The 229,845-nt window shown below is 51.4% G+C and overlaps 11 protein-coding genes, 2 long non-coding RNA genes and 1 other non-coding gene across 91 annotated transcripts; 6 read left to right on the forward strand and 8 right to left on the reverse strand.

The window, feature by feature from the left end:
- Positions 1-25,524: 25,524 nt before the first annotated feature.
- On the reverse strand, positions 25,525-51,272 carry NUMBL (NUMB like endocytic adaptor protein). 7 transcript variants are annotated; one of them, XM_074023619.1, is made up of 10 exons: positions 50,673-51,272; positions 45,933-46,017; positions 43,511-43,650; positions 41,870-41,944; positions 41,704-41,778; positions 39,603-39,743; positions 36,541-36,730; positions 32,422-32,724; positions 28,959-29,081; positions 25,525-26,974 (listed from the first exon to the last, which is right to left on the reverse strand). In XM_074023619.1, exons 1-10 carry the CDS (start codon positions 50,763-50,765, stop codon positions 26,307-26,309), a joined length of 1,893 nt encoding a protein of 630 aa, XP_073879720.1. In that variant the 5' UTR covers positions 50,766-51,272; the 3' UTR covers positions 25,525-26,306. The 7 variants fall into 7 exon arrangements, with proteins under 7 accessions (XP_073879720.1, XP_005589357.3, XP_073879722.1 ...); XM_005589300.5 differs by having other exon boundaries at positions 32,422-32,727; XM_074023621.1 differs by lacking the exon at positions 50,673-51,272 and adding an exon at positions 50,184-50,391.
- On the forward strand, positions 50,019-54,462 carry LOC102146272 (uncharacterized). The gene is made up of 3 exons (XR_010583360.2): positions 50,019-50,795; positions 51,558-51,649; positions 52,033-54,462. It is a non-coding gene; the product is annotated as an uncharacterized lncRNA (long non-coding RNA).
- On the reverse strand, positions 50,610-74,920 carry COQ8B (coenzyme Q8B). 31 transcript variants are annotated; one of them, XM_074023632.1, is made up of 15 exons: positions 74,862-74,920; positions 72,557-72,661; positions 72,304-72,423; positions 72,093-72,159; positions 67,698-67,775; positions 62,886-62,983; positions 62,631-62,716; positions 61,256-61,396; positions 61,082-61,163; positions 60,169-60,262; positions 57,886-58,027; positions 57,643-57,750; positions 55,417-55,482; positions 52,044-52,130; positions 50,610-51,458 (listed from the first exon to the last, which is right to left on the reverse strand). In XM_074023632.1, the coding sequence occupies exons 6-15, from the start codon at positions 62,911-62,913 to the stop codon at positions 51,120-51,122; spliced, it is 1,173 nt and encodes a 390-aa protein (XP_073879733.1). In that variant the 5' UTR covers positions 62,914-62,983; positions 67,698-67,775; positions 72,093-72,159; positions 72,304-72,423; positions 72,557-72,661; positions 74,862-74,920; the 3' UTR covers positions 50,610-51,119. The 31 variants fall into 31 exon arrangements, with proteins under 31 accessions (XP_073879733.1, XP_045235144.2, XP_073879737.1 ...); XM_045379209.2 differs by having other exon boundaries at positions 62,861-62,983; XM_074023636.1 differs by having other exon boundaries at positions 73,925-74,920.
- Positions 65,566-65,671, reverse strand: LOC123570415 (U6 spliceosomal RNA). The gene has a single exon (XR_006694596.1). It is a non-coding gene; the product is annotated as a U6 spliceosomal RNA (small nuclear RNA).
- On the reverse strand, positions 66,232-66,567 carry LOC141409102 (uncharacterized). Its single transcript, XR_012427630.1, has 2 exons — positions 66,488-66,567; positions 66,232-66,402 (listed from the first exon to the last, which is right to left on the reverse strand). It is a non-coding gene; the product is annotated as an uncharacterized lncRNA (long non-coding RNA).
- A 190-nt stretch (positions 74,921-75,110) lies between the features above and the next one.
- On the forward strand, positions 75,111-101,059 carry ITPKC (inositol-trisphosphate 3-kinase C). Of its 4 annotated transcripts, none has more exons than XM_045379205.2 (7): positions 75,111-76,289; positions 83,475-83,574; positions 87,201-87,414; positions 91,702-91,906; positions 96,149-96,250; positions 96,863-96,982; positions 99,562-101,059. In XM_045379205.2, exons 1-7 carry the CDS (start codon positions 75,135-75,137, stop codon positions 99,763-99,765), a joined length of 2,100 nt encoding a protein of 699 aa, XP_045235140.2. In that variant the 5' UTR covers positions 75,111-75,134; the 3' UTR covers positions 99,766-101,059. The 4 variants fall into 4 exon arrangements, 3 of the variants coding, with proteins under 3 accessions (XP_045235140.2, XP_045235141.2, XP_045235142.2); XM_045379206.2 differs by having other exon boundaries at positions 96,863-96,934; XM_045379207.2 differs by lacking the exon at positions 96,863-96,982.
- ACTMAP (actin maturation protease) lies at positions 101,060-111,395 on the reverse strand. 13 transcript variants are annotated; one of them, XM_074023661.1, is made up of 8 exons: positions 111,191-111,395; positions 110,389-110,593; positions 105,367-105,435; positions 104,804-104,928; positions 104,312-104,441; positions 104,150-104,220; positions 102,767-103,022; positions 101,060-102,389 (listed from the first exon to the last, which is right to left on the reverse strand). In XM_074023661.1, the coding sequence occupies exons 4-8, from the start codon at positions 104,904-104,906 to the stop codon at positions 102,317-102,319; spliced, it is 633 nt and encodes a 210-aa protein (XP_073879762.1). In that variant the 5' UTR covers positions 104,907-104,928; positions 105,367-105,435; positions 110,389-110,593; positions 111,191-111,395; the 3' UTR covers positions 101,060-102,316. The 13 variants fall into 13 exon arrangements, with proteins under 13 accessions (XP_073879762.1, XP_073879761.1, XP_005589363.3 ...); XM_074023660.1 differs by having other exon boundaries at positions 110,389-110,610; XM_005589306.5 differs by having other exon boundaries at positions 110,389-111,395.
- A 384-nt stretch (positions 111,396-111,779) lies between these two features.
- SNRPA (small nuclear ribonucleoprotein polypeptide A) lies at positions 111,780-127,280 on the forward strand. 2 transcript variants are annotated; one of them, XM_065535515.1, is made up of 7 exons: positions 111,780-111,890; positions 112,301-112,395; positions 117,969-118,141; positions 120,656-120,835; positions 124,816-124,989; positions 125,495-125,583; positions 126,899-127,280. In XM_065535515.1, exons 2-7 carry the CDS (start codon positions 112,323-112,325, stop codon positions 127,056-127,058), a joined length of 849 nt encoding a protein of 282 aa, XP_065391587.1. In that variant the 5' UTR covers positions 111,780-111,890; positions 112,301-112,322; the 3' UTR covers positions 127,059-127,280. The 2 variants fall into 2 exon arrangements, with proteins under 2 accessions (XP_065391587.1, XP_065391586.1); XM_065535514.1 differs by having other exon boundaries at positions 111,780-111,850.
- Positions 127,281-137,143: 9,863 nt separating this feature from the next.
- MIA (MIA SH3 domain containing) lies at positions 137,144-140,060 on the forward strand. 2 transcript variants are annotated; one of them, XM_005589308.4, is made up of 5 exons: positions 137,144-137,277; positions 137,505-137,637; positions 137,720-137,853; positions 139,547-139,657; positions 139,967-140,060. In XM_005589308.4, the coding sequence occupies exons 2-5, from the start codon at positions 137,511-137,513 to the stop codon at positions 139,988-139,990; spliced, it is 396 nt and encodes a 131-aa protein (XP_005589365.1). In that variant the 5' UTR covers positions 137,144-137,277; positions 137,505-137,510; the 3' UTR covers positions 139,991-140,060. The 2 variants fall into 2 exon arrangements, with proteins under 2 accessions (XP_005589365.1, XP_005589366.1); XM_005589309.4 differs by having other exon boundaries at positions 137,144-137,179.
- Positions 140,061-140,815: 755 nt separating this feature from the next.
- RAB4B (RAB4B, member RAS oncogene family) lies at positions 140,816-160,998 on the forward strand. Of its 3 annotated transcripts, none has more exons than XM_074023666.1 (8): positions 140,816-140,960; positions 142,563-142,643; positions 142,928-143,042; positions 145,934-145,996; positions 146,080-146,234; positions 149,470-149,565; positions 149,654-149,784; positions 160,652-160,998. In XM_074023666.1, exons 1-7 carry the CDS (start codon positions 140,945-140,947, stop codon positions 149,767-149,769), a joined length of 642 nt encoding a protein of 213 aa, XP_073879767.1. In that variant the 5' UTR covers positions 140,816-140,944; the 3' UTR covers positions 149,770-149,784; positions 160,652-160,998. The 3 variants fall into 3 exon arrangements, with proteins under 3 accessions (XP_073879767.1, XP_073879766.1, XP_045235494.1); XM_074023665.1 differs by lacking the exon at positions 160,652-160,998 and adding an exon at positions 158,960-159,341 and having other exon boundaries at positions 149,654-149,808; XM_045379559.3 differs by lacking the exon at positions 160,652-160,998 and adding an exon at positions 158,960-159,341.
- A 389-nt stretch (positions 160,999-161,387) lies between these two features.
- EGLN2 (egl-9 family hypoxia inducible factor 2) lies at positions 161,388-196,396 on the forward strand. Of its 20 annotated transcripts, none has more exons than XR_010583359.2 (8): positions 161,567-161,638; positions 162,714-163,781; positions 168,914-169,033; positions 169,539-169,675; positions 169,885-169,952; positions 170,217-170,621; positions 193,810-193,895; positions 194,659-196,396. XR_010583359.2 is itself a non-coding variant. In XM_074023653.1 (7 exons), exons 2-7 carry the CDS (start codon positions 163,675-163,677, stop codon positions 170,270-170,272), a joined length of 543 nt encoding a protein of 180 aa, XP_073879754.1. In that variant the 5' UTR covers positions 161,388-161,480; positions 162,714-163,674; the 3' UTR covers positions 170,273-170,843. The 20 variants fall into 20 exon arrangements, 10 of the variants coding, with proteins under 10 accessions (XP_073879754.1, XP_045235491.1, XP_073879751.1 ...); XR_012427628.1 differs by lacking the exons at positions 193,810-193,895; positions 194,659-196,396 and adding exons at positions 168,468-168,522; positions 173,480-174,945; XR_012427621.1 differs by lacking the exons at positions 193,810-193,895; positions 194,659-196,396 and adding exons at positions 172,690-172,923; positions 173,480-174,945.
- On the reverse strand, positions 170,858-174,552 carry LOC141409100 (cytochrome P450 2C16-like). Of its 3 annotated transcripts, none has more exons than XM_074023668.1 (5): positions 173,650-174,552; positions 172,759-172,917; positions 172,248-172,327; positions 171,358-171,534; positions 170,858-171,056 (listed from the first exon to the last, which is right to left on the reverse strand). In XM_074023668.1, the coding sequence occupies exons 1-4, from the start codon at positions 173,704-173,706 to the stop codon at positions 171,438-171,440; spliced, it is 393 nt and encodes a 130-aa protein (XP_073879769.1). In that variant the 5' UTR covers positions 173,707-174,552; the 3' UTR covers positions 170,858-171,056; positions 171,358-171,437. The 3 variants fall into 3 exon arrangements, with proteins under 3 accessions (XP_073879769.1, XP_073879770.1, XP_073879768.1); XM_074023669.1 differs by having other exon boundaries at positions 171,878-172,327; XM_074023667.1 differs by having other exon boundaries at positions 170,858-171,534.
- LOC102125382 (Uncharacterized) lies at positions 180,619-197,117 on the reverse strand. The gene is given in 7 exon segments (XM_065535112.2): positions 180,619-182,063; positions 184,663-184,804; positions 185,380-185,570; positions 193,408-193,543; positions 194,180-194,661; positions 194,759-194,866; positions 197,099-197,117. Coding segments are annotated over 7 exon segments (1,260 nt in total). The 3' UTR covers positions 180,619-181,881.
- Positions 197,118-216,783: 19,666 nt separating this feature from the next.
- Positions 216,784-227,271, reverse strand: CYP2A26 (cytochrome P450 family 2 subfamily A member 26). Of its 2 annotated transcripts, none has more exons than XM_045379566.3 (9): positions 227,071-227,271; positions 226,631-226,793; positions 225,530-225,679; positions 225,131-225,291; positions 223,790-223,966; positions 222,857-222,998; positions 222,201-222,388; positions 221,538-221,679; positions 216,784-220,882 (listed from the first exon to the last, which is right to left on the reverse strand). In XM_045379566.3, the coding sequence occupies exons 1-9, from the start codon at positions 227,248-227,250 to the stop codon at positions 220,701-220,703; spliced, it is 1,485 nt and encodes a 494-aa protein (XP_045235501.2). In that variant the 5' UTR covers positions 227,251-227,271; the 3' UTR covers positions 216,784-220,700. The 2 variants fall into 2 exon arrangements, 1 of the variants encoding a protein (XP_045235501.2); XR_012427620.1 differs by having other exon boundaries at positions 218,476-220,882; positions 222,857-222,925.
- Positions 227,272-229,845: the final 2,574 nt, after the last annotated feature.

Here is a 229,845-nt window from a genome sequence, read left to right on the forward strand (position 1 = left end):
CTCAAAAAACAAACGAACAAGCAAACAAACAAAAAAAGCATGGTAAAATTTCAAAGATTGCTACTAAAAGAAGGCCGGGTACGGTGGCTCAAGCCTGTAGTCCCAGCACTTTGGGAGGCCAAGACGGGCGGATCACTAGGTCAGGAGATCGAGACCATCCTGGCTAACACGGTGAAACCCCGTCTCTACTAAAAAAAAAAAAAAAAACAAAAAACTAGCCGGGCGAGGTGGCGGGTGCCCGTAGTCCCAGCTACTCCGGAGGCTGAGGCAGGAGAATGGCGTAAACCCGAGAGGCGGAGCTTGCAGTGAGCTGAGATCCGGCCACTGCACTCCAGCCTGGGCAACAGAGCCAGACTCAGTCTCAAAAAAAAAAAAAAAAGAATAGAAATGGTGCATAGATTCCAAACTAGTAGAGGGAAAATAAAGAATAAGAAAACATAAGACAAAACTAAACAAAAAAATGCAGCCAATTCAAAGAAGCTTAAATGAGCATGGAAAAAAAAATAAACGCAGAAAAATGAGGGACACTAAAGTCACAAAGCAAAATGGTAGAAGTAAACAAAATACATCACTAATCACACACAAAAAAAATGTATTCAGGACCAGGTTTGGTGGCTCACACCTGTAATCCCAGCACTTTGGGAGGCTGAGGCGGGCGGATCCCTTGAGGCCACGAGTTTGAGACTAGCCTGGTCAATATGGTGAAACCCATCTCTACTAAAAATACACATACAAAAAAACAAGAAGTTAGCCAGGCATCGAGGCGCACTCCCGTAATCCCAGCTACACGGGAGGCTGAGGCAGGAGATTGCTTGAACCCAGAAAGCGGAGGTTACAGTGAGCTGAGATTGTGCCACTGCACTCCAGCCTGGGCGACAGAGTGAGACTTCATTGGAAAAACAAACAAAGAAAAAATGTATTCAGAGGCCAAATACTTCTTACCACCTCCACAGCTGCTACCCATATCTCACCCTCCTTCTTAGGGTTTGGAGTTCCTACTCCTGTCCCCACAATCTCTCCCTGTCAAGCAGCTAGAGGGACTCTGAATACCCACGTCAAATCAAGTCCCTCTGCTGCTCGAAACCTTCCTGTGGCTCCATCTCACTTGAAGATATTTTTGCTCATTTGTTTTGTTGTTGTTGTTGTTGTTGCTGTTATTGTTGAGACAGGATCTCACTCTGTTGCCCAGGCTGGAGTGCAACGGTACAAATCACAACTCACTGTAGCCTAGACCTCCTCGGCTCAAGCCATCCTCCAGGCTCAGCCTCCTGAGCTGCTGGGACCTCAGGCACACACTACAACAACCCAGCCAAGTTTTTGCTAGAGACGGGGTCTCCTTTGTTGCCCAAGCTGGTCTTGAACTCCTGGGCTCAACTTATCTACCCACCTCGGCCTCCCAAAGTGCTGGGATTCCAGGTCTGAGCCACTGTGTTCTGCCAATCTCATTCAAAGTAAGAGCCAAAGTCCTCACTGTGGTCCTGCAGACTCTGCACCATCTGCTTCTTGTTTCCTCTCTGACCTCATCTCCCTTCCACCTCCCACATACTCCTCTGCAGCCACACAGATCTCCTTGTTGTTTCTCTAAGATCCAGACACGTTCCCACCCCAGGACCTTGGCACTGGCTGTTCCCTCTGCCTAGAGGTCTCTTTTCCACTAGGCTCAGTCTAATTTTTTTTTTTTAATTTGAGATGGAGTTTTGTCGCTCTTGTTGCCCAGACTGGAGTGCAGTGGCACAATCTCGGCTCACTGCAACCTCCGCCTCTCGGGTTCAGGCAATTCTCCTGCCTCAGCCTCCCAAGTAGCTGGGACTACAGGCACCCACCACCACTCCCAGCTAATTTTTGTATTATTAGTAGAGATGGGGTTTCACCATGTTGGCCAGGCTGGTCTCGAACTCCTGACCTCAAGTGATCCATCTACCTCAGCCTCCCAAAGTGGTGGGATTACAGGTGTGAGCCACTGCACCCGGCCCCACTTGGCTCAGGCCCTTACCACCAGCAGGAGAATGGATAAACTGATCCCACAGTGACCCTGTGTGCTGCAAAGAGAATAACCTATAACTACACACGACAACCAGGATGAATTTTTTTCACGGTGCTGAGTGAAAAAAGCCAGATGCTAAAAAGAACATGTTTTCAGATTGCATTTACACGAATTCAAAACAGGCACAACCAATCTATGCCGTCAGAAGTCAGGGTGATAATGACCTTGGAGGGAGGGCAGGTGATAAGGGAACGTCGAGGGGGCTTCTGGGGGCCTGGAGATACTGCTTCTTGGGCTGGGGGCTGGTGACACAGGTGTGTTCAATCGGTGATGATTCCTCCAGCGGTTATACTTATGGTTTGTACTTTCCTGAATGTGGGTCTACTTCAATAAACCACTGCCGAAAACAAACAAGGAGCTGCACCCACACCCAGTGTCTCCTCCACCCAGTTTAAGCAACAGGACAGTCTCAGCCCCCCGGAGTCCCTCTTTCCCAATGCAATGGGCTTTTATATCTTCAAGGGGCCTGGCTCTGCCACCTTGGTTCCTTTCCCCAGCTTGCTATGCATGTCACCCCACGCATGTTCCAGGCAGCTCCACAGAGGTCCCCAGAGAGAAGGCAGGCTGTGGGCGGGAGGAAGGGCAGGGGTGGGGGACGTAGCTTCCCAGTGGAGCCCGGGCAGGGGAGGAAACATTTCTGCAACAACCCACACCAAGTCCTGACTTCCGGGGGAGCTTTGCAGGGTGAACTCTAAGTGCCCAGGGCCCCGTGTGAAGGGGTCAACTGTGTCCCGCTCTGTGTCTGTCTCTCTGTCTGTCTCTCTTCCTGTTTCCCTCCCTCCCTCCCAATCTCTTTCTCCTCAAGATGAAAAAACTCACAATTATCTACATAACAATTTTATATCAGACTGTAACCCAAAAACCCAAGTTCCAACTTTGAATTTTTCAATAAACTTTGAATAAATAGTAGTGCTATTTTTCTTTCTTTCTTTCTTTTTGGTACTGTAATGTTTACTTTTAAATTTAATTTTTACTGGCACGACTTTACATATATGAGGTTCAAGAAAAGAAAATCTCCACTGTTTACATTTCTTTTCTGGCTATTAATATTGTTCATTTCATTCCGTGATTATTACTGGAAATAATTTTGTCCTATGGGGAAGGGAGGCGCTTGGCAGGCCTCGAGTTATTCTTTGAGACATGGGGGGCTGTGGTCAGATATAGAAAGTGCTTGTGGGTGGCTGGGTGGGAGTGGGTCAAGGGAGACATAAGGGCAGGCTGGAGTCCAGGGAGGAGGCCGGCCCGGCAGGCACCCAGGCAGCGGAGATGGGCAGGGCCGTGGAGAGTCCAGGAGGGGCAGGCCCTGGGGACTGTGGGTTGGGGAAGGAGATTATTTTATTTTTTCTTTTTTGAGACAGAATCTCATTCTGTCTCCAAGACTGTAGTGCAGTGGCACGATCTCTGCTCACTGCAACCTCCGCCTCCTGGGTTCGAGGGATTTTCCTTCATCAGCCTCCCAAGTAGCTGGGATTATAGGCGCACACCACCACACCTGGCTAATTTTTATTATTTTTGGTAGAGACAGGGTTTCACCATGTTGGCCAGACTGGTCTCATCCTCCTGACCTCAAGTGATCCACCTGCCCCAGCCTCCCAAAATGCTGGAATTACAGGCGTGAGCCACCATGCCTGGCCTAATTTTTTGTATTTTTAGGAGAGACAGGGTTTTGCCATGTTGGCCAGGCTAGTCTTGAACTCCTGGCCTCAAGTGATCCGCACACCTCAACCTCCCAAAGTGCTGGGATTACAGGTGTGAGCCACCGTGCCCTGCCAAGGGAAGGGGAGAATGTGAGTGCTATTGAAGGTAGAAAACACAGAGCATAGGCTGGGTATGGTGGCTCACACCTCTAATCCCAGCACTTTGGAAGGCCAAAGTGGGAGGATGGCTTAAGCCATTCGAGATCAACCTGGGCAACATAGTGAGACCCCTGTCTCTACAAAAAATAATAAAATTAGCCAGGCATTGTGGCACCCACCTGTACTCCCAAGGCTACTTTGGAGGCTGAGGTGGGAGGATCACTGGAGCCCAGGAGATCTGTGGTGAGCCGTGATCATGCTACTGCACTCCAGCCTGGGCAACAGAGTAAGACCCTGTCTCCAAAAATAAAAAATAATTTAAAATAAAGCACGGAACACAGTGTCAGGTTGTCTGTGGGGGAGCAGTGGGCAGGTGACCAGGAGGGCTGGCTGCTCTGTGTAGGGCTAGTGCCTGGGTCGGGATGACTCAGCCTCAGAGGCTGTAAATAAAGAAGAAAGAGGGCCGGGCAAGGTGGTTCACGCCTGTGATCCCAGAGCTTTGGGAGGCTGAGGTGGACGAATCACCTGAGGTCAGGAGTTCGAGGCCAGTCTGACCAACATAGAGAAATCCCATCTCTGCTAAAAATACAAAATTAGTCGGGTGTGGTGGCGCATGCCTGTAATTCCAGCTACTCGGGAGGCTGAGGCAGGAGAGTCGCTTGAACTCGGGAGGAGGAGATTTGCAGTAAGCCAAGATCGCACCACTGCACTCTAGCCTGAACAAAACTCGGTCTCAAAAAAAGAAAAAAAAAAAGAAGAAGAAAGAAAGAGCTGCCACGGTTGAGAGCTTCCTGGATGCCTTTGTTAACTCTTAGGGTTCTCACAGCACCCACTTTACAGATGGGGAAACTGAGGCTCAGAGAGAGGAAGGCCCAAGTGGAAGAGCAGGCCTGGAGTCCCGGTCTCCTCCTGCCTAATCCTGGGCTTTTGCTGGTAGACTCCTCCCCAATCTTGAATAACCCCAGGCCTTAAACAACCTCCCACGATTGCTTTTCCTCCCATTGGAACAATAAATGCAGAGATATAAAAACCAACTATGCTTGTCTACAAAGCCCAAGAGAATTTTTGAGGTAATAAAACTGTCATGAATCCATACCGTGGTGATTAGATGACTTACGAATTTGTCAAAACTCAGAATTGAGCCGGACGAAATGATTCCTGCCTGTAATCCCAGCACTCTGGGAGACCGTGGCAGGATGATCGCTTGAGGCCAGGAGTTCAGGACCAGCCTGGCCAACATGGTGAAACCCTGTCTCTACTAAAAATACAAAAATTAGCTGCGTGTGGTGGCACATGCCTGTAATCCCAGCTATTTCAGTAGCTAAGGCAGGAAAATCGTTTGAACCCAGGAGGCGGAGGTTGCAGTAAGACGAGATCATGCCACTGTACTCCAGACTCTGTCTCAAAAACCAAAATCAAAACCACACACACAAAAAAAACCCTTAAGAATCAGGCTTATACACGAGCGCACACACACTCACCCATAAATTTTACTGCTTGTAGAAAAGAGGAAAGTTCAAAACCAAATACAATGAATGTACTTTCTCTGGATTCCAATTCACACCAAACAACTGTAAAAATTTGTTTTTGAGACAATTAGGGAAATTTGAACACAAACTGGCTTTTAGGAGATATGAAGGAATTTCTGTTATGTTAGACTTGATAATGGCATTGTGGTTGGATAATGCCCACATACCATGCCTTGGCTGGGTGTGGTGACTCACACCTGTAATCCCAGCATTTTGGGAGGCCTAGGTAGGAGGATTGCTTGAGCTCAAGAGTTTGAGACCAACCTAAGCAACACAGTGAGACCTCATCTCTACACAACATTTTAAAAAAACATTAGCCAAGTGTGGTGGGGTGGGCCTGTAATCTCAGCTACTCAGGAGGCTGAGGTGGGAGGATTACTTGAACCCAGGAGTTTGAGGTTGCAGAGAGCTGAGATTGTGTCATTGCACTCTAGTCTGGACGACAGAGCAAGACCCTGTCCAAAAAATAAAGAAAGAAAAGAAAATGTACCCTATTCTTCTTTTCAAGATGCTCATTGAAGTATTTACCAATGAAACAACATAATTCCTATCACCCGTAATTAAAAAAATTTTTTATTAATTTTTTAGAGATGGGGTCTCATTCTGTTGCTCAGGCTGGAGTGCAGTGGCATGATCATAGCTCACTATAACCTCAAACTCCTGGACTCAAGTGATCCTCCTGCCTCAGTCTCCCAAAAAGCTGGGATTACAGGCACTGGCCACCATGCTTGGCTAATGTTTTTAAAATTTTTTTTTTGTAGAGACAAGACTATATTGAACAGGCTGGTCTCAAACTCCTGGCCTCAAGTGATCCTCCCAACTTGGCCTCCCAAAGTGCGGGAATTACAGGCGTGAGTCACCATGCCCAGGCTGCAGTGCAGTGGCGTGATCTCGGCTCACCGCAAGCTATGCATCGTGGATTCACGCCATTCTCCTGCCTCAGCCTCCCAAAGTGCTGGGATTACAGACATGAACCACCGCACCCGGCCCTGCCTGGCCTATTTTTCATTTTTTTTTTTTTTTTTTTTACAGATAGGGTCTCACTGTGCTGCCCAGACTGGTCTCAAACTCCTGGGCTCAAGTGATCCTTCTGCCTCAGCCTCCTGAGTAGCTGGGACTACAGCGTGTGATTTTTTTTCAAGTATTCAGAAAAATGGGGAGGAGAAAGAAGATGCAATGGCAAAATATTGATGATTCTTGAACCTGGGTGATGAGTATATGTAAGCTTATTGTCTCTCGACTTTTTGTGTCTGTTTGAAAATTGTCATGATATAAGAGTTTAAAAATTGAAAACAAAATTTATAAAAGAAGCGTTTGGGCTGGGTGCAGAGGCTCACGCCTATAATCCCAGCACTTTGGGAGGCCGAGGCAGGTGGATCACCTGAGGTCAGAAGTTCAAGATCAGCCTGGCCAGCATGAAGAAACACTGTCTCGGCCGGGCGCGGTGGCTCAAGCCTGTAATCCCAGCACTTTGGGAGGCCGAGGCGGGCGGATCACAAGGTCAGGAGATCGAGACCACAGTGAAACCCCGTCTCTACTAAAAATACAAAAAATTAGCCGGGCGCGGTGGCGGGCGCCTGTAGTCCCAGCTACTCAGGAGGCTGAGGCAGGAGAATGGCGGGAACCCGGGAGGCGGAGCTTGCAGTGAGCCGAGATCGCGCCACTGCACTCCAGCCTGGGCAACAGCGTGAGACTCCGTCTCAAAAAAAAAAAAAAAGAAACACTGTCTCTACCAAAAATACAATAATTAGGCCAGGTGTGGTGGCTCACGCCTGTAATCCCGGCTTTGGGAGGCCAAGGTGGGTGTATCACGAGGTCAGGAGTTCAAGACCAGCCTGGCCAAGGTGGTGAAACCCTGTCTCTACTAAAAATATGAAAATTAGCCGGGCGCGGTAGTGGGCGCCTGTAAATTCCAGCAACTCAGTAGGCTGAGGCAGAGAATTGCTTGAACCCGGGAGGCGGAGGTTGCAGTGAGCCGAGATCCCGAGATCGCGCCACTGCACTCTGGCCTGGGGGATAGAGCGAGGCTGTCTCAAAAAAAAAAAAAAAAAGAGGAGAGTTTGGTGTTCATTAAGCAACATTTGGACTGTGGAAAACGAGCAAGGCAAAGACGCCCCTCCCATCCCTAAGTCCTGTACCACTATTGGTTGTTGACATTTTGATATATTTCCTTTCAGTCTTTTCTATTCTATGTGAGCTTTTTAAATGCGTGTGTGTGTGCACGTGTGTGTTTTACATAACTGTGTGAGCAAATTGTTTATACAGCCCTGTTTTTTCCCCTCTTAAAATGTAAGCTGTTCCCCTGTTAAAACATCTTTGGATAAACACAATCTCTAATGTTTGCACTATGTTTATTCAAAAGGGCAGCATTGCCAGAGGTTGAAGCTGTTTCCAATTTCCTCCCATTATAAATAATGCCCCCATGGACCTCCTTGTGTGTCCCAGAGGAGGGATTCTTGGGCCAAAGGGTGCGGACCCTTTGGCAGAGCTCATGGTCAAAAACCTCGGCAGAGTTTCAGCCTGACCCGAAGCTAAGATGACCTCATACGGTTAAAGCGAGATTGGACTGCTATTTATTTCCTAAACGTTTGATTCATGACTCAAGCTTGTCAGGGGATCTGTTTTTTTTTTTTTTTTCCTTCTTCTATATATGCTCGGTTGCAAGAAACAGAAATCCATTCACACTAGCTCACGTCTAAAGGGAGTTGTACTGAGGCAGGGTAATCGGTTGAACCCGGGAGGGGAAGGTTGCAGTGAGCCGATATCGCACCACTGCACTCCAGCCTGGGCGACAGTGAGAGACTCCATCTCAAAAACAAACAAACAAACAAACAAAGGCGGGGTGTTGTATCCATCAGCAAGCAAAGCTCATATTCAGCTTGGACAAGCTGTCTGCGGGGAATGTTGTTGGGGTATATCTAGGTTATGTTGATTGTTGAAATATTGAATTATTTCCCTATTGATTGGTAAATCATGCTCTCAAGTCGCTCCAATGACGTACCCCACCATGGCCACTCCAGCTGCCCTGGTCCCTCTCCCAGGACTTCCCAGACCGCTCCACAATGCAGGAAGTAAAAGGTCAATATCGGGCACTGAAGTGAACCATGCTTCTCGGTCAGTGCCCAAAGTATTGGTTGTGAAATTCATTTTTTCTTTTTCTTTTTTTTTTTTTGAGACAAAGTCTCACTATGTTGCCTAAGCAAGTCTTGAACTCCTGAACTCAAGCGATCCTCCTGCCTTGGCCTCTCAGTGTGTTGGAATTAAGGCGTGAGCCACCGCACCTGGACTGGTTGTAAAATATTTGATGATTCGCCTAGATGCAAGTACCACAACAGCTGACTCAAACGGCTTCAGCTGTAAGGGGAATTTGTGGCTGGAAAATCCACACTTGTGCTGGCTTCAGCCAAAGTTAACACAATGGCTCAGCCGTATCACCAAGGACCCCATTTCTTTCTGCCTTCCTTCTTTTATACTTTTTATTTTTTTTTGTGATGGAGCCTGGCTCTGTTGCCCAGGCTAGAGTGCAGTGGCACAATCTCAGCTCACTGCAACAGCCTCTAACTCCCTGGAATTCAAGTGATTCTCCCGCTTTAGCCTCCCGAGTAGCTAGGGCTATAGGCATGTGCCACCACACCCAGTTAATTTTTGTATTTTTAATAGAGACTGGGTTTTACCATGTTGGCCAGGCTGGTCTTGAACTCCTGACCTCAAGTGATCTGCCTGCCTTGGCCTCCCAAAGTGCTGGGATTAAAGGCGTGAGCCACCATTCCCGCGGGACCCCATTTCTTTTTACCTCTCTGCTTTATCTTTTCCAGTGGAAGTTCCCAAGATGGCTGCCTCCAGCCTCTGGCCACAGGGAACCTCCTTCATACCCCACAAGCAAAGGAGAGCACCTTTGGCTCAGATTTCCTGCCAAAGAAATGAGGCTAACTCTGATTGGGCCAACCGAGGGCACGTGTCCATGCAAGAGCCAATCACTGTGATCTGAGGGACAGATGGAAAAACCATAATGGCAAGATTGGTTGAGCCAAGCACAGGTTCCTCAACTAGTAAGGTGAGTGGCTCACACTAGGGCTGTGGAAGCCACACCTGGGTTCAATTTCCATTCTAAGCCAATTTCTGGCTTCTCTGCCCTGTTTCCCTTCAGTAACACAGAGATAGTGAAGGCACTCATATGGTAGAGTTCCTGTGAGGATTAAATGAGTTAGTTAATGCAAAGCACTGAGAATGGTGCCGATATACAGAAAGCGTTGAAATGTTAGCTTCTGTTATTGTCATTATATGGTCATTCTCACCTCTCAAGGCTGCTTTTCTTTGCACGCTCCTTATGCTCCACACATTTCCCTCTTTCTAGTTACTATTGCTTGGTAACAAATCACTCCAAAACATGGTGGCCCAAAACAACAACAGTCATCCTATTATTTTTCACTGTGTCTGTGGTCAGAGTTTTGGGAATAACCCAACTGGGCAGTTCTGACTCGGAATTTCATATGGTTGCAGTCACTTGGCAGCTGAAACTGGAACAGGGAAGCAGCTGGGGGTGGGTGGGTGGATCTCTCTCTCTCTCTCGCTCGCTCGCTCTCTCGCTCTCTCGCTCTCTCGCTCTCTCGCTCTCTCTTACCTGCTCCTGGCTCCATGTTGTCTCAGGCCTTCTCCATGTGGTCTCTCCAGGGGAGCTGGTTTGGGCTCCCTCACATCATGGCAGCCTCTGGGCAGTTGGACTCACGTAGCCGCTTCGGTCTCCAGTACAAGTGTTTTTATGCAAGTGGCAGCCTCGACCAGGTGCGGTTGCTTACGCCTGTAATCCCAGCATTTTGGGAGCTTGAGGCAGGCGGATCACCTGAGTTCGGGAGTTTAAGACCAGCCTGGAAAACATGGTGACATCCCGTCTCTACTAAAAATATAAAAATTAGCCGGGCATGGTAGCGCGAGCCTGCAGTCCCACCTACTCAAGAGGCTGAGGCAGGAGAATGGCTTGAACCTGGGAGGCAGAGGTTGCAGTGAGCCGAGATCATGCCACTACACTTCAGCCTGGGTGACAGAGTGAGACTCCATTGAAACAAGAAGGAAAGAAAGAGAGAGAGAGCGTGCCTTATCTCTTCTGATCTAGCCTTGGAATCATGCAGCATTACTTCTGCCAGATACTCTTGGTTACAAGCAAGTCACAAACTGCCTAGATGTAAGGGGAGCTTACACAAATTCCACTTCCCAATGGAAGGGGTATCACGGTTCTAGAGGAATATATGGGCTGGCAAACATTGTTGCAACCATCTTTGGAAGTTACATCTGGCTTTTCCTGGTACTGATTTAAGACCCACCTCTATACAGCCTGTGCCCAATAACATCCACCTGGGCACAACTCCAACTCCCTGTTCTAAACAGAAATAGTTTATTGAGAAATCTCAATCCCTTTGGATCAAAAACATGACGGTTTCCGTTTGTTTTGCAGTGACTGCTCTCTACCTGCTATCTATTGTTTTCCAAGACTGTGATCCAAAATCACAGCATCCAAGACTGTCTTTTTAAATTTATTTATTGTTTTTGAGACAGGGTCTCACTCTGTCGCCCAGACTGGAGTGCCGTGGTGCGATCTCCACTCACTGCAACCTCTGCCTCCCAGGCTCAAGCAATTCTCCTGCCTTAGCCTCCTGGGTAGCTGAGATTACAGGTGCACACCACTACTGCCTGGCTAATTTTTGTATTTTCAATCGAGACGGGGTTTCACCATGTTGGCCAGGCTGGTCTTGAACTCCTGACCTCAAATGATCCACCCACCTCAGCCTCACAAAGTGCTGGGATTACAGGCGTGAGCCGCCGCGCCCAGCTGATGGTCATTCTTAAACTGTTGATTTTTCCCCTTCCCACCTGTTCCCCTCCATGATCACAACCTTCCCCATCTCAAAAATGTCTCTACCTGGGACCTCAAGCCAGAAACCCAGGCAATTTGGAGGCACTTCCTCTCCTCATTCCACATATGCCACTCATGGACAATTCCTGCTTTCCTCTAAAGCAGATGCTTACCTCACCCCTACCCCCACCCTTCTATTTAGAAAATTTCTAAACATGCAAAAGAGTTGCAAGAAAAGTAGAAGATATAATTATCAGGCCTCTGAGCCCAAGCCAAGCCATCACATCCCCTGTGACTTGCACATATACGCCCAGATGACCTGAAGTAACTGAAGAATCACAAAAGAAGTGAACATGCCCTGCCCCGCCTCAACTGATGACAAAAGAAGTGAAAATGGCCGGTTCTTGCCTTAAGCGATGACATTACCTTGTGAAATTCCTTTTCCTGGCTCATCCTGGCTCAAAAAGCTCCCCCACTGAGCACCTTGTGACCCCCACTCCTGCCCGCCAGAGAATAACCCCCCTTTGACTGTAATTTTCCTTTACCTACCCAAATCCTATAAAACGGCCCCACCCTTATCTCCCTTCGCTGACTCTTTTAGGACTCAGCCCGCCTGCCTGCACCCAGGTGATTAAAAAGCTTTATTGCTCACACAAAGCCTGTTTGGTGGTCTCTTCACACGGACACGCATGACAATAATAACATACTATGGATATGGATTCACCAAGTTTTTGTGGTTTTTTGTTTGTCTGTTTTTGTTTTGAGATGGAGTCTTGCTCCATTGCCCAGGCTGGAGTGCAATGGTTCGATCTCACTGCAACCTCTGCCTCCCAGGTTCAAGCAATTCTTCCTGCTTCAGCCTCCCAAGTAGCTGGGATTACAAGCACCCACCACCATGCCCGGCTAATTTTTGTATTTTTCAGTAGAGATAGGGTTTTGTCATGTTGGCCAGCTGGTCTTGACCTCCTGACCTCAGGTGATCTGCCAGCTTTGGCCTCCCAAAGTGCTGGGATTATAGGCGTGGACCACCACACCTGGCCTTTTGTGTTTTTGTGTGTGTGGTGTGTGTGTGTGTGTGTGTGTGTTTATGAGACGGGGTTTCACTCTGTTGCCCAGGCTGGAGTACAGTGGTGTAATCACAGCTCACTACAGCTTCAACCTGCTAGGCTCAAGTGATACTCCCACCTAAGCCTCTTGAGTAGCTGAGACTACAGGCACCCACCACCACACCCAGCTAATTTTTGTAGAAATGGGTTTTCACCATGTTGCCCAGGCTGGTCTCAAACTCCTGGGCTCAAGTGATTCCCCGCACTTGGGCCTCCCAAAGTGCTGGGATTACAAACATGAGCCACATGAGGGCGTATTTCTTTGTGTCTTAAGAGGCGGGGTCTTTCTGTGTTGCCCAGGCTGGAGTACAATGATTCGATCATAGCTCACTGCAGCCTCAAACTCCTAGGCACGGGAGATCCTCCTGCATCAGCCTCCCAAGTAGCCCAGACTACAGGTGTGTGCCACTATACCTAGTTAATGAAAAGAAATTTTTGGAGACATGAGTTCTTGCTATGTTGCCTAGGCTGGTCTGGAACCTCCAACCTCAGGTGATCCCCTTGCTTCACCCTTCCAAAGCAGTGGGGTTATAGGCATGAACCATCTGGCCTGGTCTCACTCTTTCTCTTTCTACATCTACATTGAGCTGTAGATATCTACATACTATAGATATCTAAAAGTTATGTAAATGTCTACTTAAGCTTATAGGCATGAGCTACAAATTGCTATTGTATTATGAGGGGAATTCAAAAAGTTCATGGAGAATGGAATTAAAAGATAAATAACTGAGGGTCCCAGGAATTTAACCACATCAGTGCAGCCTTTTTACCTTTCTTTTCTTTTTTTTGAGATGGAATCTCACTCTGTTGCCCGGGCTGGAGTGCAGTGGTGCGATCTCGGCTCATTACAACCTCCGCCTCCCAGGTTCAAGCCCTTCTCCTGCCTCAGCCTTCTAAGTAGCTGGGACTACAGGCATGCACCACCACGCCTGGCTCTTTTTTGTTTTTTTGTTTTTTTTTTTTTGAGACGGAGTCTCGCTCTGTCGCCCAGGCTGGAGTGCAGTGGCGCTATCTCGGCTCACTGCAAGCTCCGCCTCCCGGGTTTACGCCATTCTCCTGCCTCAGCCTCCCGAGTAGCTGGGACTACAGGCGCCCGCCACCTCACCCGGCTAATTTTTTTGTATTTTTAGTAGAGACGGGGGTTTCATTGTGTTAGCCAGGATGGTCTCGATCTCCTGACTTCGTGATCCGCCCGTCTCGGCCTCCCAAAGTGCTGGGATTACAGGCTTGAGCCACCGCGCCCGGCCATTGTTTTTTTTTTTTTTTAGTAGAGACGAGGTTTTGCCAAGTTGGCCGTGCTGGTCTCAAACTCCTGACTTCAGGTGATCTGCCCGCCTCAGCCTCCCAAAGTGCTGGCATTACAGTTGTGAGCCACTGCGCCAGGCCGTTTTTGTTGTTGTTCTTGTCCAGGCTGGAGTGCAGTGGCATGATTTCAGTTCACTGCAACTTCTGCCTCCTGGGTTCAAGTGATTCTCCTGCCTCAGCCTCCTGACTAGCTGGGCTTACAGGCATGAGCTACCACAACTGGCTGATTTTTGTATTTTTTTTAGTAGAGATAGGGTTTTGCCATGTTAGTCAGCCTGGTCTTGAACTCCCGACCTCAGGTGATCCGCCCTCCTTGGCCTCCCAAAATGCTAGGATTACAGGCGTGAGCCACTGCGTCCAGCCCAGTCTTTTTACATTCTTAACTGAAGAAAAATGGGTGCCCTTCAAATATTTTTTTTTTTTTTTTTTTTTTTTTTTGAGACAGAGTCGGCCGGGCGCGGTGGCTCAAGCCTGTAATCCCAGCACTTTGGGAGGCCGAGACGGGCGGATCACGAGGTCAGGAGATCGAGACCATCCTGGCTAACACGGTGAAACCCCGTCTCTACTAAAAAATACAAAAAACTAGCCGAGCGAGGTGGCGGGCGCCTGTAGTCCCAGCTACTCGGGAGGCTGAGGCAGGAGAATGGCGGGAACCCGGGAGGCGGAGCTTGCAGTGAGCTGAGATCCCGCCACAGCACTCCAGCCTGGGCGACAGAGCGAGACTCTGTCTCAAAAAAAAAAAAAAAAAAAAAAAAGACAGAGTCTCCCTCTGTCGCCCAGGCTGGAGCGCAGTGGCCCGATCTCGGCTCACTGCAAGCTCCGCCTCCCGGGTTCACGTCATCCTCCTGCCTCAGCCTCCCGAGTAGCTGGGACTACAGGCGCCCGCCACCTCGCCCGGCTAATTTTTTGTATTTTTTAGTAGAGACGGGGTTTCACCGTCTTAGCCAGGATGGTCTTGATCTCCTGACCTCGTGATCCGCCCGTCTCGGCCTCCCAAAGTGCTGGGATTACAGGCGTGAGCCACCGCGCCCGGCTAGTTTTTTGTATTTTTTAGTAGAGACGGGGTTTCACTGTCTTAGCCAGGACGGTCTCGATCTCCTGACCTCGTGATCCGCCCGTCTTGGCCTCCCAACGTGCTGGGATTACAGGCTTGAGCCCCTTCAAAGATTTTAAGATTAGGAAACAAAAAGTCAGCAGGAGCCAGATCGGGACTGCCAAGTGGATGCCTAATAATTTCCCGTCAAAACTTGTAAAATGGCTCGTTTGATGAGCAGAATGAACAGGAGCGTAGTCATGCTGGAGAAGAACTCTCTGGTGAAGCTTCCCAGGCTTATTTCTGCTAAAGCTTTGGCTAACTTTCTCAAAACACTCTCATAATAAGGAGATCTTATTGTTCTTTGACCCTCCAGAAAGTCAACAAGCAAAATGCCTCGAGCATCCCCAAAAACTGTTGCCATGACCTTTGCTCTTGACCAACGTGCTTTTGCCTTGACTGGATCACTTCCCCCTCTTGACAGCCATTCTTTGATTAGGATTTGACTTCAGGATTGCACCAGTGAAACCATGTATTATTTCCTGTTACAATCCTTCAAGGAAATGCATTAAGATCAGGATCTCACTTGTTTAGCATGTGCATGGAAAGCTCTGCTCCTCTCTGCAGCTGACCTGGGTGCGACCGTTTTGGCACCCATCCGAGTGGAAAGTTTGTTCAGCTTTAATTTCAGTCAGAATTGTGTAAGCTGAGGCCAGGCGAGGTGGCTCAAGCCAGTAATCCCAGCACTTCGGGAGAATGAGGCAGGAGGATCACTTGCATCCAGGAGTTCAAGACCAGCCTGGGCAACCTAATGAGACCCTCATCTCTACAAAAAAATACAAAAACTTAGCTGAGCATGGTGGTGCGCAACTGTAGTTCTAGCTACTTCTGAGGCTGAGGTGGGAGGATTGCTTGAGCCCAGGAGGTCGAGGCTGCAGTGAGCCACAATCTTGCCAATGTACTCAGCCTGGGCGACAGTGCGAGAACCCTGTCTCAAAAAAAAGAAAGAAAGAAAGAGAGAGAAAGAAAGAGAGAGAGAGAGAGAGAAAGAAAGAGACAGAGAGAGAGAGAGAGAAAGAAAGAAAGAAAGAAAGAAAGAAAGAAAGAAAGAAAGAAAGAAAGAAAGAAAGAAAGAAAGAAAGAAAGATTTGTGTAAGCTGAACCAGTTGAGATGTCTGTGGTGTTGGCTATTGTTTCTGCTGTTAACTGTAAGTCCTCTTTAATTAGGGCATGAACAAATTTAATTTTTTCCAGAAAAATAGATGTGGATAGTATGCCACGGTGGATTTCATCTTCAGCATGACCCAGGCTGGAGTGCAGTGGTGCAGTCACGGCTCACTGCAGCCTCTACTTCCCAAACTCAAGTGATCCTCCCACCTCAGCCTCCTGAGTAGCTGGAACTACAAGTGTGCACCACCATGCCCAGATAATTTATCTATTTTTCGTACAGATGGGGTTTCACCATGTTGCTCAGGCTGGTTTCACATTCCTGAGCTCCAATGATCTGCTGGCCTCAGCCTCCTACAGTGTTGGGATTACAGGCGTGAACCACCACGCCTGACCTTGTCCCTTCTTTTTTTTTTTTTTTTTTTTTTGAGACGGAGTCTTGCTCTGTCACCCAGGCTGGAGTGCAGTGGCCGGATCTCAGCTCACTGCAAGCTCCGCCTCCCGGGTTTACGCCATTCTCCTGCCTCAGCCTCCCGAGTAGCTGGGACTACAGGCGCCCGCCACCGCGCCCGGCTAGTTTTTTGTATTTTTAGTAGAGACGGGGTTTCACCGTGTTAGCCAGGATGGTCTCGATCTCCTGACCTCGTGATCCGCCCGCCTCGGCCTCCCAAAGTGCTGGGATTACAGGCTTGAGCCACCGCGCCCGGCCGATTTTTGTATTTTTTTTTTAGTAGAGATAGGGTTTTGCCATGTTAGTCAGCCTGGTCTTGAACTCCCGACCTCAGGTGATCCGCCCTCCTTGGCCTCCCAAAATGCTAGGATTACAGGCGTGAGCCACTGCGTCCAGCCCAGTCTTTTTACATTCTTAACTGAAGAAAAATGGGTGCCCTTCAAATATTTTTTTTTTTTTTTTTTTGAGACAGAGTCTCCCTCTGTCGCCCAGGCTGGAGCGCAGTGGCCCGATCTCGGCTCACTGCAAGCTCCGCCTCCCGGGTTCACGTCATCCTCCTGCCTCAGTCTCCCGAGTAGCTGGGACTACAGGTGCCCGCCACCTCGCCCGGCTAATTTTTTGTATTTTTTAGTAGAGACGGGGTTTCACCGTCTTAGCCAGGATGGTCTCGATCTCCTGACCTCGTGATCTGCCCGTCTCGGCCTCCCAAAGTGCTGGGATTACAGGCGTGAGCCACCGCGCCCGGCTAGTTTTTTGTATTTTTTAGTAGAGACGGGGTTTCACTGTCTTAGCCAGGATGGTCTCGATCTCCTGACCTCGTGATCCACCCGTCTTGGCCTCCCAACGTGCTGGGATTACAGGCTTGAGCCCCTTCAAAGATTTTAAGATTAGGAAACAAAAAGTCAGCAGGAGCCAGATCGGGACTGCCAAGTGGATGCCTAATAATTTCCCGTCAAAACTTGTAAAATGGCTCGTTTGATGAGCGGAATGAACAGGAGCGTACTCATGCTGGAGAAGAACTCTCTGGTGAAGCTTCCCAGGCTTATTTCTGCTAAAGCTTTGGCTAACTTTCTCAAAACACTCTCATAATAAGGAGATCTTATTGTTCTTTGACCCTCCAGAAAGGCAACAAGCAAAATGCCTCGAGCATCCCCAAAAACTGTTGCCATGACCTTTGCTCTTGACCAACATGCCTTTGCCTTGACTGGATCACTCCCCCCTCTTGACAGCCATTCTTTGATTAGGATTTGACTTCAGGATTGCACCAGTGAAACCATGTATTATTTCCTGTTACAATCCTTCAAGGAAATGCATTAAGATCAGGATCTCACTTGTTTAGCATGTCCATGGAAAGCTCTGCTCCTCTCTGCAGCTGACCTGGGTGCGACCGTTTTGGCACCCATCCGAGTGGAAAGTTTGTTCAGCTTTAATTTCAGTCAGAATTGTGTAAGCTGAGGCCAGGCGAGGTGGCTCAAGCCAGTAATCCCAGCACTTCGGGAGAATGAGGCAGGAGGATCACTTGCATCCAGGAGTTCAAGACCAGCCTGGGCAACCTAATGAGACCCTCATCTCTACAAAAAAATACAAAAACTTAGCTGAGCATGGTGGTGCGCAACTGTAGTTCTAGCTACTTCTGAGGCTGAGGTGGGAGGATTGCTTGAGCCCAGGAGGTCGAGGCTGCAGTAAGCCACAATCTTGCCACTGTACTCAGCCTGGGCGACAGTGCGAGAAACCTGTCTCAAAAAAAAGAAAGAAAGAAAGAGAGAGAAAGAGAGAGAGAGAGAGAGAGAAAGAAAGAGACAGAGAGAGAGAGAGACAGAAAGAAAGAAAGAAAGAAAGAAAGAAAGAAAGAAAGAAAGAAAGAAAGAAAGAAAGAAAAAGAAAGAAAGAAAGAAAGAAAGATAGATTTGTGTAAGCTGAACCAGTTGAGATGTCTATGGTGTTGGCTATTGTTTCTGCTGTTAACTGTAAGTCCTCTTTAATTAGGGCATGAACAAATTTAATTTTTTCCAGAAAAATAGATGTGGATAGTATGCCACGGTGGATTTCATCTTCAGCATGACCCAGGCTGGAGTGCAGTGGTGCAGTCACGGCTCACTGCAGCCTCTACTTCCCAGACTCAAGTGATCCTCCCACCTCAGCCTCCTGAGTAGCTGGAACTACAAGTGTGCACCACCATGCCCAGATAATTTATCTATTTTTCGTACAGATGGGGTTTCACCATGTTGCTCAGGCTGGTTTCACATTCCTGAGCTCCAATGATCTGCTGGCCTCAGCCTCCTACAGTGTTGGGATTACAGGCGTGAACCACCACGCCTGACCTTGTCCCTTCTTTTTTTTTTTTTTTTTTTTTTTGAGACGGAGTCTTGCTCTGTCACCCAGGCTGGAGTGCAGTGGCCGGATCTCAGCTCACTGCAAGCTCCGCCTCCCGGGTTTACGCCATTCTCCTGCCTCAGCCTCCCAGTAGCTGGGACTACAGGCGCCCGCCACCGCGCCCGGCTAGTTTTTTGTATTTTTAGTAGAGACGGGGTTTCACCGTGTTAGCCAGGATGGTCTCAATCTCCTGACCTCGTGATCCGCCCGCCTCGGCCTCCCAAAGTGCTGGGATTACAGGCTTGAGCCACCGCGCCCGGCCGACCTTGTCCCTTCTTAAAACGAGTTCTCCATTTGTAAATGGCTGATTTCTTTGGGGCACTGTCAAGTTTTTGTAAAACATCAATGATTTCATCATTCTTCCACCCAAGCTTCACCATCAATTTGATGCTTGTTTTTGCTTCAATTTTAGAATTCATGTTGCTCTGATAGAAGCTCTTTTCTTTTCTTTTTTTATTTTTGCTTTTTGAGACGGAGTCTCGCTCTGTCGCCCAGGCTGGAGTGCAGTGGCGTGATCTCGGCTCACTGCAAGCTCCGCCTCCCGGATTCACGCCATTCTCCTGCCTCAGCCTCCCAAGTAGCTGGGACTACAGGCACCCGCCATCTCGCCCGGCTAGTTTTTTTGTATTTTTTAGTAGAGACGGGGTTTCACCGTGTTAGCCAGGATGGTCTCGATCTCCTGACCTCGTGATCTGCCCGTCTCGGCCTCCCAAAGTGCTGAGATTACAGGCTTGAGCCACCGCGCCCGGCCTAGGAGCTCTTTTCTTTTTTTTTTTTTTTTGAGACGGAGTCTGGCTCTGTCGCCCAGGCTGGAGTGCAGTGGCTGGATCTCAGCTCACTGCAAGCTCCGCCTCCCGGGTTCACGCCATTCTCCTGCCTCAGCCTCCCGAGTAGCTGGGACTACAGGCGCCCACCACCTCGCCCGGCTAGTTTTTTGTATTTTTTTAGTAGAGACGGGGTTTCACCGTGTTAGCCAGGATGGTCTCGATCTCCCGACCTCGTGATCCTCCCGTCTTGGCCTCCCAAAGTGCTGGGATTACAGGCTTGAGCCACCGCGCCCGGCCTAGGAGCTCTTTTCAATCTGATATTTTATTTTAGTGTCTCAAACTAGATCGTGTTCAGACAAGTTATAACAAGTTAGTACAAGTTTATTTTGGTGCAAAAAAAAAATTGAACTCCATGCACAGTTTTCATAATCCACATTTTCCATGAATATTTGGAAGACCCCTCTTTCTCTCTCTCTCTCTTTTTTTTTTTTTCTGTAGAGACGGTCTTGCTCTGTCACCCAGGCTGGAGTACAGCGGCACAATCATGGCTCACTGAAGCCTTGACTTCCTGGGCTTAAGCAATCCTCCCACCTCAGCTTCCTGAATTACTGGGACTATAGGTGTGCACCACCACACCTTGATAATAATAATAATAATTATTATTATTTTTGTAGAGATGGGGCGGTCTCACTATATTGTCCAGGCTGGTCTTGAACTCCTGGCCTCAAGTGATCCTCCCCAAACAGCCTCCCAAAGTAGTGCTGGGATTACAGGCATGAGCCACAGTGTCTGGCCAATAAATATTTTTTGAATGAATGAAGAAATTAGTGCATGGACATATTTTCCCATCAGCTCTCACAATAACCAGACTCTGAGTTCCCCGAAGGCAGGGCCTGTGAGTATCATTGTGTACCCTCAGCCCTCAATAGCTGATAAAAATAAGTATTCAGAAAACGCTTGTAAAATGAAGAAGAGAATATGTATGGGGCAGGAAGTAGACCAGTGGTTGCCTGGGGCTGGGACAGGGAATAGGGAGCAACTGCAAATGGGCAGAAGGGACATTTTTAGAGTGATGGGAATGTTTTTGAAGTGGCTGTGATGGCTGTAGAACTATAAAATCACCCAAAATCAGTAAATCACTTACAACAGGTGAACTTTATGACAGGTAGATTATACCTCAGTAAAGCTGTTAAAACAAAACCAGTGTTAAGGGAGGAAATAAATGCTACCTTGGTAATACTGAGGACTCAGTGGTTATCAAGGCAGCTCTCTTCCCTGCCCTGATAAGGCTTTCTGTGCAGGGCAGGGAAGCTGACCCATTGTAGACAGTGACAGCCTAGAGCCATCGCGGCGGGAACAGGCAGAGAGGTGGGAGGCCAGGATGGGGGAAGCTCGGGCAGAGAGGTTGGCCTGAAATGGGGGGCACAGGCAGAGGGGTCGGGGCAGTGACTGGGGAGGTGCAGGTGGAGGGCAAAGGGGTCAGGGTCCAGATGGGAGAGGCACAGGCAGACGGATCCGGGCCAGGGCAGGGAGATACAGGCCGAGTTGAGGAGCATAAGGAACATAGGATCCCAAAGAAGGCGCCCGACCAGTCAGGGAGGAATTGCCAGAGGGGGAACGGCTGAGCCAGGGCCTGAAGTATAATGTTCATGAATGCGACAGCAATTTTTCTTTTTCTTTTTCTTTTTTTTTTTTTTGGGACACCGAGTCTCCCTCTATCACTGGAGTGCAGTGGCTCGATTTTGGCTCCCTGCAACTTCCACCTCCGGGGTTCAAGCGATTCTCCTGCCTCAGCCTCCCAAGTAGCTGGGACTACAGGCGCCCGCCACCACGCCTGGCTAATTTTTGCATTTTTAGACGAGACGGGGTTTCGCCATGTTGGCTAGGCTGGTCTTGAACCCCTGACCTCAGGTGATGCACCTGCCTCGGCCTCCCAGACTGCTGGGATTACAGGCATGAGCCACCGCGCCCAGCCCAATTTGAATTTTTCTTAAACACTTTTCCTGCCTTAGCAAAGCCTTGGCGGGGCTGCCGCCCAGGCGCCGCGAGCGCAAGGCCACGAGGGGGCGCTGCTCCACCACGCTAGGGGAACGTCCCCGGCACCCACGTGGCCCCGCAGGTGCGGGAGGTCGGCCAGCGCGCCTCGAGGGTGGATGGGGTCGGTTACAGCCAGGGAGCCCGGGGTGGCGCGTGGCCCTGCGCAGGTCAGTGGAAGCGGCGGGCCCCAGGGAGTATGAGACGCTGCGCTCCGTGGGGTGGTCCCAGCGCTGTGCAGCGAGGGGCCAGGGCTGTCCTCGGTCCCGCGCGGGCGGCTCCCGGAGACACTGCGGTCTCCAGGGGGCGGAGCTTTAAAAAAAAAAAAAAAACCAACAGGAAGCGTGGTGGGGGCACCCGGCCCTGTCACCCGTGGAATGCATCAAAATAGCCCGCGCGGCCGAGGGCGGTTCCGGGAGAGGGGGCGGCCGCGCAGGGCGGGGCTTCAGCGGGGGGCGGAGCTTCCCAAAGAACGGAATAGAGGAGTGCAGAACCGGCCCCAGGGGGGCGTCCTCCTGTTCTCCCAAAATGACCTAGATAGGCGTTTATGTGGGATGGGGTTCCCGGCTAGGGCCGGGCTTTCAGTGCGGTGTCCTGGGTCTATTCTGAGCGGGCCGAAACCTGGGGAAGTGGGAGTGGGCGGTTGATCCGGGTTCCAGGGCCTCTTTGGAGGGAAAAGCTCCATGGAGAGCCAGAATCTCCAGCCTGCGCGTGGGAGGGAAGATGGGAAATGGGCCAAGAGGAGCCTGTGGGAGGTCCTCCCCGGGACGGCCCCCTTCCATCTACATCCGCGGGGACCGTTGTGGGGGCAGCTCTGAGAAAGGCTGATCTGGGCGCAGGGAAGGATGGTTGAATGAAGAGATCAGTCAGGGACGGGGTGGGGGTGCCTTGACTGTGTCCCAGATTTGCGGCGTGCTTCTGACCTCAGTTCCCCATCCTTCCAGTTGCTCAAATCCTCTCTGTTCCAGTCCTAGGCCATTTCTGCCCCTCTCACTTCCTAGTGGTTTGCAGAGGGGAACCACTAAGGCTGCCTCTTCTGTGCCTGGCCCTGTGTTGGCACGGGGAAGTGACTGAGACACCCCAGACCCCCTTCTCCCTCACAGACCAGTGAGGCAGATAGACCTGACACCAGTAGTGACAGCCCGAATGCGTCATTGAGAGGACGGGGGCGGGGTGGGAGGGAGGCACAGGCAGATGGGTCAGGGCTGGGATAGGGGAGGACAGGAGCCTGTAGGATCCAAGGGGAGAGTGGGTACTGCTGATTCAGTCTGCGGGGGTTGAAGAGCTGTCTAAACTTAGACCAAAAAGATAGGATGGGGCCCGGACACCTGGCTCCTGCCTGTAATCCCAGCACTTCGGGAGGCAGAGACAGGAGGATCACTTGAGGCCAGGAGTTCCGGACCAGATTGGACAACGTAGTGAGACCCGCATCTCTACAAAATAATTTAAAAATCAGTTGGGCATAGTGGTGCAGGCCTGTAGTCCCAGCTACTCAGGAGGCTGAGGTGGGAAGATTGGTTGAGCCCAGGAATTCAAGGCTGCAATGAGCTATGATTGCCCCACCGCACTCCAGCCTGGGTGATAGAGTGAGACCCCTGTCTTTAAAATAATAATAGCAAAAATACTGGGCTGGGTGCAGTGGCTCACGCCTGTAATCCAACACTTTGGGAAGCCGAGGTGGGCAAATCGCTGAGGTCAGGAGTTCCAGACCAGCCTGGCCAACATGGTGAAACCCAGTCTCCACTAAAAATACAAAAATTAGCTGGGTGTGGTGGCAGGCGCCTGTAGTTCCAGCTGCTTGGGAGGCTGAGGCAGGAGAATCGCCTGAGCCCAGGAGGTGGAGGCTGCAATGAGATCACACCACTGCATCCAGCCCGGGTGACAAGAGTGAGACTCCGTCTCAAAAAATAAATAAATCCTTCACGCCTGTAATCCCAGCACTTTGGGAGACCGAGACGGGCAGATCACGAGGTCAGGAGAGCGAGACCATCCTGGCTAACACAGTGAAACCCCGTCTCTACTAAAAATACAAAACAAAAAAATTAGCCGGGCGTGGTGGCGGGCGCCTGTAGTCCCAGCTACACAGGAGGCTGAGGCGGGAGAATGGCGTGAACCCGGGAGGCGGAGCTTGCAGTGAGCCTAGATCGTGCCACTGCACTCCAGCCTGGGCGACAGAGCGAGACTCCGGCTCAAAAATAAATAAATAAATAAAAATTAAAAAAAAATCCTAATGAAAGGATAGAATGGGGCTCAGGGCCTTGGAAGAGGGTCAGCTTCTAACAAGAGGTATTTGAACTGAGTCCTAAAGCATCAGTAGCATTCCTCTGGGAAGTGCTGTCACCCTGAAGGAAAGGGTGTTCTAGGCAGAGAGAATGACAAATGCAAAAGCTTGGAGGTGAGAGTGTGGCTCATCTCTGGCAGGGTCCTCTACTCCCTGCCCGGGGAATTCCCCCAACATCATACCCTGACAGAGCTGCCTTAGGTCTCCTAGTCCTGGAGTCCACAACAGGTTAATGGGCTGTAATGGAAACGCTATAGAGGGCAGGCCCTAGGCTTGTTCCCTCACAGCCTGATGCTTTTTTGTTTGTTCTGAGACAGTCTCGCTCTGTTGCCCAGGCTGGTGTGCAGTGGTGTGATCTTGGCTCACTGCAACCTTGGCCTCCCGGGTTCAAGCGATTCTCCTGCCTTAGCTTCCCAAGTAGCTGAGATGACAGGCATCCACAACCATGCCTGGCTAATTTTTGTATTTTTAGTACAGACGGAGTTTCACCATGTTGGCCAGGCTAGTCTCTAACTCCCAACCTCAGGTAATCCACCTGCCTTAGCCTTCCAAAGTACTGGGATTAAAGGCATGAGCCACCACGCCCAGCCTTTTGTTTTGTTTGCTTTTTTAGACAGGGTCTCATGCTCACGCTGTCACCCAGGCTGGAGTGCAGTGACTGCATCACAGACCACTGCAGCCTGGACCTCCCAGGTTCAAGCAATCCTCCCATCTCAACCTCTCAAGTAGCTGGGACTACAGGCGTGTGCCACCACGCCCACCTAATTTTAAAATTACTTTGTAGAGACAGTCTCATTACGTTGCCCAGGCTGGCCTTGAACTCCTGGGCTCAAGCGATCCTCCCACCTTGGTCTCCCGAAGAGATGGGCTTACAGGTGACAGCCACCGTGCCGGACTCAACCTGATGGTTTCACTACTGCCTTTGACTTTGGCCCACACGAATCAAATGTATCACCGTGGGCCACTGACTCAACTTCCCCATCTATCCAGTGGGAACAGAATATTGGATTGCACATAATAATCTCATTTTAAAGAGCTATAACGAAACAATTTATGTATTATATAGCTTTAAAAATACATCTTGTAGATTAAAGGACTCAAGAAACAATAGCAAGACTGCAAAACGCTGCCACGTCAGGTGACACTTTGGCCAGTTATGGAAAATGCTGACAAAACAAGAATTTGCCAGCATGGGCAAAGATATACTATTATCAACCCGACTCATTAGAATAGTAATATTGAACTAATTCGAAGTAGTTTGTTTTTTGTTTTTGAGACAGAGTCTCGCTCTGTTGCCCAGGCAGGAGTGCAGTGGTACGACCTCAGGTCACTGCAACCTCCGCTGCTCGGGTTCAAGCGATTCTTGTGCCTCAGCCTCCTGAGTAGCTGGAATTACAGGTGCCTGCCACCATGCCTGGCTAAGTTTTGTATTTTTGGTAGAGACGGGGTTTCTCCGTGTCGGCCAGGCTGGTCTTGAACTCCTGACCTCAAGTGATCTGCCTGCCTCGGCCTCCCAAAGTGCTGGGATTACAGGCGTGAGCCGCTGCGCCCGGCCAGCAGTTTATAATGTTTTTTATTCCTTGGTTCTAAACCTGTAAGGAACATAAATGGGGTGATTAATTTTGGCTCCTTGAATACCTGCCTGGCAGGTGCTGAGTCAGTGGTACCACACGATGACTCGGAGGTTCTCACTCAGGGACACCCTTCTGACTCCGTTTCAGTCCATGACTCAGGAGGAAAGGTTCTGGGGCCTCACCAGCGCCCTACACACACCCTCGTTTCCCGAGGGGCACCATTATATTCTTCCTTTATTGGCTGTCCTTGTATAATACAAATCTTCAAGTTTAGATACAAAAAAAATCTGGAAATAAAAGATAGAAAAGTACCCGCCAGGAACCCCTTCCCCTTCTTCCCGGACCCCTCCCCAGCGGGCACAGACATGAGGTAACTGCGCATCTTCTCCTCCTCCCCCCTCCCCGCCTCCTGGGCCCCCAACTTGGCCCCAGCCCCCATGAGACCTTGGCCCAAGGAACACATGGGCCCCAGAGCTGGAGGGCGATGGGGGTGACTACAGCATTGGCAGTGAACGCAGCGTGTGGGCAGAGGGCAGCCCTTAGCTTGTGCTGTGTATGGGGGGAGGAGACGACCAGATTTGGGGTGGGCACTGGTGTGGGGCCCAGGAGAGCCCCTAAGCAAGTGTCCCCCCCCATCCTGTCCAACACTGGAAGGTGGGAGGTCAACAGAAACTGGGAAATGGAGCGTGAACCAAGGGCATTCAGTGGGATTGTGGCCAACCCCTGTGTCTGGGGTGGGGGAAGGGGGCATCGCCAGCCTAAGTCCGGCAGTGAAATGGTTCCCTTAGCCAGGCTGGGTCCATCCCTGAATTCCATCCTGTTCCAACCTGGGTGTCACAATGTTGGTTCTGTAGTGGTTGTTGGGGTGGTTGAGAGAGGGGGGTGTTGAGAGGGTGCTGAGGGGCGCAGCCCCAGAGAGCAGGGTTAGGGGAGAGGTTGTGCCTCCACCCCCAGGCGTGGGGCGCCTGGAGATGATGGAGTGGGCGGGGCGGCTCGGGCTACAGTTCAATCTCGAATGTCTTCTGCAGGTCACCAGAAAAGGGGTTGGAGGGTTTCTCCACAGTGGGTTTGCCTTCTAATGCCGCCCACTGGGCCTCAAAGGGGTCCAACTCTGGAGCTGGGGCAGGCGCTGGCTCCGGGGGCCAGGGGGCCCCATTGGGGCGAGGGCGGGCCTGGCTCCCAGGGGCACTGGGTATGGCAGGGGGTGGGAAGGCCCCAGCTTTCCCAAGCAGGGTGGCGGGCTGAGGCTGGAGCTGGGCGGCTGAGCAGAAGGCGTTGGCCACCATCTGTGAGGGTGTGATGCCCACCACAGGCACCCGGGGCATCGGTGGGTAGCCCAAGCCTGGGTAGGTGGGCACAAAAGGGGGCTGCATGTGCGGGGGTGGCAGGAACACGGCCACTTGGGCAGATGCCGCGTCAAAGGGCCCCACAGGGGCAGGGAAAGGCTGCAAGGCAGGAGGCATGGTGGGCACCGGGGCCACAGACACTGTTTGCTGCTGCTGCTGCTGCTGCTGCTGCTGCTGCTGCTGCTGTTGCTGCTGCTGCTGGGCCTTGGCCACCTGTGACACCTCCTCCAGCCATCGCTCAGCCTCTGAAGGTGTCCGCTTGTGCCCGGGCTGGAAGGCAGCTGCAGGGGGCACGGAGGGCTCACCCCAGGCAGAAGTCCCTGGAGAGAGGAGAGGGATAGGTGAGGGGGCAAGGGCTTCAGCAGAAGAACCTCAGGCTGGGAACTGGCATGGTGTGGGAATCAGAGCACAGACTCTGGAGCCAGACCGCCTGCCTCTGAATCCCAGCTCTGCACCTCCCTAGCTTGCTGACTTCAGGCAGGTGACTTCACCATTCTGGACCACATAATGGCTCTGGAGTGCTAAGAACATACAATTCTGAGCTTCTAAGGTCCTATGATGGGAAAGTCTAAGTAGGACTGACATCCTCCTAGCTCCACTGCCCTTCTGACTGGTCAGTGCCAAACCTGGGATTCACTATTTTGTTTTGTTTGTCTGTTTTGAGAGAGTTTCACTCTGTTGCCCAGGCTGGGATGCAGTGGCCCTATCTCGGCTCACTGCAACCTCCGCCTCCCAGGTTCAAGCAATTCTCGTGCCTCAGCCTCCTGAGTAGCTGGGATTACAGGCGCGCACCATCACACCCAGCTGATTTTTTGTATGTTTAGTAGAGGCGAGGTTTCAACATGTTGCCCAGGCTGGACTCAAACTCCTATCTCAAGTGATCCCCCCACCTCGGCCACCCAAAGTACTAGGATTACAGGCATGAGCCACCACACCCAGCTGGTATTCACTATTTTGAATATCACCCTTGATTCTCTAATACTTTCAGAATGTATTGTTTTAGGAGTTAAGATTCTAAGATTGCATGGATCTTTCTCCACATGTATAATATTATCCTAACATAGTAAGGTCTGACAGTTTAGGGTGGGGCTTTCTAAGATTCTCGAATTCTACATTTACAGCGTTTGAGATTCTAAGGTGCTCCTGTGGTTCTAGGATAAGCCCATGGCTCTAAGATGATACACGGTTCTCAAGGATTCCATGGTTCCAAAACGATCTCTGAGCTTTAAGGTGATCCCAAGATTCTAGGATGAGCCCATGCCTCTGAGATGACCCCATGGCTCTAAGATGATCCCGTATCTCTAAGATAAATCATGGTTCTAAGGTGATCACTTGATTCTCAGCTAATCCCATGGCTCTAAGATGATCCATGGTTCTAGGATGATCCTCTGGCTCTAAGATGATCTGTGTTTCTAAGGTGATCCTGTGGCTCTAAGATGATCCATAGTTCTAGGATGATCCCTTGGTTCTAAGGGGATCCCATGGTTCTACAGGGATTCCATAGCTCTAAAATGATCAAGGGCTCTGAGATGATCCATGGCTCTAAGATGATCACATGATTCTCAGATAATCCCATGGTTCTAGGCTGATCCCCTGGCTCTAAGATGATCCCTGGGTCTAAGGTGATCACACGATTCTGAGGTAATCCCATGGCTCTAAGATGATCCATGGATCTAGGATAATCCCCTGACTCTAAGATGATCCATGGTTCTAAGGGGATCCCATGGTTCTACAGGGATTCCATAGCTCTAAAATGATCAAGGGCTCTGAGATGATCCATGGCTCTAAGATGATCACATGATTCTCAGATAATCCCATGGTTCTAGGCTGATCCCCTGGCTCTAAGATGATCCCTGGGTCTAAGGTGATCACACGATTCTGAGGTAATCCCATGGCTCTAAGATGATCCATGGATCTAGGATAATCCCCTGACTCTAAGATGATCCATGGTTCTAAAGTGATCGCGTGATTCTCAGGTAATCCCATAGCTCTAAGATGATCTCTGGTTCTAAGGTGATTGCATGATTCTGAGGTAATCCCATGACTCTAAGATGATCCACGGACCTAGGATGATCCCCTGGCTCTAAGATGGTCCATGGTTCTAAAATAATCACATGATTCTCACGTAATCCCATGGCTCTAAGATGATCCATGGTTCTAGGATGATCCCCTGGCTCTGAGGTGATCCATGATTCTAAGCCTGTAGGATCCCAAGACCCCTGGAGTGTCTGGGTAGCCCTGGATAGAGGAGGGGGTACAGGAAGGACATGCAGGGTGTCTGCCCAGTAGAAAGCCTGGCTTTACCTGTTGTGGCAGGTGGTGGCCCTGGTGCTGGTGCTCCAGCACTGGCAAAAGATGAACTGATCTGTGTGCACAGAGCGTTGATGCTGTCACTGTCGCTGGCGCCAGGAGGCTCCATCTCAGGCACTGGGAAGCAGGGCAGGACGGAGGTCAGCAAACAGGCCCAGGCCCTGCCGCAGCCCCACCCTTTATCCCACGCCCTTGGTGGCCCTCTCTTGTGACCTGTATCCTTTCCTGCTGTAGTAACTAAGTGGCCATGACCGCCAAATAACTGCACACGTGTGTGTCACATCTGAATGGCAGAACGATCAACTTACTGTGTGACATTTGATGGTTGACAGTAACAGGGACCCCAAACCAAGGACCTCAAGATTTGTGTGCGGCCACAAACCAGAAGAGATGTCTAAAACATTTAGCAACATATATTAGTTTAAAAATATGCCCAACCACGTGCATGGCAAGGACATGGGCCCAGTCTGAATGGATTGTGGCATGGCCGCTCACTGGCTGGGGATCATTTGTCCAGCTTTGGGCAGAGAAGTGGGGCCCTGTCCACCCCACCCAGCCTGACCTATGGCAAACATCATGAGAGCAGAGATGTGCCTGTGCCAGCAAGGCAGGAGACACTGAGCAGGCATGGCGGCCCCGCGAGGGCTTGGGATGAGCACAGGTACCATCCAAATAAACAATTAAGGACTGCCATGTGTGGTGTGTGACACATGTCTGTGACGTTTTAGCCAATGGCTGTCTCCAAGGGGTCATGCAGATGCTCCAGTGAACATCAGAACTGGCCGTAGGTGTCTGCAGGTGTGCTGTGGGGGCGCCCAGGTGGGACAGCCAATGTCAACAATGATTGTGCATGTTCATCCAAACAGGCATGCAGCTTCTGAGGTTGTGGCATCTGAGTGTGACTGGAGTCCAGGTGTGTGGCGTCCTGATGCGTGACCCCCAGGTGTGAGTGCATCTGCCGTGTGATGTACGAGTGTGTTTGCAGGTGTGCATGAATCTGCACATGTGGCTTTGGAGTTTGCATAAATCTGGGTGTGTGATCTGTGAAGGTGTGTAAATCTGAGTGTGTTTCTTTTTAAAAAATATTTATTTATTTTTGACACAGGGTCTCATTCTGTTGCCCAGGCTGGAGTGTAGTGGCACAATCTTGGCTCACTGCAACCTCTGCCTCCCAGGCTCAAGCAATCTTCCTGAGTAGCTGTGACTACAGGTGCATGCCACTGCACCTGGTTAACAATAAAGGTTAATTTTTAAAATTTTTTTGTAGAGATGAGATCTTGCTGTGCTGCCCAGGCTGGTCTCAAACTCCTGAGCTCAAGTGATCCTCCCTCCTTGGCCTCCCAAAGTGTTGGGATTACAGGTGTGAGTCACCACATCTGGCCATGTGTGACTTCTGACTCTGTGATTTTGGAGTGTGCGTGACTTGAGAGTATACCTGACTCTGAGTTTGTGACTTCTGAGCATGTGTGACATGTGTGTGAGGGTACGATGTCTATGTATGTGAAATTTCTGTGTGGCATGTCACATCCAAGTGAGCGTGCAGCTGGCCACAGGAGTGTGAGGCTTCTAAATAAAGCCTGGAGCTCCTGCCACCTCTCAGGAGCGCGTGTCACAGCCTGGGGAGTGTGCCTGATGTCAGGCTGCGTAAGGACAGCAAATGTGAGGGTGTGTGATGGCCCAGGAGTGCTGCAGGCATGGAGTGAGTGTGCGTCACTCTCAACAAGGGTGGGCACCTGCTCACCGGTTACCTTTTGGAGCAGCCCAGCCTCCTGGATACAGCTCAACACCCTCCCACACCAATCCCCAAGGCCATAATGGGTAGGCGATGCAGATTTGGCATCCAGGAACAAGAGTGTGGGCCAGACCACATGGCTTCACTGGCTGCTGGTGGGGAAGACAGCCCTTCTGCCTGCCTCCCTCAGGCAAAACTCAGTAGCATGCCACTTCTATCTTCTTCCTTTCCCATGGCAGACATTGTTCTCAATTTTTTTTTTTTTTTTTTTTGAGACAGGATCTCACTCTGTTGCCCAGGCTAGAGTGAAGTGGTGCAATCTGAGCTCACTGCAGCCTCAATCTGCTGGGCTCAAGCAATTCTCCTTTCTCAGCCTCCTGAGTAGCTAAGACTACAGGCATGCGCCACCACACTAGACTAGTTTTTGTATTTTTTTGTAGAGACAGGGTTTAGCCAAGTCATCTGCCTCAAGGGATCCTTGAACCCCTCTTGGGCTCAAGTGATCTGCCTGCCTTGGCCTCCCAAAGTCCTGGGACTACAAGCATGAGCCACTGCACCTGGCTGGACATCGCTTTTAGATCATGATGTATACCACCTGTCTCCTTTCCCTGGCCCACGGCAGACATTAGTAATCAAACACGATTTTTTCCTCCACGGAGCTCTTTGCTCACCTTACCCATCATCTGTCCAGACTTCATGGCTCCCCTGACCAAGTGCTAGAAGAAACAGATCCTTGTAACTCCATCTTCCCTCCAAGTAAAACATGACCTTTATATCTCCTCTCTCCTATCACCAGCCATGGCAGACAATGCCAATCAATTATGATGTGCTGCTCCTTTTCATGATGGGTACTGCCTCTGCTCAACTCTGTGCCCACAACAAATATCCCTGATCCATCACTATGCCCCCTGACCCCTGGGATCTCTGAGCTCACTGGTGCCCTGCATGTCATGTTTCTACTGACCAATTCTGGGAGTCTCCCCTTTGGGTAAAAACATAACACTCTTCCTACTCTCTCTTCTCCCTTGCCCATGACACACACTGTAAGGAGATCATGATTGCTAAGCAATCATGTGCACCATCCTTCTTGTTTTCCTTAACCACAGCAGACATTGCTAATTGATCATGATTTGTGATGCCTTTTTTGCCATCCCTTGATGCTCTCTGCCCTAGGCAGACATTGCTAATCCATCGCAATCCTCCTTTCCTTAGAGCCTGAGGAATACCTGTATCCTTCACTTAGCCAGATTTCATAGGCAAATGCTTGGAGGGAGAGAGCACGCATTAACTTACAGTGCTTCAGTCTATTTCTGAGCAAAAACAGGCCAATAGTGTTGCTTCTCTTCTTTCCCTGGCCCATGGCAAACTTCCTTATCCATGCCCGACTTCTTTGTCCATAGTGGACTTTACTAACTAATCATGACGTGCGTCATCTTTCTCCTTTTCCTTAACCACACCAGACATTGCTAATTGATCATAACTTGTGAGGCCTTTCTGCTATCCCTTACTCAGAGCAGACATGGTTTATCAATCCTGATTTGTGCTGTCTCCTTCCTCTCCCTTGCCCACTGCTAATCGATCATGACATGTTCCACCTCTCTCTCCTTTGCCCATGGCAGACAGTGCAAATCAATCACAGTGTGAACCATCTCGCCTCTATCCCTTGCCCACATCAGATAGTGCCAATTGATTCCAGTGCCCTTTCCCACTGGGCCCAGGGCTCACCTGTGCCCTTCACCTGGAAGTCAGTGCGGCGCTGCAGCGTGGATGGCAGCTCATTCAGTCGTAGGCTCAGCTGCCGTTTGAAAGGTGAGTTCTTCTGGCTGAGTGCTGGGAACCCACGGAAGGAGCCCTGGCGAACCAACTGCTCCAGGGGGGCATGGCGCCGGGGGATGGCGGCCGCAGTGGTGCCTGCAGCCACGGGGGTGCCTGCCTCACCCTTCTCACCAGGGGATGTGGTGGCTGGTGTTGGGGACACGTGCCCAGGCTGGGCAGGGCCAGGAGCCACAGTGGGGGCAGCTGCTGCCTCTGCTGGAGACATGGGGGAGATGGATGGTTAGGTATCTCACCATGGCATTCAAGGCCTCTCCCGCCTGGTTCTCTGGGTCATTCTCCAAGGCTGCCTTCCTTGTCAGTGAGTCCTGCCCGTACGACAAGCTAGTCAAAGCCTTGAGATATCCCTCACTCCCACCCAAGTCAAGATCCCCTTCCCCAGGAGGCCCTTGGAAAACCGTCCCCCAGGCTCACCCTCTGTGTCTCGCCAGCTTCCTGCCCCTTTCTGTCTTGCCCTGCTGCTCTCACCATTCTTCCCTCGGAGACCCTCTATCTCCCTTTCCAATCATTTAACAAACACTTATTTGGTGCCGGAATAACGTATGAGGCATTGTTCCAGATGCTTTGCAAGTATTAACTCATTCAATCCACACGACTACGCATGGGGTTGATACGATCCTCATTTTACAGATGTGGAAACTGAGACCCAGCAAAGGCCCAGTGTGATATGCTCCAAATGACACTGCTAGGAAAGGACAGACTGACTCTGGAGCCCATGCTCCAAATGACTGCCCACCCTGTCTCCCTCTGGCCTCGCTCTCTGTATCATGTCTTTCTCTGTCACTGTCTGTTCCCCTCTGTCTCCCACCTCCCAGCCTTCTTCCCACCTCAAGGAGCTCCTCCCTTCCTCCAGTCATTCTAGACATGGCTTGGATGCTTCATCCTCTGAGAAGCTTTCCAGATTGTTCTGGTCTCTCAGCCTGGCTCCCTCCACTCTGAGACTGTTCTCTGTCCTCTGGGAGGAAGCCTGACCTCCCTACTCAGCAGGAGAGGCAGGCTCTTCAAGGGCAGGGCTCCCCTCACCCCTGCCAAACTATGAACACACACCTACCCTCCTACCAGGGCCTCCCCGAGCTGCGGCCTGAATACCATGGAGATTAAACTCGGGCCCAGAGAGACCCTCCCAGAAGGATGTCGCCCAGTGCTGCTTCTCCCATCGTGACACAATGGGGCACCCATGCAGGTCTGGCCCAGGGTAGTGGAAACAGCCCAGGACAGGTTGGAACCAGGAAACCACCTCTGCCCCCACTCACTGTGTGACCTCAGTAAGTCCCCTCCCCTCTCTGGGCTCCAGTTTGCCAACTAGAAACCTGGGATAAACATCTCATGCTACTTCCCAAGCCTCCGAGAGGGTCAGTTTAGGTGGTGAATGTTAAATGTTTTGGAATCCAACAAAAGCATGCCTGGACACAGTGGCTCATGCCTATAATCCCAGCACTTTGAGAGGCCAAGGTGGGAGGATCACTTGAGGCCAGGAGTTCAAGACCAGCCTTGCCAACATGGTGAAATACCATCTCTACTAAAAATACAAAAAAAGATTAGTTGGGTGTAGTGGCACATGCCTGGGATTACAGCTACTCCAGAAGCTGAGGCAGGAGAATTGCTTGAACCCGAGAGGCAGAGGTTGCAGTGAGCCAAGATCACACCATTGCACTCCAGCCTGGGCAACAGAGCGAGACTCTGTCTCCAAAAAAGAAAAATAAAACAAACAAACTTAGCTGGGTGTGGTGGTGGGCACCTGTAATCCCAGCTACTCAGGAGGCTGAGGCATACGAACTGCTTGAAACCAGGAGGCGGAGGTTGCAGTGAGCTGAGATGGCGACACTGCACTCCAGCCTGGGTGCCAGAGAGAGACTCTGTCTCAAAAAAAAGATGTTCTTTTTTTTCCCCTTACAATCCAGGATCCAATTCAGGATCACATCTTGCACCTATTAATACCTGTCAAATCTCATTCGTCTCCCTTAATCAGGATCAGTTTCCAATGGTAAATTCTTTGTAAATTCTAAGTAGTGTTTTCCCAAAAAACGTAAACTAGAATTCACAGTAAAAAATAAATAGATAAATTAATTAAATTATATGGTGACTCAGGACATACATACAATTATAATTTAAACACACACACACACACACACACACACACACACACACACACAGTTTTAGAACTTACAAAGTAACCATTTACCTAGAAAGTTAGTTTTACCAAGTATGTTTCAAACTTTCTTGATGGCAATCCAGAGTAAGAGGTATCTTTTATATGGTAGCCTCTTACATGCACACGCGCGCACACATACACACACACACACACACTCTCTCTCTCTCTCACACTCAAATAAAAGTATCATTAAATTATATTTAACCCTTATGCCATTCAATATACTCTGATATTTTCTATGATTCTCTACTTCATTGTTTTTAAATTCTTTTTTTTTTTTTTTTTTTGAGACGGAGTCTTGCTCTGTCGCCCAGGCTGGAGTGCAGTGGCCGGATCTCGGCTCACTGCAAACTCCGCCTCCCGGGTTTATGCCATTCTCCTGCCTCAGCCTCCCGAGTAGCTGGGACTACAGGTGCCCGCCACCTCGCCTGGCTAGTTTTTTGTATTTTTTAGTAGAGACGGGGTTTCACCATGTTAGCCCATGTTAGGATGGTCTCGATCTCCTGACCTCGTGATCTGCCCGTCTCGGCCTCCCAAAGTGCTGGGATTACAGGCTTGAGCCACCGCACCCGGCCTCATTTTTTTTTTTTGAGACAGGGTCTCACTCTGTCTGTCACCCAGGTTTGAGTGTGGTGGCACAATCGCAGCTGTCTGCAGCCTCTACCTCCTGGGCCCAGGTGATCCTCCTGCCTCAGCCTCCTGAGTAGCTGGGACCACAGGCTGCACCACCATGCCTGGCTAATTTTTTAATGATTTGTAGAGACAGGGTTTCCCTATGTTGCCCAGGTTGATTTCATTTTTTAAAATGCCAGCCACATGGGCTGGGCCCAGTTGTCCATACCTATAACACCAGTGCTTTGGGAGGCTGAGGTGGGAGGATCATTTGAGGCCAGGAGTTTGAGACCAGCCTGGGAAACACAGCAAGATCCCAGTTCTACAAAACCTAAAAATAAAACTAGCCAGATGCTGTGGTGCGTGCCCATATTCCCAGCTACCTGGAGGCTGAGGCAGGAGAATTACCTGAGCCCAGGAGTTTGAGGCTGCAGGGAGCTGTGATCACGCCACTGCACTCCAGCCTGGGCAACAGAATTAGACCTCAACTCAGAAAACAAAACAAAAAATGCCAGCTACAGGACAGCAAATTGGCTTCACAGGTCTTGATACACAGGTTGGAAAGTCCTGAGAAGGCCAGGCGCCATGGCTCACGCCTGTAATCCCAGCACTTTGGGAGGCCGAGGCAGGTGGATCACCTGAGGTCAGGAGTTTGAGACCAGCCTGGCCAACATGGGGAAACCCTGTCTCTAATAAAAATACAAAAATTAGCCATGCCTGTAATCCTGGCTACTCGAGAGGCTGAGCCAGGAGAATTGCTGGAACCCAGGAGGTGGAGATTGCAGTGAGCCAAGATCGCACCCTTGCACTCCAGCCTGGGTGACAGAGCAAGACTCTGTCTCAAAAAAAGACAGAGTCTTACTCTACTGCCCAGACCGGAGTGCAGTGGTGTGATCTCAGCTCACTGCAACCTCCACCTCCAGGGTTCCAGCAATCCTCCTGCCTCAGCCTCCCAAGTAGTTGGGATTACAGGTGTAGGCCACCATGCCCGGTTAATTTTTGTATTTTTAGTAGAGACGAGGTTTCACCATGTTGCCCAGGCTGGTCTCCAACTTCTGACCTCAAGTGATCTGCCCACCTTGGCCTCTCAAAGTGCTGGGATTACAGGCGTGAGCCATGGCGCCTGGCCTGAAGCATCCCCTGCTTTGTAAACTGTTGAGTCCCTGTACCTCTGAAGCCCCCCACCCCCCGACCTTGGGTACCCTGTGCCCACTCTGTGCCCTGCTGGTGCTCAGGGCAACACCCACCTTTCTTCTTGTCCGGGGCCTCTCGCTCAGCAGGCCGCCCACCCCCAGACAGGCGGAAGGAGCCCTCGCGGGCGAAGCTGGTGCGGCTGGCATCGAAGGCGGCCGTGACCCCACATTCCTTCTCCCGTCGCTGTTTTCGCTCCAGGCAGGCGGCAAAAGCACAGCCCACGGCGTGGCTCAGCCTCTCGCCCTGTGGGGAGAGGATGGGCGGGGGTTAGAGGTGCTGGGCAGGGCGGACAGGGGCCAGGGGCACTGAGTTACAGCCACTAGGTACTGGATCGCGCTGGATGAGTCCCTGCACTTCTCTGGGCCTCAGTGCTCATCTGCACCATGAGGAAGGGCTGGAAATGACAGCTCCAAGTGAGAGAAGCCAGAAACCAAGGAGCCTGTTGTGTGGCTCCACTTACCGGAAATTCCAGAAGAGACAAAACTAATCTATGGTGAAAAAAGTCAGAACAGGCCAGGAGTGGTGGCTTTCTCCTGTAATGCTAGCACTTTGGGAGGCTGAGGCAGGAGGTTCCCTTGAGCCCAGGAGGTCAAGGCTGCAGGGAGCTATGATTGCACCACTGCACTCCAGCTTGGGTGACAGAACGAGATTCTGTCTCAAAAAAAGAAAGTCAGAATAGTGGTAGTTTCCTATGGGGTGGGGAATGACTGGAAAGGGTATGAAGGGATGATTGGGTGCTGGCAATGTTCTAGATATTGATAGGGGTTTGGTTACATGGGTGTATGCAATTGTCAAAATTCGTTGACTGTACACTGAAGGCTTGTGCATTGCTATGGACTAAATGTGTGTTTCTCTCCCAATTCAAACACTGAAGCCCTCATTCATAATGTGCTGGTATTTGGGTGTAGGCCTTTGGGAGACAATGAGAGTTATGTTAGATCATGAGGTGGGATCCTCACGATGGAATTAGTGCCCTTATTTATTTATTTATTTTCTAGGACAGGGTCTCACTCTGACGCTCATGCTGGAGTGCAGCGGCACAACCTCAGCTCACTGCAACCTCTACCTCCCGGCTTCAAGCAATTCCCCTGCCTCAGCCTCCCAGTAGCTGGGAGTATAGGCATGCACCACCACGCCCGGCTAAGTTTTGTATTTTCAGTAGAGATGGGATTTCACGATGTTGGCGAGGCTGGACTCGAACTCCTGACCTCAGGTGATCTGCCCACCTGCGCCTCCCAAAGTGTTGGGATTACAGGCATAAGCCACTATGCCTGGCCAGGATTAATGCCCTTAAAAAGGAGAAAAAGGCCGGGCGCGATGGCTCAAGCCTGTAATCCCAGCACTTTGGGAGGCCGAGGCGGGTGGATCACGAGGTCAGGAGATCGAGACCATCCTGGCTAACATGGTGAAACCCCGTCTCTACTAAAAATACAAAAAAAAAACTAGCCGGGCGTGGTGGCAGGCGCCTGTAGTCCCAGCTACTCGGAGGCTGAGGCGGGAGAATGGCGTGAACCCGGGAGGTGGAGCTTGCAGTGAGCCGAGATCGCGCCACTGCACTCCAGCCTGGGCGACAGAGCAAGACTCCGTCTCAAAAAAAAAAAAAAAAAAAAGGACATGAGATCTCCCCTCCACCTTGCCAGGTGAAGATACAGAAAGCAGGCATCCGTCTGCAAACCAGGAAAAGAGCCCTCACCAAGAAATGAGCCATTTGACACCCTGACCTCAGGCATCCAGCCTCTAGAAGTGCAAGAAACAAATGTTTGTCATTTAAGCCACACAGTCTACACCATTTGGTTACAGCGGCCTGAACTAAGACAATTATATCTTTCGCTTTGAAGGAAAAAAAAAAAAAATCTGGAAACAAATACAAATTATACTTAATGGTGTGCATGCTGAAATATGGAGCGGGAAGTAGTCCGATGCCTACAAAAAGTATCAGATGGTCCAAGCACAGTGGCTCACACCTGTAATCCCAGCACTTTAGGAGGCTGAGGCAGGCGAATCACTTGAGGCCAGGAGTTTGAGACCAGCCTGGCCAACATGGTGAAACCCTGTCTCTACTAAAAATACAAAAATTAGCCGGGCGTGGTGGCAGGCACCTGTAATCCCAGCTACTATGGAGGCTGAGGCAAGAGAATTGCTTGAACCCGGGAGGTGGAGGTTTCAGTGAGCCAAGATCGTGCCACTGTACTCCAGTCTCGCTCTGTCTCAAAAAAAAAAAAAAAAAAAGTAAGTAATGAACTACTGATCCAAGCGGCTCACGCCTGTAATCCGAGCACTTTGGGAGGCCAAGGTGAGTGGATCACTTGAGTCCAGGAGTTCCAGACAAGCCTGGGCAACATGGTGAAACCCTGTCTCTACAAAAAATACAGAAAATTAGCCGGGCATGGTGGCATGTGCCTGTAGTCCCAGCTACTCAGGAAGCTGAGGTGGGAGAATCACTTGAACCCAGGTTGCAGTGAGGTGAGACTGCACCACTGTACGCCAGCCTGGGTGACAGAGAGAGACCTTGTCTCATTAAATAAATTAATTAAATTAAAAATATTGCCGGGTGGGGTGGCTCACACCTGTAATCCCAGCACTTTGTAATCCCAAAGTGCTGGGATTACAGGTGTGAGCCACTGAGCCACCGTGCCCAGCCAATACTCTTTTTTTTTTTTTTTTTTTGAGATGGAGTCTCACTCTGTCACCCAAGCTGGAGTGCAGTGGTGCAATTCTGGCTCACTGCAACCTCCACCTCCTGGGCTCAAGTGATTCTCCTGCCTCAGCCTCCTGAGTAGCTAGGACTACAGGTGTGCACCACCACACCTGGCTAATTTTTTGTATTTCAGTGGAGATGGGATTTTACCATGTGGTCCAGGGTGGTCTTGAAAGCCTGAGCTCAGGCAATCCACCCGCCCCAGCATCCCAAAGTGCTGGGATTACAGGTATGAGCCACTGCACCCGGCCCTCACGTGAATACTCTAAATTGGGAACTGAGTATACCCTCTTCTCCAGATGAGGAAACTGGGCACACAGAGGTGAGTGACGTGCCTGAATGGAGGAAGCTTGTCAGGGTGGGGCTGGGATGCCAGGGCATGGGAGGGAAGAGCCGGCCAGCTGTGGCAATACTCACGGAGTCCTTGAGTGCCAGAAAACAGTGGCAGATCCAGCGGCGGGTGGTCCCATCACGGCAGATATAGGAGAAAGCCTTGTCCAGGTTGCGGTCAGGAGCACAAAAGGAGACCTTTTCGATGGTCTGGTCGACCAGAAGATCCTAGGAGGGGCCGGGGAGGCCAGGAGAAGAGTGTGAACTGTCTTTCGAGTATTCACTCAACATTCTCTCTGTGTCTGCTGAAATCCCGTCCTGAACGGGGTAGGGACCCAGCAGTCACTGAGACACCCTGTGCCCTGCCTGCAGAGGGCTCCCAGGTCAGAGGGAAGATCAGACCCATCACGAGATGGGCAGCCCAGAGTACAGGCAGGATGTGATGATGGAGGCCCAGGCAGAGGGGTCAGGGCCAGCGTGGCAAAAGCCGGCTTGGGGTTAGTCAGACAGGGCTTCCTGAAGCAGGTATTAACTAGGAAAAAAAGTCAAGGAACAGTATTTTGGGCTGAGGAAACTGCCTTGCAAAGGTGGTGGCCTTGTTCTGTCATTAACCCAACTCTCAGCATGTCCTGGGCACCTCCTAGGGCAGTCTCTGGGCTGGGGGCAGGGGATTCAAGGTGAGCAAACAGATACCTAGATTGGGCCTCATAGTGCTTCCTTCTGGCTGGGCAGGGTGACAACAAACACTTAACAGCTAACATTCATTGATCTGAGCAGTTATGTACGATGTACCAGACCCTATTAAATAATTTTTTTCTTCCCAGAAGAAGTCTTGCTCTGTCACCCAGGCTAGAGTGCAGTGGTGTGATCTTGGCTTACTGAAACCTCTGCCTCCTGGGTTCAAGCGATTCTCCCGTCTCAGCCTCCCAAGTAGCTGGGATTACAGGCACGCATCACTACATCTGGCTAATTTTTGTATTTTTAGTAGAGGTGGAGTTTCACCATCTTGGTCAGGCTAGTCTCGAACTCCTGACCTCAGGTGATCCACCCGCCTCAGCCTCCCAAAGTGCTGGGATTGTAGGTATGAGCCACCGTGCCCAGCCCGCATTAAAAATTGTATTAAAAATTATTTTGGGCCGGGCGCGGTGGCTCAAGCCTGTAATCCCAGCACTGTGGGAGGCCGAGATGGGCGGATCACGAGGTCAGGAGATCGAGACCATCCTGGCTAACACGGTGAAACCCCGTCTCTACTAAAAATACAAAAAACTAGCCGGGCGCGGTGGCGGGCGCCTGTAGTCCCAGCTACTCCGGAGGCTGAGGCAGGAGAATGGCGTGAACCCGGGAGGCGGAGCTTGCAGTGAGCTGAGATCCGGCCACTGCACTCCAGCCTGGGCGGCAGAGCGAGACTCCGTCTCAAAAAAAAAAAAAAAAAAAAAAAAAAAATTATTTTGTATAGATGGAACCTTGCTCCTTTTCACAGGCTGATCTTGAACTCCTGGCTTCAAGGGGCCCTCCCAGCCAGGCACCATTTCAAACAACTTGCATATGCTTTCTCACTTAATGGTAGGGTCTATGATAATCCCACCCCCACTCCTTTTTTTTTGAGATGGAGTTTCGCTGTTGTTGCCCAGGCTGGAGTGCAATGGCATGATCTCAGCTCACTGCAACCTCCACCTCTCAGGTGCAAGTGATTCTCCTGCCTCAGCCTCCCAAGTAGCTGGGATTACAGGCGTGCACCACCACATCTGGCTAATTTTTGTATTTTTAGTAGAGATGAGGTTTCACCATATTGCCAGGCTGGTCTTAAACTCCTGACCACAGGTGATCCTCCCTCCTTGGCCTCCCAAAGTACTGGGATTACAGGCCTGAGCCACCGCTCCCGGCCTATAATCCCCATTTTTTAGATGACACAACTGAGACCCAGAGAGGTTAAATCTCATGCCCAGGGGCCCTAAGCTGGGATCGGAGCTGAGGCAGCTGCTCCAGTCTCTCTCACCCACAGCCTATGCCAGTTCCCAAATAATCACTGCATTTATTCCTGAGTTATGATGACTGAGGGAGCACACGGCATCGTCTAGAAGGTCCCTGAGGGAGGGATGTGCAGAGGAGGTGGGAAGGCGTCCTCCGCTCTGATTCCAGCAGGGTGAGCAGACAGGCCCCCCGGTGTCCACCCCCACAGGCCTCCTACCTTGGTTTTGTCATCCACCACTCGGAGCCCATCGGCTGACACCCACAGGACAGACTTCACGGACTTTCGGCCCATCTGGGGAGAGGCAAGGGGACAAAGGAGCCGGGTCAGGGTGCCTCTCCCTGTCTGACCTTGCCCCCTCCCTTGTGCCAGCCCCCTCACTCACCGCCTTCAGCTTCTTCACCGCGTCTTCACACACGTGCATTCCCCGGGACTCCTCCACCTCCACGTGGCCCAGGTACTTGGGTTGGAGGGAATGGAGGGATATGAAACAGCACAGTAATCACTCATTCTCCGTGCCCACTGAGCATCTGCCATGCAGCAGACAATATTCTAAACACATGCATGACGTGTATGCAATCATTTATTCTGCATCTCAACTCTACAAGGTGGACACCCCATTCCTAGTCTAGACATGCAGATGGGGAAACTGAAGCACAGCATGTAGTAGTGATTCAGATCTAGCTATATCCCTGGGCCCTAACCTGGCACCATGGTCCTCCCGAGAGCCACCATTTGCATCTCTGTGCGTGAGGACTGGCCCCAGGCCATGCAAAGCTGCTCTGCCCACCCTAAAGCAGCTAGAAAGAGCCTGGGCCAGTCCCGGCAATGATTGACGGGAGTTAGGGTACCTGAGCCCCAACTCCCTCACCTGCAGGTGGGATGACTGTTGCCTTGAGTTTCCCAGAGGAAAGCTCAGTTGCACACAGCTGCAGTTTTAATAACACACCCTTTACTGACTGCCTTACTTTCCTCACTCCCAACACCATTTCCTGCACCTCCCAAATGAAGCCCTCACACTCAGGGTCTGCTTCCGGGGGAAGGGAACATAAGGTAGTGGAGGGGCTGTGACCATGGTCAGTCATCACTCAGCCAGGAAGGGGCTGAGCTCCACAGTCCATGCCATGATTCCTGCTCTCCCCCTCATAGGAATGTAAAGGTATAGGATATGGCTAAACCAGAACGCCCTTAACGGTAGAGCACTTTGCAAATGCTACACATGACATCATAGTTTCCAGGTGATAGTTTGCTGGTACAAGAAAATGTGTTTTGGTTGGTTGGTTGTTTTCAAGATTGGGTATCACTCTGTTGCCTAGGCTGGAGTGCAACGGCACAATTAAGGCTCACTGTAGCCTCGACCTTCCTGGACTCAAGTGAGCCTCCCACCTCAGCCTTGCGAATAGCTGGGACTACTGGTGCGTGCCACTGTGCCTGACTATTTTTTGTAGAGACAGGGTTTCTCTGTGTTTGCCCAGGCTGGTCTTGAACTCCTTGGCTCAAGCAATCCTCCCACCACAGCCTCCCAGTGTCCTGGAATTACAGGTGTGAGCCGCCACCACACTTCACGCTTTTTTTTTTTTTTTCCTCCTAGACAGAGTCTGCTCTGTCGCCCAGGCTGGAGTGCAGTGGTGCTATCTCGGCTCACTGCAACCTCTGCCTCCCGGGTTCAAGTGATTCTCCTGTCTCAGCCTCCCCAGTAGCTACAGGCGCCCTGCACCACGCCCGGCTAATTTTTGTATTTTTAGTAGAGATGGCAAGATGGCACCATGCCCAGCTAAGTTTTGTATTCTTAGTAGAGATGGGGTTTCACCATATTGGTCAGGCTGGTCTCGAACTCCTCACCTCAGGTGATCTACCTGCCTCAGCCTCCCAAAGTGCTGGGATTACAGGCATAAGCCACGGCGCCCGGCCGGCCTCATGCTTTTTAATACCAACTTCAAATGACTTGAGCGCGTGTCCCAGTCAGGCCGTGCATGCGCACAGCACAGCACCCCCGTCCACGCCCCGCCGCACTCCGCCCACTCACCCTGACCGGGAAGCTGCACGTGCCCTTCCGCACTGCGTCCTCGTCCGCCTGCCACTGGTGCGGGCGCGACGCCTCAGGCACGTAGGCTGGCTTCCTCCGCCGCAGGCTCTGCCGTAACTTGTTCATGGTGCCCGCCCCGTCTGGTGACATAGGACAGTGATGTGGATCAAGGGCGGGGGTCAGAAGGTATGGAGCTCAACGGGGAGACCAGTGCTCAAGGAGCATGAGGAAAGGAGCCAACAGAAGCCAGGGGAGTGCGAGCACTGGGCACTGCGGATTCAGAACCACGGGGCTAAGGGGCGGGAGGTCTGGGGTGGGGGCATGGGGCACAGGTTTCAGGGCATTGGAGGGCTTCTTGTCCGTGTGGTGGATGCTTCCTCATTCCCAGGCCATGAGCATCCAAAGGGTGGGAAGTCAGACATAGGAGGGCATGGGGGTTGGAGGGCATGGGGGTTGGAGGGCATAGGGGTCAGGGGCCACACAGGGGTTTTAGGGGTATGAGAGTCAGGCAGTGGGGTGATCAGAGGACAGCAGAGGAGTTGGGACCTGCATGGGTCAGAGGTGCGGGAGTCAGGTGCATGGGGTGTGGGGGATGGTGGCTTGCCTCTGGAACTCTAAGACGCAGCCCTTTTGTGACAACTGTGTCTAGTCCCCAGGCAAGGCTTCTGGGGCCTTGCACCCACGACTGTCAGAGGCAGCGCTGTGGGTGTGTGGAGTGGGCATGGAGGTGGCAGCCACTAGGACAGTCTTCACTGATCAGCCATCCTGACAGTCCCAGGACTGGGAGCACCAACAGCAGAGGGGGACGTGTGTGTGTAAGCAAGTGTGCAATGGTATGTTCTGGAAAGCTATGAGGGGATCTGTATCTGAGCATGCAAGTAATGTCTCTGAGTGTTTCTGAAGGCTGTTTGGAAGAATGCATGTCTGAGAATGGTGTATGATAGTGTGCATCTGTGAGTGCTGTCTGTGAGGGATGCATCCAAAAGTGTGGTTGTTGTCTGCGGGTCTGAGTCCCTGAAGGTTGTTGCTGAAGGGCATCGATGTCTGAGAGTGCTTGTGTGTGTCTGCCGTCTATATCCGAGAGTGCCGTTGTTGTCTATGAGAACTTGTGGCTCAGTGCCTGTTGCCTGTGAGGGTGTGTCTGTGTTTGAGCATGAGGCTGTCGTCTTTCAAAGGGTGTGCCCATGGCTGTTATCCATGTAGCTATGTCTCTGTGTGAAGGTGTGGCTATTGTCTGTGAGTCTGTGATGATACTGCCTCTGACAGTGCGTCTGAGGGACCCACGAGACTGTCTGTGTCCAAGAGTGCAGCTGTTGGCGGCGAGCCTGTGTGACTGTGGCTGTGGCTGTCATCTTAGAGTGTGGGTGCATGGGTATTGCGCAGAGGTTGTATCTGTGTGCAGTGGTGCATCTGTTAGGGTGTGTGAGAACATGAGGTTGTCTTTAGCGAGACTGTGTTCATGAGGGTTATTTTTAAGGGTGCGACTGTTGCCTGAGAGAGTGCTGGGTGCTGTTTGTGAGACTGTGTTTGTGCGTGTTTGTGCACAACCGTAGCTCCCTGTGAGAGCCTGGGCCCGCGGGTGCTGTCTGTGAAAGTGTGACTGTCATCTGTAGAAATGTGGGTCTGTGTGTGTTGTCAGACTCTGCAAGAGTAGGTCTTTTTTTTTTTTTTTTTTTTGAGACAGAGTTTTGCTCTTGTTGGGAATGGAGGCTGGAGTGCAATGGCGCGATCTCGGCTCACAGCAACCTCTGCCTCCCGCGTTCAAGCGATTCTCCTGCCTCAGCCTCCCGAGTAGCTGGGATTACAGGCATGCGCCACCACCCCTGGATAATTTTGTATTTTTAATAGAGACGGAGTTTCTCCATGTTGGTCCGGCTGGTCTTGAACTCCCGACCTCAGGTGATCTGCCCATCTCAGCCTCCCAAAGTGCTGGGATTATAGGCGTTGAGCCACCGCGCCCAGCCAACAGTGTGTCTCTTGAGAGTATGTATCTCAGAGTCTGTATCCAGCGAGCGTCTGTGGTCACCTGTGAATCTGGGTGTTGTCTGGGAATGTGGCTGTGTGTCTATGTATGTGTATATATGTTTGTGTATTAGTGTGATGAACATTTACTTAAGCACGTGTGTTACTGCATTAGCAAGTGTGTGTGATCTGAAGGAGATCTGTGTTTGTGTGTGTGTGTGTCTAACTGTATGTCTACAGATGTGAGTGTCTGAGTGTGGCCCTGCACTTGAGGCTGTAAGGGTGTCAGGGTGTGGGTCTGTGCATGAGTGGGACTCTGGCAGTCGCTGAGGAAGATGCCTGAGGGGGTCCACTCATGAATGTGATTAAGCCCATGTGATCGCAGGGACAGCTCCTCTGGTCATGCTAGGCAAGACCACATACCCATTCAGCCCTGCCGTGTCCCAGGCTGGTCACTCACCTGGATCCGTCCTGCAGGTTTCTGGGGGCCCCGGGGCCCCACACGGGGCTGGGGGCAGGTGCCGCTCAGGCCTCCGGGGTCCGCCCTGCCCGAGTAGGGGAGGACAAGGTGAGAAGTTTGTCTGGGGTGGGGCTCAGTCCGATACCTCACCCCAACTTGGACTTCAGTCAGCCCCCTCCATCTTGGGCTCCCTGATGACAGTCCTAGTTGTCCTAGCAACTGTTACCAGGGAGATCAGCCACCTGGTTCCAAGGGCCCAGGAAGAAGTAGGTATGTTTGGGGGGCATATGTTGGGGATGTGCTGGCCTCAGGAGAGCCTCACTGCCCAAGGGAATGCTATGAGAGTGGCCTTGCCCTCTAGATGCATGTCCAGGGCTATACACATATGCAGCCAGCTGTATGTATCCATGTATCTACAGGTGTCCCTAGCATCCGGCAACAGCCCTATATACTTGGTTACACAGAGATGCAATCACAGCTACATACCTTAGATTGCAGATACACAGAAACAGTCACAACCCCAGAAAGCTGCCACCGTAAACATCTGGCCACATATTCATGTTCAGACACACATAGTCTCTACTACAGACATCTGTCCACATACATGTAGCACGTCCCAGCCCACTTAGTCCCCACCACAGACACCTGCTCACACCACCCACTGAAATCTGGTCACTTCCATCCACATTCTCAGCCATATACAAATAACGGGGCCCAGACACACCCACTAGAGCCGCACATGCACGGCCACACCCAGTGACAGCTATGTTTCCTCAGGCACCCGTCCAAGATACTGATGTCACAGGCCCACCCAGATAGAATCACACCCAGAGTTCACCCATTTGGTGACCCAGTCCCACACAACACAATCGCAGCTATACACACTTGTCACATGTGTCTCCACTGCTGCACACTGACATCTGGTCACAGATGCACACGGACAGGCACACATTTGGTCCCACGGAGACCACACGCAGGCACAGCTGCACGTGGACATGCAGCCTCAACCAGACCAGTCACACCAACACTCTGTTTTTGGTCACACACTGTCACATGATCACACATACCCAGTCATAGGTGCTCACATCTGGTCACAGCATCAGTCACACAGTCTACTGTGACAGCCATACTCATAGGGACAGTCCTCTATACACAACCACACACGGAGGTACTGATGGCCACAGCACGCAACCACCCACAAACAACTATCCCCAAGAATGGCCACCCTCAAGACACAGCCATGGTGGTCCTGTAGACATGGCCACAGCATCAATGTCCACATGACCCAGCCACCTATCATGGTCATAATCCCGTCACCCAGTGTCCCATACACAGCTGTACCATGTCACTCCAACACAGTGAAACATATAGCCTTTTTTCATGCAGGCACACAAGTCACAGAGACAAGTATGTGGCCACACAGAATCACAGCCCCGTGTGGACAGTTGCACAAAGTCATAAGCCCCACCTATACACATGTCTCACACATAGAGACAAACGCGCACAGTTTTAGTTTCCCACGTCACAAGTACACAGTCCAGCGTGGGCACAGAAATGCAGTGACCAGGACGTGGCATTTATAGTTGGGTTTACACAGAAGACACAGGTCCTGATGGAGCCATGTGCACAGTCAGGGGCCAATCTCATCACCAAATCATACATTCAAACACAGGTAGTCCAGCACATACACACAGAGACAAAAACAGGCACGCAACTACAGACCCCAAACTCTCACAGGTGATGACATAGACACAAACATCTATAGTCACCCAGGGTCACAGACATGCAGGTCATACACAGTCATATGGAAGCCACAGTCACATAAACACCCCTACAAACATAATTTCCTGGCACCAATACGGAGACACATCCATAGCTTTAGTCACACACAAATAATCCTTTTAAATAGCCAGCCATTCAGACACCTAGTCAAATACATAACCCAAATCACACATACAAGGCTAGAAATACATATAATCACTCATTATCACACACACAGCCAGATACAGTCATTTATATTAATACAACCCCAGTCACACACTCAGACATGGTTCTGCATACGCAACCACTGTCATACACAATACTGTCACACGACCCCAGGCACATAGACACAATGTGACTTCAGATACAATGGCAGTCACACCGGCAGAGTTGCACAGACAGGTGTGTGTCACTCATGTGTATAAAATCAGGTAGAGACACAACTATAAACATTGTCAGTCACTGGGAGGGTCACACATGCACATGGAGCCATAGACAACTCCACTCACACACACAGTCACAACTCCACCCACATCCTGTCAGTCACACGCATGCCCACCCCCAGACTCAACACATACTGTCACATACCCAGTTATAGTTACCGAGGCATACAAACAGGGTCACAAAAGACATAATCACAGACAACCACAGTCACAACCATGCACACCTCCAAACACAGTCAGACTAAAAAGTACAGGATTCTGCATAGTAAGCAGCTGTCACACACACATACACAGTCAAATACTAGGGTCACACACAGACACAATCATAGACACCACCACAAGCACACACACAGGATTCCTGTCACCAGCCGCAGCGTACGCGTGCACACACACACACACACAGCCACAGCCACACAAACACAGGGCACACTCCTAGCCACCTCCCCATTGCTTGCTTCCCCCCTTCCCCCCAGGTACCACACACAAAGCCGCCGTCACCGTCACCGCAGACGCTGCAGACAGACAGGGCTGCACCCGGTCCCTGGGGAGCCGCCCCCAGCCCAGCCTGTATGCTGGAGCCTGAGGGGCCAGGTCCGGGAGGGGGAGGCGGTGCATTGTCTGCGGGTGGGGCCACTCTTGGACAGCTGGGCAGCCCTGGGGACAAAGGGGGTGGCCCAGGGGTTCTGTGCCCTGGGACCCTTGACCAAGCCAGGGGGTGGAGGGATTGGGGGTTGCCTGAAATTGTCCTTATTTTATTCAGGCTGGGGTGGGGTGGAGTCCCAGGCACGGGACCTTGTTTTGAGAAGGGGCTGTGCCTGGGACACCGCCCAAGGATTGGGGGGATGCTGTGCCCAGGGTGCCTCTGAGGCCTGGGGGCAGGCTGTGCTTGGAGTCCCCCCATGCCTTGGCGTGGTGGGAAAGCTGTACGCAGTGACCCCATCCTTGAGACCGTGCCTAGGGAGTTGTTGTGCTGAGACCCCCTTAGGCAGGGAGAGGTCGGGATTGTGTCTGGAATCACCTCCTGGAGGCCTTGGTTTGATAAGGGGGCTGTATCCCCGACCCCATCTCCATCCCCATCTAGTTCCAGGAGTTGTACCTAGAATCTCTGTACCCCTGTCCTTGATTTTGTGGGAGGTCTGTGTCCAGGATCCCTATTTCCAGGGCCTTGGCAAGAGATGGCCCAGGGGTCTGTGCCCAAGACCCTGGTCTCCTGGGCTTTGGCTTGTTGGGCCTGTTCCTGGACCCCCACCCAGGACCACCCTCTCCAGCCTTGGCACCCTCTCTCCATCCGGGCGCCGCGGCCGCCTCCCACCCTCCGCCACATCAGCAGCGGCGCCGCCCCCGACCCGAGCCCCCCTCTCCCGCCCTTCTCACGCTGGCCGCCGCGCTGCGGGACATCCAGGGCCCGGGCGCCCCCGCCTCCCGCGGCCCTGGCTGGGCCCGGCTCCCCGACTGCTGCTGCTGCTGCTGCTGCTGCGGTGGCGGCGGCGGCAGCTCGGTCTGACGCGGGCCAGGGCCCGGGGCCGGGGGATGGTGCGGGATGCACGCGCGCGAGCCTGCTCGGCTCCCGGGAGGATTCCGTTCCGGGGGCGGGGAAGCGTCCCTCGGCCTCGGCTCCCCGCCCCGGCCCCGCCCATTGGCCCGCCGCCTGCCGTATATGCAGAAAGACCCCGCCCCGCCCCGGCGCCTTGCCGGCCCTGCCCCGCCCCTTGGCCTGCAGACCCCGCCCCCACGCAGACACCACCCCGCCTTCCCCGGCGCGGCCACCGCCCCGCCACGCCCATTGGCCAGTCCCGGGCTGAGCATGCCAATGAACATCGCCGAGTCGTTCCCCGGGTCCATCCTGGCCTGGACTCCCTTCCCCTCCGTGACCCCTGACCTCAGATCCCCTCCAACTCCGCTTCCGGAAGAGTTGCTTCTGGAGGTGCCTTGCCGCCCCACACCCCCAAATCTTCCCGCTAACCCCATGGTTCCCCAGCCCGGCGGGGGCGGGCAGAAGCGGTGACGAGGCACTTTTTGCAAGCAAGGGGAGGGGGTGTGAACAGACCAAGGCGTCCTGGTGCGCGATCGGTTCGGCTTTGGGAACGGGGGCGCCGGGCTGGGACCAGGGCGCGGTTCTGGCCGCTGCGGCGCCCCCGCCGCCCCCTACGCCAATCCTGTGGGTTTGGCAAAGCAGCTGGCAGGGACATTAGAGCCCATTAGTAAAGGCGAGGTTGCCGGGAGCGAGGGGAGGGAGCCTCCAGCCAAGAGGCACTGTGTGTGGGGGAGGCCTCAGCTGCCACAGCCCTTAGAGCAGGTGGTCAGCACGTGGGGGGGTGGGGAAGGCGAGAAGGAGGTTCCCGGCAACAGATGGCACAGGCAGGGCTGGGGCTTTCAGACAAGGGGGTGGGGGGGCTGGCCATCTGCACCTGGAGGCCGCTGGCGAGCTCCTCCCCCTCTCCCCGGAACCCTAGCGCAGAGAAAAGAGCTGGGGGAAGGGGAGGGTTGCTTTTATTCCGACTGAAGGTTCAGCTCCCCCCTCCCCCCGCACCCCTACCTCTCCAACACACTGAGAGGCTGGAACCCGGGATAAGGCAGCTGTTGGAGGAGCGAGGGAGGCAGAGGTGAGGACTGCCTCCAGGACCACCATCTCGCCTTCCACGGCAGACTTGAGGCAGAGGTGAGGGCTCCCCCTGATGAGTCCGGATCTGAAAACGGCATGCAGGGGCACAAGGCTCCCTCAAATGTTGGCACAGATAAGTTAACTGCTTCCCTGGCTTAGAGTTCCCGGATGCCCACTTTGGAGTGGGGAGGTGCAGGATCTAGGGCACGAAGTTGGGAGTTCCCCAGCCCCAGGGATCCTGAGCTCCTGGGCCAAGGAGGAGAGCCAGGCAAGACTGGGAAGCCCAGGGGGCTCCCCTGACCCAGGGCAGACGGGGAAGGGCTAAGAGGCACTACAGCAGGGTATGGCCTGCTTTGGGGACTGAATCCCCCATGGAGGCTGTCATGAGGGATCTGCCCAGGAGTCTCCTTTGGTGGGGAGGCTGCTGGCAGTGGCTGCGTCTGGCTGGCGACTGGCCCAGTAGCGGTGGTAGGTGTCCTGGAAGAGGTCCCTGCAGGCGATGTGAGCTTGGAGGCGGGCACAGGCCAGGAAAGCCCCTGCCAGCTTGCGGTGCAGGGCATAGGTCTCCTCGGGTGGGGGGCGCAGCCGGTGCCGCAGCAGCACCGGGATGAGGTCCTGGATGCGGCGGGCAGTTTCCCCCGACCCAAAGTCATAAGGGCCCTGGGTGGCGAAGGGCTCCCCCAGGATCATCACTGCCTCCACGTGGGCGTCGGAGAATGCCTGGGGGTGGGGTGGCGGGGGGGACAGCAAAGGCAGCCAGTGTGGACATAGAGCTCTCTGCATAACCCAGAAGCAACATGTAGCCTCCACTCCCTCCAGTCTCCACCATCAACACAAGCCCGGACTCCCCCAAGAGTGAGCAGCTTCCGCTCCTAGAACCTGGACTAGACAAGCAGCTCCCTATTCCCTGAGTAAGCACCCCTCGCTTCCCCGCAGAGCCTCCAACAGACAAGTCACCCTCTACTCTCTCTACAATAGAGAAGCGGCCCCTGCCCCTCCTGAACAGATCCACAGTGCCCATGTTCCCAGGGTTCCTGAGGAGTCAGGCCGCCGCCTCCCCCCACTCCTCCCACTCCTCCCCAAAGCCCCCAGCAAGAATAAGCATCCATCCTAGAGTCCCCCACTGCCTGGGTATAGACAGAGAGCCTCCATTCTCCCTAGTAGAGACAAGCCCCTCCTAAAGCCCCCAGTCCCCAGGTATAGACATGCCCCATACCCCACTCGCGTTCCTCAGTGGAGATAAGCAGCCCCCCACTGTACCCCACCAACAGACACCCGTCTCTTTCTCCTGCAGTGTCTCCCCACCTTGGTTTCAAAGCCTGTGAGGAATTTGAGGTCCCTGGACTTCTGTAGGACACGGTCTCTGTCTCCGTCAGCTGCAGCCTTCACCACCTGGGGAGACGGGTGGGAGTTAGAGGGACAAAGGCCGGGGCTCAAGGGGCCTCTGAAGAAGAGGAGCTGGAAGCCTGGGCCTCCCGTGTACCCACCTCCATTCTCATCTGCCTGGGCCCTCCCTCACCTGGAAGCTTCCTGCTCCCCACTCTGCCGGTCTGTGACTCCCTTAAAGACTGTTCCAGAGCCTGGAGTGGAGGTGGGCAGGGATCCTGCCTGCCTAGCTGGCAATGTGGGGCCTGCCCGGGAACTGCCACAGTGAAACAGTGCAAGGAACACGTGTCAGGGCTGCTGGTGGGTCCAAACACTCAACTGGACAGGTGTGGGCGTGACCCAGAACTGCATCCAAAGTTGCCAGGGGCCACCTCTCTGTCTCCCGCACTGGACTTTAAGCCCTGTGAGAGCAAGGATCCCAGTTGGGTGTAGTCGCGTGGGGCACAGGGTCTGGTGCTCAGGAGGCCCTGGGTGAACCTTGCTTTAGCAAATGAGTGTGTGGAGCAGAGCAGCTCTCCAGCCATAAGCTCATACACACAGGGCAGGAGTTGTGGGCATGGACAGACACCCAGCTGGGGCCAGCTGGCTAGGGCTCCATCCCAGCTCTGCCACCTGCCGGCCTGTTGGGCCTCCACTTTCTCATCTGTGAAGTGGGGATGCTAAAAGTGTCTTCCTCATGGGGCTGTTGGGAGGATAAAGAAGGTGATGCCTGTGGAATGCCTGGCGCTGTGTCTCATGCAGGAAGCACCGAAAATATCATAATCTACCATTATTAAGAGGTGGGCACGGGGGTCCCAATTTCACAGAAGGGGAAGCAGACCCGGAGTAGGGACTGGAACCTGGGTCACACCCCTCACCACTGGGTTGCCCGTTTTTGTAAGGAGAGGGGTTCGGGATTAATTCCATTCCCTCTCTGCTCCCCCTGCCCAAGCCTGTCTGGCCATCTGTCAGGCCTGTGGTCCTCAGAAGCCGGTGTGATGGGGCTTTTATAAACTGGCAAAGGCTGAGGCCTGGGTAGGAGGGGAGGGTGTCAGTGGGGAGCAAAATGTCCCAGCTACCCGAAGGGCCTTGGCTTTGTGCCTCAGTGGCCCGCGGAGAGGGCCCCAACGGGCCCGTGTGTAAGGGGTTATCACCTCCTCTTCCTGTTCCCATCTCAGAGGTGGCCCCCCCAGTCCCCAGGCCAAATCCCTGGACACCTCCATCGCTGACTTCCAGCCTGTCTGCTCCCATGGATTACCAGCTGGGCATCTCCCAGCCACCCCTCTGCCCCTCTCCACAGCTGCCCTGGGCTCCCAGCCCCCAGGTTTAGAGACCACTTCTTATTCAGAGGGAGTTTTCAAATTCTAACTGCATCCTTTCCCTGCTCAAATCTTTTTCCACGGCTCTGCAGGGCACCTGGATACAGTACGAGCTGCAGAGCGCGGCCTCCAAAATCCACAGTGATTTGCTGCACCCTCGTCACTGGCTCCTGTGCTGCTCCCCCACCTGCCCTCCCAGTCAGAATGGGAGCTTCCTTTGGGTCCTCTAGGGCCTTACTACTACAAGTGTGGTCCCCATACGGGTAGCCTTGGCATCACGTGGGCGCGTGTCAGAACACAGCGTCTTACACCCACCTCCAGACCAGAATCTTCACCTGCACAAGATCGCCAGGCTTCACAGGCACATCCAAGTCTGAGAAGTGCTGCTCTAATGGGAATATCCCTTATCACCGCCTGGCCTTGGCACATGTTGTCTATCTGGAATACCCTCCGAGCCTTTTCCCAATTGGCCCCCCTCATCCCTTAGGTCTCGAGGCTGACAATCCCTCCTCCAGGAAGCCCTCCCTGGCTCCCCAGGCTGGGTCAGGCTCCTCCTCTGGGTTCACAGTCCCCTGTGCTTCCCCCATCCCAGCCTTATCCATGCTGGGTCCTCACTGTCCCCTCACTGGACCATGAGTTCTGTGAGGAGGGGCCTAGGCTGGTCCCAGGTCACTGCTGTGTCTCCAGCTTTGCCTAGAACACAGCTGGGCACAGAGAGGGGTCAGAAAACATTTAGATTGGCTGGGCAGGGGGGCTCATGCCTGTAATCCCAGCACTGTGGGAGGCCAAGGCAGGAGGATCACCTGAGGTCAGGAGTTCGAGACCAGCCTGGGCAACATGGTGAAACCCCATCTCTACTAAAAATACAAAAATTAGCCGGGCATGGTGGTATGCGCCTGTAATCCCAGCTACTCGAGAAGCTGAGGCAGGAGAATCGCTTGAACACAGGAGGTGGAGGTTGTGGTGAGCTAAGATCGCGCCACTGTACTCCAGCCTGGGCGACAGAGCAAGACTCTGTCTCAATTAAGAAAAGAAAAGAAGGCCGGGCGCGGTGGCTCAAGCCTGTAATCCCAGCACTTTGGGAGGCCGAGACGGGTGGATCACGAGGTCAGGAGATCGAGACCATCCTGGCTAACACGGTGAAACCCCATCTCTACTAAAAAATACAAAAAACTAGCCGGGCGAGGTGGCGGGCGCCTGTAGTCCCAGCTACTCGGGAGGCTGAGGCAGGAGAATGGCGTGAACCCGGGAGGCGGAGCTTGCAGTGAGCTGAGATCCGGCCACTGCACTCCAGCCTGGGCGACAGAGCGAGACTCCGTCTCAAAAAAAAAAAAAAAAAAAAAAAAAAAAAGAAAAGAAAAGAAAAGAAAACGTTTAGATTGATGGCTACATGATTAGAGGACCCAGGGCAAATGTCTAATCTCAACAATTAAGGAAATGGTATTCTCTGCAGCCTCCAAGACAAACTGACCCCAGTGGGTGGGAGAGACGAGCAAAGTACGTGAGGAAGCGCCTCCTGTAGACAGTTGCCCCCAGGGACACACACCTGGGCTGGACACCAGGGCCCTGGACAGCGTGGGGTCTGGAGAGGTGACAAGATGGTCACTGTGGGCCTTCCTCTTAGGAGGGAGCTGGGCAGTGGTTGGAAGCTTGGACTCTGGACCTGGACTACCTGAATTTGAATCCCAAGTCTGCTGTGATCTTGGGGAGGTGACTTAATCTCTCTAGGACCTAGTTACTTCATCTGTAAAATGGGCCTAAAAATGGTCCTTACCGCATTGCGTTGCTGTGTGGTTTAAATCGGTTACTATACGTAAGCACTAAAGATGGAGCCTGACATATTAAGTGCTTGGTGTGTGCTAGTTGCTACAAGTATTACTATTATTTGTTATTTCTTAATTCCAGAAACTGCATTTCTCCTTCTTACTCCTCTGCCTCAGTATATGGCCTGAGCCTCAGCCTTTCAGAGGCTCTGGGGTCTGGGGGAGACTCACCTCGATGTAATGGTCTGTGAACTCTGTCCCAAACTCCCGGCTTGCACCAAAGTCCAGCAGGGTCACCTGGAAGCAAGGAATGGTGAAAGGAATGCTGGGATCCCAGTCACACGCCCACCGTCTATTGGGGCAGCCAGGATCTGTCTTCCTCCCCATGACCTTGCCCGCTCCTGCCAGAGTCCCTGCCTGGCTGCCTGACTGGGCTCCTGGCCTCATCTCCACATTTCCAGCCCACCCCCAGAAGGTAGCTGAAGGCTTTTATTATTTATGCAATAACAAATTTTAGACCCAGAAAAAAAATCAAGAGCATAATAAAATATACAGAAAAGTAAAATGAATACCCACAAATCCCACCACCCAGCACTCAGCCTAAAATATAAAATACTCCCCATCTGTCTGGGCGTGGTGGCTCACGCCTGTAATCCCAGCACTTTGGGAGGCCGAGGTGGGTGGATCATGAGGTCAGGAGTTCAAGACTAGCATGGCCAAGATGGTGAAACCTCATCCCTACTAGAAATACAAAAAATTAGCTAGGCATGGTGGTGGGCACCAGCTACTTGGGAGGCTGAGGTGGGAGAATCGCTTGAACCTGGGAGGTGGAGGTTACAGTGAGCTGAGATCGCGCCATTACACTCTAGCCTGGGCAACAAGAGACAAACTCTGTCTCAAAAAAAAAAAAAAAAAAAAAAAGTGCTGTTGAAAACCAATAAATTGATGTCAGGACTCCTATCACTTGGAGTTGAGTAAACATATCTCTGGGGTATGAGCCTAGGAGGGGACACGGTGTATGCACATTGTGGAGAAAGAAGGGGCAAAGGCCTGGGGCAGGAGACTCAGTGGAGCCACAAGATGCTCGGCAAAGGGTTCAGACTTGATTCTGAGGGGGCTGTGAAGCTGTGGGAGGGATATCTTGACCAGATTTGTGCTTTAGAAAGACCCCTCTGGGGACAAAATGGAGATAGACCACTTTGGAAAACCAGTTGGCAATCCCTGATAAAGGTAATGATGTATCCACCAACACTCAAGCCTGCAGGTCCAAACCTTCCCTCCAGGTCTTTGTACGACCCCTGCCCTCTGCTGGGAACACTCTGCTCTCTGGATGGTTGTCTCCTTCTCCCCTGTCCCGTCTCAGCTTTTTTTTTTTAAATAGAGTCGGGGGTATCCCTTTGTTGCCCAGGCTGGTTTTAAGTTCCTGGCCTCAAGGGATCCTCCTGCCTCAGCCTTCCGAAGTGCTGGAATTACAGGCATAAGCCACCATGCTCAACTCTGGTCTCAGCCTTTTTTTTTTTTCTTTTTTTTTTGTGAGACAGTCTTGCTCTGTCACCCAGGTTGGAGTGCAGTGGCACGATCTTGGCTCACTGCAGCCTCGACCTCCTGGGCTCAAGCATTCCTCCCACCTCAGCCTCCCAGTGGTCCCAGCTTTCATGGCGCTTGCTTTAAGAAGCCTCCCTTAATCCCTGCTCACCCCACAGTGAGTCAGGCACGTTCCCTGGGATCCCATAGCTTGCTGTGCCTCCCCCAACTCCAGCCCCCACCCCTCTGCCTGTGCCTCCCCCATCCAGGTCCTGACCCATCTGGCCTGTGCTCCTCATTGTGGTTGGTACGAACCACTCTAGGTCATCACTGTGTGGTGCCAGGCCCCCCGCACTGGACTGGGCACTCTGAGAAGGCAAGGGTCAGGGATGTCTTTTTATTGCTATCAAGAGGCAGGGGCAGGTGATGGCGTGTTCTGTATGGATGACGAGTGTGGTAGCGATGGCTAACTGCCTTCCAAAAGCTGTACTTCCCCTCTGTGCTGTCACATTGCCACCGGGAACCACTGCCTAGCCAGGGACTCCATTTTCTAGCATGCCTTGCACCTAGGCAGGCCATGTGTCCAGCTCTCACTGATGGAATGGCAACGGAAGTGGTATGTCCATTGCCCTAGAATGAGCTTAGTGTATTTAGCCTGGGCGTTACTTTTTCCACTCCTGGCCAAAGCAGTTAGGCAGGGGGCTACCCTCTCAATCTCTCTTACCCTTTCCTTGGGAAGCAGAGCATTGTGAGGCTCCAGGGATGGCAAAACTATAAAAGGGAAGGAGCCGGGTCCCTGAATCGCCACTTAGAAAAGGGCCACCCCTGCCTGTTGTCGGGGTAATCAACTGCTATTGTGTTGAGCTACCGAAATATCAAGGAATAGTCATTACAACAGCAAATGTACCCTGACACACATCACTAGGAACCAACCTGGTGGCTGGAGGCATCATATAGGAAGTTGGCCCAGTTGGGGTCCGTCTGCATGAATCGGAACTCAAACAGCTCCCGCAGACACAGCGTCAGAAGCTGGAAGCAAATCTGGGGTGGGGAGGAGTAGCAGGCATCTTAGTGTGATCTCCCCTGTGGCACCCTCGCTGGCCTGGAGAGGGACCATGAGCCTGGCCCACCCACCCTGGGGCCATGCCCTTCCCACTGTGCTACCAGATGGCATACCTGGTTCCGCAGGTCCTGGCTCAGGCCCTGGCACTGGTCCAGGGGGACTCCTCCGGCCAGCTCCATGCCCAGCACCCGTGTCGTGCACAGCTCCTTAACCACAGCTGGCACCCGGAAGAAGGGGTCATTTGCCAGCAGCTGCCTGGGGCAGGAGGGGAGGGAGGAAGGGAACTTCGTGCTTCAGGCTTGTGACCCAGCTTGAGGCCTCCTCCTTGTGCTCTCAGAAGTCCTCCATGAACAGTAGGGGCCATGCCCTCCCTCCTGCCCATCTCTTGCCGCTGTCTGCCCTGGGTGATGACCAACACCTGGCTGGACTGAGATTTAACAAGTATCTCCAAGGTGCCTACTCTGCACCTGTCCCTAAACTGGGTGCTGTTGGAAACCCAGTTACCACTTCCCTACCTGAAACCCTTCTATGACTTCTGGTTGCCCCAGAAGGATGAGTTCAGGTGTATTTCAGCCTTTGCATTACTTTTTTCATTAATTTATTAATTCATTCATCCCCATAGTAGTCACTAGTATCAAAATCTGTGAAGTCTATAGTGATACCCATGGGTCACTCCTTGCAATCACTACTCTGAACACAGGTAAACAACAGGAAAGAATCCTCTGTGTCCATCCCTGTGCTAAATGATGCTGGGGACAGAGCAGTGAATGAACCAGTCCCTGGACCTGGCCCCCAACCCCGAGACCACACTCTCACAAGCAGACGGATTATAGATTGAGGTAAGTGTGTTAGCTGGGTGCGGTGGCTTACACCTGTAATCCCAGCAGTTTCAGACACCGAGGTGGGAGAATCGCTTGAGCCCAGGATTCAAGATCAGCCTGGGCAACATGGTGAAACCACGTCTTTACGAAAAACTACAAAAATCAGCTGGGCACGGTGGCCTGCACCTGTGGTCCCAGCTACTCAGGAGGCTGAGGTGGGAGAATCACTTGAGCCTGGAAGGTCGAGGCTGGAGTGAGCTGTGATCTCACCACTATATTCCAGCCTGGAAAACAGAGCGAGACTCTGTCTCAAAAGAAATAAAATAAGTATGTCCATGTAAGATTTGGGAGGCAGAGAATATGAGCGAGGCCTCTGGTTGACGACCCATGGGATGGCTGGAGGAAAGTGAGGGGGAACAGGAGGGTGGTGTGGGGTTTTACCCTAAGGGCACTGGGGAATCCTGTGGGGATGGGGGGGTCTCTGGCCCATCACCCCACTTCACACTCTCCTCCTCAAACTCCTCCTTTGGGGTTTGTATTTTTGTCCTTGTTGATAAAAATCTCTGAACTGCTCCTCATGAACCAGAGCCATACTGGGCATTTAATTGGCACACTCCCCTTTCATCCTCACTCCACAGTGAGTGGATGCTCTCTGGAGACTACTGTACAGATTGTATGGATGCAGGCCATGCAACCCAGTAAGGGCTGACCCAGGATTTCATTCCGCATCTGAGTCTAGAGTATGTGCTTCTAACCACTGCCTTCTACTGATCTTTCACTCTCTGTCTACAGAGCTTGGCACGTTTTAGGCTGTCAATAAATGTGTGAGCCACACTGTGGAGGATCCCACTGAGGTGCCATTAATTGCTACACATCGGGATGTCTCCAAGATATAACCACATTATTCCACATAGCCATGGTTCATGCATTTTCACTGCTATGAAATATTCCACAGATGAATACAGCATTGCTTCTTTGTCCACCCTGCTGGATAAACTTGATGGATATGGGTTGTTTCCAGTTTGGGGCTGTTGCAGACAGAGCTGCTGTGAGCATTCTAGAATAGTCTGATGGTGTATACTGGCATAAGGGTCCCTAGAGTGTTCAGCAGGGAGGGCAATCGTTGGCTTGCAGAGTTCGTGAATATAAGGGCTTATGTGATGATGCCAACCTATTCTCAAAATGCTTCTACCACCTTCTCCCCCAACCCGCGGTGCAGAAGGGATGCTGTGGAGCCCACTCTCTCCACCTCCCAGTGCTATGGGCTCCTTGGTCTCCGTCAGTCCAGCGGAGGTAAGAGTGTGTCATCGCGTAATTAAGTGCCTGTGTCGGACCACAGTGGGTATGTGGCCCATCTCACAGAGAAGACTGCCGCTTGGGAAGTGACCTGCCCAAGCTCACAGAGGACAAAGGGAGTAAGCGAAGTGATGGATGAGTGGACGGATGGATGACCAATGATTGAAAGACAGAGTCTGCCCCACCCCACAGCTCCAGCTGCCAGAAGCTGAGGGGGCAGCTACTTCTCAACTAGCCTGGGAGGGAAGGAAGGAGGGAAGCCCAGGGGACTCAGCTCACCTGAAATTCTGGGCACAAGCTGCCTCACGACGGTAGTCACACTCCCAAGCCAGCTCCTGCTGCAAGGCCTGCAGGCTCTGCTCGGCAAATAGGCCTGCGGGGGAGGCGTGTCAGCCGGGGAAGGGCCCGGGGCGCGCCCACTGGTGGATGCCTTCTCCTGCCAACCCTCCCTCTTCTGCCTCCCGCACTGTCCCTCGCAGCTCCTGCTCCAGGCCTGTAACCCACATCTGTCCAGGCCTCTGACCTGCATCTGTCCCTCTCCTGTCTCCCCCGCTGTCCCTTGCAGCTCCTGCTCCAGGCCTCTGACCTGCATCGTATCATCTGTCTACACATTTCCCTCGTCCTTCACAGCACCACGGGGTTCCTGGGGTCTTCTGAAGCCTTTCCTGGGCTCTGTCTCTTGCGTGTGCCTGCACCCCAGTCCCTGGCAGCTCTTTCAGAGTCACGCTTGCCCCTATTCTGTCTCCTTTTCATACTCACTCTCACGTTGATCACTGCCTTTGAATCTCGCTTCTGGGCCTGGCTTTCCCTGTCCCTCTCCGTCTCTTACACAAACACAACCCGCCCTCCTTTCTTCAGGCACCTCCTCACGTGCCATCCCCAGGACTGTCCTTTTCTGCTCTGCCGCACCTACAACCCTGCTCGCTGCATGCACACCCTCTGCGAGTCTGCTGCTGGATCTTGGCCCTGGGCTCCCGTCTCTCCGAGGCTCTGTTAAAATCCGTGAGGCTTTTCTCACACCTGCTCATGCTCCCTGGGCTCTCCCTGCCTTGGTGTCCTTTCTGTCTCTCACACTCCCACTCATGACGCCAGCACACCCTGCCCGTGCTCTTCTCTGGGCTCCCCCTCCTGCTTGCTCTCTGTGGGCACAGCCCCTTCGGGAGGTCAGCAGAGGAGTGGGTGGGCGCCTCACCCGCGGGCAGGGCTGTGCTCATCTTGAGTACCGCCAGAAGGTTCTGGACATCGCTCTGAATGCTCTGGGCTACGCCGGGGTACTGTAAAGGGAGAGGGGAGGGAAGGAAGGTGGAAGTCATTCCTCTGGGCTAGCAGGGTGCCTGCCTCTACCCTGCCCGGCCTCCCCTCTCACCTGGATCTTCACGGCCACCTCCGTCCCGTCCTTCAGCAGGCCCTGGTGCACCTGCCCAATTGAGGCAGCGGCAAAGGGCACCTCCTCCAAGAAGGCCACCTTGGCCTGCCAGTCCCTGCCAAGCTCCTCTTCAAGAACTCTCTGCGGGGAGTGGTCACAGCCGTCATCATCGCGGCAGAGTTCATTCCCCAGGCTGAGTGCTTTACGTGTTGATAACCCCAGCACTCACCACACGCAGGGCCCTGGGCTAAGCTCTTAGCTGCCACCCCCTTTACAGATGACGAAACTGAGGCTCAGAGAGAATTCCCTTGTGCAAGCGACTAGGCCCACGCTGGCACACTGTGAGGCTCAGCCCAGCCTGTGTCCCCTGAACCTGGACTCCCTGGGCTGTTGTGGGGATTGCTATTATTTATAGTTAAGACTCATAACAATCCTTTTTTTTTTTTTTTTTTTTGAGACAGGGTTTCGCTCTGTACCCCAGGCTGGAGTGCAGTGGCACCCTCACGGCTCACTCATCAACCTCCCCAGCTCAAGTCATCTTCCTGCCTCCTGAGTAGCTGGGACTACAGATACGTGCCACTGTGCCCAGTTAATTATTACTGTTATTATATTTAGTAGAGACAAGGTCTCACTATGTTGCCCAGGGTGGTCTGGAAGTCCTGAGCTCAAGCGATCCTCCAGCCTCAGCCTCCCAAAGTGCTGGGATTGCAGGCATGAGCCATCACACGTGGTCAACCATCCTTTATTATGCTCTTATATGGTATTATTAACTCACAGTTCATGTGATCAAGAAGAGCTAAAATTCACAGTGGGCTTCCTGTGGGCCAGATCCTATTCAAAGTGGCCCAGAGAGAGTCAGTACCTGCCTGGGGCCACATGGTGAGTAAGCAGAACAGGGATGGGAGGGCAGGTGGGTGGCAGAATCCTGGATTCCATGCCTTACCCAGTTATTAGAACAGCTCATGTCCTGGGCACTTACTCGGTGCCAGGCACCATGCCAACCTATTTACCGACATGATCTCCTTTAATTAAAAAAACAGTAATAATCACAGCTAACACCTGCATGTCACTCATGGTGAATCGGGCCGTTCTCAGCACTCTGTGTAAACTGATTTATGTGACCCTATGATGTGGGTGTGGTTGTCACTATCACCATTTCCCAGGGAAGGGAACTGATGCTGAGAGGTCAGGCTGCTGTTCTCTCCTTTAATCACCACAGCAATGCTAGGAGGTGTGTACTTCGGTTATCCCCATTTTACAGTTGGAGAAAGTGAGGCTCAGAGGGAGGGAGTGAGGCAGTGAAGCCAGGAGGGTCAGGCAGGTCGGAGGAGATGGAGCCTGCCTCCCTCACCGCCCTCCCCCACCGGGCACTCACCAGCATCTGCCAGCGGGGCATGAAGTCGGCGCTCTGGCGGACCCGCTCGAAGATGCGCTGCAGCTGAGGGCTGATGAAGCTGTTGTCTTGGGAGACAGTGGAACAAGGAGGGCAGTAAGCGAAGAGGTGAGGAGGGACCCCCATGTGAGTATCTGAAGTTGGGGCCTGTCGGTGGGTAGGGCTGGGGTGGAAGTGAGGTCAGGGGTCAGGGGTCGAGGGTTATGCTGTACCCTGGATGCTGAGCATCTGGCCAACCTTGAGGGCAGCCCCTCGAACTGTACATAAGGTCTGCACGATCCGCTCGGCATTGGCCTCCGACAGGAAGGGGCTGGAGTCCGGCCCAGAACCACCCTCTGGGGAGAGAACAACCATTAGAATTACAACCACAAATATCATCACTGCGGCCAGGCCTGGTGGCCCACGCCTGTAGTCCCAGCACATTGGGAGACCGAGGCAGGATGAATGCAGGAGTTTGAGACCAGCTTGGGCAATAATGACATCCTTTTTCTATTAAAAAAACATATATAGCATCTGCACACCAACAGGAATGGCTAAAATGAAATACAGAGGCCAGGCTTGTTGGCTCACGCCTGTAATCCCAACACTTTGGAAGGCCAACGCAGGAGGATAGCTTCAGTCCAGGAGTTCCAGACCAGCCTGGATAACAAAGCAAGACCCTGTCTCTGGGTGTATGGTGGCATGTGCCTGTAGTCCCCAGCTACTCAGGAGGCTGAGGCAGGAGGATTGCTTGAGCCCAGGAGGTTGAGGCTGCAGTGAGCCACCACTGCACTCCACCCTGGGCAACCAAGCAAGACCCTGTCTCGGAAAAAAAAGAGAAATAAACATAAATTAAGACAAATTGCAGGAGAGTCAAAGAGTAACTACTACAGTATTGAATCGGTGAGCTACCACTACATACAACAGCCCAGGCGGGTCTCAAAAATGTAATGCTGAGTGAAAGCAGCCGGGTGCGTGAAATCATCACCCAGTTAAGCTGATATAAAGAGCAAAACAAGGCCAAACAAATCCAGGGTCCAGGAGCCAAGACAGAGGTCACACTTGGTGAGGGGAGTGACCAGGTAGGGACAGGAGAAGGGCAACGATTCTCAAAATGTGGGCCAGGGGCCCCTGAGGGTCCCTGACACCGTTCAGAGGGGTCTGAGAGATCAAACTATTTTCATCATAACATTAAGATGTTATTTTCCCTTTTCTGCTCTCATGTCTCTAAGAACATTCACTGGAGTTCTCCAGAGGCTCCAGGACATGTGAGGACATCATCAGGCTGACAGCTGATGGAATGTGTACGTGTGTACTCTTGTATTTTAAAAATATCTCTGTATTCTTTTGTGTTTTTGAGACAGTGTCTCATGCTATCACCCAGGCTAGAGTGCAGCGGTGCAATCACGGCTCATTGTAGCCTCCTGGGCCCAAGTGATCCTCCTGCCTCAACCTCTTGAGTAGCTGGGACTATAGGTGTGCACCACCATGCCTGGCTAATATTTTTACTTTCTGTAAAAATGGGGCCTCGCTCTGTCACTCAGACTGGTCTCAAATTCCTGACCTCAAGAGATCCTCCTGCCCCAGCTTCCCAAAGTGTTGGGATTATAGGCGTAAGCCACTGCACTTGACCTAAAAATTTCTCAGTTTTAATCTCTAATATGGTAAACATCAATAACTATAACCCACATAAACAAGCTCTTTGGGGGCTCATTCTAATTTTAACAGTTTTATTGAGAAATAATTCACATACTATATAATTTATCATTTAAATTATATAATTCAATGATTAGTAGTATATTCATAGAGTTGTGCAAGCATCACCAGAATCAGTTTTAGGACAGTCACACCACCCAAAAAAGAAACCTGGCTGGGTGTGGTGGCTCATGCCTGTAATCCCAGCACTTTGGGATATCGAAGCGGGAAGATCACTTGAGCTCATGAGTTTGAGACCAGCCTGGGCAAAGTGGTAAAACTCTGTCTCTATAAAAAATGCAAAAATTAGCCGGACATGGTGGTGCACGCCTATAGTCCCAGCTACTCAGGAGGCTGAGGCAGGAGGATCACTTGGACCCAGGAGGTAGAGGTTACAGTGAGCCGTGATCCTGCCACTGCACTCTAGCCTGGGTGATAGAGTGATACCTTGTCTCAAAAAAAGAAAAAAAAAAAAAAAGAAAGAAACCCTATACCCATTAGCAGTCATGCCTCATTTTCCCCAATCTCCCCAGGCCTTGACAACCACTAATCTACTTTATGTCCCTACAGATTTTCCTATTTTGTACATTTCATATTAATGGAATCATTCAATATATGGTTTTTCTGTGTGTGGCTGCTTTCATTTGTGTTTTTTTCTTTTTTGAAACAGTGTCTCGCTCTGTCTCCAAGGCTGGAGTACAATGGCACGATCTCGGTTCACTGCGACCTCCGCCTCCCAGGTTCAAGCAGTTCTCCTGCCTCAGTCCCCCAAGTAGCTGGGGTTACAGGCGCCCGCCACCACACCCAGCTAATTTTTTGTATTTTTAGTAGAGTCAGGATTTCGCCATATTGGCCAGGCTGGTCTTGAACTACTGACCTTAGGTGATCCACCCGCCTCGGCCTCCCAAAGTGCTGGGATTACAGGCGTTAGCCACCGCGCCCGGCCTCACTTAGTGTTTTCAAGATTCATCTACATTGGAGCATGTGTCAGCCCTTCATTCCTTTTTATGGCTGGATAATATTCCATCGTATGCATATCACATTTTATTCATCCATTCATTAGTTTTAAGGGTATGCAGGGATCCTGAGTCCAAGCAGTTTGAGAGCTGCTGTTCTAGGGTTTCTTGCTGTGGGTACAGACATATCTACTTGGTGAAAATGCACCAAGCCATACACTTACAGGTATGTGTACCTGGGTTTATATGCAAATTACATTTCAGCTTTGGCAAAGCGTTTTTTCTTTTTTTAATATGAACACTTTATGAACTTGTGTGTCATCTTTGCACAGAGGCCATGCTAATCTCTGTCTTATTTCAATTTTTATTTATATGTGATGCTGAAGTAAGCACAGCACAACAAAGCAATTCTTAGGCTTTTATTAATTTTGAAGGCCAGTTGTGGTGGCTCACAGCTATAATCCCAGCACTTTAGGAGGCCAAGGTAAGAGGATCTCTTGAGCCCAGAAGTTCAAAGCTTCAGTGAGCCATGACTGCACCACTGCACTCCAGTGTGGGTGACAGCAAGACTCTCTCTCTTAAAATTTGAAATAAAATAAAATTTTATTGAGGTCATTATTGAGCTGTTCCAGGCAGAATCCTAAGTATCTTTGTGGATTCTCTGTCTGAATGCCCACAGTCACACCAGGAAGTAAGAATTATCAATCCTTTAATTTTCAAGGTGAGAAAGCAAGAGACTCAGAGAGGTGCAGCATCTAGCCCTGTTCCAGGCAAAATCCTAAGTGTCTTTGTGGATTCTCTGGCTGAATGCCCACAATCACACCAGGAAGTAAGAACTATCAATCCTTTAATTTTCAAGGTGAGAAAGCAAGAGACTCAAAGAGGTGCAGCACCTAGCCCTGGGTCACACAGCATGGGAGTGGCAGAGTTGGGTGTAGACTCAGGCTGGTCCTACCCAAACCCTAATCCTCCACCTACCCTCAACTTTTTGTTTTGAAAAAAATATCCAGGCTGGGTGTGGTGGCTCATGCCCGTAATCCCAGCACTTTGGGAGGCCGAGCAAGGAGGATGACTTGAGGCTAGGAGTTCCAGACCGGCCTGGGCAACGCGGCAAAACCCTCTCTCTACAAAAAATACAAAAAATTAGCCAGGCGTGGTGGCACGTGTCTATAATCCCAGCTACTCAGGAGGCTGAGGTGGGAGGATCACCTGAGCCCGGGGAAGTCATGGCTGCAGTGAGCAGTGATCGTACCACTGAATTCCAGCCTGGGTGACACAGCAAGACCCTGTCTCAAAAAAAAAAAAAAAAAAAAAAAAAAAAATCCAAACAGAAAAGTCACATGTATGATATCGTGAACACCTGCACACCCGCACACCCTCCACCTCGATTCAACATGGTACCATTCTGCTGCATCTGCTTTACTGAGCGTGTACCCACACACTTACTATTATTATTTTTTGCTGACCCACTTACATGTAGTTGCACTTAAGCTTTGCTAAGAATAAGGATATTCCCCTACACAATCACAGTACCATAATCACATGTAAGAAAATTAACACCGATTCCCTAAAATTTGCCAGCCAGTCCATATTCAGATTTTCCATTTGTCCCCAAAAAGTCTTTCATGGCTGTATTTTCCAAAGTGATATCCAATCATGGTTCAGATGCTCCATTTGTCAAATAATGTCTCTTTCGTCTCTTTTTAATCTAGAATATCCACCCCCACTTGTTCAAGACATTGACTTGTTGAGGGATCCTCCACCTACCCTCAGCTTTTTATTTTATTTTTTATAACTGCAAATGCTACACATCTAATTCCATCTCTGAAGTACACAGACCCTTGCTGACACTTCTATTTTCAGCTTTCCGCTCCTGCTCCGAGTTAGGAACTCCCAATGGCTTAAATTTTTTCTCAGATAATCTAGTATGTGGCCAGGCGCAGTGGCTCATGCGATAATCCCAGCACTTTGGGAGGCTGAGGTGGATCACGAGGTCAGGAGTTTGAGACCAGCCTGGCCAACATGTCGAAACCATCTCTACTAAAAATACAAAAATTAACCAGGCGTGGTAGCATGGGCCTATAATCCCAGCTACTCAGGAGGCTGAGGCAGGAGAATCAGTTGAACCCAGGAGGTGGAGGTAGCAGTGAGCTGAGACTGTGCCATCGCACTCCAGCCTGAGCGACAGAGCGAGACTCCATCTCAAAAAAAAAAAGAAATCTAATATGCTTCTCTTAATCATGACCCTGATAGTGGTTTAGGGTTGTTCAAAGCACTTCACAATGACTCTAAGAGGTGGGGAAATTATCATCACTTCCATCTTCCGGATGAGGAAACTGGAGCTCAGAGGGGTGAAGTCACTTGCCTCCAGTCACACAGCAAAGCCAGGATCTGAACCCAGGCAGTGTGGCTCACTCACCTGATTGCAGATGACCTCCTGGCAGGGACTTCTTAGCCATCTCGGCCAGCGCTCCCAGCCCCAAGCCCACAGCCAGTCCTGGAGGGAAAGAGAAAAACATGAGAGACCGTTTGCCTGGGCTGCCCCGCACCTAACCCACTCTCCTTTCCTGGTTTTTCTCCAAGAATGCTTGTCACCCAACTTTTTTTTTTTTCTTTTATTTGAGATGGAGTCTTGCTCTGTCTCCCAGGCTTGAGTACAGTGGCACAATCTTGGCTCACTGCAACCTCCACCTCCCAGGTTTAAGCGATTCTCCTGCCTCAGCCTCCCTACTAGCTGGGATTACAGGCGTGCACCACCATACCTGGCTAAATTTTTTTGGTATTTTTAGTAGAGACGGGGTTTCACCATGTTGGCCAGGCTGGTCTCGAACTCCTGACCTCAGGTGATCCTGCCGCCTTGGCCTCCCAAAGTGCTGGGATTACAGGCCTGAGCCACCGCACCCGGCTTCGTCTCCCAATTCTTTGTATCTCTGTCTCCAAATCAGTCTCTGACTCTTCTTCCTGCACGGGGCTCCCTTTAAGGCACAGCTTCCTCTTTAACCCTTTCTCCACGTCTCTGTCTCCCTCCCAGCAGTTCTTAGGCCTGGCTGCGCATTCCAATTACCAGAGGAGCTCCAGTAAATATAATGCCCAGACTCCACTCCCGAAATTCTGATGAGATTGGCCTGAGACGTGGGAATTTGTGCTTTGTTAAAAAGCACCTCAGATAATTCTAATGTGCAGCCAAGGTTAAGAAGGCCCCTCGGCCAGGCACGGTGGCTCATGCCTGTAATCCCAGCACTTTGGGAGGCCGAGGCGGACAAGTTACCTGAGCTCGGGAGTTCGAGACCAGCCTGGCCAACATGGAGAAACCCTGTCTCTACTAAATATACAAAATCAGCCGGGCACAGTGGCGCATACCCATAATCCCAGCTACTCAGGAGGCTGAGGCAGGAGAATCACTTGAACCCGGGAGGTGGAGGTTGCAGTGAGCCGAGATCTCACCATTGCACTCCAGCCTGGGCAACAAGAGCGAAACTCCGTCTCAGAAAAAAGAAGGCCCCAAAACAACTGTCCCAAGTCCCTTTGTCTTCTGGTGACTCTTCTTTCTCTGTCCACACCTCCTCTTCTTTCTGCTTATCTCTCTTTTTCTTTTTAAAGACAGGGTCTCACTCCGTCGCCCAGGCTGGAGTGCAGGGGCACCATCATAGCTCACTGCAGCCTCAAATTCCTGGGCTCAAGTGATCCTCTTGCCTCAGCCTCCCGAGTAGCTGTGACCACACGTGCATACCACCACGTTCACCCAATTTTATATTGAGACGTGGTCTCACTATGTTGCCCAGGCTGGTCTGGAATTCCTGAACTCATGTGATCCTCCTGCCTTGGCCTCCCAAAATGCTGCGATTACAGGTGTGGGCTACCAGGCTTAGCCTCTCCTTTTCTAAGCCAGTTATTTCTGCCTCTCTTCCCTTCTCCCCATTTGTCCTATCTAGGTCTCTTTTTCTCTTTTCCTCCCTTCGATGTTATCTGTCCATCTCTGATTTCCTCTGCTACCTCTCCTCTTGCCCCTAAAGACATCTCAGGTCTCTCTCCTTTTGTTGTCACCATCTCTGTCAATTACCATACCTGGCATTTTCTGTGTCCTTTCTACATGTCAGAGGCTGTTCCCAGTGCCTTCTGTGCACTTACTAATTTTTGTCCTTACATGAGGTCTCCACCTTCATAAAATATATTTTACAGAAAAACTTTCATTTTACAGAAAAGGAAATTGAGGTTCAGATAAGTGAAATAATTTGCCGAGAGTCACATCACAAAGCAAGGACATAGCAGAGTCATCCCTTGATCCCTGGGCAGCCTGGTGCCACAGCTCTAACCAGTGCCTTCGACTACCTCTGCAGACTGTGAATCAATCAATCAATCAATCTATCTATCTATCTATCTATCTATGCATATATATATGTTTTTTTTTGAGATGGAGTTTCACTCTTCTATCTATGCATATATATATGTTTTTTTTTGAGATGGAGTTTCACTCTTGTTGCCCAGGCTGGAGTGCAATGGCACGATCTTGACTCACCGCAATGTCCACCTCCTGGGTTCAAGCGAGTGAATCTATATTTTTAAAACCTGAACCAGGCCGGCCGCGGTAGCTCACACCCATAATCCCAGCACTTTGGGAGGCTTAGGCAGGTGGATCATGAGATCAAGAGTTTGAGACCAGCCTGATCAACATGGTGAAACCCCGTCTCTACTAAAAATACAGAAATTAGCAGCCAGGTGCAGTGGCTCATGTCTGTAATCCTGGCACTTTGGGAGGCCAAGGTGGGCGGATCACGAGGTCAGGAGATCGAGAACATCCTGGCCAACATGGTGAAACCCCGTCTCTACTAAAATACAAAAAAAAAAAAAATCCGGCCGGGCGCGGTGGCTCAAGCCTGTAATCCCAGCACTTTGGGAGGCCGAGATGGGTGGATCACGAGGTCAGGAGATCGAGACCATCCTGGCTAACACGGTGAAACCCCGTCTCTACTAAGAAATACAAAAAACTAGCTGGGCGAGGTGGCGGGCGTCTGTAGTCCCAGCTAATCGGGAGGCTGAGGCCGAAGAATGGCGTGAACCCGGGAGGCGGAGCTTGCAGTGAGCTAAGATCTGGCCACTGCACTCCAGCCTGGGCGACAGAGCGAGACTCCGTCTCAAAAAAAAAAAAAAACAAACAAACCAAAAAAACAAAAAACAAGTTTGGAGTGGTGGCATGCACCTGTAACCCCCGCTACTTGGAAGGCTGCGCCAGGAGAATTGCTTGAACCCAGGAGGTGGAGGTTGCAGTGAGCTGAGATTGCACCACTGCACTCCAGCCTGGGTGACAGAGCAAGACTCTGTCTCAAAAAACAAAAACTTGAACCATGATCAGCAGTAAAGAAGACGTTTACATTATAACCAGTGCAGACCAAGGTATATGTTTCATGAAACAAGACTTTCCCCTGCTCTACAGGTGCACGCATATTTTCTGTCCTATTCTTCTTTTTAAATGCTGGTTGCAACCCACTAAATTATTTCATGTGACCTGCATGACATCCGGCTATGTAACCCAAAGTCAAGTTACCTCCCCTCTGTTAGCCTCAATGTCCTCATCTACAGAATAGAAATAAACACTCATTGATTCAGTGCAGCATGTGTGTATATGGGGCACTGCACCTTACAGGTTCTCAGTAAATGTTATTATGGCCGGGAGCAGTGGTTCATGCATAGAACCCCAGCACTTGGGGTGGCCGAGGCAGGAGGATCGCTTGAGACCAGGAGTTTGAGACCAACTTGGGCAACATCAGGAAACCCAATCTCTACAAAAAAGAATTTTTTTTTAATTACCCGGGCCAGGCACAGTGGCTTGCCGGGCAGGGTGGCTCACGCCTGTAATCCCAACACTTTGGAAGGCTGAGGTGGGTGGATCACTTGAGGTCAGGAGTTCGAGACCAGCCTGGCCAACACGGTGAAATCCCATCTCTACTAAAAGTACAAAAATTAGCCAGGCGGCCGGGCGTGGTGGCTCACGCCTGTAATCCCAGCACTTGGGGAGGCCGAGGCAGGCAGATCACAAAGTGAGGACATAGCAGAGTCATCCCTTGATCTCTGGGCAGCCTGGTGCCAAAGCTCTACCACTGCCTGACCAACATGGTGAAACCCCGTCTCTACTAAAAACACAAAAATTAGTGGGGAGTGGTGGACACGTGCCTGTGATCCCAGCTACTCAGGAGGCTGAGGCAAGAGAATCGGCTTGAACCTGGGAGGTGGAGGTTGCAGTGAGCCGAGATGGCGCCACTGCACTCCAGCCTGGGTGACAGAGGGAGACTCCGTCTCAAAAACAAAAAACAAAAAACAGAAAACAAATAACCAGGCATGGTGGCAGGCACCTGTAATTCCAGCTACTCAGGAGGCTGTGGCAGGAGAATTGCTTGAATGTGGGAGGCAGAGGTTGCAGTGAGCCAAGATGGTGCCACTGCACTCCAGCCTGGGCAACAGAGCGAGACTGTCTCAAAGAAAAAAAAAAAAGTACCCGGGCGTGATGGTGCACAAGTGTGGTCCCAGCTACTCAGGAGGCTGAGGCGAGATAATTGCTTGAACCCAGGAGTTTGAGGCTGCAGTGATTGCGCCACTGCACTCCAGCTTGGGTGACAAAATGAGACTCTGTCTCAGAAAAAAAAAGAAATCATCATTTACATTCCTCTCAATTTCTCTTGGCTTTGCAGGCCCCTGCCTTTGTCTCTCTTTCTCTGTCTCTCTCTCTTTCCTGTCTGATTCATCCTCTCCCTTGCTTCAATCTGTAAATGTTGCCTCTTCTAATTGAGGTCACACAAAGATCCCCCAAAGTCACACCTACCCCCAAAGTTGGCCAAGCGGCTGATGCGGGAGGCAGGCACCTTGCGTTCTCGAGAGCGGTCACTCAGCTGGGAAATGGGGACAAGGTCTGAGTGTGGGAAAGTGGACATCCTGCCCAGAGAGTGCAGCCACCCTGCCACCACACCCTTCCCCAAGTTCACAGGGCCAGCAGTTTTCGTGGGGTGTTGCTGGGTGGGTGGGGGTAATGATACCTGGAGCCGGGGTGTCTTCCTGGGACGGGCCTCCCGTGCCCTGCGAATGTCCTCCTCACCCAGGCCTCTCCCAGGCCCACCCTGGTAAAACTTTTGGGCCCAAGAACCTCCACATGGCCCCTGCAAGAGACATACTTTGATTAGGAGGGGAGGACATGGGATCACCTGGCCCTTCTGGGCCCCTCCTGTCCTTTTACTCCACGAAGTCTCCCTCAGCCTCTTCCCCTTGGGGACCTGCTCCCCAGCCTCTTACCCAGTGGTGGGGCCCAGGCCCCAGGGCCCCACAAGGCCGACCAACAGTCTGGCCCAGCTGTCCACCGGTCCCCTGAAGTAGGCCCCCCACCTTCAGCCACATTGCCTGCAGGAGAAGAGGAGGGATTATTCAGGTGGGAGTTGCCTGGCTTCTTGGCCAGGCCCCCATGTTCCTCTGTGTCCACCCTCTCTGATTTCCACCCACCAAATACTTCCTCCACTATTAATAGATTCCCACAGTTTCTCCTGGTTCTCCCCTGGTTGCTAAGAACCCTTAGCTCTTCCTGCGCGCCTCCCAAAACCCACTTTCCCCCTCTCCCAACCCTCGCCGTTGCTAGGGTCCTCCCCCGTTTCTAGACACCCACAGTTCCTCAGGGGCTACCTCTCCACTTCTCTGAAACCCCCTTCGTTGCTATGCACCGCCTTCCCCTCTGTTGGCCCTGTAGGCACCCGCAATTCCTCCGGTGTCCCCCGCCCGATCCCCACCCCGTTACTGGGCACCTCCACCCGTTGCTAAGCACCCACTGCTGTCAGCCTCCGATTCCGCAACTTGCTGGGGGCCTCCTGTGCTTCCGGGAGCCTCAGCATGCCCGCCCCCTTCGGCCAGCCAACCAATGGCGCGGCAGCAACTCGCTGACTGGCATGGAGTTTCCCCATCTGTGCGCGGAGGAACCGGCCAGGAGCGAGGCCCGAGCGTTGGAGTCGGGAATTAGGGTGGGCGTCCGGGGGCCCACCTTTGGGGATTGCTGAGGCATCGCGGGAGCGCAAGAGTGCCCTGTCTGCCCTTCCACTCACCTCAAAGTGCCTTGTACGCGACAGACCCGTCTGTTCCCTACACTTCCTTGCAAAGTCTCCCTTACAAACCTGACGCCTCTCTTCTGCACGCGTATCTTGCCAACCCCCCTTCTTATTTTTACCCCTGGCAGGCTCAACACATCTCCTATGAATACACATTCTTCCCAGCAAACATTTCCCTTGCACATGGAGCCCCTCCACTTTGCACAAACACCCACATTCTGGCACCCAACCTCCTTCCTTGCGCATATAAACCCCTTGCCTTGCTTGCCAACTGTTTCCCGCTCACGCCTTCAACTCTTTCGTGTACATACCCCCCCACACACACTTGCACACTGAGGCTCTGTTCCCTCACACACCCTGCTCTCTCCGCTCCCCGCCCACCTGCGGGATGGTGCGACTGGGAGCCCTCTGCTTCCTGTAGGCCTGACATTTCCCAGAACACACTCATCCAAGATTCCCAGTGCTGAGTCAGGAACCTTGGCATCCCAGAAAACCAGCTCCCATCCTGTGTGTGTGTGTGTGTGTGTGTGTGTCTTGGAAAGCCTGCTCTCCCCACAACAGGCTGACTCACCCACTTCTCACAGTCTGGAATAGAAGCAGCTGGTTGGGGCATCTTTCCCACCACTGGGAGAGTTAGGGATGCCGATGCTTCCCCCACAGAACCCAGCTGTCCCAACCCCTCTTGTCGGGAATCAGGCCTCTTTGTCTCTATTCCTGTACTGTGTAACCTCAGAAAAGCCCTCATCCCTCTCTGAACTTCTCCTTCCCAACCTGTATGATGTACTGGGTGGGCTCCTGCCTTTGACGTCTCATTGGTCTGTGAAGAGGTGACTCATTTTAGAGCCTTGGACCTGTACCCAGTGTCTCCCCCAGCTGATTCAATTTCAAGACAATCCACCTCCTGTCCCCCTTCAGACGTGAAGGGCTGACTCAGGAGCTGGGTGGCAGTTCAGCCTCAGGGACAAAATATATCAAAATCACCTAGGACAATAAATAATCCCACTGGGCTACAACTGACAGTGCCAGGCCTGGGGCCACGTGCTTCACATATATGAGATCATATCAGATAGCCCCGTAGCTGCAAACAAAGGGTAGAGGCCGGCGGATCTCTGAGCCTCGGTCCTCATGTGTAAAATGGAGCCCTGGCATCCCTATTGTTCAGTCTTGGAGAATGACCTGAAATCGTGTCAGGGTCTGATACAGAACAAGTGCTCTATACATGAGAGAGATTACGGAAAATTAAATGGAGCGTAAGTCATTTGCTCAGGGTAGCGGAGCTGGGAACTGGCAGAGGAAGGTCTCGAACCCATAACCGTGGGATCTCCAAGTCTTTGAAAGTCTGTCCCGCCCCTGCGTGAAGAATGGGCGCAGGGCTGAACTCGTCACCAGGGGTTTTAGGGAAGGTTGAACTTGTCATTCAACTGTGTAGGGAGGGTGGATTAGTCACAGGGGTGGAGTGAAGGGGCCCACTGGCGCGCCACGAGGACCCCAGTGCCCTAGATGCATACCTGGTCGCGCTTCGGACGCTCAGAGGCAAACCCCCTCCTCTTGGGAGGCGGAGTCAGACGAGGCTCCGTCTCGTTCCGTTGCGCCACGTCCGGTGGGGCGGGGCTTCGGGGCTTTCCCTGTAAGGGGAGTATCGGTTAACCCTTGCGCAGCGGGGCGGGCTGGAGCTCCGCGGGCCGGAACCCGAGAGTCGGGGCTCCCCAGCCACACCCCTCGCAGGATTTAAAGGGATAGGAGTGGCCGGGTCGGCCGAAGCCCGAACCGAAGGAGCGGGCATGAGGCGCTGCCCGTGCCGTGGGAGCCTGAGCGAGGCGGAGGCTGGGGCGCTGCCCGTGGCGGCCCGCATGGGACTAGAGGCGCCGCGAGGAGGGCGGCGGCGGCAGCCGGGACAGCAGCGACCTGGGCCCGGCGCAGGGGCCCCGGCGGGGCGGCCGGAGGGGGGCGGGCCCTGGGCCCGGACTGAGGGGTCCAGCCTCCACAGCGAGCCTGAGAGGGCCGGCCTCGGGCCTGCGCCCGGGACAGAGAGTTCGCAGACAGAATTCTGGACAGACGGACAGACTGAGCCCTCGGCAGCTGGCCTTGGAGTAGAGACCGAGAGGCCCAAGCAAAAGACGGAGCCAGACAGGTCCAGCCTCCGGACGCATCCAGAAAGGAGCTGGTCAGAGCTGGAGACGACCTGTCCTTGGACGGAGGCCGGGACAGATGGCCTTTGGACTGATCCGCGCAGGTCCGACCTCCAGTTTCAGCCCGAGGAGGCCAGCCCCTGGACACAGCCAGGGGTTGATAGGCCCTGGACAGAGCTGGAAACACATGGGTCACAGACTCAGCCAGAGAGGGTCAAGTCCTGGGCTGATAACCTCTGGACCCACCAGAACAGTTCCAACCTCCAGACTCACCCAGAAGGAGCCTGTCCCTCAAAAGAGCCAAGTGCTGATGGCTCCTGGAAAGAATTGTACACTGATGGCTCCAGGACACAACAGGATATTGAAGGTCCCTGGACAGAGCCGTACACTGATGGCTCCCAGAAAAAACAGGATACTGAAACAGCCAGGAAACAGCCTGGCACTGGTGGTTTCCAAACACAACAGGATACTGATGGCTCCTGGACACAACCTAGCACTGATGGTTCCCAGACAGCACCTGGGACAGACTGCCTCTTGGGAGAGCCTGAGGATGGCCCATTAGAGGAACCAGAACCTGAGGAATTGGTGACTCACCTGTACTCTGACCTGAAGTGTAGCCCTCTGTGCCCTGTGCCCCGCCTCATCATCACCCCTGAGACCCCAGAGCCTGAGGCCCAATCAGTGGGACCCCCCTCCCGGGTTGAGGGGGGCAGTGGCGGCTTCTCCTCTGCCTCTTCTTTCGACGAGTCTGAGGATGACGTGGTGGCCGGGGGCGGAGGTGCCAGCGATCCTGAGGACAGGTCTGGGGTGAGTGGGACCCATCCTGCCCTTTTGAGCCACATCCCCCAAAACTCCTTATTCCCCTGCCTTTGCTTAGGAAGTTCTCTACCCATTTACTCTTAGTTGCCCACCAGCAATTTCATCTCCAGGAACCTCTTCCATCCACTGACCTCCTCTCTCTGACAGCCAGGTTACTAATTCACTACAGGCACCCCCTTTTCATTCTCGCCTTTCCTCTGCCTGTACTGTCTCCACTCCTGGGGGTCTACAATGGAGGGCCACTGACCGACTTCATGGGGCCCCGGAGCCCTTGAAATTGTAGGGCCCTGAAATCATGGGGCCCCGGAGCCCCTGAAATTGCTGTGCGTGTTCACATACATTGTTGCAGTGAGGGTCTGACATCTGTCCCATCCTCTGGAATCTGAAGAACACTGGAATAGGGAGACAGGCAGGGTGCACTTTCTACCCCACATTTCTTAATCTGGGGCCTGTGGCTGCCTTAAAGGGTCACAGACCTTCACCACCCCTTAGCCCATTTGTATGTACATTTTTCTAGGGAGCAAAGCGATTCCCCCAGCTTTCATCAGATTAGCAAAAGGGCTGTGTGAAGTCCAAACGCCAAACGATCCTTGGCCTAGCCGGGAGCTCACCTGGTGTCCCCTGTGACCCTAGGTCCGCAAGGAGCCCCCCTGCACACTCTTGTTTACTTCATCCACCCTCACCCCCAGCTTGGGTGTGGCTCTCCCCTGGTGAATCAGGAGGGCTGGCGGGGCAGGTTGAGGGAGGGCGGGACAGAGCAGAGGCCGGCGTAAAACTGGAGAGCCTCACGTGGGGCTGGGAGCGGAGTCGGGAGTCCATCAGCTTGCCAGCTTGTCTGCTGAGGCCTCTCATTGCTCTGGGGCCCCTGGCTGGAGTCTGCTCTGAGCCCCCATCACCCCACATGCCTTCCTTGGGGACGTGTTCACACATGTGGCCCTAGCTGTGAGAGACAGACCTGCCTTAACCTGCCTGTGCCCGTGCGCAGAGGCTGACACTCCTGGGCCCCATTGCTTTTTTCTCTCTGCCTGCCCTCTCACTTCCTTGGCATCTCAGAACAGCTGGGCTGGAAGTGGGTGAATAATAATAATAATAATAATAATAACAACAACAACAACTAGCACTCACTCATGTTTAGCCCTGTGCTAAGTGTTGTGCTTTTATTAACTCACTCCTCACAGCAGTGCTAATGAGGTAGATGCTTTTTTTTTTTTTTTTTAATCTGAGACAGTCTCCCTCTGTTGCCCAGGCTGGAGTGCAGTGGTGTGATCCCGGCTCACTGCAGCCTTTGCTTCCCAGGTTCAAGTGATTCTCCTGCCTCAGCCTCCTGAGTAGCTGAGACACCAGGCACCCGCCATCACTCCTGGCTCATTTCTGTATTTTGAGTAGAGACGGGATTTCATCATGTTGGCCAGGCTGGCCTCAAAACTCCTGATCTCAAGTTATCCACCTGCCCTGGCCTCCCGAAGTGCTGGAATTACCGGCATGAGCCACTATGCCTGGCTGAGGTAGATACTATTATTATCCCATTTTACGGATGAGGAAACTGAGGCACAGAGAGGTCAAGTCACTTGTCCAAGGATATGCACCTTGGGAAATGCAGATTGGATTCTAATCCTTACTGTACACCAGGCACTGTTTTAAGTTTTTTCTTCTTCCTTTTTTTTTTTTTTTTTTTGGTCTTTTTTGTTGTTAAACTTTTTTCCTGTCATTTTTTATCTCAAAATAGCATCTGTCTTAATTAAGGGCTTTATATATGTTAACTTTGAATCCTTACGATAGCAGTGAGATTGTCTCCATTCAACAGATGGGGGCCAGGCTCAGTGGCCCAAACCTGTAATCCCAGCACTTTGGGAGGCCGAGGCAGGGGGATCATCTAAGGTCAGGAGTTCAAGACCAGCCTGGCCAACATGGTAAACCCTGTCTCTACTAAAATACAAAAATTAGCCAGGTATGTGATGGTGGGCACCCGTAATCCCAGCTACTCAGAGGCTGAGGCAGGAGAATCGCTTGAATGTGGGAGGCGGAGGTTGCAGTAGCCGAGATTGCACCACTGCCCTCCAACAGGGTGGTGGGTGACAGAGCAAGACTCGGTCTCAGAAAAAACAGATGGGGAAGCTGAGGCATAGAGAGGTGAGATTCTTTTTGCTTAGGGTTGGCCACATCAAGTCAGAGCCAGGATTCTAACTCAGTTCTGACTGAGCTTCAAACCCGTCATTTAAACTCTGCAGTGTGTGGATCTGTTCCTAACTTGTCTCCCTCCCAGGGCTCCCTATCTTCAGTTTTTTTCTCATCCTGCCAGAATCTGCCTCTATGGCCCAGCTCTGTCTGCTCAGGTGCCCTCTCTGAGAGCAGTCAGGGGCTCAGTGCTGCATTCAGAACCTCCGGTCTCCAGGCGCCTTCCCAGAATCGGCTTCCTTCCCTCCTCCTGACCCCCTCTGCTGTAACTAGGCCTGAGTACACGCTGTTCCTTGAACACCCTGCTGTCATCCTGCCTCCATGCATTGCTCAAGCCGTTCCCACTGCCCAGCATACTCTTGCTTCCTTCTCCCTTAATTTTGAAATCCCATCTGACCGTAAAGGCTCAGCTTCCTTTCTCTCTTTCCTCCTTCCTTCCTTCTCACCATGCTGTCCTTCTTTTTTTTTAATTGTGTTCCTTTTCTTTTTCTTTTTTTTGCTAGGGACGGGGTCTCGCTCTCTTGCCCAGGCTGGCCTTGAACTCCTGGGCTCCAGCGATCCTCCTGCCTCGGCCTCCCAAAGTGCTCGAATTACAGGTGTGCTATCCTGTTCTTCTACTCAGACAAAAATCACTCCCTAAGCCCGTACTATGTGTTTTGTCCTATGTTAACTTTGCTGGGGAAACAGCAGTGACCAAGACACTCATGGAGCTCCCAGGCCCATGAGAGACAGACCTATCAGCAGACGGTCACAGTTCAGAGTGGTCAGGAGGATGTGTGAGCCCAGAGGAGGTCACTGGCCAGACATAGGGTATCAGAGAGGGCTTCCTGGAGGACAGGGCATATAAGCTGAGGCCATCGTGAAAAAAGTCTGAGAAAGCCCAGATAAGCCATCAGATCTAACTTTTTTTTGTGGGGGTGGTGGTGAGGGACCGGAGTTTCACTCTGTTGCCCAGGCTGGAGTGCAATGGCGAGATCTTGGCTCACTGCAGCCTCGGCCTCCCAGATTCAAGTGATTCTCCTGCCTCGGCTTCCCAAGTAGCTGGGACTACAAGCGCACGCCACCACACCTGGCTAATTTTTGTATTTTTAGTAGAGACAGGTTTTCACTATGTTGGCCAGGCTGGTTCTGAGCTCCTGACCTGAGGTGATCCGCTCACTTCAGCCTCCCAAAGTGCTGGGATTACAAGCATGAGCCACTGTGCCTGGCCCAGAGCTAGCATAAAACAGAGAGAAGATATTAAATTTATGACTAAGGGGCCAGGTTCACTGCAGCCTTTGCTTCCTGGGTTCAAGTGATTCTCCTGCCTCAGCCTCCTGAGTAGCTGGGACACCAGGCGCCCGCCACCACTCCTGGCTCATTTCTGTATTTTGAGTAGATTATAAGCTCATGCCTATAATCCCAGCACTTGGGGAGGCTGAGGTGGGAAGATTGCTTGAGCCCAGAAATTTGAGACCACCCTGGGCAACATAGTGAGACCTCGTCTCTACTAAAAGGAAAAAAGAATTAGCCAGGTGTGGTGGTATATGCCTGTTTTCCAGCTAGTCGGGAGGCTAAAGCAGGAGGATCACTTGAGCCTGGGAGGCAGAGGTTGCAGTGAGCCACGATCACACCTCTGCACTCCAGCCTGGGCAACAGAGTGAGATCCTGTCTCCAAAAAAAAAAAAAAAAAAATTACGATTAAAAAAGTCTCGACTAACATCCTTCAGTCCAAGCATCAAAGAATGTTTCTGGAGCATCTTTTGTGTGCCAGGCCATGTGCTGGGGACATAATCATAACCATGACAACCCCAGTCTCTGCCCTCATGAGCTTGTAGTGCAGCAAGAGTATAGGGGATAAGCTCCAAGGCACTGGGATCCAACCAGAGGTAGAACCCCAGCGCTGTGTGGGGTGATGCTAGGTAAGTGGCTTCACCTCTCAGACCCTCTGTTTCCTCCTCTGTAACACTGAGACCATAATCTCCCTGGGGTTGTGTTTTTAGAAATTAAGTAGGTTGTGGCACACTAAGTCTTTGTCATTGTGCCTGGAATGTTCCAGGTACTTAGTAAACAGGAACCTTTATTAATCATCTTTTCCCCAGGGCTGGCAGCTGGATTGGGGAGGGACTAGCCCTTCCTGAACCCTGAAGTCCAACACCCTGACTCCCTCTCAAGCTTCCCACTGTCCCAGAGATGTCTGCTAGGTGGCTGGGTTCTGAGGGGGCTGGAGAGATGAACACGCCCCTGATCCTGGGGTAGGAGGGGGATGAGCCATACAACTTCCTTCTCTGGAGGTGACCTACTCTCCCAGTACTTGCTAAGGGACTTGACGTGCTTGTGGAGCACAGAAGGTATTCCTGTGTGTGTATATATGTTCATGAATCAGACACTACCCCGTCTCAAAAAGCTCATAGTGGCCGGGCGCGGTGGCTCACGCCTGTAATCCCAGCACTTTGGGAGGCTGAGGCGGGCAGATCACAAGGTCAGGAGATTGAGACCATCCTGGCAAACATGGTGAAACCCCGTCTATACTAAAAATACAAAAAAAAATTAGCCGGGTGTGGTGGCAGGCGTCTGTAGTCCCAGCTTCTCAGGAAGCTGAGGCAGGAGAATGGCATGAACCCAGGAGGTGGCAGAGCTTGCAGTGAGCGGAGATCGCACCACTGCACTCCAACCCGGGTGACAGAGCGAAACTCCGTCTCAAAAAATAAAAAAAAAAAAAAAAGCTTATAATTTAGTCAGCATGATACAACAAAATCCCTGTTTTCTGTTTGCTTCTCTAGTTTTCTTTCTTTCATATTTTTTTGAGTCAGGGTCTCGCTCTGTCACCCAGGTTGGAGTGCAGTGGCACAATCACTGCTCACTGTAGCCTCGCCCTCCTGGGCTCAAGTGATCCTCCCGCCTCAGCCTCCCAAGTTGGGGCTACAGGTGCATGCCACCACGCCTGGCTAATTTTTAAATATTTTGCAGAGACGGGGTCTTACTATGTTGCCCAAGCTGGCCTCAATCTTCTGGGCTCAGTGATCCTCCCACCTTGGTTTCCCAGTGTTGAGATTTACAGGCGTAAGTCACCGTACCCACTGCTTCTGTGGTTTCCTTTGTTCTCTGTCTCTTTCTTTCTCTACTTCTATTCATCTTTTTCTTTTTATCATTACTTTGTATCTTTCTCTTTTAGTCTTCCTATATTTGTTTTTCTTTGTTTGTTTGTTTCTTTGTTTTTGAGACAGTCTTGCTCTGTTGCCCAGGCTGGAGTGCAGTGGTGTGTTCTTGGCTCACCGCAACCTCCGCCTCCTGGGTTCAAACGACTCTGGTGCCTCAGCCTCCCGAGTAGCTGGGACTACAGGTGTGCACCACCACACCCGGCTAATTTTTGTGTTTTTAGTAGAGATGGGGTTTCACCATGTTGGCCAGGCAGGTCTCAAACTCCTGACCTCAGGTGATCTGCCTGCCTCAGCCTCCCAAAGTGCTGGGATTACAGGCATGAGCTACCACACCAGGCCTATTTCTTTCTCTTTTAGCAATTCTATACCTGTTTCTGCATTAGTCAGGGTAGGTCAGGATTTTCTGTAGTAACAAACAGCCCCCAAATCTTAGTGACTTAGAACAGCAAAGGATTATTTTGGTTTATATTACACATTGGTCACAGGTCAGTGGTGGGTCAGGGGCTCTGCTTCATGCTGTCTTCACTCAGGGGCCCAGGCTGAGGGAGCTTCCATTTCTCTTCTTACTCCCTCACCCACAGGGGAACAAACGTGGAGAGTCATAAACTGGTTCTTAAGGCTCCTACCCAAAAGTGACACACCTGCTCACAGTTTATTGGCCAAAGCAAGGCCAGGTGTGGTGGCTCACACCTATAATCCCTGCACTTTGGAGACCAAGATAGGAGGATTGCATGAGGCCAGGAGATCAAGACCAGCCTGGGCAACATAGCAAGATGTCGTGAAATAGACGGGCCTGGTGGTACATGCCTGTAGTCCTGGCTACTCAGGAGGCTGGGATGGGAGGATCGCTTGAGTTGGAGGTTACAGTGAGCTGTGATGGCGCCATTGTACTGCAGTCTGGGTGACAGAGTGACACCCAGTCTCTAAAAATGAAAACAAAACAAAACAAAAAAGCACAACAATCCCCAGTTCAGGAGGGCAGGGGAGTCCCTGGACTAGTAGCTGGAGCTATGTGGTAAACGTCTCTCATGACTGCCACAGTCTCTGTCGCTGTCCATGTCTCTCTGTGTCTGTTTCTGTCTCTCTCTGTGGCCCATCTCCATCCATCAACTCCTGCGTCTATCGTTTTCCCCAGAAGATCTGACCTGGTTTAGGGACAGAGATGGGGCTTTCAAGATTTGGGACTGGGCCCGACATAATGGCTCACACCTGTAACCCCAACACTTTGGGAGACTGAGGCAGGCAGATTGCTTGAGGTCAGGAGTTTGAGAGTAGCTTGGGCAACATGGTGAATCCCTGTCTCTACTAAAAGTACAAAAATTAACCAGGTGTGGTGGCATGCACCTGTAGTCCCAGCTACTCAGGAGGGTGAGGCAGGAGGATCACTTGAGCCTGGGAGGCAGAGGTTGCCGTTAGCCAAGATCGCATCACTATACTCCAGACTAGGTGACAGAGCGAGACCCTGTCTCAATTAAAAAAAAAAAAAGATTTGGGACTGTGTATGTGCAGTGGAAGATATAGGGGTTGGTCGTTATCACAACAAAACCTAGTCTATTCTTACTCATGAGATCCTTACTCATAAGAGAAAGACAGAGAGACATAGTGACAAAGAAAGTGATGACAGAGAGGGAGAAATGGACAAAGAATTTCCCATATTTTACTGAGGGCTTTAGGTGATCTTGTGATAGATGAACTAAGTGGGCCTCACTTACCCCAACAAGCCTGGGAACAGTGATCCCAGGAAGCCTCCAGCCCTGGAAAGACTGCGGGTCCCCCTTCGTTCCTGCTCATGGCAGCACCCCTAGCCCCTGCCTTCCCTGGCCTTGGCCCTGACCCCGCCCTGCTCTGCCCGCTACAGAGCAAACCCTGGAAGAAGCTGAAGACAGTTCTGAAGTATTCGCCCTTCGTGGTCTCCTTCCGAAAACACTACCCCTGGGTCCAGCTTTCCGGACATGCTGGTGAGTGGGGCGGTGGTGGGCGGGGCTGGGCAGAGTCTCCTGGGCCAGGGAAAGGGATGTTCTCTGTAGTTTAGTTCCCCCACCTAGTGATGGGCTTGGTGACAGTCCCTGCCTTATGGGACTGTTATGGGCAGTGCTTAGGCCTGGGCCTGGCCCTTTGTATGTCAGGAACAGAGGGCTATTCCCTGTTATTCTGGTGGAGAGAGGGAGCTTCAACTGTGGGGACAGATGGGCCTGGGCTCAAACCCTAGTTCTGCTCTGTATTCATGGGTGACTTTGGGCAAGTTACTTTGCTTTACTGGGCCTCAGCTGCCCCATCTGTTAATGTGGAGATAATGTTACGTCCCTTGCAGGGTTAACTGAAGAGTTAAAATCAAAATGTATATAAAGAGTGAGGCCGGGCACGGTGGCTTACGTCTGTAATCCCAGCACTTTGGCAGGCCAAGACAGGAGGATCGCTTGAGCCCAGGAGTTCAAGACCAACCTGGGCAATATAGTGAGACACCGTTTCAATTAAAAAAAAAAGACTGGCTGAGCGCGGTGGCTCATGCCTGTAATCCCAGCACTTTGGGAGGCCGAGGCGGGTGGATCATGAGGTCAGGAGATTGAGACCATCTTGGCTAACACGGTGAAACCCCATCTCTACTAAAAATACAAAAAATTAGCTGGGCGTGGTGGCAGGTGCCTGTAGTCCCAGCTACTCGGGAGGCTGAGGCAGGAGAATGGCATGAACCCGGGAGGCGGAGCTTGCAGTGAGTGGAGATAGCACCACTGCACTCCAGCCTGGGCGACAGAGCAAGGCTGTCTCAAAAAATAAAAAATAAATAAAATAAAATAATTTTTTTTTTTTTTTTTTTTTTTGAGACGGAGTCTCGCTCTGTCTCCCAGGCTGGAGTGCAGTGGCCGGATCTCAGCTCACTGCAAGCTCCGCCTCCCGGGTCCACGCCATTCTCCTGCCTCAGCCTCCCGAGTAGCTGGGACTACAGGCGCCCGCCACCTCACCCGGCTAGTTTTTTTTTGTATTTTTTAGTAGAGACGGGGTTTCACCGTGTTAGCCAGGATGGTCTCGATCTCCTGACCTCATGATCCACCCGTCTCGGCCTCCCAAAGTGCTGGGATTACAGTCTTGAGCCACCGCGCCCGGCCTAAAATAAAATAATTAAAAAACAAAACCCAAAAACCCCAAAACTTAGTGATGGTTAAAAAAAAAAACTTAGTAGACTAAAACAACCATTTTATTAACCTCAAAAGTTTTGGGTCAGCAATTCAGACAGGATGGCAGGGATGGCTTTTCAATGCTCCACAATATCTGGGAACTCAGCTACGGACACCTGGAGGCTACAAGCTGAAAACTTTTGGAGGTTCATTCACTTACATGCCTGGTGATTGACGCTGGCTATCGGCTGGGGTCTCAGATGAGGCTGCCACCTGGAAAGCCTATACGTGGCTTTGCCATGTGGCTACTTGAGCTTCCTCACAGTATGGTGGCCTCAGAGTACTCAGATTTCTAACAAGACAGTTCAGCACTGCCTTGAAGGTAAGTGTCTCTGCCAACAGAAGTCATACAGTAGCACTTCTGCCATAAACCCTCCCATATTTAATGGGAGAGCAATATATTTTTTATATATTCATTTAATTTTGACATAGGATCTCACTGTTGCCCAGGCTGGAGTGCAGTGGTGCAATCATAGCTCATTGTAGCTTTGAACTCCTGACCTCAAAGGATCCTCCCACTTCAACCTCCCAGAGTGTTGGAATTATAGGCATGAGCCACTGCACCCAGTTTGGGAGAGCAATTAAGAGTATACTCCTTGATGGGAAAATTGTAGAAGAGCAGGATCAGGAGTGAGTCTGAGACCCACTGAGATCAGGAGATACTGTCGTAGCCAACTTTGGAAAATGTAATCCAGGCTGGACATAATCACAGCACTTTGGGAGGCTGAGATGGGAGGATCATTTGAGGCCAGGAATTTGAGACCAGCCTGGGCAACATAGCAACACTCCCCTCACCCGGCATTACAATTAAAAAAAAAAAAAAATTAGCTGGGTGTGCTGGGGGTGCACATCTGTACTCCCAGCTACTCTGGAGGTTGAGGTGGATCACCTGAGTCTAGGAGCTTGAGGCTTCACTGAGCTATGATTGCACCACTGCATTTTAGCCTGGGTGACAGAGTAAGATCCTCTCAAATAAAAAAAGAAAAAGAAAATATAATCTGAAAATACAGCTTGCCACAAGAAGAAGTTAGAATTATTATAATCTATACTCTCTGCATGGTCCAGGAAATGCTTGATCTATAAATTAACTTAAATAGGCCCTGGTTGTTAGCACCTTGGGACTTCAGGCAGTAGCAAAAGCAAATCCACTCGAGAGTGATGCTCTGGACTTAGATCTCACAGGATTCCAATCACAGATGATCACATGTGTATAATCAAAAATTATAAAACACATGAGGACATCCTGTGCTGGGAACAGGACTTGGTTTAAGCAACAGAGAACAAAAATTGACCCTTTCCTTACCGGCCCCTGGCCAAGACTGTTAAGAGTTGCAGGCCGAGGCCGGGCGCGGTGGCTCAAGCCTGTAATCCCAGCACTTTGGGAGGCCGAGACGGGCGGATCACGAGGTCAGGAGATCGAGACCATCCTGGCTAACACGGTGAAACCCCGTCTCTACTAAAAAATACAAAAAACTAGCCGGGCGAGGTGGCGGGCGCCTGTAGTCCCAGCTACTTGGGAGGCTGAGGCAGGAGAATGGTCTAAACCCGGGAGGCGGAGCTTGCAGTGAGCTGAGATCCGGCCACTGCACCCCAGCCTGGGCGACAGAGCGAGACTCTGTCTCAAAAGAAAAAAAAAAAAAAAGAGTTGCAGACCAGGCGCAGTGGCTCACGCCTGTAATCCCAGCACTCTGGGAGGCCGAGGCGAGTGGATCACCTGAGGTCAGGAGTTCAAGACCAGCCTGACCAGCAAGGTGAAACCCCATCTCCACTAAAAATACAAAAATTAGGTGGGCTTGGTGGTGTGCGCCTGTAATCCCAGCTACTTGCAGGGCTGAGGCCAGAGAATTGCTTGAACCCGGGAGACGGAGGTTGCAGTGAGCTGAGATCGCACCACTGCACTCCAGCCTGGGCAACAGAGTGGGACTCCATTTCAATAAAATAAAATAAAATCGGCCCGGCACGGTGGCTCACGCCTGTAATCCCAGCACTTTGGGAGGCTGAGGCGGGTTGATCACGAGGGCAGGAGATCGAGACCATCCTGGCTAACGTGGTGAAACCCCGTCTCTACTAAAAATACAAAAAAAATTAGGCGGGTGTGGTGGCAGGCGCCTATAGTCTTAGCTACTTGGGAGGCTGAGGCAGAAGAATGTAGTAAACCGGGGAGGCGGAGCTTGCAGTGAGCCAAGATCACACCACTGCACTGCAGCCTGGGCAACAGAGCAAGACTCCATCTCAAAAATAAAATAAAATCTTAAAATCATTAAAAAAAAAAAAAAGTTGCAGGGAGAAAGAGCATTGCAGGAGGGTCGGGCAAGATAATGGTGACCAGGATCTGACCTGAACAGGGAGCTGCGGGGAGGTTCTCTTCCTGATCCAGTTCCTGATCCTCTCATTTATTCTACCATCTTTAGGGAACTTCCAGGCAGGAGAGGATGGTCGGATTCTGAAACGTTTCTGTCAGTGTGAGCAGCGCAGCCTGGAGCAGCTGATGAAAGACCCGCTGCGACCTTTCGTGCCTGCCTACTATGGCATGGTGCTGCAGGATGGCCAGACCTTCAACCAGATGGAAGACCTCCTGGCTGACTTCGAGGGCCCCTCCATTATGGACTGCAAGATGGGCAGCAGGTGGGGCTGGGGCAGCCCTGACGCAGGGGTGGAGGGCAGGGGGTGGGCATTCTTGAAAATACTGGCCAGGCGCGGTGGCTCACACCTTTAATCCTAGTGCTTTCGGAGGCTGAGGCGGGTGGATCACATGAGGTCTGGAGTTCCAAACCAGCCTGGCCAACATGGTGAAACCCTGTCTCTCTACTAAAAATACAAAAAAATTAGCCGAGTGTGGTGGCGCATGCCTGTAATGCCAGCTACTTAGGAGGCTGAGGCAGGAGAATTGCTTGAACCTGGGAGATGAAGGTTGCAGTGAGCTGAGATCGAGCCACTGCACTCCAGCCTGGGCAACAAGAGTGAAACCCTGTCTCAAAAAAAAGAAAGAAAGAAAGAAAGAAAACAGTGCCAAGTTCATTTTCAAAGTGGTTGTACCAGTGTACCTTCCCACCACCATGTATGATTCTCACCGGTGCTTGGTACTGTCTGTTTTATTAACTTAAACCATTCCAATGGGTTTGGAATAGGATCCCTTTTTTTTTTTTCTCTTTGAGACAGAGTCTTACTCTGTCGCCCAGGCTGGAGTGCAGTGACATGATGTCACTGCAACCTCCACCTCCTGGGTTCAAGTGATTCTCCCGTGTAAACCCCCCAAGTAGCTGGGATTCCAGGCGTCCGCCACCACACCTGGCTAATTTTTGTATTATTAGTAGAGATGGAGTTTCACCATGTTGGCCAGGCTGGTCTGGAGTTCCTGACCTCAGATGATCCACCCACCTCGGCCTCCCAGAGTGCTGGGATTATAGGCATGAGCCACTGAGTCTGGTCTGCAAGAAGTGAACTCTAATTACTTTCTCAAGCTGGGCTCAGTGGCTCTCACCTATAATCCCAACGCTCTTGGAGGCTATATACACACACACACACACACACAGATACACACACGCACAGATACACACACAGTCTTCAAATCTCCCATTTCACTCTTTTAGTAGTCTTTTGATAAACATATTTTGATTAACAAAATAGTATTTGTATTATTATTATTTTTTGAGACAGAGTCTCGCTGTGTTGCCCCAGCTGAAGTACAGTAGCATGCTCATAGCTCGCTGTAGCCTTGAACTCCTAGGCTCAGGCAGTCCTCTCACCTTAGCCTCCAGAGTAGCTGGGACTATAGGTATGTCCCACCAGGTTTGGCTATATTTTATTTTTTATAGAGACATGGTCTCCCTGTACTGTCCAGGACGGTCTTGAACTCCTGAACTCAAGTGATCCTCCTTCTTCTGCCCCCTGAGTAGCTGGGACTATAGGTGCATACTGTCACACTTAGCTAATTTTCAACTTTTTTTTTTTGTCTTTTTTTTTTTTTTTTTTTTCCTTTTTGTGGAGAACGGGGTCTCGCTATATTACCCAGGCAGGTCTCGAACTCCTGGGCTCAAGCTATCCTCCTGCCTCTGCCTCCTTGAGAGCTGGGATTACAGGCGTGAGCCACCGCGCCCGGCCTAATTTTCAACTTTTTGTAGAGACAGGCTGTTTAGAAAAGCTCTGAAACCCTGCTTTTCCGTTCTCACACCACTGCCACAACAATGACAGCACAGAAGGCTTCTGTGACCAAATGTGTCAGTTTTTTAACCCCACTCACCAAGCAACAGACACCAGCTGGATGTCCTCCAATTCAATTCCCACACCATCTACCTGGAAATAGTGTCAGATTCCACAGGTTGGGGACTCAGTCCCCAAGACTGCCCCCCAGCTATAGACACCAGTCATAAGTCCAGGCCTTCGGAACTTCTGACTGATTGGCTCCAAGTTGGAGTTCCCATGTCCTCCTCTTTGGGTTCAAATAATTTGCTGGAGTGGCTCAAAGAACTCAGGGGAACACTTACTTACCTTTACTGGTTTAATATAATGCAGGGGTCCCCAACCCCTAGGCCGCGGCCCAGTCCCTGTCCATGACCTCTTAGGAACAGGGCCCCACCGCCCCACCGTAGGAGGCCAGTGAGCGTTACCGCCTGAACTCCACCTCCTGTCAGACCAGCTGTGGCAGGAGATTCTCTGGAGGGCTAACCCTGTTGTGAACTGTGCCTGCAAGGGATCTAGATTGTATGCTCCTGTGAGAATCTAACTGATGCTCGATGAGCTGAGGTAGAACAGTTTCATCCAGAAACCATCCCCCTCACAGTCTATGGGAAAAATTGTCTTCTACAAAACCAGTCCCTGGTGCCAAAAAGGTTGGGTGCTGCTACAGAGGATACTGCAAAAGATGAAGAGATGTGTAGAGCAAGGTATGGGGAAAGGGGTGTGCAGGTTTTTTTTTTTTTTTTTTTTTTTTTGAGACGGAGTCTTGCTCTGTCACCCAGGCTGGAGTACAGTGGCCGGATCTCAGCTCACTGCAAGCTCCTCCTCCTCTCGGGTTCATGCCATTCTCCTGCCTCAGCCTCCCGAGTAGCTGGGACTACAGGCACCCGCCACTTCGCCCGGCTAGTTTTTTGTATTTTTTAGTAGAGACGGGGTTTCACCGTGTTAGCCAGGATGGTCTCGATCTCCTGACCTCGTGATCCGCCCGTCTCGGCCTCCCAAAGTGCTGGGATTACAGGCTTGAGCCACCGCGCCCGGCCTTTTTTTTTTTTTTTTGAGATGGAGTCTCGCTCTATTGCCCAGGCTGGAGTGCAGTGGCGCAAGCTCCGCTCACTGCAAGCTCCGCCTCCTGGGTTCCCGCCATTCTCCTGCCTCAGCCTCCCCAGTAGCTAGGACTACAGGTGCCCGCCACCATTTTTTTGTGTTTTTAGTAGAGATGGGGTTTCACCTTGTAGCCAGGATAGTATCGACTTCCTGACCTCGTGATCCACCCACCTTGGCCTCCCAAAGTGCTGGGATTACTGTGAGCCACCGTGCCCGGCCCAATCCTTGGGTTTTTATGGAGGCTTTATGACACAGCATTCCTTCCCCCAGGGTATAGGGTGGGATCCTCTCTGGGGAGGGTCCTAAGACCCACAGTCAGGAAGATGGGGAAAGATTAGAGTCCTGCCTTGGGGCAGGTGAAAGGAGGGCAGGAATAGGGCAGAGAGATTCCAGTTTCTTGAGGCCAGCTCCTGAGATCTAACACACCCAAAATTATAACAAAAGACTGTGGCGGGGCGCAGTGGCTCATGCCTGTAATCCCAGCACCTTGGGAGGCCAAGGCAGACAGATCACTTGAGGCCAGGAATTAAAGACAAGCCTGGACAACATGGTGAAACCCTGACTCTACTAAAAAAATACAAAAATTTGTCAGGTGTAGTGGTGCACTCTTATAATCCCAGCTACTTGGGGAGGCTGAGGTGGGAGGATCACTTGAACCCAGGAGGTGGAAGTAGCAGTGAGCCAAGTTCACGCCACTGTACTCCAGCCTAGGTGACAGAGCAAGACTCTGTCTCAAAAAAAAAAAGCCTGGGCGCAGAGGCTCACACTTGTAAATGAAAGACTGAGGCAGGCAGATCACGAGGTCGGGAGTTCGAGACCAGCCTGGCCAACATTGTGAAATCCCATCTCTACTAAAAATAAAATTACCTGGGTGTGGTGGCGGGCACCTGTAGTCCAAGCTACTCGGGAGGCTGAAGCAGGAGAATCACTTGAACCTGGGAGGCAGAGGTTGCAGTGAACCGAGATCATCGCCATTGCACTGTAGCTGGGCGTCAAAAAAAAAAAAAAAGATTGTAACAAGGACTATGGGAGTTACAAGCCAGGAACTATGGACGGAAACCAATATACATTGTAACTAACACCACACAGGGTCTAGCTGTGTTGCCCAGGCTGATCTTGACTTTCTGGGCTCAAATGAACCTCCTGCCTTGGCCTCCCAAAGTGTTGGGATTATAAGTGTGAACCACTGCACCTGGCCCTACCTTTAATTTAGTCCAGTTTGTTGGTTTTTTTCATTGTGTTTAAGAAATCTTTTCCTATTCCAAGATCATGCAAATATTGTGTTTTCTTCTACAAGCTTTATTGTTTTAGCTATCACATTTAGACCTACGTTCCAGCTAGAATTAATATTTGTGTGTGTGGGAGGTAGGGATCAGGTACACTTTTTTCCATATGGATATCCTGTTGACCCAGCACTGTTTATTGAAAAGACTTCCCTTTCCCCACTGAATTGCAGTGCCTTGTCATAAACTGCACAACTCTACGTGTGTATCTCTGTGGACTCTGTTGTATTCCGTGTGTTGATTTGCCCATTCTTGTGTCTCACCGTGGCTTTATGTCTTATTATCAGGAAGGTTAAGCCCTCCAGTTTGTTCTACGTAATTTCCTTTGTCACATCCTCTGTGTGCTCAGGACCTACCTGGAAGAGGAGCTAGTGAAGGCACGGGAACGTCCCCGTCCCCGGAAGGACATGTATGAGAAGATGGTGGCTGTGGACCCTGGGGCCCCTACCCCTGAGGAGCATGCCCAGGGTGCGGTCACCAAGCCCCGCTACATGCAGTGGAGGGAAACCATGAGCTCCACCTCCACCCTGGGCTTCCGGATCGAGGGCATCAAGGTGAGGACCAGGAACCGCCTGTCCTGTCCTGGGAAGGCCTATAGCCAGATCCCAGGCAGGGCTTCTTGAGCAAAGCTGGGAGAGAGTGCAGGAGATGGTGGGGGATGAAAGGCAGCCTCTTTCTTACCCCTACACGCATCAGAGCCCATGTTCTGTTTATCCATCTGCCTGAGCATCTCCTGAGTCCATCTTTTCCTCCTCTCCTTCTCCATAGTCATGTCCTAGTCCAGCCCCATCTTCTCCTGCCTTGATCTCCCTGGGCATCCCAGCCCTGGTCTCCCTGCAGCACAAGAACTGGAGGCATCCCTTTCCCCCAGTTATGGAGAAGGTTTCTCTTTTTCTTTCTTGCATTCCTTTTTCTTTGGCAAATTAAATATAATTGTTTGAATAGGCCAGGCATGGTGGCTCATGCCTGTAATCCCAGCACTTTGGGAGACCAAGGCAGGAGGATTGCTTGAGGCCGGGAGTAGTTCAGGACTAAGCTGGCCAACATAGGGAGCCTCTGTTTCTAGAAGAAAAAAAAAATGGTTTGAATAGCTAGTCACACAGTTCAAAAGTCAAAATAATATTATAAAAAGGTAAATGTGGAGGAATTTCTCTCCCAACTCTGCTGCTGTCCTTCCCATTCTGTCCCTCTACCCCTCTACCTGCTCATGGGGAACCACTTTATCAGTTTCTCGTATTTCTTTTCTTTTTTTTTTTTTTTTTGAGACGGAGTCTCACGCTGTTGCCCAGGCTGGAGTGCAGTGGCACCATCTCGGCTCACTGCAAGCTCCGCCTCCCGGGTTCCCGCCATTCTCCTGCCTCAGCCTCCTGAGTAGCTGGGACTACAGGCGCCCGCCACCGCGCCCGGCTAATTTTTTGTATTTTTAGTAGAGACGGGGTTTCACTGTGGTCTCGATCTCCTGATCTTGTGATCCGCCCGCCTCGGCCTCCCAAAGTGCTGGGATTACAGGCTTGAGCCACCGCGCCCGGCAGTTTCTCGTATTTCTTCCTGTTAGTGCAAGTAAACAGAATTGTAGATCCAAAATGTTCCTCGGTACACATACTGACTGGTACTTGGCTATTTTCACTTAATAGTAACATCCTGGAGAGTTTTCCACATCATTCCATAGAAAGCCTCCTCTTTCTTACGGTTTTTCTTCCCCCCACAGCTATGTAACACTGTTTTTTTTTTTTTTTTTGAGTCAGAGTCTCGCTCTGTCGCCCAGGCCGGAGTGCAGTGGTGCGATCTCAGCTCACGGCAAGCTCCGCCTCCCAGGTTCACACCATTCTCCTGCCTCAGCCTCCCAAGTAGCTGGGACTACAGGTGCTCACCACCACGCCCAGCTAATTTTTTGTATTTTTAGTAGAGACAGGGTTTCACCGTGTTAGCCAGGATGGTATCTATCTCCTGACCTCGTGATCCACCCGCGTCGGCCTCCCAAAGTGCTGGGATTACAGGCGTGAGCCACCGTGCCTGGCCTGCACTGTTTTTGTGACTGTGCCTGGTCCCCTATAGACAGACACCTGGGTTGTTTCCATTTTTTGCCATTAGCAGGCCTCAAAGAATCACTTTGTACATAAGACATTTTGCAAGTATGCAGATTGAGCTGTAGATTTCCAGAAGCTGGACTCCTGGGTCAAAGATTATAGGCGTGGGTAATTTGCTAGAGATGATCAAACTTCCGCTAGAGATGATCAAACTTCCGCCACCGCACATCCCACCAGCAGTGTATGAGAATGCCTGTTGCAGATCCGACCATGCCAGTCTCCTGTTCAGAACCCTTCTGTGGCTCCCTAGTACCTTGAAGCAAAGTTCCATAGCCTGTAGGGCCCTCTAGAATCTAGCCTCGTCTCTTTCTCTCATTCTTTTTTTTTTTTTTTTTTTTGAGAAAGAGTCTCATCTTTCACCCAGGCTAAAATGCCATGGCACAATCTCAACTCACCTCCACCTCTTGGGTTCAAGCGATTCTCCCCCCTCAGCTTCCTGACTCAATGTGATTACTGGCATGCACTACCATGCCTGGCTAATTTTGTTTTTGTTTTTGTTTTTGTTTTTTGGGACAGAGTCTCGCTCTGTCACCCAGGCTAGAGTGCAGTGGTATGATCTTAGCTCACTGCAAACCTCCACTTCCCGGGTTCAAACAATTCTTCTGCCTCAGCCTCCCAAGTAGCTGGGATTACAGGTGTGCGCCACTGCTCCTGGCTAATTTTTGTATTTTTAGTAGAGACAGGGTTTGACCATATTGGCCAGGCTGGTCTTGAACTCCTAACCATGTGATCCGCCCGCCTCGGCCTCCCAAAGGGCTGAAATTACAGGCGTGAACCACTGCACCCAGCCTATTGTTTGTATTTGTAAGAGAAACGGGGTTTCACTATGTTGACCAGGCTGATCTTGAACTCCTGGCCTCAAGTGATCTGCCTGCCTTAGCCTCCCAAAGTGCCGGGATTATAGGCGTGAGCCACCACACCCAGCCTCTCATTCCTCTCTTTTCATGTACCTTCAGGCACAGTGAAGCACTTTCATTTACTTGAAATAGGCTTGCTTTTTCCTGCCACAAGACCTCTGCACCCCTTTACCAGGAATGCTCTTCCCTCTATTTTATTTTATTTTATTTTATTTTTGAGACAGGGTCTCACTCTGTCGTCACCCAGGCTGGAGTACAGTGGCGTGATCACAGCTCACTGCAGCCTCAATCTCCTAAACTCAAGCAATCCCCCCACCTCAGCCTCCTGAGTAGCTGGGACACAGGTACATGCCACCACACCCTGGTCTCTTCCACCTGTGTCTCCTGGTCTGGTTGATTCTCAGTCATTTTTCTGTCTCCTTTCAAATTTTACTTCCTCAGGGAAGCCCTCCCTGATTTCGATTCTACTAGATCAGGGTCCCCCCTTTACCTCCTCATAGCTCCTTATACTCTTTCATTATTATTTTCTTCCTTTCTGATCATCTTAATCAGTGTCTCCCCCCTCATCTGACTGCGTCTGTCCTGTTACCCCCTATTGCCAAGTGCCCACATAGCACCTGGCATAGTGTGGCAGATGACTTAGGTGGGTTCTCTGAGTCCCACTCAAACATAACAGATAACATTAGTCTCATTAGTCTCAAATAACTATGTGCCAGGCACTGTGCTGTGCATCCTACACACCTGGTCTCCTCTAATCCTTACACCAGCCTTAGCAAGTAGACACCAACACAATTCCCATTTTCCAGATGAGGAAACTGAGGCTGAGGCAGGTGAAATGACTTAAGACCCTCCAGCTAGAAAAGAGCAGAGTCACGGCCGGGCGCAGTGGCTCACGCCTGTAATCCCAGCACTTTGGAAGGCTGAGGCAGGCGGATCACGAGGTCAGGAGATGAGACTATCCTGGCTAATATGGTGAAACCCTGCCTCTACTAAAAATACAAAAAAATTAGCTGGGTGTGGTGGCAGGCACCTGTGGTCCCGGCTACTCAGGAGGCTGAGACAGGAGAATGGCGTGAACCCAGGAGGCAGAGCTTGCAGTGAGATTTCACCACTGTACTCCAGCCTGGGTGACAGAGTTAGACTCCATCTCAAAAAAAAAAAAAAAAAAAAAGAGCAGAGTCACGATTCAAAGGCAGCTCCACCCTGCTCCAAAGCCCACTTTGCTAGACGGGTTCAACCAGGAGGTTCAAGGTTGGAAGGGTGTGGAAGGACTGGGCTCAGGCATGTGACCTGGGGCTGGGTGGAGCTGGGGCTGGGCAGGTAGGCTGGCTTCCTCCTCTGGCAGCAAGCGTGCAGGCAGGTGGGTGGCCCTGGAAAGTTGCCTTTTTTGAGACGGAGTCTTACTCTGTCACCCAGGCTGGAATGTAGTGGTGCAGTCTCTGCTCACTGCAACCTCTGCCTCCTGGGTTCAAGTGATTTTCCTGTCTCAGCCTCCCGACTACCTGGGATTACAGGTGCCTGCCACCACACTTGGCTAATTTTTTGTATTTTTAGTAGAGACGGGGTTTCACCATGTTGGCCAGGCTGGTAGTGAACTCCTGACCTCAAGTGATCCTCCTGCCTCTGCCTCCCAAAGCGCTAGGATTACAGGCATGATCCCAAACCTGGGACCACAGGTGCATACTACCATACCAGGCCTTTTTGTTTTTTTTTTTTTAATGGGGTCTTGCTATGTTGCCCAGGCTGGTCTTGGCCACTGTGCCTGGCCTCCTGGGAGGTATTTGAGGTTGCTGGGTATTGGGCGTGGGAAGGAAAAGGCCATGACCCTGCCCCTCCACACCCTGCCCTACAGAAGGCAGATGGGACCTGCAACACCAACTTCAAGAAGACACAGGCACTGGAGCAGGTGACAAAGGTGCTGGAGGACTTCGTGGATGGAGACCACATCATCCTGGTGAGTGGGCCACCTGTGTCCCAGAAAGTAGCAGCTTAAGACAGCCTCTATTTATTCTTGCTCCAAAGTCAGTGGTCTTCTGCTTTGGGTGGGGCTGGACTGATACCAGCTGGCTTTGCTCTGTCTGAGGTCAGCTGGTGGCTTGGCAAGGCTGGCTGGTCCAGGGTGGCCCTAGTCCCAGCTCTGCCGGTTGGCTCATGACTTGGCCGCATGTCTCTTGATAGCAGGATGGCCTGGGCTTGTTCTCACAGTGGAGGCAGGGGGCCAAGAGAACAAGTAAAAATGCAAGGCCTCTTGTTGCCTGGGCTCAGAATGGCCACCATCATTTCTGCCGTTCAGCAAGTCATGTGACCCAGCCTGGATCGAAGGGGGTCGGGAGACAGACTCCGCCTCTGGATGGGAGTGGAGATTCATGGAATCCAGCACTTTTCTCCATGCCACCTTGATGAATCCAAGCCTTCACTCTCCGCCCTGTCTTCCCCATGGCTCCCGCATTCCATCCTGGCTAGAGCCTGCCTACTCCTTTGGGGGAATGGGGTGAGGTCAGAGCTCAAGGTGGTCAAGGCCCCACAAAGTCCCCATGCTAACCAAGGAACCCTCCCTGTCACACAGCAAAAGTACGTGGCACGCCTAGAAGAACTTCGTGAAGCTCTGGAGATCTCCCCCTTCTTCAAGACCCACGAGGTGCGAGCCCTTGCTGCCGTGGGTGGAGATAGGGGTGTCGGGGTCCAGGTACATGGAGGGGAAACCATTGATGAGTTACAGGTCAAAAGATATAAAAAGGGGCTGGGTGTGGTGGCCCACACCTGTAATACCAGCACTTTGGGAGGCTGAAGTGGGAGGATTGCTGGAGCCCAGGAGTGCCAAGACCAGCCTGGGCAACATAGCAAGACCCTGTCTCTATTTAAAAAAAAAAAAAAATGCTGGGTGCAGGGGCTCATGCCTGTAATCCCAGCACTTTGGGAAGCCAAGGCAGGCAGATCACCCGAGGTCGGGAGTTCGAGGCCAGCTTGACTAACATGGGGAAACTCCGTCTCTACTAAAAATACAAAATTAGCCAGGTGTGGTGGCACATGCCTGTAATCCCAGCTACTCGGGAGGCTGAGGCAGGAGAATCTCTTGAACCCGGGAGGTGGAGGTTGTGGTGAGCCGAGATCATGTCATTGCACTCCAACCTGGGCAATGAGCAAAATTCTGCCTCAAAAATAAATAAATAAAATAAAATAAAAACAGCGTCTACTGAGAGCTGACTGTGCCAACCACTGGGAGGCACCTGATGAGTAGGGGCTGGTACCATCATCCTGATTCTACAGAGGAGGAAACCAGTCATCAGTAGCAGTCCACGAGGCCTGAGAAGTCACTGTCTCTTTCTAAGTGAAGGCATTATCCAATTCTAGTTTTTAAAATTTTTGTTTTGGTCAGAGTCAGGGTCTCACTGTGTTGCCCAGGCAGGAGTGCAGTGGCGCAATCATAGGTCACTATAGTGTCGATCTCCTGGGCTCAAGTGATCCTCCTGCCTGGGCCACGTGTCACTGGAAGTACAAGTGTGCACTACCATGACCAGCACACGATCCAATTCTTTAGTCTCTGCCAGGCTCTCTTCACTCATTCTGGATCCTGAAGGCATTTGAGTTTGCACTGTGGCTTAGCAAAGGCCAGGCACAGTGGCTCATGCCTGTAATTCCAGCACTTTGGGAAGTTGAGGCGGGAGGATTGCTTGAGCTCAGGAGTTTGAGACCAGCCTGGGCGATATAGTGAGACCTTGTCCCTTGTCTCTCTTTTTTTTTTTTTTTGAGACAGAGTCTCGCTCTGTCACCCAGGCTGGAGTGCAGAGGTGCACTCTTGGCCCACTACAAGCTCCACCTCCTGGGTTCATGCCATTCTCCTGCCTCAGCCTCCCGAGTAGCTGGGACTGCAGGTGCCCGCGACCATGCCTGGCTAATTTTTGTATTTTTAGTAGAGACGGGGTTTCACCGTGTTGACTAGCATGGTCTCAATCTCCTGACCTCATGATCTGCCCTCCTCAGCCTCCCAAAGTGCTGAGATTACAGGCGTGAGCCACTCTGCCTGGCCTTATATTTAAAAAAAAAGAAAAAAAAGCTGCCAGGAGCAGTGGCTCACGCCTGTAATCCCAACACTTTGGGAGGCTGAGGCGGGCGGATCACGAGGTCAGGAGATCGAGACCATCCTGGCTGACATGGTGAAACCCCGTCTCTACTAAAACATACAAAAAATTAGCCGGGCTTAGTGGTGGGCACCTATAGTCTCAGCTGCTCGGAAGGCTAAGGCAGGAGAATGGCGTGAACCCGGGAGGCGGAGCTTGCAGTGAGCTGAGATTGCGCCACTGTACTCCAGCCTGGGCGACAGAGCGAAACTCCATCTTAACAACAACAAAAAAAATTAGCCGGAAATCACTTGAACCCAGCAGGTGGAGGTTGCAGTGAGCTGAGATTGTGCCACTGCACTCCAGCCTGGGCAACAGAGTAAGGCTCTGTCTCAAAAAAAAAAAGAAGGAAAAAAACCAAAGGCATGGTGATGCATGCCTGTAGCCTCAGCTACTCAGGAGGCTGAGGCAGGAGGAGGGCTTGAGTCCAGGAGGTCAAGGCTGCAGTGCATTTTGATCATGCCTCACACTGAACATTTGCTGTGTATTTGCTATGTACCAAGCACTGTCTTAAGCACTTAATGTAGATTAATTCATACATATAACATGCCCAGCAACCTCTGAGGTAAATGATCCTACAGTCAACCCCTTATCCTCAGATGATCTCTTCCAGTCCCCCAGCAGATGCCACGAACTGTGGATGGTACTGAACTATAGACTGTGTTTTCTTAGTCTGACAACCAAGGTGGTTCCTAGGTGACTCGTGGGTGGGTGGCAGATACAGCACGGACACGCTGGACAAAGGGATGATTCACATCCCAGGTGGTATGGAGCAGGATGGCACGAGATTTCATCACAGTACTTAGGACGGTATGCAACTTAAAACTTATGCATTGTTTATTTCTGGAATTTTCCATTTAATATTTTTGGATCACAGTTGACTGAGAGTAACTAAAACCAAAGAAAATGAAACCACTGACTGGGGACTAACTGTATTACTCTTACTCTATATATGAGGACGCAGAACTACAGAGAGGTTAAGACACCTGCCCAAGGCTGCACAGCCAGGAGGTGGCACAGCCAGGATCTGAATCAGGTAGCCAGGCTCCAGGGTTCATGCTGTCAGCCACCCGGCTCTGCTGCCTGTAAAGAAGGGACCTTGGCCAGTGCCTGCTCCTTCCTTAACCTCCCGTCTCTCCCCCGGCAGGTGGTAGGCAGCTCCCTCCTCTTCGTGCACGACCACACCGGCCTGGCCAAGGTCTGGATGATCGACTTCGGCAAGACGGTGGCCTTGCCCGACCACCAGACGCTCAGCCACAGGCTGCCCTGGGCTGAGGGCAACCGTGAGGACGGCTACCTCTGGGGCCTGGACAACATGATCTGCCTCCTGCAGGGGCTGGCACAGAGCTGAGCTGCTCAGCCACCGCCAGGTTTAATTGGATGGTGCCAGTCTGGCTGGAGGAGCCCTGAGATGCCATGGGGGGCCTGAGGTTGGCCATGGGGGAGCTGGCCTCCAGGGACGGGAGAGATTGTGTCATGTGCCACATGAGACCAACGTGGAAAGGTCTGAAGGGCCCTGGGAGATCAGGTAGCACCTGGCCCCATCATGATGCAGGGGCAATGGGGACCTGGAAGGAACACGATGAGGCAGTGAGTCAGAAAAGCCAGAACGGGGTCCCCCGATCTGCTGGGAAGGCTTCTGAGGGGCTGCCCTGAGAGCATTCAGTTCAGATGTCACAGGGTGTGGCGTGACAGGGTGCCTGTGGACACATGAATCACTTCTAACCTGCCTCCCTGTCAGCCTCCAGGCTGCCAGCTGGCTGAGGTCTGGGACTGGGTCGGGCTCACCTGTGGCGCCTCAGCGGGTCAGGCATCGTTGGTGAACAGATGCAGGCGCTGCTGGACCATCTAGGGAGAGTGACAGTCCACGTCTTCACCGGGGAGCCGTTTCAGTGCCGAGCGACAAGAGGCTCAGAGGGCATAACCCCATGGGACTGGATGCAGCCTGAGGGCTGATACCACTGGGCGGTATCCTGCCCTGCTGTGGCCCTGTGGGATCCTCCATGCCCCTCAGAGGACCCTGCTGACCTCCTGCAGACCCAAACCACCGCCACATCTGTGCCAGCACTGTGACAGTACTTCACTCCTCTGTGCACCAGATCCGGCCTCAGGACTTCCACCTCCTGCCTGACCCCCAGGCTTCTCTCTCCTTTCTCCTAGCAAACTGCAGTGGCAGAAAGGAGGTTCAGAGGCTGGGAAAGTGGGTCTCCCCCTGCGACTCAAGAGCTGCTGCACTCAGGAGGGCCCCATCCAATCCCGGGCCGCTGCAGGGAAAAGCACTGGGTGTGTGTCAGAGGCGCAGGGTGGGTGGGGCTGCCAGCCACGACCCTGGCCTGCAGCCTGATTCAAACCAAAGACTATAGAACCCTGGGGTGTGGCTAAGGCCCCTCCAGCACGCATAGCCAGGTCTTCCTGGCCCTTGAGGCTGGGCTGATGGACAGGCACCTACCTCTTCCCTAAGCTGAAGCTCCCACACTTTCTTCCAGGGCTGAGGAGACGCTCTCCTTTTCTACTGACCATCTTGATACTTATTTATACGAGAGGCAGTTGCTGCACGGGGTAATACTGGGAAGCAGGGGGCAGAATGGCTCTGCTGAGCCTCCTGCCAGTGACAACACCCCAATAAACAGGACATTCAGAGCCAATGTTGTAGAGCTTTTTATTTTGCATCTGGAGTGTATTTGGGCACTTGGGCTGGGTGGGGTAACAGGATAATGAGCAGTTTGGGAAAGAGGCAGGCTCCAAGCAGGCTGTTTCACTCACTTGGCACTCACTGGGTGGCTATTCTTGTGCCTGGATGTGTTACAATGCAGGGGACACAGTAGTGACCAAGGCTGCTCCAAGCCCTGGCTGGGATGGGGGATGCACAGGCAGGCTGCTCAGGGCTGGGATGGTGGACACGCATCCTCTTTACCCTGATCACTGGTTAGAAATATTGCACTGTGGCTTGGCGCAGTGGCTTACACCTGTCATCCCAGCACTTTGGGAGGCCGAGGCGGGTAGATCAGTTGAGGTCAGGAGTTCGAGACCAGCCTGGCCAACATGGCAAAGCCCTGTCTCTACTAAAAATACAAAAAGTTGGCGAGGCATCGTGGTGCATGCCTGTAATCCCAGCTACTTGGGGGCTGAGGCAAGAGAATCACTTGAACCTGGGAAGTGGAGGCTGGAGTGAGCCGAGATCACGCCACTGCACTCCAGCCTGGATGACAGAATGAGACTCCATCTCAGAAAAAAAAAAAAAAAAAAAAGGCAACACTGCTCTGTGCAGTTTCCCTAAATGACACAGGCTTGGTTAGGGACAGAGAAGTGATCCAGACAGGCCTGTTCCTCCTACTTCAGAGTGGAGAGGTCAGGTATTCACGAAGCTAGTAATCACACACACTCACTAGTTTATATGGGTGGACAGGAAAGTTTGTGGTCAGCACCATCATGTTCAGGGAGCCAGGAGACAGCCTGGCTGAGAGACACTAACTACCTAGCTTGCATCCTGACCCTGCCACGTGCTAGTCATGTGACCTCAGGCCAGCGATTCTACTTCTCCAGGCCTGTCTTGCCATCTGTCAAATCGGGTCCATCTAGCACCCCCCTTACAAGGTTGTCAGACCTGCTAACACAGGTAGAGGGGCTGGCACAGGTAACTGCTCCCAGTTAAAACTGTGAAGATATGAGGTTCCGGGGGCGGGGGGTGTCTTGACTGGGGCTGGGGACTCTTCCCTGAGGTAGTGATACCTGAGCCTCGATGGAGAAGTTACGGAATGATCCTCAGCAGAGGGCTGGGGTGGGCCTCAATGGTCTGGGGATTTGAACAACACTTCAGGGATCTGAAAGGCCAGTATGACTGGTAGGTGGCAAGTGTGAGGAAGAGACTGGGCTAAGGGGGGGTGAGCTGAGGCTGGCGCAGTTCAGTGTCCCTGTCCTGTGAGCAGCAGAGGGCCCAGGCTCCTTAGATGTCTCGTGAGGTGACAGAGGCGGTCCCTAGTAAGAAACGGATGCAACATTCAGATGGGAGAGGCAGGCCGCAGGGTCTGGGCTGTCGTCAGTCTCTCCCTAGAGGGACCAGCTGGTGCTCAATACTGCAGGGGGTGGGCCTGGGGTTGGGACGATGCTCAGGCTTGGGAGAGATGGAGTGGGGGTGGCCCTGATGAAGGATCCCTGGGCTGGAGGCCCTTGAGACCCAGCTTAAACCTTGGGGCCATCACACAGAGGGAGAAGTGGGGGCACACTTGAAATGGTGAGCGAGCTAGGCTGCAGCCCGGGACCGCAGCCCCAGCTAATGACTGCAGTCTTGCGGTGTGAGGAGCAAGGCCTGGCCACAGAGGCCAGCCCGCACCCCACCCACGGGCACCACGTACACCCGGCCATCGGTGGCCCGCGAGGGTGAGAAGTCCGTCAGCTGCAGGTTGCTGTCCCGGACTTGGTCGTAGTCCCACAGCTGATAGTGCCAACTCTTGCCCTGCTTGGACAGCAGGTAGACAGCTCCCGGGGAGCCCTCCTCTGGCAGGGATGGTGGCTGGCAGGGCGTGCCCAGCACTGGGTGGAACAGGCCCGGCAGCTCAGGGTCCTCAGTGTAGCCGAGACTGGGCACAGCCCGAACACCCAGCAGGACCCCTGGGGGAGAGGAGAAAGTGGTGAGTGGCAGTGACTGAGCCAGGACCAGGTGCTGGGGCTAAGTTCCACCCCCTCCCATCCCTCCAGGGTGGGTGCAGCTGCCATTCCTAGGTTACAGTGACGTTACTGGTGACCAGTGGGTTGGGATTTGGTCCCACCACAGCATCCGGCTCCAAAGCTGTAGGTGTTTTAAGTCTTGCCTCCCCTGGCCTGACAGCACGGGGGAGGGGGAAGGGGGGGAGGCAGCATGAGATGGAGCAAATGCCGTCACCCGGTCATCTCCAGCTGTCTAGGGAAGAGGATCCAAGAGGAGCTGTCAAGACCACACAGCCATGAAGAAGCTGAATGGAGCTTCCCCCGGACCTCCTGACGCGGACCAACCTGGTCTTCTTTCAGGCGGGGGAATGATGAAGACGGTGCTGGTAATGCTTACAGAGACGTGCCACATGCCAAGCCCTGTTCCTTTTTTTTTTTTTTGAGACAGAGTCTTGCTCTGTCACCCAGGCTAGAGTGCAGTGGCGCCATCTCAGCTCACTGCAACCTCCACCTCCCACATCCAAGCGATTTTCCTGCTTTAGCCTCCCAAGTAGCTGGGATTTCAGACACACACCACCACGCCCGGCTAATTTTTGTAGTTTTAGTAGAAACAGGGTATCACCATGTTGGCCAGGTTGGTCTCAAACTCCTGACCTCAAGTGATCCACCCGCCTCGGCCTCCCGAACTGTTGGGGTTACAGGCGTGAGCCACTGCGTCTGGCCAAACCCTGTTCTGAGTGCTGCGTGCTATGCCTACAAGGCAGCTTTATGAGGAGGGTGCTACTGTTACCCCTGATTTCCAGATGGGGAAAGGAATGGCCCAGAGAGGCGATGATACCTGCCCAGAGTCACAGAGCCTAGAAGAGGCTGCGCCAGGCCTGGAGCCCAGACGTTCTGACCCTGAAATCTATGCTCTGAGCTTCCGTTTGTAGAAGCTCCAACTGGCGGACACCTGGGGCCCAGCCTGCCCGGTGCTATGCTAAGTGCCCAGCCTGGCTGGGGAGACACCAGCACAAGGAGAATGTCAGGAGGGTTAATGGAGGCCAGGGAGACCCAGGATGAGGGGTGCAGACAAAGGAGAGGGAACCCACCTGCGCTCACCGCCCAGTGGGCCTTGTGGCCCTTCCTCTGACACGGCTCATGGTTGAAGTCTTCGTCGTAGCTGGTGCTGGCATTAAGGTAAAAACGATAGCGTGGCCCTGGGACCCACCCTTCGCCACCCCTGTCCTCCTCCCTCCAAGGCCCTGGGATACGGGATGAGCAGGGGATGTCCGGTGACCAGGTGCTGCAGGACAAGGTCTCTGTTGGGACCGCCCAGACCGCCAGAGAGCAGCTTGGCCTGGCAGCCCAGCACCTCCTGGGCCAGCCTGCCCATATCGGCCACTGCATGGTGAGAGCACACAGAGGGGGCTTGTTGCGTGTGCCCAGCACTGTGCCAAGGGTTCACAGTGGGCGATGCTTCCGACCCTCACCATGACCTTCCACCCATTGGTACAAATGAAGAAAATGAGGCACTAAAAGCGTCAGGGGCTTGTCCGTGGCCACAGCGAAGAGGTGGCAGAGCTGGGTTTGCAACCCGTGCAGCCAGCTCGAGTCCATCTTGTAACCTCTCTGCTCTACTGGGCAGTGGGAAGGGCCCGAAGAATGGAACAAGACACCCTGACACACGGCTGCCAGCACCCCACCCAGCCTCTCCGGTCCCAGCCTCACGAAGAGGTGATGGAGCACGCAGCCACCCAGCTCACCTGAGAACATCTCTCCCTGGGCCGTGTAGCCTCTTTCCGTGGCCACCTGCACGAGTCTCTCCAGGGGGACGCCACTGGGGGGCGACAGGAGAGTACCTGCCATCCACAAGGCCACCAGCCCGCATCTGGGGACAGAGAGGCCCAGCCTGTCAATCGTATGTCACAGCCTCCTTACCTGGAAGCTGGAGTTGGGGAACAGGTTTGCTGCCCCGGAGGAGTCCCCCCCTCCTCCCAGGCCAGCGAGGGAGACCTGACTCCCCTTCAGGGGAGAGCCTAAGGCTGAAGGGCTGGGGGTAGAAGGGTGGGGAGAGGTCACCTGAGCTTCCTGGCAGGAGGAGACAAGGTGGAGTTGGACCAGGTTCATTCGTTCATTCCTCGGATGTTCCAACTATGTTTACTATGCAGATACCCAGAAGCCCGAGTGGAAAGCTCCCCCTTTCCTTCCCTCCTCCTCCCGGCAGGGACATCCACTCCTCTTTTCCAGATCGGTCCTTAAGAAGCCCAGCAAGGGCAGAGTAAGGGCAGCAAAGGGGCTGGGGGGGGTCCCGCATCAGGGCACATACTGAGGGCCTTCTTGGATGAGGGACGGCAGGTCTGCACAGAAGAGGATCCACCGCAGGTCACCTCGGAACCTGAAGCAGAGCCGCGCTCAGTCACCAGGGAGCCAGCTCTGAAGCACCCCCGACCTTGAGGTCTGGCTGGGAGTGGGGTATCCAGGGACGATGAAGGGAACACAGGCCTGGCTGTCCTAAGGCTGAAGGAGGCTCCTGGTTCAGTCACTGACTTCCCCTTCCTAAGCTTCAGTTTCCTCATCTGGTTCATGGGAATGGGCCTTCTGCTTGCCTGCTCCCTGCTCTCTCTCTGTTATTGAAGGGTGAGGAGTAAAGGGTAGCACTTTGCAACCAGGTGTATCTGAGGACATTTCTCAAAGTGGTATCTCCATCTCCAACTCTTTTTTTCTTGCACTGTTGCCCGGGATGGAATGCAATGATGCAATCAAAACTCACTGTAGCCTCGACCTCCCAGGGTCAAGTGATTCCTCCTGCCTCGGCCTCCTGGGTAGCTGGGAGTATAGGCATGTACCACCACATCCAGCTAGTTCTTTTTATTTTATTTTATTTTATTTTATTTTTTTGAGACAGGGTTTTGCTCGTTTTGCCCAGACTGGAGTGCAACAGTACAATCTCAGCTCACTGCCTCCTGGGTTCAAGCGATTCTCATGCCTCAGCCTCCCAAGTAGCTGGGCTTACATGTGCACGCCACAATGCCCAGCTAATTTTCTATTTTTAGAAGAAATGGGGTTTCACCATGTTGGCCAGGCTGGTCTCGAACTCCTGACCTCAGGTTATCCACCCACCTTGGCCCCCAAAGTGCTGGGATTACAGGCGTGAACCACCACACCTGACTCTTTTTATTTTTAGTAGAGATGAGGTCATGCTATGTTGCCCAGGCTCCAAACTCTATGATTTGTTTTTCCCTTCAAGTCTGTTTCTTGGGCTGTTCAACAGTGAAAATCCCTTAACTAAACTTTGAATAAAACCAGGTAACAACATGCTTAAGGCCTAAGACATCACCTTGATAGTGAATCTTTGTACCCTTGGGGAGGCCACTCCCATAGTTTGGCCCTGGGGGATTCATTCCTTTTTTTTTTTTTTTTTAAGACAGGGTTTCCTTTTTGTTGCTCCAGCTGGAGTGCAATGGCGTGATCTCGGCTCACCACAACCTCCGCCTCCTGGGTTCAAGCGATTCTCGTGCCTCAGCCTCCCGAGTAGTTGGGATTATAGGCATGCACCACCACACCCCGCTAATTTTTTGTACTTTTTCTGTGTGGTTTTTTTTTTTTTTTTTTGAGACGACTGGAGTGCAGTGGTCCGATCTTGGCTCACTGCAAGCTCCGCCTCCTGGGTTCACGCCATTCTCCTGCCTCAGCCTCCTGAATAGCTGGGACTACAGGTGCCCACCACCATACCTGGCTAATTTTTTGTATTTTTTTTTTTTTTTTGAGACAGTGTCTCGCTCTGTCGCCCAGGCTGGAGTGCAGTGGCCAGATCTCAGCTCACTGCAAGCTCCGCCTCCTGGGTTCACGCCATTCTCCTGCCTCAACCTCCGGAGTAGCTGGGACTACAGGCGCCCGCCACCTCGCCCGGCCAGTTTTTTTGTATTTTTTAGTAGAGATGGGGTTTCACCGTGTTAGCCAGGATGGTCTCGATCTCCTGACCTCGTGATCCGCCCGTCTCGGCCTCCCAAAGTGCTGGGATTACAGGCTTGAGCCACCGCGCCCGGCCAATTTTTTGTATTTTTAGTAGAGATGGGGTTTCACCGTGTTAGCCAGGATGGTCTCGATCTCCTGATTTTGTGATCTGCCCGCCTCAGCCTCCCAAAGTGCTGGGATTACAGGCGTGAGCTATCGCGCCTGGCCATTTTTTGTATTTTTAGTAGATATGGGGTTTCTTCATGTTGGTCAGGCTGGTCTCAAACTGCTGACCTCAGGTGATCCACCCGCCTCAGCCTCCCGAAGTGCCAGGATTACAGGCATGAGCCACCGTGCCTGGCCTCCTTTGTTTTGAGATGCAGTCTTGCTCTGTCACCTGGGCTGGAGTACAGTGGTGTGATCTTGGGTCACCGCCACCTCCACCTCCCAGGTTCAAGCAATTCTCCTGCTTCAGCCTCCTGAGTAGCTAGGATTACAGGTGTGTGCCACCATGTCTGGCTAATTTTTGTATTTTTAGTAGAGATGGGGTTTTGCAATGTTGGCCAGGCTAGTCTCGAACTCCTGGCCTCAGGTGATCTGCCTGCCTTGGCCTCCCAAAGTGCTGGGATTACAGGTGTGAGCCACTGTGTCCGGCCCATGCTTATTATTCCTATCCCAAGGCTGGTAAGAGGGCAAGGTTCGGTTCAGTTGTGGGGGTGGTATGGACTCAGAGCTCGTGGTTCCCAGTTTAGGGTACCCTCCCGATGAAAGATGATACCACATAAGTATGATTAAAAGCATGGAGGATGGGCGTGGCGGCTCACGCCTGTAATCCCAGCACTTTGGGAGGCCGAAGCAGGTGGATCACCTGAGGTCAGGAGTTTGAGATCAGCCTAGCCAACATGACGACACCCCGTCTCTACTAAAAACACAAAAAATTAGCCAGGCATGGTGGCGGGTGCCTGCAATCCCAGCTACTCAGGAGGCCGAGGCAGGAGAATCACTTGAACCCGGGAGGCGGAGGTTGCAGTGAGCCAAGATCACGCCACTGTACTCCAGCCTGGGCAACAAGAGCGAAACTCCATCTCTAAATAAATAAAAAAAATAAGAAGCATGGAGCCAGGCTGGGTGCAGCGGCTCACGCCTATACTTCCAGCACTTTGGGAGGCCAAGACAAGAAGATAGCTTGGGCCTAAGAATTCAAGACCCAGCCTGGGCAACACAGCGAGACTCTATATCTACAAAAAATATATATATGTACAAAAAATTAGCCGGGGATGGTGGTGCATACCTGTGGTCCCAGATATTTTGGAGACTGAGATGGGAGGATCACTTGAGCCCGGGCGGTTGAGGTTGCAGTGAGTTGTGATACAGCTACTGCATTCCATCCTGGGCAACAGAGCAAGATCCTGTCCCCAAAACAAACAAACAAACAAACAAACAAACAGCCTGGAGCCCTGCCACCAGAGTTCAGATTGGACTCTTCCTCTTTTTTGCACTATAGCTAAAGGGCTTCACTTCTATGAGCCTCAGTTTTCTCATCAGGAATATGAGACAAAAACAGTTTCTACCTCATGGGGTTGTTGAGAGGATTCAATAAATTAATTTTTTTTTTTTTTTTTGAGACGGAGTCTCGCTCTGTCACCCGGGCTGGAGTGCAGTGGCCGGATCTCAGCTCACTGCAAGCTCCGCCTCCCGGGTTCACGCCATTCTCCTGCCTCAGCCTCCCGAGTAGCTGGGACTACAGGCGCCCGCCACCTCGCCCGGCTAGCTTTTTGTATTTTTTAGTAGAGACGGGGTTTCACCGTGTTAGCCAGGATGGTCTCGATCTCCTGACCTTGTGATCCGCCCGTCTCAGCCTCCCAAAGTGCTGGGATTACAGGCTTGAGCCACCACACCCGGCTCAATAAATTAATATTTAAACATTTAGAACAGCGCCTGACATAGGGTAGGCACTCAGTAAAGGGTGGCTATAATTTGCATTAAATTTGCCTCATCTCAGTGTGGGCATTTAGGGAAGATTATAAATGTGTCCACAGGCTGGGTGCGGTAGCTCACGCCTGTAATCTCAGCACTTTGGGAGGCTGAGGCAGGTGGATCACCTGAGGGTGGGAGTTCGAGACCAGCCTGGCCAACATGACAAACCCCGTTTCTACTAAAAATACAAAAATTAGCTGGGCATGGTGGTGGGCACCTGTAATCCTAGCTACTCGGGAGGCTGAAGCAGGAGAATAGCTTGAACGGGGAGAAGGGGGGTGGGCAGGCGGAGGCTGCAGTCAGCCGAGATGACGCCAGTTCACTCCAGCCCGGATGAAAGAGAGAAACCCCATTAAAAAACAAAAACAAAAACGTGTCTAGAGATCTTGGAGTTTCAATGTGAGTCTGGGCAAGTCTTTTCTCCCTCTTTTCAGCCAGGCAATCATTAAACCTCAGCCTCACAGCCCCAGCCCAGGTCTGGCGCTCTCCTTTCCCCTACCACCTGGGTCCCTCGATGTCCCAGTTTTCTCAAGGCTCCTAAGTACCACTTCCACAGGACGCCTCCTTCCCTGCACAGAGCCTCTCCAGGGCTCCCCCATGCCCTCAGGAAAGTCCCAGTCCCTTCGCAGAGCCCGCTCTGTCCTGCGTGGGCTGGCTCTGCCGCTTTCACAGCCTCATGTTTGCCACTTTTCCCGGCAAGTTAAGGACACATTTGCAGTTCCTTGAATAGAACATGTCCTCATTTCACTCCAGGCCCCTGCACAGCTGGTTACTCTCATCACACAGCATTTGCACGACTTGCTCAACAGCACTCAGGGTTCCCCTTCTCCAAGAAGCTCCCCCTGACTCCCCAGCCTGGGTCGTACACCCCTCTGGGCTTTGTCATGATAGCCCTGTCCACTCTGGGTTGTCACTGTCTGGAGGGGTGGAGGGATCTGTTTCCCCCACTAGACTGGGCACTTGCTTTTTTTTTTTTTTTTTTTTTTGAGACAGAGTATCACTCTGTCTTCCAGGCTGGAGTGCAGTGGCACAATCTTGGCTCACTGCAACCTCTGCCTCCGGGGTTCAAGCGATTCTCCTGCCTCAGTCTCCCAAGTAGCTGGGACTATAGTCGCATGACACCACACCCGGCTAATTTTTGTATTTTTAGTAGAGATGAGGTTTCACCATATTGGTCAGGCAGGTCTCCAACTCCTGATCTCAGGTGATCCACCTGCCTCGGCCTCCCAAAGTGCTGGGATTACAGGCATGAGCCAACGCACCCAGCATGGACTGGGCACTTGTGAGGACAGCTTTCTTCCTCTGATCGTGAGGACATGGGAACCGCCCCCCCCCCACAAAAGGAAATGGCTGAAGTGATGTGTGGAGAAGCGACTAGGGCAGAGCCTGGGTGGTGGGTGGGGCATGGAGACCCTACCGGTCCTTGTGCAGTTTCAGGAGCCTCTTCACGTCTTCTCTGCCCTTGGGAACTGGGCCAGCCTTCTCCAAGGCCTCCTTCAGGAGCTGGCTCTTCTCCAGGCCGAAGACATGAGGGGGAGCAGGCCCCGTGGCAGCGGGTGGAGGAGGCAGTGGGGGCGGTGGGGGAACAGCGGTCTGCTGACTCCAGGGAGGGGATGGTATAGCTAAAAAGTCCAGGGGACTTGGGGGTAGAGAAGGAGATGGAATGCTGCTGGCTTGGGGTACAGGGGTTCTTGGAGGAGGGATTGGTGGCTTTACGGGAGGAGAGCATGGAGAAGTCATTTTGGGGTCTACAGGAGGGGCTGAGAGGTTCAGAAGGTGGGGAGGGAAGGATCCTCCAACGGAGAACAGTCTCAGGGATGGAAATTTTAAAAATTTACGAGCTGAGTTCCAGAATCTGGGGGCTGAGCAGTGGGTGTGAAAGGACCACAGCTAATATTTGAAACCATGGGAGCAGGAATTGAGGGTGACTCAAGTCATAAGGCACCTGACAGTTAACAGGGTGGGGTCCTTAAATCCGGAACCGGATCTGTGGTACCGGTTGGGTTACCTTGGGAGTCTTAGGTGGACAGTCAGTAGGAGTTAACTCATTCTTTGGGGCTAGATGTGGAAACACATGAGTAAGTTTGGGATATGAAGGCTCAGACCTAAAGTGAGGTGCCTTAAGGGTGCGACTTAGGAGCCCAGGGCTAAAGATTCGGAGAACTTAGGTTCACTACCCCCTCACATCCCAGGCCCGAGTTTGGAACCTTTGGGCTGACCTTTGAGTCAGAGGTCAAGAGGTCAAAATGGACACCTGGCAGGAAAAATGGCCTAGTTGTGGAGAAGGTCCCGGAACCAGAGCAACAAAAACGTCTGTGGGTTGGAGAAGACTCCGAGATCAGAAGCCGGTGGGCGCCGTGATAACCGGTGGAAAAGGGAAGGGAGTCAGGAAGTAAGGTACACCTCCCACTCCCAGAAAATGGCGGCCCCCGCACACCGCTTTTCCCATATCACGGGGTATCACACGCAACAGTGCCCGCCCATTTGGCGATCACGTGACAGAAAACGCAGCGCTGGGGGGAAGAGGCGGGACTTCAAAAAGGATTGCCTCCGGAAGACATCACAGCGCCAGACGCGTCCCGATTGGCAAAATACTAGTGACCTTTACTGATTGGTCCGTAGACCCGGGAGTCACGGAAGGAGGTGGGCTTTCAGGGAGTCGGGCGGGGTTTTTCTACCTAGGCGGGAACTCAAATATCATTTTGATTGGCAAGAGCTGAGCCCAGAAACGAGACTTGCTCTGATTGGTCAAGCTACTGCGTTTCCGCGCGGAGATTGCCTGGCAGAAAGGCAGGGGCGGTGCCAGGAGAGAAAGCTTCGTGGTTTGGTCTCAGGAAAGTAGCAGGCGCCGCTTGAGAGAACTGCGGTCCTGTCGGAAGGTAACCTGGGGTGCAAACGACCATCGGCGGCGGGCGAGCGGTACGCTTGGCGTCCGGGCCTTCCTGGGCCCGTCTGAGGAAACTTGCTGCTCGAGGCCAGGCTGCCCAAGACCTGTCCCCTTTTTTCTATACTGGCTCCCACATCCGGGTTTTTCTCCAGGACGGCCCTTCGGATGCATGGGCCAATGGGAGTCGCCATTTAGGGCGCTCCGCCCACGGGGTCGCGTAGAGCATCCTGGAAGTCGTAGTAAATCTCTCGAGAGTTCCCTCTGCACGCGTGCTGGAGAAGCGGGTCCTACGCACGCTTTGTTGCCCGCGCTTTCCCTCGGTCCTTCCCCCTACTCCCGCCTTATCTGACTTCCTTTTGGGAGGAAGATCCTTGAGCAGCCAACGGTGGGACAAAGGATTTGGCGAAACCCAGGGCTAAAGTCACGTTTTTCCTCCTTTAAGCCTTACCTCAACACTTCACTCCATGGCAGTTCCCGAGACCCGCCCTAACCACACTATTTATATCAACAACCTCAATGAGAAGATCAAGAAGGATGGTGAGTTCTCGGGATAGTCCGGACTCCAGACTGTCCCGCACGGGCTGGTCCCTCTTCCACCCCCTGCATCCGCTTCTCTTTCTTAAGTGTTCCTCCAGCCAAACTTCGAGTTAACCCCTTGGCCTTTACACAAACTACTTCCTGTCTTCAACACTCCATTAGTTCATCTTACACTCTGCCCTTTAACCTGGTCACTGTTGCTCATCTTACAAGGTTTGAGGTCACAGGACCCTTCCTCCAGGAAGCCTTCCCTTGTCCCTTCACGTGGCTGCCGCTGACTTCCCATACGCTGAGGCCATCTCCCATCACGCCCTGATTCCTCTGAGCTGTCGTGGGGCTCTCTCTCCTCCCAGTGGCCTTTGAGCTCCGTGAGGGCAAGGACTGGGGCTTTCTTGGGTCACCGGCTTTTTCAGTGATCAGCTCACAATGAAAATGTACCGTAATGGTGGCTAACGCTCTGTATCATGGGTTAGTCTATGTGCTTTTATATAAATGTTGATTACATTTAGTTCTTACAACAAGCTTGTAGGAAGAAGGCTGTTGTTATTCCCATTCCTCAACTAACAAACTGAGGCAGGGCGCGGTGGCTCACCCCTGTAATGCCAGCACTTTAGGAGGCCGAGGTGGGCGGATCACCTGAGGTCGGGAGTTCGAGACCAGTCTGACCAACATGGAGAAACCCTGTCTCTACTGAAAATACAAAATTAGCCAGGCCTGATGGTGGCACGTGCCTGTAATCCCAGCTACTCTGGAGGCTAAGGCAGGAGAATCGCTTGAACCCGGGAGACGGAGGTTGCAGTGAGCCGAGATCACACCATTGCAGTACAGCCTGGGCAACAAGAGCGAAACTCCGTCTCAAAAAAGAAAGGAAAAGAAACTGAGACAGGGTGATGTGACTTGCCCAGGGTCACATAGCAAGTAAAGTGGTTGAAGCCACCGGTATAGAATTCTGCTTAAGAACCCAATTTTTGGCCGGGCGTGGTGGTTAAGCCTAACACTTTGGGTGGCAGAGGCAGGAGGATCACTTAAACACAGGAGTTCAAGATCAGCCTGGGCAACAAAGCGAGACCTTGTCTCTACAAAAAAAAAAAAAAAAAAAAAAGGCTGGGCGTGGGTGGGGTATGTCTGTGGTCCCAGCTACTCAGGAGGCTGAGGTGGGAGGATCGCTTGAGCTAGAGAGGTTGAGGCTGCAGTGGGCTATGATTGCACCACTGCACTACAGCCTGGGCAGAGCAAGAACCTATCTGAAAAAAGGAAAAAAAAAAAACTCAGTTATTGAAATGGGAAAGACCCTCTCACGTTCTCAAGTAAATTATCACCTTTATTGAATCTCATTTTCTACATGTAAAAACTGAGCAAAATCATAATACCTTTTTTGCATGGATGTTGGGTGAGATTAAATTAGCTAAACCTTGCAGTATTTCTTTTTTATGTTAACTGGCAGCTAGTAAGGGCTGGATAAATGTTAGCTCTTATCACTTCAAGAAAATTGTCAGGAGAACCGAAGGAGCTTACTGGGATTCAGTTTGAGGTCACCAGTGAAGTTGCTCTTGAAGAAAGCAAAACCAGCAGCCGGGGCACTGGCTCACGCCTGTCATCCCAGCACTTTGGGAGGCTGAGGTGGGAGATCGTGTGAGGTCAGGAGTTCAAGACCAGCCTGGCCAAGATGGTGAAACCCCGTGTCTACTAAAAATACTTTGGGAGGCTGAGGTGGGAGATCGTGTGAGGTCAGGAGTTCAAGACCAGCCTGGCCAAGATGGTGAAACCCCGTGTCTACTAAAAATCAGCTGGGTGTGGCGGCGCACATCTATAGTCCCAGCTACTTGGGAGGCTGAGGCAGGAGAATCACTTGAACCCTGGGAAGCAGAGGTTGCAGTGAGCTGAGACTGCACCACTGTACTCCAGCCTGGGTGATAGAGACTCTCAAAAAAAGATAAAATAAAATAAAACAAAACCAGGAATGTAAATTTTGCATATGCTTTTAGAGTGTGGTGCCTAACCATTATTGGGCAGTGCTGGGGACACACTGGTGACATAGAACGCTGGTTCTTTTTTTTTTTTTTTTTTTTTTTTTGAGACAGAGTCTCGCTCTGCCGCCCAGGCTGGAGTACAGTGGCCAGATCTCAGCTCACTGCAAGCTCCACCTCCCGGGTTCACGCCATTCTCCTGCCTCAGCCTCCTGAGTAGCTGGGACTACAGGCGCCCGCCACTGCGCCCGGCTAATTTTTTGTATTTTTAGTAGAGACGGGGTTTCACCGTGTTAGCCAGGATGGTCTCGATCTCCTGACCTCGTGATCCACCCGTCTCGGCCTCCCAAAGTGCTGGGATTACAGGCTTGAGCCACCGCGCCCGGCTTTTTTTTTTTTTTTTTTAAATGAGGTGGAGTGTCGCTGTGTTGCATAGGCTGGAATGCAGTGGCGCAATCTCAGTTTACTGCAACCTCCGCCTGCCGGATTCAAGCAGTTCTCTGCCTCAGCCTCCTGAGTAGCTGGGATTCCAGGCACCTGCCACCATGCCCAGCTAATTTTTGTATTTTTAGCAGAGACAGGGTTTCACCATCTTGGCTACGCTGGTCTCGAACTCCTGACCTTGTGATCCACCTGCCTCGGCCTCCCAAAGTGCTGGGATTATAGGCGTGAGCCACCGCGCCCGGCCGGAACCCTGGTTCTTTAGGACAGTGACAGCCCAGAGTAGTCAGGGCCATCATGCAGGAAGCTTAGGCAGAGTGTTGAGGGCTGAGATTGGGACCTTAGAAAGACAGAGGGATCCATTCAGCTTCCTGGCAAAGGAGACATTTTGGAGAGCCTGCCAGGTAGAGGAAGCAGTATTTATGTTACATTGAGGGAGAAGAGTGTTATTAACTTGGGCCAGCTTGTGTAGATGTTTAGGGGTAAAAGAGCCTGGCACATTCTGGGTATTACAAGTAGTTTTGTGGGCCTGAGGCCTAGAGGCCTGTAAATCATGGAGAAGCTTCCAGCGAGCTGTGCACTGGTGGCTCCTGGCTATGAGGCTCGTGGCTATGAGGTGTCAGACTTTGCCCTGAGGGTGTTGGGGAGCCAGCTTGCTTCCCTGTCCTGGTTGCCTCCTCATCTATCCTTCCAGCGGTGGAGGGTAAATGCGAATGGGCAAGAGGAGGCTGGAGAGTAGAGAGAGGCCCAGAGTCCAGTGGAATGAGTGAAGTCTGAATGAGATTCATGGGGATGGAGTATGGAGAAGAAAACCAGAAATGTTACCCCCAGGAGAATTTTTGACTAATTGTTTAAAAACAAGTTTGACTGCTGTCCCTGCCCCCACCCAGCCTGCACACATTTTCTTGCTTCTTTCCTAGTCTAGTATCTATTTTACCAAGTGGCTTCTGCTTCAGCTCAACATATTTTTTTGAGACGGACGTTCGATCTGTTGCCCAGGCTGGAGTGCAGCGGCATAATCTCTGCTCACTGCAACTTTTGCCTCCCTGGTTCAAGCTATTCTCCTGCCTCAGCCTCCCAAGTAGCTGGGATTACAGGCGCACTCCACCACGACTAGCTAATTTTTTCTTTCTTTCTTTTTTTTTTTTTGGCCTTTTTAGTCGAGATGGAGTTTCACCGTCTTGGCCAGGCTGGTCTTGAACTCCTGACCTCAAGTGATCTGCCTCAGCCTCCCAAAGTGCTGGAATTACAGGCATGAGCCACCATGCCACGCCAGTTTTTATGAAAGTTGGAGTCCAGTGGCAGGATCTGCCTCCCAGGCTAGAGTGATCCTCCCACTTCAGCCTCCCAAGTAGCTGTGACCATAAGGCACGCGTCACCATGCGTGGCTAATTTTTGTATCTTTTGTAGAGACAGGGTTTCACCATATTGCCCAGGCTGGTCTTGAACTCTTGAGCGCAAAGGATCTGCCCACCTCGGCCTCCCAAAGTGCCGGGATTACAGGTGTGAGCCACCATGCTTGGCCATCTCAGCCATCTACTTTGCATAAGACATTGGTACCCTTTGTAGACCTGAGTGATGAGAGGGAGTCCATCCTTGTTGACCTTGAATCCCACTTGCTGTCAAGTGATGCCCTTTGCTGGTGAGATGTGGTGGTACCGGATTCAGATGGAATTCGTGGACTGGGCTCTGCCATGCCCTTGTGCCCTCCAGATTGTTGTACTGGTCCAGTGAGGAATCCTCTGAGAACCTGTTTCCATTTGAGTAAAACTGGGACAGTCATAGTTGCCACTTAATGGGGTTGCTGTGAGGAAGTTACCTCTATAAAGCATTTGATGGGGGTGCGATGGCTCATGCCTATAGTCCCAGCACTTTGGGAAGCCAAGGCAGGAGGATCACTGGAGCCCAGGAGTTCAAGACCAACCTGGGCAACATAGGAGATTGTATCTACAAAAAAATAAAAAATTAGCCATGCGTCGTGTTGCGTGCCTGTAGTCCCAGCTCCTTGGGAGGCTGAGGTGAGAAGATTGCTTGAGCCTAGGAGGTCGAGCCTGCAGTAAGCTATTATGCCACTGAACTCCAGCCTGAGCAACAGAAGGAGACCCTGTCTAAAAAAAGCACTTGATGGTATCTGTAGTCAAATGTTTGTAGCCAAGTGTGGTGGCACACTCCTGTAATCCCAGCACTTTGGGAGGCCAAGGTGGGCTAATTCCTTAAGCTCAGGAGTTCAAGACCAGCCTGGGCAACATAGCAAGACCCTGTCTCTGCACAAAATCCAGAAGTTAGCTGGGCATGGTGGCATATACCTGTGGTCCCAGCTACTCAGGAGGCTGAGGTGGGAGGATCGCTTGAGTCTGGGAGTTTGAGGCTACAGTGAATCATGATCATGCCACTGCACTCCAGCATGGGTGACAAAGTGAGACCTTGTTGCCAAATAAAAAAAAATAAATATGTGTGATGGAGTCTGTGCCAGGCATGGAGATACTGCAGTAAACAAATGGGACAGGCTTATTGCTCCTCAGGTAAGATAGACAAGTTAACGTACCATGACAGGAGGCGGGAAATAGTCATGAAAGAAAAGGAAGTAGAGTAAGAATGACATGGGAAGACATTTAGACATGGTGGTCAGAGGTGGCAACGTTTCCTCTGAGACTTGGGTGACTAGAAGGTGGCCGCCATGTAAACCTCAGGGGAGGGATGTTCCAGGTAAAGGGAGCAGCCAGTGCAAAGGCCCTGGGGCAGAATTGTTGTGTCAGACCTAGGGGCCAGTGTGGTTGGGGACTCAGGAGCATAGTGGAATGTGGGCAGGAATGAGTTGGGGGAAATCTGCCAGGGCCACGTCATGCAGGCCTGTGTCAGGGTGCTGGTGGCAATGAAAAGAATCACTCATATTTACTGAGCGTTTACTATGTACCGGATGCTGTCCTGAGCACTTTGCATGTATGTGCACATGTTCGTTATATAGCAGCTCTCTGTAAGCACATCTTACAGAAGAGTGTACTTGGCTGCTTGAGTGGTTCCTGGCCGCTTCTGTGATTGTTAGGTCTTGAGAGATTATGGACCCGAGGCATTCTGGGTAGCCCGTCAATTGGCTGATGGTCTTCTATCTGGGCTGCGCTTCTTCTAACAAGGGGAGCTCAGAGGTCTTTTCTTTCCCCACTGCAGAGCTAAAAAAGTCCCTGTACGCCATCTTCTCCCAGTTTGGCCAGATCCTGGATATCCTGGTATCACGGAGCCTAAAGATGAGGGGCCAGGCCTTTGTCATCTTCAAGGAGGTCAGCAGCGCCACCAACGCCCTGCGCTCCATGCAGGGTTTCCCCTTCTATGACAAGCCCATGGTGAGCATTGTGGGTATGGAGGCTGTGTGGGTGTGTGAAATGTTATAGGAGACTGGGCGGGCCTGGATTAGAGGAGGGGATATTAGGGTTCATTCACCAAGGTGAGACTGGACCAGGCTCCCACTGCACCTTGCCTCCTTTAAAAATTTTTTTGGCGGAGTGCGGTGGCTCATGCCTGTAATCCCAGCACTTTCGGAGGCCGAGGCAGGCAGTTTACCTGAGCTCAGGAGTTTGCGACTAGCCTGGGCAACACTGTGAAACCCCGTCTACTAAAATACAAAAATTAGCTGGGCGTGGCAGCATGCGCCTGTAGTCCCAGCTACTCGGGAGGCTGAGGAAGGAGAATTGCTTGAACCTGGGAGGCAGAGGTTGCAGTGAGCCGAGATCCTGCCACTGCTCTCCAGCCTGGGTGACAGAGTGAGACTGTCTCAAAATACGTATATATATGTATATTTGGCTGGACATGGTGGCTCATGCCTGTAATCCCAGCACTTTGGGAGGCTGAGGCCAGTGGATTACCTGAGGTCAGGAGTTCGAGACCAGCCTGGCCAACATGGCGAAACCCTGTCTCTACAAAAATACAAAAATCAGCTGGGCATGATGGCTGGCACCTGTAATCCCAGCTACTTGGGAGGCTGAGGCAGGAGAATTGCTTGAACCCGAGAGGCGGAGGTTGCAGTGAGCCAATATCGCACCACTGCACTCCAGCCTGGGTGACAGAGCAGGACTATATCTCAAAAAATAAAAATAAATTTAAAGAAATCTTAAAAAAATTTTTTTTAATTTATTTTATTTATTTATTTATTTTTGATGAGATAGACGATGCTATCTCCCCTGGAAACGCTGATTTTTGTATTTTTAGTAGAGATAGGGTTTCGCCATGTTGCCCAGGCTGGTCTCGAACTCCTGAGCTCCAGTGATCTGCCGGCCTCAACCTCCCAAAGTGCTAGGATTACAGGCGTGAGCTACTGTGCCACACTAAGAATGTTTAACATACCTTCCCCTACTGAATAAGCACCGTGAAAGAGGGGTTTTTGTCTATTTTTTTCATTGCTTTATTCCCAGAGCCTCGAATTGTGCCTGGCATCTGGCAGGTTCTTCTTTTTTTTTTTTTTTTTGAGACAGAGTCTTGCTCTGTCGCCCAGGCTGGAGCGCAGTGGCCGGATCTCGGCTCACTGCAAGCTCCGCCTCCCGGGTTTATGCCATTCTCCTGCCTCAGCCTCCCGAGTAGCTGGGACTACAGGCGCCCGCCACCTCGCCCGGCTAGTTTTTTTTTTTTTTTTTTTTTGTATTTTTTAGTAGAGACGGGGTTTCACTGTGTTAGCCAGGATGGTCTCGATCTCCTGACCTCGTGATCCGCCCGTCTCGGCCTCCCAAAGTGCTGGGATTACAGGCTTGAGCCACCGCGCCCGGCCTGGCAGGTTCTTCTTAAACAGCTAAGTGAATGAGATTGAACCTGGAAGACTGAGGTGTATTCTTGTGTGATAGGAAATCCCCGTGCACTGCACTCCTCTCCTAGCATTGTCTCCTCGGGCTTTTGGCCTGACGTTTATTGCTGTTCCAGCTTCCCTTGAAAATACCAACAGCCTTTCTACTGAACACTTACTTACTGTGTGTCAGGTACTGTTCCAAGCACTTTAACTCATTTAGTCCTCATAACAGTCCTTTGAAGTGGGAGGTATCATAATCCCCGTTTTTCAGACAAGGAGGTTAAGGCCAAGATATTTATATTTCTGTGTTTCTCAGTAAGCTCCTGATAAGGTCTGATTTTTTTGTTTTTTGTTTTTGTTTTGTTTTGTTTTTTGAGACAGTGACTTGCTCTGTCGCCTGGGCTGGAGTGCACAGGCGCGATCTCAGCTCACTGCAACCTTCGCCTCCCGGGTTCAAGCGATTCTCCTGCCTCCTGCCTCCTGCCTCAGCCTCTTGAGTAGCTGGGACTACAGGTGCATGCCACCATGCCCAGCTAATTTTTGTATTTTTGGTACAAATGGGGTTTCCCGGCCAGGCGCGGTGGCTAGTGCCTGTAATCCCAGCACTTTGGGAGGCTGAGGCGGATGGATCATGAGGTCCGGAGTTCGAGACCAGCCTGGCCAAGATGGTGAAACCCTGTCTCTACTAACAATACAAAAATTAGCCGGGCATGGTGGTGGGCGCCTGTAATCCCAGCTAGTAGTGAGACTGAGGCAGAATTGTTTGAACCTGGGAGGTGGAGGTTGCAGTGAACTGAGATCTCATCACTGCACTTTAGCCTGGGTGACAGAGCAAGACAATGTCTCAAAAAAAGAAAGAAAGAAAAAGAGAGAGAGACAGAGACAAAGAAATGGGGTTTCGCTGCAATGGCCAAACTGGTCTCCACCTCCTGACCTCAAGTGACCTACTCCCTTTAGTCTCCCAAAGGGCTGGGATTACAGGCATGAGCCACAACACCTGGCCCCGGTAAAGGTCCAGTTTTGAATCTTGGCAATTGGGCTCTGAATCCACGCTCTTAACCCGTTCTGCTCTCTGTTTTGGTAGCGTATCCAGTACGCCAAGACTGACTCAGATATCATTGCCAAGATGAAAGGCACCTTCGTGGAGCGGGACCGCAAGCGGGAGAAGAGGAAGCCCAAGAGCCAGGAGACCCCAGCCACCAAGAAGGCTGTGCAAGGCGGGGGAGCTGCCCCTGTGGTGGGGGCTGTCCAGGGGCCTGTCCCGGTAAGCCAGGCCCTGGAGACCAGCCCTCCCACTGCCAAGCCTTCCTCAGCCACATGGACTGGCTTTGGGACAGGGTGGGGAGAGTTCTCCACTTGGGGCTTCAGACCCCCTCCTTTCTGTTTCCTTATAGAGATGTGTGTCTCTCTTTTGGGGTGTTGAGCACCTAGATGATGCTATATCCTCTTGAAACGCTTGTTTCCTCCTTGTGAATGTTTCTCAAGGTCTTTCTTCATGGCTGTGACTTGGTTTCGCTCTCTCCATGGCCTTGATTTTGTCGCCTGTGTCTTGTAACTCATTGTGCATGTAGAAAGTCCAAGTGTCTACTAAGCAACTGTTAGGATTAATAAGTGAACTTCATTTAGAAAGGTTGCTGGATATAAGGGCAATATGGAAAAAATTAGTTTTATTATTTATTAATATTATTTTTGAGACATGGTCTCACTGTCACCCAGGTTGGAGTGCAGTGGTGCCATCACAGCTCACTGCAACCTCTGCCTCAGCCTCCCTAGCAGCTGGAGCTGCCGGTGCGTGCCACCCCACCCAGCTCACTTTTGCATTTTTTGTAGAGACGGGGCTTAGCTGTATCATCCAGGCTAATCTCAAACTCACTGTCTCAGCCTCCCAAAGTGCCAGGATTACATGCATGAGTCACCATGGCCGACCCCCAGTTTTATTTTTATATGCCAGTAACAGACAAGTAGACTTCACATTGAGAAGTAGCACTGAGGGGTAAATCCAACAAAAGGTTTGCAGAATGACTACACTGAAATCACAGAACGTAGCTGGGAGAAATCAGAGACTCAGCAATGGATAGAAGGACTCAGTATTGTCAAGAGGTCAGTTCCATCCAAATTAATGAATATTCAACGTGATTGCAGTCAAAATTCCAACAGGTATTTTGGTAAACAGTGGACACTGATTGGCTCTTTGTAAATGTGTGGAAAGACAAGGCTAAGCCAGGCGAGGATAATAAAGCACCTGGACCTGCATGGCCAGGGGAAGCTCCAGCAACTAGGCCAGACCCAGTGGCTCATGTCTGTAATCCCACCACTTTGGGAGGCCAAAATAGGAGGATTTCTTTTTTTTTTTTTTTTTTTTGGAGACAGAGTCTTGCTCTGTCGCCCAGGCTGGAGTGCAGTGGTGTAATCTTGGCTCACTGCAAGCTCCACCTCCCAGGTTCACGCCATTCTCCTGCCTCAGCCTCCCCAGCAACTGGGACTACAGGTGCCCGCCACCACGCCCGGCTAATTTTTTTGTATTTTTAGTAGAGACGGGGTTTCACTGTCTTGATCTCCTGTTTCACTGTTAGCCAGGATGGTCTCGATCTCCTGACCTCGTGATCTGCCCTCCTCGGCCTCCCAAAGTGCTGGGATTATAGGCGTGAGCCACCACGCCCGGCAGGAGGATTTCTTTAGGTCAGGAGTTCAAGACCAGCCTCCATAAAATAGCAAGACCTCATCTCTACAAAAAATAAAATAGAGAACCGGGTGTGGTGACTCATTCCTGTAGTCCCAGCGGCTCAGGAGGCTGAGGTGGGAGGATCGCTTGAGGACCGGAGGTCGAGGCTGCAGTGAACAATGGTTTTGCCACTGCACTGCAGCCTGAGTAAAAGAGTGAGAGTGAGACCTTGTCTCTTTTTTTCTTTTTCCTTTTTTTTTTTTTTTTTTTTTTTTTTTTGAGACGGAGTCTCGCTCTGTCGCCCAGGCTGGAGTGCAGTGGCCGGATCTCAGCTCACTGCAAGCTCCGCCTCCTGGGTTCACGCCTTTCTCCTGCCTCAGCCTCCCGAGTAGCTGGAACTACAGGCGCCCGCCACCTCGCCCGGCTAGTTTTTTGTATTTTTTAGTAGAGACGGGGTTTCACTGTGTTAGCCAGGATAGTCTCGATCTCCTGACCTCGTGATCCACCCGTCTCGTCCTCCCAAAGTGCTGGGATTACAGGCTTGAGCCACCGCGCCCGGCCTCTTTTTCTTTTTTTTTGAGAGAGAGTCTCAGTCAATCTGTCTCCCCAGGTTGGAATGCAGTGGTGCAATCTTGGCTCACTGCAACCTCTGCCTCTTGAGTTCAAGTGATCTTCTGCCTTGGCCTCCCAAGTAGCTGGATCACAGGCATATGCCACCATGTCTATGTGCAAAAAAAAGAAAAAAAATCTGCAGCAACCAACCAGGATGATATACAGTTGGCAGAAGGGTAGAAAGACAGACCAAGGGGAAAGGATATGAAGAGTCTAGGCACAGCCACACTTGTACAATTACTTGATGTGTGATGAAGGTACCACTGCACTTGACTAAGGAAAGGAATTTTTTCCCCTAGTTCATGATGCGGGGCAGTTGGTTATCTGCAAGGAGAAAAAATTAGCCCTATCTCATACTATATGCAAAATATAACTTGAAGTGAATTGCAGATCCAAATGTGACAACTTGCAAAATATAGCTTCTTTTTTCTCTTTTTTCTTTTTTTCTTTTTTTTTTTTTTTGAGACAGTCTCGCTCTGTAGTCCAGGCTGGAGTACAGTGGTGCAATCTCAGCTCTCTGCAACCTCCGCCTCCTGGGTTCAAGCGATTCTCCTGCCCCTGCCTCCCGAGTAGCTGGAACAACAGGCGCATGCCACCACACCCAGCTAATTTTTGTATTTTTAGTAGAGACGGAGTTTCACCATGTTGGCCAGGCTGGTCTCGAACTCCTGACCTCAAGTGATCCGCCCTCCTTAGCCTCCTGAAGTGTTGGGATTACAGGCGTGAGCCACTGCACCCGGCCCTCGCACAATAAAGTTTCTAGAAGAAAACAGGAAAATGTCTTCATGACCTTGGTGAGGGCATGAAAAGTGGAAACATCCTGTTTTCCAAACAGGATACAAAAAGCACTGAGTACAAAAAAAAGATGGATGAACCAGGCCCACTCCTTAGGTCTCTGAGCCTCCGTGTCTCTCTGGCTTTCATGAGTCTCGTGGCTCTGGGTCATGCTCTATTTGATGCCACTCACACTTTCTCCAAGTTGGTGATGGTGTCTGGATTACTGTAGACTCCTGTTATTAACTTCTCTCCTCTTCACTGCACCTAGTTTTCTGTCTACTTTTGACTTCAGATTGTGTTTCCAGCCAGAGTGTGCTGCCTGCCATCTGCTGTCTTCCCTCTTCCCCTTGCTGCCATGCGTTTCGTTCTGCACCTGCCCTGAGTGTCCCTTTCCATCTCTGCCCTCCTTTGTTTTTGTTTTTGTTTTTGTTTTTTTGAGACAGAGACTTTGTTGCCCAGGCTAGAGTGCAGTGGCGTACTCTTGGCTCACTCCAACCTTCTCCTGCCAGGTTCAAGTGATTCTCCTGCCTCAGCCGCTCTAGTAGCTGGGATTACAGGTGCCCACCACCACACCTGGCTAATATTTGTATTTTTAGTAGGGATGGGGTTTCATCATGTTGCCCAGGCTGGTCTCAAACTCCTGACCTTAGGTGATCTGCCTGCTTCGGCCTCCCAAAGTGTTAGGATTATAGGAGTGAGCCACCGCGCCCGGCCTACCACACATTTCTTTCTGCACGTGCCCTGACTGTCCCTTTCCATCTCTCCCCTCTTTTGATTTTGTTTCTTAAGAGACAGGGTCTTGCTCTGCCTCCCAGGGTGGAGTGCTGTGGCACAATCAGGGCTCACTGCACGCAGTCTTGACCACCTGTGCTCAAGCGATCCTACCTCAGCCTCCCTCCTCCCATCCTGTGGCTGGGTGGTCCCTGGAGGGTGATGGCCAGGAGGCATCTCCATGGAAACAGACCTCAGAACTCTGCCAGCATTTAACTCCCAAATAGCATTGAACTCTTTCTGATTTAATATCCCACTAGACCCTGGGTTTGTTTTGTTCTGTCCAGCCCTCTCTGGGTGCCTTTTTCACCTCTTTCTGGTTGTTTTTCCTTATATCTCTCACCTGCTGGGTTTGCTCTGATGGCCTCTTCTGTGCCTCCTGGGGCTGGTGTAACCACACTGTGTCCTCCCTCTCTCCACAGGGCATGCCGCCGATGACTCAGGCGCCCCGCATTATGCACCACATGCCGGGCCAGCCGCCCTACATGCCGCCCCCTGGCATGATCCCACCGCCAGGCCTTGCACCTGGCCAGATCCCACCAGGGGCCATGCCCCCGCAGCAGCTTATGCCGGGACAGATGCCGCCTGCCCAGCCTGTGAGTATCTAGTCCCACCCCACCAGGTCTCATGTAAATAGTCAGAATACACAATTAGAGAGGGACCAATCTGGGGGCTGTTGTAGGTTGGGTGGTCTGGGCAGGCCCCCTGAGGAGGTGATACTGAATGAGGAAGTAGCAGTGGGGGTGGGCCCTGGGCAGAGAGGAATTGGCATCTGGTTGGAGGGTCCGGAAGGTTAGGGTAGGCTGGAGTGGTGCCAGCACCTAGATTGGTTCCACGAGCTATTGAGCGCCTGCTTATGTGCCAGGCCCCGTTCTGCACTGTAGGGCTGCAGCAGGGACAGACAGAAACCTCTGCTGTCCTTTGGCCCACAGTCTGTAGGGCCAAAGGGGTGGGAGGCAGACAGGCAACAATATGTGGTATGTTGGGAGAACGTACCAGAATGAATTCAAGCAGTGTGAGGGATGGAGGAAGGGGCAGCACTAGGGGTCTCCCACTGGATTCAGGGCTCCTGTGCTCACCGACTCCCCTATACCCTCGCAGCTTTCCGAGAATCCACCGAATCACATCTTGTTCCTCACCAACCTGCCAGAGGAGACCAATGAGCTCATGCTGTCCATGCTTTTCAATCAGTAAGTGGGGCCTGTGGCTGGGTGGTCCCTGGAGGGTGATGGCCAGGAGGCATCTCCATGGAAACAGGCCTCAGAGCTCTGAGCCAAGTGAGGCTTTGCAGGAGGGACAGTGACCAAAGATGTGAAAGGAGGAGGCTGTAGCTGGGCCCATGGCCCGTGGGGGACGTGGGGATGAGGCTGGAAAGGTCTCCGTGGCCAGGGCTTGCCGGCTTTTTTCAGCCTTAATTGAGGGCTGAGGGAGTCCAGCTCTGGGCCTCACTTTCCCAGCCCTGAAAATGGGGGCATGCAAGGTAAGGTACACGTAAAACTACATTGAGATGTCCTTGAACACTAGTTAAGACTGGCAGAAGTCAGTGTGCTCAAAAACAGCAAGCGTGGGAGATGGGGATTTGTGAACTGTTGTGCCTGGCGTCAGGGTGGAGTCCGGTGCAGCCAATGTGTAGAGGGGCTGTTCACCGGTGTTGAGTGAAGTTGTGCGTGTGGTTGAGTTCGTCTGGTGGTTCTGTTTCAGAGGCTGTGAGTGGAGCATTCATCACAGTGTTTGTGGTGGGGAGTTGAAGGCTGTCTGGGAGAAGGGATGGGCTACATACAGCGTCTCACCATGCTGCACTGCATGGCACTTGGAAGAACGGAGAGTGCAACTTTATAATAGTGCCAAGAGGAGATTGTGAGAACCTGAAAAATATAGAAGAACAGTACCACATGTGCAGCATGTCCACAAAGCTGTATATTTTGTGAGAATGCCAATGGAAAAAAGGATACCCAGTAAACATGAGGATGTTTGCTTAATGGAGAAAGAAGTATGGAATGAGAGGAGGGAAATTAGAAACAGCAGATCAGAAAAGTGAGGGTAAGGCCGGGTGCGGTGGCTCATGCCTGTAATCCCAGTATCTTTGGAGGCTGAGGCAGTTGGATTACTTGAGGTCAGGAGTTCGAGACCAACGTGGGCAACATGGTGAAACCCTTTCTCTCGTAAAAATACAAGAATAAAAATGGAAAAAGTGAGGATATCAGTTATTATTGGTATGGCGGGTGGGTTATGATTTAGGAAGGGCCCAGGGGACTGCGGTGTACTGTTTCTTGATTTAGGTTGTAGTTGCATGGGTGTTTGTGTTTAAATTTTTCATGAAATGCTATGTTTACATTAGAGTTTTTCAACTTAGTACTATCTGCGTTTTGGGCTGGATAATTCTGAGTAATGGGGCCCTGTCCTGTGCACTGGAGGCTACTTGGCATCATTTCTGGCCTGTGTCCACTTGATGCCATTATGTTAGGGAGAAATGCCGAGTCCCTGAGGTCTGTCATTCTCTTTTAGATTCCCTGGCTTCAAGGAGGTCCGCCTGGTCCCTGGGCGGCATGACATCGCCTTCGTGGAGTTTGACAATGAGGTACAGGCAGGGGCAGCTCGTGATGCCCTGCAGGGCTTTAAGATCACGCAGAACAACGCCATGAAGATCTCCTTTGCCAAGAAGTAGCACCTTTTCCCCCCATGCCTGCCCCTTCCCCCGTTCTGGGGCCACCCCTTTCCCCCTTGGCTCAGCCCCCCGAAGGTAAGTCCCCCCTTGGGGGCCTTCTTGGAGCCGTGTGTGAGTGAGTGGTCGCCACACAGCATTGTACCCAGAGTCTGTCCCCAGACATTGCACCTGGCGCTGTTAGGCCGGAATTAAAGTGGTTTTTTGAGGTTTGGTTTTTCACAATCATTTGTCTGTTTGATTTTCTTGCTTTTCATGGTTCCTTTCCCTCCACTTGAGCAGCCCATCCTGGGTTTTTGGACCTCTTGGCATTTTGAGGTTTGCAACCTTGGGGAAGCACAGGATAGTGTAGTAATATTGTTCAAACTTGGGTTACAATTACTGCTTTGGCAGTTTTGTATATTATCCCAATTCACAGCAGGAAATGGAATCCTAGGTCAGGAAATGGAAAGTCAGGGCTGCCACGTACAGTTAGGCAGGTTGGGTACTGCACAGGAATGTTACATGTTTACGCCACCAGTTTTTTTTTTTTTTTTTTTTTGAGACGGAATCTTGCTCTGTGCCCCAGGCTGGAGTGCAGTGGTGCGATCTCAGCTCACTGCAAGCTCCGTCCCCCGGGTTCACACCATTCTCTTGCCTCAGCCTCCCGAGTAGCTGGGACTACAGGCGCCCGCCACCTCGGCCGGCTAATTTTCTTGTATTTTTAGTAGAGACGGGGTTTCACCGTGTTAGCCAGGATGGTCTCGATCTCCTGACCTCGTGATCCACCCGCCTCGGCCTCCCAAAGTGCTGGGATTACAGGCTTGAGCCACCGCGCCTGGCCGACACGCCACCAGTTTTCTAACAGATGACAAGAGTGTTAAGGAAGAGGTGTTTCTTCACCTTTTTCTACTCTTCACAAAAGTGCAGCCTGTTGTAGCAATGGCCCCACAGAAACCACAGTAGGTAGTTCAAGCAGAAAGGAATTTAATACAGGAAACTTGGTGCTGCTGAAATCATGCGGAGGGTGAGTGGTAGGAGTGGCAGTCTGGGTTTGAGACTCTTGAGTTCGAGTTTGAAACCCCTGAATGAACTCCTAGCTAGAGTTTAGCGGGATGCTACTCTGACTTCTGGAAGTGTCTGGACTCATTTGATCACTCCTGGGAAGCTACTGACTTGATGCTGGTATGAGGGGTATGGCCACCTCACACACAGGTGATCTACCTTCCTAGCCAGGAGCCTTGGCCAGCCAGGAGCCTCGGGCAGGTGCCTGACCCCAATTCCCCTGCAGTGTCCAGCTGCGGGGAAGTCTAGGATATGTGACTTTTGGCTGTACGGCCACATACCCAGCTGCAACTCTGGATAAGAAAGGGAGATTAGGGCCAGGCACAGTGGCTCATGCCTGTAATCCCAGCCCCTTGGGAGGCTGAGGTGGGCATATCATGAGGTCAGGAGTTCAAGACCAGCCTGACCAACATGGTGAAACCCTGTCTCTACTAAAAATATGAAAAAAATTAAGCCAAGCATGGGGGTGCGTGCCTGTAATCCCAGCTACTCGGGAGGCTGAGGCAGGAGAATTGCTTGATCCCAGGAGGTGGAGGTTGCAGTGAATCAAGATCAAGCCACTCCACTCCAGCCTGGGCCACAGAGCGAGACTGTCTCAAAAACAAAAAAAGAAAGGGAGATTGAGTCGGGTGTGGTGGCTCACGCCTGTAATCCCAGCACCTTGGGAGGCCGAGGTGGGCAGATCACGAGGTCAGGAGTTCAAGACCAGCCTGGCCAACATGGAAAAAAACACCATCTCTACTGAAAATACAAAATTAGCCAGGCGTGGTGGTGCGCGCCTGTAATCTCAGCTACTTAGGAGGCTGAGGCAGAAGAATCATTTGAACCCGGGAGGCGGAGGGTGCAGTGAACCAAGATCGTGCCATTGCACTCCAGCCTGGGCAACAGCAAGACCCTGTCTCAAAAAAAAAAAAAAAAAATGGGAGATTGGTTGGGGGGGCTGTCCTTAGCAGTTTGTCACACTCCTGTCCTGGGGAATTTAAAATTGACCAAAAAAAACATGCGCATGGCCCGGTGCTGTGGCTCACGCCTATAATCCTAGCACTTTGGGAGGCTGAGGTGGATAGATTATCTCAGCTCAGGAGTTCAAGACCAGCCTGGGCAACATGGTGGAACCCCATCTCTATCAAAAATACAAAAAAAATTGGCCAGGCGTGGTGGCTCATGCCTGTAATCTCAGCACTTTGGGAGGCCAAGGTGGGTGACTCAGCTGAGGTCAGGAGTTCAAGACTCGCCTGGCCAACATGGTGAAACTCTGTCTACAAATATACAGAAAGTAGCCTGGCATGATGGTAGGTGCCAATCCCAGCTACTCATGAGGCTGAGGTGGGAGAATTACTTGCCCCTGGGAGGTGGAGGTTGCAGTGATCCAGGCTTGCACTGAAGCCTGGGCAACAGAGCGAGAATCTGTCTCAAAAAAAAAAGTACAAAAAATTAGCTGGGCATGGTGGTACATGCTTATAGTCCCAGCTACTCGGGAGGCTGAGGCACAAGAATTGCTTTAACTTGGGAGGCAGAGGTTGCAGTGAGCTGAGATCGCACCACTGCACTCCAGCCTGGGCGACAAAAAGTGAAACTCCATCTCAAAAAAAAAAAAAAAATGTATATATGTGCGTGTGTGTGTGTATGTATATATGCGCATGTGCACATTAAAACCCTTTTTCACACCAGGTACTTGGAAAAAGGCAATCTTTTGGCAAAAAGTAGGAGATCTACCACTAGATACAGTAGGCCGGGTGCAGTGGCTTACGCCTATAATCCCAGCACTCTGGGAGCCAAGGCGGGTGGATGACAAGGTCAGGAAATTGAGACCATCCTGGCCAAGATGGTGAAACCCTGTGTCTACTAAAAATACAAGAATTAGTTGAGTGTGGAGGCACGTGCCTGTAATCCCAGCTACTCTGTCGCCCAGGCTGGAGTGCACTGGCATGATCTCAGCTCACTGGAACCTCCACCTCCCAGGTTCATGCGATTCTCCTGCCTCAGCCTCCCAAGTAGCTGGGACTCCAGGCACCTGTCACCATGCCTGGCTAATTTTTATTTTTATTTTTATTTTTGATATGGAATTTTGCTCTTGTCTCCCAGGCTGGAGTGTAGTGGCGCAATTTCTGCTGACTGCAACCTCCGCTTCCCAGTCTTAAACTCCTGACCTCAAATGATTCACCCACCTCGGCCTCCCAACGTGCTGGGATTACAGGTGTGAGCCACTAATGAACCTGGCTAAACATACTAAATTCTTATTTTCCTGCCAAGGCTCTAAACCCAATACTGCTCATGCTCTGCTCTTCCCGTTCACGAGGAATGTCAGTATTAGAAGCAGTGAAGATACAGGGCACCCCATGCAGACCTCATGTGATGGGAAAGGTGGAAACAAGAGAGGAATTGCCGTCTGCAGTAAATGACGTTTATTGCCAATAGGCAAGGGGAAACGTCTCGCCCACCACACTGGCAACCACAGGCCTACTGGCTATTAAGTATGTGGGTTCCATGGTCAGCCAGTCCTGGTTTCTGCTTTCTGGGGACTTCCTAGCTGTTAGCCTATGGGCAGTTGATGTCCCCTGTCTGAGTTTTGTTTACTTCCTGTGTAAAGAGTAGTCCCTCTATATTAATACCATGATGATGTTTGTAGTTATTACCCATCCGCCAACACACACTCTCTCTCCCTTTCAGGCACTTAGCAAACACTCAATAAGTTCAGCAAATATTTGCTGAGTACCTATTGTGTGCTACATACTTTTGTAGGGATAAGATATGCAGTGATGAATAAAATGGACAATTTCCAATATTGTGTTGTGATGAAAACAAAACTGATGTGGTGGGGCCAGCACACTGAGAGGCCGAGGTGGGATGGTCGCTTGAGACAAGGAGACCAACCTGGGCAACAAAGCGAGACTTCATCTCTACAAAAAAAAAATTAAGCCGGGCGCGGTGGCTCAAGCCTGTAATCCCAGCACTTTGGGAGGCCAAGACGGGCGGATCATGAGGTCAGGAGATGGAGACCATCCTGGCTAACACGGTGAAACCCCGTCTCTACTAAAAAATACAAAAAACTAGCCGGGCGAGGTGGCGGGCGCCTGTAGTCCCAGCTACTCGGGAGGCTGAGGCAGGAGAATGGCATGAACCCGGGAGGCGGAGCTTGCAGTGAGCTGAGATCCGGCCACTGCACTCCAGCCCGGGCGACAGAGCCAGACTCCGTCTCAAAAAAAAAAAAAAAAAATTAAAAATTAGCCATGCAGGCCGGGCGCGGTGGCTCAAGCCTGTAATCCCAGCACTTTGGGAGGCCGAGACGGGCGGATCACGAGGTCAGGAGATCGAGAGACGATCCCGGCTAACACGGTGAAACCCCGTCTCTACTAAAAAATACAAAAAAAAAACTAGCCGGGCGAGGTGGCGGGCGCCTGTAGTCCCAGCTACTCGGGAGGCTGAGGCAGGAGAATGGCGTAAACCCGGGAGGCGGAGCTTGCAGTGAGCTAAGATCCGGCCACTGCACTCCAGCCTGGGTGACAGAGCAAGACTCCGTCTCAAAAAAAAAAAAAAAAAATTAGCCATGCGTGGTGGCACATGCCTATAGTCTCAGGCTACTTGGGAGCCTGAACCAGGAAGTTCACTGGAGCCCAGTTCAAGGCTGCAGTGAGCTATGATGGCACCACTGTACTCCAGCCTGGGTGACAGAGTGAGACCCCATCTCAAAACAAAAAACAACCTCGGCTGGGCCGGGCATGGTGGCTCACACCTGTAATCCCAGCACTTTGGGAGGCCGAGGTAGGTGGAACACTTGAGATCAGGAGTTTGAGACCATCCTGGCCAACATGCTGAAACCCTGTCTCTACTAAAAATACAACAACAACAAAATTAGTTAGACGTGGTGGTGTGTGCTTGTAATCCCAGCTACTCGGGAGGATAAGGCAGGAGAATTGCTTGAACCCGGGAGATGGAGGTTGCAGTGAGCTGAGATCTCACCACTGCACCCCAGCCTGGGTGACAGGCCAAGAATCTGTCCAAAAAAAAAAAAAAAAAATCCTGATGTGAAGTGGGTAGTGGGGCTCAGAACAGTAATGAGTGGTCCACAAAACCCCTCTGAGAAGATGCATTTGAGCTGAGCTCATGGTGCTTGGTGTTGGGTTTTTTTTTTTTTTGAGACGGAGTCTCACGCTGTTGCCCAGGCTGGAGTGCAGTGGCGCAATCTCGGCTCACTGCAAGCTCCGCCTCCTGGGTTCACGCCATTCTCCTGCCTCAGCCTCCTGAGTAGCTAGGACTACAGGCGCCCGCCACCGCGCCCGGCTAATTTTTTTTTTTTGTATTTTTAGTAGAGACGGGGTTTCACTGTGGTCTCGATCTCCTGACCTTGTGATCCGCCCGCCTCGGCCTCCCAAAGTGCTGGGATTACAGGCTTGAGCCACCGCGCCCGGCCGGTGTTGGGTTTATAGACATGGCACAGACCTAGTCTTCATCCCTGACAAACTCCTCACTGGCCCCAAGCCTGTGTGTGTCCATTCTTTTCTAAAAAACGCTTGGACTTGCCAGTCTAGAGGTAAGGGTCCCTGGGAGCAAGGCAGACCCTCTGGAGAAGGATGCTCAGCCTGTGGATCTCTGAAGCACACTTTGGAGGTGAGAGATGAAAAAAAAGAGGCCGGGCGCAGTGCCTCACCTCTGTAATCCCAGCACTTTGGGAGGCTGAGGTGGGTGGATCACTTGAGGTCAGGAGATCGAGACCAGTGTGGCCAATATGGTGAAACCCCGTCTCTACTAAATATACAAAAATTAGCTGGGCATGGTGGCACGTGCCTGTAGTCTCAGCTACGTGGAGGCTGAAGCAGAAGAACTGCTTGAACCTGGAAGGCGGAGGTTGCAGTAAGCCAAGATTGCACCACTGCACTCCAGCCTGGGTGACAGAGCGAGATTCTGTCTCAAAAGTCTAAAAAAATTAAAAAAAATTTGTGCTTCTTAGTGACCCTGTTCCTGTGGCTGCAATATGGAGGGAGAGTACAAAGTGGGGGTACATCCAGCTGCTGTGTTGTGAGCTGTCTGTAGAGGTCCATGTGTCAAGAAAACTGAGGACGGAGGCCCTTAGTCCAGTTCCCACAAACAACTGAATCTCTACAACAGCTGCCTGAATGGGCTTGGAAGCAGTCCTCCCACAGTTCAGCCTTCAGATGAAACTGTACCCCTGGCTGACAGGCTGATTGCAGCCTTATAGCAGACTTTGAGCCTGAGATATTCGACCCACAGAAAAGTTGATAATTTTGGTCTTTTTTTTTCTAAACAGGGTCTTGCTCTGGAGTGCACCGGCATGATCATGGCTCACTGCAGCCTCTACCGCCTGGGTTCAAGTGGTCCTCCCACCTCAACCTCCTGAGTGGCTGGGACTATAGGTGTGTACCACCATGCCCAGCTAGTTTTTCTTTTTTTCTTTTTGTAGCTGTGTTACCCAGGCTGGTCTCAAATTTTTAGGCTTTAGCAATCCTCCTGTCTCAGCCTCCCAAAGTGCTGGGATTACAGGCATGAGCCACTGCACTGGGCCAATGTTGGCCTTAGGCTAAGTATGCGACAGGAGATACCTGCATTGGGCTTTGGGAATTGAAGTCACTTCTACTTTGTGGCTTCATCAGTAATATGGGGCAGGGGGCACAGTCCCCACAGCTGATTCTTGAGTGTTCTTTCTGAGTATCCTTAATACTTCACACACTATCATATATCTGAACTTTGTTCATTGATTATCTCCCCTTTATTTTTCATTCCTTGATGAATCTCCAGGGTCTGGATCAAGGCCTAGCATACTTTATGTACTCATGAAATCTTTAATGAATGAAGAAATGATTTTTTTTTTTTTTTTTGAGACAGGAGTCTCACTCTGCCACCCAGGCTGGAGTGCAGTGGCATGATCTTGGCTCATTGCAACCTCCTCCTCCCAGGTTCAAGCAATTCTCCTGCCTCAGCCTCCCGAGTAGCTGGGACTACAGGCACGTGCCACTACGCCTGACTCATTTTTGTATTTTTTAGTAGAGACAGGGTTTCACCATATTGACCAGGCTGGTCTCAAGCTCCTGACCTTGTGACCTGACTGCCTCGGCCTCCCAAAGTGCTGAGATTATAGGTGTGAGCCACCGCGCCCAGCTGATTTTTTTTTTTTTTTTGAGACAGGATCTCACTCTCTCATCCAGGCTGGAGTGCAGTGGCATGGCTCACTGCAGCCTCCACCTCCCAGTTTCAAGCGATTCTGGTTTGGCCTCCCAAGTAGCTGGGACTACAGGTGTGCACCACCACGCCTGTCTAATTTTTGTATTTTCACCATGTTGGCCAGGTTGGTCTCAAAACTCCTGACCTCAAGTGATCCGCCTGCCTTAGCCTCCCAAAGTGGTGGGATTACAAGAGTAAGCCACCATGCCTGGCCTGAATGAAGAAATAATTTTTTTTTTTTTTAAGGCAGAGTTTCACTCTTGTTGCCCAGGCTGGAGTGCAATGGCACTATCTCGGCTCACCAGTACCTCTGACTCCCAGGTTCAAGCAATTCTCCTGCCACAGCCTCCCTAGTAGCTGGGATTATAGGCATGTGCCACCACGCCCAGCTACTTTTTTTGTATTTTTAGTAGAGACGGGGTTTCTCCATGTTGGTCAGGCTGGTCTCGAACTCCTGACCTCAGGTGATCCACCCGGCTCGGCCTCTCAAAGTGCTGGGATTACAGGCATGAGCCACTGCTCCAGGCCAAGAAATAATTTTTTTAAAAGGGTTTTAAAGTGGGGCCGGGTGCAGTAGCTCACACATGTAATCCCAACACTTTTGGAGGCCAAGGCGGGTGGGTCACTTGAGTTCAGGAGTTAGACACCAGCCTGACCAACATGGTGAAACCCCATCTCCACTAAAAACACAAAATTAGCTGGGCGTGGTGGCGCACGCCTGTAATCCCAGCTACTTGGGAGGCTGAGGCAGGAGAATCACCTGAACCTGGGAAGGGGAGGTTTCAGGGAGCTAAGATTGCACCATTGCACTCCAGCCTGGGCAAGAAAAGCGAAACAACGTCTCAAAAAAAAAAAAAAAAAAATTGCATTTCGAAGCCAGGTGCAGTGGCTCACACTTATAGTCACGGCTACTTAGGAGGCCGTGGTGGGAGGATAGCTTGAGCCCAGTCATTCAAGGCTGAGTGAGCTGTGACTGTGACACTGTACTCCAGTCTGGGCGACAGAGTGAGACCCTGTCTGTAAAAAAAAATCTTTTAGGCCGGGCGTGGTGACTCACGCCTGTAATCCCAGCATTTTGGGACACCGAGGCAGGTGGATCACCTGAGGTTGGGAGTTCGAGACCAGCCTGGCCAACATGGAGAAACCCTGTCTCTACTAAAAATACAAAAATAGCTGGGCATGGTGGTGCATGCCTGTAATCCCAGCTACTCGGGAGGCTGAGGCAGGAGAATTGCTTGAATCCGGGGCAGAGGTTGCAGTGAACCGAGATAGTACCACTGCAATATGAGACTCCATCTCAAAAAAAAAAAAAAAAAAAAGATAGTATAGCAATGGCTGTGGGCCTGGATACAAGTCTTAGCCCCTCCACTTCTCCACTTCCTGGCTCTGTAAGCCTTAGACAAGTTCCTTAACTCCACACTTCCATTTCCATGTAACAAGGGGTTATAGGCCAGGCATGGTGGCTCATGCCTGTAATCCCAGTGCTTTGGGAGGCTGAGGCAGGAGGATCGCTTGGGGACATGAGCTCAAGACCAGCTCAGGCAGTATAGTAAGGCACTGGCTCTAGAAAAATAAAAATAAATCATCCAAGAATGGTGACCCGCCTACTATTCTACTCAGGAGGCTGAGGGGGGAGGATTTCGTGAGCCCAGGGGTTCAAGGATGCAGTGAGCGATGATCACATCACTGTACTTCAGCCTGAGCAACAGCAAGATCCTGTCTCAAAAAATTAAATTAGGCTGGGCTTGGTGGCTCATGCCTGTAATCCCAGCACTTTGGAAAGCCACGGTGGGCAGATTGCTTGAGCCCAGGAGATTGAGACGAGGTTGGGCAACATGACGAAACCCTGTCTCTACCAAAAATACAAAAAATTAGCCGGGCGCGGTGGCTCAAGCCTGTAATCCCAGCACTTTGGGAGGCTGAGACGGGCGGATCACAAGGTCAGGAGATCGAGACCATCCTGGCTAACACGGTGAAACCCCGTCTCTACTAAAAAATACAAAAAGCTAGCCGGGCGAGGTGGCGGGCGCCTGTACTCCCAGCTACTCGGGAGGCTGAGGCAGGAGAATGGCGTGAACCCGGGAGGCGGAGCTTGCAGTGAGCTGAGATCCGGCCACTGCACTCCAGCCCGGGTGACAGAGCGAGACTCCATCTCAAAAAAAAAAAAAAAAAAAAAAATTAACTGAGCATAATGGTGCATGTCTGTGGTCCCAGCTACTCGGGAGGCTGAGGTGGGAGGACTGCTTGAGCCCAGGAAATAGGGGCTGCAGTGAACCAGGATCATGCCACTGTACTCCAACCTGGGCTGTTACAGAGCAAGACCCTACCTCAAAATAATTATTGTAGAAAAATGGATTAATTGGGCATAGGTGGCTTGTGCCTGTAGTCCCAGTTACTCAGGAGGCTGAGGTGGGAGGATTGCCTGAGTCTAGGAGGTTGAGGCTGCAGTGAGCCACAATGGCACCATTGCACTCCACCTGGGCAACAGGGTGAGACCCTGTCTCAAAAAAGAAAGGGAGGGTTTATAATCACTCCTGACATGATACAGAGTATCCATTTGAGTTCATAACATAAATACGTACTTGGTGAATGCTCTATAACTACTGGCTTTTTTTATTGTTCCCATTTTACATATAAGGATGCTGAGGCTCTGTGAGGAGAAATAGCTTAGCCCAGGTCATCCAGTGGGAAGCGGCTGGTGCAGATAAACAGTGATCGTGGTGGGACATTGCCTAGCCTAAGGTTCAGCATACAATATTCAGTCAGTACTCCAGGGCTGAGCTGTTTCTGGTCATCAAAGGGCTGCCTTGTTCTCCCGCCCCACAGCACAGGAAATTCCAAGGTGGTTTTCCTTACAGGCTCCTCCTGCTTCTGTCGCCAGAGGGGACAGCAGAGGAGCCCAGGTACCTAAGCCAACTCAAGAGAAGATGGAATTGAGTATCTCAACCACCTTGTCTGGGCCTCTGTGATTGTTGAGGAGGGGGCTGTCACTGGGAAAGCTGTGAGCTGCTTTGGACCTTATCTGGGAATTTCCTTGGGCTTGCAGCCTTTACCCTATCCTTGAAATGGTTCTGGCTGGGTAGCAACTTCTAGGTGGTGTGGGCGAAATTTGGGACTGGTTTAGGGTGGGGATAAGACCAAGAACACAAGTTTCCTTGAACTATGGGAGAGAGGGAGGGGAGGAAATTGGAGACCTCAGCACCCCTTTGCTCACTCTCTTGCTCACAGTCCACGATGGCCTGGTCCCTGGTGTTCCTCGGTGTCATCGTCTTGCTGTCTGCCTTCTCCGGACCTGGTGTCGGGGGTGGCCCTATGCCCAAGCTGGCTGACCGGAAGCTGTGTGCAGACCAGGAGTGCAGCTGTAAGAGTGGGGAGGGAGAACTGGGGGCTTGGGGTATTAGCCTGTGTGGAGGGTATTGCATTCCCTTCTATTCCTTCCCTAGACCCTATCTCCATGGCTGTGGCCCTTCAGGACTACATGGCCCCCGACTGCCGATTCCTGACCATTCACCGGGGCCAAGTGGTGTATGTCTTCTCCAAGCTGAAGGGCCGTGGGCGGCTCTTCTGGGGAGGCAGCGTGAGTCTTGGGAGAGTGAAAGAGGGAAGGGTACAGGGCTGGGGTAGACTCATTATCCCCATGAAGGGAAGATTTGAGGGGGATGAACTGAAATAGACATTGTGGGGGTATATTGTTACTTACTTACTTTATTTATTTATTTTTGAGACAGTGTCTCACTCTGTTGCCCTGGCTAGAGTGTAGTGGCGTGATCTGGGCTCACTGCAACCTCCGCCTCCCGAGTTCAAGCGATTCTTCTGCCTCAGTCTCCTGAGTAGCTGGGACTACAGGCACGCGCCACCACGCCCGGCTAATTTTTGTATTTATAGTAGAGATAGGGTTTCACCATATTGGCCAGGCTGGTCTCGAACTCCTGACCTCATGATCCGCACACCTCAGCCTCCCAAAGTGCTGGGATTACAGGCGTGAGCCACTGCGCCCGGCCCTTATTTGTTTATTTTTAATTTTTTCCGAGACAGAGACTTGCTCTGTCACCCAGGCTGGAATGCAATGGTGCGATCTCGGCTCACTGTAACCTCCACCTCTTGGGTTCAAGCGATTCTCCTGCCTCAGCCTCCCGAGTACCTGGGATTACAGGCATGCACCACCACACCTGGCTAATTTTTGTATTTTTAGTAGAGACAGGGTTTCACCATACTGGCCAGGTTGGTCTTGAACTCTTGACCTCATGATCTGCCCGCCTTGGCCTCCCAGAGTGCTGGGATTCTAGGTGTGAGCCACCGCCCCCCCAGCCTATTTTCACTTTATTTACCAATTTTAGGGCAGCTGCTATGGTCCCACGTTCTGTTCTAGATACCAAGATACAACAACAAATGATCCTTTTTATTTTATTTTTATTTTTTTATTTTTATTTTTTTTTGAGACGGAGTCTCGCTCTGTCACCCAGGCTGGAGTACAGTGGCCAGATCTCAGCTCACTGCAAGCTCCGTCTCCCAGGTTTATGCCATTCTCTGCCTCAGCCTCCTGAGTAGCTGGGACTACAGGCGCCCGCCACCTTGCCCGGCTAGTTTTTTGTATTTTTAGTAGAGACGGGGTTTCACCGTGTTAGCCAGGATGGTCTCGATCTCCTGACCTCGTGATCCGCCCGTTTCGGCCTCCCAAAGTGCTGGGATTACAGGCTTGAGCCACCGCGCCCGGCCTGATCCTTTTTATTTTAATGGAGAGAAATGAGCAAAAAGCAAGTCATAAAAAATAGCAGCCGGGCACGGTAGCTCACACCTGTAATCCCAAGTAAGGCCAAGTTGGGAGGATAGCTTGAGCCTAGGAGTTCGAGACCAGCCTGGGCAACATAGTAAGACCCCCCCCCCACAAAAAAAATTAAAAATTAACTGGCCGTCATGGCGTGTATCTGTGGTCCCGGCTACTCAGGAGGCTGAGGTGGGAGGATTGCTTGAGCCCAGAAGTTGAGGCTGCAGTGAGCCGTGATCATGCTACTGCACCCCAACCTGGGCGACACAGTGAGACCCTGTCTCCAAAATAATAATAAAAGCAAATATGCGCTGCTGTGAGTATTAACAGAGACTGACTTGGGTGGTCAGAAAAGGCTTCTGAACAGGTTACATTTAAGCTGAGATTCGTATGACAAGGATGGAGCCAGTTACATGGAGATCAGGGAGAAGGGAGAATGCAAAGCCTTCAGCAGGCATAAGCTTGCCATCTTCCCAGACCCTAGCTTTTAACTCCTCTTCCCTAGGTTCAGGGAGATTACTATGGAGATCTGGCCGCTCGCCTGGGCTATTTCCCCAGTAGCATTGTCCGGGAGGACCAGACCCTGAAACCTGGCAAAGTCGATGTGAAGACAGACGTGAGTGTCATGGGGGCTGGCAAAAAATCTGGGGGGAGGACCCTTAGGTTGTGGGGATGGGCAAAAATGCTCCCACCCTTGGCTCCCTAGGTGTGTGCGCTGGGAGAAATTCTTTCCCTGCCTCAATTTTCTCACCAGTAAAATGGGTCCGGTTGGGAGGTGCAAAGATTAGAGGGCTCTAGGCTAATTTGCGTAGCACTTGCGTGGCCAGACCTGGGCCCTGCAGCTGCAGCCTTTGCAAAAACCACTAGATCCTTTGTGGTGTGACCGCTGGTTTTCTCTCCACTGTTTCCCCTTTCTCTTTTTCAGAAATGGGATTTCTACTGCCAGTGAGCTCAGCCTACCGCTGGCCCTGCCGTTTCCCCTCCTTGGCTTTATGCAAATACAGTCAGCCCAGTGCAAACGGCCTGTCTCTGTGGTCTTTGGGGTGGGGTAGGGTGGGATGGGGACTATACAAATGAAATGTTTCTCTGGGTTCCTGAATCTAACCAGTTAACCCGCTGCATATGGTAACGTCAGTGGTTGCTAGGCAGTGTTTCACTGATGAAAGCCGTGTGCGGTAGGAGGGCTCCTAAGCTTAGGTTTCTGACACAAGCAAAGGAAAACCTAAGCAGCCCAACTAGGGGGTTGTAGTGTCCTCTCTAGACCAGTGGGAGGGAGCCAATGGGACTACGCGGAGGATATAAATCGCACAGCAAAGGTTTTCTTGGAAGATTATCTGCAAAGGGAGGCGGGAAGTAACCTGCGCCTATCTTCCGAGTTTTCCTCCTTTTTGCCTTTGAGACCAGTAACCGCTCCCGCCAGCTCAAGATCAGCTCCTCTTCCAGCCTCTTTCTGTCAATTCTGCCCGTGCCCCCTTCTTTGCATTCGTATCCCCTCCCCCAAGTCCGCTCCAATCCAATCCGGAGACTCGACTCTGCCCCCGGACTCCAGACTAAATCCGTTCCTCGGCTCGGCAAAGCAGCTCTGCACGTCCCTTCCCACTTGCTCAGCCAATCGCTGGCCTCGGCCCCGCCCCTTTGGGCTGGGCCCCTCTCATGCCACCAATCCGCGCCTTTTGTCCCGCCCTCTGCCCGCGAGTCCACCAATCCCGCCCTTCGGAAACCGTGGTCTGGTATCCAGCTGCTGGAGCGGGTCGCGCTGGAGGGGGGCGGAGGCGGAAGTGGCGGTGCCGGGCCCGGGGAGTAGGAAGAAGCCGGGGCTGTAGCCGGAGTGGAGCGGCTGCCAGCCGAGGAGCAGGCGCGGCTGCGGCGCCATATTGCGGCCCTCAGCGGCCGCGACCGAGTCATGGCCGAGACCTACGGTGAGGGTGGTGGGCCGAAGCCGGGGTCCTGGGTCTGGGCCCCGGGAGGATGCGGCCTGTGGGAATGGGCGGGGCTTTGTAGATCAGGGGGCGGGGTCTGGTGTTATGGAGGCAGGGCCTAAGTGGATGCTGGGAGGGGTTTAGTGGGTCTGAGGCTGAGCTTAATCGATTTAGGTGGAGCCTGAGGGTCTGGTGCGTGGGTTAAATAGATCTGGGGCGGGATTTGAGGGAGCTGGTACTTAGGGGTTCAGGGAGGCCCTGAGGGAAGAGGTGGGCCTTAATGGATATGGGCGGAGCCTGAGTGAAGGGGCGGGGCTGACTGCGTGAATGGCAGGAGTCGGGCTTATGGGCTAGAGGGAACACTGGATGGAAGCTCGGGACCCTGGGGTTGATCTGGCTGGAGAGAGCTCTGGAATGGGTTTGGGTATGGGCTGTTCTTGAGTTAGGGGCAGGACTTAGTGGCAAGGGGTGGGGCTTATGCATGAGAATGGAGCCAGGGTCTGGGCAGAGGGAGGGAAGGAGAGGTCGGGAAGTGGAAAATCAGTAGGGATGCAGCACAGGAGGTGGTGATTGGAGGCGGGGGAAGCGCAGGTTTAGGAGTCAGAGGGAGCTGCATTCGTTCAACAAATACAGAAGAGAAGAGTGCAAAGACCCTGAGGTGAGAACCAGCTTGTCGTTTTCAGGGAATAGACTGAAGGTCAGGAGCTATAGTGGAGTGAATGAGTCAGAGGGTGGTAGGAGGTGAAGAGGAACAAGGGCTAGTTGGTAGTCCTTGTTTAAATAGCTTTCAAGAGACTTTAGCGATGGACTCTGGAGCCCTCGGCCTAAGTTTGAATCTCACTTCTGCCTAGCTCTGTCACTTGGGGCAAGTCAGTTAACCTCTCTGGCCTGTTTCCTCATCTGGAAAAGGGGAATAATTTTTAGGCTACCTCCCTCATAGAGTTTTCCTGAGGATGATGTGAGCTGTTGATGTGAGTAAAGACCTTTAGAGCTGTTCCTGGCCCACAACAACACACAATTGACCTATGTAACAAACCTGCACGTGTGGGCTGGGCACGGTGGCTCACGCCTGTAATCCCAGCACTTTGGGAGGCCAAGGTGGGCGGATCACCTGAGGTCGGGAGTTCGAGACCAGCCTGACCAACATGGAGAAACCCCGTCTCTACTAACAATACAAAATTAGCTGAGCGTGGTGGCGCATGCCTGTAGTCCCAGCTGCTCGGGAGGCTGAGGCAGGAGAATTGCTTGAACCTGGGAGGTGGAGGTTGCGGTGAGCCAAGATTGCGCCATTGCACTCCAGCCTGGGCAACAAAGAGTGAAACTCTTGTCTCGAAAAAACAAAAACAAGGACAAAAAAAACCTGCACATGTATCCCCTGAACCTAAAATAAAAGTTGAAAAAAATATATAGAATGTGCCTGGCACATGGCAAGTACTACATAAGAGTTATCTGTTACTGTTACCTATTGGTTTGTTTCTGCCTATGTCTGTTTCTCTCCCTCTAACTGTGACGGTTAGAGAGACAGATTGGATTGGAATCCATCTTTTTCCCTGTATCTTTCTCTCCCTGTGGGTATCCCTGATTTTGGCTCCATCTGGTCAGACTTCCTCTTCAAATTCCTGGTGATTGGCAGTGCAGGAACTGGCAAATCATGTCTCCTTCATCAGTTCATTGAGAATAAGTGTGAGTTTCCCGCAGTGGTCCTGGGAACCCTGAGCTGTGGCTATGGGCATGGTGTGGGCTGGTGGGCAGCTGGTGGGGAGGGCAGGGCTGGCCATAGGTACAAGTCCAGTCCTGGCTTTTTGGTCCTTGCTTTGTCATATGTCCTTTACTAGGTTCTCCTTGACCTCAGTCACTCCAGCAATGAGAATGGGTTTGTAGAGACTGAGAAGGCCTTGGAGGATGGGGGATCCTCTGAGCTGCCTCCTCTCTCCCTGCACTGCCCCTTCTGTTCCTCCCACTCCCAGTCAAACAGGACTCCAACCACACGATCGGCGTGGAGTTTGGATCCCGGGTGGTCAACGTGGGTGGGAAGACTGTGAAGCTACAGATTTGGGACACGGCTGGCCAGGAGCGGTTTCGGTAGGTGGGCTGGGCTCCCAAAGGTGATGAGGAGAGAGAGAGAGAAGGAAAGAGAGAGAGAGACGTGTGTGTAGAGTCACTTGGAGACACTGAGAGGGCAGACAAGGCAGAGAGAGAGAGAAGAGACACTGTAGTTAGCAGGTATATATATCCAAGGAGAGAGGGAGTACTGGAGAGAGAAAGAGATGGCGGAAGAAAAAGAGGTAGGGGCCAGATGCAGTGGCTCATGCCAGTAATCCCCGTGCTTTGGGAGGCCAAGGTGGGAAGATTGCCTGAGCCCAGAAGTTCGAGACCAGCCTGGGCAACATAGCGAGACCCCCATCTCAAAGAAAGAAAAAGAGATAGAGAAAAGTGGCTTGGGGAGGGGGTGAGGGATAGAGACTGAGAGACATTGAAACAGAAAGAGAAGGGGAAACTTGAGAGACACACACCCAGAAAGGAAAAGAGCAAGAGAGACAGAGACTAAGAGAATTGAAGAGAATGATAAGGGAGGTAAGGAGGCCCGGCACAGTGGCTCACACCTATAATCCCAGCACTTCGGGAGGCTGAGGCGGGTGGATCACTTGAGGTCAGGAGTTCGAGACCTGTCTGCCACCATGGTGAAACCCTGTCTCTACTAAAAATACAAAAAAAATATTAGCTAGGCTGTGGTGGTGGATGCCAGTTACTCGGGAGGCTGAGGCAGGAGAATTGCTTGAACCTGGGAGGCACAGGTTGCAGTGAGTCAAGATTGCACCAGTTCTCCCCAGCTGGCGTGACAGAGCGAGACTCTGTCTCAAAAATAAATAAATAAATAAAGGAGGTGAGGAGACACAGAGAAACAGGTCAGAGGCAGAGAGGGAGACAGGGCAAGTCGGACAGGTGTAGTTGGACATTGAATGAATGAATGAATGCATAGATTTATGGAAAGGCAAGGGTGAGCATGAGAGCCACAGAGATGGAACAGAAAGAGAGACAGCGAGAAATAGGGAACTGAAGACACACAAGCCAAGGCAGGAGAACCGCTTGAGTCCAGGAGTTTGAGACCAGCCCGGGCAACATTGTGAAATCCCATCTTTCCAAAAGAGAAATGGAGAAATGGACGTGTTGTGAGAGAGGGAGACGGAAATGCATAGGGCTCAACACATGGTAGGTCTTCAGGAAATGACTGCAGAAAAGTTGATCGACACATAGAAACCTTAGGCGAGTCTGAGAAACAGAGACAGAGAGCAGGGAGAGAAATAGAGGGAATTCGGTCCATGGAAAAGTGTGATCTATGGCAGCACAGTAGCTGAGTTAATACTTGTGTATGGATTCACTGCCTGAGGTGCACAGAGCCCAGAGGCAGAGAGACGGGCTGAAGGATAGACAGGTGTGTGGCATGGGCTAGGTTTACGGTGAGTGCTTAGTAAATGCTTGTGGAATGATTGCATGAGTTCCAGAAGGACCCAGACTGGTGAGACTGAGAATGCAGAGTTGGCTACACTGGGAAGGAGCCTCCACCTGACACAGCAGGACAATGATAAGCAGATGTTGCATAGCGCTTGGGCAGGGCCAGGCAAACGGGAGATTTGCTCAGAAAATGTTGAATGAACGAATGCACAAATGCATGGGAAGGCAAAAGAAAGCACGAGAGAGCCAGAGATATGAAACAAACAAAAAAGACAGGGAGAAATAGGAAATTAAATAGGGCCAGCCACGGTGGCTCACACCTGTAATCCCTGCACTTTGGGAGGCCTAGGCGGGTGGATCACTTGAGGTCAGGAGTTCAATACCACACTGGCCAGCATGGCGAAACCCCATCTCTACTAAAAATACAAAAATTCTGGATGTGGCAGTGCATGCCTGTAATCCCAGCTACTTGGGAGGCTAAGGCAGGAGAATCACTTGAATCCGGGGGGCAGAGGTTGCAGTGAGCTGAGATCACGCCATTGCACTTCAGCCTGGGTGAAAGAGCAAAACTCCATCTCAATCAATCAATCAATCCATAAAAGACACATAGGGCTGGGCACAGTGGCTCACGCCTGTAATCCTAGCACTTTGGGAGGCCAAGGTGGGCGGATCACTTGAGGTCAGGAGTTTGAGATCAGACTGGCCAACATGGCAAAACCCCATCTCTACGAAAAATACAAAAATTAGCCGATGTGGTGGCATGCATCCGTAATCCTGGCTACTCAAGAGGCTGAGGTGGGAGAATCGCTTGAACCCAGGAAGTGGCGGTTGCAGTGGTTGCAGTGAGCCGAGATCATGGCGCACTGCAGCCTGGGAGACAGAGTGAGACTCTTACTAAAAAAAAAAAAAAAAAAAAAAAGACCCATAGCTTAAGGCAGGAGAATCACTTGAGCCCAGGAGTTGGAGACCAGCCTGGGCAACCTAGCAAAGCCCCATCTTTACAAAAAATATTAAGAACTTAGCCAGGTGTGGTGGTGCACACTGGTAGTCCCAGATACTCCAGAGGCTGAGGTGGGAGGATCCCTCCCCTGGGAGACTGAGCCCAGGAGTTCGAGGATGCAGTGAGCCGAGATTGTGCCACTCACTCCAACCTGGGCTATAGAGCAAGACCATCAGACAAATTAAAATTAAAATTACAAAAAGACACACATGTAAGAGACATAGAGAGAAAAAGAGACCGATGGAAAGACAGGGACATAGGGAGAGACAAAGACGGGAGACTTACAGACAGAGGCAGCTGGCCAGCTAAGTGAGATAGAAGCTGAGAGAGGCAAAGAGAGAGGGACTGCAAGGATGCAAGAACAGAGAGGAATTGCATGGCGACCCAACCAAGGCCAGGTTTTGGGGGATGGGCCAGCAGTGAAGGGGGGCCTCCGAGCCACCAGTCTCTGTCTGCAGAGGGGGGCATTCTCGGGGCAGACCCCAGCCTTGGGGGTGACTGGGTCCCCCTGGCCCCACAGGTCGGTGACGCGGAGTTATTACCGAGGGGCAGCTGGAGCCCTGCTGGTGTACGACATCACCAGGTGGGTGCTCGGGGTGGGTGGGTGGGGCAGGGCATGGGTGGCTCCTCTCTGCACTGCCTCCCTCCCCTCTCCCTTCTCCACAGCCGGGAGACGTACAACTCACTGGCTGCCTGGCTGACGGATGCCCGCACCCTGGCCAGCCCCAACATCGTGGTCATCCTCTGTGGCAACAAGAAGGACCTGGACCCTGAGCGGGAGGTCACTTTCCTGGAGGCCTCCCGCTTTGCCCAGGAGAATGGTGAGGGCTGTGTCGTGGACCAGGTGGTGGTGGGGGTAGATAGTCCACAGGGACCGTGGGTTTACTGGCTCTGAGTGGCTGTGCCCAGCAGGGGAACGTGGAGGTTCAGAGGTCTGGGTTCAAAATTGAGTGTTGGCTGGATATGGTGGCTCACACCTGTAATCCCAGCAGTTTAGGAGGCCAAAGTGGGAGGATTGCTTGAGCCCAGGAGTTTGAGACCAGCCTGGACAACGTAGTGAGATCCTATCTCTACAAAAAATTTTAAAAATTAGGTGGGTGTGGTGGCTTATACCTGTAGTCCCAGCTACAGTGGAGGCTGAGGCAGGAGGATCGCCTGAGCCTGAGAGTTTAAGACTTCAGTGAGCTGTGATCACGACATCATACTCTAGTCTGGGAGACAGAGCAAGACCCTGTCTCCAAAAAAAAAAAAAACAAAAAACAAACAAAAAATCCCTAAGTGTTGACCCCAGTGAGCTGTGTGATTACGCTGGTTCTCAGTTTCCTCATCTGGAAAGTGGGATCACAGTGTTTCCGCCTCACAGTGTGCTGTGATGATTAAGGGAGATTGTCTGTGGAAAGTCCTCAGCACCTGCCACAGAGCGGGTGCTACATTAATATTGGCTGCTAAGGTTTCGCCTACAGTGGGGAGGCAGCACAGGGTATTGGTTTAATTAATTATTTTATTATATTTTATTTTATCTATTTTTCCCTCCTACCGCACCTTCCCGGGTATTGGTTTAATGTAGAGATTGCAACCCCAGATATCCCTGGGTGAAAAGCAGTTTTTGTTTTTTTTTTTTTTTGAGACGGAGTCTTGCTCTGTCACCCAGACTGGAGTACAGTGGTGCAATCTTGGCTCACTGCAACTTCTTTTTTTTTTTTTTTTTTTTTTTTTTTTTGAGACAGAGTCTCGCTCTGTCGCCGGGGCTGGAGCGCAGTGGCCGGATCTCAGCTCACTGCAAGCTCCGCCTCCCGGGTTTACGCCATTCTCCTGCCTCAGCCTCCTGTGTAGCTGGGACTACAGGCGCCCGCCACCTCGCCCGGCTAGTTTTTTGTATTTTTTTAGTAGAGACGGGGTTTCACCGTGTTCGCCAGGATGGTCTCGATCTCCTGACCTCGTGATCCGCCCGTCTTGGCCTCCCAAAGTGCTGGGATTACAGGCTTGAGCCACCGCGCCCGGCCAACTTCTTTTTTTTTTTTGAGACGGAGTCTAGCCCTGTCGCCCAGGCTGGAGTGCAGTGGCGCAATCTCGGCTCACTGCAAGCTCCGCCTCCCGGGTTCACGCCATTCTCCTGCCTCAGCCTCCTGAGCAGCTGGGACTACAGGCGCCTGCCACCGCGCCCGGCTAATTTTTTGTATTTTTAGTAGGGATGGGGTTTCACTGTGGTCTCCATCTCCTGACCTCGTGATCCACCTGCCTCGGCCTCCCAAAGTGCTGGGATTACAGGTGTGAGCCATGGCGCCCGGCCTCAAGTGATTCTTCTGCCTCAGCCTCCCGAGTATCTGGGACTACAGGCACACGCCACCATACACTTTTGTATTTTTAGTAGAGACGGGGTTTCACCATATTGGCCAGGCTGATCTTGAACTCCTGACCTTGTGATCTGCCCGCCTCAGCCTCTCAAAGTGCTGGGATTACAGGTGTGAGCCACCACACCCGGCAAAAGGCACATTTTTGAATATAGGAGATGGGATGGGGTAGATCCTAGAGTAACAGGCACTAGTGTTAAGGGGAGTGCAGCATACTGACAACCCACACCAAAAGGCTTGCAAGGGCCAACCACAATGGCTCACACCTGTAATCCCAGCATTTTGGGAGGCCAAGGTAGGAGGATCACTTGAGGTCAGGAGTTTGAGACCAGCCTGTGTAACAGAGGGAGACCCTACCTCTACAAAAAAAGAAAAAAAAAAATAGCTGGTTGTGGTGGTATATGCCTGTGGTCCGGACTACTTAGGAGGTTGAGGCAGGAGGATCACTTGAGCCCAGAAGTTCGAGGCTGCAGTGATCTATGATCGCACCACTGCACTCCAGCCTAGGGGACAGAGAGATACTTTGTCTCAAAGAAAAAAACAAAGAAAAAGGGTTTGCAAGTATAAACTAATTTGAAAACATTGTGTTGGCCAAACCACCCACATCTGGTGGCTTGAGATCTGCTTATGTTCCCCTGGTTTGCAACCTCCAGGTTTTAAAGGAGGTTTTGCCATCAGAGAGGTGTGGGTGTGAATCCAGCTCTGATTTTCTGACTGTGGGACCTTGTCACGAGGCTGATGGGTAACTCTGGTTGGCCTGTGCCTGTCCTAGATGGTGCTAGGGACACAGTGTTGGAGACAGCCCTAGGCCCAACCTGCATGGAGCTCACAGTTCAGTGGGTGGGGGTGGAAGGACAGACCCGCTTGCCAGACAGTGACAGCCCAGAAAGGTCAGGGCTTGATGGCGAAGCACCGGGAGAGAGGGGTGAGAGCCAGCAGGGGAGAGCCCCAGAGGGGCCAGGGCCAGGACTGGGGGAGCTGGCAGAGGGATTGGGGTGGGATGGAGAACCCAGGCAGAGGGGTCAGGGCTGGGATAGGGCAGGCACAGGTAGAGGGGTCAGGGCTGGGATAAGGCAGGCAGAGGCAGAGAGGTCAGGTGGGATGATGGGGCACAGGGAAAGGAGTTACATGGAATGGGGAGCATGAGCAGAGGGTTGGGGTGGGATGGGGAGCCCAGGTAGAGGGGTCAAGCCCAAGTTTGGGGGGCACAGGCAGAGTGGTTGCATGGGATGGGGGAGCATGGGCAGAGGGGTCAGGGGTGGAATGGGGCAGGCCCAGGCAGAAGGGTCAGGGGTAGAATGGGGCAGGCCCAGGCAGAAGGGTCTGGGGGGTACAACGGGGACCCAGGCAGAGGGTTGGGGCCAGGATGAGGAGGCACAAGCAGAGGGGTCAGGGCCAGGATAGGGGGACACAAGAAGCTGTGGGAGCCCTAAGTAGGCACCTTACCCAGCCTAGGCAGTCAGGGAGGACTTCCTGGAGGAGGAGCTGTGTGAGCTGAGCTGTGTGAGCTGAGCTCTGAAGGAAGAGCTGGGTGGGCATATGGGGAAGTGGACATCAATGGCAGGGAAATGGCATGCGCAGAGGCCTGAGGTGAGGGTAAGCAGAGATGGAACATTGGAGGAACAGGATGAGAGTCAGCAGGTGAGAGCTCAGTGGAGGGTGGGGACTGACTGGGGCCCTGACCTCAGAGTGTGTGCCCCTGCAGAGCTGATGTTTCTGGAGACCAGCGCTCTCACAGGTGAGAACGTGGAAGAGGCGTTCCTCAAGTGTGCCCGCACCATCCTCAACAAGATTGACTCAGGTGAGGCCCCGACCGGCCCGAGTGGGAGCGGAGGGCAGGCCTGGGGGTCTCCAGGCCACCAGTGCTGACCTCTCCCCATCCCCGACAGGTGAGCTAGACCCCGAGAGGATGGGATCCGGCATCCAGTACGGGGACGCGTCCCTCCGCCAGCTTCGGCAGCCTCGGAGTGCCCAGGCCGTGGCCCCTCAGCCGTGTGGCTGCTGAGCCTTGCGGAGCCAGGTGGGACACTGGGGGCTCAGAGAGGTAGGGTGGTCTCCTGGGAATGGGGGAGGTGGTGTGGAGATAGACACTGAACATGTCATGGCAAGAGAAACAGAGTGAGAGAGAAAGATGCAAAAGCACACAAGCTAAAGCAGGCATCTGGCTGGGCGCAGTGGCCGGTAATCTCAGTGCTTTGGGAGGCCCAGGTGGGCGGAGGCAGTTCATTGGGTGGGGGTGGAGGGACAGACCCACTTCCAGACAGTGACAGCTCAGAAACGTGAGGGCCAGGCTGGGCACAGTGGGTCACACCTGTAATCCCTGCACTCTGGAAGGCTGAGGCGGGTAGATCACCTGAGGTCAGGAGTTCGAGACCAGTCTGGCCAACATGGTGAAACCCCCGTCTCTACTAAAAATACAAAAATTAGCCGGGTGTGGTGGCAGGTGCCTGTAATCCCAGCTACTTGGGAAGTTGAGGCAGGAGAATCGCTTGAACCCAGGAGGTGGAGGTTGCAGTGAGCTGAGGTCACGCCATTGCACTCTAGCCTGGGTGACAAGAGCAAGACTTCGTCTCAAAAAAAAAAAAAAAAAAGAAAGGTCAGGACCAGATGGGGAAGCACTGGGAGACTGGGGGAGATGGGTCAGAGCCAGCAGGGGAGAGGCCCAGGGGGGTCAGGGCCAGGGTCAGGGCACAGGCAGAGGGATCAGGGGTGGGATAGGGCAGGCAGAGGGGTCAGGGTGGGATGAGGGGACACAGGCAGAGGGGTTGCATGTGATGCGGGGGGATACATAAGGTCAGGTGTTCGAGACCAGCCTGGCCAACATGGTGAAACCCCTTCTCTACTAAAAATACAAAAATTAGCCAGGCATGGTGGTACATGCCTATATTCTCAGCTACTCGGGAGGCTGAGGCAGGAGAATCACTTGAACCTGGGAGGTGGAGGTTGCAGTGAGCCAAGATTTAGCCACTGCATTCCAGGCTGGGCGACAGAGCAAGACTCCGTCTCAAAAAAGAAAAAAAAAAAGGAGACATCTTCCGGGCCACAGGGAATCCACCTGTCCCCTGCAGCTCCAGGCCAGCTTCCTGCCCTAGACCTTGACCCTTCCACTCATAGTTCTCCAACGATTTATTGAGCGCCTGCTGTGTGCCAGGCCCTGCTCAAGGCACTGGGGATATAGCAGGGAGTAAAACAGACTCCCATCCTCATGGTGCTGACATTCTCTTTGGAGGAGACAGGTGATAAACGAGATGTGAGTCGGCTGGGTGCAGTGGCTCACACCTGTAATCCCAGCACTTTGGCAGGGTGAGATGGGAAGATCACTTTGAGACCAGGCTGGGCAACAAAGCAACCTTATCTCCACAAAAAGTTGTTTAAAATTAGTCAGGTGTGGTAGTGTGCACCTGGAGTCCCAGCTGCTCAGGAGGCTGAGGTGGGAGGATGACTTGAGCCCAGGAGTTTGAGGCTGCAGTGAGCTGTGACCATGCACCACTGCACTCCAGCCTGGGTGACAGAACGAGATTGTCTCAAAACAAAACAAAACAAAAGGGCCGGGCGCGGTGGCTCACGCCTGTAATCCCAGCACTTTGAGAGGCCGAGGCGGGCGGATCACAAGGTCAGGAGATCGAGACCACGGTGAAACCCCGTCTCCACTAAAAATTACAAAAAATTAGCCGGGCGCGGTTGTGGGCGCCTGTAGTCCCAGCTACTCGGGAGGCTGAGGCAGGAGAATGGCGTGAACCCGGGAGGCGGAGCTTGCAGTGAGCCGAGATCGCGCCACTGCACTCCAGCCTGGGCTGGGCGACAGAGCGAGACTCCGTCTCAAAAAAAAAAAAAAAAAAAAAAAAGAAAAGAAATACATAAGTAAAGTATGTAGTAGTGAGGGAGGTAAGAACTATGGAGAAAAATAAAACAAGCACAAATGGGTGGATAGGGTGGAGGAGTGTACTTTTTTTTTCTTTGAGACGGGGTATCGCTCTGTCACCCAGGATGGAGTCCTGTGGCACGATCTTGGCTCCCTGCAACCTCCGCTTCTGGGGTTCAAGTGATTCTCCCGCCTCAGCCTCGTGAGTAGCTGAGATTACAGGTGACTACCACCGCGCCCGGCTAATTTTTTGTATTTTTAGTAGAGACGGGGTTTCACCATGTTGCCCAGGCTGGTCTCAAACTCCTGACCTCAAGTGATCCACCCACCCTCAGCCTGCTAAAATGTTGGGATTACAGGCGTGAGTCACTGCACCTGGCCAAGAGTGTATTTTTTTTTTTTTCTTTTGAGACGGAGTTTCACTCTTGTTGCCCAGGCTGGAGTGCAATGGCTCAATCTTGGCTCACTGCAACTTCTGCCTCCCGGGTTCAAGCAATTCTCCTGCCTCAGTCTCCTGAGTAGTTGGGATTATAGGCATGCTAATTTTGTATTTTTAGTAGAGACGGGGTTTCTCCATGTTGGTCAGGCTGGTCTGGAACTCCCGACCTCAGGTGATCTGCCTGCCTTGGCCTTCCAAAGTGCTGGGATTACAGGCACCCGTCCTTTTTTTTTTTTTTTTTTTTGAGATGGAGTCTCGCTCTGTCACCATGCTGGAGTGCAGTGGCATGATCTTGGCTCACTGCAACCTCTGCCTCCTGGGTTCAAGCGATTCTCCTGCCTCAGCCTCCCGAGTAGGTAGGACTACAGGTGTGTGCCACTACGCCCAGCTAATTTTTGTATTTTTAGTAGAGACGGTTTTACCACGTTGGCCAGGTTGGTCTCGATCTCTTGACCTCGTGATCCGCCCACCTCAGCCTCCCAAAGTGCTGGGATTACAGGTGTCAGCCACCGCACCTAGGCTAGAGTGTACTTTTAAACAAGATGATGGAAGCCTCACTGAGAAGATGACATTTGAGTAAAGGAGGGGAGATAGGGAGGCCTGTGGGGATCTGGGGCAAGAGCGTTGCCCGAGAGCACAGCAAGTGCAACGCTGCTAGTGAGGGGCATGCCTGGCGTGGGTGAGGGTGACCGAAGCAGCCAGTGTGGGCGTCATGGAGGACCTGTGTGTGTGTTGCGGGTACAGCATGAGATGGGGTCAGGGGTTGGAGGAAGCAGATCAGTTAGGGCCCGTAGGCCCTGGGGAAGCCTCTGGCTTATACCCTGTGTGGGAGCCACGGGAAGCTTCTGAACAGAGGAGGGACAGGATCCGATTCAGGGGTTCATAGAGTTCCTCTGCCTGCATAAAGAGAAGAGGCTGTGAGGGGCGGAGGGGGTCACCAGGACACCAGAGAGGAAGCTGCTGCAAAGTCCAGGGGAGAAATAGTGGAGGACAGGACGAGGGGGCGGGCAGAGGAATGGCTGAGAAGGGAATAGGGTGCATGTCCTCCCTAGACTCTTTGTCTTCCAGTTTTGGCCAATCTTTTTTTTTTTTCCTTTGGTCCTATCTTTTTTATTATTATTTTTTTGAGACAGAGTCTCACTTCGTTGCCCAGGCTGGAGTGCAGTGGCATGATCTCGGCTCACTGCAAGCTCTGCCTCCCGGGTTCACGCCATCCTCCTGCCTCAGCCTCTCGAGTAGCTGGGACTACAGGCACCCGCCACCACGCCTGGCTAATTTTTTGTATTTTTTTTAGTAGAGACGGGCTTTCACCATGTTAGCCGGGTTGGTCTCGATCTCCTGACCTTGTGATCCGCCTGCCTCGGGCTCCTAAAGTGTTGGGATTACAGGCGTGAGCCATTTTTTTTGTTTTGTTTTGTTTTAGAGAGAATCTCACTCTGTCACCCAGGCTGTAGCGCAGTGGCACCATCTTGGCTCACTGTGACCTCCGCCTCCTGGGTTCAAGTGAATCTCCTGCCTCAGCCTCCCAAGTAGCTGGGATTACAGCCGTGTACCACCATGGCCAGCTAGTTGTTTTTTGTTTTTTTTTTTGAGATGGAGTCTCACTCTGTTACCCAGGCTGGAGTGCAGTGGCACGGTCTCGGCTCATTGCAACCTCCGCCTCCTGGGTTCAAGCGAGTCTTCTGCCTCAGCCTCCCGAGTAGCTGGGACTACAGGCGCGCGCCACCATGTCTGGCTAATTTTTTGTATTTTTAGTAGAGACGGGGTTTCACCGTGTTAGCCAGGATGGTCTTGATCTCCTGACCTCATGATCCACCCGCCTTGGCCTCCCAAAGTGCTGGGATTACAGGCGTGAGCTACTGCACCTGGTCAATTTTTGTATTTTTAATACAGATGGGTTTTGCCATGTTTGTGAGGCTGGTGTCAAACTCCTGACCTCAGGTGATTCACCGGCCTCAGCCTCCCAAAGTGCTGGGGTTACAGGCCTGAGCCACCGCGCCCGGCCAATCCTGTCTCCTTTTGATGCGGCCACTGGGTCTTTCTAATACACACATCTGCTCCTCTCGCTCCCTTGTTCAAAACCATCCATGCCTCTCAGGGTCCCAGGACACAGCGGAACTCCTCAGCCTGGTGTTTGACCCTCTGCAGGGACTGGCCCCTGCCAGCCCAGCCTCACCGGCCTCAGCCACTTGTCCGTCTCCCTACCTCTCAGGCCACTCCAGCCACACTGAAGTTCTTCCCATTCCTCTGGGCCCTTGCTCATCATGCTGGGCCTCTGCCTGCAACACCATTCCTACCCTGTTTTCCCTGGCAACCTCCTTCCCTCCTCCAGGAAGCACTACTTGTTCCTCCATGCTTGGTCCAAACTTTTTTTTTTTTTTTTTTTTTTTGAGATAGAGTCTCACTCTGTCACCCAGGCTGGAGTGCAGTGGCGTGATCTCAGCTCACCGCAACCTCCGCTCCTGGGTTCAAGCAATTCTGGTGCCTCAGCCTCCTGAGTAGCTGGGACTATTGGCACCGGCCACCAATGCCTGCTAATTTTTTTGTATTTTTAGTAGAGACAGGGTTTCACCATGTTGGCCAGCTGCTCACAAACTCCTGGCCCCAAGTGATCCACCCACCTCAGCATCCAAAGTGCTGGGATTATAGGCGTGAGCCACTGCACCCGGACCCAAACTTCTTGATGGGCTTTCAAAACCCTGCAGGGTTTGGTCCCATTCCCCCCTCTCTGGGGGATGTGTATGTCTTGCCAATTCTCCCTTCTATACTTCATGCTCAATCCCCTCCCAGCCCTTGGCAGCTCCAGGGTGGGACAGGTGGGGAACAGGTGGTTAGACCTTGGATCTACTTGGAAGGCAGAGCCAACATGATTTCCTGATGGAACGGATGTGTAATCTGAAAGAGAGAGAGGAATCAAGGATGATGTCTATAGAAAGTGCTCTCTTGTCCTTCCAGCACTTTGCACCTGCTGTGCCTGAGCAAGAAGTTTGCTTATCTGTAAAATGAGGCTAATAATAGCACCTGCTTCTATAGGTGTTGAGAAGAAATAAGTTAATTCACGAAAGTGCTCAGAATGGCGCCTTGTGGTCAAGACTTGATCGATGAGGGCTGTTTTTAAAGTTTTCTTCTTAGCCATCTTTGGGCTGAGCTCAAAGGAATGGGTGTGTCCTCTTCACCTCAGGGCGTAGCAGAGACTCTGTCCTAGAGTTTGCCCTCAGTAGGTCAAATGTAACAAGGCAAGGCTTTCTCACACTTTGTTGACTGCAATCTGCAGGAAGAAATATATTTTACGTGTTGATCTAGGACTAACTGTAGAAGATCCCACCCACATATAAAACTCAAACACATTTTCCTACCACCAGTATTCTTTCGTTTTTTGGCACTGAAGTGAAAGTCACATAACATACATTTACGTGACTTTTCAAAGTGTACAATTCAATGGCATTCAGTTCATTCACAGGGTTGTGCAATCACCACCTCTGTGTTGTTCCAGAATGTTTTCTTTTTTTTTTTTTTTTTTTTGAGACAGAGTCTCGCTCTGTTACCCAGCTAGAGTGCAGTGGAGCGATCTTGGCTCACTGCAACCTCCGCCTCCCGGGTTCAAGCGATTCTCCTGCCTCAGCCTCTGGAGTAGCTGGAATTACAGGCATGCACCACCACACCCACCTAATTTTTGTATTTTTAGTAGAGTCGGGGTTTGACCATGTTGGCCAGGCTGGCTCGAACTCCTGACCTCAGGTGATCCACCCGCCTCAGCCTCCCAAAGTGCTGGGATTACAGGCGTGAGCCACTGTGCCTGGCCTCAGAATGTTTTCATTACCCTAAAAGGAAACCCCATACTTATTAAGCAGTCACTCTCCATTCCCCCAGCCCCTGGCAACTACCAATTTGTTTTCTGTCTCTGTTGGCCAATATAATATTCTTTTCCTTTACCTTTTTTTTTTTGAGAAGGTTCTCACTTTGTCACCCAGGCTGGAGTGCAGTGGCACCATCTCAGCTCACTGCAGCCTTGACCTCCTGGGCTCAAGTCATCTACCCATCTCAGCCCCCCAAGTAACTGGGACTACTGGTGTGCACCACCACGCCCGGCTAATTTTTGTATTTTTATTTTTTGAAGAGATGGGGTTTCACTATGTTGCTCAGGCTGGTCTCGAACTCCTGAACTCAAGCGATTCACCCACCTCAGCATTCCTGTAAGTGCTGGAATTAAAGGTGGGAGCCACCATGCCTGGCCTCTTTTCCTTTTTTCTTTTCTTTCTTTCTTTCTTTTTTTTTTTTTTTTGAGATATGGTCTCACTGTTAGCCAGGTTGGTCTTAAACTCCTGACCTTGCTGGGTGTGGTTGCTCACGCCTGTAATCGCAGCACTTCGGGAGACTGAGGCGGGCAGATCACGAGGTCGGAGTTCGAGACCAGGGTGACCAACATGGTAAAACCCCATCTCTACTAAAAATACAAAAATTAGCTGAGCGTGGTGGCATGCGCCTGTAATCCCAGCTACTCAGGGGGCTGAGGCAGAGGAATCGTTTGATCCCTGGAAGCGGAGGTTGTAGTGAGCCGAGATCGCGCCACTGCAGTCCAGCATGGGTGACAGAGCAAGACTCTGTCTCAAAAAAAAAAAAAAACCCAAACCAAAACAAAACACAAAAACTCCTGGCCTCAAGCAATCCTCTACCTCAGCCTCCCAAAGTGCTAGGATTACAGACATAAGCCACCGAGCCCAGCCAACCAATATAATATATCTTTTAAAATTATTATTATTATTTTTTGAGATGGAGTTTCACTCATGTTGCCCACGCTGGAGTGCAATGGTGTGATCTCGGTTCACTGAAACCTCTGCCTCCCGAGTTCAAGTGATTTTCCTGCCTCAGCCTCCCTAGTAGCTGGGATTACAAGTGTCCACCACCATGCCCAGCTAATTTCTTTGTATTTTTAGTAGAGACAGGGTTTCAACATGTTGTCCAGGCTGGTCTCAAACTCCTGACCTCAGGTGATGCACCTGCATTTAAAAAAAAATTTTTTTTTTTAAATAATGTTTTAATTTTGTAGAGACAGTGTCTGTGTTGCCCAGGCTGGTCTCGAACTCCTGGGCCTAAGTGATCCTCTCCTGCCTTTACTTCCCAAAGTGCTAGGATTATAGGTTTGAGCCACTGCACCCGCCCAATCAATAGAACATTCTTACTATATAGGATGCACTCTGATATTTGCTGTTCTATCCTATTCTATTTGAATTTAAAAATTGGTCAAGGCCCACCAAACTGATTTCCCCAAGGTAGTGACACACGTTAGAATTACCTGGAGAACTTTAAAATATACTGATGCCAGCCGGGCGCGGTGGCTCAAGCCTGTAATCCCAGCACTTTGGGAGGCCGAGATGGGCGGATCACAAGGTCAGGAGATCGAGACCATCCTGGCTAACATGGTGAAACCCCGTCTCTACTAAGAAATACAAAAAACTAGCCGGGCGAGGTGGCGGGCACCTGTAGTCCCAGCTACTGGGGAGGCTGAGGCAGGAGAATGGCGTAAACCCGGGAAGCGGAGCTTGCAGTGAGCTGAGATCCAGCCACTGCACTCCAGCCTGGGCGACAGAGCGAGACTCCGTCTCAAAAAAAAAAAAAAAAAAAAAAAAAAAAAAAAAAATATATATATATATATATATATATATATATATATATATATATATACTGATGCCCAGGCCTCACCCCAGAGATTCTGAAGTGGTTTCAGGACTTTTTTTTTTTCTTAATTAAAACATAAATAGAGATGGGGTCTCACTCTGTTGCCCAGGCTGGTCTCAAACTCCTGGCCTCAAGCGATTCTCCCGCCTTGGCCTCCCAAAGTGCTGGGATTAAAGACATGAGCCAGCCAGTTTCAGCATTTCTGGAAGCTCCCAGTTAATGCTATATACAACCAAAGTGAGAAACAGTAACCTAACGTCTCCCCAGTTTGGGGAACACTGAAATGAGACTTAGAGCCAGGGTGATCCAGGAACATAGAGGGACTCAGAAAGATACAAAGGCAGGTTCATTTTATTTATTTATTTATTTAATTTTTTTGGAGATATAGAGTCTCCCTCTGCTACCCAGGCTGGAGTGCAGTGGTGTGACCTTGGCTCACTGCAACCTCCGCCTCCTGGGTTCAAGCGATTCTCCTGCCTCAGCCTGCCAAGCAGCTGGGACTACAGGCGCCTGCCACCATGCCTGGTTAATTTTTGTATTTTTAGTAGAGACAGGGTTTCACCATTGGCCATGCTGGTCTTGAACTTCTGACCTTGTGGTCTGCCCGTCTTGGCCTCCCAAAGTGCTGGGATTACAGGTGTGAGCCACCGCGCCCAGCCTATTTATTTTTTTGAGACAGTCTCACTCTGTTGCCTAGGCTGGAGTTCAGTGGCACAATCTTGGCTCACTGCAACCTCCACCTCTCAGGCTCAAGCCATCTTCCCACCTCAGCCCCCCAGGTAGCTGGGACTACTGGTGCATGCCACTACGCCTGGCTAATGTTTGTATTTTTTTGTAGAGATGGGGTTTCGTGGTGTCGCCTAGGCTGGTCTTAAACTTCTGGGCTCAAGCAATCCTCCCGCCTTGGCTTCCCACAGTGCTGGGATTACAGGCGTGAGCCACCGCGTCCAGCCAGATTCATGATATTTAGATGTTGAAATGTGGCTTTACAGACTTAGCTTTCTGAGGCAAACAAACAGGGAGATGCAGGTACCCTCAGCGCAAGCCCCAAATTACCTGCAGGGGAGAGACGGAAAATCAGACAATGTAGAAATTGGGAGAAGAAAGGTATGGACAGACCGATGTAGATAGGAGGGCAGGGAAATACCTGGAAATGAGATAGAGACCAGCTGGACAGACCCCAGGGACCCTGCAGGTCACCACACCCTTCTCTTTCAGCTCACCTGTTCTTCAGGACCAGCCCTGCCCTTCCGGCCGGGGCCCAGGCCCAGGCCCAGGCTCCGAGAGGCCATGTCCCAACCTGCCCTGGCCCCGGAGAAGCTGCGCCGCCACCTGTCCCCCTTCCTTGGTGGGGCCTGGCTTTGGGGCAAGACTGAGTCACGGGGGAAGGGGGATCCCGTACCTGCTGCTGCTTCCTCTGTCTTGGCTAACCTCTGTCCCCCTGAACCCCTAACCATACCCCAAGAGCTCCCAAAGCCTGAGACCAGGGTCATTTGTCCCTACCTCCCCGCCTGGCCCTGCTGTTGCTAGTACCTGTTATTTATTACCTGGAGGCCTGTCCAGCACCCACCCTACCCCCATAAAGCATTGTTTACACCTGTGTCTTGGCCTCCATTATTCTGAGATGGCAGGGAGATGGAAGAGGTCCCTGATGGAAGATTCAAATGTCATGGTGTTTGGGGGCCTTGTTTCTGTTTTTTGTTTGTTTGTTTTGAGATGGGAGTTTCCTTCTTGTTGCCCAGGCTGGTGTGCAATGGCGCGATCTTGGCTCACCACAACCTCCACCTCCCAGGTTCAAGAGATTCTCCTGCCTCAGCCTCCCGAGTAGCTGGGATTACAGGCATGCGCCACCATGCTCGGCTAATGTTGTATTTTTAGTAGAGATGGGGTTTCTCCATGTTGGTCAGGCTGGTCTCAAACTCCCGACCTCAGGTGGTCCACCCGCCTCAGCCTCTCAAAGTGCTGGAATTACAGGTGTGAGCCACTGGCATGGCCTTGGGGGCCTCGTTTCCTGATTGGACATGGTGTGGGGTATACCAAGCATGATGACTCAGGTGCCTGTTGCGGAGGGAGGGAATTTGTTACTGTGTGGACAGTTTGTGACAATCTGTGTTCTAAGCTCAAGTGTGTAAACATGCTGATGTCCCTGTGTGTGTGACGTGTACATGTTTCCAGTACCTGCGTATGGGATGATGTCTATAGGAATGTGTGCTGGTTGTGTGTGATGCTGATAGCTGTAACTGCTCTGTGGCCTTGGTGATTGTATTGGTGAGTGTATTGGTGAGGCTGGTATTGTTTGGGACATCAAGGCCAAGGGATGGGAATTTGGACCTATAGGTGGGCCTCCGGTCTGTGCATGCCTGATGCCTGAGAATCAGAGGCAGTGACTCACTACCGCTTGTGTGCCTGTGCATGTGTGCCTCTGAGGTCTGTGTGTGTTTCGGTGTGAATTTGGCTCCTTTTAAACACCCATGTGTGGCCAGGTGTGGTGGCTCATGCCTGTAATCCCAGCACTTTGGGAGGCCAAGGCAGATGGATCACTTGAGCCCAGGAGTTGGAGACTAGCCTGGGCAACACAGAGAGACCCTATCTACAAAAATAAAAAACAGAAAAAGTTAGCCAGGTGTCATGGTACACACCTGAAGTCCCAGCTACACCGGAAGCTGAGTTGTGAGGATCACTTTAGTTGGGAGGTTGGGCCTGCAGTGAACTGTGATCGTGCCACAGCACTTCAGCCTGGGCAGAAGGGTAAGACCCCATCTCAAAAACAAAACTAAACAAGAAACACCCTTGTGTGGCCATGAACCCTGTGTGTGCCCTGAGGACTGTGGGTTTTTGTGCAATCCTCACGCATGTGTAGATACCAGTATGCATGTCCTTGTGCTCACCCGAACCGCCCTACGCCCTCAGGTGGCCTGCTGGGGACTGGTGCAGCCCCCTGAAGACACTCCCAGTTGCTCGTCGCCCTCCCACCTCCGCGTCCGCCTTACCGACCCCGCGGGAGCCTTGAGTCCCAGCTCTCCAGAGTTACGGTGGAGGGGGCGGGGCATTCAAAATGACCTTATATTCCTTCGTCCCCCAAAATGTTCCCAGCTCTGTAGCGTTCCGTGGATTTTTTTTGTTTCATTTTTTAATTTTGTGTAAAGATAAGGTCTCACTCTGTTGCCCAGACTTTCCCTGGTTCTTTATTCTGATTCCCACGATTGTCCCGAGGGGGCAGGGCGGAGCGGGTCTTGAAAATACACATTGGCACAACATCCCTTCTAGTCCGCGTTCCCTTTTCTCAAGGGCATCCCGCACTTTTTCTCCTCCGTTATAAAAGATACTTATGTAAATTACTGACGTGCGAATTTACATACATTTGCCAACTAACTGCGCAGCCATTTATCCATCTCTCACCCCCGTTCCTGGGCTGCGAGGAGGAGGAGGAGCTGACCCTGTAAATGAAGTCACGCGCACCGCGCTGCCGAACCCGGTGCCCGCGCTGGGGGGGAACGCGGGGTGGGCCTGTTCATGTAAATCACATAATTTGCGTGCTCCGCCCCGCCAACGCCACTTGATTCCAACATGCAGGAAACGCCCCCTCCCAGACCCGGCCCCTCACACTGCGATCCCCCTCCCGCGCAAAGGGGGCGGGGCGGAGGATGATGCAAATGAACCTCGTGTCGGCCACGGAGCCCTGTTTCCTTTCTCCTTGGCTGGGGGCTTGTCCCGAACTTCCTCGCCCAGCGCGGCTCAGGTCTGCGCAGGCGCCGTTGCCTCCGTTGGGGCGCGGTCACGTGCCCAACGGGCGAGGCGGGGCGGGGCGTCGCGCGCGGTGGGGGCGGGGTATGGCGCGCTGTGCGGCGCAGGGCGGCTGGCACAAACGGCGGCGCCGGGGCCGGAGGAAAAAGCTTGGTGAGGAGGTCGCGGGGCGAGAAGGGAGCGGGAGGAGACTGAGTCGGAGCCGGGGCGCCGACACGAACAGGGCGGGGTGTGGGGGCGCCCGCCGGGGCCTGCCAGGGCGACCCCGGTAAGGGGGATGTGGGTGCGGCGCGGGGGAGGGGACGCGCGCCGGGGACGTTGGGTGCCGGCCGTTGGGGGGGTTGGGGTGGGGGCGGGGAGCGCGCGCCGGGCGGAGGCCGCGGGGAGGGGGAGGGGAGGGGGTCCGAGCGGCCCCTAGGCCCTGTCCCTGTCGCTACAGCTCTCCAAAGTGGCCTCAGGGCCCGCCCGGGGTTGGGGGCGTGGGGGTGCCCCGGAGGAGGGTGCCTTTTTCCCTCGTCCTGTCTCCGGGTGCGTGCACCCTCTTCCGTCCTTCCCTCTGCCGCCGCGGACCCTCTCCCCGAGGGCCCCTCCCTTCGGTCAGTCTCGGGACCTCCCTTCCGTCTGGGCGTGTGTCCGCCCCCGGCCGGCTTCCTCCCGTCGGGCTCGGGTCGACCCTACCGCCCCGCTCCGTCCCGGGCCCTCCCTCCCAGCTTCCCTCCCAGCTTCCCTCCGGTCTGTTTTTCTGTCTCTGGGTCCCTCGTTCTCTTTGTCTTTGGACTCCCCAGTTTCCTCTGTCTTTTGACCCCCCCGCCCCCAACTCTGATTCTCTCAGAATCCCCCACATTTATCTGTCTGTCTCTGGAACGCCGAGGCAGATCCCTCCTATTTTCCAAACTCCCTCCTTCCCACTCCTCCACACCACCCTTTTCTACTCCAGCCCTCCTTTCTCTGTCTTTGGTTACCGCGTCCCACAACCCGCACCACAGTCCTCTGTGTTAGGGTCGTCTACCCAGCCTCTGGCCTCCAGCCTTTCCCTATCACTGTCCCTTGTCTGTCAGCGGACTCTCACACCTCCAGATTCTCAGGGTCTTCTCCCCGACTTGGCCCCAGGTTTTGGGGGACCTCTATAGTCTGTCCTGGTCGTCTTCCCCACTCCTGCCCATGCCATCCCCTCTTTCCCTAGCCTGCCTGTCTCTAGCTCCTCTCACATCCCTTTTCTTTTTTCTAGCCACCCTGAAGGGTCCCTTCCCAAGCCCTTAGGGACGGCAGAGGACTTGGGGACCAGCAAGCAACCCCCAGGGCACGAGAAGAGCTCTTGCTGTCTGCCCTGCCTCACCCTGCCCCACGCCAGGCCTGGTGGCCCCCAGCTGCATCAAGAGGCAGAGGAGGAGGCGGAGGAGGGTGGCACCATGGGCCCGGGCGGTGCCCTCCATGCCCGGGGGATGAAGACACTGCTGCCATGGACAGCCCGTGCCAGTCGCAGCCCCTAAGTCAGGCTCTCCCTCAGTTACCAGGGTCTTCGTCAGAGCCCTTGGAGCCTGGCCGGGCCAGGATGGGGGTGGAGAGTTACCTGCCCTGTCCCCTGCTCCCCTCCTACCACTGTCCAGGAGTGCCTGGTGAGGCCTCAGCGGGGAGTGGGACTCCCAGAGCTACAGCCACCTCTACCACTGCCAGCCCCCTTCGGGACGGTTTTGGCGGGCAGGATGGTGGTGAGCTGCGGCCGCTGCAGAGTGAAGGCGCTGCAGCGCTGGTCACCAAGGGGTGCCAGCGACTGGCAGCCCAGGGCGCCCGGCCTGAGGCCCCCAAACGGAAATGGGCCGAGGATGGTGGGGATGCCCCTTCACCCAGCAAGCGGCCCTGGGCCAGGCAAGAGAACCAGGAGGCAGAGCGGGAGGGTGGCATGAGCTGCGGCTGCAGCAGTGGCAGTGGTGAGGCCAGTGCTGGGCTGATGGAGGAGGTGCTGCCCTCTGCACCTGAGCGCCTGGCCCTGGACTATATCGTGCCCTGCATGCGGTACTACGGCATCTGCGTCAAGGACAGCTTCCTGGGGGCAGCGCTGGGCGGCCGCGTGCTGGCCGAGGTGGAGGCCCTCAAACGGGGTGGGCGCCTGCGAGACGGGCAGCTAGTGAGCCAGCGGGCGATCCCGCCGCGCAGCATCCGTGGGGACCAGATTGCCTGGGTGGAAGGCCATGAAGCAGGCTGCCGAAGCATTGGTGCCCTCATGGCCCACGTGGACGCCGTCATCCGCCACTGCGCAGGGCGGCTGGGCAGCTATGTCATCAATGGGCGCACCAAGGTAAGGCCAGGTGGGGGCCTCTCTGGCGGGGCTTTGCAGCATCCTGGTTTGGCATTCAGTGCTCTGAGCACAGTGGGTTTGGAGACAGGCTTCTGGGGGGCTTCTGGGTTTAGGCAGTTCAGTGGAGTGGGTTGCTCACTTGTGGGGACTTGGGGGGGGCCTTGTCCTCCCTGTGGGCCTTAATGTGTGCACCTGTAAGCTAGGAGTTTGTCCTGGAGCCACAGTGGTTCTTGACTTTGCCAGGAACCCTCTTGAAGAAACTCACGAGAGTTGCTGACATTCACAGCATGGGCCTTGGTGGGGTTCATGGCCTCCTGGTGTCTGTCTGGGGCCCCAGACCAAGCGCAGTGATGTAGACAGGCACACAGTTCACTTGTCCGTCCTCTGTTGCTGTCTGTCCCTGTCCGCATCCTTCCCTGCGCTCCTGTTGTCCATCCCTGTTTGCTGGCCCATGTCTCTAGTTCATTCATCTGTCTCCCAGGCAGGAGAAGCAGAACGGGTAGGGTGTGATGAGTGAGCCCTGGGCTGAGGGAAGGAAAGGGGTGCTGCCCGCTAGGCCCAGTGCCTGGCCCTGGACTGCATTGTGCCCTGGGTCCCTACTGTGGCATCTGCATCGAGGACAGTCTCCTGGGGCTGGTACTGGGTCGCTGCCTGCTGACCCAGGTGGAGCTCTCATCCCCATGTCTCCCACCCTTCCCGGTCCCAGTCCCTGCCATCCATTCCCCCTGTCCTGTGTGTCACTTCCTCCCTTCCCATGTTTGTCTCTTCTCTCTGCCTTTATGTGTTTGTTCTTAGTCTCTTTTTCTTTTTGCTTTAGAACAGTAGTTCTTAATTGTATTTTGGAGTCTGGGTCTTTTTGAGAATCTGTCAGAGGCCACAGATTCTCTCTTAAAACAAATACTCATTTGCTTGGAGTTTCCAGGCAGTTGTCAAGGCCTCATGGCCTCCAGCTGCCTGTTCAGGAACCTGGGGTCAGGAGCCCAGCACAGGACAGTGGTCCACAGGGCCCTTCCGGCGTGCTGACAGGATCACTGTCTTCATAGGTGGTGTGGGGGCCTGGCCTTGAGTACAGGGCTTGGTGTCCTTTGGACAGGGCCCTGTGGGGAGTGCCCACTGCTCAACACAGCGATGCCTGGCTGGCCGATGGCACGAGCTGTGTTGTGCCCTGCAGGCATGAGGCTGAGCTCCTGATGTCCCCTGCCTCCTCCTGCAGATCCCATCTTGGGTTCTGCCTCTGTGTGGCTTTCCTCTCAGGCTGGAGCTGGCTCAGGGACCAGGGCTCCCCCGGGGCCAAGGCCTGTTTCCTCCCCACCCCAGCTGGAACTTGTTCTACTTCCCTCTCCCTCCCGTTACTTGATAGCTGAGCCAGAGCCGGCCCCTCCCTGGGCTTGGCTCCGTGCGGGCAGGATCAGTGGCCTCCCTGGCTCAGCATCTTCACACCAGGTTGGCTGTTGTCCTCGTCAGGGGGAGACCAGAAGGGCTGAGTGGCCCAGATGGGACACTGCTCTGAGCCTCAATTTGCTGATCCACGGAACAGGAAAACCAGGTTACATCTCCAGCGAGTCTGTGGCAGTTTGGGGTGGGGAGAGTAGAAGGAGAAGATCTCTTGTCTTTTTTTTTTGAAGACAGAGTCTTGCTCTGTTGTCCAGGCTGGAGTGCAGTGGCGAGATCTCGGCTCACTGCAAGCTCCACCTCCCAGGTTCATGCCATTCTCCTGCCTCAGCCTCCCGAGTAGCTGGGACTACAGGCGCCCGCCACCTCGTCCGGCTAATTTTTTGTATTTTTAGTAGAGACAGGGTTTCACCGTGTTAGCCAGGATGGTCTCTATCTCCTGACCTCGTGATCCATCCACCTTGGCCTCCCAAAGTACTGGGATTACAGATGTGAGCCACTGTGCCCGGCCGGATCTGTTGTCTTTTGGTGCCTCTGGTGCCCACCTTCCAGGGGGTTGGGGACAGGGCCCCGGTGAGGATTGGAGAGGGGAAGTGTTTGGACCTTTTTAGCCTTAGGTGACCCTAATTGTCCTAGGGAGGTAAGGATAGGCCAGGCTGGACTGGGAACATAGGGGAGGAGCCGTCCCCTCCCCAGTGAGAAACAACTCCAGGCTTTTCTGCTTTTAGAGGGCGCCATCTGGACTCTGCTGGACTCCAGGGTAAGGCTGTGGGGTGCTGAGGTGGGCCACAGCAGTTGCCGTGGGGACATGGATCACCAGTGTGGCGGGCTAGAGCCAGTGGGAATCTGCTTCTTAGTCCGTTCTTAGTGGAGCTCCTGTGTTCTACCTTCCCCCAACTCCTTGACTGGGGACAGGTGCTCGGTTGACCTGTAGTTGGGAGAGAGTTGACTCCCACTGGCAGCAAGGGCCACCAGAGGGGACCCCAGGGAGGGTCCACCTTGCTTGGTTTACTCCTTGAAGAGCAGCTTGGAGGTGGGACAGTCACAGGCTTCTGACTGGGGGGTGTGTGTAGTGGTGTTGGGTCTCTTGGCAGGCCCATTGTCACCAATAGCCTTTAAGTCTTTAGTCTCCTGGCCCTGGTCCCACCTGCCCCTCCCCTAGGTGGGAGGGGTTGAGAGCAAGTTTCCTGAGGCCTTCCCCTGTGAGGGCAGGAAGTAGATACTTTCCTTGGGGCCAGAGGATGCTTTCACCCCCAAGGTGTGTATATGTAGGGGGAAGGGTGGGGCCCTAAAGAGCAGGTTCCTGTTTCTGCATGTGTCCTGTGTGCTTGGTGGGAGGTGCTGTGTGAGAATGTACAGGACAGGAGGGAACACAGCAGGGCTGGGGTGCAGAGGAGGCCCAGAGCAGTGTGCTCAGTCAGCAGGTACTGCATTGGGCACTGGGGAGACTGACGTGGCCTCAGGGGCGTCGCTGTGGCTGCCTTCCAGGCCAGTACTAGGTAAACAGGTGCCTGTGCTGATGCCATGTTGCTAGGAGTGGAATGGACAATCAGCTGGAGTACTCAAGGTGACCCTTGGCCTCTGAATCCTGAAGAACAAGGAGGGTCAGAAGGGAGAGTGTCCCAGGCCAGGGCAGAGGCCTTGTGGTGGTGATGAGCTCAGCCTGTTGAGGCATGGAGCGGAGTGATGGGAGTGGCACATGAGGTTGGGGGCCTTTGAGGCTGTGGCTGGGAATTTGTATTTTCTTGGGATGCAGCGAAGACCTGGAGAAGAGGGGCTCTGGCTGCTGTGTGGGGAAGGATTGTGGTGGAAGAGGGTGCAGCACTGGACCCCTTCCCTGTCACCCATCCGCGTGCATCATCAGTGTAATCTCTGATTGGATTCCTAACTGGGGAGGCCTTGCCCATCTCTAGTCAGTAAATCAGTAAGTCACTGATTCCAAGCCTCCTGGGCCATGGCCAAATTCTTCTCCCAGTGAGGTGGTTGTCGGAGTGTCGACCCATCTACAGGGAGTGAGCAGTGCAAAGGTGCCCCTTCCTGAATCTTGAGGTGTAGGGTTTTTCCCGGGGGCCTCTCACTCACTGTACTCTGGTGCTGCCAGAGAGAGGGTTGTCAGCTTCCCACTGCTAGGTGGCCGTAGAGGGTGGCAGCCCTCTCTTTCCAGGGCAAGGTCTGGTGGGCGAGGGTGCACATGGTTAATGCAGAGCAGCTTAACATCTACCACAGAGGGTGAGCCCTGGGATAATGTGTTGGGAGGCGTCCTGGGGAGAGTGAGGATTGAAGCAGCCCAGCCTGCCGTGGCGTGCGTGCTTGGCAAGCATCCTGTTGTGGCAGCAGCCACTGATGTTTGATCATGAATGTTTATCTTGGGGCTGTCTTGCTGGGCTGGGCCCATAGGTGTAGCTGAGCATTCGTGGGGAGCAGACGCCAGCAGAGTTGTACCAGGGCGGAGAGGTCCAGACAGATGGTCCAGGCTGGGGAGAAGCTGAAGGGTCTTTGTGCCGGTCCTCCCCTTTTTGTCTGCTACTGCAGTGACTTTGGGCAGAGGGTGAGACAGGGACCTTTTTAAATTTTTAAATGGCATTTCAGCCTGTGCTCCATGTGGCAGGCACTGTGCTGGCTGTCTTCCCAGACACTTGTTATCTTGTTCACTTGTTCCACAACAACCTGTGAAATAGCCGTCAGCTCCATTGGATCCATGGATGAGGAACCTGAGACCAGGAAGTCACCTGCCTGATGCCACAGCTCCTGTGGCAGCACTGAGACTTGAACCAGGGAATTGGGTCTGCAGAGGTGGCTGGGCCATTTCCTTTACCTCTCAGCCACCTTTCTGCCAGCTCCCTGATGACAAACATCCCGGGGCCCTGGCTGCAGCATGGTAGGGCTGGGTCAGGGGAGTGGCAACTGTCAGGCAGAGGAAAGAACCCTGTAGACAGAGAAACCAAGCCCTGTTAGGTCTCCGGGGGATGCGGGTCCAGAACCTCCCAAGTTATGTTCTCAGAGGGGTTAATTGCTACTGCTGTAAACAGAGCAGGTGTTTATTACCCCTGTTGTACACATCAGGCAGTTGAGGCCCATTCAGGTGATGGATCTGGCTAGGGTTATCCAGCAAATTATCCTTGGTGTTGGAATTAGGTCTCACTTTCTATTCAGACTGTAGGTTTTGGCTCCTGTTCGGATGTCTATGGGACAGATAATTTAGTGGGGATTCTTTGTAATCCAGGGTAGCAGTTCTCACATTGCTGCATGGTAGAATTACCTGGGAACCTTTACCAATTTCAGACCCTTCCTTAGACCAGGTACATCAGAGCCTCAGAGCTCCCCAGGCGGTTCCACTCCACAGCCAAGGGTAAGAATTCCTGGTCTAGGGCTGTGAGGCCACCTCCTTGCACACCTGAAAATGTTTAAATTGATATTATTCTGAAATAGCTGAGGTAGGGTTTGGGATATCTTGAAACAAATCAAACCGTCTGTTACTAATTGAGCCCTAGCTGGGTGCCAGGCCCCAGGTATGTGTGTGGGAGGGAGTGGGCTCTTGAGGCCCAGGAGCTGAGGTTTCTGATGGACTTGGAGATGGGATTTTGGCTGAAAATGGAGAAATTCTTTTGGGGCAGGCACTTGGAACCCTTGACCCAAGGAATACAGGGCAAGAAGGGGTGGGAAAATAGGTAATTCATGGCTGCTTCTCTAAGATGTGCCTGCCTAGCCCCAGTAAACCTACCTCCCTCCATTCCTGCCAGGCCATGGTGGCGTGCTACCCAGGCAACGGGCTCGGGTACGTAAGGCACGTTGACAATCCCCACGGCGATGGGCGCTGCATCACCTGTATCTATTACCTGAATCAGAACTGGGACGTTAAGGTAGGGGTGAGGGTGAGGGTGGGGCTGGGGTCAAGGCTAGGGCTGGGGTCAGGGCTAGGGCTGGGGCCGGGGCAGGTGGGGCTGGAGCCGGGGTAGATGGGGCGTGCATCCACTCCATTTTCCACTCAGCCCAGATTCTGGCATTCTCCTGTTCCTCTTCTCAGCACACAGCCAGGGGTGCAATCTGCTGGCTCTTCCTGGGAAATGGCACCTCCTCCTCTCTATCTGGCTGTGTGATGGGAACTCCCCTCTTTCCGGGAATGGTGCTGTCTGCCCAGCCCCACCCGGCCTTGTAATGAACACTTTCCCCCTTTTCCTGTCTTTAGTAGCTTCCTGCCCATCTCCATGGTGATGCAGACTCTGGGTTGTCATTCATTTTGAGAGCCCGAGGGGTGGGAGGGAGTGATGCGGGCGGACGCTGCGCCCCCTAGTGGGCTCCCGGGTGCCGTGGGAGGCAGCGGCTCCTGGCTGGAAAGGCCAACCTCATCCTCTGGCCTGTCCCCAGGTGCATGGTGGCCTGCTGCAGATCTTCCCTGAGGGCCGGCCGGTGGTAGCCAACATCGAACCACTCTTTGACCGGTTGCTCATTTTCTGGTCTGACCGGCGGAACCCCCACGAGGTGAAGCCAGCCTATGCCACCAGGTATGACCTGTACTTCTGGGGATGCACCCAGGTGCTCCCCCTGTGACAATGTCCTGTCAGAGCCTCAGAGTGACTGGGGAGCGACCAAGTACTGAGAGGGGGCCTAGGTGGGAGCAGAACCGGGTGGCTGAAAAGGATGGCCTCCTAGCATGTGTGGATATGGTAGCTGGAATTGCAGAAAACTCATGTCCAACCATCCTGGTCCCCAGGTACGCCATCACTGTCTGGTATTTTGATGCCAAGGAGCGGGCAGCAGCCAAAGACAAGTATCAGCTAGGTACCTGCTTCCCTCCCTCCAGTCCTTCCTATTCCGTGGGCCCTGTTGGGCCTCATGCCACCCCATCCCCCTCATCAGCCTCTTGTTAAATCTCACCACTCATTTTTCTTCATCTCTGCCCACCTTCCTTAGACAGTCCACTCTTCTGGTACCCCAACAGGAGCCCCATTTCTTCCTGGTCCTCTCCCCATTTCCCCAGGTTTCCCTTGGCTTTTTTGTCCCTCTCCTGATGACTCACTGTCTCCTGTCCCCTCTCACCCCCAGCATCAGGACAGAAAGGTGTCCAAGTACCTGTATCACAGCCGCCTACGCCCACCTAGTGGCCAGTCCCAGAGCCGCATGGCAGACAGCTTGCCCTGACTTCAGGAGAGCCCTGGGCCTGTATTGGCTGCTCCTTCCCTGCCACCGCTGCTGCTTCTGACTTTGCCTCTGTCCTGCCTGGCGTGGAGGGCTCTGTCTGTTGCTGAGGACCAAGAAGGAGAAGAGACCTTTGCTGCCCCATGATGGGGGCTGGGGTTGTGACCTGGACAGGGGGCAGCCTTGGAGGCAACCGTTACCAACTGAAGCTGGGGCCTGGGTCCTACCCTGTCTGGTCATGACCCCATTAGGTGTGGAGAGCTGGGAGGAGGCATTGTCACTTCCCACCAGGATGCAGGACTTGGGGTTGAGGTGAGTCACGGCCTCTTGCTGGCAATGGGGTGGGAGGAGTACCCCCAAACCTTCTCACTCCTCCAGCCTGGAATGTGAAGTGACTCCCCAACCACTTTGGCCATGGCAGGCACCTTTTGGGACTGGGCTGCCACTGCGTGGGCAGAGTAAAAGGTGCCAGGAGGAGCATGGGTGTGGAAGTCCTGTCAGCCAAGAAATAAAAGTTTACCTCAGAGCTGCACACATCTGACTCCATCTGCAGTTTAGGGCCTTTATTGACCAAGGAGGGTACGGAGGTTTGAGGGCCAGTGAGCCCACTACAGCGGAGCCTGACCTCAGCAGGCCACTAGCTGGAGCTGGAAGGCTGGGGGGACACTGCCCAGGCCAGTGAACTGCAGGTGAGGTTGATGGTGCCAGGGTTTACCACAGGGAGCAGGCGGAACCTCTGTAGGGTGGCTGTAAGGAATAGGAAGATCTCCAAGTGGGCCAGGCCTGCGCCCAGGCACATTTGCTTTCCCAGGTACACGGGTGCATAGTGAGCACCATGCACCCCAGAGCCGGTCCAGGCTGGTCCCCTTCCTCCCCTGCCCGCACCTGAGGCAAAGGGCATGAAAGGGTCATTGCCCTGGAACTTGCCCTTGTCCAGGAAGTTGGTAGCGTTGAAGCAATCTGGGTCTTTGAATTGAGTGGGGTCAGTGTGCAGTCACAAGCAGGGGAATCACAAAGGTGCCCTGGGGGTACATGCAACTAGGTTTACCTGTGGGCTTGGTGAGCATGTGCACCTCCTCCATCCAAGGCCCTTTTTAAAAGCCCAAGGGAATAGGCCGGGCAGGTAGCTCACGCCTGTAATCCCAGCACTCTGGGAGGCCGAGGAGCATGGATCACGAGGTCAAGAAGTTCGAGACCAGCCTGGCCAACACAGCGAAACCTGTCTCTGGTAAAAACACAAAAATTAGCCAGGTGTGGTGGCAGGTGCCTGTAATACCAGGTATTTAGGAGGCTGAAGCAGGAGAATTGCTTGAACCCAGGAGGCGGAGGTTGCAGTGAGTTGAGATCATGCCATTGCACTCCAGCCTGAGCGATAAGGCGAGACTGTCTCAAAAAAAATAAATAAAATCAAAAAACAAAAACCGAAGGGAAGGCAGGCCTGCTTTCCTGCTCCAGGAGTAACTGATTGTGCTTCAGTTTGCACAGCGCACACCCACCAATTCTGGCTGATCTCGGAATACACCTCATGCACCCGGGCCCCGCACAGGATTCCCAAACTCAGTGGGCACCTTTGGGCAGACAGTGGCTGTGCAAGTGGGTGTTGAGGGTGAGCGCGGTAGCCCCAGCGGCACCACGCTGATGAAGCGCTGGATCTGGAGCAGCACTGCGTTGGTGTAGGGCAGTCGCTGGTGGTCGTCCGGGCTTGGGGCGCGCCTCCACCCTACTACAGGGTCCAGCTCCTGCACCTTGGCTGGGGCCGGGGTAGGCTGTGAGCTGCGCACTTCCAGGACCCTCCAGCCATCCCCAGACCGCAGCCTCCCATTCTGGGTCTCCGGCTTGCAGACCTGCCACCTCTGGGTACTTAAGCAGAACGAGGAGTCCATAGCACAGGGTGGTGCTCGTTTCGGTGCCACCAAAAAAAAGGTGTGTCATCATTACCGACGTCTCCTCCTGGAAGTGGCTCTCTGGGTCCTGCTGTTACTGTGGGCAGAGGAGACGCGCTGCCGCGTGCCAGGCACCTGTTGGTGGGAGGCAAGGATAGAGTTTAGGGAACTGGGAACCACGCCTTACCCATCTGGTCAAGCAATTGATGAAATCGCGGGGCTCCGCCGGCTGCCGCATCTGCCGGTGTTGTTGGATTTGCTCACAGATGAAGACCCACAGCTCCGAAAGTTTCGGAAGATTCGGCGGTGCCGGCCTGGGAGCCAGTCCATGAGGGACGGGGAAATGTACATCTGGAGAGAGAGGGTCTCAACAAGGGCCCTGGACGAGGCCACTAGGTCTTAGTTTCCCTTCAGGGAGATTGGACCAGGACATTGATATTGGAGGTTCTAGAACTCTTCCAAGAATCTAACTGTCCCATTCTAATGATCCACTGTAGGTGGGTCTGTGTACTCGGGATTTGGCATAAGGCTGGACGCACAAGGGAGAGACTGGCCGGCCCTCTCACCTCGCCCCATCTGGAGCTCATGATGCGGAAGTTGTCACTGAAGAGGTTCAGGAGCCTCAGGAACTCCGGGTCCCCGTAGCCATAGCGGTTCCCGAAGACAAGAACAGATAACATTGGATACAGCATTATCCAGTAGTCGCATGGGGTCAAACGGGGCTCCTGGGGGTAGGAACAGGACGGTGGTCATAATGCGTGGTCCTGCCCCCAGCCAACCCCATGGGTTTACTGGCTTCCTTCCACCCAAATACCTTCCCGTGGCCCCATCTTGGCAGTCCAAGGGCCACTCCCACACCAGGCCCTTCTGCCCTCCCAGCCAGGCCGCACCAATGGTGGCTTGCATTTCGCCTAGCAGACAAGCCGCCTCCTCCAGGACATGCGCCTGGATGGTCCGTGTACCTAACCCCAACTCCTTCAGCGCTCCAACTGCAAAATTGCGCAGTGTCCACCAGCGCGGCCCGTTAGAAAAGAAGATTCCTGTGGTGGGGACAGGAAAGGAGGCGGGCCCGGGAGTCGGCCACGCCCCATCCAGGAAGCGCCAGGTCACTGGCTACATCCCTTTCGGGGCCTCCGACTCCTGCGGCCGACTTCCTGCGCTTTGCTTCTTTACCGGACCTCTAAGTGCCCTATCCACACATTGGTCCCGCGTTTGCTGGGCTCGATTGCTGACCTAGGCTGGCTCTCGGGCTTTGACTCTTAGGCTCTTCTCTCCTCTTGGCTGCAGGATGAACCTCGATTCGAACCTTACGCTTTAGCGCCGCCGCGCCCTCTCTCGGCCGTTTGCACCTCATTAGCTGGAGTCTCTATTAGGCCCCGCCCCCATTTGCCCGCCTCTACCGTTTACGGGCCCAGCCTGAGGCGTGCAGGCCGGCACGGCCAGCGCCCGGGCCTCACCGTGTCCGCGTGTGAAGCGTTCGAAGACTGCCATGGACCCGCGGCCGGAGAAGGCATCCGCCTGTAGCACTAACGCGTCCCGCAGCGCTGCGTAGCCGCACAGCACCACGGCAGGGCGCGGGCCCAGCTGCACTGTGAACACCGGGCCCCAGCGGCCGGAGAGCTACAGGGAGCCGGTGCTCAGCTGGTGCCCATCAGGTTTCTCATCGGAGCCCTCGCCCCCAGCTCTCTCTTCCTTCAGACCCAGGAGTCCTCGTCTCGGGCCCTCATTCTTCAGGCCCAGGAGTTCAGATCCCCAGCTCCTTCCTCCCTGAGATCCAGGAGTCCAGGCCCCCACTTCCTTCTTCCCTTGGGACCTAGAAGTCCAACTTCCCAGCCTCCTGCACCCTCAGAGTCGGGCTTTTGGGCCCTCAGTACTCAGCCTCCCCACCTTGAACCAGGGGAACAGACCCTCTGCTCCCCTCTTCCCACAACCTGATTTCCTGCTCTGGGCTCCTTCCTTACCACCCAGTGTCCCGACCCTAAGCTCTCCACTCCCTAGTCTCCTTTCCTAGAACTCAGGAGTCCTGAGCACTCATCCTTCCTGTCCTTCCTCAGGGTCTTAGAGTACAAGCCCTTAGCTGTCTTCATTCAGGAGGAGTTCTGGTCCCCAGCCCCACCTCCACGGATCCAAAATTCCGTTCCCCCATTCCTGTAGGGAATGGAGTGCGTGGTCCGTGCCTCCGGACTGCAGCTGCAAGTTCCCTAGCAATAGGAATGGCCTGGGCCGGGGAGGTAGGGACCCTCGCATCTGAGCTCGGCACCCACCCTACCCCCACCGCGCCAGCGCTAGCGCCAGCACCAGAAGCCACAATAGCAGCGCTGCGATACCCGTGATCATCATGCCTGCAGTTCTCCACGCCTGGACCTCTATTTGATTTCCAAAAGGTCTTGGGTGGAACAGGGGCGGAGACCCGACGTGGGAGGAGTGGGCGTCTCTGGGCTGCTCATTCCGTGGATTCCCCAACCAGACGCCTCCACCCTGCCCCCAGCCCTAGTGGAACTGTGCCCTGGCTCCCCCTGGCTTTTTTTGTGTGTGCCTGCCTCAGCCTGCCCTACTTAGCAACTTTCGTGCACCAGCATTTTCATGTCAACACACCTGGCCAGCAGGTGCAGCCTCCTGAGCCCCTAGCACCTTTGAGTCCAATTTACTCGGCCTGCAGGTGTGTATTCCTCAATCTCCGGGCCACCTCTGGGCCCCCTGAATGCTGTACCCTGGACCTCTGATTCCTAAATACACACTGACTGTCAAATACACTTCTTCTTCTTCTGTTTTTTTTTTTTTTTTTCTTAGAGTTTCACTCTTGTTGCCCAGGCTGGAGTGCAGCGGTGCGATCTTAACTCACTGCAACCTCCACCTCCCAGGTTCAAGATTCTCCTGCCTCAGCCTCCCGAGTACTTGGGATTACAGACATGCACCACCAGGCCCGGCTAAGTTTTGTATTTTTAGTAGAGACGGAGTTTCACCATGTTGGCCAGGCAGATCTCAAACTCCTGACCTCAGGTGATCCGCCTGCCTGGGTCTCCTGAAGTGTCGGGATTACAAGCGTGAGCCACTGCGCCTGGCTCAAATAGCCTTCTAAAGCCACCCCTGACACTCCTGCGCTCTGTGCCTGTGATTCCTAGGAGCTCACACCTGAGCCCTTGTCACTTCCACCCCTGACACTCCTGCGCTCTGTGCCTGTGATTCCTAGGAGCTCACACCTGAGCCCTTGTCACTTCCACCCCTGACACTCCTGCGCTCTGTGCCTGTGATTCCTAGGAGCTCACACCTGAGCCCTTGTCACTTCCATTGTTCTTGGGACCCTGTGTGCTACGCTTGTTCCCCAAGAGGGGGCAGACTCAGGCCTGGATGGGCCAGGGCTGGGGTGGTGGGAGCGGTGAGGTTGGGGCTGTATTTGGAACAGACTGTTCAGGAATGTGGTCCACCCTCCTGCCTGCCCCTGCTTGGCCAGATCCAGCCTTCCTCTGAGTGCCTGGCACAGGGCCCAGACCTGGGGAGGTGGGAGGACTGTGCAGAGCCTGGGACAGGCATTGTCTCTGGGAGGGTCTCTCTTGTGTATCTCTGTTTCATCTCAGTCTCACTTGCTCTCCCCCTCCCCCCCTCCCCTCCCTTTCCCTTCCCTCTTTTCTTTCTCTCTCAGAGTCTGGCTTCTGTCCCCCAGGCTGGAGTCCATGATACAGTCATGGCTCACTGTAGCCTCTACCTCTTGGGATCAAACAAGCCTCCCAACCTCAGACTCCTGAGTAGCTGGGACCATAGGTGCACACCACCGCGTCCGGCCAATTTTTGTATTTTTTGAGGAGACAGGATCTCATTGTGTTGCCCGGGCTGGTCTCCAACTCCTGGGCTCAAGCAATCTTTCTGCCTTGGTCTCCCAAAGTGCTGGGAGTATGGGCGTGAACCAGCGCACCCCGCCTCCCTCACTCTCAGTCTCTGTGTTTCTGTGTTCATCGCTCTCTCCTCTTTCTGTCTCTCCCTCTGTGTCTGTTTTCTGTCTCTCTTTTCAGTATGTCTGTGTCTTCCTCTCTGTATCTCCCCCAGTCTGTGCTTCCCTTTATCTCATCCTGGCACTTCTGTGCCTCTCCTTATTTCTTCAGGGTGCCTTTCTGCGTGTTGACCCCCTTGTACCTCCATATTCTGTCCTGCCCTGTCCTGGGTCTTCCTACCTGTCAGCCTTTCTGGAACCTGGTGACTGACAGGGGTTGTGGGGCAGGGCCCCTGCTCAGAGCTGCTGACTCCACGGACAGTGGGGGTGTGGCGGGGCACGGTAAGCCGCATCCTCCCCCAGCCCTACCCCACCCTCTGTGACAGGCTTTAATGGATCCTCTTTATCATGGCCTCTGGCTCTCTCCCCAGCTCCTGACTCTTCCTCTGTTTTGCTCGGGTGGGCTGTCCTCCGCAACGTCAGCTCTTCTAGAGCAGGGATTTTGTCTGGTTCGCTTCTGTATCCCAGCGCTTAAAACAGTGCTCAGTACAGCAGTAGGTGCTTAGTACATATTTGTTGAAAGAATGTCCAATTTTTCTTCCTCCCTACTTCTGTTTTTTTTATAGAGACAGGGTCTTGTTAGGTTGGCCAGGTTGGTCTTCAACTCTCGGTCTCAAGCAGGTCCTCCTGCCTGAGCCTCCTAAAGTGCTAGGATCACAGGCGTGAGCCACCGTGCCCAGCCTCTTTCTTCCCTCCCCTCCCCTCTTTTCCCTTTCTTCTTCTCTTCCCTTCTGTCTGTCTTGTTCTATTACTCAGGCTGGAGTGCAGTGGCACCATCACAGCTCACTGCAGCCTCGACCGCCTGGGCTCAAGTGATCCTCCCACCTGAGCCTCCCAAGTAGCTGGGACTAGAGGTGCGTGCCACCATGCCTACCTAATTTTTAAAATATTTGTGGAGACCAGGTCTCATTATGTTGCCCAGGCTGGTCTCAAACTCCTGGGCTCAAGTGATCCTCCTGCCTTGGCATTTCTATCTCTTTGTAATTAGACTGGATTTCTTTCTCTTTCTTTTTCTTTTTCTCTCAGGTCTCTCTATCTCTCTTCATTTCTGTTCTCTTTATTTATCTTTGTCTTTCCTCTCTCTGGACATCGCTGTCTTCCCCTTTTCTCAGTGGCTCTCTTTCTCCTCCCGCTCTCTGTTTTCCAGGATCTCTCTGCCATCCCTGCGTTATCTGTCTCTTCCTCTTCCTCTCCATCTCTTTTCAGGGTCTCCACGTGTTTTTCTCCATCATCTCTCTCTGCCTGTCTTTCTCAGGACCTCTGAGTCTATTTCTCCCTCTCTTCTCCCACCTCTGTGTCCCTGGCTGGGCCCTGGGACCGACCCTGGTCAGCCTGTGATGGGAACAGCATTGGGATTAAAGAGCTGACATCTTAATCCCCACGTGGGGACCACCTACAAGCCTCACTCCAGCCAGCCCCATGCTCAGCAGAGCGTGTCCCAGTTTTTGCATCGCCTTGGGGAGACCCCGTTCAGGGTAGGGCCTCCCAGGCCACCTCCACTGATGGCTGAGGGGCCAGTTCCACTCTGCCTGAATCTGGCTCGATGTGCTTTGGGACGCCTGCCCAGCGAGAACAGCCATTGCCAGCAGGATGTTAGGGTATTAGGTTGGGTCCCAGGTTGGGAGGGTACATGCCTGAGGTTGCTATCCACCCCAAAGGGGAGAATTTCAGTGAGAGGGTGGGAGGGCCGAGTGCAGTGGTTCACGCATGTAATCCCAGCACTTTGGGAGGCTGAGATGGGCAGATCACTTGAGGCCAGTAGTTCAAGACAAGCCTGGCCAACATGGTGAAACCCCATCTCTACTAAAAATACAAAAATTAGCCAGGCACAGTGGTGCGTGCCTGTAATTCCAGCTACTCGGGAGGCTGAGGCACGAGAATCACTTGAGCCCTGAAGGTGGAGGTTGCAGTGAGCTAAGATCGTGCCACTGCACTCCAGCCTGGGCAACAGAGCAAGACTCTGTCAAAAAAAAAAGAAAAAAAGAAAAAAAAAAAAAAAGAGGGGGTGGGGATTGAGGGAGAGGAGCCTCAGTCCTCGGAACTCCCACTGTCATTGCTCATCTGTCTTTCTCTGGTCATTTCTCTGTTTCTTTCCATTCTCTCTCTCTCGATTCCCCCTGCCTCCTATTTCTTAGCGTCTGTGTTTCTCTGCTTTTCTCTGTATTTAATGGTGTCTTCCTCTTTCTTTCTGGGTCTCTGACTTGTGAATTAAAAGGTAGCGATTAGAAGTGCAGTGTCTGAGTAGGGCATGGTGGTGTGCACGGGTTGTCCAGAACTTCGGGAGGCTGAGGCTGGAGGATCACTTGAGGCCAGGAGTTCGAGACCAGCCTGGGCAACATAGCGAGACTTCCGCTACAAAAAATAAAAAAAAAATTATCGGCTGGATGCAGTGGCTTACGCCTGTAATCCCAGTACTTTGGGAAGCTGAGGCGGGTGGATCACCTGAGGCCGAGTTCGAGACCAGCCTGGCCAACATGGTGAAACCCTGTCTCTACTAAAAATACACACACACACACACACACACACACACACACACACACAGAGAGATGGGTGTGGTGGCGGGCACCTGTAATCCCAGCTGCTCGGGAGGCTGAGGCACGAAAATTGCTTGAACCCAGGAGGTGGAGGTTGCAGTGAGCTGAGATCAAGCCACTGCACTCCGGCCTGGGTGACAGAGCAAGACCCTCCCTGTCTCAAAAAATAACTCAAAAAATAAACATAAAAATAATTTAGCCAGGTGTGGTTGTGGTGCAGCCTGTAGTCCCAGCTACTCAGGAGTCCAAGGTGGGAGGATTGCTTGAGCCTAGGAGGTTGAAATTTCAGTAAGCTGTGATTAAGCCATTGCATCCCAGCCTGAGAGACAGAGTGAGAGCTTGTCGAGAGAGAGAGAGAGAGAGAGAGAGAGAGAGAGAGAAGGAAGAAGAAGAAGAAGAGGAAGAGGAAGAAAGAAGAAGAAGAGGAGCAGTGTTTGTAACCTCGGAGTCTGAATTTAGATCCCAGCTCTGCCTGTTTCTGTATGATCTTGGGCAACTCACTTCACCTCTCTGAGCCTCAGTTCGCTCATCTGTAAAAACATGATAATAATACTGCTTTGTGGCCAGGTGTGGTGGCTCATGCCTGTAAATCCCAGTGCGTTGGGAGGATGAGGTGGGAGGATCGCTTTAGACCAGGAGTTCAAGACCAGCCTAGGCAACACTGCAAGACTCTGTCTCTACTAAAGATTAAAAAAAAAAAAAAATTAGCCAGGCACAGTGACTGTAGTTCCAGCTACTTGGTGGGCTGAAGCAGAAGCAGGAGGATCAGTTGAACCCAGAAGTTCAAGGTTGCAATGAGCCTTGAATTGTGCCATTGCACTCCAGCCTGGGCACCAGAGGGAGACCCTGCCTATAAAAGAAACAAGCAGGTCAGGCGCAGTGGTTCACGCCTGTAATCCCAGCACTTTGGGATACCAAGGTGGGCAGATCATGAAGTCAGGAGATCGAGACCATCCTGGCTAACACGGTGAAATCCTGTCTCTACTAAAAATACAAAAAATTAGCCGGGTGTGATGGCGGGCGCCTGTAGTCCCAGCTACTTGGGAGGCTGAGGCAGGAGAATCAATTGAACAAGGGAGGCAGAGGTTGCAGTGAGCCAAGATCACGCCACTGCACTCCAGCCTGGGTGACAGAGCAAGACTCTGTCTTAAAAAAAAAAAAGCCCCCAAATCAAACCAAAGCAAAAAATACGGCTTTGCCTCATAGGGAGACCTAAATGAGGCATTCAGACAGTGTGCAAATAGGGAGTGTCATTTAGTGTCAGTATTTGTTCCTTCTTAGCCTCACTTTCCCCTGCTTCCATCTCTCTACTGTGCCCTGCATCTCTTGCATATTCTGATATCTCTCTGCTGTCTCCTCCTCCTCCTCCTCCTCCCCTCCCCTCTTCTTCTTCTTCTTCTTCTTCTTCTTCTCCTTCTTCCTTCTTCCTTCTTCCTTCTTATCTCTGCTATCTTTTTCTTCTTTTTTTTTTTTGAGACGGTCTCACTCCGGTCTCCCAGGCGGGAATGCAATGGTGCAATGATAGCCCATTGTAGCCTTGACCTCCCAGGCCCAAGCAATCCTCCTGCCCCACTTTTTGTAGAAGCATGTCTCACTCTGTTGCCCAGGCTGGTTTCAAACTCCTGGGTTCAAGTGATCCTCCTGCCTCAGCCTCCCAAAGGGCTGGGATTACAGGTGTGAGCCACCTCACCTGGTCCTGCTGTCTTTTTCTCTGTCTTGGTCTCTCTGCCTCTCTGGTTTCAGGTCCTCACAGCCTTTACCTTCAAGTCTGTCACCAGGATACAATTTCTCCCACCCTAGCCACCCTAAAGGTGAGGGCAGAACTGTGGGGAAAAGAAAGAAAGATCAGACTGTTACTGTGTCTATATAGTAAGAAGTAGACATAAGAGACTCCATTTTGTTCTGTATTTGAGATGCTGTTAATCTGTGACCCTACCCCCAACCTTGTCCTTGCAAGAGACATGTGCTGTGGTGACTCAAGGTTTAACGGATTTGGGGCTGTGCTGGGTGTGCTTTGTTAAAAAAGTGCCTGAAGGCAGCTTGCTGGTTAAAAGTCATCACCATTCTCTTAATCTCAAGTACCCAGGGACACATACACTGCAGAAGGTCGCAGGGACCTCTGCCTAGGAAAGCTAGGTATTGTCCAAGGTTTCTCCTCATGTGATAGTCTGAAATATGGCCTTGTGGGAAGGGAAAGATCTGATTGTCCCCCAGCCTGACACCCGTGAAGGGTCTGTGCTGAGGAGGAGGACTAGTATAAGAGGAAAGAAGGTCTCTTGGCAGTTGAGATACAGAAAAGCATCTGTCTCCTGCCTGTCCCTGGGCAATGGAACATCTCGGTGTAAAACTGTAAAACTCGATTGTATGTTCTGTTTACTGAGAAAGGAGAAAACCGCCTTAGGGCTGGAGGTGGGACGTACTAGCAGCAATGCTGCTCTTTATGCACTAAAAATGTTTATGGAGATGTTTGCATATGCATATCAAGGCATAGCAATTTTCCTTAAACTTATTCATGTCACAGAGATCTTTATTCATATGTCTTACTGCTGACCTTCTCCCTACGATGATCCTATTATCCTGCCACTTCCCTTTTCCTAAGATGGTAAAGATAATGATCAATAAATACTGAGGGAACTCAGAGACCCGCCGGTGCGGGTCCTCTGTATGCTGAGCGCAGGTCCCCTGGGCCCACTTTTTCTTTCTCTATACTTTGTCTCTGTGTCTCATTTCTTCTCTCAAGTCTCTCGTTCACCTAACGAGAAACGCCCACGGGTGTGGAGGGGCAGGCCACCCCTTCACAGAACTAGCCAGTGTCTCCCTCTCTGCAGCCAGCTCCCTTCTCCCATCCTAAATGACTGTCATCCTCCCTTTAATTCAGCCAAGACTGGTTTGAATCTATTACAAATGTACTAAGAAATGATACAAAAAGCCCAGAAAAGGGCGTGCCATAGAACAAGCTCTGTGGGTACACATCTTCCACACATCTGCGTCTGCCCTGCAGACCGGGTACAGATTGGAGGGATGGGGGATGGGCACGTGGCAGGCACAGCGTGCAGGGAAGACAGCGTGCTGCCAGAGGGACAGGGGCAGACCGTGGACCAAGAAGGAGACGGAGCAACCCGCATGGGCGGGCCTCATCACCCACAGGCTAATCTGGAAAGGCCGGGGCATTAGCACGGGAGCAGGCACAGCTGGAAAGGCCGCGGCAAATTGCCAGGACCTGAGCTGAGCCGGGTCAGGTCGATGTCCTCGGGCGCACCCAGCGGCTGCAGCGAGAAGCTCTGCAGGATGGCGGTGAGGTACAGAAAGAGCTCCATGCGCACCAGCGACTCGCCCAGGCACAGACGGCGCCCTGTGGGGGTGGCAGGGTGGGGAGGGGCAGTGAGATAAGATGAAGTTAGAGGCTGCAACCCCACATTCCCAGAGGAAAACATAAGAGGAAAGGAAGACAACAAGCTGGGGACGTCACAGATTCACCCATCTGAAGATCTGGGAAAGATACTTTAAACTGTGGAGTGGAATGACCCGGGCTGCTTGGGTTCGAATCCCGGCCCTGTCACTACTAGTTTTGTGATCCTGGACAAACCACACTTTCTGGGTATTTAAAATGGGGCTATGAAGGCTGGGCGCGCTGGCTTAGGCCTGTAATCCCAGCACTTTCGGAGGTCGAGGGAAGAGAATCTCTTGAGCCCAGGAGTTTGAGAGCAGCCTGGGCAACACAGCAAGATCCCATCTCTAAATATATATATATAATATATATATATTTTTAAATGTGCAAGGTGGCACATGCATGCAGTCCCAGCTGCTTGGGAGGCTGAGGCGAGAGGATCACTTGGGCCCAGGAGATCAAGGCTGCAGTGAGCCATGATCGCACCACTGCCCTCCAGCCTGGATGACAGCAAGACCCTGTCTCAGAAATGAAAATAAAAGGAGGGATAGTAATAGTGCCTCATGAGGCTGCTGTGAATGGTAAACACAGGGAAAGCAGTGAGGTTATAAGTAGCTTACCATGCACTACTCTAAGCGTTAGATCACCATTCTAACAACTCCAAGAGGCAGGCCTTAGTATATCTCCATTTTATAGATGTGGACATTGAGGCACAGAGAAGTGAAGTAACATACCCAAGGCAACACAGCTAGGGGGTGACAGATGGGATGCAAACCCTGCTGGAATCTGGGCTGCACATTCCCAGAGGAAAACATAAGCTCTTAGCTGGGCTCTTGTACAGCCAGCACTTGATGCACAGTAGGCAACATGGTAAGTTACCTATTATTATGCCAGTTTTTTGTTTTTTCTTTTCCTGCCACTGAGTAAAGAGGGAAGTATTTTTCAGCAGGGTAAAGAGGAAAGCCAGAAAAAACCCAAAAAACAAAAAACAAACAAACCCCCCCCCCCCCGAACCACCTCAACTGCGCCACCCAGTGGAGAGGTAGACAATGACCACTCCCAAGTTCAATTATTATTTTTTTTTCTTTTAAACATTTTATATATTTTTTAGTTTTGGCTAGTCAGTATTTTTTATTGTAGAGAAAGGATCTCGCTCTGTTACCCAGACTGGAGTGCAGTGGCGTGATCATACTAAGTGTAACCTCAACCTCCTGAGCTCAAGCGATAATCCCACCTCAGCCTCCCAAGTAGCTGGGACTGCAGATGCCTGCCACCACACCCAGGTAATTTTAACATTTTCAGTAGACAAAGGATCTTGCTATGTTGTCCAGGCTGGTCTTGAACTCCTGGCCTCAAGTGATCCTCCCGCCTCAGCCTCCCAAAGTACTGGGATTACAGGTGTGAGCTGATGTGCCTGGCCCAAGTTAAATAATTCTTATAATAATTATTTATTTTTTTGAGATGGAGTTTTGCTCTTGTTGCCCAGGCTGGAGTGCAATGGCGCAATCTTGGCCCACAGCAACCTCTGCCTCCTGGGTTGAAGTGATTCTCCTGTCTCAGCCTCCAGAATATCTGGGATTACAGGCATGTGCCACCATTTCCTAGCTAATTTGTTTTTGTTTTTGTTTTGAGATGGAGTCTCGCTCTGTCACCCAGGCTGGAGTGCAGTGGCACTATCTCCCCTCACTGCAAGCTCCGCCTCCTGAGTTCACGCCATTCTCCTGCCTCAGCCTCCCGAGTAGCTGGGACTACAGGTGCCCGCCACCACACCTGGCTAATGTTTTTTGTATTTTTAGTAGAGACGGTGTTTCACCGTGTTAAGCAGGATGGTCTCGATCTTCTGACCTCGTGATCTGCCTGCGTTGGCCTCCCAAAATGCTGGGATTACAGGTGTGCCTTCCTGGTGAATTTTGTATTTTTAGTAGAGACAGGGTTTCACCACGTTGATCAGGCTAATCTTGAACTCCTGACCTCAGGTGACCTGCCCGTCTAGATCTCCCAAAGGGCTGGGATTATAGGCGTGAGCAACCGCTCCTGGCTGTTAAATTATTATCATTATTTTTTTTTGAGACAGACTCTCGCTCTGTCACCCAGGCTGGAGTACAATGGTGCAATCTTGGCTCACTGCAACCTCCGCCTCCCGGGTTTAAGCGATTTTCCTGTCTCAGCCTCCGGAGTAGTTGGGACTGCAGGTGCCCGCCACCACACCCAGCTAATTTTTGTATTTTAAGTAGAGACGGGGTTTCACCATATTGGTCAGGCTGGTCTCGAACTCCTGACCTCAGGTGATCCGCCCACCTCAGCCTCCCAAAGTGCTGGGATTACAGGTGTGAGCCACCGTGCCCAGCCCCAAGTTAAATTATTAATCAACCTCCCTACCTCGCTTCACGAGGATTTTAGTCACTACTTGCTTATAGGAGCAGAGTTGAGAGGAGGAATTAATGTCTGTACATCCAAAGCTGAGAATGGGTGGAAGGAAGGAGTGACAGGATTTGGCAGGTGGAATTAGGATGAGGAATGTAGGTAGAAATTGGGCCAGAAAGACTCTGCTTCCTGCCCTCACCAGCTGAGAAGGGCATAAAGGCTGGGCTCTTCTTGAAGGACTGATTGGCATCCAAAAAATGCTCAGGGTTGAACTCCTGGGGCGTCAGGAACTGGCTGGGGTCGTAGTGGACGGTGTTAAGAAGGGTGATGATATCGGTGCCCTGTGTGGGTGAGGAGGTGGAGTTAGCAGTGTAGGAGGGCTGGGAGGCTCCCAAACTAGTTTCCATTTTATCGGGCTGGGTGTCCCGGGGACTTGATAAGGGGTGGGTGGGTGGGGTATAGGACTCAATCAGGGGCCAGAGAAGTGTGTGTATCTAGGATTCCAAGTGATGGGTGCTATATGCTGTGTTATTGGGGACTTTGGCAGGGATGTGGGAAACCCCTATCCTTTGTGGGAGCAGATATGGGGTTTCTGGGAAAAAGGAGGGGTCCCTGAGAATAGCGTTTAGGCACAGGGGATCCTCAAGATGAAGTTCCAGACCCCAGGGCTTCCAGGGAGGGTTTCTAGGAAGGGGATTTGTCATGGGTCTAGTCCACTATGATATGAGATGGGGTTCTGGGAAAGGCCCCAGCTTCTGGATTTAAGGGTCTGAGATGTCTGTAGCTAGGGCTTGGGATGCCAGTTGCTAAGGCCTGGGGTGTTGATTGCTAGTGCCTGGGATACTCCTTGCAAGTTGCAAGAGCCTGCGATGCTTCCTCTTAGGTTGCCTGATGTCATTTGCCAGGCCTAGCATACCTTGGGTATCAGCAAGCCAGGAAAGGCTGTGTCCCGAGTGAGGCGGTGCGGCAAGTTCATGGGGATGATGTCTGCAAAGCGCCGCACCTGGTGGATCACCGGGTCTGTGTAAGGCATGGTACTGCGGTCCTCCAGCGCCGCTGGCAGTCGCGCGCCTCCCACGGCGAGGTCGATCTCCTCCTGCACGCGGGCTGGAAGGGGTGGGGGAGGAGGGGTCAAGGATATCAGAGGCGCGACAGGGCAACCAGGCTGGGAAGAGGTGTATGCTTGTGTGGGGAGGGGTCTAGTCAAAGCCTCCAAGCGCGGGGCGCCACTTGGGGCGCACGTGAGAATTAGCTAGAGCTGGCCCGCTGGGTGGCTCATGCCTGTAATCCCAGAACTTGGGAGGCCCAGGCGGACGGATCCCTTGAGCCCAGGAGTTTGAGATTCTAGGGAAAAGAAAGAGAGATCAGACTGTTACTGTGTCTATGTAGAAAAGGAAGACATAAGAAGTTCCATTTTGATCTGTACTAAGAAAATTGTTTTGCCGGCCGGGCGCGGTGGCTCAAGCCTGTAATCCCAGCACTTTGGGAGGCCGAGATGGGCGGATCACGAGGTCAGGAGATCGAGACCATCCTGGCTAACACGGTGAAACCCCGTCTCTACTAAGAAATACAAAAAATAGCCGGGCGAGGTGGCAGCGCCTGTAGTCCCAGCTACTCGGGAGGCTGAGGCCGGAGAATGGCGTGAACCCGGGAGGCGGAGCTTGCAGTGAGCTGAGATCCGGCCACTGCACTCCAGCCTGGGCTACAGAGCGAGACTCCCTCTCAAAAAAAAAAAAAAAAAAAAAAAAGAAAATTGTTTTGCCTTGAGATGCTGTTAACCTGTGACTTTAGCCCCAACCCTGTGCTCACAGAAACATGTGCTGTATGGAATCAAGGTTTAAGGGATCTAGGACTGTGCAGGATGTGCCTTGTTAGCAATATGTTTACAGGCAGTATGCTTGGTAAAAGTCATCGCCATTCTCCATTTTCGATTAACCAGGGCCACAATGAATGGTGGAAAGCCACAGGGACCTCTGCCCAAGAAAGCCTGGGTATTGTCCAAGGTTTCCCCTCATTGAGACAGCCTGAGATATGGCCTCATGGAAAGGGAAAGACCTGACTGTCCCCCAGTCCGACACCCATAAAGGGTCTGTGCTGAGGAGGATTAGTAAAAGAGGGAGGCTTCTTGCGGTTGAGATAAGAGGAAGGCCTCTGACTCCTGCATGTCTCTGGGAACAGAATGTCTCAGTGTAAAACCCAATCGTATTCCGAGATAGGAGAAAACCGCCCTGTGGCTGGAGGCGATATGCTGGCGGCAATGCTGCTCGCTTACTCTTTGCTACACTGAGACGTTTGGGCAGAGAGAAGCATAAATCTGGCTTACGCACACATCCGGGCACAGTACCTTCCCTTGAACTTATTTGTAACCCAGATTCCTTTGCTCACATGTTTTCCTGCTGACCTTCTCCCCTCTATGACCCTGGTCTCCTGCCGCATTCCCTTAGCCGAGATAGTGAAATTACTAATCAATAAATACTGAGGGAACTCAGAGACTGGGGCCAGTGCGGGTCCTCTGTATGGCACCAGTCCCTTGGACCCCACTGTTCTTTCTCTATACTTTGTCTCTGTGCCTTATTTCTTTTCTCCGTCTCTCATCCCGCCTGACGAAAAATACCCACAGGTGTGGAGGGGCTGGCCCCCTTCATCTGACGCCCAACATGGGTGCCTTTCTTTAAGGTGAGGGTACGCTAAGAAAATGAGCATTGAGGACAAGTGGATGAGAGATTCCCGAGTACGTCCGTGGTCAGCCTTGCAGTAAGCTTGTGCGCTTGGAGGAACCCAGGGTAACAATGGGACAAACTGAAAGTAAATATGCCTCTTATCTCAGCTTTATTAAAATTCTTTTAAGAAGAGGGGGAATTAGAGCTTCTACAGAAAATCTAATTACGCTATTTCAAAGAAGAGAAGATAGCATTTCAATTTCTGATGCCCCTGAAAGCTGTATAATAGATTCTGAAGAAGAGGCAGGGACAAAATCCCGGAAAGTTCACATTGTAAATATGTAGCAGAGTCTGTAAAGGCTGGGTCAACTCAAAATGTTGACTACAATCAATTACAGGAGGTAATATCCTGAAACATTAAAATTGAGAGGAGAAGATCCAGAACCATTGGGGCCATCAGTGCTAAAACCACAATGGCCACCTCCTCCTCAATGGAGTGAAAGCTGGGGGAGGGAGCCCGAAACCCCACTCGCTGCGACTTGACTCACTGCGCCCATTATTGCGCAACCTGCAGTTCATTATGGTAAAAGAGCAATTCAGACTCACCCGGCAGTGTCCTGTCTGGGTTGAACAGTGGCTGCTCCCTAAGAAAAAGTTGGGGGCGCTACATAAAATAATTAAAAGAACTATTTAAAAAAGGGCATGTTTCACCCACTTTCTCTCCTTAAAATTCTCCAGTGTTTGAAATTCAAAACAAATCCAGCACATGGCGCATGCGGACCGACTTAAGAGCTGTTAATGCTGTAGTTCAACCCATGGGGGCTCTCCAACCCGGGTTGCCCTCTCTGGCCATGATCCCCAAAGACTGGCCTTTAATTATAATTGATCTGAGTCTGGGTGTGGTGGCTCACATCCGTAATCCCAGCACTTTGGGAGGCTGAGGCGGGCAGATCACGAGGTCAGGAGATCTAGATCATTCTGGCTAACACGGTGAAACCCCTCTCTACTAAAAATACAAAAAATTAGCCGGGTGTGGTGGCGGGCACCTGTAGTCCCAGCTACTAGAGAGGCTGAGGCAGGAGAATGGTGTGAATCCGGGAGGCGGAGCTTGCAGTGAGCCGAGATTGTGCCACTGCAGTCCAGCTTGGGCAACAGAGCGAGACTCCATCTCAAAAAAAAAAACAAAGATTGATCTGAAGGATTGCTTTTTTACCATTCCTCTGGCAAAACATGATTTTGAAAGTTTTGCCTTTACTATACCGGCCATAAATAATAAAGAACCAGCCACCAGGTTTCAGTGGAAAGTGTTACCTCAGGGAACGCTTAATTGTCCAACTATTTGTCAGACTTTTGTAGCTCAAGCTCTTCAACCAGTTAGAGACAAGTTTCCAGACTGTTACATCATTCATTATGTTGATGATATTTTGTGTGCCGCAGAAACGAGAGACAAATTAATTGACTGTTACACATTTCTGCAAGCAGAAGTTGCCAATGCAGGACTGACAATAGCATCTGATAAGATTCAAACCTCTACTCCTTTCCATTACTTGGGAATGCAGGTAGAGGAAAAGAAAATTAAACCACCAAAAATAGAAATAAGAAAAGACACATTAAAAACATTAAATGACTTCAAAAGTTGCTAGGAGATATTAACTGGATTCGGCCAACTCTAGGCATCCCTACTTATGCCATGTCAAATTTGTTCTCTATCTTAAGAGAAGACCCGGAATTAAACAGTAAAAGAACATTAACTCCAGAGGCAACTAAAGAAATTTAATTAGTTAAAGAAAAAATTCAATCAGCATAAGTAAATCCCTTGGCCCCACTCCAACTTTTGATTTTTGCTACTGCACATCCTCCAACAGGCATCATTGTTCAAAATACTGATCCTGTGGAGTGGTTGTCCTTCCTCACAGTACAATTAAGACTTTTACATTGTGCTTGGATCAAATAACTACATTAATTGGTCAGGCAAAACTACAAATAATAAAATTGTGTGGAAGTGACCCAGACAAAATCATCGTTCCTTTAAACAAGGAACAGGTTAGACAAGCCTTTATCAATTCTGGTGCTTGGCAGATTGGTCTTACTGATTTTGTGGGAATTATTGACAATCAATACCCAAAACCAAAAATCTTCCAGTTTTTAAAATTGACTACTTGGATTTTACCTAAAATTGCCAAATGTAAACCTTTAGAAAATGTTCTGATGGTGTTTACTGATGGCCCCTCGAGGCCAATTATATCATAATTGTACGGGCCAGACTCACTCATATTCACAGGCCCCATCTATCTTGCCCATTAATCCGGCCTATGATAGTGATTTAACTGAAACACTGGACCAGATTTATAGAAGGTTTGAATCACCCTATCCATGGAAATGGGGTGAAAAGGGAATTTCATCACCTCAACCAAAGTTAGTCCTGTGACTGGTCCTGAACATCCAGAATTATGGAAGTTTACTGTGGCCTTGCACCACATTAGAATTTGGTCTGGAAATCAAGCTATAGGAACAAGAGATCGTAAGCCATATTATACTATCAACCTAAATTCCAGTCTGACAATTTCTTCGCAAAGTTGTATAAAACCCCCTTATATGCTAGTTGTAGGAAACATAGTTATCAACCAGATTCCCAAACTATAACCTGTGAAAATTGTAGATTTTTTTCCTTGCATTGATTCCACTTTTAATTGCAGCACCATATTCTACTAGTGAGAGCAAGAGAGGGCGTGTGGATCCTGTGTCCATGGACCAACCGTGGGAGGCCTCGCCATTCATCCATATTTTAATGGAAGTATTAAAAGGAATTCTAACTAGATCCAAAAGATTCATTTTTACTTTGATTGCAGTGATTATGGGCCTTATTGCAGTCACAGCTATTGCTGCGGCTACTGGAATTGTTTTACAATCCTCTGTTCAAACTGCAAAATATGTCCATGATTGGCCAAATAATTTCTCAAAATTGTGAAAATCTCAGACCCAAATAGATCAAAAATTGGCAAACCAAATTAATGATCTTAGACAAACTGTCATTTGGATGAGAGATAGGCTCATGAGCTTGGAACATCATTTTCAGTTACAGTGTGACTGGAATACGTCAGATTTTTGTATTACACCCCAAGCCTATAATGAGTCTGAGCATTACCGGGACATGGTTAGACACCACCTACAAGGAAAAGAAGATAATCTTACTTTAGACTTTTCAAAATTAAAAGAATACATTTTTGAGGCATCAAAAGTCCATTTAAATGTGATGCCAGGAACTGAGGTAATCGTGAACACTGCTGATGGCCTCGCCAATCTTACCCCGGTCAGTTGGGTTAAAATCATCAGAAGTTCCACTACTGTAAATTTCATATTAATCCTTGTATGCCTGTTGTCTGTTGTTAGTCTACAGGTGTATCCAGCAGCTCCGAAGAGACAGTGACCAGCGAGAAAGGGCCATAATGACGATGGCGGTTTTGTCAAAAAGAAAAGGGGGATATATAGGGAAAAGAAAGAGAGATCAGACTGTTACTGTGTCTATGTAGAAACGGAAGACATAAGAAATTCCATTTTGATCTGTACTAAGAAAATTGTTTTGCCTTGAGATGCTGTTGATCTGTAACTTTAACTCCAACCCTGTGCTCACAGAAACACGTGCTGTATGGAATCAAGGTTTAAGGGATCTAGGACTGTGCAGGATGTGCCTTGTTAACAATATGTTTACAGGCAGTATGCTTGGTAAAGTCATCGCCATTCTCCTTTCTCGATTAACCAGGGCACAATGCACTGCGGAAAGCCGCAGGGACCTCTGCCCAAGAAAGCCTGGGTATTGTCCAAGGTTCCCCCCACTGAGACAGCCTGAGATATGGCCTCGTGGGAAGGGAAAGACCTGACCGTCCCCCAGCCTGACACACATGAAGGGTTTGTGCTGAGGAAGCCTCTTGCGGTTGAGATAAGAGGAAGGCCTCTGACTCCTGCATATCCCTGGGAACAGAATGTCTCGGTGTAAAACCTGATCATACATTCATTCTATTCTGAGATAGGAGAAAACCGCCCTGTGGCTGGAGGCGATATGCTGGCGGCAATGCTGCTCGCTTACTCTTTGCTACACTGAGACGTCTGGATGGAGAGAAGCATAAACCTGGCTTAGGCACACATCCGGGCACAGTACCTTCTCTTGAATTTATATGTAACCCAGATTCCTTTGCTCACATGTTTTCCTGCTGACCTTTTCCCCACTATCACCCTGTTCTCTTGCCGCATTCCATTAGCCGAGATAGTGAAAATAGTAATCAATAAATACTGAGGGAATTCAGAGACTGGGGCCGGTGCGGATCCTCCGTATGCTGAGTGCCAGTCCCCTGGGCCCACTGTTCTTTCTCTATACTTTGTCTCTGTGCCTTATTTCTTTTCTCCGCCTCTCGTCTCGCCTGACGTGAAATACCCACAGGTGTGGAGGGGCTGGCCCCTGTCAGAGACAAGCCTGGGCAACATGGTGAAACCCCGTCTCTAAAACAAAATAGAAAAATTAGCTGGGCATGGTGGCGCACACCTATGGTCCCAGCTACTTGGGAGGTGGAGGCAGGAGAATCGCTTGAACCCGGGAGGCAGAGGTTGCAGTGAGCCGGCATCGGGCCACTGCACTCCAGCCTGGGCGACAGAGCGAGACTCCGTCTTTTTTTTTTTTTTTTGAGATGGAGTCTCACTCTGTCGCCCAGGCTGGAGTGCAGTGGCGTGATCTGGGCTCACTGCAAGCTCCGCCTCCCGGGTTCACGCCATTCTCCTGCCTCAGCCTCCCAAGCAGCTGGGACTACAGGCGCCCGCCACCTCGCCCGGCTAGTGTTTTGTATTCTTTTTAGTAGAGACGGGGTTTCACCGTGTTAGCCAGGATGGTCTTGATCTCCTGACCTCGTGATCCGCCCGTCTCAGCCTCCCAAAGTGCCGGATTTACAGGCTTGAGCCACCGCGCCGGGCAAGACTCCGTCTTAAAAAAAAAAAAAAAAAAAAAGGGTGGGGAATAATAATTAGCCAGGGCCTGGGAGGAAGTGCGTCAGTGAGGGCAAAAGGTTGGCTTGTGCAAGGCCCTGGGCATTGGGTTGTGTGGGCGGGGCTTCCGGGAGGCCTGGAATCAGGACCTGATGGGATTTCAGGAGCAGTTTTGGGACCCTGCTGGCTGGACAGTGGATCGAGTGGGTGAACTGTGCAGGAGGGCTGGAGATCAGGGGCAGAACAGGGGATATACCCAGAGGTGGAGCTTGGGGAGGTGGAATAGCAGACAGAGCTGTGTGTGTGGGCCAGGCCGTGTGGGAGAAGTAGGGTTCCCTGGCAGGTGTGTGGCTGGGGCTCTGGGGCAGGGCTCTGGGAGGACTGTTAGCTGGGCTCTGAAGCCGGAGGTGGATCTATGCAGTGGTGGACACGGTCGGAACAAGGCAAGACTAAGCGGGTGGAGGTGGGGAGCAGTGGCTGACACCTGTAACCCCAGCACTTTGGGAGGCCGAGGTGAAAGGATTGCTTGAGCCCAGGAGTTGGAGACCCACCAGGGCAACACAGCTAGACCTTGTCTGTACAAAAAATAAAAAGTTAGCTGAGTGTATTGAGTGTGGTGGTGCACGCCTGTACTCCCAGCTATTGATAAGGCTGAGGTGGGAAGATCTCTTGAGCCCAAGGAGCTGCAGTGAGCTGTGATTGCACTACTGTACTCCAGCCTGGGTGACAGAGTGACTCTGTCTCAAAAACAAACAAAAAATTAAGCAGAGCTGGGTGCAATGGCTCATGCCTGTAATCCCAGCACTTTGGGAGGCTGAGGCGAGTGGATCACTTGAGGCCAGGAGTTCGAGACCAGCCTGGCCAACTTGGTGAAACCCTGTCTCTACTAAACATACAAAAATTAGCTGGATGTGGTTGTGTGCACCCGTAATCCCAGCTACTTGAGAGACTGAGGCAGGAGAACCCCTTGAACTCGGGAGGCAGAGGTTGCAGTGAGCCGACCGAGATCACACCACTGCACTCCAGCCTGGGTGACAGAGCGAGACTCCGTCTCCAAAAAACAAAACAAAAACAAAAACAACTAAGCGGGTGGGATCTGGGTCAGGATTCGGGCAGGCTGCGTGGACCTCATGGTCTGTGTGGGTGGGATCGGCCTCCGTGTGGGTTTGTGGGTTTGGCTGTGGACTCCTGGGGTCAGCAGGAGGCTATCTCAGACCTGGGAGGCGGGGCTGGAGGCGGGGCTGTGGCTCCCTGCTCTGGGGTGAGGCTGGAACACATGGGCACCTCCGCGCTGCTGTGTGGGTGGGCCTCACCTTGAACTTTCGGGTACTTCATGAGTGCCAGGAAGGCGTGGCGCAGCGTGGTGCCCACCGTCTCAGTGCCGCCAAAGAGCAGGTTATGTGTGGTCATCAGCAGGGTATCCATGTGGAAGTGGCTCAGTGGGTCCTCCTGCCCTGGTGGAGGGGTGGGGATGTGAGCCAGGGATGGAGACCCCTTCCCTCTAGACCAGTAGGACTGCTGCTGGGGGCCCATTCAGTCCCAGCTGGGTTTAACTTTCTTTCCCTAGGAGAGCTGGGGAACGCAGCAGGGCAGGGCTGGGAAAATCTCAGCTGCAGGGCCTACAATTAACTTCTTGGATAGAGCTTGAATGACTTCTTGTGTGTTTGTTTTTTTTGTTTTTAAATATGTTTTATGTATGTATGTATGTATTGCAGAGACTGAGTCTTACTATATTGTCCAGGCTGGTCTCGAACTCCTGGACTCATGCGATCCTCCTGCCTCGGCTGCTGGGATTACAAGCGTGAGCAACTGCGCCCCCCGCGCCCTCCCCCGCCCCCCCGCCCCGCCCCCCGCCCCCCCGCCCCCCCCGCCCCGCCCCACCTCCTTTGATGACTTCTTAATGAGCTGTAATTGGAGGTGGCTGTGAGTGGCTCCTGGCTCCAGCCCAGCTGGGCCAGATGCTTCAGCTTCTCCAGGGAGAAGGTCCCCCAACCCTGCCCCATCTGGGGTCCCTGTGGGTTTGAGGCCGGGGCAGCAGGAGAATTTCAGGTCAGACTAGAGGTGGGATTTCCAGGTAGGGATTACCTCTGCCGTCTTGGTGAGGAAGCAGTCGATGAAGTCCCGGGGAGATCTGGGGTCTAGAGAGGCCTGCTGGTCGTGGACGCTGTGGGCGATGAGGTCTCTCAGGCGCTTGAAGTTCTAGAAGATGCGTTGGTGCGGCCCGGGCACCCAGTCCAGGAGGCTCGGGAAGATGTTGTACAACTGGGGACCAGAGTGGGAGGGTTTTGGAGGAGGACGAAGTGTGTTCAGGCGAGAACGGAGTCTGTGTGGATTAGGTAGGCAGGGACTGGGTCTCCAAAGGTAGCCAGGTTCTGGAGAGGCCGGGGTTGGGGTTGGGGTTGGGGCTGAGGGAGAGTGGGAAGGACGGAATGGCGGCCATAAATGCTCAGAGGAGGGGAGTGGGCGTGGCCGTGTAACTCTGGGCGGGGTCAGATGGGAGGGGCGGGCCCTGGGAGGGCCATTCGCAGCCCTTTCCCCGCCCACTGTTTCCTCTCCATTCCTAGGTCCTGGGGACCCCACACCCCGTCCCTGCTGGACTCAGTTGGCTGACCTCGCCCCAGGGGCTGCTCATGATTTGGAAGTTGTCATTGATAAGGCGGATACTGGTGAGCAGACGCTCATCATCGCAGTGGAAGCAGCTGCGGAAGAGCACGGAACAGATAATGTCGGACACTGAGTGACTCAGCACAAACGTGGGGTCAAAGGGCTCGCCTGAGGGTGGGGAATGGAATGGATCAGGAAGACGCAATGTGCAGCCAACCGGACCTCATGCAGCAACACCATTAATTTGCACAACATCCGACTCAAGCATGGCAGCGTGTCTTGCGGTGCAGAGCACAGGCACATGGTCACAACATGCTGCTTAACAACACCCCAAAAGCATGTGTCAATGCCACAGACAGCACAGAACCCACAACTTCCTGCAGCACATCGACAGCAACAATACCCACCACAGAACCGGCTATTCTTGGCAACACAACACACAGCACGCAACATAGCACAAGGCAATCATCAGGCATCACAGAACACAACAACACAGGGCAACAGAACACCCAGCAAATAGGATCACAGTAGATGCTAACACAGGACACTCGGTGACCTAACAACCAGCCCGGAAACATCCCAAGACACGGTAACCACACACTAACACATCATGCCAGCATACAGCTCCATAATCCTGCCACACAACACACACTAGTACACAGCAACCCAGCAGACAGCACCGAACACACGATGTGACATCACAACACATACAATCAAGGCAGCAGAACAAAGGCCACACTATGCAGCAACGCAACAATGTTGGCAGCCAGCAGATGACACAACGCAAAACCACGTGCAGCGCCTGACAACTCTACAGTCTCACCCAGAAATAACACAACACCTAGCATCTGGCCGTCCAACAGCTGAACAGACCATAGTAAATACCGAACAGCACATTTCTTTCTTTCTTTTTTTTTTGAGACGAAATCTCGCTCCACCACCCATGCTGTAGTGCAGTGGCACGATCTCGGTTCACTGCAACCTCTGCCTCCTGGGTTCAAGCAATTCTCCTGCCTCAGGCTCACAAGGAGCTGAGATCACACCCGGCTATTTTTTTTTTTTTTTTGTATTTTTAGTAGAGATGGGGTTTCACCATGTTGTCCAGGCTAGTCTCGAACTCCTGACCTCAAGTGATCCGCCCGCCTTGGCTTCCCAAAGTGCTAAGATTACACGCATGAGCCACTGTGCCAGACCCAGTTTTTGTATTTTTTGTAGAGACAGGGTTTCTTCATGTTGCCCAGGCTGGTTTCGAATTCCCGAGCTCAAGTGATCCACCACCTTGGCCTCCCAAAGTGCTAGGATTACAGGCGTGAGCCACCATGCCCAGCCGAAACAACACATTTCAACACAGCACCCAGGACGCAATAGCACAGCCCAGAAAACCAGATCTGGAGTTAGATGGACGCAGTTTGAATCCTCATTGGTCTCTTAGTCTTGGTGTGACTTGGCAAACTGACTTCCTTTCTCTGAGTGTCAGTTTTCTCATCTGTAAAATGGGTCTGGTGGCACTTCTCTCATCATGGAGCTACTATAAGGAGTCAGTGAGTGTGTTTATAAATAATATGTATTATTCTTGGTGTATATGCATATGTCTTTATAGGGATCTATGTTTCATGTATCTGGATATATCTGTGAGTGTGACTGCTGGGTCCTATGATAAGTGTATATTTATAAGAAACTTCCAAACTTGCTTCCAAAGTGGCTGTGTCATGTTTTCACTCCCTGTAGTCCCAGCTACTCAGGAGGCTAAGGCACTAGAATCGCTTGAACCCAGGAGGCAGAGGTTGTAGTGAGCTGAGATCATGCCACTGTACTCCAGCCTGGGCAACAGAGTGAGACTCGGTCTCAAAAAGAAAAAAAAAGAAACTGGCCTTAGGTACCTACCTCCTGGCCAGGTCACAAGGGCATATTGAGCTGGGCCAGGGCTCTGGTGCCAGGGGCTAGGCTGGGTGGACAGCCCCTGAGGTCAAGGGTCTGGGAGGTAGAGGTGTGGGTACCCCTACAGGTTCATGGGTGTGCACCAGGATTCCTGTTCCCAGAGGGGCAGAGGAGGAAGTGTTTGGAGGTCCTGGGGAATTTGACACCCTAGGTCCCAGGCATATGGTGGGATGGAGGTGGCGCCCATGCTGTTGTTTCAGTTCTGGAAAGGCCGGTTGGGGCAGGCCTGGAAGAGGGCTGAAGGCTTGATGATGGCATTATATAGCTCCAGTTTCCCTTGGCATCTACCCCCTACTTCTAAAGGGAGGGTGCAGTGTTGGATACACACCAACCCTGTAAGCAACTTTTCCCTTACCCTAGAACTTGGTTAAGAGGGGCATAATGAGGCCGGGCGCGGTGGCTCATGCTTGTAATCCCAGCACTTTGGGAGGCCGAGGTGGGTGGGTATTCTATTTGCCCTACCATCTCCACTCTCCACCATGGCCTGTCTTTTTTTTTTTTTGAGACAGAGTCTCGCTCTGTCGCCCAGGCTGCAGTGCAGTGGCTGGATCTCGGCTCACTGCAAGCTCCGCCTCCCGGGTTTTACGCCATTCTCCCGCCTCAGCCTCCCGAGTAGCTGGGACTACAGGCGCCCGCCACTTCGCCTGGCCAGTTTTTTGTATTTTTTAGTAAAGACGGGGTTTCACCGTGCCCGGATGGTCTCGATCTCCTGACCTCGTGATCTGCCCGTCTCGGCCTCCCAAAGTGCTGGGATTACAGGCGTGAGCCACCGCGCCCGGCCGACCTGTCTTTTAGAAGGGCGGCCTCTATAAACTGTACCACCCATGGTCCCTTCACCTCTACATTAAAAAAATTTTTGGGTTTGGCCAAGGGAAGGTTGAGAGAAGAGCAATGTCAGATTATTTTGCTTGGCTGTGTGATAGCAGTGGTTGTATTCCTCCGCCAGAACCATGCCCTCCTGCTGGGGGTTCTCTTTTACCCCTATACAATCAGTCTCGGTTTCAGATACTGCTCCCTCTCACTGCACTTTTCAACCTAGGGACGATGATGGCTTCTCCTTATTGTAAGCCATAGAGTGCTTCAACATCTTATAGGTTTCCTTCACACTGCCCTCGACTTTGTAAAAAGTCCCTCCATTGGCCAGGCGCGGTGGCTCACACCTGTAATCCCAGCACTTTGGGAGGCCGAGGCGGGCAGATCACGAGGTCAGGAGATTGAGACCTTCCTGGCTAACACGGTGAAACCCCGTCTCTACTAAAAATACAAAAAATTAGCCGGGTGTGGTGGCGAGTGCCTGTAGTTCCAGCTACTTGGGAGGCTGAGGCAAGAGAATGGCATGAACCCGGGAGGTGGAGCTTGCAGTGAGCCGAGATCGTGCCATTGCACTCCAGCCTGGGTGACAGAGCGAGACTCCGTCTCCAAAAAAAAAAAAAAAAAAGTCCCTCCATTAAGCGCTCATATTTTTCTGCTGGGATTCTGATGGTCAAAGTCTATCAAATGAATGCATCATAATTTGTTTAACCAATATCTTGGTGCACATTTTGATTTCCCATTTTTCAGTATGTAAACAGTTCTTTGATGAATCTGGGTGATTTTGCACACTTTCATGTACATCGTAGGAGACATTACTACAAGTGGAGTTAACTGAATCCAAGAGTATGCTCTTTTTTAATTTAGACAAAAGCATTCACATTACTGTCCTCTGAAGCCGTACCAATTTATAGTTCCACGAACCGTAACTGAGAGTAAGGATTGCTCTGGGAGGCTGAGGCGGGAGTGGATACCAGCCTGGGCCATATAGTGAGACATCATCTCTACAAAAAAAAATTAAAAAATTTTTCTACTACTAGGGTGTGGCAGAACGCACTTGTGGTCCCAGCTGCTTGGGAGGCTGAGGTGGGAGGATTGCCTGAGCCAGGGGGTCAAGGCTACAGTGAATTTCAATTGCGCCACTGCATTCCAGCCTGGGTGACAGAGGAAAACACTGTCTCAAAAAGACCAAAAAACCCACCCCAAACAACGAACAAAACAAGAGGCCATGATTTCACACCCAGTCATCTTAATAGCTCAAGTTTTGATTTAGAGACTGTGGTTTGGGCCGGGCGCGGTGGCTCAAGCCTGTAATCCCGGTACTTTGGGAGGCCGAGACGGGCGGATCACGAGGTCAGGAGATCGAGACCATCCTGGCTAACACGGTGAAACCCCGTCTCTACTAAAAAAAATACAAAAAACTAGCCGGGCGAGATGGCGGGCGCCTGTAGTCCCAGCTACTCGGGAGGCTGAGGCAGGAGAATGGCGTGAACCCGGGAGGCGGAGCTTGCAGTGAGCAGAGATCCGGCCACTGCACTCCAGCCTGGGCGACAGAGCGAGACTCTGTCTCAAAAAAAAAAAAAAAAAAAAAAAAGAGACTGTGGTTTGAACATCTGCTAAATTCCTGATGTTGAAGAATCGCTGAGTCAAAGGTTTCAGCCTCTTTCCAAGGGAGAGAGCACGTGGACGATTACCATCTCATGCAGGCATTTGGTTTTATGGTTTTATGGACTCACGTGCTTGTTACAAAACCAGACACAGCTTTAGGGCTTCTTATTACCTTCCCCCAACCTGTCCTTGGTAGAAGAGTCAACAAATGACATCTAAGCTGCCAACACATATTGGAAAATGTTTGAAACTTGAGCTCTGTGGTTTATTATGAAACATGAAGTGCCCTGGAGTTTGAATTTCTTCCCGGTTGGTCTTAGTACCCTGTCTGCAGATTGAGGGGAAAGGGCAGGAAGGGGAGTAAGTGTAGTTAAGAGCATAGCCTTGGCCGGGCGCGGTGGCTCACGCCTGTAATCCCAGCACATTGGGAGGCCGAGGTGGGTGGATCTCTTGAGGTCACAAGTTTAAGACCAGCCTGGTCAACATGGTGAAACCCCCATCTCTACTAAAAATGCAAAAGTTAGCCAGGTGTGGTGGTAGGTGCCTATAATCCTACCTACTCGGGAGGCTGAGGCAGGAGAGTCACTTGAACCCGGGAGGCAGAGGTTGCAGTGAGCCGAGATTGTGCCACTGCACTCTCAGCCTGGGTGACAGAGTGAGACTGTCTCAAAAAAAAAAAAAAAAAAAAAGCAGAGCCTCTAGAGTCAAACAGATCTGACTACTACATCTGTGCTAGGTACTTTCGGTGGTTGAACCTTAATGGTTCTGACTCTCGGTTTGCTCACATGTAAAATGTGGACGATCATAAAACCTTTAACACGGATTTCTAAAGACTGCATAGCATACTCCATGAAAAGTTGTGCTTTGCACAACATCAGGCACAGGGAAGCTCAACACCTTGAAGCTGCTGTTTTTATTTCTAGGTCCCTAAGATCTTCCTTGTCCTCCTTGTGCCTCCACTCTTGATCCTCCATATTTATTCCTTTCTTGAAAGTCAAGGGTCCAGGAAGAAGATGATATCCTGGAGTCCAAGCCCACACAATTGGGATATGTGGTGGACATTCACCCGTTCTTAGATCCACTGCTGCTCTTCCTCTGCTTGTCTATCACAAGGGGCTGACACCTGCACACTAATTCTGTCTTGAGTGAGACTGCGTAGGGGAACATGGCCATTTGGGTCCATTAGGAAAGGATTTTGAGGTCAGGACGTGGGTATTTGCTGTACATGGGAGTTTGGTGGCCTCTGTTGTAGGAGGCTTTGGAAATGCGTATTGTTGCGAGGTCCTGAGGGAGGAAGTTTGGGATGAACATGGAGATTCTAGGCTGTGGAGGAAGATGCAACATGGTGATTGGAGGATTCCGGGACCTTACCTTAGTACCTTGGTAATGAGGAAATCTTTAGCTTCATTTTTATTTATGTATTTACTTTTTTTTTGAGATGGAGTCTCACTGTTACCCAGGCTCGAGTGCAGTGGCGTGATCTCGGTTCACTGCAACTTCTTCCTCCTGGGTTTAAGCAATTCTCCTGTCCTAGCCTCCCGAGTAGTTGGGACTACAGGCGTGCAAGCCACTACACCCGGCTAATTTTTGTGTTTTTAGTAGAAACGGGGTTTCATGCTATTGGTCAGGCTGGTCTTGAATTCCTGACGTCAGGTGATCCACCCGCTTCATCCTCCCAAAGTGCTGGGATTACAGGTGTGAGCCACTGTGCTTGGCCAATATTCAGCTTTAGTGTTCTTGCAGACTCTGCACTGCAATTCATTGTCCTAAAATCCCTGAACTTCTTTGATAACAGACTTCATGGAAATCTTGGTTGATCCTCAAGTTTGTGTTCTGGGCCCTATAAATTCAGCGATCTCCTTATAGACTTTAGTTGGGGAAATAGAGGAGGAAGGCCTGGAACCGGGTTTATGTGGAAATTGCGATGTCTGAAGGATCCAGGGCCCTGGTAGAAGCTGCATATTGGAGACATATGCAGAAGGGATTGTAGCTATCTAAGTGTGCCTGGGGATTCTCAGGAATCTGGAATGAAGGCAAGTCCTGAAACTTCTGGATTTCACAGATTTTGTGAGTCTGAGCGGTTACTAGGGATCCACAGATCTTGGAGAGGCTGGATGGTCCCATAGGAATCCAAGGATCTCAAGACATTCTGATGGATACTGGATTATCTCTGGAATTTCAGAGGGGAGGAATCTACAGAATCTGTGGACTACCTGCTATAAGGGAGGAGAAGAACTCTGTGCAGGCTTGAAGAAGCTAACTGAAATCCAAGGGTATCAGAAAATGCCAATATGTTTCCATTTCTTTGCTGTAGTGGAAAGAATTAAAGGACTTAAAGTCATGGACACTTTTATTGTGCTCTGAAGGTCTCTTGGTCTTCCAAGAGTCCTAGGGATCTGGGGATCTTGGAAAGGTTAGTGTCTTAGTGAGCTCCTGCTGCTATAACACATACCATAGATGAGTGACTTAAACAACAGAAATTTCTTCCTTCTGTTTTGTTTCAGATGGACTCTTGCTCTGTCACCCAGGCTGGAGTGCAGTGGCGTGATCTCGGCTCACTACAACCTCTACCCGCTGGGTTCAAGTGATTCTCCTGCCTCAGCCTTCTGAGTAGTTGGTATTACAGGCCTCCAACACCACACCTGGCTAATTTTTGTATTTTTAGTAGAGTTGCAGTTTCACCATGTTGGCCAGGCTGGTCTTGAACTCTTGGCTTCAGGTGATCCACCTGCCTCAGCCTCCCAAAGTGCTAGGATTACAGGCATAAGCCACCTTGCCTGGCCAGAAATTTATTTCTTACAATTTTGGGGGCACCAAGATCAAAGTGCCAGCCAATGTGGTTCCTGGTGAAAGCACTCTTCCTGGTTTGCAGACAGCCACCTTCTTGCTGTATCCTCACATGGCGGAGAGGGAGAGGGAGAGATCATCTCTCTCATGTCTCTCTCTCTGTCTTTTTTAGAGATGAGATTTCTCCTTGTCACCCCAGGCTGGAGTGCACTGGCACAATCATAGCTCACGGCCAACTCGAATTCCTAGGCTCAAGCAATCCTCTTGTTTCAGCCTTCTGAGTACCTGGAACTATAGGCACATCCCACCACATCTGGCTAATTTTTAAATTTTTGTAGACACGGAGTCTCACCATTGGAATTGTTCAGGTTGGTCTCGAACTCCTGGGCTCAAGTGATTCTCCTGCCTCAGCCTCCCAAAGTGTTGGGATTAAAGGCATGAGCCACCGTGCCAGGCTCCCATCTCTTCTTACAAGGGCACTAATTCTATTCATGAAGTCACCACTGTCATGACCAAATTACTACTCAAATGCTCCAGCTCCAAATACTATCACATTATGGATTAGGATTTCGACGTACAAATTTTGAGGGCACACTAACAGTCAAACTTCTATGGCAGCTGGATTCTGAGGGCTTTGATAGTCTTTGGTGTCTGAAGCAAAAACAAGGGGACCCAACCTCTACTTCAGTCAAGAGACTCCCAAACTGTGAACTGTTACAGGCCTGGAAACTGAGGGAGAGACAGTAACTTTCTATTGTGGATGTTCGTATTTCTGGCCAACAGACATGACTTTTTTTTTTTGAGATGGAGTCTCACTCTGTTGCCCAGGCTGGAGTACAGTGGCATGGTCTCTGCTCACTGCAACCTCCACCTCTGCTGAGTTCAAGCAATTCTCCTGTCTCAGCCTCCCAAGTTGCTGAGATTACAGGTGCACGCCACCACACCTGGCTTATTTTTGTATTTTTAGTAGAGACAGAGTTTCACCATGTTTCCTAGGCTGGTCTTGAACTCCTGACCTCAGGCGATCCACCCCCCTTTGCCTCCCAAAGTGTTGGGATTACAGGCGTGAGCCATTGCCCCCAGCCTAGGAGTAGTGTATTAATCTGTTCTCACATTGCTGTAAAGAACTACCTGAGACTGGGTGATTTATAAGAAAAGAGGTTTAGTTGATTCACAGTTCTGCAGGCTGTACAGGAAGCATGGCTGAGGAGACCTCAGGAAACTTACAATCATGGTGGAAGGTGAAGGGGAAGCAGGCACATCTTATATGGCTAGAGAAGGAGGAAGGAGAGCGAAGGGGGAGTTGCTACACACTTTTAAACAACCAGATCTCATGAGGACTCACTGTCATAAGAACGGCAAGGGGGATATCCGCCCCCCTGAGCCAATCACCTCCCATCAGGCCGCTCTTCCAACATTAGAGATTACAATTCAACATGAGATTGGGGCAGGGGCCCAGATCCAAACAATATCAAGTAGAATTTCTGAAAATTATGTTTCACATTAATAAGCATACTTTACTTAAAATGTCTACAGTTACATACCAGCAGATTGAATAACCTAGAAGAAATGGGTACATTCTTAGAAACATGCAATTTACTAAGAATGAATCTTGAAGAAATAGAAACAAATGGGACCAATAATGGTATTTCTTGGTTGTATGATGTGGTAGGGAGAATAATGCCCCACCCTTAAAGATGTACACACCCCAATCTTGGGAATGGCTTACCTTGTATGGCAAAGGTCCTTAGGAGATGTTACTAAGGTATGAATCTTGAGATGAGAAGATTATTCCAGTTCATCCAGGAAGTCAATCATAATTCCTAAGAAGTGCAGAACCTTTCTCAAGCCATGGAAAGAGAGAGAAGGAAGAGAGAGAGAGAGACAGAGACAGAGAGAGAGAGAGAGAAAAATGAAAAGAATAATGTAATGATGGAAAAGGTTCAGAAAAAAGATTTGCGTTTTCTTTTCTTTTACTTTTTCTTTTTTTTTTCTTTTTTTCTGAGACAGAGTCTCATTCTGTTGCCAGGCTGGAGTGCAGTGGCACAATCTCGGCTCACTGCAACCTCTACCTCCCGGGTTTAAGCGATTCTCCTTCCTCAGACTCCCGAGTAGCTGAAACCACAGGCACACGCCACCAAGCTCAGCTAATTTTTGCAGTTTTAGTAGAGACGGGGTTTCACCGTGTTGGCCAGGATGTTCTCCATCTCCTGACCTTGTGACCTGCCCACTTCAGCCTCCCAAAGTGCTGGGTTTACAGGCGTGAGCCACCATGCCCGGCCAATTTGCGTTTTTTGGTTTTGCAGATGGAGGAAGGGGCCGGGCATAGTGGCTCACGCCTGTAATCCCAGGGAGGCTTTGAGCCCAGGAGTTTGAGACTAGCCTGGGCAACATGGCGGAACTCTGTCTCTACTAAAAATACAAAAACTAGCTGGACATGGTGGCACATGCCTGTAGTCTCAGCTACTTGGGAGGCTGAAGTGGAAGGACAGCTTGAGCCCAGGAGACAGAGGTTGCAGTGAGCTGAGATCATGCCACTACACCCCAGCCTGGGTGACAGACCCAGCCCCATCTCAATAAAATAAAATAAAATAAAATAAAATAAAAAAGTAAAATTAAACTAAAAAAAGAAGTTATCCATTACAGAAAGCTAATGATCTGGCAGGTTTGGTTAAGGGCTTACTCTGGCCCCCCTGTTCTTCCTCCACCCTAGCCTGCTGTCACTCTCTGGTTAAATAAACTCAGATGGAGAGTCTAGTCCTATCTTGGTCAGTGATATGTGACCAGCATTGCCCAGTCTTCCACAGACACGAGCGAGGCATGCGTTTGTGTTTGTGGACTGGCTGACTAGTTGAATACATTCTTCTCATGTCCTCCTCTGACAGCCTTCTTTTTCTCTGAAATAGGGTAAACAGTCCTTGCCTCACAAATTTGTTGCAAGTATTAAAGTTGGCAGTACACACAGCATGTTAAATACTTATTGAATGAATAATGGAAGAACCATTCAGTCAGATTGGGAGGAGAAAGAGCCCATGCAAGGGTTGAAAGGATGTGACAAGGGCAATGTTCCAATGGGTGGGTAAGGATGGTGCCACAGTATATATGGGAGTGGGGTGGAATTATACCAAACTAGGTGGTGTTTTCTGAGCCAGCAGGTATTTTGGGTTGGAAAGGCTGTGTTGATAGCGATATTATTTGGGTGTTTGTCCCCTCCAAGTCTCCATGTTGAAATTTGATCCCGAATGTTGGAGGTGAGTCCTAGTATGGGATGTGTTCAGGTCATGGGGACAGATGCCTCATGAACGGCTTGGTGTCATCCCCATGGTACAATGAGTGAGTTCTTGCTCTATTAGTTCACATGAGAGCTGTCTGGCATCTCCTTGTCCAGAAGCGGTGATCTGGTCAGTTTCAGTTCCTTGATATTACCTGGGAGGCCTGATGATTGGTTTCCTGAGAAAGGAACTCAGATAAGACAAATCTAGGTTTCTCAAGTTTTAAAACTGGGATGGTTGGCCGGGCGCGGTGGCTCAAGCCTGTAATCCCAGCACTTTGGGAGGCCGAGACGGGCGGATCACAAGGTCAGGAGATCGAGACCATCCTGGCGAACCCGGTGAAACCCCGTCTCTACTAAAAAATACAAAAAACTAGCTGGGCGAGGTGGCGGGCGCCTGTAGTCCCAGCTACTCAGGAGGCTGAGGCAGGAGAATGGCGTGAACCCGGGAGGCGGAGCTTGCAGTGAGCTGAGATCCGGCCACTGCACTCCAGCCTGGGTGACAGAGCAAGACCCCGTCTCAAAAAAAAAAAAAAAAAAAAAAGAAACTAAAACTGGGATGGTCAATTTCTTGTTTACTTAAAAAAAAAAAAAAAAACAACTATTGCCAGGGTAGAAGGCCTTATTCAGGTACTACAGCCAAGGAGAACAGGAGATCAGTCTCATATACATCTCTCCAATCAATTAAAATTAGGGAAGAAATATCTCTCCCGAATTCCCGGCTTAAACAGCAGAGAACAAAAGTAATTACGTGTGGGAAAACATGAATTAGGGAGGGATAAGGAAGAGGAGTTGGTCAACTGACAGCAGGTGGCTGGTGAGGCAATCATGAGAGGTGAGGCAGCAAGTGCAAAACTGAGAAAATAAAGAGCAAAACTGAGAAAATAAAGAGCTGACAGTCCTTTGAATTTAACCGTATCAACGCAGTCTTTTTTACATTATTAACTGAAGACAAATGAATGTCTTTATAGTTTTTTTTTTTTTTTTTTTTTTTTTTTTTAGATTGGGAAACAGAAGTCATAAGGAGTCAAATTAGGACTGTAAGGTGGATGCCTCACGATTTCCCATGGAAACTCTTGTAAAATTGCCCTCATTTGATGAGAGGAATGAGCAGGACCATTGTTATGGTGGAGAAGGACTTGATGGTAAAGCTTTCTTGGGCACTTTCCTGTTAAAGCTTTGGCTAACTTTCTCAAAACATTCTCATAATAAGCAGATGTTACTGCTCTTTGGCTCTCCATAAAGTCAATAAGCAAAATGCTTTGAGCATCCCCCAAAACAGTTGCTCTTAACCTTTGCCCTTAACTGGTCCACTTTTGCTTTGACTGGTCCACTTCTCCCTCTTGGTAGTCATTGCTTTGATTGTGCTTTATCTTTAGGATTGTACTGGTAAAGCCATGTTTCATCTCCTTTTGTAATTAATTCTTCTTCTTCTTCCTTTTTTTTTTTTTTTTTTGAGACGAAGTCTCACTCTGTCACCCAGGCTGGAGTGCAGTGTCACCATCTCGGCTCACAGCAACCTCTGCCTCCCGGGTTCAAGTGATTTTCCTGCCTCAGCCTCCTGAGTAGCTGAGATTACAGGTGCCTGCCACCATGCCTGACTAATTTTTGTATTTTTAGTAGAGATGGGGTTTTACCGTGTTGGCCAGGGTGATCTCAAACTCCTGGCCTCAGGTGATCCACCCACTCCTGACTCCCAAGGTGCTGGGATTACAGGCATGAGCCACCACACCTGGCCACCTTTTACAATTCTTTGAAGAACTGCTTCAGGATCTTGATCAAGAGTGGGATATTTCATTCTGATCTTTATAATTTCAAACATCCAAGTTTCTGATAGTCTATGATTTTAGAGACCAAAATTTCTCAGTGAGTAATAAAATAAGAGTCATACAACAAAGAAGATTGTGACAGTTTACAGCTGCAGCATGTTTTTGGGAGAAATGTTGCTTCCTGTTGACTTTACATCTGGATCCACCTGTAACTGTTCACTCATGCTGATGAGTGGCAGGGCCGATTTTCCACTTTCCAGTTCAAGATAAAGACAGTTTCCATTTGTCTTATCTGTGATATGGCTTGATTCAAAGATGAAATATTACCCCCAAGAGTAACTTTCACAGTAACTGATACCAAAAAACCAACACGTCAATTCTCAATTATTTATTTTATTTTTTGAGTGATCATGATAAATAAGAGACTAGAGGAAGGGCAAGCAGCTCTAGTTTCAGATAAGCATTTAAAAAATATACTGTACAAGTTATTCATGAAACATTTACAATGTTTTAATGTCAGAATTTATTTTTCCAAAATAAATACGTCAAAATTAAAGATAGTTTGAACTTTAAGAAAAAAAATTTTTACTTTTAAAAAAGTTAACTATTGCCAGGTATGGTTGCTCATGCCTGTAACCCCAGCATTTTGGGAGGCCAAGGTGGAACAGGAATTAAAACAAATTAAAGAATGTGTAAGCAAAAACTCAGTTGTATGTAAGAAAACCCGATTCCCCCTGAGGAAGAGGAAGAGCTGGAGTCATTTAAAATTAACTGCCTGTTTTTCTGTGGCTAGTGAGCCTTATCTCTACCTTTCTCAGGCATTGTGAAGACTCTTTCTCTAGCTGTGCAGCTGCAAGGTCACTAGACAGATAATCTCAAGTCATAAAACATGTTGTTCCTTGAAAAGTAAGAAATGATGTAATGCATGTCTCAATTGAATAACTGTCTTTGTTTCTCACTTCTGTGATATGCTTCCCCCTGCACAGATCTCCCCCCACCCCATGAAATGCTTAAAAGGCAACTGGACTCTTTGTTCGGGGCTCAGTCTTTTTGAATATTAATCTGACTGGGCCGGTGCACCTAAATAATAATAATAAATCTTCCTCAACCCTTCGGTCTCTCTGATTCCTAAATTATCCCGCTGCAAAGGCAGGAGAATTGCTTGAGCCCAGGAGTCAGACCAATCTGGGCAACGTAGTGAGACCCTGTCTCTATAAAAGATTAAAAAAATTAGCCTGTGGTCTCAGCTACTTGGGAGGCTGAGGTGGAAGGATTGCTTGAGCCCAAGATGTCCTGGCTATGGTGAGCTATGATCATGCCACTGCCTTCCAGCCTGGGTGACAAAGCAAGACCTTGTCTCAAAAAAAAAAAAAAAAAAAGTTGGGCTGGGTGTGGTGGCTCACGCCTGTAATCCCAGCACTTTGGGAGGCCGAGGCGGGTGGATCACCTAAGATCAGGAGTTCAAGACCAGCCAGACCAATATGGTGATACCCTGTCTCTACTAAAAAATACAAAAATTAGCCAAGTGTGGTATTGTACACCTGTAGTCTCAGCTACTCGGGAGGCTGAGACAGGAGAATTGCTTGAACCAAGGAGGTGGAGGTTACAGTGAGCTGAGATCGCGCCATTGCACTCCAGCCTGGGGTGACAGAGTGAGACTCCATCTCAAAAAAAAAAAAAAAAAAGTTAATTATTGTCTTTCTTATTCAGATTGGGCACAAAATACGCACTCAACAAAGTTGTTTGTTATTAGACCCTATTAATGGGTTATTTTTAGAGCTGGAGCATGTAGTATTTCTCTTATGTCACAGACTCTGCTGGGAGGGACCTCGGTGGATGAGACATGTGATTCAACAAATAGCCTATGTCAGCCTTCCAGCCTCACATGGCTGAGAGGAAGTGTCTTGGAGCCAGACTGCCATTTTTAAAGTGAAGGTGAGAAGACCACCAGCCACTTGGTATTTTTGTCAGGATTAAGTAAAAAAATCCTAAATGAAAAGTATAAATTGCAGCTGGGTGTGGTGGTTCATGCCTGTAATCCCAGCACTTTGAGGGGCTGAGGTGGGCGGATCACCTGAGGTCAGGAGTTCAAGACCAACCTGGCCAGCATGACAAAACCTCGTCTCTACTAAAAAATACAAGAATTAGCTGGGCGTGGTGGCAGGTGCCTGTAATCTCAGCTACTTGGGAGGCTGAGGCAGGGACAACTGCTTGAACCCAGGAGGCAGAGGTTGCAGTGAGCCGAGATTGTGCCACTACACTCCAGCCTAGGTGACAGAGCGAGACTCCATCTCAAAAATAAAGAAAAGAAAAGTATAAATTGCTTAAAACAGTGTGTGACACATAGTAGGCATTCAGCTCATGTTAACTGTTGGTTTCCCTGTGGCCACTGATAGTTCTTCACACCCTGTGTGATCTGATCTCATTTTTGATGGAGAGGGCAGTAATTGTCACCACCCCCCAGATCACAAAACAGGAAACTGTTGTTCACAGACGGACCTAGGATTAAATAAGGAGTTTCGGCAAAACTAGGCCAGAACTCCAAATCCTGCTACATAAGCACTCACGAGGGTTGCTAGTTATTAGTGTTATTACTTTCTTGTTATTTTTAGGAGTGGAGCAGGTTGTATTTGTATCTTACATCGCAGGCTCTGATCGGATTTCAATTAATGTCACAAATAGCATTTAAACATTTCTTTTATTATTTTTAAGATTTTAGGCCAGGCGCGGTGGCTCACGCCTGTAATCCCAGCACTTTGGGAGGCCGAGGGGGGCAGATCACCAGAGATCGGGGTTTGAGACCATCCTGGCCAACATAGTGAAACCCCATCTCTACTAAAAATACACACACAAAAAACTAGCTGAGCTTGTTAGCACATGCCTGTAACCCCAGCTGTTCAGGAGGCTGAGGCAGGAGAGTCGCTTGAACCCAGGAGGTGGAAGCAGTGAACTGAGATCACGCCACTGCACTCCAGCCTGGGTGAGAGAGCAAGACTCCATCTCAAACAAACAAACAAAACATTAATTGCACAGCTCAAAATTAGGGGAGAAATCACCTTTTAAAAACATTACAGATATAGCAAAACAAAAACAAAAACAAAACAAAACCCATACACACAAAAACAACAACAGAAATTCCTCCCCAGTTCTAGTGTTACAATAATTTTATCTATAAATATTTAAGAAAAATGTGTAGCCTTTTAGAATAATCATATTTTCATAACCACCTTGAATAGTTACATTTAGTAATTTTATAATGCAAATAGAAGATGTTTAATATATTGGTTTGACCCATATGGCATAGAAATACATATTTCTGAATGATTCTCTAATACATGTTCATTTATCTTATTTCTTTCTATAAATTAAGAGTGCAGGCTGGGCACGGTGGCTCGCACCTGTAGTCCCAGCACTTTGGGAGGCTGAGGTGGGAGGATTGCTTAAGGCTTGAGGCCAGGAGTTTGAGACTAGCATGGGCAAATGGTGAGACCTTGTCTCTACCAAAACAAAACAAAACAAAATGAAACAAATCAAAATGAAACAATCAGCAACATTAGGCCTGGCGAGGCGGCTCACACCTGTAATCCCAGTACTTTGGGGGGCTAAGGTGGGCAGTGGATTGCCTGAGGTTAGGAGTTTGAGACCGGCCTGGGCAACATAGTGAAACCTCGTCTCTACTAAAAATACAAAAATTTAGCTGGGTGTGGTGGTGGGGCACCTGTAATCCCAGCTACTTGGGAGGCTGAGGCAGGAGAATCACTTGAACCCGGGAGGTGGAGGTTGCAGTGAGCTGAAATCAGGCCATTGCACTCCAGCCTGGGTGACAAGAGTGAAATTCCATCTCAAAAAAAAAAAAAAAGGCCGGGCGCGGTGGCTCAAGCCTGTAATCCCAGCACTTTGGGAGGCCGAGACGGGCGGATCATGAGGTCAGGAGATCGAGACCATCCTGGCTAACACGGTGAAACCCCGTCTCTACTAAAAAATACAAAAAATTAGCCGGGCGAGGTGGCGGGCGCCTGTAGTCCCAGCTACTTGGGAGGCTGAGGCAGGAGAATGGCGTGAACCCGGGAGGCGGAGCTTGCAGTGAGCCGAGATCGCGCCACTGTACTCCAGCCTGGGGCACAGAGCAAGACTCCGTCTCAAAAAAAAAAAAAAAAAAAAAAAAAAAATTAGCTGGATGTGGTGGCACATGCCTACAGTCAGCCACTCAGAAGGCTGAGGTGGGAGGATCACTTGAGCCTAGGAGTTCAAGGATGCAGGGAGCCATGATCATACCACTGCACTCCAGCCTGGGCAACAGAGCAAACTCTGTCTCAAAAAAAAAAAAAAAAAATTGCAGAAGAATGTTAGTTTATGGAGAGTATTATTTTAATTTTTAGAAATTTTCTATGCAAAACAAACAATTGAAAATAAGAATTGCATTACTCTATAATATAGCCTTTTCTCTCCCATATATATATGAGTGGATAAAAAGTCATAACTTCCTACACATTTAATCCTCTATACTAGCTCCCATACACACTTACCACTCCCTCAAAGACAAACATACCAAAAGGATGCTAAATGAATGAAAAAAATACTTTGTATTCTTAACTGTCTAAAGTATCGTACTTAACAGGTACTTTCTTGGCTGACTGGTTCTGCATACACAACAAACACAGTGATATTAGCTCTCACCATTTATATTAAACAATATAGCCATTGCTGTAAAGTACAAAAAAGAAATCAGTACAAATTGAAAAGGAGGAAATAAAACTTTTATTCATAGCTGATATTATCATATATATAAAATCCCAAGGAGACAAAAGCTACTACTACTGAGATTAGAAGGATCCCAGAAACAGACATACACATGCATACACACCTCCCCATACACACAGATACAAGCAACACACTCAGAAGTATATTTTATTTTATTTTGAGACAGAGTCTTGCTGTGTTGCCCAGGCTGGAGTGCAGTGTCACCATCTCAGTTCACTGCAACCTCTGCCTCCTGGATTCAAGCGATTCTCCTGCCTCAGCCTCCCAAGTAGCTGGGATTACAGATGTGCACCACCATGCCCGGCTAATTTTTTGTATTTTTAGTAGAGATGGAGTTTCGCCATGTTGGCCATGCTGGTTTTGAACTCCTGACGTCAAGTGATCCACCCTCTTCGGCTTCCCAAAGTGCTACGATTACAGGCATGAGCCACCACACCCAGCCAGAAGTATCCTTTAAACAGGATTTTGGAAAGTGGGAGTTGACCCTTTCAAAAATCTGGAGTTGGGATGGGCATTAGTGGTTTGGAGAGGAAAGAGCAGGTGTGTTGTGGCTGGGAGGCAATTCCTTTCAGCACCTTGGGTGATGTCTAAGGCCATGCCCACTTTCTGTGCTAGTTTTGGGATTATGATGATTAACCCACACTCCCTTTGTTCCTCTCATGTAAGCTGGATTTTTGGGCATTCAACCAATATTAAATCCTTCCTCTGAAAAATTCCTGGATTGACAAGACCACACTGGACCCATTTTCATTCCCTGTCATGATCAATAGGTATCAAAGGAAATGATAGCTTCTTAGAATAGAAATTTGCAGCCACTGGGGAACGTAGTTCTTAAAAAGAGAATACAGAAGAATCTCTTATTATAAAATTCTATATGACTCTGGATTTAAGATTTTGTTATTTTTTATTTATTTTTTTTAGACAAGGTCTCTCTGTCACTCAGGCTGGAGTGCAGTGGCATGATCTTGGCTCACTGCAGCCTTCACCTCCCAGGCTCAACTGATCCTCCCACCTCATCCTCCTGAGTAGCTGGGACCACAGGCATGTACTACCATGCCCGGCTAATTTTTCGTATTTTTGTATTTTTTATATTTATTATAACATGGCCAAGTTGCCCAGGTTAGGCTCAAACTTCTGAGCTCAAGCGATCTACCCATCTTAGCCTCTCAAAGTGTTGGGATTACAGGTGTGAGTCATTGTGCACGGCCAAGATTTAAGATTTTAAGAGATATTGAAAGCCTTTTATTATAATACCATTGAAAACATAAAATACTTAAAGGTAAAATTAACAAAAGTTATGCAATAGCATAACTACAAATCATTGACAAGAGAAATTAATATCTAAATAAAGAGATATATCATGCCCACGAATTAGAAGACTTAATATTGTTAAGATGTCAGTTCTTCTGAAATTGATCAACAGATTATTTGTAATCCCAACCAAAATTTCGGTAGGCCGTTTTTGTTTTGGTATAAACTAATAAGCTGATTTTAAAATTCTAAGCTGTGGCCAGGCACAGTGTCTCATGCCTGTAATCCCAGCACTTTGGGAGGCCGAGGCAGGGCTGGATCACCTGAGGTCAGGAGTTTGAGACCAGCCTGGCCAACATGGCAAAACTCTGTCTCTACTAAAAGTACAAAAATTAGCTGGGCATGGTGGCGGGCACCTGCAATCCCAGCTACTTGGGAGGCTGAGGCAAGAGAATCATTTGAACCTGGAAGGCAGAGATTAGAGTGACCTGAGTTCGTGCCACTGCACTCCAGCCTGGGCAACAGAGCGAGACTCTGTCTCGAAAAAAAAAAAAAATTCTAAGATGTATGTCTTTTACAACTACTAGCCAAAGTAATTAGAAAAGAGTAACAAATTCAGAGGGTTCACCTTATTTTACAATAAAGTAGTGTAGGCATATACTGATCAATGAAATAGAAAAGAATGTCTAGAAACGGACACTTATATAATCAACTGATTTTTGATTAAGGTGCCAAAGATATTCAATGGGAGAAAGGAAAGTCTTTCAACGAAAGTGTTGGAATAACTGAATTTCCTTAAGGAAAAAATATGCTTTTGCTCTTATTTCACACTATATTTAAAAATTTACTCATAATGACTCAGACTTAAAAGTAAAAGCTGTAACTGTGAAATCTTCAAAAGAAAGCATAGGAGAAAATCTGTGTGACCTTGGGGTAGACAAAGATTTTTAAAATGAAAAAATCGATCATACTTCTTTATTTGGAAATTAAAATAAAAATGCCATAAGCAATAACACAAAAAATGCCATACCTAGCATTATATTTGGCTTCCATTTAGTGTAAGACCTACACAGTAAAACCCACTAAACATTGCTGTATCATGTTGAAGAATTTTTTCCTTCCTTCCCTTTCTTCCTTGCTTCCTCCCTCCCTCCTTCTTCCCTTCCCTTCCATTCCTTTCGCTTCCCTCCCTCCTTCCTTCCTTCCTTCCTTACCTCTCTCTCTCTTTCTTTTTTTTTTTTTAAAGACAGAGTCTCGTTCGGTCATTTAGGCTGGAGTGCAGTGGCACGATCACAGCTCACTGTAGCCTTGTCCTCCCAGGCTCAAGCCATCCTCCCACCTCAGCCTCCCAAGTAGCTGGGTCTACAGGTGCACATCACCATGCCTAGCTAATTTTTGTATTTTTTGTAAAGACAGGGTTTCACCATTTTGCCAAGGCTTGTCTTGAACTCCTGAGCTCAAGTGGTCCTACCTGCCTTGGCCTCCCAAAGTGCTGGGATTACAGGTGTGAGTCACCGCACCCGGTCAACCTTTTCTTTTTCTTTCATAAAAGTTGTACTATTTATGGAGCACATGTGATATTTTGACACATACACACAATTTGCAATGATCGAATCAAAGAAATTGGGATAACCATAACTTCAGGCATTTATCATTTCTTTGTATTAGGAACGAACATTCCAATTCCACTCTCAGTTATTTTGAAATATACTACAAATCATTGTTAACTACATTCACCCTATTGTGCTACCAAACACTAGATGTTATTCTTTCTATATAGCTGTATTTTTGTACCCATTAACCATCTCCTTTTTATCCTCCCTTCTCCAATACCCTTTTCAGCTTCTGCTAACCATCATTGTACTCTCTACCTCCATGAGTTCAATTTTTTTTTTTAAGCTCCCCCGTAGGAGTGAGAACATGTGACATTTGTCTTCCTGTGCTTGGCTTGTTTCACTTAACATAATGTCCTCCACATCCGTGTTGTAAATGCAGAATCTCATTCTTTTTTATGACTGAATAATACTCCATTGTGTGAATGTACCACATTTTCTTTATCCATTTATCTGTTAATGGACACTCAGGTTGTTTCCAAATCTTGTCTACTGTGAATAGTGCTGCAGTAAACATGGGAATGTGGATATATCTTGGACATACTGATTTCTTTTCTTTGGATATATATAGTGGTATTGCTGGATCATGTGGTAATATGGACGTATACACCAGGGTTGCTGGATCATATGGTAATTTTATTTTTAGTTTTACGGGGAACCTCCGAACTGTTCTCCATAGTGGTTGTACTGATTTACATTTCCACCAACAGATATGTATGAGAGTTCCCTGTTATCCACATTCTTGCCAGCATTTGTTATTGCCTGTCTTTTGGATAAAAGTCATTTTAACTAGGGTGAGATGACATCTCATTGTAGTTTTGATTTGCATTTCTCTGGTGATAATTATGATGAGCACTGATATGGTTTGGATCTGTGTCCCCACCAAATCTCATGTTGAATTGTAGCTCCCAATGTTAGAGGTGGGCTCTGGTGGAGGGTGGCTGGATTTCTCATGAATGGTTTCATAGTGTCCTCTTGGTGCTGTTCTTGTGATAGTGAGTGAGTTCTCATGAGATTTGGTTGTTTAAACATGTACAGCACTTCCCTCCTCACTCTCTCTTGCTCCTGCTCCCGCCGTCTAAGATGCCTCACTCCCCCTTTGCTTTCTGCCATGATTGGCAGTTTCTTGAGGCCTCCCCAGAATGCTTCCCATACCGCCTACAAAACTGTAAGCCAATTAAAACTCTTTTCTTTATAAATTACCCAGTCTCAGGTATTTCTTTATAGCAGTGTGAGAACGGATTAATACAAGTCTCAGGTATTTCTTTTCTTTTGTTTGAGATGGAGTCTCACTCTGTCCCCCAGGCTGGAGTGCAGTGGTGCGATCTCAGCTCACTGCAACCTCCACCTCCCAGGTCCGAGCAATTCTCCTGCCTCAACCTACCAAGTAGCTGGGACTACAGGCACCCACCACCACGCTTGGCTAATTTTTTTGTATTTTTAGTCGAGACAAGGTTTCACCATGTTGACCAGGCTGGTCTCGAACTCCTGACCTCAGGTGATCTGCCTGCTTTGGCCTCCCACAGTGCTGGGATTACAGGCATGAGCCACTGCGTCATCAGGTATTTCTTGATAGCAGTGTGAGAATGGATTAATACAAGCACCTTCTCATATACCTGTTTGCCATTAGTACGTCTTCTTTTGAGAAATGTCTATTCAGATCTTTTACTCATTTTAAAATTGGATTATTAGATTTTTTCCTATTGTCTGAGATTCTTTTTTTTTTTTTTTTTTTTTTTTTTTTTTGAGACGGAGTCTCTGCCGCCCAGGCTGGAGTGCAGTGGCCGGATCTCAGCTCACTGCAAGCTCCGCCTCCCGGGTTCACGCCATTCTCCTGCCTCAGCCTCCCAAGTAGTTGGGACTACAGGCGCCCGCCACCTCGCCCGGCTAGTTTTTGGTATTTTTTAGTAGAGACGGGGTTTCACTGTGTTAGCCAGGATGGTCTCGATTTCCTGACCTCGTGATCCGCCCGTCTCGGCCTCCCAAAGTGCTGGGATTACAGGCTTGAGCCACCACGCCCGGCCTGAGATTCTTATATATTTTTGTCAATGATTCTTTGTCAGATGGATAACTTGCAGATATTTTCTCCCATTCTGTAGGTTGTCTCTTCACTTAGTTGATTGTTTCCTTTGCTGTGTAGAAGCTTTTTAACTTGATGTGATCCCATTTGTCTGTTTTTGCTTTGGTTGCCTGTGCTTGTTGGGTATTACTCGAGAAATCTTGCCCAGCGCAATGTCCTGGAGAGCTTTCTCAATGTTTTCGTTTAGTAGTTTCATGTTTGAGGTCATAGATTTAAGTCTATGATCCATTTTGGTTTGATTTTTGCGTATGTCAAAAATAGGGGTCTAGATTCATTCTTCCGCATATGGATGTCCAGTTTTCTTGGCATCATTTATTGAAGGAACTGTTATTTCCCCAATGTATGAATATTCTTGGCACCTTTGTTGAAAGTGAGTTCACTGTAGATGTATGAAGTTGTTTTTGGACTCTCTATTATGTTCCATTGGTCTACGTAACTTATTATGGTAGTATCTTGCTGTTTTGGTTACTATAGCTCTATAATATGATTTGAGGTCAGATAATGTGATTCCTCCAATTTTGTTCTTTTTGCTTAGGGTAGCTTTGGCTACTCTAGCTCTTTTGTGGTTCTGTTTAAATTTTAGAATTGTTTTTTTCTATTTCTGTGAAGAATGTCATTGGTATTTTGATGGGAATTGCATTGAATCTGTAGATTGCTTTGAGTAGTATGAACATTTTGACAATATTGCTTCTTCCAGTCCATGAACACAGAATATCTTTTCAATTTTTGGTGTCCTCTTCAATTTCTTTTATCAGTGTTTTATAGTTTTCATTATAGAGATCCTTTACTTCTTTGGTTAATTCCTAGGTATTTCATTGTATTGTAGCTATTGTAAATGGGATTACCTTTTTTTGAGATAAAGCCTTGCTCTGTCATACAGAGCTGGAGTGCAGTGATGTGATCTTGGCTCACAGCAGCCTAGACCTCCTGGGCTCAAGAGATTCTCCTACTTCAGACTCCCAAGTGGCTGGGATTACAGGCACACACCACCAGGTCCAGCTAATTTAAAAAATATTTTTAGTAGACCTGGGGTTTCGACATGTTGCCCAGGCTGGATTTTTAAAAATTTCTTTTTCAAATTGTTTGCTGTTGGCAGATAGAAATGCTACTGACTTTTGTATGTTGATTTTGTATTCTGCAATTTTACTGAATTTGTTTATCAGTTCTAATAGTCTTTTTGTGGAGCCTTTAGGTTTTTCCAAATAGAGGATCATACCATCTACAGACAAGGATAATTTGACTTCTTCTTTTCCAATTTGGATGCCCTTTTTTTCCCTTCTCTTGTCTAATTGCTCTAGCTAGGACTTCTGGTACTATGTCAAATAACAGTGGTGAAAGTGGGCATCTTTGTCATATTCCAGATCTTAGAGGAGGAATTTCAGTTATTCCCCATTCAATATGATTCTAGCTGTGGGTCTGTCATTCATGGCTTTTATTATGTTGAGCTATGTTCCTGCTATACCTAGTTTTTTGATGGCTTTTATTATGAAGGGATGTTGAATTCCATCAAATGCACTTTCAGCATCAACTGAGATGATCATATGGTTTCTCTTCTTCATTCTGTTGATATGATGTATCACACGGATTGATTTGAGGTGCCAGCTCAGTTGCAATAGACTAGAGCACCAGGTAGATTGCTAAGGCCTTGGCTCCTGGACAGCATCTCTCTTCCTGCCTGGGGCCTGGAGGAACTCGCCACAGCAAAGGGAAGAACAAACACCTCCTTCCTCCCTAAACTCCTGGCAACTACTATCTTTGTACTGTCTTCACAGTTTCATTTCTCCAGACTGTCATATAGTTGGAATCATATAGTATGTGGCCTTTTCAGAGGGGCTTCTTTCACTTAGCTACATACATTTCAGGTTCTTCCATGTCTTTCTGTAGCCTGATTTCTTTTTATTGTCGAATAGTATTTCTTTTCTTTTTTCTTTTTTTTGAGACAAAATCTCACTGTGTCTCCCAGACTGGAGTGCAGTGGCTCCATCTCAGCTCACTGTAACTCATGGGTTCAGGCAATTCTTCCACCTCAGTCTCCCAAGTAGCTGGAAGTGCAGGCGCATGCCACCATGCCTGGCTAATTTTTGTATTTTTGGTAGAGATGGGGTTTCACCATGTTGGCCAGGCTGGTCTTGAATTCCTGACCTCAAGTGATCTGCCTGCCTCTGCCTCCCATAGTGCTATAATTACAGGTGTGAGCCATCACGCCCTGCCATATTTCATTGTATGAACATATCACAGTTCATTTATCCATTCACTTGTTGAAGAACAGCTTGGTTGATTACAAGATTTGAATTACGAGTAAAGCTGCTATAAACATCTGTGCAGAAGTTTTTGTGTGGCTATTTGTTTTCAACTCATTTAGGTTAATACTGAAGAGCATGATTGCTGTCACACATGGTAAGAATATGTTTAGCTTTGCAAGAAACCGCCAATTTGTCTTCCAAAGTAGCTGTGCCATTTTGCATTCCCACCATCAATGAATGACAGTTCTGTTGAGCCACCTCCTTGTCAGCATTTGGTGTTGTCAGCTTTGGATTTTAGCCACTCTAATAGGTGGGTAGTGGTACATCATTATTGTTTCAATTTGAAATGGCTACTGACATATTTTATGGAGCATCTTTCCTTATGCTTATTTGCCATGTGTATATTTTCTTTGGTGAGGTGTCTGCTCAGATTGCTTGCCCATTCTTTAATTGGGTTGTTTTCTATTGTTGAGTTTTAACAGTTTTTTGTGTATTTTGAATGTAAGTCCTTTATCAGGTATGTCCCCTGCAAATATGTTCTCCCAGTCTGTAGCTTGTATTCTCATTCTCTTGACAAATCTTTTGCAGAGCAGAAGTTTTTAATTTTAATGACACAGAACTTATCAAGTGCTTCTTTCAAGCATTGTTCTTTTGGTGTTGTATCTAGTAAGTCATCACCAAACTTAAAGTCATCACGATTTTCTCCTACATTATCTTTTAGAAGTTTTATAGATACTCATTTTTCATTTAGGTCTACAATAAACTTTGAGTTAATTTTCGTGAAGGCTGTAAGGGAGTTTCTAAGGGGGACATACGCTAACTTCTTTGAGAGTGGGCAGTGACTGTGAAACTCTTAGCTGGGTCTTACAGTGGACCCCAGATCCATCAGGAGAGCCCAACCTTCAGAAACCCATAGTGGAATGTGTTTCATGGATACACAGAGGAGAATATGTAGTCATATGCTCACATGCACACCTGCACATGATCACACACATGCATATGGTATGTCCTGATCCAGAGTTCTCTCATCACTCTCTGTAAGTGGTTCTCTCCTTCAACTTCTTCATTAGGGGATATATTGACAGAATGTCATTAAAATTAAAAACTTCTGCTCTGCAAAAGAATTGTTAATGGACTGACTATGTCCATTCATGTCTCGTTGTGTCCCCGGACTGACTCTGAATGGGCCACAGCGGCCTTACCTGGTAGTGAGCACAGATTACACCCTGGTATTCAAAGCATGTTGAGTAGGTGAGAGTGTGGGCAAGTGGGCAGTGAAGGCAGGACAGCCACTCACCAGGTCTCTGGAAAAAGCCCCAGGACAGGGATGTTCAGGCCATGTGATGCTATACTAAGCTGTTTTAGTGAGGAATGGGTGCTTTTTAAGAATCTTTCTAGAGGGCTATGGGCACAGATCTGTGTTCAAAGATTTTCTGGGCACTTAGACATTTTGTGAGACATCAGATAGACAACTTTCTAAGTCTCAGCTTTGTCACGTGTAAAATGGGCATGAACGCTTTTCCCCTTCGCAGAGGTTTGTGGCAATTAAGTGAGGTGAGCGTGCAACGCTTTGTGAACAAACGCTTTTTGTACAAAGCTGACATGGGGGTACTTGTTCAGGAAATAAGAGCTGCTATTATTACTACTCTTCATAGCATAATGTAAGGTTTCCCTTCCTCTCATCCCAGCTCGGAAGCACCTTATCAAGGTCAACTAAGCCCCTTCTGTTTCTTCTCTTCCCTCTAACCACCTCGCGGCTTCCTTTCCCCCATCCCGTCCCCATTCTTAGCCCCGCCCCTCCCACGAGCCCCGCCCCTAGCCCCGCCCTTTCCACGGCCCGCCCACCAGACCTGCACCAGCGCAGCCCTCACTCAGCGGGGCAGGAAGCTCATGGTGTAGTTTGGTGGGATCGTGGCAAAGCCCACGTGTTTGGGGGACACGTCGATGTCCTTGGGCGACTGGGGGGACTTGAAGCGGAAGTTCTGCATGATGGTGGTGAAGAAGAGAAAGAGCTCCATTCTGGCCAGGCCTTCTCCGAAACAGTTCCGCTTTCCTGAGGAGGAGAGGCGGGAGGGGTGGAGGTGAAGCCCACTCTCAGTGCAGCCTCGCCCCACTACCGACCTCCAGCTGCGGCTCTCCCAGGGAGGAGAGGTGGAATATTATGGCCTGAGAGACTTTCAGAGGAGACTTTAATCCTCCCTGAGCCTCAGTTTCTTTCTATAAGAGATGTAACAATGGTGAACCAATATTGATATATTATTACTAACCAAAGTCCATAGTTTACATTAGGGTTTACTCTGTGTTGTACATTTCTATGGGTTTTGAAAAAGGCATAATGTCACGCACGCATCCATCAGAGATGGATGATCCATGCCAGGTGTAGCAATGGGAGGTTTAGATGTCCCTTCCTGCAGGATAGACTTGAAAATACGACTCCTGTGCCATCATCTCTTTTTTAGGGATCTGAAGAATCTGCTGTGTGACCCTAGACAAATAAATACGGGGAAAGATGTTTCCTTTCCTTTTACCTGGGCGCAGGTAGTGGGTGGTTGGTAGTTAAGGAAGTATCAGCTGGGGGCTCAAGGGTAGATTCTAACAGGAACTTCCAAGCTGGAGAAATACCAGACTACACAGCACAGAGGGGAGCTGGGTGAGGGAGGCACTTGCTGGTGTGAGCAGTGGCCTGGCGGCAAACAGTGGTCTCTTACCGATTGAAAAGGGCACAAAAGCATCGCTCTTCTTAAACTGCCCCTTCTCATCCAAGAAGTGCTGGGGATTGAAGTCCTGGGGGTTGGAGAAGAACTTGGGGTCTTTCAGCACGGAGCCCAGCATAGGGAACACTTCGGTGCTCTGGGAGGGAGGAGGAAGGTGTATGTGATGAGGCAGGTTGGGGATTGGTGAAAGTACACAGGGGCTGGAGGGGGAACTAGGGTGCCCCAGGTAAGGGGAAGTGGCAGGCATGGAGGAGTTGGGGACCTCTGAGGGAGGAGCTTTGGGGGATAGAAGGTTCACATCTCCAAAACAGGAAGTTTGGGAGACATGGGGTCCATGTCCTGCTAGGCCGGGTGTTTGGGGGACCTGAGACTTGTGTCCCTAAGGCAAAAGGCCTAATGGAAAGGGGGCTCTTGTTTCTTAAGACAGGAAGTTTGGGAACATGGGGTTGATTCTCCTGATACAAAGAGTCTGGGAAGATGCAGGACTCAGGAGTCTCTAAGTGGGAAGGTGGAACGGATGTGGTGGTGGGGGAAGTCCTTTTGGACTGATTGAGGGAGTGGGACAGGGTCTAGAAAGCTTCTAATGGGGGTGGGATGTTGGGGACACAGAGAGGGGCTGGAAGTCCCCATAGTCTGGGGGGATGGGGAGGGTAGCACCTTAGGGAGGAAGAAATCCCGAAACTTGGTGTCCTTGTTGACCCTGCGGGCCAAACTCATGGGGATCACGTTTCCAAATCTTTGGATCTCATGGATCACTGCCTCCATGTAGGGCATCTTGACCCGGTCCTCAAACTTGGGCTGCCGGTTCTTGCTGATCACTCTGTCAATCTCCTCATGGACCTTGGCTGGGGGAGGATGGGGAAAGCGTTTGGGTGGCTAGAGGTCTCAGGGCAGGGATGATAGTCCAAATAGGTAAAACGGGGTGGATGACATGTCTCCACATATGATACAGAGGTAGACCATTCATAACAGACCTCAGCCATTCTCATTGTTGGAGCAGGGTCCTGTTAACCAGGTTGTGCCAGAATCACGGGGGAGGCACAGAGAGGAACTTAGGGGATGATCCAGAGGAGCGGGCAGTGGGCACTCAGTGGGCTTGGGACGGGAGTGACTGACCAATCACTACAGACATTTTCAGTATTTTAATAGCTAGTGAGACTCAGCTGATTCCTATCAGCTGAATATTGCCCTGTCTGTGGACAGCAAAGCACGTCTCAGGGTCCTGGGATCTGGGACAGGTGGGGACATTGCACCAGGCTCAGGGGAGTTTTGAGGGTCTGGGGCTCTCCACTTCCCTCCCCGTCCAGCCTTACCCTCCACCTCTGGGTGCTTCATGAGCAGCAGGAAGCCGTAGCGCAGGGTGGTGCTGACGGTCTCGGTGCCTGCAATGAAGAGGTTCAGCGCGGTCATCAACAGGTTCTGCATGTAGAACTCCGTGTTGGGGTTCTTCTCCTCCTGCAGGGAGAGGGGGCTTTAGACCAACCTCACTCCTCTTGCCCTCAGGGCCCTTCTAGGGCTTTTCCTTTGGATCTACCTCTCTTTGGTCCAGATGAAAGGTGGAAAGAGGGACCCTAGATCTACCAGACTCGCTCTAGCTTCCAGCCCTTGCCCTGGCTGCTGGCTTTGCCCAAAATGCTCTTCCTTCTCACCTTCTTTACCTTGCTGACCATCTGTCCTTTAATTATCAACTTAGCTGTCAATTTTTTTTTTCTTATACTGACTTGGTGTTGCTAAGTTGCACAGGCCGGACTCGAACTCCTGGGCTCAAGGAATCCTCCAGCCTCAGCCTCCTGAGCCTCACTGAGTAGCTGGAACTACACATGCACACGACCATGCAGGCTCACTTGTTACTTTTTAAAAAATAATTAATTTTTTTTTTTTTTTTTTTTTTTGAGACGGGGTCTCATTCTGTCACCCAAGCTGGAGTGTGGTGCTGTGATCTTGGCTCACTGCAACCTCTGCCCCACTGGACGCTACCATACGCAGCTAATTTTTGGATTTTTAGTAGAGAGGGGGTTTCACCATGTTGGCCAGGCTGGTCTTAAATTCCTGACCTCAGCTGATCCACCTGCCTCGGCCTCCCAAATTGTTGGGATTACAGGTGTTAGCCACCGCGCCTGGCCAATTGTGAGGATTATTATGATGAGGGCTAATTTGATGGGCCTGTGTCTTCTGCCTGCCCCACTCCCAGCCTGATTTCCCCCTGCCTGGCTTTGCATCTCCCCGCACTGGCTGCTGGGGTGTACCTCCTGCATGCGGATGAGAAAGGAGTCGATGAAGTCCCGTGGGGAATTGGGATCCAGTGTGCGCTGGTTGTGCTCCACCTTCTTGGCTATGAAGTCCTCCAGCCCTTGCAGCTCCTTAAAGGCCTGTTGCTGTGGTCCTGGCAGGTGTTTCATCACTGAAGAGAACATCTCATGGAGCTGGGGTTTGCAGAGAGAGGATGGGAGGAACGGACAGTTGTCAGGGGCCAGGAGCTGATGGGAAAGGGACTTGTTTCATAGCAAGGAAGGAACTGAGTTAAAGGCATCTGTCCAGGTGTTTAGGTATTTCACTGGGGTTGGATGGGAAGCTATATCTAAGTTTTCACGTGAGTTAGATGCCAGGGCCACGGTCTAGTAATTTAGGTGAGAAGAACTCAGGCATATATCCAGGTTTCAGGTATGCAAATGAGGCTGGATTGGAGCACACATCTAGGTGTTCAGATATTCAAGTGAAGTTGAGTTGGAAGACACCTGTCCAGGTGTTTAGCTATTCAGGTGGGGCTGGTATGAGGGGAGTGTCATCTGTCTAGGTATTTAGGCATTCAGATGGGCTTGGTTGGAGACAACTACCCAGATACTTATTGGGTCTGGATTGGGGGCTTTTGTTCAGGTGTTCAGGTATTAAAGCGGGGCTGGTGAGGATGTTGAAGTGGAGGGGATACCTGTTCAGGTGTTTACCTATCCAAGTGGGATGCATCAGGGGCACCTCTGTAAGGTGTGTGATTGGAAAGGGTTGGGGAACACTTATTTGGGTGTCTGGGGAATAATCTGTCTAGATATTTATGTGTTTAGGGTGTTGGTTAGGGCAGCTGTCCATGTTTTCAGGTATTTAAGTGGGCGAAGTAGAGGGCGCTTGTCCAGATATTCCAGTGGGCTAATTTGGGACATTTGTGTAGATGTGAAATGATTATGATGGGCTGAATTTTGCAGCACCAGGTGTTCAGGTATGCAGGAGGCCAGTTGAGGCAGTCACTTGTCCAGATGTTAAAATAGTCAGAACAGGGTAGGGAGCACCTGTTACAAATTACAGTAAGTTGGGGATGGGAACACGTGCCCAGGTGAGAGAGCTGAGCTGAGGGCTTGCATCCTGCCAGCAGGCTCTGTTCTGGGGAGCATCTGTTGAGCTATCCAGGTGCTCTTGGAGACTGGGTATTGGACACCCATCTTGGGTTCTGTTGCAACTGCCCAGTTGTCCAAATTGGGGGCTGATTTTGAGGGGACACTGTCTGGAGGGGGGTGGGAGTTTGGGGCACCTGTCTCCAGGTAGGGGAGCAGTTGACAGGTTGCAGTAGGGGCGTCAGGGGCCGGGCTGCAGCCGGTTACCTGCCCCATGGAGGTTGACGTGAACTGGAAGCTTCCCAGCATCATGCGCAGCAGTGACAGGAACTCTTTGTCCTCATAGTCAAAGCGGTCCCCAAAGACAATGGAGCTGATGACATTACAGACGGTGCGGCTCAGGAAGAAGGTGGGATCGATATTGGCGCCTGCAGATGTGGCCGGAGAAGAGGGTTGGGGACAGAGTCAACTCAGAGGCCTGGGGAAAGTCAGAATTCCGGGAGGCAGGGCCCTGTTGAGCCAAATTCCCAGCGCCAGACTCCAGGGCTGGAAGTGCGGGGGCCTTTCCCCACCGAGTCCCCATCCCCAGGCAGAACGCGCGCGCGCGGGTCCCTAGCCCTGGGCGTTTTCCTGCTCTTGCCCCCGCACTCGGGGTCCCCTGCTCACCATGCGTGCCCCGGAGGGCCTTGATGAGGAAATCCGCCTCCTCCTGGATGCGCTCCTCGATGCCGCGCTTGCCCACCCCGAAGTCCCGCAAGGTGGCGATGGAGAAGCGCCGGAGCTGCTTGGCGCGCTCCCCGTTGCTGAACGCCACGCCTGAGAAGGTGAACGTTGGGGTGGAGAGAGGTCAGGGGGCGGCGGGGGCAGGAGCAGACCAGTCCCAGCGGGCTTCCCAAGGGTGGAGCAGAGAGGGAGTGGGGTGGGAGACAGATGGATTCCGAGAGAGATGGATTCAGCGAGAGTGCCCAGGAGAGCTGCAAACTCAGAGTGAGAGAGAGAGAGAGAGAGAGAGAGAGAGAGAGAGAGAGAGACTGGGTAGAAAGAAAAGAGAATGAGAAGAGAAGCAGAAAGTTGAGACAGACAGATGCCCAGAGAAACAGAGGAATAGGGGGACACTCCATGGAGGAAGGGAAGGAAGTGGGGAGAGAAAGAGAGAGAGAGATGGAGGAAGAGGATGGAGGGAGGGGATGTGAGATATGGGGAGATCTGGGAGGAGGAAATAAAAATGGTGAAAGATTCTTAAGCTGAGCTGAAGAAGAGAGAAAAATACGGAGACAGAAACAGAGAGGGTCTGGAAGGAAGAGAGACTGTTACCAGGAGATGGAGGCTGGAGATGTGGAAGTTTGAATACCATGAAATCCTAAGACAGAGGAAGAAGTGGGAGAGGGAAGCGGAGAGAGGAGAAACACGGAGAAGCACAGAAGCTGAGAGTGACAAAAAGACAAATGAAGACAGAGGACCAGGGTTGGAAAACAGAAACCCAAGATGTCCTCAGAGGTGGAGAGAGGGGAAAGAGGAGATTCCAGTGAGAGAGAAGGAGGAGAGAGAATAAGGGGCAGAGAGAGGCAGGGAGGAATCAGGACAGGGACGCTGGAGACAGGTGAGGGACACACAGGGAGAGGCCAGAATGAAAGGAGATGGGGAGAGAAGACCAGACCGGGGGCTCTGCCATAGCCTCCAGTGGGCAGGAGAGTCACGGAGAAGGCTGGGGACACTGAGACCATTGTGTTCTCTTGGCCACCTTCCCCCTCTTGGGCACCCCCTCACCATAGCCTTTGAAGACCCAGTTGAAGGTGGCCTGCTCGCCTCGCCCGCTGAACTCCTCAGCCTGCTCCACCAGAGCCTCCTTGACGGCATCATATCCGCACAGCACCACCACCCGCCGGGGCCCCAGGTGAATGGTGAACACCGGGCCATAGCGCTCACTGATCTGATGGAGGCGGGTGGGAGTGGTTAGAGGGAGCAGCCCCCACTCTGAATGGGCCCAGCACGGAGATGTCAAGTACTGGGATCCTTCGTCCCCAAGTTCTCACAGTCAGGGAGCTGGACATCCCAGGATCCTCTCTTTCCTGGCTACGACCCTGATGCTGAATCTCCAAAACTCCCTTTCCTAAGACTCTGGTCCACAGTGGTCAATCCCCGCCACAAAGCCCCAGCCAGCTGGGCAGCCCCCACCCTGTGCCACCCATCTCCCTGCCTTGGGACACCTTCATGATGGAGTTGTACATCTGCTCTGTGTTCAGCTGCAGGTAGTTTCCAATGAAGGGCAATGGGGTGGGTCCCGGAGGCAGCTTTCCCTTGCTGTTCCTCTGCTGCCAGACAGACATCAAGACCATCACAGTCAGGCAGGCCAGCAAGGCCACCAGGAGCAGCCCTGAGGCCAGCATGGTGGCAGTGGGATGATCGATGGTGACGGCTGGGGTGGTTTGCCTTTATACTGCCTGAAAAAGAGGGGTGGACTTTGGCTGATTACACAATCACCTCATTTCACCTCCCCACTACACCCACCATCATGAATCCCGCCTAGCTTGGGACACAGTCAGCAAGGGAGGGGGAGGGGGACCCCAGGGCAGCTGAACAGAGAGGGGACCTCCAGACTAAATCTGTGGTACTTCAGGAGGGATGCCCTAGGGCAGTGGATTAAGGAAGGGGCAACAGATAAACTGTACAACGGAGGAGTTTGGAATATTTGCACAGGGGAGCACCTGGACTTTGGATTTTTGGTCTGAGAATGAGAATGTACCCCAAAGTTGTGGATTTGGGGGTTCCAGGGAGAGGAATCCAAAGGTCTGGGTTTTATTAGGGTGAGATGGAAGTGTGGCTGTGCATTTGGGGGTCTTCTGGTGAGGAGGATGCAGGATTAAGAGTCTCAGGAGGGGGGATTCCAGGCATATGGACTTGAGAGTCTTGGGGCTAGGAAGACCAGGGTGTGGGTGTGGAGTTTCTGGGAGGAGGAGTGTGTAGCAAGCCCAGCAGCTACTCCCAGAAAACCCAGCAGCCCAGCACTGGGCCCAGGGACTGACTTGATTTTGTTGTGGCCCAGAGCTGTCTCTTAATGCTCAGAATCCTCATTGGAACCTCAGAGTGAGGCCAGAATGGGTGCCATAGAACCTCCACTGCACATCTCTGGTTGGGAAAGGGGTGGAAGACCAGAGCCATATTTCAGGGGAACTTTCCCCACACCTGGAGGAGAGTACCTCGAGTTACCAGTTGGCAGAGGGATTGGCCAGGTCTGGAGAAATAGTAATAACAACCCCCAAATGGTGGAAAGATCTCATGTCCCAAGGATTGTAATTTACAAAGACCTCCACTGGTTTCCAACAAGATCCTTAGGGAAACGCACTAGATTGATTGTATCATCCCTATTAATATTATTATTGTTATTTATGTTTCTCATTTTATATAAGGGTCTACGGAGGACAGAAAACAGACAGTGGGCAGGGGATATGCGTGAGTGGCCCTGAACTCCCGTCTTTCCTCCTCTGCGTCCTTAGTTCCACTTTGTGGATTTGGTTTTCCCGCCAGTGGAAAGGGAGTATTTAGGAAGAGAAGATCATATTTGAGTTAAGTCTCCTTTAAGGGTGATGCCTGCTTTGTCAGGGGCTACTACTATTAGCAGGCAGAGGGAACAATCGCAGAAGAGATTGGGGTAAACTCCAGTGTCAGGCACAGAGGCAGAGCCTGGGGTGGGTGGGAGTGGAGAAGGGATGAGTAGCCTCCTGTCCTTCCCTCAGGGAAATTCTTCCTTAGTAAACAGGACAGTTACCCTTTGGTGAGCACGGTCGCATATGGGAAGATTAAGTCTAGGTGTGTATGATCTGGTGGAATCTTTGTAACAATGAGGTTGGTTCATCATCATCCTCATTTTGAAGATGAGCAGATCTAGACTCCATAAATCCTCTTGAGTGAGGTCACACAGGGAGTAAGTGAGGGAGTTGGGATGTGAACTCTCTCCTCGTCCACCTGCAGTGACTGGCCTAGATCACCCTGGGAGTCAAGTGTGGGCCAGGCTTAGCAGGAGGTGAGTGCTGAGATTGGTATCAGCAGTGGACACAAGGATGACACTGGCGGGTTCTGATATCAGCCTCAGGTACGACCAGGGAGGGGAGGCATTGTGTTGGCTTTGGGACTGCCCCCAGGTGTACGCGAGGATGGGAAAGAAGTTGGCACTGAACTTGACAGCAGGAGAATATTAAAGTCATGTTTGGTGCCAAGAGGGCTCTGTGTGTTGTCTCAAGTGTCATTCAGGGCATAAGAGTGTCCTGCTTCAGGAAGGTATAAGAATGGCACCATATAGGGTCTGAGGTTGGTTCCAGTGAGTTCTGACGTGAGCATGAGGCAGGTGCTGAGATTGGTCCTATGTGGGCCTGAGATGAGCCTCAGCGAGACCCTGAGAGGGTCCTCAGATGGCCACAGGACAGGCTCTGATGTTTGGACCCTCCAGGGTTGCACCTGTCCTCAGGGTCACCAACTTTGGACAAGGGGAGGTGGGTGAGGTTGGCACCCCCAGGACTGACATCTTGTTCCAAGTGTTCTGGGATGCTGACCTCTGAGACCTGTGTGGAGGGAGCAAAGTTCAGAGAACAAAGCGGAGAGAGGAAAGTTGTTTGTTGATTTTGGAGGGGAAGAGGTGGGAAGGAGGATTAACACCAGCTGGGCAGATATCAATCCCTCTAATCCTGGTCACCAGCCTGCACCTGGGCTGGCCCCAAGCCTGGGTCTTTCCTTTTCCTTCTTGTTTCTTAGAAAGGTGGGAGACAGAAATCTGGGGAGTTGGTTTCTCAGTGAGGTTGGCACAGGGAAGGGCACTGAGTGGTCAGCAGGCTGCCATGACCTGGCCATGGAGGGGTGAGGAGAGACAGGCTGGGAGAACTCCAGTATTTGTGGACATAGAGGTCAATCGATGTTGGACTTGTTGATTACCCTGGAGCGTGGAGTGAGAGAATGGTGTCTGAAATCATGTGGGAAGGACTTGTCCCAGT

The sequence above is a fragment of the Macaca fascicularis genome, chromosome 19, assembly GCF_037993035.2.
Source record: "Macaca fascicularis isolate 582-1 chromosome 19, T2T-MFA8v1.1".
Lineage (NCBI taxonomy): Eukaryota > Metazoa > Chordata > Mammalia > Primates > Cercopithecidae > Macaca > Macaca fascicularis.

Coding starts and splice junctions, on each gene's coding strand:
- CYP2A26 (XM_045379566.3), bottom strand. CDS start 227,250: ATGCTGGCCTCAGGGCTGCTCCTGGTGGCCTTGCTGGCCTGCCTGACT. Junction 222,389..222,856: donor GAAGCACCCAGAGGTGGAGG/GTAAGGCTGGAC, acceptor ATCCTCCCCCAG/CCAAGGTCCATGAGGAGATT. Junction 221,680..222,200: donor GGGATTTCTTCCTCCCTAAG/GTGCTACCCTCC, acceptor CCTCCCTCCCAG/AGCACCGAAGTGTTCCCTAT.
- LOC141409100 (XM_074023668.1), bottom strand. CDS start 173,706: ATGCCTTCTCCGGCCGCGGGTCCATGGCAGTCTTCGAACGCTTCACAC. Junction 172,918..173,649: donor ACGCTTCACACGCGGACACG/GTGAGGCCCGGG, acceptor TCCTACCCCCAG/GAGCCCCGTTTGACCCCATG. Junction 172,328..172,758: donor TGAGCTCCAGATGGGGCGAG/GTGAGAGGGCCG, acceptor TCCCACCAACAG/GTGCCTGGCACGCGGCAGCG.
- RAB4B (XM_074023666.1), top strand. Junction 143,043..145,933: donor GCTGGCCAGGAGCGGTTTCG/GTAGGTGGGCTG, acceptor CTGGCCCCACAG/GTCGGTGACGCGGAGTTATT. Junction 146,235..149,469: donor CCGCTTTGCCCAGGAGAATG/GTGAGGGCTGTG, acceptor GTGCCCCTGCAG/AGCTGATGTTTCTGGAGACC.
- MIA (XM_005589308.4), top strand. CDS start 137,511: ATGGCCTGGTCCCTGGTGTTCCTCGGTGTCATCGTCTTGCTGTCTGCC. Junction 137,638..137,719: donor TGCAGACCAGGAGTGCAGCT/GTAAGAGTGGGG, acceptor TTCCTTCCCTAG/ACCCTATCTCCATGGCTGTG. Junction 137,854..139,546: donor GGCTCTTCTGGGGAGGCAGC/GTGAGTCTTGGG, acceptor CCTCTTCCCTAG/GTTCAGGGAGATTACTATGG.
- ACTMAP (XM_005589305.5), bottom strand. CDS start 110,711: ATGACTTCTCCATGCTCTCCTCCCGTAAAGCCACCAATCCCTCCTCCA. Junction 105,436..110,388: donor CTGAAACTGCACAAGGACCG/GTAGGGTCTCCA, acceptor GCTCTGCTTCAG/GTTCCGAGGTGACCTGCGGT. Junction 103,023..104,149: donor CCACTGGGCGGTGAGCGCAG/GTGGGTTCCCTC, acceptor CCTCTCCCCCAG/GGGTCCTGCTGGGTGTTCGG.
- NUMBL (XM_005589300.5), bottom strand. CDS start 50,765: ATGGTGGTCCTGGAGGCAGTCCTCACCTCTGCCTCCCTCGCTCCTCCA. Junction 39,744..41,703: donor TGGTGGATGACAAAACCAAG/GTAGGAGGCCTG, acceptor GGCCCCTCCTAG/GATCTTCTGGTCGACCAGAC. Junction 26,975..28,958: donor GCCACCACCTGCCACAACAG/GTAAAGCCAGGC, acceptor TCCTCTCTCCAG/GGACTTCTGCCTGGGGTGAG.
- EGLN2 (XM_045379556.2), top strand. CDS start 162,945: ATGGACAGCCCGTGCCAGTCGCAGCCCCTAAGTCAGGCTCTCCCTCAG. Junction 163,782..168,913: donor TCATCAATGGGCGCACCAAG/GTAAGGCCAGGT, acceptor CATTCCTGCCAG/GCCATGGTGGCGTGCTACCC. Junction 169,953..170,216: donor CAAAGACAAGTATCAGCTAG/GTACCTGCTTCC, acceptor TCTCACCCCCAG/CATCAGGACAGAAAGGTGTC.
- COQ8B (XM_005589292.4), bottom strand. CDS start 73,599: ATGCGCAAGGAAGGAGGTTGGGTGCCAGAATGTGGGTGTTTGTGCAAA. Junction 72,662..73,350: donor CGCGTACAAGGCACTTTGAG/GTGAGTGGAAGG, acceptor CTTCTCCTGCAG/GCAATGTGGCTGAAGGTGGG. Junction 51,459..52,043: donor TCACAGGCTTTGAAACCAAG/GTGGGGAGACAC, acceptor CCCCACCCCCAG/GCATTCTCCGACGCCCACGT.
- ITPKC (XM_045379205.2), top strand. CDS start 75,135: ATGAGGCGCTGCCCGTGCCGTGGGAGCCTGAGCGAGGCGGAGGCTGGG. Junction 76,290..83,474: donor ATCCTGAGGACAGGTCTGGG/GTGAGTGGGACC, acceptor TGCCCGCTACAG/AGCAAACCCTGGAAGAAGCT. Junction 83,575..87,200: donor CCAGCTTTCCGGACATGCTG/GTGAGTGGGGCG, acceptor TACCATCTTTAG/GGAACTTCCAGGCAGGAGAG.
- SNRPA (XM_065535515.1), top strand. CDS start 112,323: ATGGCAGTTCCCGAGACCCGCCCTAACCACACTATTTATATCAACAAC. Junction 118,142..120,655: donor CCTTCTATGACAAGCCCATG/GTGAGCATTGTG, acceptor CTGTTTTGGTAG/CGTATCCAGTACGCCAAGAC. Junction 120,836..124,815: donor CTGTCCAGGGGCCTGTCCCG/GTAAGCCAGGCC, acceptor CTCTCTCCACAG/GGCATGCCGCCGATGACTCA.